Genomic DNA, 282,627 nt, shown 5'->3' on the forward strand with positions numbered 1-282,627 from the left:
ACAAAAGACTCCCTGTCGATCTGATAGAAATTAAGCACCCAAAAGTGTGTGTCATAATAGCTTGTCGCAAAAAATACACCAAACTTAAAATCCAGGAGAGTTGCAATTAACAAATCAATGGCTGGGAAAACATTGAAAGCTTGTACTGACCGCAAGTATAAATAGCATTTATTGTGGTAGGAATGGGGAAAAGCCAACAGGACAAGGAAAAAGTCATAGTTAGATACCAAAATGAAGACATTTAAAAGTTCACAGCAATTTGAAAAACTCACAAGTTAAAAACGTGTGTCATTGTACATGGGATAAAGAAACCGAATAAGGCAAAGTTAAAGCATGAACAGCAGCTGACTGCCCAGGTTTTGTATCCTAAGAATAATTAAAGAAAGCATTACACACCCAAAGGTATTCATTACAGTCTTAAAATTTCACAGATGAAAGAAAGCAATCTAATACTTTATACAGTGCTAAAAGTAAGCAATTATTTCCCTTCTTTAGTTCCCACTACGTCAAGTATCTCAGGGTGGTTTACCATTATTAGCTACATTTTAGATCTATCTAAGGCAAAGATATTCATTCCTACCTATGGAGACTCAAAATCACACATTACAGGATTGTATAGATTTAAAATGCGTAACGGAATGGACTGGCAAATCAGGCAAGTATTAATACCCCTGCATTTACATGGCAGTAATTTAAATGCAAACCATGAAAGGCAGAATCAGCATAATTCAATAATGTATCCTAATTACTACACTCAACTTGTAGCTGTACATTTTCCCAGATCAGTATAAGTGGAGCTGTACCAACCCCATTACCTATCTGCACCTTATGCTTCCCATTATAAATCCTTCATGGTCAGGTATTTAGACTGCACGAAAGGTCTTTAATTAGTGTGTGACAAACAGAAGTCAAGCAAGAGTAGATAAAAACCACAGGAAGACTGTGGTAGATAGAAGCAGCCACTTGGGTGATTCAGAGGGTCAGGGTGGCTCATAACCACAAGAAGATAACATCCCTCACCAAACCTGAAGATGCGACGGGCAGTTCAGATTCTTCAATTACCCCATCATTCCTTAGAGGCTATTTCTTAAGCAGGGGTATTTTCTATAACACTTCAGGTTTGAGAGGCTGACTTAGCAATCTAAATAAGCCTACAAAAATACTTTGGACGAAGATGTAGGTGACATTTCTGTATGTGATTTCATATATCTTAAGGGGAATAAAAAACCATCAAGGAGTAGCACAGAAGCTTAGTAACCCTCCATCACGCACAATCCTAAATTTCTGACACCGTGGCAGGGACAGCAACCTTTTGAAGTACTGCACTAATTGCATTAAACAGAGGACATCTGTTTTGCTCAAATGGCAATGTGACAATTAGCCATGTATAAAGTGCAGTGGCCAGAAGTCAGACTCATGTCTTTCTTCCCTGCTCAGGGGAGCTTTTTCTTGGTTCCAAGGAGAGTTGAATGATGGTAACTTGCACTGTGAGGTGCTGATATGAAGAGAACAGGGGAGCAAGGGTTACACATTGTGTGTGGCAAGAAATTCCCTTCACAACTGACTTTACAGCCAAGACTGTGCTGTAACAATCCCTGTTGATCTGCCCTCTCTCAGCATCTGCCTCTGGGCTGGTTCCTTATTGCTTTTCTGCCAGTTTCCTGAGTGGGACAGAGACACAGCTATCAATGCCACTCCACATTTATCTAAGTCTCCTATGGAAGAAAGCCCTCAGAAAATGCACCATATGGCTTTGCCACTCAGCACCTGCCTTCAGGAAATAACTTCCAGCACCTACAGCAACTCTCCTAGCATGACTTTCAAGAAAGACGGCAAGTACATTCAGCAGCTTTCAGCATTTGGCAATTATTTATGGATCAAAGGGTAAGCTGGGTGGCAGCTGTTGACACCATATAACAAATTGATATGCAAGAGATTTGTAGCTGATGCTGGCAAAGAAAATGCAGTCCTTTAGACATAAGTTTCTCAATCGATCGCACATCAACTGCAGTACATAGGTACATCCCCAAACTTGAGCAAAAAAAACCAACCAAAAGCTAAGTTTTATTGATTGTTCCAGTTGTGATGTTATTGCTGGTGCACTACAGTAACAATGTCCAGAGAGGTCCTTTTTCCAAAACAAATGTTCAGCGTGTGTTAGGTTACAAGGGATTGAGAAATACCACTGTTAAATACTGCTGTTGCTCCTCTTTGAGATATTTTGCTTCAAGAAATTATATTGCTAACACTAATACTGCTGAGCAAGTCCTCAGAGTTTCTCATGTAAACCAGGAAAGCCATCTTCTACCACAGGAAACAGTATGTATCATCACTTTTACATCCCATCCCTGTCAGCTCCTCTGCAGTCTTTGGTTTTGTGCTGGAGTGAAGATTTAAGTGGGGATGTTGAACACATGTGGGACAGCACCAGGCTGCAGTTGTGGACCTGGGGACAGAGGAGAAAAGAAATGCCCTTAGAGGCTGAGCAACTGTTGTACAACTGAAGAAAAAGAAGGATCAGGAAAAGCAACTTCTTCCAGGCTTATTTGCTTCAGGAAAGATTTTTCTTCTAAACACCTTATAAACCATTTCACCAACTGTAAAACTCATTCAGCTTGAAGAGACCCTCAGGATATGTACTTGAAAGACCAGCTACCGCTCCTCAAAACCCTTGTGAAGCCTTCACATTTGTTTTTCAGATCTTTTGCCTTACGGCTTTGCCTTTGTTTTCATTTTTCTTGCTTTTTACGCCACTCCTTCCTGCCCAAAGGGCCACACACAGAATGTGGTTCTCCACTGCTCTAAAACACTGTTGATACTCACACAGCAGTTCTGGAGACAACAGGACAAAGCACGTGAAAGGACAGTTGCTGCATCAAAGTGATCGCATCCTTTCTATTTGCTGTGACTTTCCAGAAATAGGCAGAGCTCATGTGGCAGCTTTTTTGGGTGAATAACCAGGTGTCTCCTCTCAGCTCAAATTTCAGTCACTTGGACCTCTCTCCAAAGGGAAGATATCCTGCCAATTTATTTACAACCAGTTTGAGCTGGATCAGCTCCCAGAAAGCTCAGGTTGGAAAAGAAAGTCATGACTAAATAGAAAAAATGGTATCTCCTCACTGACCCATGAGCCTCACAGGCTTTGTTACAAAGGAATACAGCCTTCTCTCTCCTATTAAATACTTATACGTATTTGCGTATTTTAACTCCAGTGTACAATCAGCAGACACAAAGCAAGGGCAGAGAATGGTGTCTGTCCGCATTTCACACGTGGTTTTCTCTACTTATCTGTATAAAAAAAATGAAATAAAATGAAACATGCCTGCAACAATGTGAAGGCTGAACTTCCTGTCTGCTAGTCTTTCCCGCAGAGGTTCAACCATGTTAAATGTATGCACCACACATACCCTTCTTTTACAGCTCATCTTTGCCTCACCCATTTTAATAACACGTGAAGAGAACATCATTATTTCTATCAGAAGCAAATCTCTCCAGCACAGCAGACGTTACTCCTCAAGTATGTCCTGCCTGATCTGTTTTAGGGCAAAATCTTCTAAGAAGTGCGGTCACAATTGTATGTCACGTTTGCAACTGCTCATTCTCCTGGACAGCATGCTAAGGCACATGAAAAACAACAAGGCGCTTGGTGACAGCCAGCATGGCTTCACTAAGGGGAAATCCTGCCTGACCAATTTGGTGGCCTTCTGTGATGGGGCTACAGAACTGATGGACAAGGGTAAAGCAGTTGATGTCATCTACCTGGACTTGCGCAAAGCGTTCGGCGCTGTCCCGCACAACATCCTTGTCTCTAAATTGGAGAGATATCAATTTGATGGATGGACCACTCGGTGGATAAAGAACTGGCTGGACAGCCACACACAAAGAGTTGTGGTCAATGGCTCGATGTCCGGCTGGAGACCAGTAACGAGTGGTGTCCCTCAGGGATTGGTGTTGGGACCGGTCTTGTTCAACATCTTCATCGCTGACATGGACAGTGGGATTGAGTGCGCCCTCAGCAAGTTTGCCAATGACACCAAGCTGTGTGGTTCAGTTGATATGCTGGAGGGAAGGGATGCCATCCAGAGGGACCTTGACATGCTTGTGAGGTGGGCTGATGCCAACCTTATGAAGTTCAACCATGCCAAGTGCAAGGTCCTACAGCTGGGTCAGAGCAATCCCAGGCACAGCCACAGGTTGGGCAGAGAAGAGATTCAGAGCAGCCCTGCAGAGAAGGACTTGGGGGTGTTGGTCAATGAGAAACTGAACATGAGCCAGCAGTGTGTGCTCGCAGCCCAGAAAGCCAACCGCATCCTGGGCTGCATCAAAAGGAGTGTGACCAGCAGGTCGAAGGAGGTGATCCTGCCCCTCTACTCTGCTCTTGTGAGACCTCACCTGGAGGACTGTGTGCAGTTCTGGTGTCCTCAGCATAAAAAGGACATGGAACTGCTGGAACAAGTCCAGAGGAGGGCCAGGAGGATGATCAGGGGACTGGAGCACCTCCCGTATGAAGACAGGCTGAGGAAGTTGGGTCTGTTCAGCCTGGAGAAGAGAAGGCTGCGTGGAGACCTCATAGCAGCCTTCCAGTACCTGAAGGGGGCCTATAGGGATGCTGGGGAGGGTCTCTTCGTCAGGGCCTGTAGTGACAGGACAAGGGCTAAGGGGGTAAAACTTAAAGAGGGGAAGTTTAGATTGGATACAAGGAGGAAATTCTTTCCTGTTAGGGTGGTGAGGCACTGGAATGGGTTGCCCAGGGGGGTTGTGAGTGCTCCATCCCTGGCAGTATTCCAGGCCAGGCTGGATGAAGCCTTGTGTGGGATGGTTTAGTGTGAGGTGTCCCTGCCCATGGCAGGGGGGTTGGAACTAGATGATCTTGAAGTCCTTTCCAACCCTAACTATTCTATGATTCTATGAATTTATGTTTTACCCCCAGAGATCTTTGTGGTGGTCAGTTTATGGATGCAGAAGAGAACTGCATCACCAAATGAGAACTGGAATCACAGATGGGTAGTGCAAACACTGGATTTTGAAAAACTTGCCTCATATTTAGGCAAGTTTGTAGATGAGATTTTCATATTCAGGAAAATCTCATCTACCGTTGGAAACAATAAGTGAAACTGCTTTTATAGATAGCATGAAGTTTGAACTGCTCCACACAAAGGTCTGAGAAGTTTTAAAAGAACTTAAAAGCTTTTAAACCTGTATTCAAAAGCAGGTTTGGGGGGTTGTTTTTTAACTCAAGTTTTTATAAACTCTGTACTTCAAGTGGTGGTTGAACAAGAGCATAGAAATGGTAGATTACAAGGCTGAAATAGCAAGAAATAAATACCTGTCAGCTGAGCACTGTAAGCTGTTTTCTGTTCCCCTTCTGTAGATCCCAGTGTAACTATTAAAGCAAGCAGCACTAGTTGTACAGACAGAGCTGTAGCATCCCAGCACATCTTAACTTCAGGCTAAGTGAATGATTCCACATGTCAGTTTGAATTTCTTTTTCAAGGTCAGTGAAAGCTGGACAACAGTATCCAAGAACGATGATTGTTTTTCCCAAGGTAAAGCTCAATTCAGACCTTAGTGTGCGTAAAGTCTTCAATTATGTGCACTGCGCCTGGAAGCCTCTGATCTGTGAGGACAAATTCAAGTTATAGAAAGCTTTCTCTGTTGTCTCAGGCTTCATCTCTCTGATGCTGAATTCTGATGCTGTCATGAAAAGACAGAGAATAGCAAGAAAAGCATAGAACCACAGAATGGTTTTGGTTGGAAGGGACCTTAGAGACCATCTAGTTCCAATCCCCCTGCCTAAATCTTCTAGCCAAGCCAACAGAAAACTACTTTTGAGAGCTTGCTTCTCTCACTGAATGCTTGTGCACTGCTGTGCAAGTCACAGTCCCCACCCTTCCGATGTAGCTGATTGCCAATTATGCACTCACTGAATGGATGTCTGTCTTCAGACAGCAAAGCTCAGGTCTGGAGACACAACGTACTCACAACGTGCAGCCACCGCAGTTGTGCTTTGAATAAAAACATTTATTTTTTCTCTTATTTTGATACATAAATGCGAACACCTGCTAAAGCTGCTAAAAGGGAAGTGATTCTCCCCCCCTACTCTGCTCTTGTGAGACCCCACCTGGAGTACTGTTTCCAGCTCTGGAGCCCCCAACACAAGAAGGATGTGGAGCTGTTAGAGCAAGTCCTGAGGAAGCCATGGAGATGATGAGAGGGCTGGAGCAGCTCTCCTATGGAGACAGGCTGAGAGAGTTGGGTTGCTTAGCCTGGAGAAGAGAAGACTCCAGGGAGACCTTAGAGCAGCTTCCGGTGCCTAAAATGGCTGACTGAAGATGAGCTTTTTACAAGAGTGTGCACAGAGGGATAGGACAAAGCGAAAGAATGGCTTTAAACGGAAAGAGAAAAGATGTAAATTAGATATTGGGAAGAAATTCTTCACTGTGAGGGTGATGAGACACATCCCTGGCAGTGTTCAAGGCCAGGTTGGACAGGGCTTTGAGCAACCTGCTCTAGTGGAAGGTGTCCCTGCCCATGGCAGGGGTTTGGAACTAAATGACTTTTAAGGTCCTTTCTGATCAAACTGTTCTATGATTCTGTGAAAGACTCAGGCCCTAAGCTTACCCAATAAAGTACACAGGCTGTTTGTCAGTGTTGGCATAGAAGCTATAAGGACTGTTTCTCCATTAGCAAAACCAGGGTGATGGTACCTGGTGCTGTGAAAATTTAGTTGTTATCTTTTAACAGCATTCAGACAATGCAATAAGGATGCCACAGGAAACGCTATGGATACTTTAGTAATGCAGTAGCTGGTTCTGTGACACACTAAGTCTGAATACACCCACCGGGTGATAAGATGGAGCAAAAGTGAGGGCAGGCTTTGCCATTAGCAACCTGCCAATGGGGGTCCTGTAAATAACGGTGTGATCAAAGAGCAATAATGTTTCATCATGTGTCATAATGCAAGCCTATGAAGTGATTAACTTAAAACCATGAGCATTCTTGAATGCAGAATTTCCTAAACCCTGGAAATGCCACTACATGCACATAACAAAGCAAGTATTCATAACATGACATGCAACCAAACGTGTCAATGGGGAGCAACACAGGTCGCTCCAGACAGACATGAGAAAACTTTGAGCAATAACAATAGATCACACTCCTCCTGACCCGTCTTTAACGTGCAAATCATCTTTCCAACACCTGCACTTACAGTGTTACCCATTGAAGAAGTCAGTGGTGCTCAACACAGCTTTCAGAAAGGGAAGGATAAAAATATAAGTCTTCTTTTTGTTCATTATGCACTTTGGCTTGATCTGTTGAGACATTTTCTACTGTTCGGCTTCATGGAACACAGGGCTTTATTTGGTCAAATGATGCATTGTTCAAGGAGAATAATTCTGGTCAGTTGTGTGTTAAGCATCCTGTCAAACACGTCATAAAGATAAGAGGCAAATAATTTCTAGTCCTAACAGACTCCCTTACTGCTGAAGCTCACCTGCAAAGTTGGATAAAAACCAAAACCAAGCTAAAATTGATGAACGACAGCCAGAATTATTCTATTCAATATTTTCTGGTTTCTTTTGGGGTTGGGGCCTTTTGGGTGTTTGGTGTTAGTTTTCTAATTATAGCAAAGTTTTCTCTTGGCAGTACTTAACAGTAAGGAGAGAGGCAGGGTAAAAGGAATGAATGTTCTGCTTCTAAGCCTCACGGATGTGATTCCTACATTTCAAACATGATTACTTGATTTTTCCAACATCTGGGCCTGGCCTAACACCACTATCTCACCTAGAGAAAATGAGGGTTAATGTGAGACACATGGTAATTTATTTGGGAGCTTCCCCAGTACACTGCATTCCCTTATGTGGATCAGACTATAAGTACAGAGACGATGACAAACCTCTTAGCTTGATCAGAGGGCAGAAGAGCATGGACACGGTGAATAAAGTCCATGTACCTAGTCAACAAAAAACCCTGCAGACACTGTGTTTTACCAAAATGTCTGAGAAATCCGTTAAGAACACTGTATTGTAGCATTTGAATTTCATCCTCAACTACTCTCATACTGATGGAAAATGAACATGTAATGACCTCCAGCGTACCCTGGTGAAACTGGGTGGTTTAAAGCTAGCTTTTGCTAAGCCGGTGACAGCGAGGAAGGCACAGCCCTTTTAAAGAGACTTCTGCTGCCCTCTGCCTGGTTCCCCAGAGAATGCACTGCTGGAATAGTAAAAGCGGGTAATTTTGCACTGATCTGTGCTGAATTAACCAGCCTTCTTTCTAGCAGCTGCTGAGGTTCTTAAGCAGGCTGAAGGTGCAGATATTGCTTTTCCCTTAACTGCAGCATCACACCAAATACATACATTGGGACTCAATACCTACATAGTGAACTCCTGCCAAGGTGCATCCTTTCCTGCCATCACTCAGGACAACACCACAACAGTGTCAGAGAGTGGCAAGCCTGAAATCCCAGCATCTCCCTGCCTTCAGGTCCCATAATTCAATAGGAGCCTAAAAAACTTGTAGTATTATTTAAAACTGCAGTAATTGTCTGCTGCAGTTCTCTATGATGTTGATTACTGTCCAGGAGCACTGGAGCTACCAACACCCTCAATATTAGTGGAGGATGGTGGAGATGATATTTGTCCCTGCATAAAACTACTCACGAGCTGCCTGCCTTATTTGCCAAACTAGATTCCCCCATAGCTTGCAGCTGTCAACTCAAGATGCATTTACAGGGAAGAGCCTATGCCTGTGTGACTGCATCATTGGAATAAACATTTTTACAGTATTCAAAAAAGTTATTTCAAAAATAATATCATACAAAACAGCTGAAGGTGTTGCATTTTGTCTGTAATGCTCCTTAAAATGCATTCTTTGTAGAATATTATCATATGGCCAGCTGACCCCAGAATATACTGGTATTATTAGCTCATCCCATCCCCTCTGCTGTATCTCATAAACTATTCAAAGAAAGGGCCGCAATTTTATTATCGTTATTCCTTTAACATTAGAATCTCACACTGTAGGACAGCAAATCACTAACTCCTGGAGCATTGGCTAAAAATACCATGGGCTGAGATTTCTACACAGATATTAGGACAAGTTCATAAGCTTTCCACTCGGAAAAGAAGATATGCCAAACTCAGCTGAGATATGATTTCAAATTAATCCAGTTCATCGGGATTTTTTAGGCCAATGTTCTCAGTGGATAAAAACAGTTTTAAATAATCCCTCTCAGAAATTTCTTAATGAAAACTTTCTGGATTTCCCACTAAATCTTTTATTCAAGAAAATCTAAGCAAAACGGTTTAGCTCAGGACATCAAACTTGAGTTTGAATAGGCTGGCTTTTAGAGGCATTTCGAGTCACTGCAAAACTAAAATGCTTTTTTCTGCTGCAACTTAGTGCACCATAATGATAAATAAAAAAAAAAACCAAACCCTGAAAAAAAACCCTAGAGAAAACTGTCACTCCAAGAAGAAAGAAAGAAGGATGATAGGATGTTGGAATAGGGTTATCCTCATCTCACCAGCCATCTGACATTGAAAGTGATAAGGAGAAGATTCCATGTCATGACAGCCTTCATTCTTTCACAAAGATAATAAATCCAAATAAAATGGCTTTAAGTTTAAACCAAACAGGTTTGGCAATACCTGTTTTTCCCCTTACAGCAGGCATGAGTTTGGGATCTGATAACATCAAGAAGCTAGACCTTACCAGGTTTGATGCTTATGCTAACTACCAAGGTCCTTGATTAAATACTGAATAGTACTAAACATGGGACAGAATCCCATTCAGTGTATCTTTCAGTTTGACACAGTACTATTCGTAGATATTTCCTGAGTTTTCCAAAATCTTTACAAAGCTTCAGATACCCCACATTTCCCTAGTGTTTCTGAGATTGTGTCAAAGCCACATTAAAGAGCAGTAAATTACCTTGATGGCTTCTCTCCTGAAAACAGACCCCTGGCAATGTTATCAAAGTAAGTAACTGACATTATCTGGTGTGTACTGATACGTTCTGTTTTCATCCCAGTGCTTACAATTTCATTAGTTTCCTAGGATAGTCTGAAAACTGCAATCAGGCTGACTGATTCATAACACTGCAGCTTCTCTTACCTTCTGAAGACAAGCAAATATTTGACCTTTTGCCATCCTCCACAGATTCTCATAGATAATCGTTAATAGCTCTAAGGTTGATACTGTTCCCTATGTGCCCTGGGATGTATCAGCCCAGCTGATGAATATGAAAAATCAAGTTTATCTGCTTATTTTCTAACCTCTTCTTCCTAACCTTGATAGAAATTTTCCATGAACATCAGTGGTGTTAAAAGTATTGGCCTTTAGGTGACCATTGCCGTTTTCTTAAGCCAAAAAAGGCATTAAGTTGTCCATCTGCCAGAGAGCCTTCCTCATGTGCTGCAGTTTTAAGAAACCAGCACTTTCCTTGGTTCTGATTATATCACTGAAATACAGACATTTTATTCTTTATTACTTATATTTGCTTTGTCTATAAACTTTAAGGATACATGGAGCAGATCTAGAAGTCCTAGATGCTGAAATTCTCATCTCAATAGTCACTGGCAAACTCTTCAAGGATTGAGACAGCACAGAAGCATTCACTTTAGGCTGTGCTTCTGACACAGTGCACACACTGGAATACGTTTGTTGAGGCTGAAGAAACAAAGGCAAGAACTGCATCGTTACTATTGTGGGAATTCATATTCAATAACTCCACCTGACTATTTCTTGCCCTTGCCCTTCTCTTACTCTTTCATAGCATCTGCGTTTGTCTCCTTGTGAAAGGGGAATACTTCTGACAGGTGGGGAAAGGTCCACGTTTTTCCTGCAGACACAGCACAGTGCACAGTAGAAACATCTACGCCGGCTTTGCAGGAGTTAACTTCTTCGGCAGGAAGAAGCTCACCGCGGAAAGATAGAATCCCGACTGGTCTAACTGCTCCCCTGAAAACCAGCGCACTCCCCCTGCAGGCTGTGCCAGGTCATTACAGCCAATTCAGACGGCTTGGTGCTGAATGCTCAGCTGTGCAACGACTCTGCCTTCTCCTCAACAGGGTATTCGATGCAAGTGCTTGAAGTGTTTGTAAATTCAGAAAGCAAACAGCTAGAAGAGAAATAATTTGAGCTACTGAAGAATTGCTCAATCTTCACATCTCCTTGCTGCTTTATATGTCTTCTAGCTGATACTGGAAAAATTTAAATTCTCACTAACTCTAAGGCTTTCCTCCTGGAACTGCTTTATTTTCCTTACCTTTCTCCTTTGCTCTGGATTCTTCTTTTTTATTATCGCCAGGTTAAAAAAAAGACTGCTAGGCTAAGGTATATTTTCAAAGAACTCCGCACTAGGCAGTTACCTACTTCTCTTAACCTCTTACCTTCGAGAAAATATTTTCTCCTCTGTTGAGTAAAGATCTGCGAGCATGAAAATATTTTGCATGTTAATTTCAGGAAAATCAGGTTTTAACAGAGTTAAAACTCTCACAGAAAACCTTTTATTTCCACCTGATTTTGGCATACAACAAGTTGATTTTATTTTATTCCAACAAAATGAGTTGGCATAATTGTCATTTATAGTTATGTATAGCACAGCGTTCTCTCTCCAAATTACTTTAAAGCAAAAGCATAATTTTTTTTTCCTCTTTTCCTTTTATATTTTTGCCTCATTTTTAGGAGGAGATTACCTGTCACACCTGCTGACATGAGCTACTCCAGAGACAAAGAGTTGTGAAGCCACCTTCACCAGATTACCCCTCCGGGTTCCAAGTGTCCCTGCAGAATTCAGTGGAAAGGAAGACAGATGAGCATCATGGTATCGTAAGGCTTGAGAGTTACATGAACCCAAAATCTTCAACAACAAGCAAAGTGTTCCATATCTTACAAAATGACTCTGCTAAAGCCTGACCAACAAAACTGAACTTCCAGTTCATTTATTGGAAAATACAGTGTGGTCTAACCCAGTCAGTGAGTGTCCCTCCCTGCAAGGCTGTCCTCCTTTACTGGTCACCCAGGCTAGCTCCTGATTATTCTTCTGTGCTTTGTCTACAAGGATTTCAGTTTTGAGGTGTGATCTAAAAGGTGCAAGACAGACTGACCTAGCCACTGCTGCGATAATCCAGGAACAGCAGCCTTTTAGATGGGGCCCTACGCCCAAAGTACAATTAGCTTTACAGGCTAGAAGCAATCAGCCTCCGCCATCACAGAGAAAGGTGATGATGTGGTGGCAACAAACTGGCCAGTTGCTAACATTAGCAGGCATCCATGATACAGAGAATAGAAAGGGTGTCAATCTCTATTGCCTATTCTGAAAATGGAGCCCAAGCAAGCCATGAGAAATAATGGGGAAGCAATAAGCAAGAGAAGAGAAAAGAATGAAGGGTATGGTGGAGGTCTCCCAAACACCCCTTCAGACCAGCAGCACTGGACTGCCACAGCTCCATAGCCTGATGAAGGAGGCACCACGCAACCAAGGCTGAGAAAGCCTTGGAACATGGGAGTAGAAGCTGATCTCTCAAAGCTGCTTTGTTGGCCTACTGTGGCAAAAACAGACAGGCTTTAAAAGGCCTTTAAAAGCTGAGAAAGACTATTAGAACATGAACGAAAGTGAATCACTTTTAAAACAGGTTAGGCAAGAACAGATGTGCAAAAGCTCTGGAATGCATACCTCTCCCATCTCCCTGCTGTGAGCCTCCACTGATGTCCTGCTGCCACACATTGCGTGTTGGGTTCTTTCCTGAGAAAAGAAAAGAGAACCTTTACTTTCCTGAGCGGCTGTGCACAATGGATTAAAAATCAACAACGAGCAGTTCCTGTCCCAGACAGGCATTAGCACAGCCACACACGACTAACCTACCGAAGAAGGATGTACAGCACTTGTGCGTCTCCCCTTGAGCATCTGGACAGGCAGTATTTATGCCCTCATTTTGGGTTGTGCCATTCCCACGGGTTCAGGCAACTCAGCCTGCATTGCCAGCAGAGCCTTCTTGGGCAAGCTTCCGCCCCAGGCCCACCTGCAAGTTTCCCTTTTGGACTGATATCTGAGGAGGCATGTGACCATTAGGAATGTCAGCGTCAATGACGTTAAAGCTTGTAATGCTCCTGATGATTTCAGCTTCATTTTTAAGATGCAAAGACAGCTCCAATGTCCCCAGATCACAGTGTTTTCTGCTTTACCTTATCTACCTGTGCACACACGCAAATCCGTGGAGACTTTGACATCAGTTTTTAACAGGGCACACAGCTTTCTGTCAAATAAAATGTCAGGATGTGATCTTCCATATTTCACTAGTGCTATTCTGCCATTTAATTTAATAACAGCTAAATATCAAGTGCTTACTATTTTGATGCTCTGTTCCATCAGCTATTGAATTAGAAATAATGAGACAGGTCTAAATTTGTGATTCATGGTAAATGGCCTAAACTAACCTCAATCACACAACAGACGACATCTAGTGATAACTGGTTTAAACAAACAATCTTCTGTTTAGCTGTCCTACCATCTCTCGCAGAAACAGGAGTATTAATGAAGGATAAGTTAACTTAAACCTTACAAGTTTTTTCCAGACAATACAAATAAATTTATATTCACCACATTTATTTTATTTGGTTTTTTTTCTTTTCTGCCATTAAAGACTCTCATTGCACCTGACAGGTATTTTGTGTATATGACAAGTCTTTGTAGCTTCAGGTGTCCTGCTGAACTTCTGAGGTGATTAAACAGTATCTCTGGTGTCTTCCATGTGTGTTTTTCAACTTACCATCAGCTCTAATGAGAGCAGGCTCCTCACCCAAACTACCCCTTGAAGCTGCTCCATGCACCTGCTGTAGCAACCACCCAGTGCTGGCCCTGTCAGGAGTCAACTCATAGGAGCTTCCAAAACTTAACCTGGCAGAGTCTGAAAATATTAAAAGTATCTGCCCTAAAAGAAATCCTCTCTCTGCACGTTTACTCTTCCCTGCATTTCAGTCTGCATCATTTCTCTGCTGGACTCAAACTAATTAACCTCTGCTGCATCACATCTAGACATTCTCAGTGAACTGCAAGTCATCCATAAATAAAACCAGTTGCTAATTTTTCCTTCATATCCTTTATTAGTGACCGGCAACAAAAGGCTGACTGAAATGTTACCAATGTTGACAATAAGGTAGAGTCCGAATTTCCCAGGTATGTTTTTTCCAAACTCCGTTGCTTTGGAAAACAGGACAACTCAGAGATAATGAATTAACTGATGAAGTCTGCCTGTCAGTTTTGTCATTTGATCACCAGCATACTGGTGAGCAAATCTACCAGGCCAGACAGCAACTGCATGATGCTTTTGAGGCTGAGAGTGATGGTGTGTTCAAGAGCAAAAGAGCAATAATTAAAAAGAGTCACCTTCAACAGCAGGGAACAGAGCCTGAACAAAATTATCTGCTCTAGACAAAAGGGGGCTTTTGGAGCAGAAATTTGTATTCAAGACAAAAAGACATTCAAGACACACATTCATGTAAGCAAGATGGCGTGTGACACACTGCCCTAGCGTGGAATGGCACAAATCCTGTAGGGGTGGGGCTGCAGCGTACCACCCAGAATGGGCTCTGTGCTGATCTTTGTCACCCCCTCAGGGAGCCGGAAGGTGAACGCCCGCAGCAGGTTGGCAAAGAAAATAAAGAGCTCGGTTCTTGCCAGATGCTCCCCCAAACACACACGGTGCCCTGCAGAAGGAAGGTGGGAAGGACAGAGAGTAAAATACCCTGACCTCAAAAGCAACCATATTTATCCTCACACAAAGGTATATTTGCTGAGTCCAGAATTTCTTTACGACTTGATGCAATCAATGACACAAAATTTGATGCAATTCTTCCTTTAAAGGATCCTGTCTGCAGCAACAGAAAACTATGCCCTCCTTCTGCTCTGAGTTTCGCTTCAATTACCTCTAAAACCTCATCTTCATTTGACTGAGAACTTTAAAGGAATTTGTTCAATCATGTAAATGAAGAATAAGGACTTGCTCTTCCTAGGAGATATCGTGCTCCCATTTTGTATGCATAAAAAATCAGCACAGCTGCTTGCAAGTACTTTCCAAATGCATGTCTGGTTTTGAAATGTATGCACCAAATCAATACCTATAATCATTAGCAGAGAATTTCCTTCCCAAAATAGGGCAAGTTAGATGTGTACATTTGTCAGGACATCTCTGATTTTCCACACACTAATTTGTTCAGTAGAACAAATGTTTAGAGTTGGACTGGGAAACATTACTGGAAATAATCATGCTGGTTTTAGCACTGTTTTTCACAAAGAGTTTTAAAATAAATAACCAGTAAGTTTTTAATAAACATCTTAATTCTACTGTCCCAATTCTACAGTCACCCCAACCGTGAATGTTGGTGCTGTCAGGGCATTTACCTATTGAAAATGGTAAAAAGGCTTCTCGGCTCACAAAGTTTCCATCCTTATCCAAAAAGTGACCAGGGTTGAACTGTCGAGGTGTTTCCCAGTGCTCTGGGTCATACAAAGATGAAGCAATATTTGGAAGAACTATGGTGCCCTGAAAGGAGAAAAACAGCCACTTAGTTCTGGCTGTCAATCCTCCCCCTGCAGTTGGAACTGGCTATGTGAGAGCAATGGTAGCTTCCTTCAGAGCTCAGTGCTGCATGCTGGCAGGTTCACTTCCCCAGTAATGAAGTCTCTTTGTTTCAGGATGTCAGTCCAAGCCTGACAGTGGAAGAGGCCATGTCAATAGAAACTAATAACTTTATTCCTACTAAACCTGTTTTCATTTCTAACATTAGAAGTCTCTTTGAGGAAAGCTAATTGCAGACCCTCATGTTTTCCCCTTGGATCTACTTACAGGTTTTCTTCAGGCAAAGAAATAGTCAGAAATCTTTCCAATGCCTTATCAGCACAAAGTAGTCACAGTTTCCTTCAGTATCAATCTATAAGGTTTTGTCTTCACTGGTTTGTAAAAATATTAGCTAAAACCCGCTCTTCCATTTAGGGAAGACCTTTCACTACTGATAACCCTCTCCCAAGGGCTGTGTCACTCAACTCAGCCTGGCAGATGGTTTCTTGCCCTTGTTCCCATTCAGGCTGTGACCCAAAGGTGTCCAACCCCACCACTGTGGAAGAAAAGATGTTGGTACAAATAGATTTTAATCAGACCTTGTTCTACCGATGCAGGAAAGGTCTGTAGCAACTGAGAAACCATGTCAGTACCTTTTTGAGGGCAAAGCTAAGCAACGTAGTGTTCCTCACACACACTCTAGGCATGCCAACTGAGATAATGTTGCTGAAGCGCTGAACCTCATGAACCACAGCGTTGGTGTAGGGCAGCTCTCTCCGATCCTCATAGCAGATTAACTGGGAAGGACCCAGAACAGCATCAAGCTCCTTTTGCACTTTCTCTGTAGAAAAATATGCACCATTTCAGGTGGAAAATATGTCAAGTATTTTCACTAATTCCATTTTCAAAGAGATTTCCCATTTAGAACTATGAGGACAGCAATAAAACAAATGTAAAAATGTAAGTAACTTTTATAAAGAAAATGAAAGTAGCAGACATCTTTTTCAAGAAAAAGATACTTGTTGTCCAAAAATTTAAATCTCTTTAAAAGTTGCCCTACTAAAACTTAAATGCAAGATAAGTGATTTATCTTTGTGTTTGCCTTTGGCTAGGTGCCTCAGAACCACTACAGCCAGTTAGAACTACTAAGCTCACAGCTCTCTGGAATTTAGGTCGGGTGAATCAGGGCCTTAAAAGCCTAATTCCTGTTAAAAAGAAATACTTCTCATGCAGAACAGCTGTTAAGTGAAGCAATGACAACTAGAACAATGTCCAAATACCTTTAAATAAAAACAAAACAAAAAAACCCCAAACAAACCTGGATATGCTTCTTGGTGCCTGTGTTTTGATCAAGAATAGCATGATTTAAATCGCTTATTGCACAGAAATGCTGGGAGAAGTAGCAAAAGTGTACAAATTGTTTTGTAAACTTCAAGACAGGCAGGACACACACAATAAAAATGCCTTAGATTTTTGACAAAGGATCTTGTCTTTCTCCAGGCTTTATGAAGCAACACTAAGATGCAGGGAAGCACATTGATCAGTTTGTGCACATTCATATCAAGCCTGCTCAGTGGCTGACAGCAGTCCTTCACAAAACTATGTTAGATAGATCCTGACAACAGAGATTTAAGCATCTTACAGAATTTCAGATGTGTATCCAGAAAGATTTTAAAGAAAATTTCCTTCTATGAAGAGCTAGCTTGCAAAATCAAGCCCAACTACTTCAGGATCCAGCACAGTTTGAAGTGATTGGTCACTGCCTAAGTCTACATACACATCTCTGCTTCACTAGTTCAGAGAACAAGAAGAAACCTGATTCACTCATCAGGCAAAAGGACAAACTTTTCTATATGGTACTTGGTGGAACTGCATAACATTGTCAGTGGGTGTCAATACAGGCAAAAGCATGAAGAGGTTCAAAAAGAAGCCACCAATTAAACAGGGACAGATGCACTGATGCCAGCTCATTATTAGAGTCTAAGTGCAATTTATGACTCAAGAGAACCAGGAAGGCTCATTCTGCACACACCTTGCTTTCCCAACTATATGCAAGGTATTATATTTAAATAAATATAATTATTCAGGTGATCCAGGGCTTTCATAACCGTAATCACATTAGATGATAATTATGCAATAACACAGGCTTAAGTAGACCTTCTTGTCTGACAGCTCCATGTTGAGCAATTTTTTCTTCATCTCTTTCCTCCATCCAAAATCCTTTTCTCCTCTGGGTATTTGCACATATTCTGCTGTCTAACAATGAGATCTCTCTCAGCCAGCATAAGGGATCATTCTTTCTTTGTTTTTCACTCAGTGTTCTGTGAAAGTGATTGGTGGTTGTTCAAAAGCTAGACTTGAAAATAAACTCCTTAAATATACATAGATGTAACAAATGAGTCATCAAATTCCTCTCCTCACTGGAATAGTTTCTGTTGCAATTCAAATACATCACAGAATTAATTTAATCACAGGTTAGACACTGTGATACCTAGGGATCATAAATGGACTGATGGACAAAAGTAAAGTCAAAGTTGCCAACTGACCTTTAGGTGATTCTCTACTACTTCTGTGACCTACAGAGCACAAAGAAGTGCAGGATTCACCACAGCCCCTATCACTGATACCCAGATGAAACAAAGCAGAATTGAGGGAAGATTCCAAACAGTGACATCCCTACTATTACATATCAGTTTCTGGTTCTTTTCAGCCTTCAGTCATGTTTATGTCTCAAACAGAACCCAATTCAGTTTCTTGAGGTACCACCAGCACCTCACCAATGGCTGCAGCAGTGGCCACTGTTTTTCAAGCATTATGTGTGTAAACCCTTTGACTTTCCAAACAGCAGCTCCAGTCCTCCTACTCCATTGACCATCCTACCACAATCTTAATTTCCCCAAAGACCTCAACCCCTCCTGTACAAATGCACACTTCCCCAACTGTTCTGGGAACTTCCTTAAGCCCATGGCTGCTGTAAGAACTTGTACACAGATACTGCAGATCCAGCAATGCTGCCCAACACAGATCTACCAGTACAAAAAGGCCCATGTGTCACAGCTGTATAGCAATATCTAGGAATACTGTCTGATCCATGAAATTGCTATGACTTGGCTGTTCTGCTGCATCAGAGATATCTGTGATTTGCTTAGCTACTCACCTTGGATGTCTGGATTTGCCACCATATAGAGAAGACCCCAGTTCAGAGTAGTGCTTGTTGTCTCTGATCCACCCAAGAAAAGGTCATTTATAGAACAAACCATGTTGTCTTCATTGTATGTAGACCTGGGTTCATCTTCGGTCTGCAAATGGTAAGAAAAAGGAGAGCTTTATACATGAAAGTTAGAAAATCCAGAATAGGATTATATGGGATTTTATCACCGGTTTCAAGCTGCAGTGTGCTCTGCCTATAGTACAATACAGAGAGACTAACAAAGAATATTAGACACCAGAGACTATTATTGATACGAAAAGCTGACATTTCATAAACAAGCCATGTTTCCTCTACTCCCCAAAATCACATGCTCTCCACAGAGATGGATTTTTGCAAATACTGGTAAACGAGATGTTGTTCTGAAGATGTCTACCAGCATGTCATTCGTCATGCCTCAAGTCATATTCCATCACTCAGTTTTTCTACCAAGCAATACAGTGACCAGGTAATGAGCATTGTTGTCAAAAGTTCTTAACCTGTGGTATTCGGACTGCTTCTGCACTGAGAGGCCACAATGACACATATGTACAGCTGCTCTGGGCTTTTACAGTTTTCACTTAGAATTGTGAGGACATGTGTGTATATTCTGAAACTGTAAAAGAATACTATTACGCTTTGGGGGAATTCATTGTCTATATTTAGGCTATGCTCGGGGTCTTGAACCTTTCTTTTGCCAGTGGAGCAACTGGAAAAGTGGGAAGAATGTTTTTCCCTGTTGTAAAGTCATCTGATCTTTTTCTATTGCCTCTGTGCACCTACTACAGACATATTTTTAATGAATGAACTCGGACGATTTCAACACAACAGAGTTCCAGGAGAGTTTGCTCAAACAATATCTGGTCCACTGATATTCAGGTCTCATAGATCTTGGAAAAGCAGTGAAATGTCTTAGAAGCAATTAAACACTTTGGAGGAGGAGATTAGTTAACATAGTGCCAGTACCAAAAAAAATGAACCAAGGGGATCCAAGGAACCAGAAGCCAGTTAGGCTGGCATCCACCCTGGGCATGAAAATATAGCAGCTGATATGGGAATCAATTAATAAAGAACTACCAGATAGCATTAATTTGTATTTCTATTTATTATGATATAGAAAACTGATCTTGGCAAGGGGATCTGCTTTGATTCTTTGAGAGAATTACCAGTTTAGACAATAATGACATTTTCACAGTTGCGATATACTTGGAGTTCCACAAGATAGAAGCTTTTGTTTCCCACAGTAATAAAAAAGTCAAGCACTATGAAGTATTGAGAAGACACATGCTAAAGACTAAAGAGCTGGCTGACAGAAATTGCTAATAGACATTCTTCTCCAGATGCATGTCTCTGTAATATGACTGAGCACAGCAGCAGAACCAGCTCAGGGAGTACAGAAGACAGGCAGCAGCGCAGGATGGCAGACCCCTTTGGGCTGCACCATGAGGTGTAGGATGGGTGCTACACCCTGACAAGGCTGCAGTGCCATCAATTGCTGCAGCCAGCACATGCCCAGGGTGAAGGGGCACTGGCTGCCCCTGCAGGGAGCCCTGTCTCCCAAAAGCAGCAGTCACTTCCCACTTCTCCAGAGGCTGAAATAAAAGACATCCTCCACCTGGAATATCCTGTTTGGCTCTCTGAACCATTCTCACCTTGTCACCCTCCACTAGTACCCCTCTAATCTTGTCACTTCTCCCCTTTACACTTCTTTTATCACCAAGCAGAACAGGAGGAGGAATACTGCCTAATGTAGTGGAGAACAGGAGAAAGGAAAAGTGATCAAGTGAAGTTAGTAGGAGCCACGGGCAAGGGAGGGGATCCAGTTCCCAAGGTTCAGACCTTACATGCCAGTAAGGTCTAGAAAAGGAAGAGATTACGTGTTCCCACTCACAGCTTTTGCAAGTCTCCTATAGCCTTTCAAAACCTGATGGTACTGTGCCTGCCCAAAATGCTCTTATTTGTCCCTGTTCCCTTTGTCTACTTGCAACTTGTCTACTGCCCCTGGAACTCTTCTCCAGTCTTGTCTGAAACTCCACCGACTCCTAGATTATTTTTGCACAAAATGCTCTCAAAAACCAATTCAACTGTCTTCCTGCAGCAGCTTCTCTTGGCAAACCCTTATCAGCCAAACCAGAACATCCCACTATCTCCCCAGCACCATCCCAGTTCTCTTGTAGCCCACTTAGAGATTAAGTATTCTTTCCTGGAAGCCTTAAAGCGTTTTGTAACTTGTGCCAATGAGAAAAATCTGGTGTGTTAACCTGCAATTATAGAATTGCAAGGTGCTGTGGTACATTAATAACCAGAAAGGATTCAGCAAGTCCCTGATTACTGCACTCACATTAGGGTGTCTATGAAAGGTAAGAAATTGTGATAGAAGGCCTGAGACTGGACAATTTAATGGTCCATTTCTCCTGTTCCTTATGAATGAATGATTAAGCAGAACAAATTATAGCAGCATTCCAGTATCAGAAGGGGGCCTATAAGGATGTTGGAGAGGGACTCTTCATTAGGGACTGTAGTGATAGGACAAGGGATAGCTGGCTCAAACTTAACCAGGGGAAGTTTAGGTTAGGTATAATGAGGAAGTTCTTTACTGTGAGGGTGGTGAGGCACTGGAATGGGCTGCCCAAGGAAGCTGTGAATGCTCCATCCCTGGCAGTGTTCAAGGCCAGGCTGGACAGAGCCTTGGGTGATATGGTTTAGTGTGAGGTGTCCCATGGCAGGGGGGTTGGAACTAGATGATCTTAAGGTCCTTTGCAGCCCTAACTACTCTACGATTCTAAATACTTACTTTTTTAATGTGAGCCAGGTAAAAGTCAATGAAATCTTGCGGTTCATCTGGCACCCCACGTTCCATGTGCATTCTGACCTCTCGCCTTGTAAAAGAGCTCAGGACATCATAGCAAGACAATGCCTTCTTATGAGGACCAGGGAGGCGGCACATCAGCCAGGGGAAGATTTCATACAGCTGTGGGAGTGACACACAAAGTCTCTATCACTAGAAAATGCATTTTAGGCTTACTAAAAAGAGATTGTAATATTCATGTTAGCAGGTGGTTTTGACATGATTCTGACAAAGATTACGCTTATGTTTTGAAGTTGTGAAACAGTGCACTATATAATTTCTGGCTGTGTTAATGGTAAGATTCAAAGTTCCACTGGCTTTCAGCTCAACCACAAGCCAAATTAGAATCATTATAATTAGAATGAATTGTATTAATTTATTCAGTTCATGTATTCAATTACAATGAACTGCATTCATACGTTTAAAGGTAAGATCCTGCCCTCCAGTGGAGAATACCAGGAAGGCAGAAGGAAAGCCGCTGTAAACTATCCCAGCCAGGATGTGCAAAAGCAGTTCATACAACCCAGAGCAAGGGCTGGCTAGCAGCGGCTGGTATAGGAACGCGGTAATCCCCCAAAGAACTCTCAAGATCCTCAATAAAACATGAAACATCTGAAACCCAGAAAAGCTAAAACAGCTACCTGACAATTCTGAGTGCTTCTCTAGAAAAGAAGACAGCATTAGCTGACATAACCTGATTAGTTTTATCCTTCTCTCTTGCACTTTTGGAAAATCTGGCCTAAGAATAGCTGCTTTCTACCTATTCCAATAGCTATAAAGTTCATTCTGATTTTCACTTTATATATTTATGATCGGGTAATTTGCAACATCCTTGTAACTGCAAAGTATTTTCTCTTAATAGTTCTTTTCCTGATGGAAATAAAATCCCACAATTTATTTATCAGCAGAAGTTCTATGCTTTCTCAGTCTTCATTTTGCTGAGCTCTTCTCCTACTCTCATAATTATACTCAAAGAAGCACGTTAGTAGATGTTCACTGAAGGCTGGCTGGCTGTGATAGCCTGTACTTCAGCCTTTTTTGAAGATCAGTTTTTATTGTCACACATACAATTATCAATTAATCATTGCCTTATCACAGAGAGGTAGTAGTCCAGCCTCACAGATCTACGTGAGATTCACACAGAACTTCAGATCCATTTTGGTTAGTTCCACTTCTGATATTGTTCAGAAGCCCTCCATGCAGCTGTCTGACTAATCATATATGATTTCCCAGATCACAGAGTTTCCTACTTTCAAAATGCATGCACTTTCTGGCTACCATGGCACCCTAACTGTAAGTGGAATTTAGCTTTCAATGTTCAAGACAAGAACTGAGTCCATACACCTTCCCACTACCAGTCTTGCCAAAACTCCTCCTCCATTTCTGGAGGGGCCCAGTCCATAGCATTCTCCTGTTTGGTGCTGGACGAGATGGAATCCAGTTAAGAAATGGTGGTGTGGATGCAGCAATGTCCACTTTTTACGTAATACTGAGTACCCTTTGCATCTAGGAAGTGGGAAGATTGCAGCCTTCCCTTTGGAATGGTTTGAACCCTTTGTTCTTATTTCCCAGAACAGTATCTAAACCATCAGAATAAAGCAAAGCTTAGTTGGGAAAGAGAATATACCTCCTTTTCTTCTCTCTATCCCAAAAGCCGGTCTCCCCTGCCACCACTACACACAACTTATAGGACCAAAACTATGCTAAGCAAAAGGGAAGCTGGTCATAACTCAATGAGAAGAATGCTCCATGGAATGTGGGAGTAAATCTCTGTGCTACAGGGACTGCTTACTTTTTTTTTTTTTTACATTACGAGGCTACTGTATAAGATGTATGGGACAACTTCAGAAGTGGAACCAGAACCAGAACTCCTGGGCAACTTTGACCACACTTCTGCGCAAAGCAGGCCTCTCCTAGTGACAGGTAAGACCTGAACTCTCAGAATAGCACTGACTGTTTTGATTGCCAAGCTTACGGGTGTATTTGCTGGCTTAGCATTTACTAATTTCTGCTGCTTGCACGTAGACCTGCTTCTCAGTCAGGGTGAGGAAATGGAATTTCGCTGGGAAGTCTTCAAGTCTCCAATTCTTATAGAGGAAATGGAGCTCAGTAGCCAATGGCAAAACACTTACATATTTGAAAGATTATTCTCTCACTCTCTTCATTCACCCATTCAAAAATTTTGCCTAGCAGCTACCTCTTGAATCCGCATTTCTCACTTTCTGCCTTATTCAGGAAAAGACAACAGCTTACTTACATGATGAATAAAGCTGCCTCCAAATTTGAATAGATGCTCTGTGGCTCTGATCAGGTCATGGAAGGTTTCATCCTCTCTGGAGAAGCGATGTCCATAAACAACAGCACAAATTACATTTGAGACAGAATGAACAAGAGAGAAAGAAGGATCCATGGGTTTCCCTGCAACCATAATAATAAATGTTACTGTTAGTGCCTCTTGTCTGCTTTAGTGAAATGAGAGTACCTTATAGGTTACCCAAAGACAGCATTGCATTTCACAGAGAAGCAGCAATCTTCTTACAAAGTCAAACATCTTCAGAACTATGGTTCAACCTCATAAACCCAGGATGTGTGGCACCCTAAAGTAGCATCAGATGTGTAAAATACTTAATAATATGATAAAGCAAATTTAGAGCTAAGAAAAAAAAATCTATGCAAATTTGCTGTCTGGCAAATTCAAAATGTCTTAAGCATAGGAATGTCTGAAAACACTATAGCCAAAGGGAATCTGAGGAGAGAACCATAAGAAGAGGGCCAGCCTTATTCAGCAAGGACATAAATACATGTAAGGCTACTATATTTTGCCTGACTTTGATAGAGGTGTACAACCTCTTGTAAGACAGAACGTCATAAACTCCTTTCACCATATTCTGTCATAACCGATTTTAAAGTAATTCCTGGAAAACCTAATCCCAATAAAACTATTTTGTCAGTCCAGAATAAACTACTGTAAACAACTCTATGTATGTACTAATGCAACTCTCTAGCACCCACTGCATGATTCTGATCACCAACTTATTGGTCTGGGTGCTTTTTTTCCTGCGCACATAGTCACATCTCAAACTCTCTTAGTTCTTAAACCATGAGATTGGTCTGGATGTAATTACTTTTAATTGATACAATGCTAGCCACAGCATGTTCTGATTTACTGTGCCTTTGCATAATGACGAGTATTGAGAAATCCAACTCACATGCTCCTAGCTGGTCTGATCAGGGTAAAATGTTGTAACGAAGACAAGATTTTCATCACTGCTTTACAGAGAGCATGCAAATGGTGTTAGAAGCCTTAATCCATCTGCATTGAGAATGTGTCCATACCTTTATGCACCAGCACCGTACATGAGCCAGCAATGTGCCCTTCAGGCAAAGGCCAGCATCATCCTGGGCTGCATTAGGGAAGTCATTGCTGGCAGGTCAAGGGAGGTGATCCTTCCCCTCTGATCAACACTGGTGAGACCCATGTGGAGTACTGGGTCCTGTTCTGAGCTCCCCAGTACAAAAAAGACATCAACATGCTGGAACAAGTTGAGTAAAGGTCCACAAGGACAACTAAGGGATTGGAGCAGCTGATGTAAGAGAGAGACTGTTTAGTCTGGAGAAGGCTCAGGGAAGTATCTTAAGTGTGTATAAATACCTGGTGGAGAGGAATAAAGAATATGGAGCTAGAATTTTCTCAGTATTATAAAGTGAGGCAATGGGCAAAAATTTAAATACATAAAGTCTGCCTAAACATAAGAAATTTTTTTACTCTAGAGCTGACTGAACACTGGAACAGGTTACCCAGAGAGGTGGTGAAGTCTCCATTCTTGCAGATACTTAAAATCCAACTGGTCTCAGGCATAAGAAACCTACTCTGATTTGAGAAGTTAGACTAGATCATCTTCAGATATACCTTTCCACTTTAAGCATTCTATGATATAAATAATAAATAAGCTCCAGTTTTGCTCCCAATTTTAGTAGTTTTGTAAATAACTTTGAACAAGAATAGTCTCTTTGAAAACCCAGGACTGGGGTCTTTGCATTTTCAGTGCATAGACACTATAAGACCCTGTACACTCTCTTGTGGAACAAAAGCTGCCCTTAATTTCAGAGCAGCACAGAGAAGTTCATACACTAAAAACATCAGACTAATGACAAAAATGAATCAGTATTTATTGCAGAGATACCTTTCATGCTTGCAAAGAAGGCTACAAGGTAGTGGGCCTCTTCTTGAACTCGATGCTCCAGACCTCTTTTCCCCAGACCAAGGTCACGTAAAGTCCTCAGGGCAAACCTTCTTTGCTGCTTCCAGGTGTGACCAGTTGCCAGCATAATCCCTGCACCCATTCAAAGAAGAGCTCTTTATTATGCTATTTACTATAGATAAAGACTACATTAAGAGATTTAGTAAACCACAGAATTAAACTATTGCATTGCCTATGAACACAAAGACAGAAAGGAACAACTGTGGCATATAAGCATGTGGACAGTGCTAAAATGGACAGACTCAAGTGAGTAATAAGATGACTTGCAGGATTAAGCTTGATCCAAGACAGACAGTTATCTTGGAAAGTTTGACACCTGCTTCTCTAGATGCTCTCTGAAGTGCTTACCTCCCACTCTCTTCTATGCTTGCAGCACACCTGATGAGGGTAATAACTCTCATGAGGGGAAAAGAGTTCTGATTGTCCACAGTCAGGGAGAAAAGCTCCTGTCCACAGGGCATAAAAGTTCAGTACCTAGGCTTTGTGACAAATATTGTCAGGAGAAATAAACATCATATACTAACAGGATCTTTATTATAAGAATCATCAGTGACTGAAACAACTTCAAATTACAAATATTTAAGGAACTAGGTTTCCTTAAAACATGTTGAGGTCCCAGATAAAAGTTGTTTCATAATGCATGAAACACAAAAATCAGGAGATTGGGAATTTCCAGTATGATGGGGGAGTTTGAAACCTACAGCAAGGTTGAAACAGAAATGTACTGAACTTCTAGATGCAAATGTAAGAGTAAGAGAATGTGCACAAAAGGAAGGAATTGAGAAGACCCCTTGATCAAGCTTATTCTTCAGCTGAAAACATAATGGTGGGAGGCAGCAAGTCCAGGACAGGAAGTGTGGCATTTCCTGTTCTTCCACTTCTCTGTGGCACAACCTACCACTGCCTCATCTCATCACCTCTTAATCTGTTCCAGTGGATATTTCACACAAGGCATTATGAACCTCTTTTTGTTTGCTGGTCATCTCCTACTACTACACAAAGGTTATTTCACCTGTCTCTACTTTGCAGTTCACCTGGCAGTCATCCTCACAGACAAACCCTGCTACTGTAGTACTTCTGGAAGAGGTTACAAGCTACAAAAGAGCTGCAATTTGTCAAGACGAGGTTTCTGTGCAGTATTTACGGCAAGAAATTCTCACCTTTTCCTTTGGCCATGGCTCTGAAGAAAGGAGACACTAGCCTCCCAGAAACGTCTTCAGGGTGCGTGGTCATACCATCCTTAACTGCTTGAAATCCATTCAATACGATCACTGGGGCCCATCCAAACCATAAGGTGAATATGTTGCCATGAATTTTTGCCAGCTATAGATGGGAGAGAAGCCAGGAAAGCACAGACGAAATCCCACACACTGCTAGCAAACAGAGGATGAACCTGTTTTAACACTGATTACAAGACCAGCCCTAAGGTGGAATGATTTTCTCCATCTTTCCCACAAGATCACAGTTATCTGTGAGAAAGCATGAATGTCTCTTCAGCACTTTCTGTTGGAAACAAATGAATATTCCATCTTTTCAGAGCTACAGAGCTATGCCAAGAAACATTGGGTACTTTCTCTTACTGTACATAAGCCAAGGCTCAGTTCACACTGATTCATGTGATAAAGGGTATTTTCTATGAAAGAATTTATTTCAAAAGGGTTTCTTGCACAGGTGAAGTGGCACAAAGGGAACAGAAACATCAGAGGAGTAACTCACTTGCAGAGACTGGACCAGTTACTTTCTTCTTCTCACCTGCCCATTTGCATATTTAGGTGCTGGAACTTGAGTAAGACTATTCTGTCTGACAGTGTCCTTTACTTCCCATCTGAACCTGCCACTTGGTCAGGATAACTGGTGTGCCTCGTCCAAATCACAGTGACAGAAGCCACCAGAGCTGTCTATTGAGAATCCTGAAAGCACTGCTAGGGCCAATAAAAGGAAATAGAGGTGGCTTTGTGCACAGTAGTGTTCCTCACAAAACAACTAACAAAAGATTCATGGGGGTTATTTTTGATCCCATTAATAGAAAAAAGCATATACACACATAGTACATCTTAAGTATCTATTTACTGTTCAAGCTAGAGAGTGCCAGTGCTTGGAAAGCTAAAAATCCATGTTGTAAAAGTAACTTTTTTTAACTTGTATTTCTTTTCCCCAACTGCAAATCTGACATAGTATCCCTAAAGGTATTTAATCCTAAAAAATATCAATTTTCATGCAAATTAGTGGTAAGTGGTGATGGAAGGATATCAAGCTTAATATTAATTTAACAAATTCAGTGTTAAAAGGTGATGGGTTTAAGAGCAGAGTTATTTTCACACACTCAGAACTTACAATGCTACTTTTCTTAGCCTGGTAAATTACTTCATGCTGCAATAACTTTTTCTTATTTTGCCAGCCAAACCAGCAGCTCTGAACCAGACCAAGAGCAAATATCCTATCATCTAGTTAGCAATTACAGTATGCTACCAATGTACTTTTGGGAGAAGATGTTTTCATATGGCAAACAAAATGAGAAATGGGAAATTACAAAGACTTCTGAACAAGTAGGAGTATCTGAAAATAAATACCTTCATGAGGAGATCACGATTAAACTGAAAGTTCAGCTGTATCAAGGTCCCAAAAACTGGGAGAGGGATTGGTCCAGGAGGAAGCTGTCTCCGTACTCGTTGCAACTTTAAAAACTGCATTATTAGAAGAAATACAGCCACGGCTATAAGAAACTGACTTATTGTCAACATTTTAACAGCTGCTTTTACCAGCTCGTCCTCATTGGAAATAGTCTATTGAAGCTATTAAGGCTGGTTGTTCAACCGGTTTCTTCATAAGAGTTTCAATTTCATATAATAAATATTCCCCGCCCCAACCCTCCCTCTTTATTATCTACCACTCCTTTTTTGTCCCACTTATTGCATTATCATGCTCAGGCATATTTAATAAGTGCATACCTCTCTCCCTCTTCTCATTCAGAATATATTTATCAAATATGAATCACAGGACTTGTAGGAATAGTGTCTTAAAAGACTAGGGCCAAGATTTTCTAGGCAATGTATGCATATATACCCACATGTAAATTCTCCATCTAATTTTATGAAACAATTGTGGATGGTACAAATACTTCATGAATGCTTTTAGAAAAGCAATAGCCATACATTTAAATTAAGCACAGAAGTATAAGTGGACATTAAATCTTGAAGTTTTTGAAATGTTTTGTATATATTCCATGTACACATATACCCAGTAATGGCAAGGCTGATAAAACTTAAAAGCCCACATTTATCTTAAGATGCATATCCGAGTACCTAGTGCTTAATACTAAAAGCAAAATCTGTTAGGTTTTCAAATGTAATTGAAAACATAACTGATTTAATATATAACCTTTTTTCTTTTTTTCTAACCTATTTGCAATAGTTCACTGAGGGTTTTGCCTGCTTTTCAATTTGCCTTTGCAATCTTCACATAAAGGTGGATAGCCTAGGGGATACTTTGAGCAATCATCAAAAAGCTTGCCAGATAAATCAAGCACTGCTGCATACAGAAAGTACCAAGTACATCTGAAACACAGGGCAGAAGACAAAAAAAAAAAAGAAGAAAAACCTAAATGTCCTACTGGGAATCTTGAGCTACAACAAGAACTAAGAGCCCAGCAAGAACTAGTCATGACACACATGTCCTGCACTTGGCAACTTGGGAATAAACACAGTCTGTAGTCAAACCTCCTTGCCAAGCCTCAACATATGCAGGAACTATAAACCCAGCATCAGGGAAGTTTACATGCCTGCAATCAGACCATGAAAAGCACATGAGAGGGATTCTAGGCATCACATAACAGTGACAGTTACAGCCCTGTTTTGCAGCTGTAGATTGAAATGCTAATGCATAAGTGCTTCCCTGTGAAGAACACCCATCCCCTGAAACAAAACACTCTAAAAAAAAATAAATATAAAAATACATTTTCACTAATTTCCTGAAAACTGGCTAAGATGACTTGAGCATCAGCTTGCTTTTTTCAAGTGCCCTGGCTTTGAGACAGAAACTGTTTCACAGGATTTGTGGCTCTGGGACATGAAACACCCTTATCCAGGAAGAGCTGCCTGGAGTTTGCTAGCCCGCAGCTTCCAGACCTCCAAGTCCATTATCCTCCAACCACTGCACTTCGTTACCACTAAAGCATAACTGATTAATATGTTTTAATGAAGAAAGGGATGTTTCTACGTTTTTACAAAAGCTTTGCTGCTTTACAATAAAAAGCTTATTTTTCAAGGCACTCATTTCTAATCTAACTCTCTTCTTCCATAGGGAAAAAAAAATCTTATAAGAAAGACATTCTGGTAAGTTTTATCTGCTCTGTATCCAATGGAATTTTACAAAATCTAGTTAAGGTTAATCAATTTATTGGAATTTTTCATGTGGAATCAATGTAGTACACTCCCTGGTCTTTTAGATATTCAAAGATTTTCCATCTTCTCACCAGGAAGTGCCATTTTTGTTGAGTGATCTTTTCCACAGGGAAGTGAAGAAGTTAAGGCCCTTGGCCTTCACTCCCTCCACAGCAGCAGCCTCACAACAGGACCTCTTTCTTTAGCCTTGCAGCCTTGAGTTTTCACATATCAGTTATTTCTCACAAATCCCTTGTCAGATTCACCCACGCCTTTCATCACAGTCTTAAACATCAGCCTAAAGCTCTTCCTTCCTTACTCCTTTGCCTTCATTTCTTCAACAAGTTCCTCTGGGATGGGGATCCGTGTCTCCTCTCATGCTCTGACCACTTCAGGAGGTTTTAAAATCTTTTTCTGGTGGTGTTTTTCCTGGGGAGGAAGTTGATTTCCTGTCTTTCCCAGACTTTGGCCCTCTGCTTCCTTCCATGAAGTCAACTCCTTGTCCTGGCAGCAGTCACGTTCTCTTTCCCTGCCTGAAATGTGGGCAACATCACAGGGCAGGATCAGCCAGGAAAAAATAGGGCAGCTGAAAAGACAAAATGGAGCTGAACAGAAAGCAGATTAGGACTTGCAGTCACCACTGTGCTGGAGAAGGAAGTGGGCATGAGGAAGCACATCCAAGCCCCAGCCCCCCCCACCTCCTCTCTCTGAAGAGCTTCATGACACAGTCATGTAAGCCATTCCCTGCCAGCCAGCAGCCTGCCTTCCCCTCAGGTTGTCTCCAGGCACCAGTCCAGGTGCTTTTTCCCAGATCTTTCCGCAACATTCGCCTATGACAGCTTGGTTGCCGCCCCACTGCCCTCTCAAAATGGCAGCCACAGCATTCCCTATGTGCTGGCCAGCTCCTAAAACAGCTTCCCTACCACAGCATGAGGTGGCCACTGGCATTGCATCATGCCACCCCTTTGCACTGGCTAAAGACCACATTTCTCTCTACTCAGCTGGTCTTTATCTGTATCTTCTCTTTACCCAGCATCATCTCCCTCTTCCTGAGGAACTACATTAAATTCCCATCTTTCTCTCCACCAGGTAACAACCTAGGACTAAACAGGATATATATGCTTTAACATTATATTTCTATAGCAGGCAACAGAATTCCAAAATCCTTCTTAGATCTCCAGTTCCTCCAGGGCTATCTTTGCTCTTGCCAGATTTCTAAGTGTAAAACTCTGAAACATCGGGGTCCACTTAATTTTTTCGGTATTTCACTAAGATGGCACAGCTCCTTGACCCATGCATATTAAACACAGTAACTCATCCCTAGCCATGATTTTTGAGTAGTAACCTTTTTCAAGCCTTTTAGGAGGATTCAGACACTGTAGCATGTAGCCAACACAACATCTCCTATCTCCCTGCATGATGGGTTTCTTAAATGATGAAGCAACAGCTGCAGGGACTCAATCCCCACCAGGGATGTGGAAAATCCTGGGAACACGGGTTAAGATTCAGAAAACCAGGAAACAAGGACCGAGTGATTTTTGTTCCATGTGCAGAAGCAGCGATACTCTGATGCTGATTACATTCTCCAGAACTTGACACATTTTCACAACAAAATGTAGTTGGCAATACTGTTAGCAATGACCTACCAGAGAGAAGGGAGAAGCTGGCACTTACCCATTTGGGGTTTTTTTTCTTAAGCTTTCTGACAACTGCTCCTTCTCCAAAATAGTATTTTCTTACTGCTGTTAGTGACAATAAAGCCTGCTTGTGGAGGTGAAGTGGCTGCAATCCATACCATAACTATCATCTTTTTATCTTAATGTGTACAGAACAATGCTGTTAGGGAACATAACTATGGCTACTCTGCATGTAATTTAAAAAACTATAGAATAGGGAAGACAAACAACTGCATAGCATAAGAATGGGAGTAAAACAGAAAGAGGATACCAAAGAGAATCAGAACAAAGACTGAAGACACGAGAACAAGGAACATCTGCCAAATGTATGCTACAAGAGATGGAAGTGAGATGAGAAGAACAAGTGAAGGGAGTTCAGTGAGGATTGAGTGCATTGTCAGCAAGTTTGCAGGTGACACCAAACTGAGGGGTGCAGTTGACATGCTTGAGGAACAAGATGCCATCTCCGAGGGGCGTGGACAGGCTTCAGAGGTGGGCCCATGCAAACCTCATGAGGTTCAACAGGCCAAGTGCAGGGTCCTGCACCTGGGGTTGGGGCAACCCCTGGTTACCAGTACAGGCTGGGGGATGAAGTGATTGAGAGTACCCCTAAGGAGAAGGACCTGGGGATACTGGTGCATGAAAGACTGGACATGAGCCAGCAATATGCGCTTGCAGCCCAAACAGCCAATCATATCTTGAGTTGCATCCAAAAGAGCATGACTAGAAGTCAAGGAAGATGACTCCTCCTCTACTCTGTTCTGGTGAGACCCTATGTAGAGTACTGCATCCAGCTCTGGAGCTCTCAGCACAGGAAACACATGGGCAGACCTGTTGGAGAGGGAACAGAGGAGGACCACAAAAATGATCAGAGAGATGGAGCACCTCTCCTATGAGGAAACGCTGAGAGAGCTGGGGTTGTTCGGCCTGGAGAAGATTCTGGGAAAACCTTATTGTGCCTTTCAGTACTTAAAATAAAGATGGGAGAGGCTTTCTAGCAGGGCCTGTTACAACAGGACAAGGGGTGATGGGTTTAAACAAAAACAGGGGAGATTCAGGCTGAACGCAAGGAAGAAATTTTTTACAATGAGGGTGGTAAAATACTGACACAGGTTGCCCAGAGAAGTGGTAGATGTGCCTTGAGACATTCAAGGCCAGGCTAGAAGTGGTTCTGGGCAACCTGATCTATTTGATCCTCATTGCAGGAGGAGTTGGACTAGATGACCTTTGAAGGTCTCTTCCAATACAAATTATTCTATGATTCCACGACAAGGTAAAGATGCATTCCCCCTCTCTTAACAGTCATCTTGTACTGAAGTTCAGAGCTGAGCTTTCTACCAAGTTCAAACAAATTAGCTAGAGCTCCCTCTGAAGGCAAACAGGAACAAGATCTTACATATTATTATGAGTGCAATTTAATACGCGTTTTGAGAATTATCACAAGATACTTCCTCTCTACCTGGCTTCACTACAGTATATATATGTGAGTGGTCCTCTGAAGGATTATTTCACACTAGCCTTTGTGGCAAAGAGTGAAGCCAAGTGCAGCCAAACTGGGAGAAAAATTGAAAGCAGGAAGGTAGACCAAGCAAGAGAACATCTATAGCAGATTTTGGAGATGAGATGGAAGCAAGGAGAGAGTGATCTGTGGGGAATAGAATGGCCAGTACCTTTTTATATGTCTGCTCCACAACAGTCCTGCACCTTCGTGGTGGCTCCATCCCCTCCCAGTCAGGGTAGCTACGAAACTCACATTACTTACAGGACAAGCTGAGTGCATAGTCACCTCGAGCTGTTAGTCCCTCTGTGCTCTGTGCTGTTCTACAAATAACATCAGTTCCTGAAGGCAGAAAGATGAAGCCACTGTGGTTTTTGTGGCAAGCTCATTTGGCTGCTCTCTCCTTCAGCAGGCACCAGAAAACACAGTGAGAGAAGCGCACTGAAATGGACCCCCCAGGAAAATCAAGATTAGATTATTTCTTTCCTGGATTTGTCTCTTAGCCTTAGAAAAGGGATGAAGAGGGCTGGAATAGTGATATTTCATACTCTTGTCCCTAAGGAGGCACTTCATCCTCTCCTCTCCTTTCTGAAAGGGGAGCAGATCTTCCTTTGGAGCCAATACACATGGCTTGTATAGCAAGCACATTCAAAGCTGAATTTCATGCTCTGAAATGTTCGCATTTAATCTGGAACATGCAGTTTTCCCTAGAAAGTATGAACAGACACCACTGATTACTAGAGCATAAGAGTATGCAGATAAGTTTTAATCTCATATTAGGTGACACTGAAGGATTACATTCCAGTTTATCTAGGAATATTTTGTAATCTGCTCAGATCCTTAAGGCTCAAATGTCCAAGCCTATTAAAAGAATCTGAAAAGAAAATCTCATTAATTCTTAAATGACCCCTAATAACTTGCCTAGAGGCTGTGCTCAAAACTGTACATTTAGCCACTTGGAACAGTCTTTCTAGGACTTTATGCTCTCTACTCCTTTGTGAAACTGAATGACATCTTCTGGTGAACGAATAGTCAAGGGACAGACTTGACTCAAGGACAAAAGTGAAGAGCAAAAAAGAAAAATTAGGCTAAATAAGAAAATTAGGTAAGTTAGGAAGATGGTACAGACTGTAAAGGTAACAGAACATTTTGGAGATATGAGACAAACACAGGGAAGAACAGGAGCAGAGGATCAGGAGGGAATCAGAGTATTGCCCAAATAGGAAGGTTTTATTTGTTGACATCTAATAGCTTTAAAACTTTCTCGGTTTTGAGCTCAGTACATGCTTTAGCCAGGAGTGCAGCTGGAGCTAGCCTGGAATATGGATCTCTTTAGCGGAAAAGGAAAATAGCTGATGGGTTCTTTTAGATCTCAGGCATGGGATTTATCTTCATTTATTTGATGGAAAACGTATTTAGGAGATTGTCAAGGCTCCATTTTCTTCATAATTATTAAATGTGGCCAGCAGCAGTATTTCTTTGATACTAACTACCAGCTGTGGTTTGAGATTAGTGATTTTTAACTTTGGTGCTAAAGGCAAGGAACTGCTGCTGGCATCACCTCTCCTCCTCCTATCCATGTGCATACAAATGAAGCACACCCTTACCAGCTACTGCCATGGGATGTTTGCAGTTCCAGTATGGAGGGGACTTCACACTAATCACCTACCTATCAGGACACGCTGCCATCCACCTCACAGCAGTGAAAAGTGTTGAGCCATCCCACAAAAGTAATCCTGGAGGGAAAGAAGCTGGCAACACATGTTGAATAAAGTCATTACTGATTTCACACTTCCCTATTAGTCTGGGGTGCTTTAAAATACAAGGTACCTGAAATGAATACAGATTATAATTACTTCAGTCCCACAGATGGCACTGTCAGCTAATCAGTGTATAAAAATAATCCTTCTATGTTGGCATACCGTATTCACTTGGTACATCCTACAGGAAGAGCGTACTCCCAGTGCTGTCAAAATTTTTTTAAGAAAAAAAAAACCCACAAAAAAAACCCAAAACACAAAAACACAGCCCCCAAACCTTGTCAACTGTCAATAACCAAACCAGCAAAACGTTAAATATCCACTTTTGACAAGTCCTTAAGCACCATGCTCATAAAGGGATTCAAGAATTCTTCAGTAGTGCCAAATCTTCTGTTGGTCATGATATGTTAATTCATGCTGACAGATGTGAAGTCAGATAACTGATAAAGAAGCTATTAAAGAATTGAAAAAATAAATGAAGCTGAATAAATTATTGCAGGATTTGGAGCAAATGCCAAAAAACTAAATAAGGACAGTGTTCTGGGAATCACTAGCTAAAGTGGCTTCAGTTGTTAAAAAGTTAGGTTAAATCAGTTTTAAAACCTGTTACAAGTGTATAAGACTTCAGATATTCAGATATGCAGCATATTTGTAGCTTTGAAATAGGAAATTCTAGCAGTAATGTGTTCTTCATGTTCTCTCTGGGAAGTGCAATTAAGATTACATTACTTTATTGCTGGATCTTGTGAATTACATCATTTGTATAGGGCAGCTTTTTTCCATTCTTGTAGCAAATTAAATGGGAACAACAGAGAACAGCTTCCAGCTCCTTCTGGACTTTCTCTAAGGAGGAATATTCAACTTTAAATACACAACAATCTATAAACACCATACTCATAATTTTTCCTATTGCTTTTTTACAGCAAGAATGTATTCAACAAGATGAAAAAGATATTTTATAAAATATAAGAATGCCTTCAAATTCCCATGCAGATGACTTGAGTAAAAATTGACACTGAAGTTGTTTACACATAGCATACCCAAGTAATAGTTTAAAATTAATGGTAGCAGACAAAGTCATTAGGCTTCTGTTACTTTTACTACTCAGAGGTGATTTATAAAAAGATTTTTATTAACATTTATTTTTACAGGCAGGAAATCAACTAAAAAATGAAATGCTGATCATTGTTAGACCAATTTAGTAGCTGATCAAGGACTGTTCTTCACTCAGAACCACACAAATTTTGCTTGTCATCTATAGATGGCCTAATTGCTGTTCTGTAATTACTTGCCTTGGGAAGGACCTACAGAAATTAATTTTTCTAAATGACATTTTTTTTAATTTCCAGTCTGATCTGAAATGGTAAATTGCAATTAATTCCTGAGCAGAAATGATCTGATTAATCTACAGCCTTTATCCTTGCAATTAGATTAACCTGGTGCATCAGGAAAGTTAAGACTATTTTAATATATCCTGAGAGAGTGAAAGATAAGGTTGTGAAAATTCAGTATGTGCAATCCAGTCTCAAAGTTTAGGTCTTTTGAGGAGGTGTTAGGTAACAACAATGGGAAATCCCTTCTTCTTACTGCTTCTATGATTTTTTCTTGCCAGCCTCCTGCTGTATCTGGTAGCCTGCTTAAATTGTCAAATGTGAAGCCTTTGAAGTGATTCGCACACCTTTTAATCATTTCTATCCTGTACACTTTGACTTTTTTTTCTCACTTATTTTAGTCTGCCAACCTGTATCTTTCTTCTATGTGAATATATATTGTGCAGTTTCAAGCTACTTACCCCAATCTTTTTTAATATCTAGTTATATATAGATATCTATGATTGAAGTTTTAAGCTTCATGGAATAATCACACATATTAGCAATCTCTTACTGTATGGAAATTATTTCTGTTGCAAAGAAGCCAGAAGCACACCAAAGAGTAGCAGTCATGGGCTGAAAAGGCTCACCTTAAGACTCTGCCTTGTCCGCAGTGGAAGTCTAATCATTACTGCACCATTACCCCTCCAATAATAATCTATGTTTTTCAAGACTAGGCTCATCAGATGAATCACACCCTGCATTCTATATAGATCTCTTAAAAACAAAACCTAAAATGACTGGCTTGTATTCTAGAAGATATAGCAAGAAACAAACACATACAGTTCACCTGACTCATACCCTAATAATTAATTCTTCTACTATTCTTTGAACAAACTCTACTCCCATTCGAAGATGTATAATTTCTAAAGAGTTGCAGAAACGTTTGGGTGTGCTCACCTTGAATATCGGGATAAGCCACCATATAAAGAAATGTCCAACATAAAGTTGTGGCTGTAGTTTCTGTGCCTGCCAGAAAGAGGTCAAATATAGTCTGGATCAAGTTTTCTTCATCATAAGTAGCATCAGCATCTCCATTAGTCAGCAGATACGAACTGAACAGTTCTAGTTATGGCACAAAAGAAAAGAACCATCTTGCATCACAGGAATATTTACTGCTCCTATCCAAAATTAGAGTAACATTAGAGAGCTAGAAAATAAAAATTCCTGAATAAAACAAAAATATTTTCTAGTATTCTTTCATAACTCCAAATCTGTGTGGACATCATTATAATCAAAGGAGCTTTTAGAATTCCTTGTTGTTAGTGGAATGTAAGAAGAGTTCAGAGATGCTACCTATCTCATCCAAATAGTATCATCAAAGAAAGTCTTTTGCACATCTCCCAGACATGTAGCAATATATGTTTCCATCCCTGTTCACCACACATGGAAATTTCTGTGCTATGATGAAACATTAGCAATTGAAACAAGTTTTGAACTAGGCGTTTAGAATGACTGTTCTGATGCACACTCCAACAGCTCCTGGTGCGCTAGTATTTATTTTTGTTATACAAGTAACAAGCAAGTTGCCTTTTCCATTGTCTATCTATATAAAGTAAAACCAAACAAAAATTCATTTTCCTCACAAAAAAAAAAAAAGAGATGCTGTTCCCGAATACTGTTATAGTTTCAACTGATTCAATCAAGTGGTCAAAGTATCCCAAAAATCACAGAACAAATCACATTTGAGACAGCATGAACAGGCATAGTGGGGTCCAGAGGTTTTCCTGTAAACACAGTGAACAGTATTCACCATTAACACTTACTGTTCCTTCTTTTCCCACTGAAGGGAGAGCTGGTAACATTTTGTAAACAATTCTGACATTAATTATATTGCTGGGTGGCAAACTGGAATTTACTGCTCAAAGGCATGAGTAAAAAGTAACTTCAGACATGTAAAAAACACTGTTAAAAAAAAGGCAAGACTATCGGTAGGAACAGAATTTGTCATAGTAATAGTAGTTATAAAAATACCCAGGTTTCACTTAGCATCAGTGGATCTCATGTTTAGCAATAACCTGGGTAGAAAAAAGGTCAGCAGAGACATTGATTGAATAAGCAGCTGAACTGAAAAGAGAACCACCTTCTATTCTTTGCTCATATGCTTTACACCTGAATAATAGTTGAGCATACCTGTAGATTCATCCTGTTATTCAGCAGCATCACCTGAACAAACTTCCCCTCTTACTGAGAAGGCTACCACAAACCATGCAAGGGAAGCTTTATCCACTGTACTTCTCTGTGCAGAGCCAGAGGTTGTGCAGTCTTGGTCTAAGCTTTTAATATTTTGGGTCTTGTTTTTCTTTTCCACAGAGGGAGATGGGGTGTTGTGACACTTATTTTGCTAGTTTGCTCTTACCCCGATTCTGTGACCATGAATAGTGTAAAACTGACTGAAGAAGTAATAATACTAACAGGGACCATGGAGTCTCAGTTCTAAGTTCATACTCTAGGGTTTCACATGTAGCACTTCTGCAAGGAAATGTCTCATACAGACCATATGATAAAGACCTTTGATACTCAAAAAAAGTCAATTTTTGTTATCAAGTACTTTCAAAAGCTACAGGTGACCCATTCTTCATCAGAATCACCCCTTGCACAGACTGATCTGCATACTTGAGTCACACAGTTTGTTTTATGTAAGTATTCCACAAGATGGCAGGCCTCCTCACGTAGTTGATACTCCTGGTCTTTTTTCCCTAATCCCATTTTCCTCATTGTTGCAAGTCCAAAATGCCTCTTTTGCTTCCAGAGACAACCATGAGAGAACAAAACACCTAGGAACATAATGAATTAATGCTGTTAATGCTTTATAAAGTAATGAATCAATACAATCAATACTTCAATGAAACTTCTATTTGACTCGATTTTTCTTTAAGCAGGGAGAAGGAATATGAATGTCTTCACGACCCATGAAGCTCACCTGCCTCGCCCACTTGCAGCCCTATCAGGCCATAAGGGTAGGAAAAAAATGCAGGGTACAGACAGAGAACAGACAGAAACAGCCATAGCTGCCATCTACATCTTGGCTTTCACTAGTCAATCGCAAAGCTCCTTTGAAAAGAGAATGTCAGGGTTGACGAATGAAGTTGCTAAGCCACTGGCCATCATATTTGAAAAATCATGGCAGTCAGGTGAAGTTCCCGACGACTGCAAAAAGGGAAATATAACCCCCATTTTCAAGAAGGGGAAAATGGAAGACCCGGGGAATTACAACCAGTCAGTCTCACCTCTGTGCCTGGCAAAATCATGGAGCAGATTCTCCTGGAAGGCATGCTAAGGCACATGAAAAACAACAAGGTGCTTGGTGACAGCCAGCATGGCTTCACTAAGGGCAAATCCTGCCTGACCAATTTGGTGGCCTTCTGTGATGGGGCTACAGAACTAATGGACAAGGGTAAAGCAGTTGATGTCATCGACCTGGACTTGTGCAAAGCATTTGGCGCTGTCCCACACAACATCCTTGTCTCTAAATTGGAGAGATATCAATTTGATGGATGGACCACTCGGTGGATAAAGAACTGTCTGGATGGCCGCACACAAAGAGTTGTGGTCAATGGCTCGATGTCCAGCTGGAGACCAGTAACGAGTGGTGTCCCTCAGGGATCAGTGTTGGGACCGGTCTTGTTCAACATCTTCATCGCTGACATGGACAGTGGGATTGAGTGCGCCCTCAGCAAGTTTGCCGATGACACCAAGCTGTGTGGTCCGGTTGATATGCTGGAGGGAAGGGATGCCATCCAGAGGGACCTTGACACACTTGTGAGGTGGGTTGATGCCAACCTTATCAAGTTCAACCATGACAAGTGCAAGGTCCTACACCTGGGTCAGAGCAATCCCAGGCACGGCTACAGATTGGGCAAAGAAGAGATTCAGAGCGGCCCTGCGGAGGACTTGGGGGTGCTGGTCGATGAGAAAATGAGCATGAGCCGGCAGTGTGCGCTTGCAGCCCAGAAAGCCAACCGTATGCTGGGCTGCATCAAAAGGAGTGTGACCAGCAGGTCGAAGGAGGTGATCCTGCCCCTCTACTCTGCTCTTGTGAGACCTCACCTGGAGGACTGTGTGCAGTTCTGGTGTCCTCAACATAAAAAGGACATGGAACTGCTGGAACAAGTCCAGAGGAGGGCCACGAGGATGATCAGGGGATTGGAGCACCTCCTATATGAAGACAGGCTGAGAAAGTTGGGGCTGTTCAGCCTGGAGAAGAGCAGGCTGCGTGGAGACCTCATAGCAGCCTTCCAGTACCTGAAGGGGGCCTATAGGGATGCTGGGGAGGGACTCTTCATTAGGGACTGTAGTGATAGGACAAGGGGTAATGGGTTAAAACTTAAAGAGGGGAAGTTTAGATTGGATATAAGGAGGAAGTTCTTTACTGTGAGGGTGGTGAGGCACTGGAATGGGCTGCCCAGGGAGGTTGTGAGTGCTCCATCCCTGGCAGTGTTCAAGGCGAGGTTGGATGAAGCCTTGGGTAGGATGGCATAGTGTGAGGTGTCCCTGCCCATGACAAGGGGGTTGGAACTAGATGATCTTGAGGTCCTTTACAACCTTAACTATTCTATGATTCTATGATTATTCCCAGAGAGATAAAGCGAGCTGCTGAGAATCACAGACAAGCTGTGAACAGAACGTTCCTATGATCTAGGAAGAGAATTTAAAGTTCCCAAGTCCTCTCCCCACCTCTGTCTTGCAACCTAAACAGCTCATGAGCCTTCAGGTCCCAACAATACAGATGGCAGAAGCAGGCAATAACATATCTTGCATTTTTATAATGCATGTAAACAAAATTCTCTTTCCCTGAACTCAACATATAGAATGGGACCTTCCCTTGCTCACATTTCCCAGCCTCTTGTTCACTCTCGTTCTGAGCTCTAAGCAGCACTCTCCCTTTTTCAGTGCTTGCCTAGACATACTGAGTCCATGTAGCTCTCTTCCCACTGAGAAATCAAGTGGGAAGAGAGACACCATCAACCAATTGACAGCTCCTATTACAAACTTCTTGAAAGACTGGGGGGGTGCAGGGAACAAAGGAAGAGCTAATTGGAGAAATCTCATTCCTAATTAATGTCTCCACTAGAAGGAAACAAAAAAAAAAAAAAAAGACAAAAAACAACAACCAAACAAACAAACAAACAAAAAAACACAAAAAAAAAAACCCACTCTGCAATTGTCTGCTCTGTTTAGCTTGACATCAAGCCAGGCAGCAAACACACCCTACCATGCCAACTAATACATGCGCAGCATGGAACCCGTCAGTGTTTTCCAATACACACTGAGCCTGTCTCTACAACAGTAAAAAAATGAACCCTGGTATTTGTGGCCTAGCAGGTGGCACACAGCGTGGGCAGAGGTGTACTAGGAACCTTTGCCACCTCCAGCACATCACACTCATCATTTGTTTGCTTCACGTGTTTCTGAAGATGTTCTTTCCCTGTCCTGTGCAGCTGTTGCATTTGCTTCACTCGTATGTCCTGAAATCTTCATTACAAAAGTGTATTCCCTTATCTGTTCAAAACAACCAAACTTAACATCTGTCATCTTGACTGGTGAGCTCCTGCAATAGTACTTGTGTCAGAGGAGACCAAGCAACGTTTATGTGAAGAGCTACTGCTCACATATACTGAAAATATTAAAATAGGGAATACTGCATTATCCTAAACCAGCTTTCTTGCTTTTCCTTTCCTTGTAAACTTTAGCATAAGCTTTTCTGAAATAACTTTCCCTCACCCTACTTCAGCATGACCACAGCTCTCAGCTAGCAGTAAGAAAACACACCGCCCAGTGTCCAAAAGGCCAGGCTCAGACTAAGCCTCTTGTCAGGCCCAGCTGTACGCAGCAGGACCAGACTGACCCTGCAGAAAGGTCTAGGACAGCAGACTACAGGCAGAAGGAGAGGGTCACAGTGAAAGCAGCAAGACCACTCACACAGATCTAGGCTGCAACACTGTGAGCAATGACACGAAAAAAATAAGTTCTGGCGCACACAAGCTGCAAGTCAAGTTGTTTAGACAATTTCACCAGGTAACTCACTTCAAAGTTTCAAATAGCACCAAAACCTGGAAAATTGAGTGGATAAATGCTCAATAGCATAAGAGTTATCCTGGAACTGTCAAAATTGGCTGATAAAACCAAAGGAGGTATTTAATTTTAAATTAATTATCTCCCTTTTTTTCCCTATTTAACTTGTCAAGCGTAAGAGTCATAGAACCATGCTACTGAAAATGATGCTACTTAACCTTTTCTCTTTCCACTTCTTGCCCCAAAACCTAAACAAACAGATAAAAAAGGCACACAGGAACTCTCCTTGCCCTCTGATAGCTCTGCAGTTTCTGGAAAGCATCAGCACATGCAGCCCACTAAAGTACTGCACAGAGAAGTCAAGTGGTGGCTGCTCAGAAAAGTAAAGCAAGCAAATGCTGTAATGCCACTGCTGCTCTGCAGCCCCCTGAAGCTGCCCTGTGTTTCATGTTTGAATCTGAAATTATTAAAAGCCACTAACACAAAAAAGACAAATGCGCATCTACACGTTTTTCAAGACTGAAAAATGCAAGATTTTACTTTACAAATTTTCCTTTATTAACTCACCAAAAAACCAAAATCAAAATCATTCGAAAACTAACTGAAAGGAGCGTCCATACCTGTACTACTCAGATGGTTGCTTGAAGTTTCAGGGAATTTACATGAATTCTCAAGAAGCCCATGCACAGCACTTAATCTTTATATTTCATGATCATAGCGTACATTGATTCCAATCAATATCCTTGATTTTGCTGAAAAGTTTTGAGGTGGAAACTGCAGACTGGAAAATTCAAGCAAGCCTGCTCAGAGAAATGATGATAAAATTTTAAAACAGGCAACTTATACAATTGTATGGAATCCCTTAATCTCCTATATATACTTGAACACAGAGCATTAGCTGAGTTCTTGATCAAAGTGTTGAAAACTCCAATTTAATGTATCAGCCAAAAATAATAACATCAGCAAAAAACCCCACAAAACTCCATACAAAGTCAGAATTCATAGAAAACCACAGGGCAACAAATAAACAGGGCATCTATAAGATGATTTTTAGGACTAAATTCTGAAGCACCACACACACTAATCTGGCCCAACCTGGGAAGTCCCACATATTTGAGAATCATATATCTTCTTTCCTTTGCCTCCTAAATTCCAAATGAGATGGTTCCTGACAGTTCACTTAGCAGACAGAGGCACCCTAAGTCAACTCCAGTTTCACTGCTGCAACTTGTTTTGCTTCTGAATCAGCAAGATGTCCAATTTGTACATTGAAAGCAAGGAGAAAACGGACTTTGCCATCCAAACAGGAGTAGGCAAAATGAAAGATGAGGTCTGAAATCCTGTCCCAAATGAATAACCATTAAAACAAATAAAAAAAAAAAAGTTGAAAGGAAGTTGAAGAAATTACCTAAATCCCATCTTTTCCCAAACCACCAGAATTATGCTATTTCTATTTGCCTTCCAATGGTGGAGATTACCCAGACTTTCAAAGCAACATACTGTAGTCCATAGATTACATCAAGGTTAGCAACTAACAGAGAAGTAAGTCTCTTAAGTTAAAATTTGCTACATATTGGTACAAACATCTCCAGGAAAGCTTGCGGGGTCCACAAATCAATGTAAAGTTTCACCTCTTTCTTCAGTTTATTGGTTCTTTTCCGCAGAGAAAATAGAACCTGTGCATTTTTTCACCACCAAAATTTGCAACAGCAAATTTGAATCTTTACCATGAGAAATAAAATGAATTCAGAAACCACCACACAATGCACTGAACAATGTCTCATTTGTGTTCCACATAACACCTAGAATACTATAAAAGGGGAAAGTAGATATTCTAATACTTACACTTTTTTAAAAAAAGAAACGAACAAACAAAAAAACCCACATTAATTTAGCTTTAAGCTGAGCTAATTCAATTCTTTTTCACCTCGGAGACCATAGCCTAACCAACAGGTATTTGTAGCTGTTTCTTCTTCTATAAAAGAAACCACATAAGAATCATAGTATTTCAGAAAGTTACTAAGTCACATATCCCTGGTATTTTAATGTTTAACTACAGGAAACTGCATGAGGTGTTACCATTATATCCTTTATATCCTTGTATAACTGTTCAATAATTAGCACTTAGAATTTTGTTTCCTTCTTAGTATCAATACTGGGTCTAAGTGAAAAAAGAAACAGCTCATAATGACGGATCATGCAAAAGAGTAGGCGTGACTTTGGCTAACTGCGAAGGATCACGTATTTCAGTTTTCTAAGGACTTCAGCTTGGGAAAACTGTAATTGTCAGAAAAAGAGAGAGAGGGCTAATGCAGACAGGCTCTTTACAAAAAGAGTTTAACTTCAGAAGCAGCAAACTCACCTGTGCAACTCCGAACTTTCACAGGAAGTCTTATTAAAAAGTGACAAAATTTTCTGTAAGATGTTGGAGATTGCAGAGGTTTTTATAGCTCTAGTAGTGTGTCTTCTGATTTTGCAGTTCCTAAAGCTGCAGTGGATGCGCACCCAGCTTCCTCCAGGACCAGCTCCCCTCCCCATCATTGGAAACTTGTGGCTGCTGGACTTCAGACTTCGTCGAGAAACTCTCACTAAGGTATTTATCACAATGGTCGAAAAATCAGTCTGAATCTATTTTAACTTGACTTGCACTTTGTATAGCAATAGTCTAAAGTTGGATTTTTTTTTCTTTTTAACCTCAAGCTTGATTATCAGCCACTTTCAAAGAATACAAGGACCCTGCACTATTTAAAATATTTCTGAGTAATAAACACCATAATTGCTTTACTCCTTGCTATTGTCTTTCTCTTTTGGATACAGTAACACCCATGTTGATATCTAGCCCTGTAGATTACCTCTGGAAGAAATTCCTTTGCCTGATACCAGTGTCACTGAAACATCTCCAGGCCACACGTTGGTCCCATCTCCATTAGAAAACCAAACATATACGCTAAACTGACTTTTTTTTTCCTTATTTGTACAGCAAAAAGATTATCTTCAGTAAACAGATTATTACTAAAAAAAGCAGGAAAATCTGTTATGTTCATAGCATGATTGCTTTATAAGCCAATTTAAATTATTTTTAAAAGTAAGGAACTTTTAAGGAACAATTTTAAGGAAAAATGCAAGCATGATCTGAAGAAAGACAATAGAGAAAAATGTGAAAAACCACACGGAAGCTACAGGAAAGAATGCAAAACAATTTCTTTGCTTTCTTCAGAAGTTAGAGGCAAGAAAAATCTATAATTAGGTTCATTAATAAAGAGAAAAGCTCTGTATTTATTTGTTCTTTGATTCTGAGCTGTCACAGAAGACCTCTGTTTCTCTGTGAAATTTTCAGAGGTTGTCTCCTGAGAGATGTCCTCCGTCTTTATTCCATAAAGTACAATTATCTTCTATTCCCAAAGCACATCGCAACAGAACTGTAAATTTTTTTCTGAAACCTGTAATTCAACTGAATAAGGGCAAATGGGCTTAGTTACAATTAAAGAAAACTCTTAAAATAAGTACTTAAATGTATGCATTCCTTGTTTATATTCATTAATTTACTGTTATTAACTCTTCAGTTAACCAACATCTATGGAAGCATCTACACATTGTGGATGGGACAGACACCTATGGTTGTACTAAACGGGTACAAAGCAGTAAAAGATGGCATCATCACCCACTCCGAGGAAGTTTCCGGAAGACCTCTCACCCCGTTCTACAGGGATATGATGGGTGAGAAAGGTACAAGATGTTCCAAAATACTGAAATACAAACAAGATGTAAAGAATAAAGCAGCTTTCCTATACATGCACATGTTCATCAGTTACTGCTATACATCACAGGGCTTACAAAATAAAAAAGCTCTATGCAGAGCTAGCATAGCAGGAAAAGGAAAAAATAGGAATTTCTCCTCTTATAAAGCATACCACTGACTTTTTTTCTTCCCAATAGGTTCAAAGGAATATTTACCTAGAGAAGTTGCCTTTCAGTTGTATCACTCCTAAGCCAGAACACATCTATAGACAAAGCTGATCTGTCCTTACCAGAACTGACTACCACTCATCTTCCAGGGTCACATTTATGAGCAACCTGGGAGTCACAAAAACCTAATGTAGAAACCAAAAGTCAGTATCTGAAATCATGGTGTCTTCTTTGTTAGTGAGATATAACCCAAATCAAATTTTGCCTCCTGCATGAAAGGATTTCCCTTCCCAGCAATGAAATTAATGTTTCTGTGTTCTTCAGGTATTTTTTTGACAAGTGGGCACACCTGGAAGCAACAGAGACGCTTTGGCATGACCATTATAAGAACTCTGGCACTCGGTAAGAACAATCTGGAGCATCAAATTCAAGCAGAGGCCTGTCACCTTGTGGACATTTTTGCAAACACAAAAGGTAAATTCACTAGGAAACTAACACTTCATGCTTTTTCTGAAATACAGTAGATTAGGGAAGCAAAAGTTTCACAATACATTTTTACAAGTAATAGATATTTTTCATATTAGTGGAACTTTCACCAGATTCTTAATTGCATTCTTTCAAAAAACAAACAAAAAAAATGTTTTGACTGCGCAGTGGGCAACATAAAATTATTTTTTGAAAAAAGGATAGTGAAAAAAATGTTTATTATCAACACAGTCTTGGTGACAGCTGGTGAAAATTCCTACATTTCAGGAGTATAGAAAAACCCTATGTTGTTCTCCATAAAATACACAACTTGTGACCTGCTGCGAATCATTCTAGGACAGCAGGACCTTAGGATTTGGCAGAGGAAGAACCCCAATGCAAGGAATGTATCATTCACTTGTCCAACAAAAATTCTTTTTAAGATTTGACTGAAATAGTAACCAATAGAATTTTAGCATGATGTCAAAATAAGGCAATTAAATGTAAATATTCCAAACAGCCAAATCCTTCAGGACATCATGTTCCACACTGATGTGAAAACACAGAGAAGTCACCTAAGATCTCACTCCAGCTCTCCTTGCACTAGACACAGCAAAATGGCCCATTTCTATTCTGAGAGCAACATATTCCCAGACCTTTAAAATGTACAAGATGAACAAACCATCGACTCGAGTCCCTACACAGCCCAAATCTTTACCTTCCATGCAATCCTTCCTCAATTTTAGACTCAGTAATTGTATTTACTCCTTCCCAGGACTGCAAGCATTAGACTGAAGTCAGAAATCCATAATCCAAAATTTTACATAGTAGTATAATTCAAAGGTTGTCCTTGTAATTAAAATATGTACCTAATTTCATTTTTTTTCTGGATTTAACCCTGTTTGATTTTGCCTTTTCAGTTGGGGGGGGGGGGGGGGGGCTGTGTGTGTGGGAATACATGTAGTTGAACTGTTAAGCCGTACTTGAAAACCAGAATGAGAGAAGTCATTTCAACACATCTAAGAAATGAAAGCTTTCAAATTTTTTTTGTTTGTTTTTTGTTTGATGTTGGGGGGCAAATGTTTGATTTCTTTTTTTAATGGCCAAACTTAAAATACCTGCCTCCAGATTTGAAGGCATATGCTCTAATTAATTGCTTGTGTTTCCACACAACCCAGACCACAAGTCAAAGAGACCCACTGTTTGTCTTCTCAAAACTGATAATCACTGTATTCTACAAGAATAAAAAGCAGATTGAAAACAAAGATTCCCTGCACTTACAATCCATACAGTTAATTTGTATTAAACTAATTCTATTACAGTTTACTTGTGTGAAATTTATCTAAAAGTAGTCTGATCTACTGTTATATTTACCAAAGGTGGGGGGGAGTCTTTTTTGTCACTATGCATCAGTATTCATGGTACCTCCTATATTCACAGGCAAACCTTTCGACCCCCACACTTTCATTGTCCAGGCTATTGCAAATATAATTTGTGCTGTTGTCTTTGGTCACCGCTTCTCCAGTGAGGATGAATCTTTCAGCAAACTTATCAAAGCTGTTTATTCTGTGATCTACTTTCAAGCTACTATCTGGGGCAGGGTAAGATTTTCATTTTCTCATTCTTACTCCTTAAAGTGCATTTGCATTAAACAAGTTGAAACAAACTAAAAGATTATTCCCATACATTTTCATACCCTTGTTCTGTGAGCCACTGTGCAGTAACAAATTAACACATACCTTGTATATGTCATGACTGCCTTATATTCCTCCTTTACCTCAATCTTGTGTCCTTAAATTCAAATTCTAGATCACTGCTGGTTTTCACTGATTTCCAAAATATATAATGTATTTCAAACAAGTAATCATTTGCAGAGTAGTATGTTTTAAGATTCTTAAACCTTAATATGAAAACAGCTCTTAAAATTTATTTTCACTTAGTCTGAAGAATACAGAAGTGCAGCTAAAAAGAACTAAGGCTTTATAGTCCTCTTCTTTTCAGAAGGTATCTTGCTTCTCGTGTAATTCTTATTACCACCAAGATGTGAGCTTCCTGTAAGATAAAGGTGACAATTTCATCACATGAAGAAGAATATTTTTAAGTTCTTGAAAGCCTAGCTGTTACGTTGTGCAGATTGTGACACACTGGCATTCCATAACACTACCAGGATCTCTAACGCTTCCGTAGAGAGATGTCTTAGGAAAAATAAAATAACACATCAGAGTAAAAGTCAAGGTTGATAAAATCTGCTTGTGAGCCAGATTCACTTCAATTACTCCGATTCACCCATTTTCAGAAGCTCATGTTGCATTATTAGATATGCATCCAAAAAGTAAAATAAAATCATTTGCCTGCTTCTCTGTGACCTGTATCCACTATCATACGATGTTGATGTTTTGGTTACCTGATGGGGATGAAGAAGCCTGCACTGGCCAATAAATTCCTCATCACAGGCCATAAGTAAAACAAAGGCTCTGCCAGCAGCCCTAGGGAATGAAGTCTATTAAACAAAGCCCCTTAACAAATACACATGCCAGTTTCTCCTAGAGGAAAGTCTTCTAAGACTGAGAGGTCAAGTCATCTTCTATATCTTTTCAATCTTCAATTTATGTATTAAGGAAAGAAATTCTGATTATTGAATATTGACAACTTGATCACAACAATTTTGACCACTGCATATTCCTAATAGCTCATCAACAAATACCAGACAAGTTTTCTAAGTTCAAGTAGAGGGTAATGTAAAGGTTTCATAATTCCTCTTACAAATGTAGAACAATTTACAATGTAAAGGACCTCTGAATGTCAGTTAATCCAACATCATGCTCAAAGCAGGTCTAATTAGATCAGATTGTTTTTAGCGACTTCTCTGGTCAACTCACAAGTCTCCAAGGATGGAGATTTCACACAGACTCTGGGAAACCTGTTGCCAACATTTTACGTCTTTCTGACTATTGTCTATTGCCTCTCATTCTAATTAGGAGCCCATGTGTGGCAGTGACTTCACAGACTTATCAGGAAATCAGAACTGGGTTGTCAGTTTAAAAGAGCTCTTGTTTCTTCCCTTTTGTCTAAAATCACAGATGTATGATGCTTTCCCATGGCTTATGCACCACCTCCCAGGACCTCATCAGAAAGTGTTTGCATACAATGACTTCATGCACCATTTAGTTATGAAGGAGGTCCAAGCTCATGAGAAACAGAAAACAGGTGTTCCACAGGATCTCATCGACTTCTACCTAGCTCAAATAACAAAAGTAAGTATCTGTTTACTGCACTCTCCCCTCTCCTTGGCTTCAATGCCTACTACTACACTGTCGTGGTTTAAACCCAACCCCAAAAGCTTATTCACTCACCCCACCCCAACCCTCCCCGAAAATTTGAGGAATTCAGACTGGAGGGCTGAATATACAGAGTTTCAGAATGTAGTACATTACTTAGAGCCGGCAACCACAGCAGTTTCTCTGTTCTACAGTAAATTCAAGTAACACTCTTGATATTCAGCCCTCCAGTCTGAATTCCACAAATTTTCGGGGAGGGGCAGGGCGGGGGGGTGAGTGAACGAGCTTTTGGGGTTGGGTTCAAGTAACTGCTACAGAATTTTTATGTGCATGCATTATGTGTTTAGCAATTAACTTTTTTTTTTATGGGCTGCTCATTATTTTCATCAAATAATGACAATTTCTATGTGAATGATAAAATGTCTGAAATTACCCACTTCATAATCTTCTTATGAATATACTCTACAGACTAAAGACGACCCTACTTCTACATTTAATACAGATAATATGGTGCAGACTGTGGTTGATCTTTTGCTTGGAGGGACAGAAACAACAAGTACTACCCTTCTCTGGGCACTGCTCTATATGATACAATACCCAGAAATACAAGGTGAGCAAAAGCATTTTCAGAAAACACTGCATTCACCATTATATTAATGAGTAATGTTCATTATGATTTAAGTACTAGCTCAGTCACATGCAGTAAATCAAAATCACCCTTAACAATTAATATGAATTGTGGTACATCAAAAATTAAAATCTAGAAAATGAAACAAATGTGCTTTCCTCATTGGTTCACTGAGGCAACACTAGCACAAATTAGTATTGGTAGCAGCCACTGTTTTATCACAGTAGAAAGGGATGGCAAAGACAGTATAACAAGCTAAAGACATCTCATAGTCTCTTCCTAACATTCAAAGTGTAAAAGCTTTAAAAAAGCAGTTCTGATGTGTATTTATAAACATATCATAAATTAGACCTGTAATTTCAAATTTTAATCCTTTTTTTTGGAACAGAGGACTGTATTATTGTCATCACCAAGTAGGATGTGTCTTAAATGAGAAATCATCTTGTGCTTTGGGGATATGCACTTTCTTGATCAACTAAAACCAACAGAGCAACATCATTTAATTTTTTTTTTCCTCTCAGTCCCAGGCATACTCACACAGAGATCTGCTGGAAGAGGTGGCAGGGAGAAGTTAAAATATTTTCATTTCTTTGCAGAAAAGGTTCAAAGAGAGATAGAGGCTGTTCTGGAGCCCTCCCATCTCATCAGTTATGAAGACCGCAAGAAACTGCCTTATACAAATGCTGTGATTCACGAGGCTTTGCGGTACAGCAATGTTACTTCTGTTGGGGTCCCTCGACAATGCGTGAGGAATACAACTTTGCTGGGTTTTCACATTAAGAAGGTACAGAGCATACCTCCATGCTTCTTAAAGCTTTAGGCTATTACTATTTACTATTTACATGACATTAGCTTCTGTAAATCCTAACTTCGCATAGAGCACAGCAGTAGCATGTCACAGACACAAAACAGAGTGCTTTGAACCAAGGCTAAGTCTACATTAGCAGATGCAAAAGGAATTGTGGGAAAAGGCTAAGAGCACAAGTAGCAAACATAAGAGAGAACTGAAGTCTTTCTTCTCAGTACTCAAATATGGATGATGCCGCTGAGTATTAAAGCTGAACACGCGTTTTAAGGAACGATGAAGAAATGAGGACTATTGAACGTCAAGCCAGCTAACTTTCACACACAAGGGAGCAGCTTGGAGCAACCTACTGTCATCCCTGAAAAAACAAAAACACATACACAAAAGCCCCACATGCTTAACATGGCAGCAAGACATCTGACAGTCACATTGGCATGATAAGAATGTCCCAAACATATTAAGCACAAAATTCATGTGATGGGATTGAAAGATCTTTCCAAAAAGGAAGGTGTTATGATTATTCTGCCAAGTATGCAAAATGATCCAAGTTACCTCTAGATTAAACATGAAGACACTTTCAGGAGTCCCGACAGAAAATAAATTAGACAAAGGCAAACAACTAATACATTATGACAAACAGAAGATACAAGAGTTTGTCATGCCTGGATGTGCACAAGAAAAGAATGAGCTGCATGTGAACACTGGGCTGCAGGCACAGGATGGTGGATTATCTAGTAGAGAGAAGAGGAAAAAAAAAAATCAATTGTACATGAAAAATAAAATCTCTGCTTCTTCTTGCAGGGTACACTTGTACTGCCAAACCTGCACTCTGTTGTGTATGACTCTGAGCACTGGGCGACCCCTTGGAAGTTCAACCCAAACCATTTCCTTGATTTGGATGGCAACTTTGTGAACAAAGAGGCATTCTTACCTTTCTCAGCAGGTAATGCCCTGATGTTTGTGTATTCCTGTTTGCCGTGTCGTGCAGCAAGACTAACGCACTATTTCTGAATTCTGAAACTTTAAAAACACACTTTTAAGAAAAAATATTTGACACAAAGATTTAAAGTCAGCAGTTGTACTGTAAGAGCCACAAATGTTATCTTGCATTTTATTTTTTTCATACATTCAAACGGAGTATGAGTATGGCTACAGGACATCATGCTTTTTCCTAGGTGTATGTATGGTTCCTACCCTAAAGGTATCTGAGGTCCTTAATTCCTAATGTATTAAGTTCTCAAATCATAAAATTGATTTATTCTCACCTTACAAACAGGAAACCCAAAGACAAAAGTAAGTTGACTTGCCAAAGTAGACGAGGAAAATGTGTAATAAAGCAGGAAACCAAAACTCAGTCTCCCAAATCCAACAGTAATAGTCTGGCACCACATTCTCTTGTACCTCCAGAAAACTAGCTAAATCCAATATTATCAGAAGAATATTTAGGCAATTAAAAAAATAATTCTAATTTTAAAAAAGCACATTATCATGTAAAACTTACCTTATTTACAACACGAAAGGTAGTGATTCAAAGACATGGGGCAGTAGGAAGAATGAAAAGCAGTATAAAACATAACTCAGAGGGCTTCCAGTTTCTCCAATAAACAGATTATGAAGAAAAGCAGCACAAAGCAGGAAGCTGGCATTATTCACTGGAAAATAAAGTATAAAAATCTAACAAAACCACTGGGAAACAGCTGAGATTTTTTTGTTACTGTGACAGATTATACCATTATATATTTGTTGTAGATAAAAAGTAAATAGTATACTAAGTAATGTAAGAAGGAGTCAGATTTGTTGTAGATAAAAAGTAAATAGTATACTAAGTAATGTAAGAAGGAGTCAGATTAAACATAGTAAAACCAGATTTTAAAACCATCTGCCCAAACTGGCTGCAACTCCTAAAATCTATTTGCAAAACAGGTACTTAGCATCTTACCTCCTTTATTCACCAAATGTCCAACAGTTTACATGAATCAAGACAACCAACTTAGGCTACCATTTCAACCCAGCATAGGAAGTTTTCTTTTTTAACTTGTTTTGGTAGTTTTCTGTTTACCTAATCTGAATATTTATCTGCCCTGAATATGTATATTTTATTTTTTAGTTTGAAATACACACACACACACACTGAAATACACTGTGAAAACAATAAGCCAAAATGAGTCACTGAGAATGTACATCACTGCACACAAATATATTTCATTCCCTTAGCTTACATATCTGCCCTGGACAGTGTTAGAGACACTTGGCTACAAGGATCCAATGTAGTCACCTTAATTTCTGTTGAAGAAAACCAGATCACACCCATCTTCTTAGCTTCAGAATTGCACCCTCTTCAAGAACCAAAGACAAGACACTGAAATACATGAAGCCTTTTAAAACCCAGCTTAACTGAGCAGTAACTCGTGGTTCTCCCAGAACAAGAATCACAAATGGAAAGGGAGAACCTCATTTATGCTCTGGGGAGGCTAAAGTGTAGTAGGAGAAAAAAACACCCAAACCCCAAACCAAAAGACTGATCTAATTACAGATGTAGTTTCTCAGTTAAATACTTGTTTCCCCCCACCTCCAAAAGCAGCATTTGCTGTCCTTACAGAAGTAAATGGGAAATAACTATCATACATTAACAGTATTCATGGAACTTAGTAGAATTTTGTTCTAAGTTTTTTTTCCAGAACTTAACTTTATACAACTAACTCTGTTTCCCTTTCTTCTGCAGGGCACCGTGTATGTCTGGGGGAACAGATGGCACGAGTTGAATTGTTCATCTTCTTTACCAACCTCCTTCGGGCATTCACATTCCAGCTCCCTGAGGGAGTAAAGGAAATCAATTTGGAGTACATTTTAGGTGCAATACTGCAGCCACATCCATATAAACTCTGTGCTATTCCACGCTAATCTGCAACATGCTACAATGCAGAGACTTCAACCAGTCAGTAATTGCAGATACTTTAAAAATACGTATCACTATCTCAATTGCATTCAAATGTAGGTGGCTCAGCATAGCAAATTACTATGGAGTAGTTTTATTTAGCACTGATATGTAGCTGAACTTCTTGAAATTAAAATAAGTGTACTTGCCAAAGCTCATATAATCATAGGTATATTCATGACCACAATAATATGTTATCAAACAAATGGATTTTCAGATTCATGGTAGCAACAAATTAGACGTAGGATTTGAGAGTTTCCTGCATATGTGCTTGGCCAGGTATCACACCGTTAAAATGGCACAACTGTTCTGATGCTGCAAGAATACCTGAATAAAAAAAAAGTAAATAAACATTTCTTCATGATGCTGTTACTCCTCTGTGTTCACAAAAGGTCTTTCCTTACATCCTTTTGCATTTACCTCTCACACTTAGTGTTGACTCCTTTTCCTTCACACTCCCATAAAGGAGTTTATACCATATATTAAGGTATAAACTTCACACATGCATAAATGATTGTACAATGGGGCCTCTTTTAATCGTAGCACATTTAGAAATCCTTACACTTAACTTCCTCAGCATCTGATTCCTACTTTGTGACAACTCTCAGATCCAGGCTTTTTCATGAGCTTTGCCTTCTTACAGTAATTTCCTATCTGAAGGGAAAGAAACAGCCTTTCAAGAAACTAAGAAAATAAACAAAGGTGCCAACATTTGTTAAAGCAGGCACAATAGGGATTTATTACAGTGCTTTCTTTTGTTGTCTCATCATTCCACAATAGATGTGGAAAGTTCTGACCTCTTAAAATTCAGCTGCAAGCATCTTAGATGCTTTTAATCTTCAGTGTTCAAGAGGAGCAAGCATAAATGACAGTAGGCTGCAGTTAAAAGCAGAAGTAGAATTTTACATATTTCTCAGACACAAAATTAATGGAGACTTGATTCTCCTCTCAAATATTTCCACTCATTCCCTTACACTTTTTGAAAACCCCAGGGCTCCATCACACTGTAAAGTTTGCTACTGCAGAACAAATGCAGACTTTAAATCATTGAGAGCTTTTGCTTTTTAATAAAAGACACATTTTAAAACTTCCAACATTACCTGATTTTTATTGAGGAAAATATACCGTTTAAAAAAATCCTCCTTGAATAAGAAATACTTTCAACCATAAATTAAGAAAAATCTCTTAAACATTGTATTTCTTACAGTGGGCAGCGGGGAGGAGAAAATCTTGCATAAAACACATTTTTACAGATTTACAAAAGCAGTCTGATGTGGCAGTCCATAAACAAAAGTTTTCAAGTCTTATCTTTTTCCTTTGTGGTGCTCATTAAAGGAAAACTCGCCAAGGAAATCTTCCTTTTCAACCCATCATTTGCGTGGTTCGATAAAGGACCCATGATAAAGTGCTCAGCAACATGACTGGCAGTGTAGGATACAAGCTTGGACTTTCTCTATTCCAGTGTATTTTGGGGTTCTTGAGGTATGTCCTACCTGAAAAAGATTCCAGTTTCTTTCCTCTATGTTCACCCTTTTGGTCTCTTGAAGTTACTCTGTAAGCTTGATTTTTTTATTTATTTTTCCCCCCCAAAAAATATTATTTCATTATGCACATACATTTCCTGGTTTTCTTCCAAAACTTGTAGCTTGGATTAAAACATGCACATATTCTTCACTTGTGTTTTTCAAAAACTGAGGTACATTATGGTTTGCTGTACAATGCTGGTTCTAAAAAACATGGGAGGAACAAATATTCAGAGTGTACATGATTAAGGAGGTATTTCTACAAAGAAGTTGCCTTAGACCTGACAGTTGGTACCAGTGAAAACAGCTGGGGTAACAGTCTCTTCTTGCTAATCCACTGAAAACTGAAAACAGCAAGAGGCGAGGAATTCCTGTGCCTTCTGGTGTTTCCCAGAATAACAGTGGGAGAATTACACATTACCTTTTCATCACAGTTGTAAATGAAATCTGTAAGAAAATGAACAGTGCAGGGAAAAAAAAAAAAAAAAAAAGCTATTTCGTGAATTCGCCTTTTTTGTCAAGGAAGAGAAGACATTAATAAAGAATTAAAGTAGATCAGAGAAAAAAAAAGATTTAGAAGGTAAAGACAAAATGAAAGCTTCTCCTGTGAAATATCTTAAAAAACTAAAAGTCATAATTCCTATCTTCTTTAGAAGAGACAATGCTGCTGAAGATTAGATTCAGACATTAATTTCTGCCACTGATAAGAAACCTGTAACTTCCATTTCCAAATTCCTCAAGTTTTCAAGTCCTGAAGACTCTAAATGGTTTGTTCCCTTGATGGCAGGGAGAACCCTTTGCCCAAGTCCAACCATTTTCATGGACTAATACAAGAAACATATCTTTGAATATATTCCTTCTGTAATAATGGTCCTGCAATGTTTTGTTTCCAAAACAGCAGCAATAAAGGACTTCATTACATACTTCAGCTTCTAAATACTAAAATTACAGGCACCATGAGGCAAGTACATACAGGTCTTTGTCCATTTTCATGAAGCACACAAATTCCAAGCTGTTTGTTAGGGTTTAAGGACAAAATGTAATCATTGGTTAATGTGACCTAGATTAAGAAAATTAGTAAACCAGTTCTAATCTTGGGTGAACAGGTTCTTGCTAAAATTTTCCCTTTTCAAAGGAAAGGGCTAAGTATCTAGATGGTCTTGTTCACACTTAATAAGCAAAGTATTATCAAGGGCTTGCTTTGATCCACCAACCAAATCAAATATCTCTAAACAACTGTTGAGATCATTAAATTCTCCTTTCCACCCAGTAAAAGCACCTTAAGTATTAGGCACTCAGCATTCACATCTAGCCCTTCAATATTACATGTATATCTAATCAAGCAAAATGAAATACCAAAATATTAAATAGGTGGCATTAACTTTATCCAAACAGCTCGCACGCAAAGAAGGATTGTAATGAGAGGATACTGTATGGGCTGGCTGTAAAGAAACAAAAAAACCCCCTAAACTCTACTGTGGTGAAACCCAATACCTGGATTGCCTGTTTGCTTTTCTTCTCTTTTTGCTGTGTTTTCTCAAGTCTTTATAACATTATAATATCATTAGAATTTCTAGATCACGATACATAGAATCCCAAATTAATATCAAAGCAAATCAGATAAAGAATACAATATATAATTAAGGCTAGCAGGTCTGTGGTGACATGAAGAATGAATACGTCAAAATATATCCAAATACATAGAGAGTGTTTACACTCTTAAAAGCAAAAGTCAAATATGACTACTCCACCACTACTCAGGACTAACAGTCCAGTTTCTCGTGGAGGTTATAGCAGAGGTAGGTACTGAGGAACGACTTGAGGGATAAATAATGACTTTATAAAATAGTTATACAGAAGCTTCCAGATATCTGAATGGTATGAAAAGACAAAAACTTTGTTAGCTGCTAATAAATGCTACCTTTCTGGCTGAAAAACAAAACCCCAAATATTAACTGCTTTACTGATTATCAGTTTGCAGCAAGTAAGTAAGAACATTCAAAGTCCATTCCACTAGTATTTGACTCTCAATATTAGTTACTACATAAGCCTCAAGGATGCCTCAGCAACACCTTTAGAACAATTGAAATTAAAAATGTATCACTTACTTCTTGCAATACTTGTCCAAGTGTCTCCTGGCTGTGAATGCGCTTCCTGTTGGAAACCAAAACCACGTTTATTTCTGCACAAAGCATTGGGGGATCTTGTAAACATGAATCCTAACCCCACTTCAAAAAGAGAAGACTCTTATGCTAGGCTTTGCTCCACATCCTTTCCCTCATGGAATCTTACTACAATCCTATGGAATCTACAGCTCCCGATTCAGACCTGTTGTTATTCACATTGGGAGGAACTATCTGAAATAAGGCCTGCTACTCCTTGCATTTTCTCTAAAACAACCCTGCTTATTAAAAAGCTTAGTAAAACTTCAGCATAAATTCTAACATCCAGATATAGCTGGTAATTAGTTGCTTTAGTGCCATTTTCTCCAGCAGTAGACGCCTGTTATTCAGCACCTGATGCAAGAAGATTAACAAAAGCTTGTTTATTTAGTCATTCTTCCAGTGATCAAAGTGGTAAACAGTGCTTGAAACACAACAGCAACAAAGACTTAAAAAATAAATACATTTTCTGTCAAAGAGCATGTTACTACAGTTACCGTTTCCAAACATCCTGTAATACACGCATTAAAAATACTAGAAATGCAAATAGAAGGCAACAGATTTTTACCTGTCTATTTTGGTTGCTATGACCACTGTAAAATCGCCTTCTGTATCAGGCAAGTAGGTAGAAGGTATAATTAAATAGCTTCCTGCAGGAAGTCTGCAAAGCTGGCTTACTTCCTGTGAATAGCAATGAGGTACACAGCTAACCAGTGGCTCCAAGTGTAGAAAAGAGGAAGTATGTGGTTTCCAGCTGCTGTTAGGCACCTGCAGAAAAGAATGAAAACATGGCTATCTTGCCATCTATTTCAGGTCTCACACTGTTAAATTCCTAGTATGCCATACTATCGTATGTTCCTTATCTACCCCACTCTTCTGTAAGAGCTATAGAAGAGAAGGATGGGAAGGCAGTCAGATAACCCAGATGGCAATACTGAGTACATATAAATCATTCCTAGTGTGTTTGTAGACAATTTATACAACCCACTGCCCACACAGCTCAAAAGCTGCTGTCTAACCTCACTCTCCCTTGCTGCAGCCTAATGCACTTGGTTTTCACCTCATGGATATGATGAGCAGACTGCCCCATCTATTTCTAGTGCCCTTTCCTGTCCTAAAATTTCATAGTAGACTTTCCATGCTCCTATAGGCATGGAAAATGCCAGTCTTTCTTCACATATTGTATATTTGGAGCTTTATGATAACTCCCAATGCTCAGTTCCAGACTCTCCACTTAAGCAACACCTTTTTTTGAGCACATTTCCAAAAAATAAGGCTAGCTTTCCCTGCAATATAGCTACCTAACCAGAAGCTTCCCATCCTACATTTATGTAATTGAGTACTGGCACACATATGTAGAATGTGTATTTGTCCACACCAAATGATAGCTTGTTTTCATTCAGATCATCCATTCAACATATCAGAGCCCTTCTAAATTCTAATCTTGTCCACAGAACCCATATCAACTTGCCAATGGACAAATAAATAGTTATTAGAGATGAAGAAAGGAGGTCCTAATGATGAACTACCAGAAAGTCTGCTCCTCAGTCACTAAGACACAGAAATTTTTGCAAATCCTCAAAAGAGTTCATAATTCCTAAAACTAATTTAGAACATTGGAAGGATTCAGTGGAGCCAATTATCCGGTTTACTACACTATGTAACTACGGAGTTACTCCATATCCTTCATAGGCAATACTTCACAGGATCAGCCTGTGTTTCTCCAAGAAGTGGCAGGTCTCTTGCAAAGGGCAGTGAACTGCCCGACAGGCTTACCCCCAAACTTGGCAAATGAGCAATCAAACTGACCAGAAGTCTTACCTGGAAAATATGGAAACCTATTGGACGACACTTGCTATTTTGGCAGTGCTGACGGAGGGTAACTTTCACACTGCTTTTTCCTGGTCCTGCAGGAATTGAGAGTGGAAAGCAGGGATTGGTATGGAAGGAGGGGAAGTTCCTGCTGCCTCCAGCACTTTGCCCATTTTTCCAGCATCCATGCAGCTGCACTGTCTCCCATTCACCTGCTGGGAGCTCTTCACAGAGAGTACTATCTGTGGGAGGTGGCTTTAGCTCACTATCATCAAATGCAAGAGAGAAAAGAAACTAAGATGTACAAAACCTGCATGGTTTCACAAAATCTAGTACACCAGTTCACAAAAACTAACTAGTATTCATAAACTTACAGGAATACAATTCCTCCAGACTTTCAGCAGGGAGAAAAAGAGAACTGCACAACTCTAAATTCTTAGATAATTCACAGAACTCCACAAGAACAACACAGTGAATACAAACCATGCACCAAAACAAGGTAAGTTTTTTGTACATTCATGAAGTAATGTATCTTACATATTTTAACTCAATACCCCTGTGCTATTTTGTCTTATTCGAAAATGACACAACTGACAGTGTCTTCTGGAGTACATATGAGCAGCTCAGTAAGTCCAAAGATTACACTGCATGCTCTTTTATGTGTCTTTAATCAAAGGAAACTACCATTTTACCCGACTTGATCTCTGTATTGTTAACCCTATTTCATCCAGCCCAGCAATACTTCGCAGGGCCATAAGAACAAAGTAGTATCATTACCAGTTGTGCAACATTTGAAACCATGTTTCAGCATAACTTGAAACATATTATCTGTCCTTGTTTCCAATTTTCAAGTTGAGAACATGTAACTGATGTTACAATAGGCTGTTCATTCCAGACTAACATCCCGGAAGTGTTACACACAATAGCAATACGAGGAATTTTATCCCATCACTGAAAGAGCAATATGCTCTACAGATTTCATGTCCAGAAACTAAATATATTGCCAGTAAGTAATCCACAACTTGCACCCATACAACCAAATTAGCCCCAGTTTTGCAGACCTTTATTTGGTCTAGAACTTGACACCACCTTGCTTCCAAATTCAAGAGTAAATGATTAACGCATGTTCTGGCTTTGCAGTGTGATTTGCCATCTTCTTTCCAAGGAGATGTGAGCTGATAGTCTGCTACCAGAAAAAATTTAGTCTGCTACTAAAAAATTTGAGGAGCTTTTAAACATGTTGCCAACAGTATGATTTGTCTCTGCATGCAGCTTACCAGGCACAAGCTGTTGGACAACGTTGGATTTTTTCAAGTTTACTGGAAGAAAGTACAACTTTGCCGACTCCACACAATTAATCATTGTGTCTTTTTAAGTATTTATTTCAAGGCTACGGTCGCCAACACGGAATTACTTACAAGTAATTGACTTTAAAGTGTTGAGAGCTATGTAATGTTATCAGAAACTACTATACTGCCATTGCTGATATCTACTGTTGGGTAAGCAAGCAATGTTAAATGGAAATAAAAGATTTTCCAAGTCTTTTATAAAAGTCTATTTTGTGTCACAATTTATGAGCTGTGGTCATTATGCCATCCAAATCCCCTGCTGACACTCCATTTGCATTTGAAGCTGCACTGCTCACCAATAACACTGTCATATGTCAGGCAATCTGCTAGTGTTTTCTGACATACATGATAATATACTACTCCCCTTTTCTGTCACTGATTGCAATAATAACAGCTGCTTTTAACTTCCACGGTACATCTTCATTTTTTCCATACATTAAGAAAGAACTTCCACATATTGAGAAACATGTCTTACAGAAGCTTCTTCAGTTCTTTTACCAAATACACACTTCCTCAAAACATGAGGTCGCAATTTACAGCCAGGCTGCTACTCATCTGGCTGCTTCTGACTGGTATTTTAACAACAGGTTCTAGCAGCTTCGTGTAAAACCCAAGGAGACAGAACACTACTTACACGAATTCACAGATAAAACATTGTGATTTGGTACCATGCACAACCCTTCAACACATTTTGAACATTTAAACTTAGTGCTATACTTCATATATTTAAGTCAACAGCTGTAAGAAGTTTTCTGGTTTAAACCTACCTGAGAGAGATCCTTCCTGTTGAAAAAACTCGAAGCAAGAAATTCCCTACTGCATCTTTCAGAAAAGTGCTGGGAACAACAAGATAAAACCCAGGCGAAAGGTCACAGCATACATGCACTTCTCTGTCATAGGAATGGCAGACAGTACCTACAACTGGGGGAGTAGAGAGGGTCTTTGGAAGATTAAATCGTTTCTTCTCCACCTAGAATAGATGCATAATGATGTGTGGTGGTTTAGGAAAAATTAGGAGGTTTTTAATAAAACTAAAGACGATCAAGTATTGTTTAAAACATGCATACATTTACAAAAGAAAACAAGTAAGAAGCAGAGTATCAGCAGATAAGCTGGACATCAAAGAGCAGCAGGAAGAGTTACTATTCAGAAGGGGTAAATTTACAAAGTGTCATCACATAATCAGCCTGAAATGTCAGGGTAAGTTTGTGCACTAGTGTGGAAGAGTCCAAAAAGTTCTGCTACTTGGCACTTAGCAATGAGAAGAAAGTACTAGTCCATAAATAGTTTTTACAGACAGTAACTGCATTGAGAGATCATTCTAATGTAAATCAGAGATGTAAAATGTGTGAACAGCTGAATCATATCACTGCCACCGGAAATGAATTATTTTACTCAGATGTTTCAGTAATGCTTTAAAACTTCTATTTGAAAAAAAAATAAAAATGTTGCTCCCATATTACCTTCCAGACATGCAATCCCACAGCCTGGTAATTCTTCCCCTGTATGCCTTCAGTCAAAGATAGATTTTCCTCTACTAAGTGAGTCAGATTTTTAATTCTTCCAGCCCAGTCAGCATGGTATTTCCTATGTTTCTGCAGCAGAGCAATGCACACCTCGCTCTTTTCACAGACTCTCAGCCAGAACTTAGGGTTGGTAGGGAAGCTGCTGTTGTTACGGCAGCCACCGGCAGACTGTCCTCTCACCCAGGATCCAAAAAGATTCTGCGAGTGATACAGCACTTTTCCTAACAAAATAAGAAAAACATGGTGCAGACTTTAGACACCAGAGGCTGGTTAACTTTATACAACAGATACACAGCAAAGGTTCCCAAGCCCAAGAAAGCATGATGTTGTAGCCCTTACACTTTCTCCAAGCAGATATTTATAATGGAAATATTGAGAGGTGTGAGAATTAATGTCACAGCTGGTACTAGCAGATTGATGATATATTTACAACAAGAAAGTGATTCTAGAAATCTGAAGTTTATCTTCCACTACAAAAAATAAAAATTACAAGGCTGTCCAGAACAACAGCCTTTGAGAGCACTAATCTCTCACAAAACTAGCAAGTAACCAGATTTCAGAGAAGTATCTAAAAATCTTCAAATTCCTCTTTTCCCTCTATTCTTCCCAGTAGGAAAGGAAAGGCCTACGGGCCTAAACAAAAGGGAAAGACTGTGAAATTGTGGTATAGCTGCATCCATTTGCAATTCAAATCAGTCTTTCCCAATACATAATGTTGTTTGCATAAGAAAGATATTTCTCATACCATACCTGTAGAAAGGCTCTGAAGCTGTCCTTCCTCATTGACTGGAAAGCCCATGGTAATCTCATCAAATTCCCTGAAAAATTCCTCTTCATCAACCCAGAATTCTCCCTCTTGGATCTGCGAGAGCAGTTTTGAGGCAATGACTGGATCGAGCTGGCTCCATCCTTGACCACTACACATAAGACAAAATTTAACGTCTAGTTCTTTGCCCAATAAAGTTCTGGAACAATGTTATATATCAAGTATCCTATGGAGTAGGACAATAAGAAGAGGTTTCTTAATTTCATAGTCAAGTTCTTGCACTGTATATTTCTGTATACACATTGCTAGTGAGCAAGAGGGATAACAGAAAGTATGAATCACAAAGTATCAAAGAAAAGTTAGAAAGAACCTTATGCCAGACTGGATACGAAGCACACTTCTAGGTGAAACAGCTACTTTGCTTACAACAGACAGTACAGTCCAAAGCGAGAGAGCAAAATAAAGATTTTAAAAGTTGTTCAAAATAGTGGCAAAAAACTAAAGCAAGCTGCAAAAGGACTCCTCTGAAAAAAAATGTTAATGCTGTGCAGCGAACATCAAAAAAACACCATCTGTGTGAAGCAGTTGGTTATCTCCACGACTCTGCTGGCTAAGTCATGATAAACCAAGAATTTAAACATTCCATTTTTTAGGGCCCATGAAAAGTACTTTCAACATTTTTACTGTTGAACTAACAACAAAGAACAGTTCTGTACTTGAACAAAACAGGGCTTTAAAGCCACACAATGAAACACTATCCTATGCAACTACATGGGAGCTTACTGTTTGGCAAAGAAACTACAAGAGACCAAGTATATATATAAAAATCGACCAAGTATATATATAAAACTCTGCCAAAACCAAAATACATCAACTTAAGCCTCAAGTAATGTTACCATATTTTAATGCTGAAAGCCTGCTCCTTGGGTCAAGAATTGCATGTTCTTTTGCACAGTCAAAATATGTTAACTTTTCAAAATAAGTTAGTAGGGTCTGCCCTTTCATTCTTGTTACTTTGCTATGTGAACTGCTAAACATATTTCTGCATTTCTACCTTTTATCTACTCTTTCTTTGTATCCACTCAGTTCCAGCTTCACCCACCCATAATGTACAGAAATGACAGCACACAGGAAAAGCAAACATACACATCCTTTCTTCTGCTGTTTTGTTTTATACATACTCCTTTGCTTGTCTTCCGCAATTGAGATGAGATCAAATGCAAAGAGCCAAGTAAAGCTGAGTGGCTACTTTTAAGACACAATCACAAGCAAAAATACTTAGATCAATTACAGAACAACCAAAAAGCACCACAAAAATAGGAAACAAACAAAAAAAAACCAAAAACCAACAAACCAACCAATGTCTTAAGTTTATCTCTACAAAAAGATGTTTTGGTAAATAACAAAAAAAAAAAAATTGTTATTAAGAAATCTAGATTACCAGAACTAATTAAAATGCCCAGCCTTGCAAGCAATAGGCTGCCTACTAGCACTATTTGCCTACACAATACACAGACACTTCATGCTTCACTACTTTCACAAACTAATTTCCAAATGAAAATAAACCTACTCACCCCTCACACCAGGGTCCTCTCCAGCAGCGCCTCCCCCAAGGGTTTCGGATTCGAAGTAGAAAGATTTCCTTGCCTGACACTTCAGACACATTCAGCATGTCTATCACAATAAAGGCATGAAATTCTCCTAGTTCGCTTGCACCTAAATAGGAAAAAATTAAAAAAGGCATTTGAAAGCAGACAAAAGAACCTGCTCCATATTTTACAATGAACGACATTAAACTATCCTGTGAAAGAAGGCAATTTTCAAACAAAAGGAAGTTGTGTAAAAAAAAAAAAAAAAAAGGCAGAAAAAACCCAAACAGTTCACTGTAGTTGTGACTATGTAGAAATAAAATAAATTAAAATTTTAAGGCATATTAACTTACTACGTGATCTCAAACATTAGCAAATTCTCAGTGCTGAAATTCATTGGGATTTCTAAGGTTGTTTTTTAGGTAGCTTTTTGGGGAGGTATGGGGTGTGTTTGCCTTTGAGAAGTGATCATATTAGATACCAATATAAAAAGCACTCCGCGAAAACACCGTCTATCCCAAGCTCAATAACATCCTCAAACATTTATTTATCCAAGGCTTACATAAAAATGCACCATAAAACTCATATGGTACTAGAATCAGCATCATGCAGTTGCTGGCTGCCTTGTGCTCTGAACCCTGTTCAATAGAGACATTTACTTTAAAAATGTCTATTACCTTGTCTGGAATCGAGGACTGAGCAGGTTATTACACACTGTTCCTTCAGATTCATCAATCTTCTAAACACATCTTTCTCCAAAACCATGCCAGACTTCTCTTTCTCCATGTTTCTTCCAGGGCTTTTTAGGGTCCATCTTTCAGCAATTCCTCCTGTCAGATCCACCAAAGCATCTGCCACCTGTCCTGCCCACAACTGTTCATAAGATCCATGCACTCTAAAAAAATAAAAAATATTCTAGAAACAGAACTAATGAAATGTGGTTCTTACATACATACAACCCGACTCTGTATCACAATCGTGACTGTACCCTACCCCATATCCCCAAGCAGACATGAGAAAGCACATACTATTTATACATCATCTAAAGAATGTGAAAGCCATCAGAAATCCCACTGTTTGATGGGAAGTTTATTATAATTCATTCTATCCTACACACGAACTGCTATAACTTAGAAGCAGTAGTCACTTGTACCTTATTAACCATGGTCTGTATCATCTGGCATGATACACTAACTGCATTCTGTATAAATAACATTTTTTTCTCTTCAATTATTCTTTGTTCACTCTGCATAAATCACCACAGTAGCACTTCATACAACAACTGAAGTAAATCAAGAGACTACCTACCTGATGTAGCAGATGTGAAAGACAGCAAAAGAAATCAAGACCATAATACAATGTTAAGATCTCTACAGAAAACAAAGAATATTACCTTTCAAACCTATAGAGAAGCTTTAACTTGCCATTGCTGCTTCACAACTTCTGCTCAATGCATCTACAGTTGAACTACTTCATATCTAAAGTCTTTTCCTGCCATCTGCTGGCAACCGCTATCTTTTGTCCAAGTTCTCTTAGACATCGATGTCTATCTTGCCAGCATACTTAGTGTCCAAATTGTTTTGTCCACCTGGACAGCATTTTGATGGATGCATTATAAAACATGAAATAGCTGCGTTTTCAAACACATTAATAAGACAATCTTTTCTTCTCAAAATAATAAACTATCAGATTAAGTAAGAGAGCAATGAAACTCACACAACCAGAGCCTTAACTAGTATAGACTTATAAATGTTGCTGCTTTTCATTAATACATTTGCACACTTTCTGCTTTCCATTGATCCTTCAACTGTCCTCAACTGCTGTACTAGTAAAATACGTCCCTTTAATAAATTATATTACCAACGGATAGCAGCTTAATGAACATCATTTGAATACCAGTAATTCATTGCAGCTCTTACTTTTCATCATAATTCTCTCCTTAACACTATCTTACCTCATATGCAACTAGAATTATACCTTACAGATCTACAGTTTAAAGAACAACTTCTGTACAGCCCAGTATGGGAAAGCTAGCAGCCATTGTACTTTATATTGAATAATACACATATCTATGCCCAAAAGAGTTAGATAAAATAAGTAAGCAGAAGGCATTGTATTGTACCTCCCTTTACTTGACCCAGTAACAGTGTTCACATACTTTGCATAAGCTTTTTCCAAGAGTGGAAGCCAAAACAAATCCTCAGTCTGACATTGGGAAAAGCAGAGTTTACCACCAAGGCAAGGCAAACGGTCATCGATGGTCACTTCCACCCAGTGTCCAAACTGCCAGACTCGACAAGTGAAGCAGCCTTGATATGTCTCATCTGTCCAGCTGGGCTGACCTGGAGGGATTACCTAGACGGCAAAACCCAAAATGAAGACTAATAATTGTGTTCTGGGTTGTTTTTTGGTGGCGGTGGTGGAGGCTTTTTGTTTGTTCGGGGTTTTGTTTTTTGTTTTTGTTGTTTGGGGTTTGTTTGTTGCTTGTTGGGGTGTTTTTTTTAAGCAAAGCCAGTTTAAATATACTGAATATCAACAGTTTGTAAATAATCACAGGAAAAATAATAACACCAAAAACAGTAAAACTGAGCATGACAAAAGTGATACTCATGGAGGCTTGGGATTCAAGAACAATATGCAAATGTGAATTAGGTGAAAAAAAACCCCAGCCTTACAAAACATGAAATAAGCATCTTCTCTATACCTTGTTCAGTACATATTTACTCTTCTGCAAAGCTACACAGGCACACAGGAACCAACAGTCTCCCAAAATTCCTTGTTTTACTTGCACATCCTGCAGATTGCTTGAAAATAACCGAGGAGTAGAACAAATGTCCTAAAATCAGAAGATGGGGAATGGAAGTCAAATCCTGCATGACGTTCTAAGGAAGTCTGTGCTTCAGGGAATGGGAGGGCTCCAGAGACATCTCACAAAATAAGGGAATTGTCATTTCAGGCACAGCCTAAGCAAGCAGTAACAAATTACTGCCTTGTGGCTATTCTACTGGTACTTTGTGTGAGGTAAATCTAGTTCCCACATGAATTTTAGTACACAAATGTCACCGACATGTGCAGCCTTAGCAGAGGCAATAGTAAGTGAAAGACAAGATAATTCATCAGTTCCTTAATTGACATCCCTGGCGGTGTTCAAGGCCAGGTTGGATGAAGCCTTGTATGGGATGGTTTAGTGTGAGGTACCCCTGTCCATGGCAGGGGGGTTGGAACTAGATGATCTTGAGGTCCTTTCCAACCCTAACTATTCTATGATTCTATGACATACAAACAACTGTGATAAAACTGATGCCATTCACATTGAACTGCATATTCCAAGTTACAAATAATCTCCAAATTAGCATAAGAGAAAAACCTTTCCTAAAGCAAATAGATTACTTGATAGCAAAAGAGATTAACTCCAAATGCAAAGTCCTGCACACTTAATTGGATCTGAAAATGAGCTCTCTCATGTGTTAAGAGTGAGAGAACTGCAGGAGATGGAAATTAACTGATCAGCCCTCAGGACTAATCAAGGTGCAAGGTGCAAAAGCAGAAAGTTGCACACTAGGCTCTGCAAAGTAGTTTGTTTCCCATTTCTATCTGACAGCTCTACCACAGTTCTACTGCCATCCCCAGATGGAGGCAGGGAAAACAATACCACTAAAACCAATGTATGTCTCTTCTCTGTTACATTTTTACAGCCTTTTTGTTTTCCCTCCTGACAAAGGCAGTATCATAAATACTTCACATTAAATGAATGTACTGCAAAAACGCAGTCTAAACTTTTTAGCTCTCACATGACCTACTCTGAAACCCAGCTGCAAGTTTAAAAGCAATACAAGTCATATGACATTATAACCTTAAAAAGTTTTCTTTCATGTTTTCAAAGAAATCAACAATCACACAAAAAACCCCAATATATTTCTGAAAACTCAAAAATCCAGTCATTTGTTTTTAAGACTGCTACGCAACATATTGAAACATTTGGGAATGACATTTATGCTGTTTTTTAACTTGGTACGCACATTATTTGCATAATGAAACATAAAATATCTGAACTTCTACTAGTGCCATGAAATTCAAAAGGTCTTCAATATGATTTAAATCAAACCCACAAACAAGCCCCCAGACTTGAATGGTGTGACTACTGTATCGCTGACACTGGCATTCACCAGTTTTATCACTTCTGTATTTCTAAGCAATTAAAATACCCAAAACGAGTCGCTCACTGCTAACCAGCATTTACTACCTTACAGTCCAGCTCTGCTAAAATTAGTCTTTTATAGCGTAAAACTCACCTTAGGTCTCAACCAAGAGATTTCGCCTCTGAACTGAGCAAGTGGGGTAGAATAATCAAAAAATATAGAGGTATCACTGGCTGGAAATGTGGGGTCTGTGTAAAGGTCTCTTTTCACAATTAATTGCTTTTTCTCTCCCAGCATTTTCAACACAGTCCTAGGTAGCTTTGCCGGCTATTTCCAACACTATATTGCCAAGCACCAACCTACAACACAAGTGAGCGTTACTCGGGAATCGTAACTGAAAAACAAAACCCAAAGATTTATTTAGGAACAAAAAGCCTCTTACTCTTTCCAAGGAGCACCCTACACCACGCCATTGCTGGTCTCTTTCAGCACCTGATACCACCCCAGAGGTCCCCCGCTCTGCTGGAAAAGAGAAAGGGGGAATCTCTGAGGTGACCTACCCCAGAAGCCTTCTTAGCCCACACCCGCACGCCCTCCCCACAAGTCCCCCCTTCCCTCACAACCATCCGCAACGAGAGGCTCTCCACACGCACCTCCTCCTCCCCCCGAGACATACCCTCGCCCCTACTCCCCCGCCGACCCGCTTCGCCCCAGCCGGCCCCAACCAGGCCACCGGTGCACACACATCCCCCTCCTCCAGCGCAGCCTCCCCCCCTTGCGGGGCACGCCCCGCCGCCATGCCCGGGGCGGCCGTTACCGCGGCAACGTCGGACACTCTCACCGCCCCTCAGCCTCTCGCCCAGCCCGGAGGTAACGGATTGTGCCACTCACCAATGAGAAGGCGGCACGAGAGCACGTGGTGCACGCCCCACCAATCCGACTCGGCCTGCTGAGCAGGAGGAGGGCAGGTCCCAGCGTGCCCCGCGGCCGGTGGTGGTGGGCGCCTCAAGGGGGTGCCTGGGAGGCTTCGGCTGTGCGGGGCCGGGCCGCGTGTGCTGTGCTCCGCGTTCGGGAATAGCTGGGAGAAACTGGACATCCTCCTCCTCAGAGCAGGAGGAAAGCTGAGCGGCCACCTGGCTGAACGGCCCTTAGGAGGGAGAGGTAAACGAAACCAAGATTGTGACAGAAACTGCCTGTGGACCCTCACGAAGTAATTTCCCGACATGATAGCGAAGATCACGTTTTCTTGTAGTTTGTCACTAACCTGGATGAGGGCTGGAGCCCTCCTCCTGTGGAGACAGGATGAAACAGCTGGGGTTGTTCAGCCTAGAGAAGAATCCAGGGAGACCTTAGAGCAGCTTTCAGTGCCTAAGGGAGGCCTACAACGAAGGTGGAGAGGGCCTTTTTACAAGGGCATGTAGGAATAGGACAAGGGGGAATGGCTTTAAACTGAAAGTGGGTAGATTTAGATTAGATATTGGAAAGAAGTTCCTCACTGTGAGGGTGGTTGAGACACTGGCACAGGTTAGCCAGAGAAGTTGTGGCTGCCCCATTGCTGGCAGTGTTCAAGGCCAGGCTGGATGGGGCTTTGAGCAACCTGGTCCAGTGGAAGATGTCCCTGCCCGTGGCAGGGGGGTTAGAACTGGGTGATCCTTACAGTCTGTTCCAACCCAAACTATTTTATGATCATTAATAATTGTCCAAGGGCTGAACTGACAAAGGAAATAACCTTGCTTCTCATACTTTGCCAGCTATTACTGCCTCATCAAATAAAGAAAAAATACATTAAAAAACACTGACTTGCTAGAAACAAACAATGCCAAAGGAAAGGCAAAAAAATTACAAGGCTGCCTTTTTTTTTTTTTTTTTTTTTTTTTTTTTTTGCATTTGGGCCTTTTACACAAGTATGGTCAAATAAGCAAGTGCTGATCCAACATGAGAGGACATGATGGTTACAAAAAACCCTGGTTTTCACACTCACCTATCATGATGGGTTCAAGTCTAAGGGTTATGTTACTTGGTCCTTGGACAGGGAGGTTGTTTTAATGAGAGAGATCTACAGAACACACTGGTCTGACTCATTTCTTCCAGAAATGAATGTAGAAATCCTCCTCTCGAACCTCTGCCTTGGAGAAACAAACACAGGTAACTGTAGTAGCTGTCTAACCATGGACTGACATTCTCTGCCCCTTGCTTATGCTTGTTACACGGACATAAGGCTTCTCCACTGCATACAGCAAATTTAACCAACAAAAAAGACGTTTCACATTGGATGTTTCCACCCTTTCAGGAGCAAAGGAAACATTGCCCTCAGTAAGAATAAAAGTACCTCTCTTGTCTACAGCTCATGCAAGAAAGCTGCAGCTGCGCAGGCTGCAACTGAGCTGACACAGGAGGGCTCTGTTCAGGGAGGGAAAAGGACAAACAAGGCCTCTGTGTCAGGAACAGTGAGGCTCTCATCTGCATGATTTCACCCTTGCTGTGTTCTTTAGGCAACAGCGGTCACAGGTCACAACTGCATAAATTCCATTAAACGCAAATTCTAGAAAGCAATATGAATATTGAGCTCTAACTGTAAGTATAGTAGATCGAACCTGGAACAGTAAACTAGTTACACATGTAAAGGTATTTATTTATGATGTTATTAGAAGTAAAGAGATGGACATTATCTTGGTCTCTAAACTATCTGACATGCTTTCCTTGCCTCACTGCAAAGTTCAAAACTGGCAAATTCATACATTATGCAGCTGGCAGCGGGTTGGGTTTTTGTCTATTGACCCCAAACTTCTGGGAGCAAAAGCAGCAGAGAATTTTCCCTGTGGCATCTTGGCAATCCTGCTGGATTAAACTACTGCTGAAGACAAAAACACAGGTCTATTTAGACAGTAAATCTTGAAGAGCATATTTTAAGACAAAATGACAATTGCCTTTTTGTCAATCTATTTCTCAGCACCTCCTATTCCTTGTAAAAGAAAAAAGCAGACTCCCAAGAAGTTGTGTCCATTTGCTATGGGAATTGAAACATTTAAAAGGGATTTGCATCCAGTTAAATAGCGTGTTTCCACATGAATGAAGACTGTTCTTTGACAAGAGTAGTTTTTGAGACTTGCATGATCATTTTCCAGTTTTGGGGTTTCATCACCTCGTGTCTGCTTTCGTCTCCAATTTCAGATGGTTCAAGGACAGGGAGAAGGTTAAAAGTGATCAAGCAATGGTGCTTGGGCACAAGACGTGTGTATTTGTTTCTGCAAACTCTGCCACAGCACAGAAGCTTTTCAAATTGCACTGGGGAGCTCTGCCCGTTCTTTGGATCCTCACACAGCTTAGTTCCTGCAATACCGCTAGGCTGACAGTGGTCGGAGCTGTGTCAGAGGAACAGCACAGAATAGTATTTTGCTTAGGGGAGGTTTTTGGAGGGGCATTTGGGGTTTATGCTCGTAAGAGCATGGTATGGAAGAAGTCTCTGATGGTTTTCATCAGCCAGCCAGAAGCAGCCTGGTATCACAGTGCTATCTGCAGCTACTGGGAAGACAGACTCAAGTCTTCTTCCAGAGCAGCTTGGTCTGAGGAAGATTACCACTGCTAGACAAAGATCTCCCTCATTACCTTAGGCAGACCTCTAGGAGGTAGTTCCATGCTGTCTTCCGCAGCACACAAGAACAAGGTGGTACAAGACACCTAAATTAAAACAATGCACAAAGCTGATGCTTCCCTAGGTCATACATTTAAGGTCACACACCTGGACTGTCAACCAGGTATGACTTAATCCATGACACTTTACATCAAGTCGTAACAGCATGAAGAATATCCCATTCCTTTCCTATCACTTCCCACTCTTCCTCAAAACCCAAGTACGTATTTAGAAAAGGATCCAATGCTCTACAAAACCCATTACTGCCATTTTTTAAATTTCAGAGAGACTTGTCACTAGTGTAATACCTTCCCTATAGGGCAGAAAGCACACTATGTTCAACATAACCCTAATTCTCTTGACAAGAAATCAGAGATATAAGACTTGATTTTTTCCAGTGCAGAAGGTGCACATGGAGTCAGGGGAAGTGTTCACACAGGTTCAGCCAGGTAATGCAACCAGCTAGTCCCCCTCTGTATAGACTGAACAGTTATCTCCAGCATACAGATTAGCTTTTTCTCTACACTTCTGTATCTGTAAAACAAAAGGCTGCCATGTCCATGTAAGATGTCTTAACTGTTGCCCAGATTACTACTGTTAATTAATGAACAATAGGATAAGTGCACAATATTAATAAAAAGATCTTTTTAAGTGGTGCAAAATATACAGCAGCATAAGGTAATTTTTGAGAAACAGTGTGCAATTTCCACTTTCAAAGGATGCTGAAACATTATGCTTCACCTCAGAGCTAAAGCAATACATAAAATGTGGAAGATGTACCTTGCAGCAAGAGACCAAACAACTCGATCTGTTTTCTTTACAAATTAAGAGGTACTTACATGGGAAAGAGGTTAGTAACAGTAAGCAGTTTATGTTTCTCAAACAAAGCAGTAGCTTTGAAAGCCAGAAGCTGAAACTAGACAAATCCAAACTAGAAATTAGGCATATAGCTTTAGGAATGCAGGTAATCAAAAGCTAAAACAACATACCTGAGGCTTCAGCAAACTCAGTGTCATTTAAGTTTGGTCCTCCCAACAGAAAAAGTAATTCTGTGTCTCAGAGGATAGTGGCTTGATAAATCTCACATTAAGATTTCTACTGTGGTTTCTTTTGTACACAAAGTCTGATACTGTCATCATAATGACCTTAAGCTTTTATCAATCTATAGTGAAAAGTGTGAAAACAAGTGTTATGTGATTTGTAAGAGTTGACTGTATTGTGGTGTTCTATCTTTGAGCACACACAAACAGGGAAAATACACTGAAGTGAGCTTAAGTGACTTGTACAGTACATGTGCTTAGTATGGATGTACAGAAGATCCTGTTTTATCTGGAAAAGGCAATGGCCAAGGTCATTGCAGTGCAAGAACATGAGAAAATTTGGGTTAAATGAGAATGCTTGGAATGCTTGCTTAGAATTGTGCTTGGTTAATGAAGTGCATGGTTAGGATGTTGCAACATATCCTGACAGCAAGATTACTGATATAAGCTTAACAGAGTAATATGTGTAGCTAGCAATTATACTTAGTGTATTAACCAACATGGCTACAAAATGCTAAAAAAAAAAAAAAAAAAAAAAAAATCAGTAATATTCCATTTTATTGAAGGGTTTGGCCCTTCAGAGCTTTTCCCCAAGTAGTATTTTTAGGTCCCATGTTGCCCTGCTCAAAGCTGCAATGAAATAAAGTAACAGCTTTCATTTTCAATGTAATAAAGATAACCTTATTTCTTGGCATCTGCTTAAATAAAACCAATTTGCTGTACTAATCTTACTTTAACAGATCAGAAATGAACATACCAAAGGCAAATAGATAGTTTCTATTTAATCTCAGTCTAATTTGCCTGTCAATGTGAAATCTACTACAAATCAGGCCAGAAAGTAGCCTGAAGCATTAATTTAATTTGTGTCAACAAAAGGAAGGCTTATCTCCACAAACTTGCTGCCAATTTTTCAACTCTTCAAAATAAAAATGCACTCCTTGTTCACAGGAGGAGCAAGAGTACCTGAAAAAGGATGCATAGAATGCTTACAACAAATCCTGCTGTGTTTCAGAGAACAAGCCTTATGAAAATAGCCACCTGTTGGCTTCTCAGAGACAAAAGCAGAAACACTAACTTAGATTTCATGTTCTTTAATCAAGAAACAGTCTATTAGGTTCAGCCAACGTTTCCCTGCATTGATGCATGTATATGCAAACACAGCTGATCTGATGTATTTCAGTCGTAGTAACAATATTTACTTTTGATTATTTGCTTTTGCAACCTCTCCAACTTCTTGCTGTTCAGCTTTTAAAATAGCTTCCAAACTCCCTCTACGTTGCACTCCAGAAAAAGACAAAACAAAGACAATGTACCAAGTTAGCTCTTCCATGTATCCATAAGCAGGGATGCTGAAAAACTGCCCAAAAGGCTAAACTTGTCACAAAGCTCAGTTTAATTTGACAATCATCATAAGGCATCCATGTAAATTTAAAATTCCCCACCAATGTGTCACATACATTCTCCATGACATGTTATAGTGGAGGCCTGGGATTCCAAAAGCTGCTAGTGGTTACTGGTCTTGGCCGGGCTGCTGCTGCTAGCAGTGGGGACCAGGAGATGCAAACACCAACAGTGGCAACTTGGGAAGTGGAAAATCAGCTTGCACAGATCTCCTTCAATAGAACAACAAATAGAAAGAGATTTGTGCAGAAAACATCATTCTCTGTCCTTTCTGGAAAAAAAACGGAATTAAAAAGATAATCCCGATTCAAGAAGCAAAGAGCAGAGCTTGGAGTTCTGAAGCCCAGCAATGCTGATGACCCATTTTGAAAACTATGAAGCACTACAGAGGCCTGAGTTCATTATTGCTTTATCCCAGTTCAGCCCAGGCTAAGGCTACGGTGAAGTCCAAATTAATTTAAAGCCAGAAAATGCAGATCCAGTAACAGCACCTAAGTCCCATCCACACATGGGTGTAAACAGATACTTTTGGTGAAAAAAAACCCCAGAAAACCAACAAAACAAACAAAGCCAAAACAAAACAAAAAAGAAAAAACAAAAAAAACCCCAAAAACAAACCCCACCAAAAAAAAAACCCACTCCCTAATTTCCCCTCTTCCTGTGCTATGCAGATCCCCATAGCAGGGCTAAAATAAAATTTGCCCCAATATATATGTTTCTTTCTCACATCTCCTTTAGCTGAGCCTCTTCCAGATGTTTCACCTTTCATTCCAACTAATTCTCTATCCTGGTGATACATCAGCTCAAGAGATGTTTTGTGGGTGCTCACTGAGTAGCACACAGGTACCCACACCTTAGAAACAATGTGGCACAGTCTTAAGAACCACCACTTGTACTCTCTAATACCCAACAATGCTTTGCTCTCACCCTCCTGAGACTGAACGGCGCAGATGGAAGAGAGTGTCTTCCCATCTTACATGCCTGGCCAGCGAGCAAGAGAAATAGCATGCTGTGTAAATGAAATGGCATCTTACCACCACAACCACAAGTCAGAAAACAGACTCGAGTAAAGTGGGGCTTAAAAGTCTTCTATCAAAAAGAAGGGTGCTTCCCTCAGACTATCACATGACAGGGGCAACTGTTACTCGGACAAATGTTATTCAAGGCAATAAAATTTTAGCACAATCTCCACTGTTGACTTACAGGCCTAATTGATACTAGGGATCTTCAAAACAAAAAAACCCAAATTTAAATTAAAGGTCCTGTTAATTCTTCCAAAAGGACAGAATAGAAGACAGTGCATCTGACAAACACATGTGCTACACATCCTAACACACAAAAGCTGCAGCTAGACTTGTCAAAAGTTAAAAAGATTTAGGCATCCAGCTAGTACCAGAATTAATGGCTTTTGGGCACCTAATTTTAACTTTTTTGAAAATTCAAGCCTACGCATCTCTTTATTGCCTTTCCCACGGAGCGCAAAGGGAAAACTGAAGGAAGGGTTAACTACAGAAGGATTTCAAATCCATCATAAGGTTTCCCATTATTATTATTTAGCCACCTAGGGGCAAGGCGGAACACGAGCTATTTAAAATTAGTTTCTTAATTACTTAAGCTTTAGTCCCCTACCTCCCAATCACATCACCTCCATCACAGTAAGGAGCATAACATGAAAACTTGTTTGCTCCCACCAACAATTCCTCAGTCTCTCCTTTGCAGACCTTCAGCCCAAATATCAGGGCAATGACAGCTTGACACATGCACACTCCCCAGCACCATACACAGGGCTAGCAGGACATGCCTCAGTGGCCTCAGACAAAAACAAACAGAAAACCAAACAAACAAACAAAAAGAAACAAACAACCAACCAAAAATCCCATAACCACCAACCCACAGACTTGGAGAAACCATCCAGAAGAGCCTCAGGAAAGGGAACTATCCACTTTCCATGGAGAAGCAACTGCCCAGGAGTCTCTGCCCAGTATAAACTGAATAAAAATATCCACCCCACAACTGAACGAGGTTTCTGAAATCTGGCAGTGTCACATGCTGGATACTTGAAGGCACATTTGCTTTGGGGTTTGGGAGAGAAATCCAGTTACAAGAACACACTGCAGCTGCAGGGCCGAAGGGAAGGAGGCAATGCTTGGTATCTTTCCTCTGTTTCTGTCCCCACTTTCAAGCTTCATGGCTGGCATGAACTGGTGATCTAGGCAGACACATTAACATCCCTGAGTGAAATGGCACCGTTTGTGGCCTCTGAGGCTTTGTCCTCAAGCACCATTGCTGGTGTGTCTGTAGTGACCGCTGTAGTGTCAATGGCAGGAAATGGATTCAAGCCCTGTGATAAGATCTGTTGGATGGTTTTCCGAAGATTGGGGTGCAGCTGGTTTTGGGTCTGGTAAAAAATTTCTAAGGCAAAAGACTTGAGGGTGCCAGTGCAAAGGTCCTCATAAAGTGGAATTGTATACATCCGAGACATCTGCAAAAAAGGAAAACTAGATAATATTATTTCAATCAAAGTCAAGAGGTTCAGCTCTCCTACACCTACACTCCAACAGCCCTGAATGACTTCAGACTGGAGACAATACATTTCTTCAAAAGACAGCCAAGTCTATTCTAGAGAATTTTAATGTAAAGATTTTTTATGAATGATAATAAAAAACCATTTGTTCGCTAAGACTGAGCTACTTCCACAAATAACAGAACTATTTTTAAAAGATTGAGAAGAGGCCACAGAGAACGCATGCATTAACCTTTTGCATTAACCTTTTGCTCCTGCACAATAAAAACTACTGTAAGGAATTTGATGAGCCCTAGTCTTGCCTGAAGTATAAATATTCAACCACATTATTTAGTAGTGTGAAAATATCTGGTCTCAAAAAGGCAGGGCTGCTACAAAGCAACACAAAAAATGCACTGGGCAGAGCTAGGACAAGGGTATGGAGTTAGGCTAGAAAAGCAGAGATTATCTGTAGGCATTTCAAACGACATCTGCCCATTCCTCCCCGCCCACTAGCAGGTGAGCCACGCTCAGCCCCTTAGCAACACACCTGGTCTACACTTGGCCAGGAAGCAGAAGTTCCAAGGTCTTTCACGTCGCATTTCTCATGCACATGTCTCATGCACTGAGAGGTGCAGTGATTTTAATCCAGCAGTTAGTACCTGGTTTTCCAAGAAGCGACGGACTTTGTAAAGGTCTGGATAATAGTCATTTCGGACTACAATCTGCAACCAGCGGATACGGATTTCTGCATTCATGGAGTCCAGCTGAGAGGAGTAACATTCCGAAAGCTTTTTTATCACCTCTAAAGAGAGTACATACACAGAGAAAGAACTATGACCTATTTTGTAAAGTTTGAGGATCATCAGAGAATAACAAATCGTTAAATCTCAAAAAAAGACTTTTCTGCTCAAAGCCCCATCCAACCTGGCTTCATGTTAATGAGAAGGTCAATGAGGGATAGGGCTTTTTAGAATTAAATTAATTATTACAGGGACACTTTTCTACTATCCTGATAGAGTACTCACCACGTGGCAGTGGTGACCCATCCAGCAATCTGTCCAAGAAAAGTACAGTTTGGAACGTTCTCCATTTAGTGAGGTCAACGCTGCTGGCAGCAGCAGAGTCCAGAGGTTCTGTGGTCCAGAGTTTGAAGAGCATCTCCACCGGTCTGGTCAGACTGGATCCCTGAGATAAGTCTGGCTCAGCTAATGGAGGTCCTGTAGCATTGAGCCAACGTTCAAACTCCAGTCCTGGAATGAGGAGCACCAAAAATGTGGAGCAGGAGTCTCTGCAGGTGGCTTGGCTGCCTCAAGGTTCAGGATCGGTCAGTACAATTAAGAAAGGTTCTAACAATAGCAAATCAGACTGACCCATAGTTACAGCAGCATTAATGTGTTAGCAGCCTCAGCAGGCTAGCCTACGCTACACCAGGAAAAATGCCAGCAACACTCTCCAAATTTAACCATGAGTTCTCTAGAGTTCACCATTACTGTGGGTAAGTATAAGAAATGCACAAGCTTTTAAGACAGCCAGGCCAACAAGCGTCTGTGACCAAACGGTCTTCTAATATAAGACTTTTTTGTGCATGTGTTTCTTTTCCTCTGAATTTTTAGGAAGACTGAAGAATAGGGGGAAAATCTGCTTCACTAAAAAAAAAAAAAAAAAAGAAAAAGATGAGGGTGCTGACTGAACTCCTGCCCAGCAGCAAAACCAGGCAATTGTAAATGTATTTTTAAAATCAATAACTAAATCAAAACAAAAGTTTCTCCAAAAGCAGCAGAACTAGCAGAGCTTGGTTTCCAACAGAGCTCTTCCCCTTAACCCTTTACCACCTCAGCACTTTCCTAACCCTTGGCAATACTTCCCATTCCACACCATCCACCCTAAAACTCCTCTCCCTTGCATCCCCTGAATATTAGCCAGGCAAAAGTTAGCATGTGCTGTGGTTAATGCATTAGCCCACCAGTGGGCCAAATAAAACATAAAACTGCTGAGCTCATGCTGCAGCTTTTCTTTCAGTAGGCTTGCTCATCTACGTCTCTCCACAAAGCTTGCAGGAACCTAGTATCCTTAAGAGCTGTACTCCACTGCCAGTCTGGTTTAAACTAACCAATAGGTTCAGTGATTACTTACCAGGATGGACACATGGCAGAATAATATTCATCTCATTTCTTTAAAGCAAGTGGGCTAATAAGCACCTAGTAGTTTACTGACCTTCCATAAATCCACCCACAGCTATAAATACAGGATGTAAGAGAGTGTGAAACATTATGGAAGAGATTTTATCCACATGGATAGGACCTTGGGAAAAGTTACAGTTCACAAAGCAAGCTGTCTGTAATTCAAGTAGATGAAATTTCAAAGTATATTCACCTTTTCCCTGCATTTAAGCATGTGTAAATCTCACATGCAGTGATTATGATGTCTGCAGCATGAAAGATGAGTTCCTGAGAAAGTTAACTGAGGGTTACTCAGCTAATCAATGCCAAAATTGTCAGCAATGTTCAACCATGATAAGTGCAAGGTCCTACACCTGGGTCGGAGCAATCCCAGGCACGGCTACAGATTGGGCAAAGAAGAGATTCAGAGCAGCCCTGTGGAGAAGGACCTGGGGGTGCTGGTCAATGAGAAAATGAACATGAGCCGGCAGTGTGCACTCGCAGCCCAGAAAGCCAACCGTATCCTGGGCTGCATCAAAAGGACAGTGACCAGCAGGTCGAAGGAGGTGAGCCTGCCCCTCTACTCTGCTCTCGTGAGACCTCACCTGGAGTATTGTGTGCAGTTCTGGTGTCCTCAACATAAAAAGGACATGGAACTGTTGGAACAAGTCCAGAGGAGGGCCAGGAGGATGATCAGGGGACTGGAGCACCTCCCGTATGAAGACAGGCTGAGGAAGTTGGGGCCGTTCAGCCTGCAGAAGAGAAGGCTGTGTGGAGACCTCATAGCAGCCTTCCAGTATCTGAAGGGGGCCTATATGGATGCTGGGGAGGGACTCTTCGTCAGGGACTGTAGTGACAGGACAAGGGGTAAGGGGTTAAAACTTAAACAGGGGAAGTTTAGACTGGATATAAGGAGGAAATTCTTTCCTGTTAGGGTGGTGAGGCACTGGAATGGGTTGCCCAGGGAGGTTGTGAGTTCTCCATTCCCTGGCAGTGTTCCAGGCCAGGTTGGATGAAGCCTTGGGTGGGATGGTTTAGTGTGAGGTGTCCCTGCCTATGGCAGGGGTTTTGGAACTAGATGATCTTGAGGTCCTTTCCAACCCTAACTATTCTATGATTCTATGTTCTCATTCCCCAACTGGAGGGAGTAACAATAAATCACAACCATTTCTATCACAAACATGTGGCTGTTGCCAAAGGGGTCTGTTTACCTTAGAATTTTCTTATACATCCTCAAAACGAAGCACAAAATTTACCATCCAGATTTTCTACAGTGTTTACAGTTAACTAAGTAAACTTCCTACCTGCTTTGCTCTCAACACATTGCTCTTTCAGCTCCGGAAAAAAATTCAGGAAGGAATCCAGAAGATCTTGAGCAACTACGCTGGTAAATTTGTACTTGTCGATGTAGGCCTGCAACAGTAAAAGGGATAAGTTATGGATAGGAGAAAGACAGCTTCTTTTCAATGTAGAGCCACTACATGCGATAACAATAATAAATAATAATAAAATAAAAATAAATATATAAAATATAGATTATATCTACTAAAATAGATTTTAATATCTCATATACATGGAATAAAAACATACATGGAATAAAAACAAAAATTAAAAAATAATTAAAAAACAACAACAAACAAAATAGAGATGGAAACATAAATCAAGTATTTGGAAGGTTTAAAAAATAAATTAAAAAAAAAAAACAAACAAAAAAAAAAAAAAAAACAGGAAAAATATTCTCCCTCCTTCCCCGAGCTGAGGAAAGCACCGTAACAAGAAAAAAATTGGGTAGCTGCAAATACACTGACAGCTCAGTACTGCACTGAGCTCTTCTGATCACAGATACATTAACATATCAAGGGCAGGAAGGTTTCCTCATACTTGACACTAGTGGAAAGTCAGAACACAGCTGGCCACTGTATTATTCACTGATGAATTATGGACTAAAGACACCCTTACAAAACTAAAGATAAGAGAAAGATGGAGTGGGGAATGGATGTGAAGAGGAGATGAAAAGCATGCATGCAGCAAAAAGAAAAAGCTGCATGAATTCTTTCACTTCAAAAACCAAGTCAATAGCTGACATAATTTTCTATATGTTTTGCAAATGTACTTCAAGGCACGAAACCTGCCCCAGTACAGGAAACCATGTCCTTTGTCACCCTGGCTAAAAACCCACAAGCTACTACTTTTTAGTAGTGAATAAATTCACATCGTTCCAGTTACAGACAATCTATGCTGGAACAGCTTTCTAATTATTTAGAACACAGAACAAGAGGTAACAAAAACATACTACTACTCTGTATTTGGTACCCCTTAAACTCAGAATCTGAGATGACAGGAGCATGAGCACATTCGCTGAAGAGAAATCTTGTAGAAACAATCATCTCAGCTGACAGCCAGACCAAAACCACTCTCCCTTCTCAGACACACTGGTATTCAACTTTAGCCCTATCAATTAGCCACAGTGACAAAACTAGGTGAGGGTCAGGGGATGGGGGAGAACAGTTCTGAATTTCAAGAGAAACTCATGCTTATTTACACTCACTCTTAGGAAGGAGTCAAAATGTCTTGGGTCACCACAGAGCTGGGACAGGTAGTAAACAAAGCAGTAGCCTTTCTCATAGGTGAAGAGGTTCATTAAATTACTAGGATTTACACCTGAAAAGAGATGACAACAATTTTATAAGAAACTCTAACAAAGACAGTAATTTCCAACCCTTCCAAGTATATACACCTCTTAGAGATCACCAAGTCAAGATGTAGTGACTTAAGAACGAAACAAGCCTGTGCCACTGCATTTAATTTACTGCAGTAAACACATAGGCTAAGTTAAAAACTAAAATAATAAAGATAATAAAAATAATTAAAATAAATTAAAAAAATCAACCATTGTAAGCTCAGTATAATTCCCAAAGGAATAAGTCACTTCAAATTAGAAATCACTGAAAACTGGCATATAAAGACAAATCGTTTTTTCCCCCCCCAAGTGCCAAATTCAGAGAGCCACCATACCACAAGTTTTTAAAGATATTCGTATAAAGTAATCACTACTCGTTCCTTTTTTGAGACTTCCAACACATGCTTTTCCATTCCACTTAGTTCCAGTACCACCTACAGCTGCATTTTAGGTCATTTTAAATACCACCTAGATTGAAGACTGCTTCACAGTTCCAATGGTGACCACAGAACTAGAGAACTATCAGTGAAGAAGATAAATGATGCTGAAGTGCAGACATGCAGGTTGCTCAGAGGATAGCCAAACAGCCTCTGCACAGCTCACTCAACAGGAAAGCAAGTACATATGCTTATCTATATGCTTATGCATGCGTACATAGTTCTTAGATGAACACATAAAAAAAGGAACATTTAATAGCACAGGATTTTATATGGTGTTTCCAAACATTTTCATTTTCAAACTAGTTTATTTTACATATTCAGAAGCTCAAACCACACAGCTTTCAAGGCAGTTTTTCATATTGCCTCTACTCAGTGAGTCTGTTCTGTTCTATTCTTAAGCAGAACAATATTTATAAAAATGAGTTTTCCAACTTTAAATAAGGAAACTTGCCTTCAAGTTTCCTTCACTTTTAGACTGGTTTACAAACCAGTATTTCTTTTTTCTTTCTTTTATAAGGGATATGGAAAAAAGTCTTTTTTGGTCTATTTTCCAGCATCAATATACAGAAATTTTGTGTACAGCAGCTTCAGCCAAAAGTAATACCTGGCTCTAGTTTAACCTGAAGCTTGCTGACTGGGTTGTCTTCTCCAAGGAGTTTCATCTGTCTGTGGAGAGCATCAAGGCGGAATGCAGTCTCCAAACATGTGAAGGCAGCTCCTACAAAGAAAGAAACTTATTAGTTGTGGGAAAAATGACTAGCAAAACCTAACCTGTGCAGAGGTAGCACATGTACGAAATAAAAGCTAATGAAGATGTAAAAGACAACAGAAAGACAGAATCACAGTAATGTAACAGCAGAGAAACTTGAGTGCAAAAAATCCTTGCAATCTGTAATGAAAGTCAGAACCTAAACCAGTGCATTTACTTATTCTGATTATACAGCAAGCTGACCTGAAAAACAAAGCAGCATGAAAGCTATGCTGAAGTTTATATCCTTGACATCACCTTATCATAGAATCGTAGAATAGTTAGGGTTGGAAAGGACCATCTGGTTCCAACCCCCCTGCCATGGGCAGGGACACCTCACACTAAACCATCTCACCCAAGGCTTCATCCAACCTGGCCTTGAACACTGCCAGGGATGGAGCATTCACAACCTCCCTGGGCAACCCATTCCAGTGCCTCACCACCCTCACAGTAAAGAACTTCTTCCGTACATCCAATCTAAACTTCCCCTGTTTAAGTTTTAACCCATTACCCCTTGTCCTATCACTACAGTCCCTAATGAAGAGTCCCTCCCCAGCATCCATATAGGCCCCCTTCAGATACTGGAAGGCTGCTATGAGGTCTCCACGCAGCCTGCTCTTCTCCAGGCTGAACAGCCCCAACTTTCTCAGCCTATCTTCATACGGGAGGTGCTCCAGTCCCCTGATCATCCTCCTGGCCCTCCTCTGGACTTGTTCCAGCAGTTCCATGTCCTTTTTATGTTGAGGACACCAGAACTGCACACAATACTCCAGGTGAGGTCTCAGAAGAGCAGAGCAGAGGGGCAGGCTCACCTCCTTCGACCTGCTGGTCACTGTCCTTTCGATGCAGCCCAGGATACGGTTGGCTTTCTGGGCTGCGAGCGCACACTGTTCTTGCAATCATTGGAATGAGTACTATACAGGTAACTTTCAAGGAGCAACCAAGTGCTACAAAAAAGTAATGTCACTGGTAGCAGACACACAATTCCACATTTGGTGCCAAGGACAGTACTGAGCAAATGTCACCTCTTGGGTGAAAACAGAAAAGGGTTACATTTAGTTGGTATATTACAGACCCTGTGGATCTCTTTTTAAAGCTTTATCTAGCATCCCACCCATACTGTATCATACACCAGACACTCATTAGGACTTTTTTTTTTTACAGCTGTGACTGGGTAGGCTGCTCTTAGCTCTTACTGCACTATAAAGCGTTCCAAGCTTTCAAGCCAAACTAGCTGTATTACACTAGCAAGTCAAGAGATCTTTCCTATGCCACTCCAGATGTAAAAAGCTGTGGAAAATGGATTCTCAGATTCAGAAAATACTTAACATCCATCACTATTAACACTTTAGGTTTCTTTGTGAAGTCTTCAACTTCAAAACCAGGACTTATTACAGAGATACAATTTTCAGGGTCTCAATGTACATACACAAGAAACCAATAAAAGCAAAATCAGAATTAAGAACCAGGATATATGTGGAAGATAGAAGAACCTGTACCGGCAGAGAAAGGGGTGGATGGGCTTAATAGGGGAAATCAAGAACTAGGATAGCTAGCATTAAGAGCAATTACTTTAAGCTACAGGAAGGAGAATTAAGCAAGATCTAAGGTGTGGTATAGTCAGTGGACTCCAATTTCTGTAAACAATGTCATTACAAAGATGCCTTTTTTATTGACAGCAGAAGATACTCCAGAAATTATGTCAGAAATGGCAAGATTTAGATTGGAGGTTTGTCTTGGAAACAAAATAGAATGCAAAAAGGACTTACTAAAGAATGGCACAAGGAAAGGCATTTCTTAATTTCCTGAAAAACTGCTGCTTGAAACAAGCAGTTCTAATTTTCAAGAGAATAGACCAAAATCAGCAAGGATCTTGTCCTATGACAGAGAGACAGACTACGAAGGGATAGAGAACAGCCAATATCTTCTGACCTGCTCATGTCATTGCTATGAATAACGTACCATGATTTATAAGAACAGGCCTAACCACTGAGAATTACTTAACATAAAAGACCTTTCAAAAATATATAATATATATTGTAACCTCTCCATATATGCTCAGAGCACTTCCTTCCCTAAACTTCATTATCATCAGCTCATCTCCAGACGCAATATAAATGAATAAAAACAAAGGCATCTTTCTAAACACTCTCTGCCAAGGTTTCCAGGATTTTTTCCAAGATTGTTTACAGCAAACATGTGAGACTACACATGGTACAGGCTTTTAAGAACATAATGCCACAAACTAGCGAAATGTATGTTCCCACTATTCACTTCAACAAAAAAGCCAAAGAAACTGTAAAACAGTAGGAATTATTTACTACTAAGATAATCTAAAGATAGTACCATGTCTGACCTGTGAAATTCACTGATACAAGCAAAGGCAGGGCCATACAATTCTAGAGGAAGCCTCAAACAGATAAACAGACAGCTACATAGATGTGTACTTTTTCTAAGTGCTATTGCTATCATTCTTTCCTATAGTGGGTAGCTACCAACTGATAAGGATTAGAAAGACACTTGAGGATAGTTATTCCACAATGCAAACATGGTAAGATTTGTTACATCTCTCTGAAGCATCCTCTGCTTACCTTGCTCTGATATACAAACATCTCCCTGGTACCATAATTCCAAAGTTCCTAGAAGCATCTTTAAAACGCTGTGCTAACACACCTCGCTCAAGCCCCTCATCAGCTATTGATTCCACTCAAAGCCAAGATAACATCAGACTCTAAGCTTCTAAGATGCTAAATGCGAAGTGTGGGGCCATGTGTGTTCCAGAAATAGAAAAAAACAACAAAACAAAAAACCCAGCTCTTTACAGACTTTTGAGCCCTCAAGACAAATATACTATGCAGCCAACTCTGAACTACTGGTTAGATATAGCATAACAAGAAACATTTCTGCATCGGTACCATAGGTCTCTGTGGTGATCCGGCGTTGTGCATATGTGGCCAGCCCCTCACTCAGCCACATCTCCTCCCAGGTAGCATTGGTGACTGCATTTCCAAACCAGCTGTGGGCAACTTCATGAATGACATCAATGATCAAAAACTCATCACTCTCCAAAATAGAAGAGATGATGAAGGTCAGGCATGGGTTTTCCATGGCAACAATAGGGAAGGATGGTGGAAGAAAAACAATGTCATATCTAAAAGCAGGGAGAGAGAAAAAGAGGGGAGGAAGGAGAGAGGTAAATTGCAGCTATTTCAAAACACAATCACAGTAACTTTTTTTTTTTTGTTTTCCTTTAGGGAAGGAACTTCTGAGACTTTTTTGTGACTTCAGGAGCAGGATTTCTAGAGCGGCAGTGCCTAATTCTTCTGCTTACACTACATGCACTACCACACACAAAGTGTTGAGTCCCCACAGGCTCCCAGGAAAGAAAGAGGTCAGGAAGCTATAGAATTAATTGATGTGGTATACCTGCAATGTCAGCAAAATAACTCTGGTTTCTCTGCTTCAGAATGTAACCATACTATTTGTTTTACTTTCCACATTTCCTTACCTATGATCAGCACTGGCACACTCGGCCATGTTCTCAGATTATTTCAAGCAACGTTTTGTAAGATAACAACACCACCACATTCTTCCTGCTTACCTTTAACAAAGAAATCTAGGAAGCCTTTGTAAACATTTTCTCCTATCCAAAGAAAGCATTCTCTCAAAAACATTATATTTTAATAGAGTCAGAAACTATTCATGTCAGGTTTAGGGACTAGGACTCTCAGCAAGTCTGTCCTGAGTCAGGTTTTCAGCATGCTCAGGCATAGCACAACAAATACTTGTCAAGTACCATATGTAAAAGTAAATAAGATAAATAAAACTGCCATGTATTTTAAATGGTGTCCAGCCCAACACTGGACTTGCATCACAAAACTCTACAGTATGAAAAACCTTCATTCCTCAGGCAAGATCCATTGTTTAGAGACCTCCAATTCTGCCCACTAGTCCAAAAACACCACGTGCTTACATAATCCTCTCTGCCATGTGCAGAGACAGAACTCCAGGTTGTTTCCACCTACTACAGTGCTTCCAGTTGAAAAGCTTGTTTGTCCTGCTATTGCTAGCACAGGAAGAAAACGTGATCATTTCTTTCTACTTTTTTGCCATTACACATTCCTGAGAAACTTATTAAACTCACCGTCCCCATATATATGGGCCATACAGACTCTCTGCAGCTGTCAACCAGCGCTCAACAATGCCAGAAAGCTTGCTGATGGCTGTTGGCAGCAGGCAAGGCTCAGCCCACACTCTGCTCCTGTCACAAAACAGAAAACATCAGGTGATGTTCCAGCAAACTGAATTATCTCTTAGAAAAAATAGCCTGACTTCTCACCACATTTCTGTGTATGGTAATAGTGCTGAGAAGTCCCACATCAAACTTGGGCTTTCTTTAAGCTAAGACTCTATGCATACATAGCAGGAGAGAACCAAAGATCTCTTAAATAAGGCAAGGAGATAAATAGCTGTAATGACTATGGGGACAATAAGCAACATTTATGAAAAGAGGACAATATCTAGCCAGTGCAGTGCCATGAATTTATTTACATCCAAAAAACCCACAAACTCTCTGAACACTCACACCTCACAGTCCTAACTGTTCCCTTATCAACATATGACTCAACATATTTACTACTTATAACATGAAGCACTGTACAGAGACATAAAAAGCACAACCAACTCAATGCAAATCTTACCTAGGACCTATGTCTGCATGTATTAGGTCTCCTGCCACCAGGGCCACGAGGTAGGCAGGAACTGGGTATTCCATGTAAAATTGATACACACCTTCCTCTTCTAAGTAGGTACTTTGGGTGGTACTCATCAACACCTGTATGCCTGCTGGAGCCTGGAACACCAACACCATACACATCAACTCACTTGATCACAGCTGAACAACTACACCACAGATATCTCTGAGGTTTTTCATCTATGTCTGAGGATGTATATTAAAATCAATCATTTAGATAACATAAAATGCAAGATTTCTGCAAGTTTTTTAGATCGCATCTACCCAGCCCAGGAACACATACCAACCAAAAATATTACTCCTCACATATCACATAGGTCTTATGCCAGCTGCCCCAAAAGTGCCCAGATACCAAATTATTTCATCTATACAAAATGCAAAATTATTTGATGCTGCTTTCATAAAACTTTGAGGTTTTTCCTTTCAAGAACTGATAAAACACAGCTGAATATTACCATCAATAACCACTACTGAAAATGACTAGCCAAATTCCTTCTATCATATTATTCATTTCATGGTAACTCTTTCAGTACTGAGTACAGGGAAGGCAAGACCCAAGCATGATAGGCAACAAGTTGCCTTTGTGGCAGTAACCTGTTTCTGGCCCAGCAACCAGAATGGGATCTAAAAAATTTTATAACACTGTGACGATTAATATTTTATACATGTACATACACCATGTAACTATACTGTCACAAATTAACAGCAGCTTAGCACTCCATGTGCCATTTACAGCCCTCTGGTCTCTTACCTTGACAGTAGCTGAGTAGGTACATTTCACTGCTGGTGTATCAAAGCAGGGGAAGAAAGACCGGTTACACACTGAGTGGCCCTGTGTGAAGACAAACGGCTTGGCATTGCCATACGTCAGTTCTGGATCCAGCCACCAGATCTGTTGAAAGATGATGTTAAGAAGAGGTGAGGGAAAATGATGAAATCACAAGGACAAACTGCCGAAAACCAAAGCCTGAAATCAACAGGATTGTGGGCGGAAAAGAAACACCTCGGTTGTTTGGTTCCCCATACGAATACTTGGCACAGGGCACATTTCCATTTCCAACAATACATCTTTCTACTCCTGTTTATTTGCTGTGACTACTCAGAGTAATTTCCTGCTGTCACAACACTGAGTGGTGCCACACAACACAATGTCTTCCAGCCACTCGCTACTTCTGTTGTATCGATTTTCCTAGTTATAACAGGTCCCTCACAAACATCCACACAACCTTCTTCTCTGAGGGAGAACTCTGAATATCTTCATGTTTTTAATTTGACATGAACAGGAGCAGCAGGGGTCAGGTAATGCAAGCTGGAAAAAAGAAAAAAAAAAAAGAGTAACACAAACCCACCAACCAAAATCCCTGAGGCTGAGCAGTGTACCCAGCATTATCTGTGACCCTGACACTGCCCTGTGGCTGAAGCATCCAACATTTTGACACTATGTTAAAAAGTCAGTATATATAGGAAACATCTGGTCAATGACACTGGAGGCCTTTTTTTTTTTTTACAGAATGGATAAGGAGATTCTGGGTAGTCACTGAAAGAAAAGCAACAAAACCCACTCCTGAGCATGTCAATTTTCAGTATCAAACTGCAAATATATCAAGAGTCAGACCCTAGGCAAACAATTAGAACAGACTAAGAATAATACGAAAAAGTGCTGTTATTTGCCTTTTTGGTTTTTCTGTTTCAAATGTAATGTTTACGCTTTCACATGCTCCCTGCCTCCAACTCTGAAGTGCAGGAACAACTTTAAACAAGGATTTTCTTGTAATCCTAGAACTCTGGAGCTACGCTTCTACGGAAAATATCAAATATTGTGAAACTTGCAATAAAGTTGTAACCACTGGAAGTCTTAGGAACAGCCAAGCGCCAGTAATAAAACCTCTGAGTCTGCTGAATTCCTAGATCAAAGCAACCAATAAATCTGAATTCAGGAACAGCAGTTAGCACACACACTAGGTCAGTTCTGGGCCCCAAAAGAAAGCAATGAGGTACTTACAGAAGAGAAGCCTGGGTACTGTATCTGCTCTCATTTTAACAGCATATTACAATTCTGTCTCATAGTTCACCTCTCTGTGTTCTGGAAGTCAAAAGTTTTCTCTCTTTCCCTCTGTCCTATAAAGTTACTCTTTGTTATATTCCCCCCTTGCTTTCTCCTCAGATGCCAGCATGCCCCTCTCCCAAATCATCCACTTCAATAGCACTCCCAGGGATCAGTGAAGGGTAAGGGAAACATACTGTCAGCAGCTTTCAGTTATTCTTAGAGGTTCACGCTTCCACTGGCAAATATGGGTTGATTTTTGGGGTTTTTTTAGGCAGAAGGCATTACAAAACTAAAAACTTTTATCTAGAAGTAAAATTAATCTCAAAGCAGCATTCTTTCCTTGAAATTTGTTTTAAGATTGCCCTCTTCCGCTTCAAGCCTGTTGTGCCAGAAACATGCTTAAAAGCATGACTTCTGATGAACCCTGTCTCATGTACACTGCAGGGGCTAAGGCTACGCGACTATTCAAATCCACGTGCTGCATTTCAGCCTCTCAATGGCCAAATCCCTAGGTCACAGCTGAGGTGCACTGCATCGCTACTGATTTCCACACTATGGATACCTGCATTTCACAGCAATGAATATAATCTCTGTGATGTGACATTATGGAACTGGAGACAACTATTCCAGAAAACATTTGGGAACATACATCTCATTAAAACCTTCAGTTTGAAACTAATAGCTTCCACCTAGAACACACATTCACATAAAAATTCAAGTGCTACGTTTTAATGCATGGCAGTGGTGGCTTTCTAATGATCTAGGAAAGAGCCTCAGAAATGAAGTTTTTAAAGATCTGCCCCAATGCCAACTTTTAAAATCACTCCTTTATCACTGGCTTTGTGCTCATATCACAAAAAGTCTGACTTACAATCTGTATCATTGGTCCCGCTGAAGAGATTCACCTTCAAAAGGTCCTGCTTCCTTTGCTTTTTGAGACAGAAAAGGCTAACAAAGAAAACAGAGAGATAAGACACCACTGGACCTAAGTTGCAACACTAGAGTAGGAAGGAAAAAGGGCTGACAGACAATGTGTTTAGAGCGGAGAGATAAGGGGAAGTTCTCCGTGGCCAGCACAGGAAGGAAACATATGCAGGAAGCAAAGGGGAATGGAGAAGCCGATTCTTGTTTACAAAAATTAAGGACAATTTCTTTTCAACTGGTCCCCCTTTATTTGACATTTGGTTGAAGTTAAATGAAGCACCAGCCTCACAGGCCAAGAGGGAAAACATTTGCAGAGGATGAAGTACTTTTTCCCCCTGTTTCCTAATGTCTGCAGCTACATGGCAAGCCTCCGTCTCTCTTTCCAGATGCACTTGGAACAATGATGAAAGTTATCCTGAAATAATATAAATAGATCTGTAATATAAATAGATCAGGCTATGCTGCCGGACAGAGGCAGGGCTCTGGCCTGGGGAAAATGAGCACAAGCAGCATCCCAGAAAGGAGCGCATGAAGCAGGGTGCTGCTGGGGGTGGAGCACTACATAGAGACAGAGCAGTACTCGGGACCATTTCATCTGCTCTACATCCAAATCCCTCCTGTATTCCCCTTTGGAAATATATGTGATGTCAAAGTGCTTATCATTTTTATACAGTTTTTCATGTATACAGGAGAGATGTTTCACACATTAAAGCTGCTCTATGATGCATTTCAAGCAAAACCAAAGATTCTGATGTTTAGTTCCTCTGCTGAACAGAGGCTCTGGGCAGTGCAGGCTTCCCCCTGCTGCAAGGCAGCTCACACTTTATAAGGCTCTTGCCAATAATATTATTTTTATTGAGTTAGATTATAATCTTTCACCCAAATCCACAAATGACAGAGGCAATTTGCTAAGCCTCTCTCAGTTTTTAATCTCTCCATGTTTCTACTGCATTACTGATGAAGCTCCCAAGAAGAGCTGTAATGCCACAGTTTCTGTTCTAGACCAACAACAAGCCACTTCACCTGACAACAAAGTAAACCACACTTCCGAGATGCAGAGAATGTGACAGGAGCAACAAGGCACACACCTAGACAGCAAGTCACTGTGAGGAATCAGGACAAATCTAATAGAACGGGGAAGTTTCCACACTGCAAAAATGACTGTCCTTAGCACTAAATCCTGAAGATGAGGAAATGTTATCATTTTTCATACCAGAACACAGAGCAGGGTTTGCACTGAAGGTTGTCATTGAAAGAAAATAGCACTGGTGTTAACACGTACACTGCCAAATCAGGTGTGACACAGTGAGCAAGAGCTGGATGTAGACTTTTCTCCCTAGGGAACGAAAAGAAAAAAAAAAAAAAAGCTTCTGAAAGAGTATTTATAGGACCAAGAAGTAAGGGGGCAAGGGAAAAGAAGGGGAGAAAGAGCCAGGCTACTGTCACTGATACACCTGATTAACGTGTGCCTTCAGCCCACACCATGAGAGACACAAAATGTTTATGACGGTCTCACTTCTGATGCAAACTGGTGATGTACCAAGCAGATGGTTTCCTAACAGCACAGGGAGCTGGAATGCTCTGTGAAAGGCAGAATTAATCTCTCAGCTGTCTCTCAATGTCCATCAAACAACCAAAGATCTTGGCTCCTTCCTCCACACAAGAAATAATGGGACAGTCAAATAACATATCCAGATGGCTCAAACCAAGTATATCAAGGCAACAGGTTTCTAATTTTAAACAGACTACTGTCTCCACTGCTGATCTTACTGCCAACACATCCATGCTGCACTGTAATGTAACACGAATTCACTGTTTTATAGGTCCCACAAGTACACTAAGGGTCCCATAGAAAATAAACCCTGACCTAAACAGATTATGTTCACAGAAAGGCCAAAGAAAACAGAACTTTTAGGAGAGACATCTAACACTGTGAAGTCGCTTCAATAACACAGAGTAAAAGGACTGCGAGAAAATGTACTAGACATGAGTATAAACCAGGTCACCCTTATACACATGTGTTACTCATCCCTACAAAAACGCAACACTGGGCTGAACAACAACCATGACAGAGAGCTCTACAATGGCACAGACTGACTTCGGATCCACAAACAAATAGTTCAGCATGCTGAACGCGAAGGGCTAGAGCAGGTGCTACTCAAGGACAAATGTTCTGCCAGCCAAAACCTACAATAGTGAGCGAGAAAACCGGGTACAATTTATGGGAGTGAGCATGCCTGCTTCTACTTTTCAGTATCACTTGAAAAGGGCAATGCATGCCCCTGACAGTGTAACCATCAATAATATTTTGACATGAGTCCTTGTAGCTTCATTTCAACTGAAGTAATACACACCATTAAAGGTACAATAGGCTTCAAAAGACAGGAAGAAAAATAGCTGGTTCACGTCTGACCCAGAGGAAGCAAGACAAACAACAGAGGGAATGAAAAAATGCCCTACTCTCTGCATCCTCAAATGTGTAGCATTCATGCTGTACTATGTGTAGGGCCAAGGAGAAACTAAACAAACATCACATCAATCAGAGCCCTGCACCTTCCAGTGGTTGTCAGATCATTTCTAAAGCTGAGTGTCACAGCAGTATTTTGTTACATCTGAGATCATCTCCACAGACACAGCAGGACAGTCTGCCCCTCTGGCAAAAGAGCTGGCAAAACCCAGGAGAAAGCACAGGCTAGCCTAAAATAAACAATTTGCTCAAGAGGAGGAAAGTATGTTATCATGTACTTCGGGAGGTATGGCTTAGCCATACTGAGAATGATTATGAAGCACACAACACCACCAAATTAGCTGTAAAGCCTTCTCACCATAAAAAAGGCAGAGAGTGGGCAAAAGAAACAGGTTTCTTCACAGAATCTTGAAGGAAAAAAAGAACAAAATCTTCTGAACACACTGCAGGCCCTGAAAGACATCTCTCACATACCTCTTCAGTGCAGAAAACCACAGCAGAGTATTGTACAAAGAAATATTTAATCCAGGAGTTCCAGAGCTGAAAAGGAACAGTATCCTCACAAGTGGCTGTGAATTTAAAAGTGCCAGAATTTCATCTCATTTTTGTGCTTTTAGGGAAAGACCAGCATGTTAAAAGGTAACCATATAAGAAAAGGAAACTTCTGTCAATAAAAATCTTTATGTGGAACTCACTATTCCAAATGAGGCAATGTAGCAAGACTATCCAGATCATTCTGAGAATGAAGTCACTTTTGTGAGCTTCACTGTAGCATTAAAATCAGACAGAAAAAGATCCAGCAAACTCATTCTATTCAGCAACACTCTCCTTTCAAAGGAAAGGCCTGGTATGTACATGCTATTGGGTTATTTGAAACTGTTAGTATTCAATTCTTGCTAAACACACTGTAATAATCAAATAGATCCACACATTTCTGACCAATGCAACAGCAGTTCCAGACCAGCAGGGTGAGAGTCAATTCCATTAGGCAAGACAGAGGCATCAAAGTTGCAAGACTCTCAAAAAACATCTCTTTGGCAAATAGACTCATGAACCACGTGACGAAAATCACGTTAGTTTAATTCCCAGCCTGAGCAGGCTGTACAGTAACAAAAAGAACTGATGCTCTAGTCACCAATTTAAATTTTTACTCTCAGAACTTCTTTAAAACACAAGATCTGCTAGAAAGCACCCAAGAGGGCAGCAAAAAGAAAGTGCTTCCAAATACCAGGGGGTTAAAAGAAGTGACAGAATTTACAAAGCATCTCACTACGGAAGAAGGTTAATCCATGCAGACATAGAAGCACCTCTCGTGGCCACATCAAAATTGGTGGCTTGGGGTCACTTCTCTTTCTTTTTTTCAAGCAGGTAACTTTTAGGAATACATGGAATATCCCTATGCTCCTCTCAAAGCTCCCAAACTGTCGCCAAGGTGCACAAGGCCTGGTTTTGTAAGCACCTGGCAACATCCATGGGGAAACTCGCATATTTGGGAATTACGTAAATTGTCCTGAAGAATTCAGGCAGGCATGAGTTCTCGGTTTTTCACACTCCTCCCCAGCAACTGCAATACCCTTAAAAGATGAAAAACTTTAAAATTACTACCGTGATGGGGGATGAACAGCAGAGGGAAAGCGAGGGAAGCGGAGTGGCCTGGGAAGGTGCGAGCATCACCGTTGAGCACGGCACCGCGCAGGACTAGGGGGCAGCGGGCAGGGACGGGCACCGCCGGGTGCTGCTGCGGGCCCCGGACAGGGAACAAATGCTGCTGACAGCAGGCAGGCAGCTACCGGGGGAGGAGGAGAGGTGCAGCAGAGGGACGGGGACATAAAAGGAGGGGCTGACAGTGAAGCATCTCCCGCCGCCTTTGCTGCGGGGCCACGGCACTTCCCCTACGGTCAGTTACAGCAGAAGGAAATGTGTGGAAGGCGCGGGTGACACGGGAGGGCCCACCAGCCGTCCTGGGACTCGGCCTCCCACCCCGCAACCCTCCCATCTGGGCCCCGCCGCCCTCCGCAGCCCAGTACTCACGGCAGGGCCGTCGGCCGTGGTGTAGCGGACGATGATCTGGAAGGGCTGGTGCGGCTGCAGGGCGGCTGGCAGGGAGATGGTGAGGGACGAGCCGTAGTCGGTGAAGGGGTCCACCCTGAAGCCGAGCGGGCAGGCGGCGCAGGGTGGCTGGGCGAAGACGGGCAGCGGCGGCGGCGGCTCGGCGGCGGGCGAGGGGCTGGCGGGCGGCTCCAGCGGGGGCGCGGCGGCGGCAGGCAGCGGGCTGGCGGCGATGCAGGGCGCCGAGAGGAAGGTGGCGGTGGAGGGCGGGCTGGCGGCGCAGGGCGGCGCGCAGGGCGGCGGTGGCGGCGGCGGGCAGGGCGGAGGGGGCAGCGGGGTGGCGGCGGTGGCGGCCTCGGCGGGCGAGAAGGCGAAGGAGCAGGGCGCTTCCCCCACCGTGGCGCGGCGGTAGGCGGCCGAGAGGACGCGTAGGGCCGGGTGCACGTCCAGCACCAGGGCGTGGGGCTGCGGCCGCAGGGCGCAGAGCTCCAGCACCAGGCAGCCCGCCAGCGCCCGCGCCTCGGGCCGCAGCTCCAGCCCCAGGTGCAGGTGGCGGAGGCTGAAGAGCTGAGAGCTGGAGGCCGACGCCACGTCCGGCGGCGGCTCGGGAGGCGGCGGCGGGGCCGGCGGCGCCTCCGGCCCGGCCGCGGACCCCTTGCGGCAGCAGCACAGGCCGGGTGGCCGCGGAGCCGGAGCCGCCATGGAGCGGCGGAGGAGGAGGAGACGGAGGCGGCTGCTGCTGCTATGTGAAATCCATGGGCGGGCGGGGAGGAGGGAGGCCCCGGCGGCCGGAGCGACCGGGGCGGGGAGGGGGGAGCGGCGGGGGGGGGGGGGGGGTGCGGAAAAGGCACCGGCTGAGGGAACGCAGGGCCCGGGCCCGGAACAGCCGCGGCGAGCAAGGCCGCCAGGGGGCGACGCGCGGCACGGCTCGGGGAGCTCGAGGACAGCCCCGCCCCGCCCGTCGGCTGCGCGCGCACCGCGGGGCGCCGGCCCGCCGCTGCCCGGCGTGGTTGGGCGCGCCCCCCGGCGGCCGGGTGCCGGCGTTGCGCCGCGCGCAGCCCGCTTGCCGCGGCGGCGCGGAACGGGCGCGGGCCCCGCCGGCGCCCCTCAGCCCTGCTCCCTGACCCCGGGCCCACGGAGCCCCCGCGCCGCTCCCTCCTGCCCCCGTTGCAGCCTCCCCGCCAGCTCGGCCTCCTCCGCACAGCCGGAACACTTCGTTTTCACCCCCTTACCCAGCTCCAAGGCAAACAACGCCGTAACTCCCCGCCCCGGCTCCCAGCGGGGCTGACACATACACCCTAATGCCCCTGGTACCTCCTTGCCTTCCTCCGTCCTGCTCAGGGTTGTGCTCCTCACGCCCAGCTCACGATCTATCCCTGACAGCCCCGCCTCTACCAGAACGCTCCAGAGAGCCCCTGTTTTAATCTCCCTCTCACCTTGGCTGCCTTCCTCCTACACTCACACTAAACTGTCCCCCCGCTCGCCCCGGATCACAGCTCAAGACACAGTGCACTTAACTTTTCCCCATCCCTCGAGGCAATCAGTCGTACACCATCCACTGCTGCCTTCCTAAACCGTGAAGGACAGAAACCACAAAATACCGTCTTTAAACAACCACTTGTTTCTCTGCATGACAAGATATGCTGGAAGGAAGGCAGGAGGTGTGCTGGAAGCACTGTGATTTGAACTCCATGCTGTCCAAGGAAATCTCTGCCTAAAAAACTACTTTCAGCCTCCAAGGCACATCTTGTGGATGATACATGAACAGTTATTACCTGATCGTGGGTTTAACAAACCCATAGTGGCACATTGTAAAAGCCTCCCATGCCTTACACTACTAACAGCAGCATATGCACCAAGTTCCAGTGGAGTGTCCACCGTATCATATTTGAGGCAGAAACTGTGGCTCCAGCACAATATGGCTGCTGTTACCCGCTGAACCAAGGGTAAACCAAACTACACATTATCCTAGACTGACCTGAAGCTGGGTCTACAAAGAAATCTTGTGTGATTACTTATAGTAAAACACACACTACAGCTGCAGCAAAAAAGAACAAGGCAGCCTTCAGTAAAGCTCTTTGGTTGATGAGGGGATTACAGCCTCCCTGCACCTTCTCAGTATGTTCCTTTGAAGCACCTTCAAGAAGCAACTTTGGCTTTGCCCAATCCCCTCCTAATTAAGAGAAACTTTTTTTCCTGCTACCTTTTCTCTCCACATCCTCCACTCATAAATGGCATTTTCTGCATTTATCCTTCCCTTCTGACACTTTTTCGTACTCATCCCATTTGCCTTTTGAAACAACAATAGTGCTTTTTCAAACTTTGTTCCAAGCAATGTACTAAGACTGCTCCATCTCCCTCTAGCTTTCATGTAGGGGTAACATACCAGAATCTGACCCCGTATGATCTTCACCACAGATAATGAAGTCTCCTCATGTGTTCAAGCTAGTCCAGGTTCAGGACCTGGGACTTAATTACACCAACTTAGCTGCACACTGACCCCACTGGGCCGTTTTAGAAGAATCCTCCCTGCATTTTGATTGAAGTCCTGAGCAAGTGCAACATTTCCACTCATCAGATAGATGAGATGAGCAGGAAAATATTCTCTCAGGGCCTCTAAGCTTATGATAGTAAGTTGCACTTAAAGATCAGCTGCACTGGCTGCATTTGGACAGAATAAGCAAAACTGATGCAATCAAAATTCTGGAGGATAATATCCCAGACAAATCTCTCTCAAGTGGCACACCTGTTGGACTTGGGCTTCAGCCTTTGCTACATACTACAAAGGTGTGCTGGTTTTGGCCGCAGTACAGTTCACTTTCTTCAGAGTAGCTGGTATGGGGCTATGTTTTGGATATGTGCTGAAATACTGCTGATTACACAGGGATGTAATATCAGTTACTGCTGAGCAGTGCTTACACAGGGTCAAGGCCTTTCTGCTTCTCTACCTGTGGGTAGGCTGCAGCTGCACAAGAAGTTGGGAGGGGACACAGCCAGGACGGTTGCCCCAACTGATTTAAGGGATATTTCATATCACACAATGGACCCCTGCTTTCCTGGGAATGGCTGAACACCTGCCTGCAGCTGGGAAGTGGTGAATTAATTCCATGGATTGTTTTGCTTGCATGTGTGGGTTTTGCTTTACCTATTATACCTATAACTGTCCTTAACTTTCTCACTTTTATCATTTCAGTTCTCTTTGTCATCCCACCTGGGGGGAGGAAGCTGTGTGGTGCTTAGTTGTCAGCTGGGGTTAAACCATACCATAATGATGTGTGATCTCCCTGCTATTTTGGGTAGGATCTCTTTAAGGAAAACCTCTGTCCCAAGTCCACAGTCTTATTCTAATCCTTGCAGGATGAACTGTTCTGTGGGATCCCTCCCTATAAATTCTAAAGCAGGATCCAACTGCTGAAAATTCCCATCATCCTCAATCTCTTGTAGAATGCTTCAAAGATACAGATATTTCAGTCTCATTTGTAAATGCTGATGTTTCTTCCTTTCACTTCAGTGACAGAGCCCTGGGCCAGGCCTCCGCTTGCTCCTGTGGTTCAGGACAAAAGCCAATAAAAAAAATTACTGCTACCCGTGTGAGAAGCAATACTTGTGTATTGTCTGTGAGACAAGTGTCAAATGAAGCAGATTAAGTGATTACAGCAGAACAAACATCTCCCTCTGGCAGTCTCTCTCCTTAATTCTGAAGTAACAATGCTGGAGCTAAGGTTTAACAAAACAGTTGAGTTAATCCCTGCTGTCTGCAGGTGAGTGTTCACCTGCTCTCTCATAGGCCCTTGTCTGACACCTTCAGCTATTTCAGCTCCCCAAAGCAGGAGTAAAATATTGACCTTTTTAGCAGCATAACTGGGAAGCAGCAGTTTGGTGCAATGAATCCTGAGCAGTTTCTCCTCATACCTATACCAGTGTTACAGTTAGCACCTACTGAAAATAGCAGCCCCACTTCACCTCCCTTCCAGGTGTGCCTTCCTGTCTCCTTCTTTGTACAGCAATCCTGCTTTTGAAGGGTAAGCTTTCTGCAAGTTAGCTTTCTGAACTGGGTCAACTGCTGGACCAGGCAAGAGCTAGTGCTGGCATCAGGAAAAGCAGAAGGAACTCCCAGCCTGGAAGAAGAAGGAGGACAAGATCAGGATGGCTTCCCTTTTGCCCAGACTGCCATTAGCTCAGCTTTAGCTGCAAAATGAAGCCATGCTCTGACCCCAGCAGGACTTGAGAACTCAGTTCTGCAGGGTCCAAAGGTCCAAAACAATCCTGTCCTTGACAGAGTTGCACATGCCAACTGCCTGATCTGTTTTAACCACAGCCTTAGGCAGATGCATTTCACACTCCTTCTCTCCCCTTAAGTGTTCAGCCTTCATCTTCACATTCTACCCAGCTCTAATTCTAAGGAAGAAGCAGGACATTATCTCTTTGCCCTATTCACCTTCTGCTGCCTCATGCCTCTTCCCAGTTTCTTTTTGTCCTCAAGCTTCTGATTAAAACCAAACATCAAGCTACAGTCTAAGCCTTGTTAATGCCATTATTTGCCTGTAGTATTGGTAGATAGAAAGGCTTGTTGCTGTGACTTTGCAGTCATGCCACATTATAAACAGTAATACTTGCAGGTAAAGAAAGTGAAAAAATCTGAGCCTAAGAAGGATCTTCTGTATTCCATCTGAACTCCCCCCTTGCTGCTTGGATTGAATACTTGCACAAGAAATTATTATTCCCTGTACTACTCAACACAAACATACATATATTGTAAACCACCCCCATGCTGGAGGGCATAAAAATTACCCACTACACTTTTAAAGAAACACTTCCACTCTGAAGGAAGAAAGATCAGGCTGTGGTGCATAGACGGGAGGAAAATACAAACAAACAAGAACAGCCTGCAAAAACGGCCCTCCAGGGCTCAGAAAGGTGCCAAGTGATTTTTCGCCCAAAACAAACCACTTAAGTCAATCAAATTTACAAAACCCAAAATAGTTTTATTTACTTTTCAGATTTCTGCCTCGGTGAAACATTTTGCAAACATGCTAAGGCTACAAAATGTCCAAGTTGACAAAGACATGCAACGCTGACCATTCAGAAAGTCACAGCTATCATAGGAGCGACCGTGCCCCTCCGGGCCACAGGTCCCGCAAAACAGGTATGGTGTACAGTGATCATGGCAACATACTATGCAGGACCTAGTAACCTGAGGTAGGTCTCTTTACAGTAAGAAAACAATGTCCTACACCAGTGTTATATCCTGATCAACAGGAACCTGTTCCAAGTTCCAGAAGACATGGGGTGGGGGACTGTTTCCTTAACAAGTGTGCAATAAAGAAACAGGAAATATTGATACTGTTTAACCTTAGTATAAGTGAGCAGAACAAAGAGTTAGTGCTACCCATGCCAGTGAAAGCCAACCTAAACCTCTGAAGAGCGTTCACAGCTTCAAGATAAGAGTCAGTCAGCTGAAGCAACTCTGAAAAGGCTTTCCTGCTAGCATACAGGGTGTGAGACTTGAACCTTATGATTAATTTCTTACAGATCATTCCACAAACAGTTAGATTTAGGTTTTGTTAGATCAGCGAAGCAGGAAGAGCTTGGGCTTGCTTGCATTAAAATAAACCCTGCTGACACAGTAAGAAATACTGTATCAGGACACTGAGAAAATATGAGGCCTTAATGTGACCCAGAGGTGGTTCTCCACTCAGGAGGTCACTAAAAACCCCGCTTTGGGAAAGCATTATGGGAAGCAGCAGCCGCTGCCATGGTGAACATTAGTGATGCTCCAAATAGCTTTGATAAATTACAATGCAATAGTTACACCACAGAGCTCTTCTCCCCTGTGCTAGACAACAAAGATGTGACAATAAAGGACACTATTGCAAAGCTTCACTTCCACTCAGACACGCAGAAAATCTGGCACTAGGAAAAGACCAACTGTAAAAGACAATGGTGTCTGATACAGTCCAATTACAAAGCCAGATCTCTTGTACCGTAAACTGTACAAAAATGATAGAAAAGAATATGCACTGTTATTAATACAGTGCTTATTTTAATATAAAATAAACAGCTTACATTTCCACTGTAAATATAGGCTATATACAGAATTATGTATAGATATAGCTACATGTATAAAGCTTCATTATAGGCCTCTGATACATTTGTAACTATGGCTCCCTGAGCCATTTGTAGAGTGCATTTAATAACAAAAAATTAGTAATATGATTATGGAATAAATACAATAATAAAAACATGAAGAATTCTTCTGACACCATTTTAAAAACTCTCTGGCTTGACACATTGTGCTAAAAATTAAAAGATGAAAAGGCAATAATCTGCTTGAAGGAGAAGGAGGAAGAAGAGCTAGCCTGCCACAGGCAGAGAGTGTAGCTCTCCAAAATTAAAGTGACTTTGCCCTGAATTTTAGCCCTTGACAGCAACCTTGTTCTCCGCAGCAGCAAACATAGCATAGAAGCGCGAGTTCTCATTGGCCAGAAGGGCAGACGGCGTGTCGAACTCCACTACCTAAAAGCAAACAAGGCAGGTAAAGTACGTCAGTAAAACCCAGCAGAAAATGGATTCCCACCCTGCCTTGTACTTGCAACAGTACTGAAGAAGCCAAAAAACATGGCATTCGTCTTTAGATGCGACAACAGGGGGTGAAAGTGCACACAGTTATGCATACATACTATAACCTGGGATGCTTCAAACTTGCTCAAACACTAGAACTACCCAGCAGGAAACAGTATCTGGTGGCTCTGGCAAACAGAGGCAGGTGCTATGTGGTTTTGCCCCCTCTGCCTTTAAGAGCTCTGCCAAATGCTCTTACATTCAGTCTGTTTATGGCTCCCACATAGAATCCTGAAAAGTGGGTAAAGGATCCATCATATGCCTGTTTGATAGCACAGGCCTTCATGAAAGTAATGGGAAACTGCAGTTGAGCCTCAGCAGAGATGCTTACCTTACTACCCGTCTCAGAATTAATCTACCAAGGGAATATTAAAAACACACAAAAGAGACTGTTGCTCTATGGTACTTTCTTGAAGTGTAAAAGAAATTTTGCCCTCTTTGCTTGTCATGGTCAGGCAACAGCTGATTCTACTGGAGTATTATTACCAAGGATGTGAATGAACACAAAGGATTTTCTCTCTACACTGAAATACTAGCTGCTCCTTCAGTTCAGCCTACACATATGGCACCACCAGACTACAACAGGAACTGCACCCACAAATCTTTCTGCTTACCTGTCCTTGTGTTAGCACCATGATCCGATCAGAGCCCAGTACCGTGTGCAGGCGATGAGCAATTGTTAACATAGTGCAGTCTGCAAATGCCTCTCTGATAGTCTCCTGAATCAGTAAGTCTGTCTCAGTGTCCATAGCAGCTGTTGCTTCATCCAGTATCAAAATCTGAAAGCAGCACATAATCCTAGCTGTTACCCATAATAATGCTTTTCTTCCCTGAACATAAAAAACATAGAGTGGCAGAATTATCATGACCAACTCTATACGTTTCTTACAGAGCCACAGTCACAAAGGTAGTTTTCACAAGCACCCTGTCAGTCTTCTTTATGTAATTGCCTTCAATAAAGTTGCCCTATGGATCACACATGCATTTTATGGTCACATCCTAGAGCCACAAGATGTGTGGGTTCCGACCTGGCCCTCAAGTTTCCATCACTTTCAGTTTTACATTCAGTAGCTAAATCTCAAATACAAATACTGACACGTCCCTGGTGGTGACATTCCTTCTGGAGTGAGTCAATACTAAGTAGGCTTACTAGCTTTCTTATGCTGGAAAGAATTACCCTTCCTCTCAGACTCAGACAAACTGATTTGGAGGGGTGTCCTGTCAAAGCTAAACTGGACTTGTTTTGTGCAGGTACTGCAGAGATAGCAGTAACTTCTGCTGAGTAGTCTGGCTTTAAAACAGAAACAGTTATTACCCATCACACCAAAAACATCCCAAAAGGATGTTAAAATCAAAATCCTCAATCTCAATCCAAAAGCACTTTCCCACTGTAACTGTTTGTCTTCCATTCCTGCAAAACCTTTAACTTTGCTGGCATAGCATGGTCCCTAACTCCACCTGGAGTCTACATTTTAGTGGAGCATCATGTTGAAGAGAAAACTTGGCTGACATTCACAAAAAGGTGAAAGAGGGGAAGAATCTGATGCTCATCAGTAACAGGACACACTGAATAAATTATTAGGCCAGTCTGACACCCTATTAATAACAGTAATGAGCAATATTTTTGTGATGGCAGGACATTAGAGGAGTTAGCAGCTGGCTATAGATGCCTTCCTAGTTGTTCTAACCCTATGCCTCTCTAGGTTGCAATATGGCTGGTGAGATTTCTCTGACAGATCGACGGAATTGGGCACAAAAGAAAAGGCTCTCAATCTTATCAGTTTTCTATTTCCATCTATTTCTTTCACCGCTATGCTCACTTTGCAACGACGCAGTAGAGCTCTAGCAATGCACAGTAACTGTCTCTCTCCAACCGAGAAGTTTTCTCCATTTTCCATCACTTCTGAATCAAGTTTCATAGGCAGCTGGGCAACCTGTGTCAGAAAGAAGAGGCACAAAAATCTTAGAGCATTGCACAAAATCACATCAACATGAATAGAGATCTCCTGATAATCTTTCTCACCAAAAGAGTCAATATAGTCCCTGCAGGAGTTACTGCGACTTATGTACCATAGCCATACATGCCACCTGACTTACAAGAAAACAACTGGATTGGAAAAATCATGGCAGTGAGACTTGCTGCAGGGCACTTTACAAGCATCAGATTTTAAGTTCCGTATAAATGTGCAATGGTGACATTAACATTCACAAATGTAAATGCAGCACATACACATAAAGCATGTACAGAAAAATATCACTTGAAATATTACAACATCCTAGGAGTCCATGTGATAAAGCACCACTCTGCTAAAGTATATACTACAAAAAAATACACATCCAAAATACAGCACACTAGAAAAAAAAAAACCCAAAACCAGTCTGAAAGTCAGGGTGTGCTGGTGTCAAAGCATAAACAAGGGGAAAAAGTTGCAAAGAAAAAGCTTTACCTAAAGGTCTCTGAAGTAGCTACTAATAGAACATGTTGGTTTGGAAGCCAAAACACAGTTAACTCATAGGGCACATAATACTTACACACTCCTTCATGTGAGTCCTTTCCAAAGCATCCCAGATTTGTTCCTCACTGTACTGATTGAAAGGATCCAGATTTGATCTGAAGGGGGAAACAGAAAATATAACCAGAATTTATTCAGCAATGAATGACAAAACAGCAGTGTGCTATCCAGACAGATGATTCCCACCCAGCCTTCCACTGACAGAATTTCCTTGCCATGGAAATCAGATGCTCCCTGCACTCTAGGGTTAGAATAGCCAAAGAACAGAAGAGTAGAGATGGAAGACAAAGATACAAAAGTTTCAATTAAATCTAAAGGGAAAGCAAGGCTCCCATAGAGGATGATCACATCCACTTCTGCACTGGGTCAGCTGAAATAATTTAGCTGTGCTTTTTTGTTTGTTTGAAAAACAGAGAACAGAAGGTAGGATGCCTGAGAACTAACATCTCACCAAGCACCCGAGTTCGAGTATAAACCGGTAGCCTGCTTAGTCCTTCTGCCTTTTTATTGGTCTCACTAACCTCACAGTTCCACTGAATAGCACAGGTTCCTGAGGAATTATTGAGAGTTTGCTGCGAAGATCTGCCAAACCAATATCATTTATTTTCACTCCGTCAATTTTAATACAGCCTCCAGATAGTTCAACAAGACGAAAGAGTGCCATTCCGAGAGAAGACTTCCCTAAAAATGAGACAGGAAAAACAGTATTAGTGTTTCTACAGACTCATAGCAGCTTTGAGATGAGAAAGCATTTTAAAAGCTGTCCACATGTACAAAAAGTGTTTTAAATACCATAAAGTCCTGGCAAACAATGCTGGTAAATGCTGGGGTTCAGCATTTAAACTTCTAAGCAGTCATAGGGGCAGCTCCTAATCAATTCTCCCAGAAACCACCCATGCCGTGCTGCCCCACCCCCAGTACCAAAACCATGCCACATAAGCCCAATACAGCAATATTAATTGCTTATCTAGAAATGACATTTTGGAGTTGATTTAAGTCATCTCACAGACAGGGCTTTTGATTATTCACAGTACAGACTTCTGAGATAGTTTAGAATCAAACCTGGCTGCAGCATCAGTAAATAAAACTTTCAACAGAGTCATATAAGCTGCAATGAGCATTCTGTGCCAATAAGCAGCTTGAGTGTTAAACATTATGAGCACACTGGCTCAGGTATAATAGGATATCCCTCTAAATTAAATCAAAACTTCCCTTCATTATCGTCTACAGGATCCTGTTTATGTATGCCCATGAAATAATCACCAACAGACTGATGGATAATTCCTATGCAATTAACAATTTACTCAACCACAGAGAAGACAAGAGGAGAACCAACAGGACTGTTCCACTCTATTACATTCCCATTCTGCAAAAGCAGTAATGTAACTGCTTGGTGTCCTTCCTTACCTGATCCTGTCCTTCCCACAATGCCAATCTTTTCCTTCGGTTTGATGGTAAAGGACACTTTTTTAAGTACTAGAGGAAGGTTCTCTCGGTACCGCATCTCTGCATTTTCAAAAACAACTTCACCTTCCTGTGGCCAGTCCAGAGGAGGAGTCTTATTTTTAATTCGAGCAGGAGCTTCCAGGGAAAGTGTCTTTAAAAATAAAAACAAACCCCAAACCCCAGAAGTTCAGCTTCCAGCAAACAAAACACCCGAAAGGAAAATTATCAGTTGCAGCTTTCAGCAGGAGTTCTTCCCTGCAGACTTGGCCCATATCAGTTCATGGCAGTTCTATAATGAGCTGTGTAGCTGGATGTGGGCCCAGGGGTTCAGAAGTTTATTGTGTTACTGACCACAGTGTTATTACCCTTTTCTTGCCTTAATAATGACACTGGTCCTTCTAATGCACCAATGGTTTTGATTAATGGAATTCAAAGTGTATTTTAGGCCTATTATTTATGGATAAAACCCTATTGAGTTCTGTGGCACTCCAAAGCCTGAATGCTCCTGGATGCAAGATCTACTATATTTCTATGTCTCATTTGCTATGTCATGCTAGGGTCACCTCTGTGGATCCCGACATAGGAAAGAACATCCACGTAACACACTGTACGAATGTGCTTCCTTCTTTTCTTCATTTGCCCCTGTTCTATTTAATCACTGATTCAGCTGGGGCCCTTCCAGCTTGCTCACTTTTTTGCAATTTTACTCTGCCACTTAATAGGTCCCTTATTAAGCAGTTCACAGATTCAAGAGAAAAGCAGAAAGCAAAACATGTGCCTTTATAGCACCTTATATATGTTTAGGATGAAGCCAAGGTCACCTCCCATATTTGCTTCAAGCAACCTCACAGAATGCAGAAATCCTACTGTCAGATTCACCCCATGTAACTTTAAACACATACAAAGTAACAATCTCCAAATAAACCAGGCCCATCAATTCCTTCATAGTCAGTACAAAGCAGCCAGCATTACTGACTTTTCTCAATCTAATATCAACACAACAGGTAACAAACTGCCCTCTGGAGATACACATTTCCTACACTGACTATGGAAAGATCCCACAGGGACTGTGTCACTTGTGGACCATCTGCAATACCTACTTAAAGACATTAACTGGACTCCCAAAAGTTTGAGGAAACAGCTACCTGCAGCAATAGTACTACAATTCTTTGAGCTTGATGCTCAGAAGAGCAGTTTCTGAGCCTGCACTGAAAGAAGCCAAGCCTGGGACGTGTGTAAGACACTTCTGTGTACAGTGTTTCACTGCTCATCCACCCCTTCACTTTAGATTCAAAGTTGTTTTATAGTTTCATAATAAAATGGCTGTCTAGAGATACAAATAATAAACATCAGAGAAAATGTTGCTTAATAGCAATATATAATGATAGACAGTAACTTAATCAACCAAACCAACAGCCTACAACCATAGGCCTTGCCACTGACAGTGATAAACCCATCTCAGCCCAGTGAGTGATAACTAACTAGGCAGTATCTGGCACACAGTTGTCAGCTTGTGTGGTCACCAAGTCTTCCGCATAGAAATTTTCTACTTAGAAAGAGGAGTTATTTGTTCAACTGGGGGAGTGGGCAGCTTAATTATTTTTTCTTCAGTATTAAATCCACAGATTAAAAAAGTGTTCTAAGCATATCAACTACTACATAGTCCAGATTAATGAAAGAGATACATAACTCCCTCCAGAGTTCAGAGGGAATGTGCATAGCATGTTAAGTAAAAAAGCCTTTCACCTCAAAGACCAGACCCAGTAGGGCTTTCGCCTGGCTACACTCTCCCCAGTGACCTATGCTCAGTTCTGCAATGAGAGCAATTCCTTGACTTTTTAAGCATATAGAAATGTTATATAAGACAGCTGTGGAAAAAGAAGTAGACTTACGAGGATGAAGCAGAATTACATATAGATAAAGTAACAAGCAGTTACTGTGCTTAAATGAAGGAGTTCCATTACGTTTGGAATGAAGGATGCCAGAAGACCATCATTTTACTGTAAAACATTGTACCGAATTCCTAGCTACCCCCTTCACATACTCCACGCCTTACTGAGCGCAAACTTTCATTATCCTTATGTAACTTCAGTGATGCCAGTGTCAGCCAAGTAATACCTTTAAGCTTAGTTACCTACTAACTCTTGTGCCATTCATCTTGCCAATGCTTATATACATGCTTCACAAGAAAAATTCACTCTGCAGTATTACAACATGTGTTAAGGTGCATAACAAGATCAGAAACATACACTCTGCACTGAGACAGACTGGCTGACCTTCTCTTCTCTTATACCAGCAAGAAATTTTACAACAGGCAACTGAAATGTATTATTGTCCTACCTTGATATAGTGATCAATTCTCTCAACTGAGGTAAAGCGAGCTTCTGTCTCTGAAGCAAGTCTGACTGTAAACTGGAATAACCCTGTTAACTGTAGTGATGGGAGAAAAAGACAAATTTAGAGAGCTGTGATTTATTATTGAATTAAGAGATTAACCTAACGGGTGGTGCTGCAGGACTAGGAAAGTGATCATCCCCCCAATACTTGGCACTGCTGAGACTGCACCTCAAATCCTGTGTTCAGCTCTGGGTCCCTCACTACAAGACAAACATTTAGGTGCTGGAGCATGTCCAAAGAAGGGCAACAGAGCTGGTGAAGAGTCTGAGTACAAGTCTTACAAGGAATGGCTGAGGGAATTGAGGCTGTTCAGCGTGCAAAAGGCTTGGGGGAATTTATCGATCTCTACAACTACCTGAAAGGAGGGGGCAGTGAGGTGGGGGTTGGTGTCATCTCCCAAGTAACAAGCAATAGGACAAGAGGAAATGGCCTCGAGTTGCACCAGGGAAGTTTAGACTGGGTATCAGGAAAATTTCTTCACCGAAATAGTTGTCAAGCACTGGAACAGGCTGCCCAGGGAGATGACGGAGTAATCATCCCTGAAGGTATTTAAAAGACACGTGGATGTGGCACTGAGGGACATGGTTTAGTGGTGGACATGGCAGCGCTGGGTTAACGGTTGGACTCAAAGGTCTTAAAGGTCTTTTCCAACCTAAATGATTCTATGATTTTATGATATCCGATACAAGTACTCTTAGTGTTGGGCACCATACAGCTAAGGTGCCCAAGGCAAGTTAATTTTACTTCATAGTTAATTTTAGATAACCGTAATTTATTAATCACTTGTAAAGCCAAAAGTTTAGAAAGGTTTCCCACAAGCAACAGTTTTAGATATTAGTCATCTGCTTTGTAATTTCACTTTATAACCACCAGGAGACAGAAAAGGCCAAACAACAGCTTTAATTGCAAGTATTCTGAGCCCTGAAGTCTAACCAACCCACACAGCTGCAATTCTGGATGCTGTTTGCTGTGAAAACATACAGCAGAAAATATATTCAGACATCATCAGTCTGGCATATGTCTTTTGTACTACCAATCCAATTTTTGGAAATATGCAGGAAAATTGCAATTTGCAGCATATAAACAGCCTCAAATGGTTTCCACTTCATCATTTAAAGAAAGGCAGCTCCCAAAAAATAGCCTTAAACATACAGCTCCTCATAATTTGTGATTTGGCTACTAGCAGAAGGTCCCAACTCTGAATTACTTTCCCTTCCATTACCAAAATGGGTAGCAGGATTGTCTTCCATTCTAGTGCGTTAAGGAAAGCTTTAAGTGGTGTGTTACCTTTATTTATTAGCAATAACTATATATGTAGACATACTCACCTGGACAGCATATGAGATTGCCAGACCAGCATAGGCAGGAGGAATCTGGCCATGCATTAAGACAATCATAAGGCCAGTGGTTGTGATAAGAGCAATGCTGATAATGTCCAGCCGTACAGCTAGCCAGCGCATTGCACAGCTGAACAGGTAAAATGGTGCCTGATTGTCATCTAAGAGCTCCTGATATCTGAAACAAATACAGGAAAGGTTAGTCGATTTTCACAAGCATGATGTTCTACAAATAGCAGAGCTGCTTAAACCCCTGTTCCAGCACCAGAATTTAAGGTGAGAAGACTAGCTCATGACTAGGCCATGAAAGCAGGGTTTACAAACTTTCACAAATCACATCAGATATCTATTTAGCTCAAACTTTTGGAAGTCAAACTACCAAGTTTCTGTGTGTTGAGAGATATTAGTTATTTAGCTTAAATAAGTAAGTTTCAAATAGTTTGAGAGTTTTAATATTGTGTGGTTTAGCATGCTATTGGCTTAGCTTTACTTGCTTAGCATGACTAGCTAGATTTGCTGAAGCCTTGGGCTGTGAATCCAGTAAGCTATTAGAAAACCCCAGATTGAAAAATCACCATCGGACTAGAAAGGCACAGGTGTGCACACATGCAAGGAAGTCAAAAGGGATACCCACTGGCTCACTGGAGCCACCCTCTGTGAAGGGACTTCAGTCAGCAGTTAAAGTCTTGGGTTATGTGTCTGCAATTCCTTGGATGGTGTGTGAATGCTCAGGCAGCAGCTTCTCCCCAACACTGTGTACAACAATGAACTACGCTGGGATGAACCAAAATGCAGGGATATTACACATACTTTCACAACTTCACCTATGCAAGACCTTCCAGAAGGTGCTCAATGGCTACAAATTACTCCACAGGCAACAGCAGCAGAGCTTCAGAATATGCACAGAATGTGTTGTTTTATACATAAGTGTATAAAAGTTACAGTAAGTTTTGACAGGATTAGTGACACTAACTAAAATACATCAATAACCACTTTATTTACAATCCTGACACTGCAGAGCTGAGAAAGTATATTTAAGGGGAGACACTTGAGGCATTCACAAAGCCAATAACTAGATTTTCTGATCATCCAACTCAGTTTTATACCAATCACTGTTGCACAGTGTGTGCAGTGCCTTAGTGCTCTAGCCCCAGCAGTGCTAAGGGACTGCTATTTGCACCTCCACAGCTTCTTATCTAAACTGGTGTAAGCAGTGTTTTTCCAGAGCTTCTGTGGCAATTATCCCTGTACTCCAACACTGTTGTTCTCGTGACCTTGCACCTGCAAAACCTGATAATTGTTATGGCAGGTTCTCATGAGCAGCTACCACTCGCTTGAGAAATGTTTCACTTTCCCTCACTAACATTTGTTTTGCAGATTTTAGTTTATACTAGGAGAAAACAAGCATAGTGCACAAGGCAGCTAACAACCACTTAAATACTTAATAAGTACTATCCAATTATACATGTGCACAGAAACTAACAGCTCATCAACATGCACACTGAGTTTTTGTTAGCATGCTTTAAACTAATGCTAATACCAAAGGAGAAACAACCAGTAGAAAGTATGAGCAGGACCTGATGGGAAGTATACACTACCAGAGAAAAAGTATGGCCAAAAAGTTGTCCTCACCATCATCATTGCTGCCTGCTGTGCTGCAGAGAGCTCCAGAAAAGGGCGTTCACACAGGACTCCACCACTGTTCTAGTTGGCTACTGGGGAGTTTTCCTTTACCCTTTCTAATTGTTCTCTTTTATTTTTGACCCTGAAAAGTAACTTTCAGCTTCTAGGGCAAATTTGCATGCCATCAGCTACAGAACCCATTAATAAATCATTCTGAATGTAAATCTGTTGCACCCTGCTTTGTGCTCCACCACTCTCAGATGAATATCTAGACTGACCTGTGCAGAAATTCCTGTCCTTTGTGGTAGGCATGGATTGTGGATAGACCCTGGATGCTGGATGTAATATGAGACAGGAATGGAGACTGTGTGATGTTGTCCAGACGCTTGAGCTCTCGAATAAAGACTCTGGAAGGAAACAACCATTTTTAAGTGACAAATACAACCACCATATGCCAACCGCTATATAAATGCATATATGCTTGAAGAAACCTATGTTCTTACTGATAGGTTAAAGCATCTTTACTTTTAGTCAAAGAAGCTGCACTTACCTAGACACAACATGTAGGACTGTGAACAGGACAATGAGGGGCCCCACGGCCACCAGGAACCAAGGGAAAACCCCAGAAATCATCCCCACACAGAAGAACACAAGGATGACATTCTGAATAAACATTTCTGCTTGAAATGGCAAACGAACATCAACTGGAAAAGACGGAGGGAAAAGAGAAAGATCTTGAGTACAGAAAGCTCAAACAACCTACTTAAAGCAATTCAGTACAGCTGATCATTCATCATTAAGGATAGTGTTTTCTCATGGTTTAGTCAAATTAAAAATGTACATTTTCATCAGGGGTGCTTTTGTCTTCTGAGGCACTAGTAGTCTTTCCAAGTATTTCCATTTGCAGAAATACCATGGATACAATTCTAATTACTACTTTGCTGAACATCAGCTTCACTCTGATACCATTAACTGCTAAGAGTCCACATGCAGTCTATAGGTACAAAAGCAGCTGCACATTTTCTTAAGTTAACAGACAGACTTGAGATCAGCTGCCTTCTAGAATCATAACCTAAGTATGTCCCAATTCTGGCTTTGTCTATTCCAAGTGCACATTTGGCAACAGATACAGGAAAGATCCCCCCAATAAAAAGAGACCAGAGAATATAAAGGAGTTAACTGAGGTCTGAATGTGGGATTTATAGTGCATACAGTGGGAGATACCTTCATCCATGTCTTTGGAAAACCTGTTGAGAATACGCCCAGTGGGTGTAGTGTCAAAGAATTTCATGGGGCTACGCAGAATCCGTCGAAAGAGTTCATCATGGAGTCTTGAGGATGCTCTGAGAGTTCCCTGACAATGCAGAAAACATTGCAGCATTATGAAAAACGTTTGCCTTTCCATCACTGGACCTCCCCAGGCACCAAAACACCCTGCTCATTTTCTTTCTCCAACCATAAGGGTTTTTTTAACTTGCATTCTGTGCTTCCAACTAGTGGGAGGAAGCTATTAATTTGGGCAGAAGTTTAACAGAAAGCATGGTATATATAGCCCCAAGAGTTGGCTTACAAAAACCTCACAGTCTGTGATCTGACTTCCTCTGGTTCAAAAGTCAATCTTGGAAGGTGACCAAAAGAATCACAGTGACAGCAATATGTGGAAGGAGGGGGAAGGGATGTGGCAAGGATAAGAAAAGTAAGTGCATTGGCACATACCTTTACAAAGACAACACCACGAACAGCCTTCAGGATCAACATAACTGCCATAGACAGTGCATAGATGCCAGCATAGTAATGCATATGAGGGTTATCTTTCATACTGTTGCTTACAACAGTATCATTTCCCAAAGTCACAGTAGTGTTCTGCAGAAAATTCAAGGTTTCAGTGAACAGCTAAGGATTAAGCATGTACACATAATACGTGCTAGAACTTAAGAGTCTTCTGTCCCCTCACGCTATATTTGATATTTCTTTAAATAAAGTACTTCAGTGATCTTTGAATACTTCAGAAAGATTCCCTTAGAATCAGAGACTGCTGACTTGCAGCTTTGTAGCCCTTCGCCTTTTTCCTGCAACATATTTGAAAAAACTACCACTATACCTACTTCATCTGATTCCTAATCCCTCATTTCATGCTTCTTTCTTGTGTTCTTCTGAACAATGTTGGATACTTTCATACCACCACTCCTTGAATACGTTGCATAGTCTTATCCAACACAGTTGTTATTTTCTGCCAGTATACAGTAAATTCTTTACTGTCATACACTTTTTTTTTTTATTATTTACATTTAAGGACCTCATCGCTTATTTTAATATCATTCTCCATCTGCAATTCATTATTTCTTCTGAGATTAGCAGCTTGTTTCCCCTTCTCCTCCCCCCCAAAAAAATCTTGCAGTTATATTTGAAGCTTTAAGAGCAACAAGACTTGCAATCAAAGCCCCTAGAGTGGGAAAAGTCCCAAACACCCAAAGAGAGTAGAAAAGCTATTTATCTTACTCCACTGCCTTGCTTGATCCAGAAACTCAGCCACCAATTGCTAAAAGCTGTACTGCCCACATTCAGCACAAACAGCGCCATGATGACAAGGAAAGCAAAAGGACCTCCAGCTGCCTGAATGTAGACACCATAAACAGACCAGGGGACAGAGCCTTTGCCTTTCTCTTCCAACTGGACCAACTGGCCTGTGAAACAAAAGAGGAGGAAGAAAAAGGAGTGAGGAAAAGCAAGCTGTTCCATGAAACTTCTGTAAATTTGTGAACATATGCAAAACTACAGCCATTTTCAGATTGCCAAGTACTTTCAGAAACACAGATGTTACTTAATACACAGAACTCAAGATTCAAACTGTTATTCAAAAAGTCACATTTCACCTGCAGAATTATTCACATCATGGTATGTTTGAAAAAGCTTCCTCAGCACAGACTTAAACACTAGACTGGTATCAGACTTTCTATTGCTTTTTAAGCACTGCTTAAAGTTCAAAATTAACATTAAACACGGGGAACCACAGAATAAATGTCAAACCTTCTAATTCTTCATACATAAATGCCATGTCCTGGCTAAGACTCCATGAGTTCCAGGCTATACACATTGCCCTCTTAGGACAGAAGGGAGAAGTGGGCCAAGAGACAGGGTATTATAACTCCTTTGTGCTGATGTGCTGACCAGCAGCAGCCTGACTGAACTTAAACATTGTGCAGGCACACATATTTAATGAATGTTCTTTGGCTGCTGCCCGTATCCTCTCATTCAAGTTGAGTGACCATGACTTGAGAAAGCTTTCAAAACCAGAGAGGTATATTTATAATACACTTTGAAAGCAAATATTTCGAGCATATTGGTGTATAAAATAATTACAGCCAGAAATCTGATTACATAGTTACCCTCTTCCTTCTTTACAACTTTCTCCTTCTTCACAGACCCTGTTTTGGTACTTTTATCCTGCGGTCTTTTCAGTGAACTGTTTGTGTTCTTCTTTATATTAACCTGCAGAAAAAACAATGACATTAAACACACCAAAGTACTTTGCTTTGACATTTTAATATCTGAACCTAAACTTTTTACATGCTGCTGCCTAAAGACAAAAGCTTTCAATAGTTTAGCATTCGTATCACAGAGGATATTAACTTTGCTGTTACTAGAGATGATCGCCAACTCTAGTGTATTAAATTCTCCTCCTCTCTTAATCTGAACTGCTACCAGTCTGTATTAGTAGCATGCAAGGTTAACTTCCAGAATCAGTGACACTATGAGCATACAACAGAGAAGAATGAGAGAAAGATACAATCCCCTGTCCCTTTTAAAAATAACTCATAATTTTACTAAGAGGCTTTTTTGCCCCAAACACTCCAGTGTTTCACTCAGGAAAGCTCTCATGAAACATCTTTAAGGATGAAGTCAGGTCAACTTTGTCTTTCAGAAGTCAAATGTCCAAACACTAAACTGCATTTACTGTTCTAAACCCAGCCATTTTCCCACAAATGGAAGTTACGACCTGTTCAGACAGTCTACATTAATTGAAAACACCTACATACCATCCTCTCACAGTCATCTTCCCACACATGATGTGAGAAGAAACATCTCACATATGTTAAACCACAGAGAATCTAACTACCATCCATTTCTTCTTATCTCATAGGGAACGCAAATGAATGCGCTTTCCATGAGCTAGTCTTTACAGAGAGACAAAGGTCAGCCAAGCATGCAGACTGGAGAAGCTCATGTTAACTATCATTACATTAATCTTAAAATGGCAGAACTATCATCTTCATGCCTCAGGATATGCAGAGTAATGCATTATATTCTATTACTTCTTTCACTGGCATCTCCCAGGAAAAAATTTCACCAAGCACCTTCTATATCCCTGTATTTATCACAATGCCACCTTTCCAGAAAATTTTTTAAAACGTCTGCAACTTGTAAATATGGAGCCTCTCATCTCTTCAAAACTAAACTGCTGATGTGCTTCTTAATCTCTCCTTATTAAGAGAAAACACACACAAGACTTAGAGAAGTAAATCATCATCAAACATAAAGCAGCAAAGCTGCTTACTCCAAAGAATAATTTCAGGGAACAAGCAGGAGAAAGGTGGAAAAAAATAGATTTCTGATAATTTCAATGCATGCCCTACTGAATGGATCTTGTTATTGTCTAGATTTACATTTTTCCCACCAACTATAATAACGAAGCACAAGTTCACATTTACAGTCATTGCTTCATAACACAATGTCAAGCAACAGTCAACTCCCCCTCACCCCCAGCAAAGCATTTTTCATTACATTTCCAAAATGCTGCCACACCTAACTCTTGACAAACTGTGTCACTTTCGCTGTGCCTCAGTCACACCCATGTGAAAAAGAACTAACAAACCAGTAAGAATTTTTTCAGACAAAGGTTTTTCCAGGTCTGTGCTAATTTGGAGATAAATTAAGAAGTGAGGTGTACAATAAAAGAGACAGGCTTCCTGCTTTGAGCATCACCAGGAGAGATGATACATTACTTTCATGTTCAACTCATGAGCTCAGAGTCCTTCTACTATGCATTCCCTAAACATAAACCATGACTGTAAATACAAAGTGTTAATGAAGCACAGATTGTTCTACGGGAAATCCATTGGTCAGATCAACACATGAATGTGAGAAGCCATTTTCCCATCTTCCAACTACGTCATCTGGTTCGTCTCATCAGACAAGTCAACATTCAGAGCACCTCAAAATAAACAAGTACCTCAATATGGGGTGTTTCTCCCAGCTGTAGGTTATTAAAAATAGTTGCATAGTCTCCATTTAAATTCATCAGTTCCTCATGACTTCCTCGCTCAGTAATGCAGCCTTCTTTCATGAAGATCACTTCATCACAGTCAACAAGATACTGGAGAAAATGGCAGTAAGAACAAGCCTCTATCATTACGTCTGCCCATCACACTCCCACACAATACTTTTCAGTAATGTACAGTTATCTGCATACAACACAGCTCTTCTTCTGTAAGAGACTTCTAATATTCAAAGGTCCTGCATCGACTAGAGCACCAAGATTACACAAGTAAAGTTTTTATGTTCTATCAAATCCAATCTGTTATGGATGACACAATTCAGGATACTTAAACATTGAAAATATTGATATAACCAAGTATCAATATTTCTATGCACAGAAGATGGGGGGAGGGGAATCTCAGATTACATCAATTCTAATTTACTGATACCAAATCTAAGTGTTTTCTGATGTAACAAAGCTTTGAAGCAAGTTAGCAAAAGTGAGTTTTTCTTTAGCCAAATACTACCAGTCCCAATCGGACACCAAGCAGCACTGGTATCAAAGAATTGGATTGTGCCCCAGGCATATTTGCAAACCTAGTTTGTAAACAACGCATCCTATAGGCAGACAGGATTGTGCTCTAACAGTTCAGGGCATAGAAATTTCTAGTATTAAGACAACTGACTAAATAACACTTCAAGAAAGTCAAAGAAAAAGTGAGAGATATAATACCTGAAGCTGATGAGTGATGAAAAGGACAGTCTTTGACTTCAGGTGCTTCTTTATTGCACTGTTAAAAATGTGATTTCCAACATGGGCATCTAAGGCACTAAGGGGGTCATCAAGGATGTAAATGTCCCTGTCACTGTACAGGGCTCGAGCCAGACTGATTCTCTGACGCTGTCCTCCACTCAGGTTAGCCCCTCGTTCACCAATCTGTACAGACACACACCTGTTATTTTATTTCTACAGCACCATGCAACACAGATACTCAGAGTTCAAGAGGTGACTGGGATAAAGCAGTCCATAAGATTTTTATTTATGTATGTATACATGCACACACCCTCATAATATTATATATTGGTTTAATACTATATATATATATTCCACTTCAGATGTCCACTTCTTTGTGAAGTGTGTTATAGATTTAAACTCATGGTTAGTTTGCTTGAGATGTGGCAGTATTTTGCTTATTCAACTTTTTTTGTATTAACAAATCCATACTTTTTTTCCTTAGCTATTTTAAATCAAGTTCAAATAGGCCTTGTTAAGGCATGTAAATTTACAACACAAAAACTCTCAAACATCAACATCGAAGGCAAAAACATGGCACAACTCTCAACAGCCAATGGCCTGCACTGCTAAGTTCAGCTCAAGACAGTACATTCAGCTTACATGCATACCAGACCGATGTTCCCCTCACTCCAGTCTAGTCTGTCAAACCAAAACTGTTTTCTCCATCTACTAATTACTTTACTATAAGCAAAATTTATACCTCTGTCAGGTCCCCATTTGGAAGTATGGCTAGGTCAGGCCTTAAACAGCAACCATTCAACACCGTATTGTATCTAAAGAGCAAATAGATAAATAGTAAGAACACTGGTTTTTACTAGCTAGTACAGCACTATCTCACTTTCTATACTGATAACAAACATACCAGCAGCCCAAAACAAATGATCTCACTTGGATTCCTGGGGAAATTGCAGATAATAATTAATCAACTACCCAGTAGAAAAGGAGTTGAGGGTGTTCAGTTTGGAGGAAAGGAGGCTCAGGGGGTATCTTCTCACTCTCCAACTAGCTGAAAGGAGGTTGTGGCAATGTAGGTGTCAGTCTATTCTTCCACATACAAGCAATAGGACAAGAGGAATTAACCAAAAAGTTGCACCAGGGAAGATTTAGATTGGGCATTAGGAAAAATTTCTTCATCAAAAGGATTGTCAAGCATTGGTACAGGCTGCCCAGGAAAGTGGTCAAGTCACCATCCCTGAAAGGATTTAAAAGACATGTGGATGTGGCACTGAGGGACATGGTTTAATGGTAGACTTGGCAGTGCTTGGTTAATGGTTGGACTTGATGTTAAAGATCTTTTCCAACCTAAATGATTCTATGAAGTATTGTGAAGGTAAGGATGCAATTTCTTTCCAGGGATAGCTAGCACAGGCCACAGGAAAGGCCTGGCTGGGGAAGAGCCATGGAAGATGCTAATACATTGCAAGCAGCAGTTGTGTTTAAAGAAAGACCAGGACAGCAACAGCAAATGACGCTGCAGTGCTGCTCCACAGCAACTGCTAAAAACGGAGGTCAGACAATACTCCAGCATGAGATACAGTTGTCATTGTAAATGAGCAATGACAGACACGCTGAAAGCCATAAAGACCCACATGCAAGAGAAACAGGCTCTTAAATGAGACTTAAAGGAGTCTTAAAGACAGACTCTAAAAGGATACATAGACTTTAACTGCAGTATATTCTGCATTAAATTTTCTCACATTCGAGCCAAGAATTACTAAGCTTTCATGAAAATCAGCAAACAGTTCTGACAAACCTTTCTTCATCATATTCCTTGCCAAAAAGAATGTTGTCCCGAAGTGTAGCATTGAGAATCCAGGCCTGCTGGGCCACATATGCAAACATTCCACTTACTGCAATGCTACCTTCCAACAGGGTCATCTGAAATTAAAGACAGAACTGTGAAATTACACTATTCCATGTTTAGAATAGACTTTCTTCCACAGACAAATAAGTGAAATAAGAGGACAGGGAAGAACAGAAGTAGTCAAAACAGGAATTCTCACCTGTCCTAAAATGGCTGAGATTAGTGAAGTTTTTCCACTCCCCACACTGCCACAAATTCCAACAAGTTTTCCCTAGACAGAGAAAAAATAATTTATGGTACTCATTCCTTACATACTCCACCCCTTTCAGAATTTGGACTACCTTTTGTACCTCCAAGGGGACAGCTGGACATTAATGACACCTAAAAAGGGACATAACAGATAAAAAACCAAGACAGTATTTTAACTCTCAAACAATAAAGGGTAAATATGATCCCACAATGGACTAAAACCACATCAACTCTAAAGGTAAGAACTAATGTATTTTAAGATCAGCTTCCCTTTGACTGAGCCTGATAGAGGCCCAGAAAACGCTGCACCCAGCCAAAAACACTAAGACCTGCCTGAACAGAATGCACCAAGATGCTTTTGAGAGTGGTAAGGGAAAATATAAAGAGGGGAAAGACTGAAAGAAAAGCAGAACTTAGGATATATGGGTCCAGTAAAGCTCCTTGCCTATGAGATACAGTTTACCAAGGAACACATACCAAGAAAAGGCTAGAGTCCAGTCACTTTGAAGCATTTCTCTGAAATAAAATGGATGGGCTGATACCCACATTAAACAATGAATTAATCAAAACTATTTTTGCTCCTTTTGTGTAAAAAAGGTAAAGCAGACAAAAAGGGTATATAGTCACTTGTATTTTAAAAAAAAAAAAAAAATGGTATGTAGCCACAGAATACACTGCTGTATTCTCTCTTTGCCTCCTCTCATTTACAAGCTTCTGACAGAAAAATAGCCTTTACATTTTCAAGTAACTGCATACTCCTTTTTCATGGCTATTTTTTAAACTATAGCAGCCTCCTCAAAATTTAAAATATAGGGGTTTTAATAGCTTAAAATAGTTCAAACTATCTCTCTATTCATATTACTATAGAACACAACTTAACCATAAATACCCTGGTAAGTGCATGGAACCTATTACTACAGCATCCAACTGCCAAACTGCAAAACTTTTGTATTTGTAGATGTCATGTATTAAGTTCAAGGCTTTTTCTTTGGCATTTTACATGCTTTTAACCATCTTAGAATAAGGACTGCAACCACTTTTAAATTCTTAAAAATTTGTGTACTTCTACTGTACAAATATTCTCTAGGAAAAAAAAAAAAAAATTGTATGTTCTTCAATGAAAAGCACTCTTAGGCTCCATTAGAACACCTAATCACCTAAAATGTTCACCCAGAACATAGTTGAAACCCTGCCAAATTATCAAATGGCTGCAGGAACACACCACCTACCAATATGCCACAGATAACCCTGTTGCCCTGCTGATTCTTTAAACTAAATGGCTCATGTACTGTAAAGAGAGCTACAAAGAACAAACCCATCAGATCTGAAAGCTATACAGCCTGCAGTTGTTTCATAGGCTGCTGGTAAAGATCTAATTTGCTAAAATAGCACAGCTGTTTACAGCAAGATCAGACTCCGCATCCTGGCTACTGCAGTTGCCATGGATATTACAGAAGTGCACAAAAGTAATGTGCTCCATTTCATGCAAAAATACACAGCTCTCTATTCCAAGGGCCTGCTAAAAATGAGGCCTTTTGAAAGCTTAGATTTCCTCCTTTCTTCTCTTACCTTTTCTATCTCCAAGTCAATGTTGTACAGAGTCCTCTGAAGACGAAGGTTAGTTAGGTGGATAATTTTGTTCTCCTCTTCAGGGCTAGGATGGTCATCACTGTCCACTAGAAGATGGCCCTTCTGCTCTGCCAGCACAGCTTGCTGTCCCTCATTCTGTAGCTTCATTTTCTCTTTCTTGCCCTTGGTGACTTTGTCTTTTTTCACTTTGGGGGTCAACTTTGGTGAGCTCTGGACGCTGGCGTGGGAGAATTCCCAAGCCAAGGTAGCATTTTTCACCTCTATCGCGGTGTGAGGATTGGCTGGTTTTTTCTTTATCATATGAACCTCTTCCATTAGAAATAAACTCTGATAGGAGTTGTGAGAGAGGTGTAAAGATGAGACACCTGATCAAGACTGGGAGACAAGCCTATGGCACACTCACGCAGCAAAACACATCAGGCTATACAGTAGGAGGAAGCTGAAGAGCAAAAGGTAGCTCATTAGTGTAAACTAACTCCAGGCCTGCTAAGTGGCCGGGGCATTCCTGGATGTGGTGGAAACACTTTTGACACACAGATTTTTACAGAACTGCAATACTGTTGATGTGGTACGAGAGGGGCTTATTCTTTTAACACCGTTTGCAACTGCAGCTCTGTAACTTTCAGATTAAAGCCATGAGCAGAATACAACAGTTGGTAAGGAGAGGTCACTTTGGGGGAAAGTGACTGACTTGTCCTACACACCAACTCATTACAGAAGGAGACAGAATGATGGAGATAGAATGACTTTACCCTTCAACTTTTCTGCTAGGAAAAAGTCATCCCACACAAATTTAGCTGACCTATCTATCGTAGGCTGTTTGACAGTAAGTAGTAAGCCATTAAGTTCATTGTACCATGTTTTCCACCACATCCATCAGTATTTACAATCAACACAGATTAGGAGGATATTTTTACACAGTTTAATAACAAGATAAAGTGTTTTCCACTTACATAATTTATGTTTTGAACTAAGAAGCCTTTTGTGAAGACTTCTCAATTCTCAGCCTTATTCTTGCAATTGTTATGCCCAAATCATACATTCTCAAAAAAGCTTATACTCATGTACAGAGCCAAGAAGTCAATTACATTCTTACTGTGATGTTAAGAGTGCCCCCACCTTTTGTTACACACCCTGCACAGATCACACTTTTTACAGTCAAACTGGGAGATATTACAGTTTCCCTTCTTCTCTTCTCCTCCCCCAGAACTTCTTCAATGAATTTGGATTTTAAAAAGCCTGACTTGGCATAACTCAGATGATGAAACAAAAATGTTCAAAAGCAATGGTATTTCAAAACCTTTCTGCAGATCCCAATCTCTTCACACCCATACATGTTTCATGAATGCATTACAGAGGATTCACCTATCTGTCAATGGCAGTGGAATCCTGTTTGGAAATTTCTGCAACGTCTTCAAGGGAGAAGCCAAAATAAAGGCCTGTCCTCTGAATTCATATTGAAGTACACACAACATATTCACTCCACAGGGACTGAAGGATAAGATTGCTTATATACGGGTTTTAATTTTCTGCTGCCATAGATTCTGTTTTGTCAGATAGCAACTGCATTCTATTCAGAGTGGAGTTTCAGTCACTTTGGTCTGGAAACACAAAACCTCAGTTTTTCATGACAACAAATAAAACTTTACTAGTTTGTGCAAAGCTCCCTACATAATACTTGGCATTACCAAAAGGAATTTCATTAGCAAAACACAAAATTTCACCGGAGACATGTTGCACTGTCTTTTTGTGCAGATGGTCTTAAAAAGGAGTTTAAGAATTATTATATTGAGAGCCATTTGGTCTTGTATCCTATCTCATACAGTGGCTAGCACAAAAATCCTAAAATCATTAAATATTTTCCTTCCCTCACTGGCATCATCTTAAATTACTAATATTTCTTCACTAGATTTGTATCTGTTTTGCAGAATCAAATAATGTGGAGTACTAAGCGTAGAGAAAATGAACATAGCCTTCCAAGTCTTCCCTTAATTTCTATTATACACATAGAACACTCCACACTTACAGTTAAAACTGCAAGCCAAATGACTGCTTACCTTAAATCTGTCAACAGAAACAGATGCCTCAGACAGAGACTTCACTGAGAATGGTGTTACTTTTAGAGCAAAAGTCATTGAATTAAAGACAGTGACCACTGTGAATGCCTAAAAATGAGACAAGAAAGAGAATCACATTTGGATGCAATATACTAACCCCAACCTTCTAAAAGGTGAAATGTCACAGCAGGAATCCAAACCCATGGAAAAGGACCACAGTCCAAGAATAGCCATTTAAATCTTCAACATATTCTCAAATGGCAGAGAACAGCAGATCTACCCAACTCTTTCTCCTGTGCTTTGTAACAGACCAAGAGACATCTTCCATATTTGGGTTTGGAAGTCTTTTGAAAGCAGCAGCTAGCAAATTCTGCACTAGCCTATTACTTGAGAAGACCCTTGTTGCAAGACATTTGTACTGTTTGCATCCAAGCACACTGTAAATCCAGGAACATCCAGCAACCCAAATGCCATGAATAGCAAACATGAGTGCTCATTTGCCTTCAGTTCTAAACCTGTTCCAGGAAGTCAGGACTGAAACAGCACTGAGAAGTTTTTGTGCAAAGTATCAGACTGCGTTTGCTGCTGTCACACCCATCAGCTGTTCATTTTTGAGACAGACTACAGTCTCGCCACACAAGCACAGCCACAAAGCAAAGAACGTGATGAAGAGGAATGGTTTGTAGCAATATTGTAAAGAATATTTTCAACACTGCAGAAAGTTACCTGAGCTGCTGTAAGATCGTAGCCAAGGATCATGTGGACAGAAAAGGTCACCACACTGGCGATGACTACAACTATGGGAGCCACACCCACAGTGATGCTCTGGAAGTAGCCCGCACGCTCCAAGATTTTACGTTCTTCCTCACGAATTTCTAGAAATATATATTTACATCTGAAGTACAATTTGGGGGGTACATACACAACAGACACTACCATAGCACTACAAACACTGAGTAAGAGGCCTAAATCTATGCTTTAGCACTTATGTATCACATTACATACCATCTCATCTAAAGACCACAGTTACAGAGGAGCAAACCATAATGGTCTGTGAATCTCCATGAGGATAGATACCCAATTTTAAATTTAAAAATGGAACAGCCAGCACATCAATGAAATGATAAGAAAAACAAACAAAAATTGAAAAATTAAGATTAGTGCCAAGCCACAACCATATTTATGCTAGAAGGTGAAACTTTAGAAGCAGGTCTGTTTGTCCAAACCATCATGCATAACAGATAGGAAGGCTCAAGGATGAAAGTGTTGTCATTACATTGTGTATATACGTCAACATCTATGGTATTAAGCAAGGAGACACCAGGCTGTTAAGCAATGGGGTGCCTGCCCAAAAAGAAACATTGACAGATTGTATGAACTCACTTTGAACATTCTGAGAAAACGGTTTGACCCAGGCATACATTTTAATGAACTTAATGTAATTAAGGACTTCATTCATCTTCTGCACACGCTCATCTGTTGTTGATACACATTTTCGTCTGAAATAAGCTGTGAGGCGTGAAACAAACATCTGAAACAAAAGGCAACACCACGCAACATTAATGGCAAGTATGCTCAACTCATCCTAATTACCAGAGAAGGCCAATTTTGAATGTGGAAAAGGGATTCAAGGATGGGGCAAAGGCACTGTTGTTCTAACATAAAAAGTCAGGCTGGAAATACTATTCATATTCTCCCACGCCATCTGCACTGAGCACTGGATTCATGATAACAAGTTTAAACAAAAACAAACTTTGTGTAAATAAAAGTGTGTGCTTTTACCAACATTGAATACTACCAGATCTGTTAAAGTTTCTGAAGCACAAAGATTATAAAAACATTAACCTAAAGACACACCATGTTGACCCTCATAGCAAATGAATAGTAGAACCCAATTTACCTAGCCTTTTAATCCGGTCCCTTAAGGCAAAAGAGCAAACTGGACTTTGCCACCCAAACCAACTTCTACCATATGCCAATGCTATGAAGGTGGTAAAACAGTTTTAGCATTTTTACTCAACCAATCTAAAAATAAGCAGCCATTCACATGTTTCTAAGGTTTTGCTACTCTTACATTCCTGGTCTGAAATTCAAAACCAACTAACTAATTTTGGAAGTTTTTAGCTCCTTGCCCTTTTTCATACTCCTGTAATAATCTCTTTGAGTCTCCATCAACACAGAAGGACTGCTGAAAAGAACTGGGAAAGATGACCAAACTCTGCTCTTCATTCTCCTCTTATAAAATATTATTCCCATTATTTTAATTCTCACTGCTGGCCAGATAAAATGGACCAAAGTGGACCTCTCAACATTCAGCCTCCACACTTTATAAAATTGTGTCATTTTAATAATGAGTACACTGATACATCTTGAGCAGCCTTACATGACATCTTAGAGGCAAGAAGACTTTGGCTTGAACTAGACTATTCCAGTGCTCATCAGAAGTAGAGGCAGGATTAATCGAGAACATACTCCCCCGGATACAGTGCTTTTCAACACCATTTGTTGAAGAGCGATGCACTCACACAACACTGAGCTCCTGTACACAAGCTGGAAGCCTTGTGTCTTTCCAACCTTTACCACAAGCACCTCAGCATTTTGCAATTTGATTTAGCTGTGCATCTATACATGTCAGTCAGATCTATGAGGTTTCCTATCTCCATTTTTTAATTTATTTTGAGCTTCCTGTCTCTGAATTCCTGCTTCACATATCATCTTCGGAAACACCTTCAATAATACCTTTGATGACATGCAGCACCATAAATGGGCTAAATCTAGCACACTTCAACACCTCCTATTCAGAACTATAGATATGTCTGACTTAATAAAAATGAAGCAAGTCTTAATTCTTTACAACTCACCATTGCTGGGTAGAAAAGGATGAAGACAGCAGAGCCCAAGAAGCCTGTTGGACCCAGAATAATCACATTATAAACCATTCCTAAGATGGCCACAATAGGGCCCCCAGCCAACAAACTGCCAACTGCTGCAGCTTCAAACATCCTTTGACCATCATTGGAACACACATTTATAAGCTGAAAAATACACATAACAGATCATTTAGATTTAAGGCACAGATCATTCTCAAAAGAATATATCACATATCCCTTCTCACACTGCAGTTTCCAAAATGACGCTACAGCTTACCTCTCCAAGAGACTTCTCCTTGATGTTCTTCAGCTTAAGAATTTTCTTAAATGCCATTGTCAAGACAGCTCCACGCAGTCTAACCCCCGTGCGGTAATTCAAAGCCCAGGTTAGTGCAAGGGACCAAGATCGCATCACTTCCGTCATAAAGATGCCAAAAACTAAGAACAAGCTGTACTGCAGGTTGGACTCATTCTGTTGGGTATACTCCAGAAGATGTTTCACAACGAACGCCTACAGGAAGAAATGCAAGCTTGCATGAACACCCCATCATCCCAGAAGACCATGCAACAACTTTATGTTAAGTTAGAAATAAGTAGGCTACTTTGCTTTTAAAAGAGCCGTTTGAAATATAAAGCATCTTCTTTCTAGAAGTAAAAGGTGTCAATACAAGTACTGTAATACAAAGCCCTGCTGAGAGCCAAGCACTGAGTCAAATTTAGTAAGTAAATAGTTTAATTTGGAATCATATTCCTCGCAGCACGCTTCTAATCCTCCGTGTCTTCTAACTTAACATAAATCTGTCTGTCAGCTGAAAGCAATGCATTATCATATGGAAGAGTTTTAAAATATAGTCGCTACTTATACATCTGCGCACATTAAGAAACATTCCTTTACGTGACATTAAGACCTTTCTTATTTTATCTTTGGCTTGCTTCAAACGTGCTTATTTGATAAAAAGGAACAATGTACCTACAGTTGTAGAGGGGAAGAGTGAGAAGGACATTTGCAAAACATTCCTGGAAATAAACATCAGCAGTTTAATAGTAAAGAAAAAAACAAGCAGAAAGCACAAGGTACGCAATGCCACAAACCATTAGGGATGGGGAGAAAAAGAAAAAAAAAAAAAAGAAAAAATTAACCATTTGATCCCTCCCCATACCCTCTCCCCCCGAAAACATAAACACTTTACCTCAGGAATCACATTTCAAACATCACCTGCAGAAAGAAGACAGCCCCCAGAATCACCGATTCCCACCTCCAGCTCTTTGTGGTCCAACAGCACAACAAAATATCATACAACTCAATCACCAGCAATACTAATTAAATACTATTGACTGCGAAACAATAGGCTTTTATTTGAAATAAAGTGTCATCTTAAATGGTAACATCTCAAAAACACCGTACAAGAGGTAGAGCATAGTATAAACATACAATCTGCACATACAGGATAATTATATATAAAGGACTAACATCTAACAGTCTTAGCCTCTAACAAGCTAGATTTGAAGCTACACACAAATTATAAAGATACAAAAACAGAATAGTATTTGTTCATGAAGTCCAAAATAAGTCAAACTTGCAGGTGCCAACAAGAGGAGGCTTCTGAGGCTGCACAAATTCTGAAATCTGGTTTAAAAAGTATCCTACAATAAGGCTCCACAGACAGCAAAGTATTTCCTAGAGAGCTTTTCAGCAAATGATGCACTAAAATACTGGTGCTTTTGATATGCTAGTACAAAGCAGAGAGTTACCTTTGCCTTCAATAAAAAGCAACAAAAAAAAAATCTGAAACCAAAATAAGTATTTGAGAAGCCTTTCACATAACAGTCCATAGGAGTCCTCTTGGCTAAACCAGGTTTTGCAAATAAGAGTTCTGTATAGGCTGAAGAGAGAGGAAAAAAACCAAAACCCCACTATTTCAAGCAAAGGTATTGATTAGCTATAGCCCAGCACCAAATAACAGAAAAAAAATGGAGATCAAATTCATCTGTTCTGAGGAAATTAATTCTGCACATCAGAACCAAGGAAACATGCTGTAAATAAATTTTGCTCTTTCTTTTTCACAGCTGTGAATTAAAGCCAGATGTCCACCAGGTTCTAGAATGGCCAGAGAAAATTTACATACCGATCCCTGAACAAATGTGAGGGGCTCACATTCACAGATCTATTGCATTTCAACTTTCTCCTTAATTGGATTTAGTTTTACATCGTGTGTTTGGACCACAACTGCATACAGTTGGTTTGTAGTTACTAAGGAGATTAGTGACTTCTTTTTCCAGTATTCAATCCAACATATGCAACCGAGTCACTGAGTAACTGGGGTAAAAATCCCCCTTTTTCGTCACGAGCTGTAACTCAGCATGGTCGCAGAGCATTTTCTTGCACACCACAGCACTGCTGAAAGTCTCCAAGAGAGGATGTATAAAGATAGCAGATGTTTCCTGGGGTCTCATTCCTCCCAAAACTTTTTAGTGCAATCTTTCAGCACTATGTTATAGATTCAGCATCTCCCGTGATGAAATAGAGACCAGCTTACATTATACCCCCATCTTTTTTTTTCCCCGGAAAAAAGAAAAAGAGGAAACAGCAGATTAAAGAATCTTGAAAAAGGAGGGGAAAAAGTCACACATAATTAACATTTGCATCTGAACACATACTATTTGAAATCAAACTAGTTTAATGACAAGAATCCAGCATAGAGTTCTTTACAAAACAAAGTTACAGTACAAAACTAAAACTCAAGCTAGTGGGAAAAAAGGAACTCCTGTGACTATTACTGCAGTAGTTGGTACTAGCTGCTTGGCTGTCTTAAGCATTCCCATTGAATAAACATTACCTTACCTTTGCTCTTGGCGTTGGCTCTGCCCAGCAGGACTGTCTCATTCTGACGCAGAAAACAGCCATCCTGAAAATTCTGAAGAACAGCTTCTGTCACTGGTCCCACTGCAGTGCCGGCATCCCTGCTGCAGCCAGCATGCGACAGCATGGGGCAGGCTGCAACTGGAGCCAACTGGGAAATTGGGAAACTTACCTCCAATAGCTTACCACTCCCCCCTCCAATAACTGACCAAACTGTCAAGCTGTACTCCACTAAGATAGCAAGTTTCCCCATCTCCCAAACAGGAAGAATAGCTCTGAACGGGTACATTGTTCAGACCTGAAGTTAAACTGATTATGTTTAGTAATCAAAAAACTTCTTTACTCCTCAACCAGAACTCGAACGTTTAGGTAGCTGATCAAATGACAGCAAATATTCACTGGAGATAAATAGTATCTCACCTATTCTAGCACATTCTGATGGTTACTACAAGGCATTCTGACACATGCAGCTGTCTCACCAGGTTACGGGTTTGGATATTGTGCCAGATGCAGAATCTACCAAAATAAATAAAATAAAATAAAAATTAAAAAAAAAAAAAAAAGGACCCTTGAAGGATCTATCCATTATAAAAAAAAACACACCAAAAAACCCCAAACACACAGGAAGTCTGCCACAACTCCTTTCCACTTATAACCATCATAATGCTCATTAGCAAAGCAGCAAAGCCGCAGCTGTTGGCTGGCACTTCAAGGTCACAGACTTTCAATTAGAATTTTTGAAGTTCAATAATGTTTAACTCCATTTTTATAGTTTTCACCAATATGGAAGCAAGTCAAGTGCTTTTCCCTGATCTCCCTTTTCAGGTGACTGAAAGGGCGTAACAATACAAGAAGCACTGATACTTCCGAGGAGACAGCATAGGAATGTCTATGAGGCGTGTCATTTTTAAAAACAGGGAGGAGGGATGGTAAAGACTTCTTTTTCATGCCAAATGATGGAACCAAAATTGGAATTGTTCTTCATTCAGAGAAATTAATAAGGTTCCCTGTAAATGGGCAAATGTCTATAGATAATTTTAAACCACCCAAAATCAGGCATCAATTGCAGTGGTAGCCCCCAGCCTAACCAAGTAGGTTGTTTTGCTCCTTCCCCTCCTGCTCTCTCTTATTCAGCAATCGGCTGAGACAAATTGAGAAAATTACACTACAGAAATTAGGGGCAACCCTGCTGCAAGTTCTTTTCTAAAGATAAAAGCAGCTACTAAAGCCCTGTAGTGAAACAATGACAGAAGCTCTTCTTGGGGAAAGCTAGTGCTGTTAAAACCTTAATTGTGATTTGTGTTAATTATCAAAGTACATTCATATATATTTCATAATCCAATGTATTACAAGTTATTACCAATAAAACCATACCACAGAAACATTTATTGTTATTCACATTACATGAAACAAAGCAAACTTTAAAAAGTCTTAAAAAGCAGAACATTTTGATAAGACATTTAAAAGCAGGAAAACATTTTAAAAGTAGATTTCACCTAACAGTGCACCCAAATGTACTTACCCAAGAAATGAACCTTCAGCTTACCAGCACACTGAAACATGTACTACTAGCAGTAATACTGCTCCTACTCCTCAAGGGAAATGTGTAGAGAATAAATTTAGTCAAGATTTCAACTGTAAATCTGCACAGCACGTGCAACAAACAGGTGACAAAAAATGGTGTGAATGTCAAGTCCCATATGTTGTCATCTTCAGTATGACTCACAGCAAACAGCAGCAGTTCCTAGAGGCAGTAACATGCTCTAACACTTCTTCTGTCTGACCATTCTCTGCAGGATCAGTAAAGACTATACCCATAGACTTCTTGAGAATTGCTCGCATTAGTTTTAAGTAGTGCTCTAATATAAAACGGTTTCGTTCCACTCCTCAAAGACTGTGTTATTAAAGCCAATAATCTAAAATTAGTATTTTATCAGACTGAATTTTATTCCAAGATACATTTACAGAATTGCGAAAAGAAAAAGAAAACAATTAGACTACATATAAGAATTCTATGCAAAAAAGACCACAGTTAAGGAACAACTTTAAACTATAGTCAAAACCAAAGAGAAAAACAAGTGTGCATTTCCTCCAAGATACCTAAACTCCCCCACCCTTCTCCAAGAACTTGCCTCGGTATTCAGCAACTGATCCACCAGCTGTAGGAAACCTATCTTGGATTATTGAATCACTCTGGAATTTTGCCCCAAAATTTCTAGCTACTCAAAACATTTAAGTGACTCTGCAATGAAACTTTTAAGATTTTACAGTTGGCCATGAGATGGAGCCCTCTGGGGTTGTTAAAAAAAGGATGGATATTACTTACTGGTCCACTAAAACCCGCGAGTTGAGTGATCATCAGACACACTATGGAAATGATGAGCCTGGTGCGGCAGAAAATCCACACAACCCTCCGGAGAGAAGCATCATCAGGCCCACTTTCTTTCAGTTCTTCCTGCCACAATCTCTCCAGCCTAGTAAAAACAGAAGCCTCATGTTATAAATTTTTCACCACAATTGAAGGTACAATCTCGTAAGTACTTTTTTGTGAAAATTCCAATCACTTCCTAGTTCAAGCAACAAAAACTACTAGACATCAAGTGAAATACATACATGGTACATTCTGTAAGGTAAAGAGAAATATCTGCGTCTTGAAATATCTATGTTGTGTTACTTCTACAGAAGGTGCTTTCCCTAAAGTCTCTTTGACAATCTTAACTGGCAATCTTAGCCTTTCCTTGCTTGACAGAAGAGTTGTAGAGTCAAACCTGACAAAAATTCTCATTAGTCATGAAAGGTTAGCCTGATCACAAGATCTGACCATATTCAAATCACTTTGCTATTGTCAGTATTCATTTTCATTATTTTAGCGCAAGATTTTTTCAGTGCAGCCTTAAGAACTTGGTTTTGACAAAAAATAGACATGCGAAATCAGAAAAACAACTGCTAAACACTCCTGGAGACAGAATCCTCTAAGTTCACTGATATAAGCCAAAGTTCAGAAATGGTGCAGCAGGAAGAAGTGGTATTTGAAGGATAAAACTAAATTCCACTATCCTGAGAAAGATAGAACAAAATATCACTGGTGCTTTTCTAAGGCAGTATCGTTATCATTGCCTGTGAACTAACACATGGGGAAAAAAACCAACCACAAAACCAAGGAAATAACGATGTGTCTACCTTCTACAATTGACATCTGAAGACTCATGACTTGATAAAGACCATACATCATTCATAAACAATTCCCCTTTCTTGTATGCTCTGTGGGCCAAAGGAGTGAGCCAGGAGAAGGTCATGCAGGAGAACAGCCCAGCATTATCAACAGGGTGCTCATGTCTAAAAGAAAGAAAAAGAAAAAACACAAACAAAAAAAGAAAACGGAACTGTAAATCCCTCAGAAAAACAAAGCCTCCTCTCATTGAAAGTACTCAGAGTACCAAATAGCCCACACCAGTCATACTTGCTAAACAAATCTGATGTTCCTGATATTAGTCAGCAGACCTACAGCTGCAATCCTGTTTTGTGACTGGTTTGAAAAGCAAATGCTGTATATCAGTTCTTTTGTAGCCTACAGACTTACTTGGAAGTAGTCCGTATGGGTTTCAGCACATTCAAGCCATGGTGGTATTTGCTCTTGTGATGCTCTTCATCCAGCATTCTCAGCTGGGAATGCACAGAGGTGTCCAGTGGCAGGCCCTCTGCCCGAGCAGCTGCTTCCAGGGCATCTTGGCATTCAATCTGCTTTTACAAGACAGACAGAGGAGTCAGACTTCAAAACTATGCTTAAAGTCCATGACTCCCAACTCCAGCAACTCTGCTCCTCTTTATTCTGTGAAGTACTGCCCAACAGCAATCGGTATCATTTAAATGTCCTAGAAGACAAGCTTCAGCCTGGCAGTAAAGAGATAGAACGCACACATTCTAGATCTGCAGTAGATTGCTGCATTTGTAAAACATTAATTAACACTAGTATTGTGCCTGTGCATTAAAAGAATAAATGGATAGACCAGACTAATCTTTCCTTCTGCCACAAGAAATACAGTAGAGAAAAATTACAGAATCAGCTACCTACAACATCAGTTCAGGAAATCAATGTCTGGCTTATGACACAGAATTAAGACATATTTGTGATAAATTTACATGCTCATAGTGTAATGTAGAAATTCTTATTCACAGAAATTTCAAATTGTTTTCAGAATACTTCTAAAGTTCCTTCTTCAAAAATATCTTGGATTAGATCAAAAACTAAATACACGTTAAGCAGAGCTGTACTTTCATCATGTTCCCACTTTTCCATTTTTTCCTAAAGGGAACAGATGACAATTTTCTCTGCTCCCTGCCATATTTTTAAACAACTCAGCAATCTTATTAAAAACCATTCAAAAGGGAGTTCTCAGATCAGGGTTGTTTTACCATGGTCCCGGTGAAAGGCAGACCTAAATGCTTGTCTAAGAGGACTGGGGAAACAGCAATTATATGGATTACTTAGAATGTTGCAGAGTTAAAATAAACCTGTTGATCAGAAGCTAGATGTGGCAAAACTATCTGAAGAGATAAGCTTGTTATCTATACTCACAGAGGGCTCACTATTGGCTCTGCTAACTTAATAGACCATTTACTGCAGTCCCATGTTACCTGTTTGTAGTCTAGTTTTTTTTGAAATGGAGCTACTTCGGGGCGGGGGGAACAAATAACTGAGTTCTGAAGGAAAAAACTTCCTGGCAGTCTCACAATCAGAGATAATGTGTTTACCCTTCTTAGTTGCCTTACCAGAACAAGTTATTTTGTTTCTTTGAAAACAGCAACTGGTCCTGACCTCAATAAACATACTCACTAAACCTAAAGCTATGATTTACAAAATTACAGAGGTACTAAGAAAGGAAAAGAATATTACAACATTATGATACATGAAGTGACTCAAAAATATGCCACACTTGAAATCTGAATTAAAAGACTTCTCACTCCATTTTTTTTTAAATTAGTGACTCTCTAAGGGCGATACTGCCTTATTAAATCTACCCAAATCAGCATTAATAAGTGACCTGCCAAAGATGTCTCAAAGGACGCGGTAGTGGGAAAAAGTTCTGCACCACTGATTTTCTGCTTATAGAGGAATTCATAGCTAGTTTGTTAAGTTACACTCTGCAAGAGCCCGAGGCAAATCTGACCAAACACCCTGCTGCTGCTAAGATGCTTGTTTGTAAGTGATGCCACAGGTTATTTGCAGAAATCATTGTTTTCCAGCGCACACAAAAAGTGCTTATAAGTTAATAAAAAAAGTCTTCCAAAACCAAAACCACTGTATGTGTTAGCATAAAAAAAAAGTTTTTCACCACTTACAAACTAGAACAGCTTTCTAATAAGAAAGCACAATTGCAAGATCCTGGATTTTCAGGCAGTCCAAAGATAAAATTCTTAAGCACTCACTGTGAAAAATAAACTTTCCAGTCAATAGAATTCTCTCAGAGAAGGTGGAAAAGACGCACTGATAAAAGGCTAGGGCACTGCCTTTGCAGTCTTGCTATACAGGTAAGTATTAGCACAAGCCCATAGTTAAGAACATCGCTCATCAGCAGCTCAGAAAGGCTGTCAAAATCCCACATGTACAACTATCAAGAAACAAGTGCATCACACTACTGGGCAATTAAGATTCTAAGAAAGACCATACAGTTGCGTGTCATAGAATCATAGAATAGTTAGGGTTAGAAAGGACCTCAAGATCATCTAGTTCCAAAACCCCTCCCATAGGCAGGGACACCTCACACTAAAACATCCCACACAAGGCTTCACCCAACCTGGCCTTGTACACTGCCAGGGATGAAGCACTCACAACCTCCCTGGGCAACCCATTCCAGTGCCTCACCACCCTAACAGGAAAGAATTTCCTCCTTATATCCAATCTAAACTTCCCCTGTTTAAGTTTTAACCCCTTACCCCTTGTCCTGTCACTACAGTCCCTGACGAAGAGACCCTTCCCAGCATCCATAATAGGCCCCCTTCAGGTACTGGAAGGCTGCTATGAGGTCTCCACACAGCCTGCTCTTCTCCAAGCTGAACAGCCCCAATTCTCTCAGCCTGTCTTCATACGGGAGGTGCTCCAGTCCCCTGATCATCCTCGTGGCCCTCCTCTGGACTTGTTCCAGTAGTTCCATGTCCTTTTTATGTTGAGGACACCAGAACTGCACACAATACTCCAGGTGAGGTCTCACAAGAGTAGAGTAGAGGGGCAGGATCACCTCCTTCGACCTGCTGGTCACGCTCCTTTTGATGCAGCCCAGGATACGGTTGGCTTTCTGGGCTGCGAGCGCACACTGCCAGCCCATGTTGATTTTCTCATTGACCAGCACCCCCAAGTCCTTCTCCTCAGGGCCGCTCTGAATCTCTTCTTTGCCCAGTCTGTAGCTGTGCCTGGGATTGCTCCGACCCAGCTGTAGGACCTTGCATTTGTCATGGTTGAACTTCATAAGGTTGGCATCAGCCCACCTCACAAGCCTGTCAAGGTCCCTCTGGATGGCATCCCTTCCCTCCAGCATATCAACCGGACCACACAGCTTGGTGTCATTGGCAAACTTGCTGAGGCGCACTCAATCCCACTGTCCATGTCAGCGATGAAGATGTTAAACAAGACCGGTCCCAACACCGATCCCTGAGGGACACCACTCGTTACCGGTCTCCAGCCGGACATTGAGCCATTGACCACAACTCTTTGTGTGCAGCCATCCAGCCAGTTCTTTATCCACCGAGTGGTCCATCCATCAAATTGATATCTCTCCAATTTAGAGACAAGGATGTGGTGTGGGACAGTGTTGAACGCTTTGCACAAGTCCAGGTAGATGACATCAACTGCTTTACCCTTGTCCATCAGTTCTGTAGCCCCGTCACAGAAGGCCACCAAATTGGTCAGGCAGGATTTGCCCTTAGTGAAGCCATGCTGGCTGTCACCAAGCACCTTGTTGCTTTTCATGTGCCTTAGCATGCTGTCCAGGAGAATGTGCTCCAAGATTCTACCAGGAACAGAGGTGAGACTGACTGGTCTGTAATTCCCCGGGGTCTTCCATTTTCCCCTTCTTGAAAATGGGGGTTATATTTCCCTTTTTGCAGTTGTTGGGAACTTCACCTGACTGCCATGATTTTTCAAATATGATGGCCAGTGGCTTAGCAACTTCTTTCGCCAGCTCTTTCAGGACCCGCGGATGGATTCCATCAGGTCCCATGGACTTGTGCGCGTTCAGGTTTTTAAGATGGTCTCAAAACAGATCCTCTCCTACAGTGGGCCCAAGGTCTTCATTCTCACAGTCCCTGCACCTGCCTTCTAAGACTTGGGTGGTGCAGTCAGAGCCTTTGCCAGTGAAGACCGAGGCAAAGAAGTCATTCAGAACCTCAGCCTTCTCCAAATCCTGCGTAGCCAGTTCTCCCGAAAGCTTCCTCAGGGGGCCTACTTTGTCCCTAGTCTGTTTTTTGTTTGCTACGTACCTGTAGAATCCCTTCCTGTTATCCTTAACATCCCTGGCTAGGTTTAATTCTAACTGGGCCTTAGCCTTCCTAACCTGGTCCCTAGCTTCCCGGACAACATCCCTGTACTCTACCCAGGCTGCCTGTCCTTGCTTCCATTTTTTATAAGCCTCTTTTTTCATTTGAATTTTCCTCAGCAGCTCCTTATCCATCCACGGAGGTCTCCTGGCCCTTATACCACACTTCCTTCTAGTAGGGATGCAGCACTCCTGAGCTTGTAGCAGGTCAGAAAACCTTCAAAGCAGAGTTTTAATTCGGAAGGAATGAGACTCCTAAGCAGTTTTACAATGCATTCCTAGAGCAAAAGACTGAAGTACAAAATTCAGCAACAACCCCACCACTGTTCATTTAGGTTTCCGAATCCCTGTTGCTTTTTCAGGTGCTCATCAACTGGCAACAGCCTGACTGCCTGCATGCATGTACAGTTTTCTTGGAAACTAAAACCTTGAAGAAATCATTAGCAATGTGGCAGAACTGCCTCCAGCACTGCTCTTGAAATAAATGTCTAATAGATCAAGCACTATCAAACAAATCAGACAGTGCTTTTTCTAATTCAGCAATGTATTTATGCACCAACACAAGCAATGAACCAAGTGATACAAGACAGTGCTGGTAACTCTAAAGACATGCTCACAGAAACAAAGCAAGTCTAAATCAGAGATCACTAATGGCATAGGGGGGATACAATTCAGGTATTTGTTGGAAAAGAGCAGCTCACTACTCAGTATCATCAAAAAAGCCAAGAGATAACGAAGAATTGTTACAAATGGCACAAAAAAAAATAAAGCAGGACATATTAATATACCACTTAAAATTTTAGGGTTGCCCCTTTTTTTGAACACCAACCGGTCCCCTGTCACTTCAGTTCAGTAAGGGTATTATACTTAAAATTACTTTCTGCAAGCAATGAGAACAGTTGGAACTGGAACAGCTTCCACACAAACATAAATTTAAGACTTTTCAGCTGAATAGAAGGGAGGAATAAAGATCAGGTACAGGTATTTCATATGTCCATAAAGTCATGAAAGGCATGAAGAGGAGAATTAGGGAATGATCACCAACTGTTCTTACAACAAAAGAAACAGGGACAGTCAGTGAAATTTATGTTTTTTCCATAAAGCACATCTGAAATCTAAAATTCTCCATCACAGGATGCTGTAAAGTTCAAATACATAAACGGACTAAAAACAGCAGGATGCTCACATAGGATAAGTATATCATAGCTTATTATTAAATGCATGAGAGAGGACAACAGCAACCACTTACCCAGCATCTTATTAATACCTAATGGATTTAAAAAAAAATAAATTCTGAAGCCCTGGGCAGCTCCTAACAAAGGGTAATGGTTCTGCACCCCTGCTTCATGATGCTATGACACACCTGGGTACAGGATGCTGTGATTCAAGAGATAACTGGGAAAATTAACAGATGAAGAACTACTCTTAATCCTGAGGACAATCCCTGAGAGTATGAAGAGTACTGAGAAAGTACCACTACATATGACATTGTCTTCTTCTTTTACCTCCACAGCTAGTTCACAGGCAGGCAGAGAAAGAGAAGCATGGCTGGTGCTGCTATCACAGAGCATGCCTGCCCCCTCTGACTTTGTGCAACTTCAGAGAGCAACAAAACCCTACCAGCACCCGTTATGATGCCTTGTCTAACAAACTGCTCATAGCAATAGTGAGCACATAAGATCATGCAAGAGCCAGAAAGGTAACATGATTGGCTCACGATGGAAAGTCTGGGGAGGTAAGCAAAATGAGTAATTTAAGGGCAAGGAAAAAGACTTGCTCATTAAATTTGAGACAGCAATACCAAACTCACAATCTGCATACCAAGGTCAGGTGACAAGGCCATGAAAATACTGAAAATTTAGGAGCCAAGCTACAATGTTATCAAATACACACGGTGCCAGAGATTAGCAAGACAAAAGTAGGAAGCACACATCAGGAGCATTACGCAGAAAGGCAAGCAAACTCACATATGTGAAATAAAAGGGCACTTCTGAAAACCTGCCAAGCAGCCAACATGGCATTTATCTCTGAGGATGAGGAGTGGGTAAAGGAGGCAGCTGTGTTGTACATAGGAAGAAATTGAAAAAAAATATATATATATATTAAAAAGTGAGATCCTAGGCAATATCATATTCACAGAGAAGGTACCAACATATTGGTTTGACAATTGTTAACATCAGATAATAACAGCAAAACCAGACAAGGCTGGAGGCAAAGCAAAACAGACTTTCTTTTACATCTCTTATCTTAAAGAAAAAGAATTTAATGTATATGCTGCCAACATATAACCCAAACTCCACCCATCAAACAAGTACTGTCTTCCTCTTCCATAAAGCAGAATATCTTCCAGGGCTCAGATCACCACAAGGAAGAAAGTGCATCTCTTCTAGTCCTACTGCTACCTGACAGGAAACTAGACCAGAGCAGACATAAAGTCTTCTTTGACTAACTCTTGCAGCTGATACAGAATACAAAAGCTACTGTAGTTGATCCATTATTACATAACAACAAGATTGCTCTATTTGAGTAGTAAAGAACTCTGACTTAGCACTTGCTGAAGAGGAACTCCCATCTCTTGCAGTTAGAAGGCAGAGCTCAGCAGGCTTCTTCACTCTTTTGTTCAAGTCCCCAGTAAGGAGAGGCAAACGGGAAACAAACCAGCACGACAGAGCTTAGGACTAGGCAGGTGCATGGGGAGAAGAATTACACGATCACCGGTTCTGCTCAGTGCTTAAAGCATTCTCATATTACAACTTTGCGATGAACAGCAATTTTAAAGTATTTAAGAGTCTTCATTAAAGGACTGGTGTTTCAAAACAAGATTAGTTATTAGCTGGTATGGGCTGGGGAAGAATAGGATCAACTGTTCCAGTCAGCTTAAGTATAATTAAACCAAATAAAACAAGAGTCTACGTAAAGATTACTCAAAAGTTGTAATTACATCCTTTGTCCCAAAAATTACTCCAAGTCTTTCCAAGAATAGAATCATAGAATAGTTAGGGTTGGAAAGGACCTCAAAATCATCTAGTTCCAACCCCCCTCCACCCCAAAAGACAGGGACACCTCACACTAAACCATCTCACCCAAGGCTCTGTCCAACCTGGCCTTGAACACCGCCAGGGATGGAGCACTCACAACCTCCCTGGGCAACCCATTCCAGCGCCTCACCACCCTAACAGGAAAGAATTTCCTCCTTATATCCAATCTAAACTTCCCCTGTTTAAGTTTTAACCCCTTACCCCTTGTCCTGTCACTACAGTCCCTGACGAAGAGACCCTTCCCAGCATCCATATAGGCCCCCTTCAGGTACTGGAAGGCTGCTATGAGGTCTCCACGCAGCCTTCTCTTCTCCAGGCTGAACAGCCCCAATTCTCTCAACCTATCTTCATACGGGAGGTGCTCCAGTCCCCTGATCATCCTCGTGGCCCTCCTCTGGACTTGTTCCAGCAGTTCCATGTCCTTTTTATGTTGAGGACACCAGAACTGCACACAATACTCCAGGTGAGGTCTCACGAGAGCAGAGTAGAGGGGCAGGATCACCTCCTTCGACCTGCTGGTCACGCTCCTTTTGATGCGGCCCAGGATACGGTTGGCTTTCTGAGCTGCGAGCGCACACTGAAGCCGGCTCATGTTCATTTTCTCATCGACCAGCACCCCCAAGTCCTTCTCCTCAGGGCCGCTCTGAATCTCTTCTTTGCACAACCTGTAGCTGTGCCTGGGATTGCTCTGACCCAGGTGTAGGACCTTGCACTTGTCATGGTTGAACTTCATAAGGTTGGCATCAGCCCGCCTCACAAGCATGTCAAGGTCCCTCTGGATGGCATCCCTTCCCTCCAGCATATCAACCGGACCACACAGCTTGGTGTCATCGGCAAACTTGCTGAGGCGCACTCAATCCCACTGCCCATGTCAACGATGAAGATGTTAAACAAGACCGGTCCCAACACCGATCCCTGAGGGACACCACTCGTTACTGGTCTCCAGCCGGACACTGAGCCATTGACCACAACCCTTTGTGTGCGGCCATCCAGCCAGTTCTTTATCCACTGTGTGGTCCATCCATCAAATTGATATCTCTCCAATTTAGAGACAAGGATGTGGTGTGGGACAGTGTTGAACGCTTTGCACAAGTCCAGGTAGATGACATCAACTGCTTTACCCTTGTCCATCAGTTCTGTAGCCCCGTCACAGAAGGCCACCAAATTGGTCAGGCAGGATTTCCCCTTAGTGAAGCCATGCTGGCTGTCACCAAGCACCTTGTTGTTTTTCATGTGCCTTAGCATGCCTTCCAGGAGAATGTGCTCCAAGATTCTACCAGGTACAGAGGTGAGACTGACTGGTCTGTAATTCCCCAGGTCTTCCATTTTCCCCTTCTTGAAAATGGGGGTTATATTTCCCTTTTTGCAGTTGTTGGGAACTTCACCTGACTGCCATGATTTTTCAAATACGATGGCCAGTGGCTTAGCAACTTCTTTCGCCAGCTCCTTTAGGACCCGCAGATGGATTCCATCAGGTCCCATGGACTTGTGCGCGTACAGGTTTTTAAGATGGTCTCAAACCAGATCCTCTCCTACAGTGGGCCCAAGGTCTTCATTCTCACAGTCCCTGCACCTGCCTTCTAAGACCTGGGTGGTGCAGTCAGAGCCTTTGCCAGTGAAGACCGAGGCAAAGAAGTCATTCAGAACCTCAGCCTTCTCCAAATCCTGTGTAGCCAGTTCTCCTGAAAGCTTCCTCAGGCGGCCTATTTTGTCCCTAGTCTGTTTTTTGTTTGCTACGTACCTGTAGAATCCCTTCCTGTTATCCTTAACATCCCTGGCTAGGTTTAATTCTAACTGGGCCTTAGCCTTCCTAACCTGGTCCCTAGCTTCCCGGACAACATCCCTGTACTCTACCCAGGCCGCCTGTCCTTGCTTCCATTTTTTATAGGCCTCTTTTTTTCAGTTGAATTTTGCTCAGCAGCTCCTTATCCATCCAAGGAGGTCTCCTGGCCCTCCTGCTGCACTTCCTTCTAGTTGGAGTGCAGCACTCCTGAGCTTGTAGCAGGTGAATATCAACCAAGTCTTGGGCCCTCCTAGTTAGGGGCAGTAGTCATAGTTAGGCTTTTGCAGGCAGCACGGGCAACCCCTAAAGCCCTGTTTTTCCAGACTTTCGTAAGCCATGAAACCCAGGAACATCTAAGAACTATGTAGGTTTACAGGTTCACTGTCCAATCTGCTGTTGCTCAGTGAAGTAACAAGTGCTCAATGAACTTCATATTCCACTAAGGCAATTTTCTTCTCCTTTCACTGGATTTGATGCAGTACACAATCTACAAAAGTATTAGTAGGAGGATTTGCAGCTTTAGACTCCCAGTCTACTCTATAGCAAGAATGCTTTACAATACTGTGCCCAATTAGAACCCTATTTAGGACTAGCTCGGTGTATCATCCACCCATTCCAGCTGTCTCCCTGAAGGAGAGGCAGCAAGAAGCAGGCACTGGGCTAAATCACAGACAATGGGTGAGAGGAAGGTGGCACTGATCCTTTAGACATCTGTATACACTGACTACAAAGTACAGGCAGCATAGCTGAACTCACAAAGCACAGGGATGAGACCACCAGATAGCTTTAGAAGCCTAGAAATTACTGTTACAGCTTCCAGGACTGTTGCAATGAACCAAGTAAAGGAGTTCAGACCTCTGTTTTCTTCCACCTCCTGATAAGCAGAGTATAAATGAAAGCTTATGCCTCTGCTGCCTTCCCACAGGGAAGAGTAGCTCATTACAGCACCGACTCTGTATCTAAATAAACAAGTGCAGCTCTGCCATATCTCTCAAATGTGAAAACTGTTCAGAACGTGTTCTGACTTGCCACAAGAGTTCAGAGACTCAACAGCTTTAAGTCCAGCCATTTGCTCTAACACACTTCTATATGTGTCTTTCTTACACAAGACCTCTGCAGTTACTCTTCTGGGCTATGATAAGCAGAAGTTAAATGAGTAGTTAAATCATTGTTTCAAAGCTAGCAGAGTTTAGGCACCCTCAAGGTAGAACAGAAGTCTTGCAGTAGTGCCTGGAACTGATATGAGGGCTTTGCAGCAGAACAACATCAGGGTATGCATGTTTGTGATGAGCCCGAATATTTTCGTCACATACTTAAGCACTTTTCCCTGATGCACAGAGCTCTTGCTAAGGACAGGTGTACCAGTTTTTTCCAGGAACATTGCTTATTTGACCTTGCCCTTGAATTGTGGCAAACATTAGCACTGAGGTGAGATGTTCTAAATTTTCCTGGCAAATCCACTTATTCTTGTAATCCAGGAAATGCGTAGTTTGGCATGTAGCATTCATTTTGGGATTTTGTAACAGTAGCTGCTATGTATACATCTGGTAACAGCTATGCACGCACTTAGGCTTCTGATATACATGAATCCATGTATTGTTTTGCATGAAAACTAATATTCATGAATACTAGTGATGATATAAATCAAAGGATATAGGATTTATTCAGAGCTGAGGTTGTACACTGATCTTCCAGCACTGAAGCTACATAGTACATGCACACTAACAGTACAGTAACAACAGACTCTGACTGAACTGGAAAAAATGATCACCCTTAACTACAAGTTTCTCTACAGAATTAGCATCCTATACGAGTTTGGACCACAAGGCTGGGAAGCTAATTCCTCACTAAGCAGTTAAAACTAGTATAGGAGAGGCTGAGGATCTGAATCCTGACTTACTCAGATAGGCTCTACTATCCTGAACCACATGCAGACAGCCTGCCATACGCAGTAAGCGGGTTTTTTTTTCAGTAATATCCTTGGGCCATGCCTAAGCTAGGTCACAATAGAAGCTACACAGATCAAGTTAGTACACCAGGAGTATCCAGGGAGTCTTTAAACTCAAGCCTCCATGGAGTGCAACCACCAGTGAATGATGGCAGAAGACTTAACACCACAGCATTTACCAAGCCTAATACAACAGCCTTTTATTCAACTCACCCTCCTGTACTAACACATGCTTCCAAAAGCTAAGGACACCCCACTCAAGCAGCAAATTTAGTTTTGAGTTTAGTTTTATTTCAAGTTAAGCTTTCCAGTAGTTTGGTATATATCCATCAAATCCTTCTGGCAACCCTTGCAACTGGACATGGAGTTTGAGATAGCCACAGGTAAGAATGGCCCCAGCACTAATACGGAACACTACAATACTCCAAGCTTTACTTCACTGAAGGTCAGTCTGCTCCTTACACACTTTCAGTCATGAGCAGGCCAATTTACACATCTCCTTTGGACAAAGGGAATGCAACTAGCAGTAGTCAAAGAATGATGGCAAGTGACAAGATCTGAGGTGTCATCATGTAGCTAAAACTTAGACAAAAAGATAGTTAATGTACTAAAGAAGGTAGCTGACTTTTAATGCAAGACATTAATTTGCCAGAACACCAGTGTTCCTCTAGAGAATGTCTCTGCACAGAGAAGGATTTTGCCTTTTTGTTCCTCCTCCTATTACTAAGTATTACTAAGTATAAGGTTTCTCAGATACAGTTAACCCCCACTCCAAGTTTCAGGTAATACGTGACTGGCTGATGGATACGGGCCTTTCTCAGCCGGTAGTATGCGCATATAGACACAGACAACAAGGTAGAGATATCACTTCTTCAGAGTGGTTGGTGAATCATCTGAAAACATTCATCAACAACTAAGTCAAGAATTTCGTGTCAAGTTGCCAAGTACTTTAGTAGCAGAAGTTCAACGGCACAACTTGACAGAAGTTATTGTAACCAAGATACATTCAGTCCTTTGGGATATCACAAAATTGATGCATTTTTAGAAATTAACATGAGTATTTGCTTCTGAACATTAACTGTGTTCAAAGTTCTCAAAGATAACAGAACCAACTGACATAGGATATGGTCACAGATATTCTAGACACTATCAGAGCAGTTCAGTCACTGAAACTGGGTTTGAGGGATGCTATCCCTGAATTTCATGCATTGTTCGCCTTAGTCTCCATCATGGGAGCTTATGTGTTCCAGTTTCTAAGCTTCCTTTATATTTAAGGCCTTGACTTCTTCCTGCCACCTCCCTCCTCTTAATATGACACATTATGATAGCTGCTTTTTCCTCAGAAGTAAGCATTTCCCCCATTACCTTGACCAATTAGTCAACTGCAGTTTCACTTTCACGTGCAGTGAACACTCTCATCAGCTCAAACTACTACAGCTTCTAGCTATAATCAGAGCCAGCCATATAGCAATATCTTTCTGTGCAGAGAAATATTCAGAACACCTACAGGCTTTAAAAGCCTAATTGGGCTGTAATTCCTAAAGTTATGTGGTTACCTGATTATGAAAATATTAAATCTTCTAGAAAAATGCAGATATCCAGCAGCTTCAGCTACAACTAAAAGCTTAGTTAAACTATCCAGAAGGCCTGATCCAAGCAGAGTACTAAGGCACTAGTACACAGGCTACATTCACATTCCTATTTTTGAACATGTTGTTCAGCACAGTTGGTTCAGACACCTCAGATGCTCCAGAGAAGTTGAGAGGCAGAGTTGACCTGAGTATTGAACAGTAAGATTGTGATAAATTACTTCAAAGCTATCAGTGCTTGAAGGATTTACATCAACTCCAACAAGTTCTGATCACATTCTCTGCTGTCTTTGCCAAAAGCTGCGAGAGACAAACCTGAAAGATAAGAGATCAAGATGAGGACAGGAGTGTTAGAAAGGGTTCTGATAGCTGAAGTCAGCAACACATGTTCCCTGCATATTTAAAGTACTCTCTACAGTTCCACACTGTCCAGTGTCTTGAAATGCAACAATCCATACTTGAGGCTTATCACTGATGCTGCAGACATTGCAGTCAGAAACAATTACAGCTTGGAGTACAAGTTGTAAATTAGTGCCCTGGCATTGTTAACTTAGGGACTCTAATTTCAAGAGCCGAGTTCTCATAAGCATGGTTTACCATGAGAACAAGTTGCTTCTACATCCTCTTCTGTTGTCGTGAGCATAATGGGGTAGGGGAGCAAAACACTCACTCGCCCACTGTTCCATTAAATGAACATGAAGTCTACATTTAAGAACCTATTCCAAAGCCACTCTGAGAACAAATTATTTCTTACTCATCTGTCATTTTATAGTGCATTTCATGGACACAATGGGACCTGCCCTCCTCCTCAGGTCACACTGCTGGGATCTGCCTTCCTCCATAGGGCACGCTGCTTCCATGAGAAAAACTAAATACAATTACTTCAAATACAACACAAAGGGCACACAAGTATTCCGAGAACAAAAAGTTCTAGAGGTATGAATCAATATTTCAAAACATCCCTTAATTTTTATTCACTGGTAATGTAACAACTTCTTACAGTTGAAGGCTGCTGACTACAGTGCTGGCAGCAAGCACACCTAGAAGTTATTATCTTTATTCAGAAGAGCCATGCCCCCACATACAATAAGCCAAATTAGCATGGTATTACACCTTGGGAACATGTAGTTAACACTCTATTTTGTAAGTGACATTAAGGTTTCCAAAGCCTTAAAAATCAATTGTTACAAGAACATACTGCAGAAACTTATTCATGAGTTGACTATATGTAATCACAAGCTGAACAAGAAATGTTTCTTGATTTTTCAGTCCTTGAGTGCCTATTTCACAGGTCCAAATTTCTATAGCAACATTCCCATTAAGCACCAGGAAATGCTGGATTAGACCCACTTAGACTGCAGCATGATTTCAGTCATGATTCCAGGAAGCCTATTGAAAAAGCTCCTGTCTTTCAAATAAGTGATCTTTCAGACTGTGACCAAACAGCATTTAAGCTTCTCAGGAAAGAATTACAAGGTTTTTTCATTATTGTCGTGAACACTGATTACAGCATCCTTTCAGCAGGAAACCTGTACACCAATATAAAGGTTTCAGAACAGAAAGAGCAAATTTGAATACAACCTTTATGCAATGCAAAGAGACGTATAAAAAGGCTCTGGGACCCTCACTTAGCAGTAAAATAGGTCTTTCACCTATAAAGATCTTTATCAGGCAACCAACTAGTCTTGTCCATTTCAAGTTAAGAAGGGTGCATAAAGATGCAGCAATACAGTCAACAGAAAAAACAGTGAGTCATTTTACTGATCACTCACCACTTCTGGCAGGGCTACAGGTACATCACTGCCACAGGCCGTTAACCAGAAGTCCTTGACTACCACAGGCAGCACGCTTCTTTATCCTCCTCTGAGAGCTGTGCAGTTCTACCTCACACTAGAAGGTATGAGGCATCTATGCAACATGTTAGCAAAGAGCCTACCTCATGCAGTGTAAATCTGTTGCAAAACAGTCACAAAAGTGCACAAGCTCTTCTACAGAGATCTGAAGTCAGTAGCAAAATAACAGCCTTAATCTGCTTGCAGCTTGGTATTTGCTAAATAGATCATGCTTGCAGCTTTATTCTCTGGTCAAGCTAGTTCAACTCCTGAGCTAGGTTTTCTACAAGAAATTTGAGAGTCCCAGAATCTCTACTGATGGCACACTGCACTCTTTTGTCTAAACGACAGCTCTACTACAGCTTAACACCTTTACTGGAACCGCCATGTTCTGCCACCAGCCATGCCAACATGTGCCAAAAAATCCAGCTAAGGCATCTGACCTAATACCAGGTTTCATAAAGGATTAAGTAGTGAAGGCCACAGTCCCTTCTGTTTCCTTGAAACCCATTTTTCCTAAAAGCTGAGATACAGCTTCTACACTTTTGTTAGAGGCAGAGGGGAAGTGCCTGACCAGATAGGCAAAGCTCTGCCTTATGAAAGCAAAGTCTCTGCTTATCCCTGTTACAAAAAAGAAAGCACCAAGAAGTGATAAGGCCAAGAATGCTGCTGAAACCAGAGCTTGTTTCAACTAGAAAGAATCTTGGTACACACAAACATGAACATGTAACTTACATGAAGTATTATGAATACAGCTCCTTTTACTTGACCTCAGTATTTTGCAAGTAAGCAGGATATAATCTTACTGACATGCAGCAATGAATTCAGAACTATTTGTATTTATGGATTCATCCAAGCTACAACGTTAACAAAACAAAGAAGGTACCAATGTTTCAGCAAGAAATTAACCCTGGCATATTGAACAAGACACCTAGCAAGTAAAATGGGTAACCTGTCAGAACTAGCCAGTTCCATTAGTAAGACAAATTAAGTTCATTTCTTTAAGGAAAGAAACCAAATCAGATAAAGTTCTGATGAAATGGCTGAGCGATTTTCTTGCATCAGTAATCACAAGTTTTACAGAACCCCTGTTTCGCAAACAGTTATCTGGGTCTACTATCCTGTAGTCATAGGCAGCAAACCAAACAGTAGAGGTAGAAAGGTAAACAAGACTACAGCAAGAGTCAAGCTAACCTGAAGCTGCCTCAAAGTTAGAGACTTTAATGCCATGCTGTACAGGCATGCAGGACTTGGCTTACTTTCAGTCTTCAGGGAAAAAAAAATACACTGGTTTGACTGATTTCACTCATTTCAAAGGCTTAGAGGTAAAATAAGGAATTTTGACTCGTAAGTTAAACCAGGCATCAACATGATTAGAAGATGCAGACCTACAGGCAGAGATAACATGCTATGATTACTGCTTAACTCCACTGCCACTGGTCAGGAAACAAAGCTGTCCACCAATAGCATCACTGTTGTCACCAGTAATCTGACAGAGCAGATTAGCTACTGGGCAGTGTACAATGATGACACAGTGGACAGCAAGCCTATGACATCAACATAATAAATGCCATTAAGAAGCTGCACTGTGACTCCAGAGGGCTCTTAGTTCTGCATCAGTGCCTGGTCTAATGCAATCACTCTACCTTCCTCTGAATACCATCAGCAATAGTCTGCTGAGTCATAGAGCCTGTGGGGACACAAGAAGCTGCAGGGCCTGCAACCGCAAACTGCACTCAGCCTGCTGCAACACACATAGCTCCAATCTCAAAAACCAGCAGTGCATCACTGTTAGCCCACATAAAAACACCTGGCAATACCATTTAAGCCCCAGTTAAACATGGTAAGCCTTATCTGAAGTACATCCTATCTCAGAGTCTAACATAATGCATTAAAAGTTAATCCCTTTAAAAAGTCTTCACAATACTTCCATACAAATACAGCAAGTTCCCCTATTTCCAACCCTCTCACACCAGAGCTGTCATAGGCAATCTGTATGGAATGCTCAGCAACACATCTGCAAGCACCTCATCATTGCAAAAAATCAGACTTAGGGAGTATTAACTTCAGAAAGTTCTGTATTAGTATTTTAGGAAAGGTTAAGAACAGGACATGTAAGAAAATCTTCCAGTGCTAGCATTCAGAACAGCTAATATTATTTTATATTCCTCACCTGGCACAGGTTATTGGTTTCAGACCAGATCTTTCATTAGTGTGGGTGTTTCCATTTACCTGAGCATTTATCTTTTTTTCACCCTAGAGCACTTGTATATGCACTATCTTCAGTGATAACAAGCCCTAAAAATTAGACGCTCAGAACAATGACATGCAAGCTTTAAGCTAGTGGTTATTTCAAGACCCAGCTCTCAAATTAAGATCAAATTAATTATGACAGCACCTCACCATATTAAACTCACAACTGCATACAAAACAGCATTCAATACAAATTACTTCTGTCTGAGAGAAAAAGTAAAGTATTGCCACCAGAGCAAGCTAGACATCTGCTTTAGAAAATTAATCCTTGAAAAAACCATGGCATGATTAAGACTTTTTCAGCTGCCAACACTGAATGGTACATGATTTGTGCTGAGCTCTTCACTGTTCTTACTTGGTTGAAATGATTTTGTTAAGTATAAAAGCTTAAAATAATGCCTGGATTCACAAGGAGATCCAATTACTATAAAAGTTTATTTTGTTAAAGTTTTATTACAAAGTCACATTTAAAGGTGATAAATGTTTAGTAAGTGCTCAGACTTGTTACTAAGATAGCTACAATATCCTTTAGAATGACCTCTTTCACACAAAAGGGAATATTCATTATTGACCTTCAATGCAGTGAATCTCTATAGAGCTGGCACAGCAAAAAGGCTGCTGCTGCATTTAATTTAATAATGAGACTGCAAAACAAACAACGGAAAAAATAAACTGACCTGATGTTTAGCATGCTGAAATTTTGACCCTTCCTGCTCTTCATGCTGCACTGAGTTGGCTCTCTCCCTCACACTTCTATACCCAGGACTGGGTATAATGTACTCTTTTCCTATGTCGATGTCTTTCATCTTCTGTAAACGCCAGGGTTTACACGTGTATTTTCACCTCAAGTATCTGGGGAAAAAAATAAATAATCCAACAAATTGAATTCTACTTCATTATGTGCTATGTCAGACACATCAATTACTTTTAGTAATTTTTAAAATTTCTTTTTTAAATAAAAACCAGAAAGCAATTGTATAAGAGTTTCACTATAGCAGGACTGTAATAATGTCACTTTGGAAACCCACAGAAGATTAACTTCTCCTGAAGTAGTTTAAACATACCCCGAGGCAACCAAATAAGTACAATTATTCTCAGTGCACTAGAGTACTGTCATACTTCCTCCTTCAGAACTCTGAAATACAATTATGCAATCTGATATATTTAAAGTAGCAACAACAGTATTTACTTGAAACCTTGAGAAACTTGACTTGGAAGATGAAATCACTGAAATCTTTTGTTAGTGTCTAAAGCTGCCCATACCCAACAACTTACAAGTAGAAAGTTTTGTAAAAGTATTTTTCTAGATATATCACATGATAAAATTGGGCATTAGAGAAAAATATATGCCTTCTTTTTAGCATTATTCCCTTACTACATAGGCTTTAGCCATCACTGAGTACTAACATACACAGGAAGGAGTCACATCCTCAGGGCTGCAGGTTTTCCCTAAACCTATCAAGTTACACTGTAAGGTCAGAAGGAGAATCGGAGTCCCGAAAAGAAAAACACTTCACACTGCAACTTTGTTTTCTAACTCTGCGTTCTTGCATTCCATCATTTGCCTTAAACTAAAATGACGGAAGAAGCCTGATGCAGTTACGTTTAGTCAGAACCTGCATCAGCAGGCTTGGCTGGGTGCACTGGGCTGCCACCTCTCTGCAGAAGAGGCGGAAAGAGCCCCCTTCCCCCATCCGCTGACAGAAGTCGCCTATAGGGCAGTCCTCGCAGCCCCAGCCCCCGGCCGCCCCCCGCCCCGTACGGTTCCCCCACCCCCAGCACCCTGAGTGCCAGCGCCAGGCGAGGATGCTGCAGAGCTGCAGGTCCCGGGGCTGCTGCAGCCTCCTGGCCCTCCATCCCCTCTCCTCCTGCAAAAGGGATGCGAGCCAGCCTCCCCCGACCTGACACCTCAAGAAACTCAGAGGGGGAAATAAGAGGGAGGAGAGCTGTCTCCCTCACCGCCTCACCGGCGTAAACAAGAGGGGCCCTCCCCGCTGCAGCCGGGTAGGACGAACAGCGATGGCCCCGAGCTCCTGGCGGGAGGAGGGACAGCGCATCCCCTTCACTGGGGAGTCTAGAGAGCGGGGAGCTGCTCACCCGGCCTCCCCACAGACGAGGGGGCGAGCTGCCTCTCCAGCAGCCCTCTCTACCCACACAAAGGGTCGCTGCCCAGCCCCACCTCAGCACCCGCCCCCGGTAACGGGCGGGGTGGCCCCGCTCACCTCCGCCCGGCGACTACCCCCGCTGCGGCTTCTCCACTCAGCGGTCGCAGAACCAAACAACATCCCTTATAGCGGCTCCGGCGTCCCCACTGCGCCTGCGCGGAGAGGAGAGCGAGGGCTGCAGAGCCGTTCCCTCCTGGCGCCCTATGGGAAATGTAGTCCGTGCGTCAGCCCCCGCCGCCCACCGGGTCTGGCCTCAGGAACTACGTTTCCCAGAAGGGACCACGCGGGCCACCTCCGTGCAGCCACCGCCTCCCTTCCCGCCGGGCCCCGCCTAGCCGCTTCCCGCTGCTCCTGCCGCAGCGTAGGGGGTCTGGAACGTTCGCCGCCGGCCGGCGCGGCCCGGCATGGCAGCAGTGCAGTGCAGTGCAGTGCGGTGCGAATGCACTGCGGTGCACCCCGCGCACCGCGGGAAGGACGGGGCGAGCCGCCCGCCCCGAGCGAGGGTGGGGCGGGAGAAGGGCCCCGCGCTGCTGAAAACGCCGCATGCGAAGAGGAGAGACCCGGCGCCGAGCCGTGGGGAGGACGAGGGGATCTCGGTTCTCTACGCTCCCGCCCCGCCGCAGGCGACTGCCTGCTGCAGGCGCTGCCGCAGGGCGCTGCCCGAGGCGGGCCGGTGGCCGCTAGAGCAGGAGCGGCGCCTCCTTCTTCTGCCCGGCTTCCACCCGCCTCTGCCGGCCGGTGGTTTGCACCAGCCTGTCCCTTGCTGCCGGTTATTTACAGCCTTTCGGCTGGCAAAAGTGCTGCTGTGTCCTTACCTGGGCCTTAACCTTCACCGCAGTTGGGAATGGAGTGCTGGCTTCTGTGCACAGCCGCTGTGCCTCCTGTTAGCCTGCAACGCACTGCAGCAAGCTGGGCTTGGAGCAGGACATGCAGGAGGCAAAGGACTCCCCCGCGGTGCCCCCCTGAAGGGATTCAGACCCAGCTGAGGGGACTGGGAACTTGTCCCAGCGCTTTCCCAGTCACGCTCGGCCCACTGAAAGCGATGGAGCAGGGGAGGGAAGCTGCGGGTGCACACACTTGTGTGGCGGTGGCTGGGAGGCAGCAAGGGCCGCCGCTCCCCCAGTAGAGCCTGATACGGCATCCAGCCCCCACCTGAGGGAAGTCGGTGGAGATGGACGCAGCTGCGTTTCCTCTCACAAAAGGCTGTAAATATCCTTAACAAATCCTGAGCTGTAGCTTCTCCCCTGCTGTGTTTAAATACCCTGTCCTCATCTGACATCTTCCTTCCACCAGCCAAATTTGGCTGATGTCTCTTTTAAGTGGTTTACATAACAAGTGCCTGTTTGCACCGCAGTCCTTGCTCTCCTGTCGGGAATGCCTGTGAGAGTCAGTCTGACAGAAAAGCTGAAATAGGTAAAGATGGGAGATGGGAATCTGGAAGCAAAGCTGCATCCAGAATATTCCTTCCAAGCCCACAGCCAGCAGTACAGGTGTCACCATACAAGAAATGACTCAAGGACACTTTTAAGGTACCAGAGACTCCCTTCAGAGCTCCTGGACACATCCTGCAGTGTTCCACCTCCAGTTTTGGCAAAAATGAGAATTAGCTCCATTGCAGGTGCTCTAAAATTTTGGGACAAGAGAACTGACAGGCAGATGCACAGCAGCAAAGGATTTTCCTGCAGTCTGTCCCCCAAGACTCACAATCATGCAATTTCGGGTTGGTTTTGCTGAGATTTTATTGGGGACGAAGTTGCAGGGTGCACTTCATGCTTTATGAATGTTATGTCCCAGCCAGGGGTGGATTTTGAGACAAAAACCAGGAGTCAATTTAGAGTAAGTCTCTAAACAGTCATTAAATAGACCTGTGTTTGCATCAAACACACTGGAGTGTAGGGGTAAACACATGTTCAGTTACTGAGCAATGTAGTTTAACAGCATAAGCAGAAAGGACAAAGTATGCATGACAGAGAGAATTAAACTGTGTTAAAGCTTCAAGGTGAATGAATCATTTGCATTGTATTTTAGGGTGTTGACCTGAAACTGTTCTGAGCATGAGCGTGCCTTTGGCCCCTGGGCTGTGGAAGCTGCTTTTCAGAGGTGACTGACTATTCTGGATGACATGCTAAAGCCCAAAGGCTCTGCATCACGTACCTAGAGGGAAAGAAGAACGTGAACCTCCATTATGCCAAAATGGCTGCAAAATGTATTAGGCGAAAGATGAGCAGACTGCTGTTTAATCCAAGGAAGCCAGAGCCCTGCCTACACTTGTTCTGTCCTCAGTTTCTCCAAGAGAGCAGATCTGAGAGTAAAAGGGAAGGCATGAGTGCTGGCAGAAAACTGCCCTGGTAAATAATGATGTGTATACTCCACTCAGACTAGCTCTGGGTGCTGGGCTGACATGAGCATCAGCAGTACTTTCACACCTGTAGTCCTGTGAGTGTACGTACTCTCTGAGTAGGATGCTGGGAGGAAAATGCTTATGTAGGCATAACCCACTTTTAAGTGTGTCATGAGTCTCCTCCAGCATTTGTTCTAAAGGGTATAAATACTGGTGCTACCAAGAAGAGGAGTTACATCTTTAGCTCCAGTGGCGGCAGCTAATGCTTTTAGTGCTGCAAATCCTGGCTTCATCCCTGCGGGATGGCAGCTGTTACATAAACAAGGCCTGTACAGTATTAAATCTTGATTCAAGAACTGGGATTTGCTGTGATCAGCCTGGGCTGCAGCAAGAAAAGCACAGCCAAACTAAGGAGCTAGCAGCAGCTTCAAAGTCAAGGCCTGCAGGCTGTATGCACAAGAAGCAACACCTGACAACAAGTTTTCTTAGAGGTGTCCAGAATATGTTCTCCTTCACCGTAAAACAAACATCAGCAACAAATTTAAAACAGTGCTTGAAACAAGCTGACTTATTTGAGCCAATAATGGAGCTGACCAGGAAAACCAAAGCTTAGTTTGTGTGAGTGATGGTCTTTATTTATCCGACTCTCCTACTCCTCTTTCCCTACATGATCTGAGGACTAGCTTCTGGCTCTCCAGGGAATGTGGAGCAAGTGCTGCCCAGGTGACTTAACTGAGCTGAACCTTGCATGGAAAAAAACAGATATCCATTCAGGAAATCTTCCAAGCTTGAGAAGCATTGCAGCACTTGGATTTGCAGTACTGCAATTAAGACCAAAATCTTAGCCAGACAAAACCCTGCTACACACACAGCTGTGAAGCACAGATTTACTTGTGTGCTGATGGGATCCAAATGCCCAGCAAGCCCAGAAGACACCGGCTATACAGGCTGGGTGGGAGAGCAAGGGGGTGGTGTAGTCACTGTTGTGCTGCTGGCAAAAACTTGCAATGAGATACTAGGACTAAATAGCTTAATTCAAGAGAAGTTATGGTATCTAATGGATTTGGTCATGGCTTGCAATGAAAGAACAAGAAGAGTCACAAATATACCGTGCACATATTTAGTGCTACTAGCACCTGAGTCTTTCTAAAAACTCCTGCTGCTGTGCACAGGGTCAAGGGAGGCTTGTGACTGCCGCCCTCAGAGCTGCCTGCAGCAATATCTGGTTAGGCACGCCTGCTTATTCTGTGCTGGGCATCTCCCTGCCTACTGGACCACAGATGCTTGTCCACAAGACAATGCAAACACCACCGTAGATGATTCATGCCTACCTGGCTCCATCCAAACCCAGAGCATGGAGCTAATAACCCCCCCCCTTATAAACCTGGTACCAAACCCCTCTCCCCTATCCCAGTCAAAGCTGCACACAAATAGGTTAGCAGGGTTGGAGCATGGAAGACCATTGCCATGAACAAACAGTTTCCTGTAACTCAGCATTTTCCATGTGGCTGCTCTGATTTTCAGGGCATGTGGGACACAGGACCTTGTGGGATACTCAAGACCTAATCAACATCCCAGGGGCCCCTGTCTTTGTAGCACAGACAATCTCTAAGCTTCCACCTTTTCATTACTCCGGTAATGAAAAGTCTAATTTCCAGTCTCATTATGCGTGCAGTTCTGCAAATGACTCATCAGACATTCATGTCTTTGTGCTTTATATTGCTTCAATGTTGAACAAGCTGTGTTGCTGATCAACAGCTGGAGAAAGGGGAGGCCAGATCACCCTGTGTAGCAGGGAAATGCGGTTTCACCACCCTTCCCCCAGAAAAATACAGAGGGATATGATGCTTTGAACATAGAGAAAAGATGAATCTTTCTGTTTCCTCCTGACCTGTTTTAGGGAGGAGTTCATTAATATCTTAACACACCTATGCATTCAGCTTTCCTGGAAACGAGCTGTACTTGCTTGATGTTTGTGCAAAACTGTTAGCAGTGTGGGCGTTCACACTGTGATTGTGTTTCAGAGGATAAGGCTCCTAGGCCGATCCAGGCGGAGATATCACTCTGGGCTACAGCGGTACCACCCGCTGCCTTCCCTTCAGCTCATGTGGGAGGGCAAACCTTCCTAAGAAAGCTAATGCTGTTTTGTTCTCAAAAGCTCCTACAAATAGCTGTGCTTTTGAAATAAATGCCTTTCAGTGTTGTTTTGGGATTTTTTTTAACATCCTGCTCTATTTCTGCAGCATCTATGCTTGTCAGAGTGCAGAAGGAAAAGGTGCGATACATGTGCTGTATCACACAGGTTAAATTTGGTTTGTAATTCATCATTCAGGTTGGGAGAAGACAGCATGGAAAAAGTGTACCATCTTACTTGATATGCTACTTTCTCTGGGCTTTGGGAGGGTGGAGTACAAATAACACCCTCACAACACAATTAGCAGCAACTAATTCAAAACTAGTTGTTTTTACAGGGTAAAGTCAGCAGCTCTTAAAGCTGTTGCAACATTTAACGTGTAACCCAGCGCAGAAAACCAGTTCAAAGCAGCTCATCTCCAGAGTGATTGATGGATCTTTTTCTATAAACCTGATGATTCAGGGAACAAGATCGTCTGATTCAAGGGCAAAGCACTGCCCAGAGACCAGAAGCCAGTGCAGACCTATGCATGGTAACAAGTTGTGTGGTTCCTACAGCTTGCACCGCACCCACGGTTAATGAGTAATAGAAATTGGCAGCACAGGTCCTGGAACATGCCTGCTCTCACAGGCACAGCAAACTCAAGCCTTGGCTGTGTTGTACAGCTGGTTATTAGATGACGTTAATGAAAAGGCCAAACAATGCTACAATAAAAAGGCTGGAGATGTATCTGGATGAGCATGAACAGGCTGGGATTCATCCTAGCTATACCACTCTGGCTGTGGTAGTTACTTCCTTTCAGCTGTCCATTACCCATGGTCTTCAGATGCGCAGCAGTGGCTTTGGTTAGTCTGCAGCACTAAGCATGTGGGAGAAACCTCTCTAACCTCTCCCTGAGAACAGCTCAGGACTGTCCCCAAGCCACATCAAAAGGAGAGGACAACAGCTACGTCAGAGTAGCGTGTTTAGTTCTGGCTCTGGAGCTGGCTTTGGGTTGTCAAAGCAGGCATGGCTGGACCCATGCCGGGTGCAGGCTCTGGCAGGGGAACTGGTTTAAATCTTACAAAACCCAGAGGTAGAGGCTGGGCATGAGGCAGGACAACCTTCCTATTAGCTCCCAAGGACACGGTCACAGCCCACTGAGGTCAGGGCCCACTCTGTTCTGTCCTGCCTCTGCAAAAACAGAGCTGTGGGCTTATGGAGGTGAAGGTGTCACTGCTTCCAGCTGTGTGGAAAGAGCAGAGGGGCAGAGCAGCAAGGTCACTTGGTTGCCTGTACTGGGATGTGGTTTTCTTACAGCTTGCTGTTTATGTGGCTGTGCAGGACCAGCTTGATAGTCACCATCAGCATGTACAGTGGAAAAACAATGTGTGGATGCAGCTTTGACAGCCCCATATACGTATGTAATGTGGTCCCTCCTGATGCTCTCCCTGCTAACACCCATAATGCTGCAGCTCCTCTGAGAAGCTCTTGGTTCATGAGGTGCACATCAGGCATGGACAAGAACCACGTCTTCAATCTTCTGGCAGATGATGAGCTTGCCAGTAACAGTGTCTTCCCTCCCGTCCCCCCAAAACCTCCCCATTTCCATTGTGAAGTGACCATGTCAGCATCCATCCAAGGTCTCGGTGATGCTATGATGACATCCAACCTTCCTCTGCTGCTCTGTACTCCCCCAGGACACGGTTTGTGGGTGCCATTAGCTCTCTCACCACTTGCTCCCATCCTCTGCAGAGATGCTTGTTGATGTAGCTCAGCTGGTCATTACATACCTCACATCTGCACCAGCCATGCTCCTGGGAACACAGAATGTTTCCCTGGTGCTTGGCAATGCGTCCATAAGGAAGGCAGCACTGCAGGGACTGCCACTACTGTTGGAGTCAAGGTCTTTGTTTCCCCGTGTGTTCTCAAGCCCTTGGGCTCTTCCATTGTGCATCCTCTGCCCTCATCACATGCTACCAGGGAACCACGAGCCTGCATTTGCCCCTGTGCTCCCAGGTGTCCCTCCAAGATGTGTGGCAAGGATGAGCCAGCCTCAGCAAGCAGCCTGCAGGAAGAGGAGTTTTCTGTCCCACTGGAAACACCACATGCAGCATGAACAAAAAGGGCTTCAAAAAACAGGGAGAAAAATAATTAAAACTGCTGGGAGCCCCTGGAGGTGGCTGAAATCCCATGCAGCAGAAAAAAAGGCCATGTGGGATGCCAATTTTGGAGCTCACCAGTGTGTACAGCCAGTTTTAGAAGCAAATGAGGACAACCAAGGTCAGAGAACTTTGGGCCTCTGGGACTGTCGCTGTGCAGCTGAAAACTGTGAAAAAAGGGAAGCCTTTGCTGCTGCAGCTGGTGCTGGGGCTCTCCCAGGGTGGCCAGGCCCCAAGGCTGGCTCTGCTGCATGCAGGGGTGATGGGGGCAAGCAGATGTTTTCTGGAGACTCCTGCCTGGGCTTGCAGGGGAAGGCAAGCAGCTCTGTGTCCAGACAGTGAGGGGATGGAGACTCCAGGCAGCAGTGAGTAATTATCAGGGCTTGGGAGACTTGCTTTGCTCTCTTGCTGGGGGAGAAAGCAGCAGATACAGTTGTCTCCTGTTTTCTCCCATGAGGAAGAGCAGGACTGGTTTCCCGGGTGCTGCTGAGACAGCCCCTCTGTGTGCATCTTGTTTTGCTGAGCTAATTGCTTTTGGTTTCTTGGGAAGCTCTGCCTGAGCACCAGCAGCTATACTGCAATGCCACCACAATACCCAGGTCCCCATGTCCTTGGGAGCCCCATGCTCCCCTCCATTAGTGCTGCTAAGCCCAGCCCTGCCAAGGCCCTGTGTGGGACTGGCACAGTGAATGGTGGGTAAACACATGTGCCCTCAGGAATTCTTGGACCCTGAGTGATGGACTAGAGCCACAGTGCTAGGAGAATAGATCTCAGTCCAGGTGGCCACAGCACACACTCGCATCTTCTCACTGCAACTGGTGCGACTACGGGAACAGGATGGAGGCAGGGTGATGGTTCTCAGTTCCTGAGGTGGTTCCAGCTTGTTCTGTAACCACAACTGTATCCCATCTCCAATTTGTGGCTCAGTTCCTCCTCCTTAAAAACGTGTGACTGCTGGAAACCATGTGACAGAGGCAAAGGAGAGTCATTGTATAGAAACCAGAGCAAGGTCTCAATCCATTACTGTACAAAAGTTCCTCCCTATCACTGAGCAGCATCTGGCTTCCTCTTAAAGCCAGAAGAGTCCACCATTTTGAACTAATGGAAAATGCCCTGTTCAGACCCAGCTCGCTGTTGGAATGAGGCACATATATCAATCAATAGCTGCTCCTGCTTTGAAAGTACAGCAGCTCTTCATGTGGGTGGGAAAAATGAGCTCAAGCATTGCACATCCTTTGTGAATCCTGTTGCTGCCCCCTCTGTCTTTAAAGAAACCCGGGCCTGCTCTCTGCAGTGCACTTAATATGGCTACAGCCTGATATGAATTAAGTCCAACTCGCGGTGTTGGTTTGTTGCTTTTCTATTTCCCCAGTGCGTTTGCAGTGTTTTGGTTTAAAATACATTTTACTGCAGGCATTTATGAGCTCACACTGAAGTCCTGTGACTGCAGGCAGAGATACAATTTAGGTCAAGTTTCTAGCTGAACACCTGCATCACCTATAGGTAAGAGTAGGTCTGGTGGTGTCTCTGTGCAGGGATGATCCCTCTGCCATCCAGCTTCTGGGAGGAGAGTTGAGCCCTGCCTGTGCATTTAGAGCTGTGTGCTCTGGACTCTTTTCTTGCATCAGTGCTGAGTTACTCCAGTCATGCTATCTTTGGGCTCACCTTTGTCCTATTTTGTGCTTCACATCATTGTGGACAGCCCTTCGATGTCCAGTCCAGGTCTATGACACATGCCTCTGCCCAAGAGGTTGTTTGGTTATCTGCACAGCAGGGATCAGAGCGGTCAGGTTACCTCTAAGGGTCAAGGATCCAAGCTGAGTATTATAATCCTGCTAAGAGTGTTTATTCCCATATATAGTATTGGCACTGCAGCCATGCTGGAGTCCCTCTTTGGAAGCAGTGGCCCTGTGATGGGGACAGAGCCCCAGAGGACTCCATCCGGTCTCTGGCAGCACGCATCTCTTGGTTAGGTCAGGAGCTGCTTGAGTGCTGAGCAGGCCAATATTAGCCTCGTGGAGCTAGTAATTTCATTTCAGTTCAGGTGGCTGCATCAAGCAAGGAACAAGTTTGATAACTAGAGGGTGGCAGGTATCAAACCTTGTGATTGGTGGTGTCACCAGTGCTTCAGAGTGTGGTTGATTGCAAGAAGATGAAAAGAAGTAGAAATACTACATCTGTTTGGGGGACCCCAGCCAGCACCCCAAGAAGAGTGCTGCAAACAAATGGAGTCTGGGAAGCTGCTCCCAGGGACAAGGTATCTCTACTGCCTGCACCTAAGACTCCCACTGATGTGACAGTAAAGCGGTGGGAGCACTATGATGAATTCCTCAACATATCTTAGGTATAGACCCTCATCATATGGCTTAGCACATTGCATTATAACATTATGAATTACTCTGACTTGGAAGAAACAGGAAAACAAGCTTGTAATCCAAGAGACTTCATTTTTTTCTGGTTTCCAGTATATTACCCTTTGCTTGGTATCTATTACAGCTGGAACCAGCATATCTCACTATCAGGAAAAAGGTCATTGATCAGTTACTTCCTTCTACTTTTCTGCAACCATGTGCATATAAAGTTTGAAATATATCCCTGACAAATTAAAAGAAGTGTTGGAATGAGTCCACGGGAAACATAAGTTCAGTAACCAGATCTGTAGTGTACATCTGTCAAGATAACGTGATATCCCACCAGCTTTGATGTTCCCTTGAGAAAGTTCCCCTTCTCTATTAGTTAGATCTGAAGGCAGCCCCAAGACAAAGCTTTTCTAAAACAAAACTCTGGATGCATGTGCAGCTGAAAGGATCCTTGAAATGGCAAAGCTACTGAGCATCACTCAGTTCCCAGCCATCCCCGGAATGTGGGGCACTTTGGGCTGAGAGCTCTGATAAGTGTGCCTTTCCTGTGGATCTCCAGGCTCACAGGAAAGGAATGGTTAAAGGAAATGGGCCCTCTTCTCTGAACAGGGCCCTTGCAGGAAAGGCAGCAATCAGAGCACAGATAGCTGTGTCTTGATCAAAGCTCCCCCTTGCTTCTGGCAGATCAGGCGGTGGGAAACAGGGCTGCCTCCTTCCTGAAATGATGCATCTGGTTCCAGCAGCAGATGGACAACTCCTCCTTCAGCCTCTCCTCCAGGCAGAGTTGGGACTGCTCCCGGAGGGGATGCTGCAAGAGCCCTCTTCCCGCCCTGGCCAAAATGAAGGATGCGGGGTAACCCTGCCCTCTGCCCTCACACAGGAGAGGAGAGCAGCCCCATCTTGGAGCAAGGGAGCAGGAACAGAGCAACATTTCCTGCTGGTGGCTGCTCTGTGTTGGTGGCATAATGCCCTCAGGTGGGAGGGAGCGGAGGGATGGGCTGGAGACAGCCAGGGAGCCCTGGAAATGAGGCTCTGGGTCAGAGTGGCCAGCTGTCCTTCTCCTGGGTATTTTTGCTGGCTGTCCAGAGCCTGGGAATTCCCTCCTTGCCCCTGGCAGCCCTGGGTTCCCTTCTCACGATGTAGGTGACACCAGGTGCTGTCCCTGTAACCCTCTGCATCATGGCATTTTCCTGCCCATCCCCACAGTCCCAATGCTGTGGTTATGCAGCCCCATGTCTTGCTCAGCCCTTTTTCTTGCCAAAGGAGACATATTTTTCTCTCTGTCTCAGTCCACTCATCCCTTCCTGCAGACACCATTTTTACTGAAATGCAAACTGCTCTGGGCAACCCTTATACCTTCTTGGGAGGGGTCATTCCCAGCATCTTCTGCTACAGGAATCTACATGGATCAAAGCTGAAAGAGCTCGGAAAACAGAAGCTACCTTCTCCCTTGTGCACCTGGGAAAAATCTGCTTGTAGGTTGCCATCTCATTTCACATGGCTCAGTGCTGGGCCAAACGGGAGTGCAAAACTGGGAGTAGATCCTGGACTAATGTCAGCTTTGAAGCTGAGGAGTCCCAGAGAGGGAGGTGTTACCAGTGTAGCAGTGTTGCGAAAAGTTGTATGTGAATAAGGAACATAGAAAGGGCAAGGGAAGTATCAGACTCATGAGCCTTGCTTAGGGAGAAAATTCTCTCCTGCATGCTTATGCTCACGCAGTCCCCACATGACTCGAGTGCTGGATCCCTGCTTCACCTGTGTACCTGATGAGAAATGTGTTTTGCTCTTTAGCTTTGAGCAGCTTCTGAGGTCATGCAGGGTGGCTGCCTCCAGGGGCTGCCCTCCTCAGGGGCTGGAGCACATGTCAAGCCCAGATGACCACTGACAGATTTCCACCTGTCAGCAGGGAGCCGACAGCTGACTGAGGAGCTTGCGCCTGCCATGCCAAAAGCCTCATCAGTCTCTGAAAGTGACCAGAGAGATGAATCAGCAAATGATGGAGCCAGAGCATTAGCAGCAATAGCAGAAGAGCAGCACAATCATGCCCTTGGATCTGAATGGTGGTTACCTGGGCAAGACCATGTCTGTTACCTGGACATGATCACCATTGCTCTAGGCCTGGTGTTTCTCCTTGGGAAAGCAGCTGGTGAGGGATGATGGAAGCAGTGTCCTGGAAGGTGTACCCCATCACACAGACTTTATCCAAGAGCTACTTGAGGAGTCTGGAAGTAGCTGTTGCTTGCTGAGGTCATAGGAAGAGAATAAAACCATCACAAGGGGGAGAAACTGGAGCAAGGCTTGTCAGGGGCCAGAAACTCAGCTAAAATATCCCGGGCAGTATAGCCTACAGTCCAGTCTGTGTCTGTGAGGAGAGAGCCTAGGTCAGGAAAAGCCCTGAGGAAGAAGTAAATTAGAGAGAGGTTTACTGTAGGCTTAGCTGTGCTTTCCCAGCCTCTCCTCTCATTTCAGGTGCCTCAGCTCCAGGCAGGGGTGGTCAGTGGCAGTCACATAGATAACCTTTCTTTAAGCAGTGGGGCTGTCCCACCAGAAGACCACCCACAAGAACCTGTTCAACTTAGCATACCTACATGGTACCCAGCAGCATGGGATAAGCATCCTCCAGCACACCCTGCTTCTGCACTCTATTCTATGAATGCTCTGCTCCTTGTAGTGGGACACACACACTCCCCTCCTGCCCCATCTCCCTATTTTGGTATCTGAGGAAGTGATGGTGCAGCAGCCGCCTGTCTCATTGCACTTCCCATCTAACACAGGGGCAACATGAAACCCAGGGCAGCTGTGCTACAGGGCAGCCCAGAGCTCAGGCAGCAGCAATGCATCCTTCCTGATAGCAGGTGAATGATGCTGTGCCCAGCATCTCACTGATGGAAAGGGCCACCAGAGGGTCCTGCAAATGGCACTCCAGGGCAGGCGGAAACCCAGGGGTATGCAGACAGGGTGGCCTATTGTTTTTGGGTCCCCTTCTCAAGGCTGCCAAGCCCGGAGCAGCAGGATGCCAAAGCAAAGGAAGCCCAGCAGTTCTTCTGGCAGAAACCCTCTGCTGAGGACAGGAGAGGCTCAAATGAGCAGAGTGGAGGAATAGCCTATGAGTCAGTGTCCCTGCTTGCAGCTTGGCCAAAGCCCAGGGTGTGGGAGGGAGTGATATGGAACGGTCAGGATGCAGAGTCTGTCTGGCTTTCACGTTTGCTGACTTACTTGTGGTCTGCAGTTTTCTTTTTATCTGCAGTATAAAAGGAGTTCAGTGCTCAGGTAAATCTTATGTCAGGCACAGAGCCGTTCAGGTGTGTAGGAGGGCTGGACAATGTAAGCACATCCTGGCTGTTGCCTAGCCCTTCTACCAGGGGCAGGCAGACCCTTCTCTGCCCCTGACAAGTGCACATCAGCCGTGCTGGGTAGTTCAGGACAGCTCCCTGAGCCCAGACACCCTGCACTGGGGTTCATGGCCTGCCCCTGTCACCTCTGACGCTGTGTAGGGATACCCTCAACCAAATCCTGCCAGCACAGAATGGGCCAGGAAGAGCTGAGTTAGTTTAGGCATGAATCGTACCCCTGACCTGGAGTTCAGATGATATACATCCCATAGCTCTGCTGAGGCACCAAGGGTGCTCCAAGGGCATCAGAGCTGCTGGCCACCAGGCAGGACATGTGAGGGGAGATCAACCCTCTGACAGATACATGGTTCCTCCATGCAGACCTCCTCATGGTAAGCCTCACCACCCTGGAAGCCCCTTGACACAAGGCCCACTCAGCCTTGATGAATGGGATGCCCCAAAGCTGTCTAAAATTGGACCAAATCTGGAGAAGCCTGACAAGGCTTAGTAATCTCTCGTGAGCCATTGTCTACACAGGGAGGAAAGCCAGAGAGCAACCAAATGCTCACAGAGGACAACAAACAGAAAAGAGAGAAGTGCTCTAGGAAGCAGAGCATCCCCACCACACTCATCATTCCCAGAGCTGGTAGATGCTGCTACTTGATTCTCTGTCCAGGGATATCCAAGGATGAGGGAGTAAGGAAAAGCCACAGTGTATTGGTCTTCCCACCCCCCTGCTCCGCCACTGTGGGACAGTGGGATTGATGCACCTGCACTCTAACCCAGTCCAGTCTCATTTCAATTTTCTTGAGCTGATACAAATTTTGAAAGCTCCCCTGGAATTACATTGCTTTCAAAAAATGTTTGGCCTGGATGCTACTCGCTGGCAAGTCCCCTGTGCAACCAAGGAGAAGTGTGTGTCTGAAGCCCAAGGAATATTTATCAGGCTGATTTTGAGTTCAGTTCATTATCAATTACCTTGATTTGTCTTCCCCTGCTCTTGCCAATTTACCAAGGCAACATCTTGGAAACTCACTTCATTTGGAGAGAACAGGATGTAATTAGCCAGATAATCCGCTGATTCTCCTGTTGAGCTCTGTGTGCCACGGTTGGTCTCGACATGGGCAGTGGCTGTGCACGCTGGATCAGACCTGATTTCTGATGCTGTTTATGCACTTAGTGCTATGTAGGCAGGAAGGAAGATGCTGTCCTGCCCTCAGGCAATGACAAATCTACCTCTTGGAACATTCCTCAATCTGTAAACCCTGGGCTGAAACCATCTGGGAGCTTTTGTTCTGGGGTTAGCTTCTTTGCCAAGGCAACAAGATTCCCAAGGGTATGCGGATACCTATTTTTGAAAAGGATGAGGATGATTTATTTTCCTAGGGCAGCTCATTTCTATTTTCTCCCTATGTCCATCCTTGCTGCTTTATTCCAAACCACCACCTAAGGTCAAGCAACTCAGCTGTGAGGTACAGCACAGCAAGGGCTCAGTCACAAGCTATTGGTGCAGATGGCACCACATAAGTAATGCCTGAACATTTTAACTGGCAAGGGAAATTTCAGGGAATACCCAATGCTGCAGAGTCCTTCAGAAGACAGAGGAGACTTTGTTCTCTACTGTGTCAGCCCTGAACCTGCAATACAAATAGTGGAAAGGAATGCTGCATGTTGCAAATTATACCTTTCTCCCCCTCACCAAAGACCCCTCAGTACTTCCACAGGGGCTGTACAGGCTGCCCATGACACTGGGACAGTACTGTAGGTCTGTGACTGAATAGTGCCTCCCTTAACTTCCCCCTCACCAGGATGGAAATGCCGTACTATGTGCCTTGGGTTGGTAAGTACATAATGTTTTTCATCCTGGGGAAGGGCCCTGCCTCAGAGGCAGGGGTGCAAGTGCCCTGTGCTTCTTTCTTGGATTGCAGTTGAACTGCGTATGAGTTACTTGAATCAGCCAGCGGTTACTTGGTCATCCAGTGGGCAGGTGCAGAGTTGCTACAGATGAGAGCAGCAAGGACCGGGGCAGGGTGACACAGGGGGTCAGTTTATGGGGAGCAAGGGACAAGATTCCAAGAGACCGTGGTGAAGTGACAAAGCAGGGGCTCTGAATGCCTGTCCACGAGGAGAGGGACAGAAGCATAAAGATGGAGCATGGCAGTGAGCACCAGGTCGTGCAGCCCCCAGTGCTGGTAAGGGCCCTCCAGCCACCTGGCCGGGGCTCTCCATAACCCTCCTGCTGCCAGCCGCTTAGGAGCTCCCTGGGGAAGCCTCTCAGCCTGTTTTCCAGATTGGAATGCAGAGGCTATCACACACTTTTCTCTTGATGAAAAATGAGCAGGCAGCAGTGCTGTGTGAGCTGCACCAGGTAAGAGGGACCGCAGCACTGGGACTGGCAGCAGGGAGAGGAGGGATTCAGCCGAGGGCAAGCTTTTTATGTCAGTCCGCTTCTGTGGGCCAGGCCAATGCTGCAGCACATCAGGAGGGACACCCAGACCTGCTTGAGGGCAGAGCCTGGGCTGAGGCAGGGGTGGCTGCGGGGCCCAGGATCCACCAAGCTGACAGCGTCTGAGAGGAGACACCACCACCTGCAGCACGCAAGCAGGAGCCACTTCAGCAGGCTGGGGGAAGACAAACGCCATCCTCACCCCAGAAAACACATCTTCTTCCCTCCCCTCCTCACTGGAGGGGTCTCTGAGAGGTGCCTCAGGGGCTGTGGCTTTAGGGGATGACTCCTTGACAGAAGGTGTGAGTACGGAAGGGCTGGTTCACAGCAAGGCTGCCCCTTGCAGAACAGCAGCTGGACATCTGGAAATGCAGCACAAACCCACATCAGGGCTAGGAAAGGTATCAAGAAAATGTAACTGCTTCCAAAACTGGAAATGGCCGGGATTGCACCCCAGTACTACACACACACAGAGCTCCTCTGGGAAATGCCTGCGTGGGGGAAATTCAGGCCCTCGCCTCAGCTGGGACCCGGCTGTGCCTTCCCTCTGCCTCCTTGGGGCATGGCGATGAAACCGCCGCTCCTGAGGGGCAGGCATGGCGCTCGGCGGCTGGCTCCACTTGGCAATGGCGGATCTTCACGCCAGTACTGACGCATGGGCTGAGACGCCAGGGAGGCACCGAGGAGCTCCTGGAGCCCTCCCCGGGCGCCGCGCTCTGCTAGGCTGCCTCACACACCGCAGCGCAGCCCCAGCGGGTCCCGCCCTGCTCCCCGGCGCCGGGCTCCACCGCCCCCCGAGCCGCATGAGCAAGGCGAGCACACGCCGCTGCACCACGCTCTTCTGTCCCCGCCGAGCTCCCGTCGGCGCTTCCGGCGCAGCCCCGGAAGCGGAAGGTGGGAGCTGAGGCAGCGTGAGGAGATGGCGGCCCGCGGCACGGCGAGGCGTGGGGCTGGCACCGGCGGGTCCCGCGGGCCCGACCCGCAGGAGGAGCCGCCGCCGCTTCAGGCAGTGCTGGTGGCCGACAGCTTCAACCGGCGCTTCTTCCCCATCTCCAAAGACCGGCCGCGGGTGAGAAATCCCCCCTGCCTGCCGCTGCCTCCTCTGGGCCCGGTACCCCGGGGCTGCCTGTCCCGGTCTACCCGGGAGAATAGAAAGCTCCGGCAGACCTTGGAGCAGCTTTCAGTACCTTCAAGAGGGCCTACAAGAAGTCTGGGATGGGGCTTTTTATAAGGGCATGTAGGGATAGGAGAAGGAGGAATGGCTTTAAACTGAAAGAGGGGAGATTTAGATTAGATATTAGGAAGAAATTCTTCCCTTTGGGGGCGATGAGACATTGGCACAGGTTGCCCCTAGAAGCTACGGCTGCCCTGTCCCTAACAGTGTTCAAGGCCAGACTGGACAGGGCTTTGAGCAACCTGGTCTAGTGGAAGGTATCCCTGCCCGTGGCAGGCAGTTGGAACTCAGTGAGCTTTAAGGTCCTTTCCAACCTAAACCATTCTGTGATCAATAAAAAGCAGAATGCTGGCTGGTGGTCATGGTCAAGCCCACAGTTGTGGTGTTACCTGCTGTGGGAGCCCTGGGCTGGGCTGGGTGAAGGTGAGGTACCTCCAGCCGCTCTTGGTAGGTTCTGGAGTGCTCCTGGGTGCCAGCATCTGCACGGGGCTCAGGCTGTCCCCATTGCCACAGCTTTTCCTGCCTTTCGCTATGCTGTGCAAGCCTTTGGCCAGTTCTTCTCGCTTGTGAGAGTTTATATTCCCTGCTGGAGAGGCATTGAGGATTTAATTGCTGCATTGGTGCTGTTTGCTTTTCCATGTGGTAGGGCAAACTGCTGTTTGCTTTTCATCTGTTGCAGATGCAGGAGTGGCAGTGGTTTTGGACAGGCTTATTTGGACAGGGGTAAGAAACAAAATCCCTGTCCTTGCAAGCAGTAATGGGTTAAAGAATATGGGCAGGAAAAATGATGGCAAAAGCACTTTAATTATCCAGATCAGAAGGCCATATGTTAAAAGAAACAGCACTTCTGGAGCACTTAGGTCTGAACAAGTATCTTACCTTGTTTGCCGATTTAATGTCGTGGTAGTCGTAATTATACACACGAGCTCAGGCTTGAAACACAACAGCACCAAAAATGAATTAAAGAATAGTATAAGATCACTCAACTGTGAATCAGTAGCTCAGTTTAAAAGAGTGGCTTGAATCTCAAGTCAAGAGAAAGCACACTTCACTGTAGGTTGGATTTTTTTTTTCTTGTTGTTTAATTTTGGACACTCATGTTCCTGTGGCTTCTTCATTCATGTCTGACAGGTTTTTCTTGAAGCAGTTAAAGCCTGAGTCAGGGAATCAGCACTCTGGGATTTATTTCTTCTCCCCCCCCCAGCAGTACTGATGTTGAGGTATAAAAGTGTTTGTTCAGTTTTCTATATCTTTGGTTTTGGTTTGGTTTATTTTAGGCACTTTTACCTATGGCAAATGTGGCCATGATTGACTATACGTTGGAGTTCCTAACAGCAACTGGAGTGGAAGAAACCTTTGTTTTCTGCTGTTGGAAGTCAGCTGAGATAAAAGAGCATTTACAGTAAGAATCTCTTCTTCTTTTTAGCTTCATTATAGAAAGGATTCTTCTGTCTTCCAACAAGACTCAAAGGTCTTGCTGGTTCTTCTGATGAAAGCTGTGTGCAAAAGATTCCCTTTCACCAGCTGTCTCCTAGAGTACCTCAAAAAAGACCATTCCTCTTGTGAAGGAGTGTGGTTGTGCAGTGTATTAAAAGGGTTGAGTGATTTGGGACTGTATTTATATTGGCATTTATCTTTTCTTGTCTAAAAGCAGGGGTTTCCTATGGGAAGCCATTTAAATCAGAGGATCACCCTTTGTGTTATCCCTGTCTTGGTATGCCAATGCAGCATATGGAAACAGCTCTCTCAGCACCTTTGTGTCTGTATGCTGCAGGTTTGCAGGTTAAAGAGAAATCTGCAGCATGTGATCTTTTCCCTGCCTGAGGTACTGCTTTCCAAGAAAAATGTTTGGGTTGTGTGTTCCTTTGTCAAAATGTGGCTCACAGTGGAGGTGGGTTTCCTGAGTTTTCATAAGCTACAGTCTCGAGGTCTACCCCTCTTCAGTTATCTGCTGTGTGCAAATGAACATACCCAAGCCTGTCGCTAATGGGGTCATTGTAATAGGATTCTCCTTGCATTCACTTACAGGTGTCATGTGCATTGGGGCACTGTATCCTAGTGTGCTCTCTACAGGAATATCCTTTTTACACTTCCCTAATATGTTTTTCCTCTTCCAGAAAATCCAAGTGGTGCCGCCACACCTCTCCCAACACGGTGCGCTTTGTCACTTCTGACCTGTACCGCTCTCTTGGTGATGTGCTGCGAGATGTTGATGCCAAATCCCTTGTTCGTTCTGACTTCATTCTTGTCACTGGAGATGTGGTATCCAATTTCAATATATCCAAAGCCCTGGAAGAGCACAGGTAGGTGTAGAAAGAGTGTATGCTTATCTGGTCTACTGAGGCTCTGGGCTATAACATTCTGAAGAGTGATTTTAAAGTTCTGCCCTTCTGCTTCAGGTTGCGTCGTAAGATGGAAAAGAACATTTCTGTGATGACGATGATATTCAAGGAATCTTCACCTGGTCACCATGCCAGGTGCAAAGAGGATGACATTATTATTGCTATGGACAGTGTGACAAACCGTATCCTTCACTACCAGAGAACCCAGGGGCTTAAACGATTCCGCTTTCCTATGGTACGTCTGGAGCCATATGGGTGGAAAAGGGCTGTGGTAGTGAAGCAGCCTACTCCAGGGAGGAGGTCCTACTTGAGTGAGGGCTGGGAAACTATGCTTGCTGCTTCTTTTGGAGGAGCAGGTGTTAGGAAGTAACTCTTGGTAAACTGGCTTTTTTTTTTCTTTTAACCATTATTTGAGGTTGGATGAAATTGTGCGGGACACATACTTGGTGCTCATTTTGGAGTTTGAGGATGGGGCACACATATTTCTTACAGTTCAGTTCTTGCATTTATTTCATTCCTTTTCTCTGTGTGAAACAAGGGAGGTTTGATGAAATTGTGCGGGATGATGAAATGGCGTGGGCCACGTATTTGGGGCTCATTTCAGTCTGAGGATGGGGCAGACATATTTCTTACAGTTCAGTTCTTGCATTTATTTCATTCCTTTTCCCTATGTGAAACAGGGGTTCCCAAATTAGGATGCTTATACCATTATACACAAACCATTTTGAAGCAGCACTGAACCTGATACAGGCGGTTGAATAGCAGCATGTGCAAGGGGTAGTACCTCCTCTTACTTCTGCCTCTGCTGTTCCTCTAATCATATAGTAAATGCTCTGTAGATGTCTGTGGAGGCACTTTCTCCAGTGAGATGGTGGACCTTTTTCTCAGCTCAGAACTAAGGCAGTGATGATATGGCATTTTCATCCCCAAATTAGTAATCAGTAGATTATTTCTTACCTTTATATGAAAGCAGGAATCACTGTAGGAAACCAAAAGGGAAAGAAACCCAAGACAAATAAAACCCATCAACAACAGAAAAGAAACCCACAGCTGTAAAAAACCACAGTGGGTATGGAACCTATGAATATTGCCAGGAGCCTCCTGGAGGAAAATGATTGTTTGAAGTACAAGCTGTTTCTTGGAATGCTGTGCTATGTAAGGCCAAGGGCAGTCTCTGCTGGCTGACACACAGCTCTGTGTATGACCAGGCTGTGCCTGCTAAGCTAAGATCTCAGTATAGATTTTTGTGATCTTCAGAACTTCAGCTAGTTCCAAATTCAGTCAGTACTGCCTCTGGCTTACAGAAGGCTTTTGGGGTTCAGTACTGCATGAGGCACTTGGATCATCTGAATTTTTTCCTCTTTCAGAGTCTGTTCCAGAACTCTATTGAGAACGTTGAGGTGCGCCATGACTTGCTAGATTGTCATATCAGCATCTGCTCTCCACAGGTGAGCTCTGCCCATCTGAGGGTCCAAAATTCAGTCTGAATTGTTCTCTTTGTCCAACTGGTGTGCAGGGGGTGCATGTGGTGTGAAGGTAATAGGTTTGGAAATCAGAACTCCTAGCTGTGCTCAGTGACTGAATAGAGAGCCTGAGTGGTCATGTAGCTCTGCAGATTGTCTGGGTGCTCAGTCTGTATCTGGCATCCACAGCTCGAGCTCAGGCAGAACTAGGCAGTAAATGCATCAGTACACTGGCTGATTTGGCATAGGATGAAGCTATTCTGGAAAATACATGAATTCACTTTGAGTATAGTAACATCTGTGGAGCAGAGGTGATGGCTGTACTGTGGAAGAGTGTCACTACCTGCAAGCCGGTAACGTTCAGGGTTATTCCAGCCTAGGCTTGCTAATGTCTCTTGCACGTCTGAAAAAGCTGGTCTGCAGCCTTCCTTTGGGAGTGAAACTGCAAAGTGAGGCTGGGCAGATTGCTTGAAAATGCAGTGTTTTGCCCCTTCTGTAAACCAGAGTCTGTGCGTAGTCTCCATTAGGAGGAGGAGATGGGAAAGTCAACACTCCTAGCAGAAGGAATCAAAGCTTTATTCAAGGCAAGAGCATCACTTTCCTATACCGTATAACTTGGCTCTTTGAGAACCACTGGATAGCCATTAATTATCTGGCTTCCCTGGCAGTGTTTTCTGCTAAGTATATTATTTCCTTATATTTCATTCCTGGCAGGTGGCTGAGCTGTTCACAGACAATTTTGACTACCAGACACGGGATGACTTTGTGCGTGGTCTGTTGGTGAATGAGGAGGTAAGGAGAGGGTTGTTACCAGGCAGATCCCATTACCTCGTGTTAGAGAATCTTCTGATGTGCTCCTGCCTGTCTCCTAGGTCCTGGGGAACCAGATCCATATGCATGTAACAACAGAAGAGTATGGTGCCCATATATGCAACTTACTAATGTACGAAGCTGTATGCTCTGACATCATCCGGCGCTGGGTTTATCCTTTGACTCCAGAGATGAACTTCACTGATGACAAGAATCAGAGTTATACCCATTCTAAACACAACATTTACCGAGGAGTCGATGTTAGCCTGGGCCAAGGCAGCGTGTTGAAAGAGAACGTACTCATTGGGCAGGGAACAGTCATTGGCAGCAACTGCTCTATAACAAACAGCGTTATTGGGCAGAACTGTAGGATAGGTGAGTACAACAATGGTGAACATGAAGCCTTGCCAGGAAAGGGCATGGTTTGTTGGGATTTGGTTTTTAAAGTGCATTTGTCTCGGAGAGGATGATAGTTGGGTACCGACTGAGTTCTTATGGTGAGAAAGGACAAGAACTTGGTTTTGCAGCAGAGGAAATAGGTTAAAGTTCTCAGGTGCCATAACAATGTTCAATGGTGAAGGCACTTCATGCAGACAAGTCGTTTCAGCAGTAGAGAATGCATAGCCTTTACTGATCTGAGGTTATTGCCCACCAATATCCTACAAATGAGGGATACCTGTCCCTGGTTTTGTGAGCTGCCTGGTACTCCTTCCTAGTTTTGGCTGGACTTTTTTGTGATTTAGCTGTATTTGGGCAAAACCAACATATCAGTTGTTACTGTAAACAAGTCTTTGTAGAGAGCAAACAAATCTTAGCTTTGGATAGTTAGTAGCCATAAGCCCCTAAGACAAATTTTCACCTTTCATCTAACATTCATCGTGCATCAAGGGCATTGGTTTTCAGTAAGATACTTCCTAGTGGACTCAGCAGTGTGGGAGAGCAGCAACCTCCTTGCTCACTATATTTGTGCTTGGTGATGTATAACAGGTGATAAAGTCACTTTGGATGGAGCTTTTCTCTGGGACAAAGTACACATAGCAGATAACGTGGAGATCTGCCATTCTGTTATCTGTGATGAAGCTGAAGTGAAGGAGAAAGTAAAGCTAAAGCCTCACTGTGTCCTCTCTTCTCAGGTGAGCTCTGTTTATGTATGTTCTGCTTTCTGCCTTTCTTGGCAGTTGCTAGACTTACACTTAGACCATACCAGAATAAAGGGCTGCTACAGGCCTTTTTGCAGAGGTGGGGGATAGATACTACTCCCACCTTTTTCTTCGTTTTGTTTGGCTAGGGTAGTATGGTATGTGATTTAGCAGTACTGACGTCTTCAGTTATACTTGTTAGTATACAGCTTGTCTGGAGCAGCTGTTGCCCCTGCTGACAGAGATATGAGGGGGCAATCAGCATATTTCTTCATTAAAATATGTTACATGATTTGCAGGTAGTAGTAGGTCCTGGCATCACTCTTTCTGAGGGCACAGTGATCTCTCTGCACCCACCAGATGAGGAGGAAGAGGATGATGACCAGTTCAGTGATGATTCTGGTGTTAACAAGGAGGAAAGCAAAGTGAAACTGAAAGGTATGAGAACCTCTAGCTCCATGCCATCAGGCTATGCAGAGGGCTTTGCCTTCGATGATCATTTGGGGTCTTTCTCTCCCCCCTTTTAGATTCTGCAGCGCCAGGCTATAGATTTGTGCTGCATACAGCTTGGACAATGTGTGTTTTCAGTAGGGCAAGCAAGGATGCTCAGCTGAAGTTGGACAATGAGATGTACCTCAATACTGCAGTATTAAAATCTTTGGAGACTCAACTGTTTTCCTTTTTTTTTTTTTTTTTTTTTTTTTCCCCAAGAGTAGGAGCTTTGTAGGAGATAAAGGCTGAAGCTGGAAGGGATGTTCAGTTCAAGGCAGGTTGCAAGATCTATGTCCTTGTACCTGGACTGTGTCCAAGGACTTTGTCCTTGTGAAATACTGTTTCTACCAGTCTGGATTTGTCAAGGGATCTAAACGTGGTCAGCTCAATGTTGCTGCTGTAGGAAGGAGTAAGTCAGTCACTTGTCAAGGCAAGTGAGAAGATAAAAGCTGAAATCCATATGCATCCGCAGGGATCCCAGCTCCTTCCTGATGAAGGATGTGTAAGGGGCATTAATGTGCAAGTTATACCAGTCTGTTTCGGGTTTGCCTGTAAGCAGATCTGGTACATCTACCTCCTAACCTGTTTCTTTTTCAGGTTACAATAAAAAGGATGTAGGCTCAGAGGGCAGAGGCTATCTCTGGAAAGCGGATGACAAGAATGAAGAGGATGAAGAAGAGCAGAGGCAAAGCCTGTGGGGTGAGGAAAAGTGTAGTATGGTCACCTGAGGATGGACAGACAAACCTGTGTCAGGGAAACTGGCTGAGTGGGATGCTGGTAACTGTCTAGAGTAAGACCTGGGCTTTGTGAAGCAGTCTGGCTTCAGATATATGTGCATGGAGGCAAGTTGAGAGGTGAAAGCAGATGGTGGACCAGATTCTCTCTATTCCTGTGCTCTGTGGGTGTTTTTATTATACACTAACACGCAAAGCTGTCTGTGCAGTGAGTGGTGCACTATGTGATACCCTCCCTTAGAGGGGAATATGCTTCGGCTATTCTGGGTACTGCTGGCTTTCTTCCTGCTAGTGACAGCATCTGCTGACATTGCTCCATCATGAGTCAGCAGCCTGCTCAGAATGCATTTGCTCCTCTCCCTGTGCTTTTTTGTCTGCCTGCATACTCTTAAAAGTCCCATTATCCTGGTGGCAGCTGTAGTATTCCCTCTGCAGCAAATCTAGTCATGTGGACCTGTAAGTAGAAGCTTCCTTGCAAGGACAGATAGTTGCTGACTTGGTTGTGATGTCCCTAAAACACCTAGTTTGTTATGCATATGACAGCTGCAGCTTTTGAGTGTTGAATGCTGCATCTTCTCTCCTTCATCAGGCCCAGCTCTGCATTCAGAGGAAGAGAGTGAATCAGACAGTGATCTGAGCATGGGCTCTGAGGAGCTGGATAGTCGGGCAGCGTCCCCTCAGCTAGATGACATCAAAGGTGAGAGATGGGCTCTTAAGAAGTATGGTGAGCTTGCAGATAATGCAGTGACAGTGAGATTTGTGCTGCTTTCTTAGGTATATGGGAAAACTTGTGGATGTCTATAATATGTTTTTTTCTGATCTCACTTCCTGCATTTTCTGCGTGGTTGTTTTTTTTTTATTTTTAATTTCCCCTGTATTGCTGTGTGTTAATCCAAGGTAGGCATGGATGAGAAGCTAGACAAAGAGCCTTCATCTTTCTCACTCCTCATCACTGGACCTTCACAAAAGTGACCTCCCTGAGTTATCTGTTTAAATGTCACCATCGCTGCCTAAACTCGGAAATTGTGTGAAGGTCCAGTAGAGTTGCCCTGTGTGGACAGCTCAGTGATGTAATCATGATGGAGAATTAAATGTCCTTGTAGGAGCTGCCTCTTTTGGCAGATACGTTTTGGTTTTCTGTTTTGTTAAGGTTACTCTGGATTTGAGAGAGGCTCAAGCCAAACTGGGAATAAAAGCCCTCTTCATGTTAAAGTATCTCCCCAAAGGAAATTAAATGAATAAAAGTTAGGTTTGAATTCACATCTTTAGGGGAAGATGAAGTTCTTCTGAATAGGTAAGGCTAGATTGTGAAAGTACAATAGAAAGTATGCTGTAAAAAGTTGCAGAGGTAGATAGCTTTGCAGTGGTTTGTGTGGATAGATCAATATCTAGTAGGTTTTCTCTATATGAATTATATTCAACTGTTTATAGTAGATGTGGGTTTGTGCCAGGTTACAGAGAACAAATAAACATTTGTGTCAGAATGGTTCCTTTAACAGCATAGTTTCTTCAGTAATGAACAGTTTGAAGAATCTGTGCTTTTCCCTCTTATGTCTAACTGCCTGTTCTTTCTTTCATTAGTTTTCCAGAATGAGGTTCTAGGTACATTACAGAGGGGTGAAGAAGAAAACATTTCCTGTGACAACCTGGTCCTGGAAATCAACTCCCTCAAGTGAGTATTTCCTTAGGGATGCTGTCCCTTATGCTGAACAGTTGGGTTTGACAGTGGATCTAGAAAAAAGAGGAGAAACCATGTGAATACACATATATGATTGTTAAACATCAGTTTCATCAGTATAGAGCATGGGAAATGCAGTTTAGAGATCATGACTGAATGCCGACAGGAGTTGATGGAAAGTGCCAGCTGCATCTATAGCATCCTTAGTGGTTAGGCTTTTCCTGCCTGAATTCTGTAATGGGAGATTGAATTGCTATTAAGTAACTGTGGACTGAAAAGAGCAAGCCAGTTCTTGGCACAGGCTGCCTGTAAGTTCATGCAGGGGCTCCTGCTTTGTGCATTGCAACATTCAACCAGCTGCCTGCAGCTGGGGCTCTGCTGTGGTGTGGCTTGTCCACTGTTTTTACAGCAGCAAGTCTAGAACACGTAATCAGAGTGTCTTTTACCTACTATTTCTCAAGTACAAACCTGTTTCTCTTCTCTTGTGCAACAATATTCATACAGCACTCTCGTAAATGTGAGGGTGCTTTCCCTGCAGCAGCTTGTTCCACTGTGATAGCAGATTTTCAGGATTTTTTGCCTTCTGCAGGGCCTGATGCAGTCCAAGGTGGTTTTATTGCCTGAATATTTGGAAACACAAACAAAAAACAAGTCTGGAAGATGAAAATTAAACCTTCTGCTGTATCTCTGTGAAGAGGCATGGTCTGCAGAGAACAGATAGTGTGAAGTGTTGGGGGGGTTTGCCTTTTTCATTGCAGGTATGCATATAACATTGGCCTGAAGGAGATGATGCAGGTGCTCAGTAAAGTGATCCTGGAGTTCCCACTGCAGCAGCTGGATGCAGACCTTGACTCCCAGAACTATTTCTCAGCATTACTTCCTGTGAGTTCTGCTCCATCTGACTTTTCTCTGGGCTTGACTTCTAGTATGTAGGAGTCTTGTCTGGATGCCTCAGGTGTTTCCTGGCTGAGAATTCTTTTTGGTTAAGCCTGAAGCCACTTGAACTCTTTGAGTTCATGAGCTTCTTTGCCATCTATAGAAGTAAAAGTGAACTGAAACTATTGTACTTGCTCAGAACTCACCTGAGACTGTAGGTGTGGGGAGCTCTTCTTCAGTACCCATGGTTGTTTTTTTCCTGTGTGTGATAGTACAAGTGCATCACTTGCAGAAATAAAAGAAGGGGGATTGTCAGAGATGCCTTTACAGGCTTGCATTCAAGGAACCTGGCTCAAATCCATCATAAGCCCTGTCCCTGGGTCAGCAGGGAGTGCTCCTCTCCCAATGGGATCCTTTCCAAGGTCTTGCTAATCTGCATGCTGAAACTGGTGCCAGTTTTTTTCCAGCCAAATGCAAAGGCATGATATTGTTGCCTTTGAAGATACAACAGAATTCTGTATCTCTAAAGGGGTTGTGTAATTGGGTGAGAGCAATTTCTATTTCCTAACTTAAGGGAGACAAAATAGGGTAGGGTCTGCTTTAAAAAGCAGGCAGTATTATCTTAATGGTTTTGTTGACCCAAGCTGAAGCCATTGTAGTATTTTTGTCTCTTTGCTGCAGCCCATTTATATATTCGGATTTGCAAACTCTAAAGATTGCAGAGGTGCTTTTTCAGAATGAGTGGGTCTGACACTTGTTTGAGAAGGACTAAGTTAATTTTTTTAGGAGATGGAGCTAAAGAGGAACATTAGACATCCTCATAATACTTCCTCTGAGGAAGTATGTGCTTTCTATTGATGGGGAGGGGTGGAACACTAATTCGTCATTATGTAGGTGTAAGTATGGCACTTAATTCATCTCCTGGACATGTAGAAATGCCTTCTGTAGAAAACATCCATGTGAACTGATCTGTTCATCACATGGCTTAGTGAGATTTTGCTGTTTGCTCTGTTGAAATTCTGCTTGCTTTTGTTCATTTTTCAGTCTGTTTTCTTGAACAGCATGGCCTGTCCTGGGAAGAGAATTCAAGGAGAAGGACTGAAGAGAATGTGTAGAGCAGGTGTTAGAGCCTTAAGTGGAAAGCAGTACACCTAGACAGCAGGTTGTATGGAGTTGGTAGCTGTATAGGATGGTGTTGTGATGTTTTTTCTTTGGGTTTTGGGGTTTTGTTGTTATTGTTGGTTGGTTGTTTTCCAGCTAGGATATGGCATCTCTGTCTCCTAGGTAGGGCTTCTAATCCAGCATGAGTAGGACAGAACTTCACTTCAGCACCCAGTCAGAAGAGATTCTAGTCTGGGACAAAGGATACTGCATATGTGCATAATGACTTGCATAATCGCCCAAAGCCCCTTAGCTGAGACAATGGAAGTACCTGAACAAGGGCTTACCTCTGTGTAACTTTGCCCATATATATTTCATCAAAGAAAAATTGATACTCATATTTAACAGCAGAGACAGCAAATCAACTCACCTTTAGTGCAAAGCAATAATCTGAAATTCAATAATCTGACTAATGTGAATAATCTGTAATATTGAGGGTGACCATGCCCCATGTCATGGTCAAATGGAATTTCTCTAAGCAGAGAATTGTGTGCCATGTGCATTTATGAAACACAAGTTATCCTTAGATTTATTTTTTGGCAAACCCGTTAACCATTGTGGCAGCCAGTTTCTTCAGATTATCCTTTGTAAAGAACAATCAGAAAGTTTCTTTGGGAATTCTTCCCTGGGATAGTTTTGTGCCTGGGTGCTTTTACTGTGTGCAGAACTGTACTAACTTTCTGTACTAAAACTGGCAGGAAGGCAGTATTCTGGTGGAATATACTGTTAATGTTCAACTGCACCCATGATGTTAGACACTGTTACAATAACCCAATACATTTGAGTTGATGTGTCTCTAATAGAGGTAGTGAATCCGCCCTCAAAGTCTTATAAAACAGATATTGATCGTCTTCCTGGGCAGCAACTTCATGTATTTCTCAACAGTGCTCTAAAGAGAAGAGACCAGTTCTTCAGGCAGAACATGCATGTTTGTACAGCACCTGAAACAGTGGCTTTTCTGCAACTTGTCATTCTGTAGTTAGTAGAAAGTACACTCCATTAATTTACAAGCATTTACTTACTTACAGCCTGAGAATCCCAAATACTAACTTGGTATATGTTGGTCTATAATGAAAGCATACAGCTGAAGTATGTAGCTGTGAAGGTAAAAATGCCTCAGTCAGTAGGGGTATTAGGCACAGATCGGCTTATGACTGTTTACATATGGCAAAGTGTTACTTTGCACAAGATGGGAATATTTGCATTCTGAGAGTCATGAGTACCAGAAGCCCACTGAATTTTACAGAACTGTTTTTATGTTTCTCGCTGTTTGTAGCTCAGCTCTAAGAGATGCTGAAGGAAGATGGGTTGCTTGTGTAAGAGTGATGGTAGAGTGGTCCCAGGCAGCTCAAGAGGGGAAATTGTGGAAATGCCATAGTTATGATGTATGGTTTGACTTGAAACCACAGTATGTGCTCTGAGGTGCTGGCCCCTGAGCATGAAGCTCTGAAGTGTTGCAGCAATTTTAGAAAACAAGTATCCGGTAAAGAATATGCCCATGGGTATTTTTCAGATGAAACATGGAGGCTTGAGAAATAGAGTTATGTCAGGCATCTTGTTCAGCTCTTGTACAAGTTATAAAGCAGAGATGGTACAGAAAACCAGACCTCTCCTAGAACTGTAGATGTAGTTTGAGCAAATATGGCTGAATCTGCTGATAGATTGAAGGCTCTGCTTCTGTTGTCACTGAAGTAGCATCAAACTACTTATGTAGGTGAGGATGTCTAAAGGGACCTGGGGGAAGCAGTGTGGCAGTTCAGTTTGCGGAGCTGGCCACTGTCTGCACTGCTGCCTGGCAGCTAGCATGTGTTGTGCACCTCGTCAGGTTTTCATTAGGGAGCCTTACTCCTTTGTAATGTCATGCAAACTCAATAGCTTCTTGTTAGAATTGTATCCCTTCATAATTTAAAGGCTTTAACAGAAAGGTGTTACAAAGTATTTCTTATCTTTGAGCTAACTTGCTAGTAGCTTTACTACACTTGAGGTGAAGAATTCCAAATGATAATGAAAAGTGCAGGAGGTGGTTGCAGAGGAGGGACGAGTGTTAAGGATTAAGCATTTTGCTGAGGGCTAAAATACTTTCCAGATATACACCATGCAACCCTCAGTTTTTTGTCGTGACACCATTAGGATCATTCTGTGCTCTTTCTGTTGTTCCTTGAGCCAGTTGATGCACTACTATACAGACCAGTTTGTTTGTACTAATCCCCTTCTTTGTTTCTTCTTGAGGCATGCAAATTCCAGTATGGTTGCATAGCAAATGTGTCTGAAGAGGTGATGGAGTGTAGTACTATGGAATAGTTGAGCCCTATTTCCTAATACAGGCTGCCTTTGGTAGTCCGCACTAGCCTGGGTTCTAGCTCCACTATGTGTTCTGGAGTAATCCCTCTGATAGGGCTACTGCCTGTTAACAGTTGTCCTGGGCAGAATAATGCTGATTAACCTGGATGTAGGTGACTCTGAGCTTCTTCAATTACCTGTTCCCTTCGAAACAGACCAGATGTGTTCTGTAAGGAGCCACTGTTGAAGGCACAGCAAAACTGTATGTGTACGGGCATGCCAGGGATGTAGTTGCAGGAATGCTTGCTGTTGAATTAATCAATTAAAAAAGGTATGGAACTCTGATTTAATTTCCTACATTGTTTATGTAGGATGGTCTGATCATGATGTGGCCAATGTGAAATTTTTGTATCCTAGTTCTGATACCTTTTAATGTTGTTATGGACAGGGGTCTAACTATCTTTATTACCTCCTATCCCAGATTCAGGCAAGTCTGTGCTGATTTGCAGAGCTTTCCCTGCTGCTTGCTTTCCAGATATGTATAAGAGATGGAGGGGACTCAGACAGAAATACTGTTTGATGAGGCAGCACCAAAATCATTAAAGACATGATAAAAAATAAGCCTTAGAGGAGAGAACTGCGATAGCTAGTAGTGTAACAACTTCTGACCCTTCATCCTTCCCACCCATTCCCTGCAGCAGACTCCAGGATCTAAACAAGGCTGTAAGCATACAATAAGTGTGTGACTTGCACTTAGGGGCTGCTCCACTGTGTTCCTGTTTTAGGGGTGGCTATTTTGCACTGTCCACTTCTACTCAGCTGATAATTATCCTGGCACTGTCTTTTTCTTTTTTCTTATTTGTGCATCTGCTTTGAAGGAAAGTTCCACCTAAATGTCAGCTGCTCTGTGGGGGGAAGGTTTGAGTAGCGTCTATGTACCTCTCCTTATTGGTCTGCTATAAAGTGATTTTGTTTGAGTACCAGGCTCCATTAACACATTTATTGTGATAATCAAGTATTCCATCCAGAGAAGCAAAACCAAGAAAGCTAATGGATATAGAATCATAGAATAGTTAGAGTTGGAAAGGACCTCAAGATCATATAGTTCCAACCCCCCCTGCCATGGGCAGTGACACCACACTAAACCATGGCAGGGGGTTGGAACTTGATGATCTTAAGGTCCTTTCCACCCCTAACTATTTTATGATTCTGTGTCATCCAAGGCTCCGTCCAGCCTGGCCTTGAACACCACCAGGGATGAAGCATTCACAACTTCTTTGGGCAGCCCATTCCAGTGCCTCACCATCCTCACAGTGAAGAACTTCTTCCTTATATCTAATCTAAACTTCACCTGTTTAAGTTTGAACCTGTTACCCCTTGTCCTATCGCTACAGTCCCTAATGAAAAGTCCCTCTCCAGCATCCTTGTAGGCCCCCTTCTGATACTGGAATGCTGCTATCCTCAGAGCTTCTTAATAAAACTAGGTCCTGTTTGCACATGTGTGACAGCATCTGTTTTATGGACTGAGTGGGGCAAATATATGAAGTGGTGAGCTGAATGGTGTCTTCAAATGCTTCCCTGGGTCAGTTTCTCAGTGCAACACAGCTGAGAAACAGCACTGAGTGCACACATCCGTCTTGTAGCTCAGGAACTTTTCTGTGTTTTTCCTCTGCAGCTGTTGAAGAACTGGACCCCGTTGTTTAAGAACTACATAAAGCGGGCATCGGATCACTTGACTGCCTTATTTGCCATTGAGGAATTCTTCCTGGAACATGACAGTCTCTGCACATCAATAGCTAAAGTGAGTATCCGCTCCCAGCTCCAAGGATCTGGTTTTGCTAGATCCACAGTGAAATTTGTGGTGGCTGCATAGTCGGCCTGTCTGCTTTAGAGGAGAGAATTTTGGGGTCTCAGTGGAGAGGGTGTATAGAAAATCTATCTATAATTGCTTTAAATAAAAAAAGTTCAGTGTTTGCCTGTGCTTCTGAGGGAGCACAGCTGAGTGTATTAATTATCAGCATGCAGGCTGAAGGGAGCTATTTTGTAGCTTCTAACCTGAATGTCCTTGTTATGTGACACTGGAAGAGGTGAGGGCAGAGACCTGCTTTAGGAACAGCTTAACTTCATTTGTCTCTTCATGGTCCCTGGGATCTAACTGCCAAATGGCTTATCCTTCTTTAGAGTGCAAAATGAGCAAAGCCGGGAATAAAGCTGGGATTTCTTTTTCAGGCTGAGCTAGTTATGAAACTGGGAATAAAGGGGAGCTGATGAGGCTTATTACTTATCTCCCTGCTTCTGAGGGTTTTCGGTACATTCCTCCTCACCCTCCTTCACAAATATTTTTATCCCTGTGTTTTCTGCCCTATCACACTGAGTGCATTTGACTTGGACCACAGCAGTGTCTCAGGAAGCCCCTGTCTCTTTTGGAAGAGCTCTCCTAGAGCCTGCTTAACTCTTGGCTCCTTAAGAAAGAGTAATCCTAACTTCTGCTACCAGTGCTTCTGGCTTATGGCAAAGCACTTAGGACTGGGGCCAAAAGCCTTCAGTTTGGTGAGCCAAAATGTCCTTGAATTACGGCAATCATTTGGCATGTGTCCATTGTTCTAGGGGCCTGGGTTTCCCTGGAGGCTGGGAATTGAAGTGACACTTTATATTTGGCGTTGGCAGCCAGCTTTGTCAGTGCTGTGCCACAAGGACACCAACTGCGAAGTGGCTGCTCTGCCTCAGCACAAAGGCACCCTGAGAAAGCATGATTGTATCTTAGCTTTGCTGTGCTGGGCAGGAGTTTGATCTGATGAATGACCAATTGCTTTGACACCTGCCATAAGGCACTTCTAAGAGAACTGGCAGAAGGAGTGAGCTTGGGGCAGGGCTGGAGAGCTTGATGCTCTTCTCTGCGTGTCACTGTTATGCATATGTAGGCCTGCTTAAGAGTTGTTTGTTAGGTCTGCTTTGGGAATGGGTTTTGGATGGTTTAAAAGAGAACTTAAGTTACATCTTGAACTGATGTCCTCTGTGGCTGTTTATTGCCCACAGCTCTCAATCATAACCTGTATCCATAGAGCTGAAGCTGATGAGGCTTGAACTTTGACTCATGATGTGTCACAGCATCTAATTGTCAGGAACATAAGCCTTGGTAGGAGAAGCACAGTTATGTTTAACAATAAAGCAAAATTAAGCAGACTGAGTGCTTTCTGTTGAAGATAGAGGTGGGAGACACAGATCATGTGCAAACATTGTACTTGGATATGATCTAGCCCCAAAAGAGTTTATAGAGAGCCCTGTTGCTCTTTCCTCATCGATGCAGGTGTTGATGACATTTTACCAGCTGGAAATTCTGGAAGAAGATGTAATTCTCAATTGGTTCTCCATGCGGGACACATCTGACAAGGGAAAGCAGCTTCGTAAAAACCAGCGGGTAAGTCCCAAAGGTGTTTAAAGAGGCAGGATGGGGAGAGAGAGGGGGAAACAACAGCTGCTAAAAGAAACTTTGAGTGGAGTTGGGTGCCACTGTCACCTTCTGTGGAGCAGCTGCCAATACGTGGTAGGACACTAATGCACCAGTGCATTAAACACTAGGCAACACAACTTTGTTTTCCAGAACAGACGCTTCTGTGCCTTCTGCCATAATCATCTTGTTTGGATGAGGAATGGAGTTAGGAGGAGGAGATTGTTTTTAGTGGGGTCTCTGTAGCACGAGGCCAGTGCTTTCTGGAGCAGCAGCATCGCTTGTGGAAGCCAACACCCATTTGAAATGGGCATTAGGCCAGTGCCCTGTGTGCTGGCCCCATACAATTCTTTTGAAGCTTTCATTCCTGGCTCACCAGTCCCTTCACATATATTTATAGGCATTTGCTGTACTAAGTGTTTTCATTTGGCTTGTGTTGCAAGGAGCGTATAAACTTCTCCATTCCATCAGGCAGAACTTTGTGCTGCAGTTTGGCTGAGCCCTGTCCCAGTCCTCCTCCCTGAATCTGGAAGAGGAGCAGAGGAGAAAAGCCATCTCTGAAGAACTCCAACTTTGTTTAAAACCTTTGCAAAGTCAGCTCTTAGTATAGGTCAGCAGTGCTTTCAGCTGCTTATTTGAGCTCAGTTAAAAGGTAAAATGAGCTGCCTTCTTTATAGCCATTTCTCAGGGAGTAGGTTTTTCCCAGCAGAGTTTTCCAAGCATGTCTCATTTAAGTTGCAGCTGTCATCTCTAGTCCCTCAAGTTCTGAAAACTCTCAAACTTTTGCCTTTTTGTTGTGGGGATTGTCTGACTGGAGAAATCTCCCTCGGGAATCTAATCAGTCTGGGTTTGTCAATGGCATCTCAGTTGGTTTTCATCTAAACTTTTGTCTCTCTCTCTCTCTCTCAATCTGCCTCTTTTTCCATGTCTCCTAGAAACATTCTCTTTTTTGCGTGTGATACAAGTACTCACTGACATGGTGTAGCTGTTGAGTGCTCCTCAGCATCTGTTTGGTGTCTCTTGTCACCCAATTCCATTTCATTGTCTCTGCAGCTCCAGAAGTTTATCCAGTGGCTGGAGGAGGCAGAAGAAGAGTCGTCTGATGGCGACCAAGACTGACATGGTGGCTTAGCATGAGAAGAGGCACTCTCACTGCCTTTCTGGGCCAAGTGGGCAGGGCAAGATCAGTGCCAGTGCACGGTGTGTAGATGTGGGGCCTGACATTGAAGAGACTGACAATCCCATCATTAACTGTGTGTTCCCAACTTTGCCACTTCCCTCCCTCACTTGCCCAGTGACACCTTATGTTGGATGGTTGCAACCCAGAATAAAAACCATAGGGAAAAGCAGAAGGTGGTAATACCTAGAATCCCTTTGGAGTCTGGATATGATATACTATAAACTATCCTTTGGGAGGTCCTTGTTACTAATAAAAAGGGAGCAAATAGATGCAAATGTATACAATGCCTTTAGAAATCTATAACCGTTGGGGTTGTGGAAAAATGGTCATACAGCTAAGCTGTTTGGAGTCATTGTTGCTTCTGGAGCTAGGAGACCTCCTGCTGAAGAGACACTGGCAAGGTTGGTGAGTAGGAGCATGTGGATTAGGATCTGGAGTGCAGGACTGGGATTCAGGAGTTCCTGTGCCAGGAGAAGATGCAGTTGTCTGAGGATGCCCAAGGCATTTTGCAGCCTGGAAGGCACTTCTCTGATCTTTCCAGAAGGGAAAGTCTTGCCATCTGCCATGCTAGAATTTAACACAGGGCTGCACAGTAGAGCTGGTAAAACTGTGTTTCCCCCTTCTGCAGAATGGGATAGTATGTGCTCAGTTCCCCTGCAGGGGTTTGCTAACAGTGGCTGTGCACTGGTCAGTGAAATGCTGTATGGATCACCAGATCTTAGATGTGATCTGTCTTCTGTGCGTCCCCAGCTTAGCAGACATGTTTTAGGAAAGTGTTTGTTTTTCTTTAATAAAAAGGGAGCAGAGATGCCTGGCTCCTCCTGCTGCACCAGCTACACTTGCGTTCTGCTCTGGGGCACTGACTGCACCAGCTGCTTTGAGGAAGATGCAAGTTGCTAAATTCTGCTCCTGTGCGAAAAGGTGCAAATGGTATTTCCTTCAACAGCATGTGCTTCGTGTTTCTACATGATTTCAGTTATACAATCATGTTTATTCAGTTGCTTACTTCATGTCCTTTTATTTATTTGAAAACTTCCCTTCCCTCAGACAGCAGGGAAAGTGTTGCAAACCCACTGCAAAGTTCTGCAGCCCCAGAGCGACTCAGCATGCAGCAGGGAACAAGTGTGCCTCTGGCACTTTTTTGCCAGCACAGACAATGTGTGGCAGCAGTAAGGCCTTTAAGAACAGCTTCTTGGAAGTGTCACTATACTGTGTTCTTCCCTGCTCTCCAAGAAGAGTGGGGGGGAAAAAGGCACAGTGAGAATTGGCTTGTGCTCACAGGTGGGTTATTTGTTGGATGTGCTGACCTTGCCTCTGCCCCTTCAGGAGGAGCATGGAATAAATCCTTTGCAGGGGGAAATGCACTGGAGCTGCCCACTCAGGATATTTACTTGGCCGTTCTGTGGTGCCACAATTGTCAGTGAAGGGACGGCCTTGGATGCTGGAGACCAGGGATACTGCCTCTTAAAAACTGATGGTCAGGCAGGACGATCTTGTGCACTCACACTATCAGTCACCAGGATTGTGCATAAATGTGCTTGTTTTCTGACATTGCAAACTCAGTCTTGTAAATGTTGGGGAAATAGTTGGTATCTGAATTTTCTGTATCTGCCAATATTTAATTCAGGGAGCAAATAAAAACTATCCTGGTGTTACCAGCTTGTTTGCTTTGTTTGACTTTGAATTGTTTGTCTCCAGCTGCGGCATGTGCCTGAGCAGGGCTTAAGGGGTAAGCAAAATAACTCATCACTACTTTTTCCTCAGGAGATCTTAAGCACGAAATAGGCAGGTGGGGAATCAGCGCACCACTGTATTGGTGTAAGTGTTCAGTGATCACTCGTGAGCTCAGTTTGCAAGGAGAGAACACTTTGTTAAAACTTCTAAACATAGCATCCTAGAATGAGTGAGGTTTGGTTTTGTGCAGAATTATGTTGCAAAGATGAACTTAAAATCCTATGAAACCCGTTATCCTTTACCATGATTAGCATCAGTGGGAATGTTGGCTGTTTGGTACTATGTTGTGCTCTCCTTATGTTGGGGAGTAAGAACTGGCAGAGAGGGGAAAGGACAGCTACAGGGCACTTGGTAAAACCATTTGCAAACCAGCTGCAAGACGTGGTAATTTTAAAATCCCCTTGGACAATTTTTCTTTTCCTTCTACAGCGTACAGATGGCTTAAAAATGTATTACAGGTAGCTCTGTAAATGTCTGGATTTTGCCAGAGGTTCTTGATTCTTTGTGCCAAATAACAATTCCACTTTTGCTTTTTCCACATTCCCTCCTCCTTTGCTCCATAGTAGCCAACTTCTTCATGGTGTGAGCTTTTTTATCCAGGGGATAGTGTTCTGCGGACAGATATCCTTACCCTTCAGGCCTTGGTGGGATGGGGTGTGGTTTTGCTACTTTTCTGGGATAGAGTAGCAAAAAGGAGACAAAGTAGGACTCTTAATATTCTCCAAGATGGAATTCTGGTGTGGTGCAGCATCCTTATGGGCAGGTAAGTGTAGACTTTTCAAAGGAGCATAAATTGTATTGCTTAAGTATAGGGTGGACTTGATGCTTTCTGTTGCTTTCAATCAAGATTTATGTTTGGCTTGAAATGCCTTTGAGAGCAACCTTGATTGTGCAACCCACTTTTTTGAGCAAGGTAAGCATGAAGTATTCTTATTTTTTCTGAGGCCATAGTAGTCAAGTGTCTGACTTCCCATCTGAAGAGGATGGATGGATGGATGTCACTTCATGTTCCTGTATCAAACCCATAACTTCAGTTATGGAGTGTGCCTTTTAGAAAAAGATAATTTTGTGTTGCTTAAAGGTGTAAATCATGGGTACATCTACCTCTGCTTTGTGCTGTTCTGAGATGCACTAAAATGCCTGGAGCCTGTTTACTCTGTAAGGAGAAGCAATGCTACCAGTGCTGCAATATTTAAGCGTAGGCATAGGCCAACAAGCTGTTCAGAAACTATTGTGGACCTGTAGTGCTTGGCACGATCCCCTGCTGCTAATTTCTTTAGCTCTGTGTTTTTAACCTCCATTCATTAGGAGTGAGTCATACTTCACAAGACCTCTGTGAGCAGTTAAATCAACCTGTCGATTGAGTCTATTCAATCACTTGGCCTGTTCTGAAAGAAAAGGCAGCTGTAGCAATGAGATTTCTTCTACTACCACTCTGGGGGTATGTGGCACCCTTCCTCTGGGCTGCATGTGCTCCCTCAGGAGCTCAGCACTTCAGAAAATTGCCCTTTTGGTAACAAAGGTGTCTTAACAAGTATGTACAGGCTCCAAGGTGCATCCACAGCTGTGCTGGGAGGCGGGCAAGAAAGTGGCCTGACAGGGAAAAACTATAATTCTTCCACAGAGGCACAGCTTTTTGGGCAGGGAGGTGTTACAAAAGGACTTTCAGGTTGCCTCTGTCAGGGCTGACACAATAAGAAGCAGCTTAAATTAAACTTTTCCATTCCTGACCTGGATTCTTCTTTCTAGGTACGCCGGCTTTTGTCTCAGAGTTCTGAGCATGAGGAAGTGACAATCTTCCAAGAGCCGATGTGGAAACATGGGAGAGCCTCATGCCTCTTACAACTTGTGCTTACCTGAGGTCTTCCTTTGATTATCTTTTTTCTTTGATTTCATGTCAGAGTCTTCACCCAGTCAGGCACTGCTGCCCAGGTAATTGTTAGCAATGCCTACAGGACTCTTTCATGCATGAGAAGGCTATTTGGCTCACACCACCTTGGCAGCCTGAGGAGCTTGGCTCTGTTCCCTATAAGATCTCTCTGGCTCCTCTTCCTACAGCAGGTGAGTCTGTCGCTGAGGGCTGGTGATCTAGGCTCATGCCCCATGCAGGCCCATGGTGTGATTCTTCCTTTGCATTCATTCCTTCTAATCCAGGAAGTTGCGAGGCGGTTCTTGACCTTCCTGGTGGTGGGTGTTCCCAAGCTCTGTCCACCCCAGCTTTGCTCTCAGCTGCAGCTCCAGGAAACTGCCAATGGAGATGGCTCCTTGCCACCCCTTGGGTGCTGCTGAGGTTTCCAGAGGGGAAGACAGCCAGCCTGAGACTGTTGCAACACAGAGGCAAGTCCTAGGGGCTGGGGTCACAGTGTTGATGGCTGTAGGGAAGAATGGTGGGGTCCAGGGAGAGAGAGGATGGGGGATAAACCACAGAGCCAAGGGGCTGTTGGGGCAGACGTGTGCAGTTGAAGACGCATAGTATGTGGAGAGGAGGATGCTTATGAAGAGAGGAGGATGGAGCCTGCTTGGTGAGGAAATGAGGCTGGGGGACTTGAAGGATCATTGCAGTGCCCAGTACCAGAGTATCAGAGATGGATGTGGGATGGTGACAAAGGGCTGGAGGGAAGCCACAGCAGAAGAGGAGGGGGAGAAGTACTGCACTCCTCTTGTGCAGCAGAGTCCCTGTGTGGGGTGGCCATTGGAGATTATGGGGAGTTCAAAGCGGCCTGGACATGGGAGGACAGGATACACCTGTAGACCAGGGCTGCCAAGTTGGAAGGGGAGGCTGGGGTGTCTCCATGAGACGCAGTGGAGGTTGCAGGAAGCAGGAGCACATGTGGCACAGGAATGATCATGTGTGTGAAGCAGTGTCAGTGGATGCAAGGGGTTGGAAGCTGAGTGGGGATGGGAAGCCTGGGAGGGCTATATGGGTGCATGCCGGCTAGGGCTGGGAATGCAGGTGTGTGAGCTGTATAAGGCAGTATATAAAGGGATGTGGATATAAAGTAAAAATCTGGACCTATCCACAGCAAGGGGGGCTGTGCATGGCTGGGAAGGTGCTGAGGGGGGAATGCCCCAGAAGAGATGTGGTGCAGCAGGAGCAGCAGTGGCTCTATGGCCCTGGGGAGAGGGGAGCAGGGGTGCGGGTGGGGGCCAGGGGCTGATGGAGGTCAGTTCTAGCCCGGGGGGGGCTCATATCAGCGCGGGATCCAGACTGGGGGCAAGGTGCGGGGCTGTAGGGTGGCAGGGCTCTGGGTTGCGGATGTGCGGGCCCGTGCAGCGCGCAGGGCGCCCGCGGATCCCCGGGCCGCGCTGGGGCCTCAGCGGCTGCTCGATGCGCGGCACGGCCCCGTGGGGCGCCGGTTCCGGTTCCGGCGGAGCCTGAGCCGGGGCGGCGGGCGGGCTGCTGGGCGGGGGAGGAGCCGCCGGAGCCCGAGCTTGCGCTCTGGAGCCGGGCGGCGCTGGGACCCGGAGAACAAGGGGCGCGGGAGGACCGGGTGCACGGAGGCCGCAGCCGGGCCGGGGCCGGGGCGGGGGTCGGTGCAGGCCGCGTGAGGGCCGGGGCGGCGGCCGGGGGTCGCGGGCCGCGGCGGGCCGGGGGCGGAGGCACAGAGGCGGAGGCCTGGTAGCCGGGCAGGGGCGCCATGGCGGCGGCCGAGACGAAGATCATCTACCACCTGGACGAGCAGGAGACGCCGTACCTGGTGAAGCTGCCGATCCCGGCCGAGCGCGTCACCCTCGGCGACTTCAAGGGCCTCCTCAACCGCCCCAACTACAAGTTCTACTTCAAGTCCATGGACGACGACTTCGGGTGAGCGCGGACCTGGGCCCGGCCCGCGGGGGGAGTCCCCCGTGTCCGCGCCTGAAGGGCGGGCTCCCGCGGGGCCTGTGGGGGGTCCTCGGTAGGGTAGCGGGTTGGGGGAGCCCCCCCCCGGTGCGGAGGGGCTCGGCCCCCGGGGTTGAGGGGTGCCCTTCGGGACTGGCGGCCCCTCTCGAGCCCGGCCTGGGGAGGGGAACTCTCTTCCATCCTCCATCCCCGTTGCCTTGGAGGGGGGCGGGCTGGTGCCCCCCCTTGGGCCGTTTCGGGGGGATACACGACCCTTGTGTGCACCCTATCCAACCGTGTGTGCACCCTCTGTAACCTCAGCTGGGGTGGGCTGATGGGGGTGTCCCCCTCTGCACCTTCTCTGGGGCTGGTGATCTCTCTGGGGACAGCCTCCCCATCCTGCCCTTCCCCGATGGCTCTGGGGGAAGCGGGCCCTTGTGAGCTGCTCTGTGGGGGAACTGGTGGTGTCCTCCACGCACTTTCTCTTGGGCTGCACCCCAGGTCTGCCAGAGGCACCTTGGAGACCATTTTTCCACCAGAGGATCACCCCTACTTATGATGCTTGAGCAGCACGTTGCCTGAAAGGGTATCTCCCAGTGCAGCCCACTGTGGGGTATATAGGAAGGGGATTCCCCTGCACATCCCCATTGGGATTGTCATTCCCCATATAAAGGACCTGGGTATCTCCTGCTGTGCCTGCCTGGGGAGGGTACCCCTTATTCCCTCCACCAAAAGGATGCAGGGGCAGTGCTTGTCCATCAGCCCTTCCCAGGGAGTGGATATGGGGACAGTTTTGTTCTCCTACCATCCATTCTGGGGAGGGCCATCCATTTTGGTAGCTTTGTGCTTTGCATCTCATCTTTAGGAGCAATGGGGAAAGGGAACCAACTTTCTCTTCCCCTGCCTTCATGGAGAAGGAGTAAGAGGTCTCCACATGCTGCTCATCTCTGAGTAAGAGGTGTATACAAGGCCTACTGTACCCATGTATGTGTTCCATCCTCAGAGTAAGATGTCCTGGGCTTGATCTCTGGGGTGGGCCTTTATAGAAGAGGGGTACAGCCTCACATCCCATCTGCTGCAGGGCAGGCTTCTTCCAGCATTGGTGTTTTCATCACTTCTTTTTTGATACCCTTTGATGGAGGTGAAGAGGTGTGTTCTGTCTCTTGTTTGGACGGCTGTACTGACTTATCTTCTGGGGAGCTCCTGCTGTCTGCTGCCGTCATAAAGTCAGTGACTGTTCTGGGGAGCAAGTACCATGTGCAGCCAACTCTCTATTAGACTTTGTCCCCACTGTTTTGACTGGAATCTTCCTGCATCTGACTCTCTTCTAGCGTTTTGGGGACCTCTGTTTCCATCCTGTGAACATAGCTTCTCTTGGCTTTTACAACATGGGACCCTTTTCCATCCCTGTCTTTGCTGTTTGAACGAGTTGCTGATCCTCCTTCCTCTGAATTACACCCCCCTGAAGATTCAGTGTTTACAGTAGGTCTTGTGTGTGGAGGCTGGGACTACAAAAAGCTTTCAGTTTTAGTCTTCCTAGTGTCGTCTTATTGCGCCAGATGCCTCCCTAGGCTGTGATTTTGGCTCATACCCTATGTTGAACAGGGCTGGGCCTGTTCAGGGCTTGGGATGGAGATCGATGTGGCTGCCTCTGCAGGGGGTGCTCTCCCCTCTGCAGCCAAATTATCCCAGTGCCCAGGTTCCCGTTAGCTTGGGAGGTGCCAGCTTTCACATGAGGCTTGAAATTTGGAGTCACTCCTTTGACCACAGTCTGGGATGCTTTGCCCTCCCTGAATTCCTCCTGACCCAGTGGAGAGCTTTAGTCCTTAGAAGCTTCCCTGTTTTCTTCAGGCAAATAGAACCCTCCAGCCCTCATTTTCCATACATTTCCTCAGCAATATCAGTTGTCTGTGGATCGTTTCCTGTCCCTCAGCTGTTGAGTAGTGTTGGGTGCTATGAAACAGCTGCCTCTCTCCGTCTTGAAGGGGACCGTGTTCATTGGTGGGAGAAGTGACTTCTCTGTGCATGCTGTTTGTAAACAAATGCTTTGGGATCCTTTGAAATGTTGTTCTTGAAGTGAATTCAAACTTGTCTTGAATGAAACATTGCCATGTGGGTGGGAGAGTGTCTGCGTAACTATAAACAAAGTTTAGTAATAAATAGCAGTGTTTCACATTGGGAAGAGGGGTCTGGTGGCAGCAAAGTTCTGTGCTGTGCCTTTTCATCCTCCTCTGTTTCTTTAAGGCTCCACAAGAGGAGGCAGATGGTAGATTAATGAAACTCAATGATAAAGCGGCATAGGGAGTTATTGTGGATGCTAGCAGGGAGATGGGAAAATCACTCAGGAAGAAGCTTTAGTTGCGTCAGAAATGCATGGGATGAGGTTTTTGTTGGGATTGATTCAGATAATTCTTCTGGGAAGTGTGAACCTCTCTGGAAGGGAAGGTGCAGCTGAGAGGGGTCGGAGGCTGCATGTGGGCAGTTTGTTCCTCAGGGAAGTCCTCTGTGATGAATTGTGCAGTTGGAGCAGCAAGTAGCAGGGCATTGTGTGGGACAGAGGAGTGAAAGCCTCTCATGGTGCCACCATGGATGCCCCTTTAAGAGAGCTGTCTTTGCTCCTTTCCAGAGAGCTGAAGGAGCGTGCTGGTGGTTGGCTGGAGCATGGGCTGGACCTGCAGCCTTGTCTCTGAGAAGCCCTGGAGCCCCAGGCACCACTTGGAATAGAATCATAGAATCATTTAGGTTGGGAAAGACCTTTAAGAGCATCGTGTAAAACTGAAATATTTTGTGATCCCAGATAACTGGTGTCCAAGACAGAGCAAGCCATTGGTCTGCAGGGACCAATGCATGGAGAGACAGGGACGGACAGGCAGGAGGCACCTCAGCTGCTTGACTGTAAATGCATGGGTAATTAGTGAAAATCAGGAGGAGATTAATGATGGCTGTATTCAAAAGCTGTGTGCTAAAGAAGGGCATTGCATTCTCACACAAGTATCTTCATCCCTTCCCTCAAGATGCCCTCTGCCCAGCCTGGGGGATGGTCTGGCTTGTGCTGACAGTTTCTCTGCGGGGCTGCTTTTTGTCAGTTGGGTGGTGCCCAGAAGCAGCAGCCAGGGTAAGGCCCCTTTGTGAAAGATGTGAGCTAGTAACAGTGGATGGCCTTATGACAGCTGATCAACAAGGAGGTGACCTGCAGATCTGGTGGCTTGTTATTTTCATCAGCGATTGGACCTTTTGCAGGATCCCTGTGGCATAAGACTGAGTTCTTATGTCTTGTGGGGAACAGAGGCATCTCACCTTCCAGGGTCAGCTGGAGTAAGATGTGGTCCAGTGTTTCCTCTCACCTCTGTTGCACAGACTGAATCGGTTTCTCCCTCTTCCTTCTCTTTCCAGGCTGTAGATCTCCAGCCTGGCATTCCTATCCCCAAGGCAGTATTACAGCTGCAGTCTTGGTGTGTGGGATTTTTCATTCTTTTGTTTATCTTGTTAATATTTGTTTGCTCTGAGAATCAGGGCGGTGATGGAGCAGCTTCAGTGTTTATGTCTCCTTGGAAATGTGAACTGAGGCTCCTCTGGGTGGCTGTGGAGTTGTTGGGCTATGCCAGGAGCTAATCCTGGTCAAAGTGCTCAGCCCCAAATTAAGAAGACCCCAGAATGGTGTCACCTCTAGATGAGAAGGAGGAGAAATGAGATTTCATGCACTCGATCTTGGGGAGAGGATCTTTGAGCAGCAGGAAGGCTGCAAGTTTCCTTGCCTCATGTACCCGCCGTGTAGTGGGCTGCAGCCACAGAGAGAATCCAGCTTGTGCCCAGTGCTGCAGAGCAGTGACACAGGGTGCAGAGATTTTGTACTTTTGTTGGCTTTTTGTATTGCTGATTCCAGAACTGGAGACATGTGGAGGAGCTAAGGAATCTGATGGTGGAAGTATGGCAGTGCATAGATGCACTATACTCTTCTTGGACCTGAGCTACTTTGTGTGGATATGCCTTGCTGTGAAGAGTGGAACTGTCCTTGGCCTGCTAACCTTGCCCTCGTTAGAGAAGGAGGTTTGGGTTTTTTTCCTCTTTTTATTCAATATTTTACGGGTAAGATATGTGTGCTGCTCAGCAGGAGAGAGCCTTAGGTCCATGCAGTACTATGACCGCTCATGAGGTCTATGTTCTTCATCAAGGTTTTTCATGGGTTTTTTAACATACTTTAATTTCTGTCCTTCTCCACTGGGCCACCTCTCATCTTCTAGGCTGGAGAGCAGAAAGGCCTACTTTTCCTGCAAGGGGACTATCTCTTCCTCCGTATGTCACCTACTTGTTCAGCGTTGCCGGGAAGACACCAGTGATTTGATTTGAAGTACACTGGTGGGATGGCATTGCTCCTCACACTGCTGCTGGTTTCTCCCTCTTGCAGATCTCTATTCCAGTTTTAACTTCAGAGTTGTGGTGAGTGATTCCTAGGTCTCAGCTGTCAAGTGAAAATTGGTATCCAACTAATCACTAGCCCAGTATCTAATCCAGACCTGCTTAATTATCACCTGCTCTCCAAAGCTGGGTATGAGGCAGTGATTAGGGCAATGCTCTGGAGGCAGAACAAAGCGGGTGCTGCTGAAATTCCCAGTGCAGGGGTCAGATGCTGTTGGTATTTGGCGACCTCATCTCCTGCACATGTGCACGGGGAAATGTGTTGATGTTCACTGAAAGGCTGAGTGATTTATTTTTATTGCAGGGTCTTTTTGAAATTGATGCCAGCAGTGACTGTCCTTCTGGCTGGAAGTTTGGAGCTGGAGAAGGGATCCTAAACTTAATAAGCAGTGTTAGTCCCTAAGCAGTGGTGAGCCCCTGGCATGGTGCCGCTGCCTTTCCTGCCAGCTCTTTGTAGCATGAGTTGGGGGAGCTGTTTTGTTTTGATTTTTGGAGCTTTTTATATTTATTTCATTTTTAATTTGAAACTTCGCTGTCTGCAGAAGACCTCTGCTTATCCCTTGCCCCTGGCGGAAAGAGCTTCCATGTCAGCATGTATTTCCTGCAGGGAGAGGTTAGCAACAAGTCTGTGAGGGAAAGGGCCTTCAAAACTCTATTGCATGCTTGCCTCCTTTGTGGTGCTTCTGTCCCAGTGACAGCCCTGGTCCTGCTGTAAGGTGCCCATCACTTTTCTCCAGTTTCTGGCCAGTCCCTGTCATTTCTGTGCAGAGGGCAGCACTTTGCCGTGTGAGAGACCACAGCACCCAGTCTGTTGTGCTACCCGCTCTGGAGGATGCAGGTTCCCCGCCTACTTGTGAGATCTGCTACCCTCATTAGCTAGGGTCCACCAGAGGTTATTTTTTGACATTTTGCATGTGGGTTACTGCAGCTTGTGCTTCTGTCTCCTGGGCTGCAGAGGATTTGGCAGAGAGCTGATAACCGCTGTCTGTGCTGGTAGGAAGTTCCTGTGATGCTGCCCATGCTGGGGGGTGGTCCGTCAACACTGGAGCTGATGATCCTGGCTTGTAGCTGCTGCTGGAGGCTGTTTTCAAGTGTTGTGGTGGTGGGGGGCTGCAGCAGTGCCATGGCTGGGGTGCAGATGGAGAGGGTTAGTTGATGTTATTTGCTTCTTCACTGGGCTGTATTGTCTGCGCCTGGCAGTGTGTGTCCTGCTGTTCAGACCCAGCTATAATTCACTCTGTAGGTGTCCGGCTTTCTCTGTTGTGGTTGGAGCTGTGCTCTGAAGGCCACATTGGATGGCAGTCATAGCCTGGTTTCTTTGCCCAGGGGTGGCGTTCGGAAAGCTAAGTTAGCCAAATCCGGCTGCAGACCAATTTCCCTAAGGCCTTGTCTGTACTATGCAAACAATGAAGCTTTACAGCAGCTATTGAACTTGTTTGCAGCTAGAGCTGGTCCGAATTTCTTTTTTTTACTGAATGTATTTTCTCCCAAAATATGGTGTTATGTTGAAGCCAGCATTTTTTCTGGAGAGGTATTGTTTTCAATTATGTTTTTGATGGGAATGTTTCTTAATTTTAAGCCTTTCTTGTCATCTCTGGAAAAAAAGAGAAAGAAAGGTCAAAAAAACCTTCACTCATCCATGAGAATGCAGCTGTTTTGATGCAGTCCTGTGTTTTGAAATCACTTGGAGTACTCTAGTCCTCTGAATTCCTGCACAGAGCAAAAACCTACCTCAGTATCTCAGGAATGGCCATGAAGTAAATGTGTGTGCCCTGACTGTGGTACAGCTGTGCTCAGCATGTCTCCGAGGTCAAGGCCAAACACTGTTAAAAGTAGCTCATAAACCACCATAATCGGGGTCATGACCTGAACATTGTTCATTGTTATGGGATGATAGTGGTGGCCCCACTGCTCAGTCTTCTGGTTCCTGCTGAAATACAATTTGTGAGAGTTTCATCTAGAACTTGGCCCTTCCCAAATCCCAGACATTGGCTCACCTGCAGAGTGAGTATTGGATCTTCTGGGTGGTGCCATAAGGAGTGATATTCCTTCTTATGCGGCTATGGTGAAAACAAGATGGGCAGCTGGGCAGGCAGTGTTTTGTAATGGACTCTGAGAAGGAATGCGCTGGCTTGTAGGGATGGAGGCCCAACGCCCATGTGCTTGGAGCACTGAGCCTTCAGTAAGTCCCTCTTCTCCAGCATGCTCCTGTAATTTCCCCACCTGGTCTCCCAACAGTCAGGGATGTATGGGTCTGCAGCCTTGTGGCCTGAACTCTTTAAGGTGGGGGTTGTTACTCACTACCATGCACTTGCGGATGCTCAAGAGAGAAGGGTGCTGTGCATATAAACAGAGAAAATCTGGTTTTCCCTACAGCTTTTCTGCTGCACAGATGTGTTTGGCTTTGGTCCTCTCAGGGTGGGCATCAGGCTCTCCATTTAGACTTGAAGGCTGTATATCTTAAGAGGTGTGGGGAGCATAGTTAAAATTCCTCAAGTCGTTTTTGAGCTCATGATACTTAAAGTTGTGGGAAGCCTCTTGCAGTTGCTGAACTGTTCTAAGCTGAGGGCATCTGCTGTAATGAATGCTACTCCTCCACCCTTGTCTGCATCAAAATAGATATAACAATGTTGTGGTTTAGGATACTTGATCTGTGTAAAGGCCCATAAAGGAGCACTGGGCTTGCAGAGCACAGCAGTGGCTGTGCCTGCGGGAAGCTGCCTTCGTGTTGTCACACCAGCTTTGCACTGCACATCTGATGAGGCAGCAGTCAGGGCTGTGTGTTTTTGGTGTTTCCTATTGATTTCCTCTTCTCTCCATTCCCTGTTTGTTATTCAGAGCCTGCCCTTCTGACCCGTGCTAGATGGATGATGGTTTTCCAGAAAGGGGGATGTGGCACCACGTGGCTGTGTTACTGTTTGTCCTGGTGGTGCTGGCTTGTTAGGCAGCAGTTGGCAAGTTAAGTAAAACTTAATCCTGCCAGTGGCTGCTGGTGGAAATTTTTGGACAAAATCCTTTTGTTAAGGCTTTTTGGAAGGCGTTGAAGTAAGGTACAAATCTGGGAATTAGTCTAATCTCTGTGACTTTGTCTGCTTTGTCCATGTGCTTATCTATGTAATGCCATGGTGGTCTTAAAAGAGTATGTGAGCTCTTGGGCTGTGAATATCACTGTCTCCAAGGACTGCATTAGCTAAAGTATTAGTATCTTCCTGAGCTGCTGTGCTGTAGCTCTTGGTTTCACTTTTTTCCATCAATGTGTTGTTACTGTTATAGCACTAATATTGATGCTGTCCAGGAATGGGTTGGAATTTTCTGGAGGGACAGAGATGCCTGCTGCTCACCTTCCTGTGCTGTGGGATTCTGTGTGGTGGTTGGGACCATTGTGGTGGTTGTTATCAGTTACTTGTTAAAGGAGATGTGCCAGAGGCATTGTGTTTCCAGTCACAACTAGCTGTTGGAGGCAGCAGAAGCAGCATTTGAGTAACATGCTCCACCAAGTCCTCTGTGTTGGTTGTCCCCTCACTGGGGCATCTGTTGGGTAAAATTTGCTATCTTGCAAGAACTGGAGGACAAAAAGATACAGTGAGCGGGCACTGAACCATTGTAGAGGGAGTCTGTCCTCAGGTCCTGGTTGAAGACATGCTGAAGGGGAGAAGGCTTCCTCGCGTGACTAGGAGCAGAGATCTGTTTCTGGGAGAGCTGGCACCAGCCGCTGTGTGGGAAGGTCTTTCCTCTGTTGGTTTTTGACCTGCCCTTAGGGTTTAGAGGGGAATTTACTTGCTTTGTGGCCCCTCTGATAGCTGGCAGCTGTCTCTGTGATAGGCTCAGAATTCTGGATCTGGGTAACAGAGACTGGGCTTTTCCTTGTTTTCTGAAGACTGGCAGTTCCTGCCATGTACAGGCTGGTTCTGAGGACAGTGAGGGTTTGCCAAAGGGGTCTGTGTTTTGGGAGCTGTGGCTCTACTGATTATCATAGTGGGGAAGCTGGTGCTAGTGCGTTAGCCTGTTCACTCGCTGGGTTTCAACTTTTTCCCTCAGCATTGCTCTGCCCTACTCTGACCTGCTTGGCATCCATGGTCCTTTTGTGTCTCATTATCTGTGAGCAAATAGGTTGTGCTCTGTATACTCTGCCATGCCACCACCATTGTTGAGAGCCAGAGCAGTGTAGTGAGTGCGGGGACAAACCTGGATTTGTGGCCTGACAGGATCAGCAAGGCAGGGGCAGGGAGAAGGCTGCTGCTGTGCTGATGGCTGTTAGCTGGTCAGCCTGTAGTGCAGCAGCTTCTCAAACTGCAGCTTTTTTCAGAAGCTGTGATGGATATGCAAACTCTGTACCACTGTTTGCATATGGCTAACGAGCTGTCCCAATTTGCTCAGCCCTGCCTAGCCCAACCAGTATTTTAGTGCCATTCTCAGAGAGACTTGCCTGTGGGCCCAGCAGATGCTGTGATATACTGGAAGCCTGTATAGGGCCTTAATGCCGAAAGTCTTGGCATTGCACTGTGTTCATTTGAATTTTTTCTTACTGGCTTTTGTAGTTCTGAGAATGGGGGACTTTTTTGGATCTAGCTGTATAGCTGAGTCCCTTGTGGCAGACCTCCCAGTTGCCTTAGACCTGGAGCTGATAAATGCACCTTTAGGTCCTGAAGGGGCTTCTGTGAGATGCGTTTTCCTTCCAGAATGAAAATATTTTGTTTCAGCTGGGGCCAAAAGCTGGGTTAGTTTGGGAAAACTCTTAAGATTATTCCCTGCCCTGCCATCCTGGAGGCAGCACAGGACTTTCAGGGTGGCAGCATCTGCTTCTGCTTAGGGTACCCTCTCTTTGGGTTTCCTTCGGGCAGCTCTGACTTGAGGCAGACGTAGAAATGTCTACACAGGGTGTGCATGTTGAGTCTGATACGTCTGAGCTGGGTCAGACTTGGAATCCCACACACAAACACGAGAGCCTACTGCAGCAGTCTTTATTGATGTGTAGTTATTGCCAGTGTGGCTTTTTTCAGTGCCTTCACATTACATGACTTTTGGTGCAGTTGGTGCCTGTGCTCTGGTAGGAGGCTGCATGGCACATGTGCTTTCCCCTGTAGTGAGGTGTGTAGACTTGAGGTGGAGGCTGTGTCTGGCCATGATATTTGTAGGGACCAGGTGAGCTCCTGCTCAGTCAGCACATGGTGCTAGCACTGTTTGTAGTGACCTTACACGTGACTAAAGGAGAGTTGCTTAATAGGAATTTGATGTCAGTATCAAAGTCAGGGTCTTGTAACTTACCAGCAGATCCACAGACACAGGAAATAGCCCTGTTGCAGTAATAATGTGTGACAAGTCTTTCTGGGCTGCTGCTGGGAATATGTAGAGTGTAGAGTGACCAGTACAACACAGTTACTGAGCTCATGGGATATTCACTGACTGCAGACAGGTTGTGCTTCCTTCCACCGCACTTCTCCATCCTTGGCAGCTGTGGCTTTTGGGTCCTTCCATAAGAGGAACACTTCACGTTACATGTGATGGTGACTTCTGGAGGTCACTGGCCATTATCCAGTCTTTGGAGCAGTTGTCAGAGATAGCAGGTGGGAAGGTTTTGAATAGTATGTGATAGAGTTAGGCCTGGAAGTTCATAGTGCCAAGGAAAAGTAGCAGCTCTGAGTTGGACTTGGTCCTGCAGAGAACCTCTTCTGTCCTCTTCTGAAATGTGGGGAAACACCCTCTTGTTCGCAAGGCTGCTGATCACTGGTGCAGAGGTGAGTTCTGGTAGGATCAGAGGTGAGTTCTGGTAGGATCTGAACTGAGTTCTGTACATGGCACCTCCTGCAGACTCTGGACTAATTCTAGCTATCACTTAGAGCTGGGCTGGCGAAACAGAAAAGCTCGTGTGCTTGCAGAAGATGCCTTCCTTCCAGACTGAGACCATGGCCTGTGCCCCATTTCAGTAAATTTCTGACACTCCTGTGGAGGAGTCCTAGGCAGGTGATGGTCTCCTGACTGCCTAGATATTGCTTTGTCCAGTGGAACATCCATCAGATGTCAGGAGTCCCATGGATCAGGGCTTTCATAAGGGAAGGAAAAAGAAGTGACTATTTTCATTGCTGAAAGGAAACCAGCAGCGGGGTGTAGACAGCTCACATTTTCCCTGTTTCTTGGCTAATCTGATTCCTCTTAATTTACAGTAATTGACTGGCTCCTGCTTTATGACTCTCATCTGCTTTCTGGACCTCTAGTTGAGTGAGTTGTGTGCCAGCACGTTTGGTTTGGTTTGGTTAGGACTGGAGCATCTTTTTGTCTCTTTCTTCCAGCAGTTCAACAGTGTTTGTTTGCTGGGTGCTGCTGGCTGGCAGGCAGCTTAGCTGGCCTGGCAAAGGGTGCTTGGCAGGAGGTTGCTCCTTGTATTGTTTAATGGCTTAGCCCTGCTTTTTGAAAGGAGTTTGTTAAAGACGGCTGGTATTAGTTGAAATAAGTTAAGTATATAAAAGGCTACTAAAATGTACTCTATTTGCTCTCTCTCTCTGTACAGAGCTTTCTTGTGCCATTCCCTGACACCATCCAAAGCAGAAGACCAGGTGAAATGGTCTTTCCTCTGCCTTTGTTTGGTTTTGTCTGCTAGTAGACCTATGTAGGAGCTGATAAGTTCTTCCCAGCTTGCCACCTGTTTTCTGAGAGTGAGTATTTCCGGTTGAGCCAAAATTTATCCAGAGCCCAAAGTGCTGTCCTTGCAGTGGTCAGAAATTGTTCTTGTTGGCATTCAGGCACCTTATGGTATCTGCTGCATCCTGAATCGTGGGACCAGAGGGACATAGTATCACTGTTTGCCCCTTTTTCAGAGTGCTGCAATAGGCTGGGATCAGGGGGAAGGTTCTTTCTTTGCCACCACATGACTGGTGTGACTCTGAAATGCTCTTCTTTGCGTGAGTCCTTTTCATTGTCTTTGGCAAATGTTTTGTGGCGGAACTTAGTTTTGAGCTTTGTTAACTCCCTGTTGGCTTTATAGGTTCTCCGTATGTTTTACAGACCGAGTTAGCAGAGATGTTGCTGAAGGGAGCCCAGCTGGATGTGAAGAGTAGGTGCAGTCATCTAGAGCCTGTTATTCTTCAAGGCCCCTTCCCACCAGCTAGGAGGTTGCAATGGTTTCCTTGGGAGACTCTAGCAATGTTGTTTGTGCTAGGAGAGAGTAACGTGAGCTGGTCAGTGTCCTGAGGGTAGGACACGTGTGGAAGCTGCTTTGTCATTTCCTGGTGGAGATATGTCATTAAATACAAATTAACTGTTAACGTGGTGGAGGAAACAAACCTTATTCCTCCTGCCCGCAGACATCGCCTTGGTAGGTGCCTTCCCAGACCTCTGGAGGAGGCTACCCAGGAGAAAGGTGCACCAAAAGCAGAGTGCTGGTGCGGGACAGCGCTGCTGTGCTTGCAGCTGGGGCCAAGGGGGTGCTGGCGAGCAGACTGCTCTGCGGCAGCTCCCGGCTTCCCCAGGTGTGGAAGTCCAGGCTTTCAGACTTTGTTTCCCACCCTCCCCCTCTTCCCATTTTCCCCCTGTTCTCCTCTCCTTGCTCTCCCGCTGAGTTGATGCTTTTCCAGGAATGAGCAGTACTGCTGGCCCAGCACATTCCAAAGCAGCAGCGCTTTCTTGGCAGGAGTCTTGCTTGCTGTTAAGGAAAAGCAGGACAGACTTGGCGTCCCTCAGCTGAGGGCCAGAAAAGGAAGGCCTGGTCCTACCCTCCTCATGGTAAATGCAGAGCCTCCATGGACATCATGGCCCTCGCTCTCCCTTGGCTCTTGTGTGTGCATCAACATCATGCTGTCTCCCCAGCAGACCTTGGAGCCCTTTACAGCTTCATGTTGTTGTCTTAACTACTGCAACTACTTGTATGAGATCCCTGGGCATTGCAAGGGCTGTTCCTTTTCTAGCCAGCCTAGAAAGGGGTAATTGACTTCTGTGAAGAGTTCCAGGGAATTCCGTGTGGGTCACAGACTCTTCATCCATAAGCTTTTTGGTAAGGTAGTGTTGTGGCCTTTGTGTTTTGCTACCAGCAGTAGTGGGGTAAACCCATTTTCCACCTCTGCACAGTCCCTTTCCCTCTGGTGGCTGCTATGTTGCAGCTCTGTGTTGTGAGCTCTTCCTGTTGTCCATGTCCAGTCGGAGCTAAGTGTCACAGCAGGCCTAAGCCTGCTCCAATTTGCTTGCCTTCTCTCAACACTGATTTACCCTCTTTCATATGTGTGTCTCTGGCTGGGGAGAAATTTGGGCCTATTTCCTATTCTACCTTAAATACAAGCCCAGGTTTTGGTCACTGTTACATCTGTGGATTTGTCTTTGTTCCCTGAACGTCATTTCTGCAGATGTTTAACCTCAGCTCTGTCTTTCTCACAATGAGTCCTTGCACTTGTGTCCTTGGGTTGGGCTGTGCACGCTCTTAGAGTTAGCTGCCAGGGTGAAGAGCCTGGCTGGGCTTCTACTGGGAGTTCCCGTTTGTCCTGATTTTCAATTCAAAGAGACTTAAAGTGTCACTGAACCTTCAGGGGCCTGGAGAATGCTTCCTTTGATGATGTCTCTAAATGTCCTTCTGGTGGTTGGAAGCATCACTTGAGCAGGGCAGGATTAATTAGTGTGGAGGTGCCTGGAGTCCCGGTGCAGCTTCCTCCTCCCATGGGTCGGAGGACAGGCCTGTTGGGCTTGTTTGCAGAGCAGTGCTTCAGCCAGATGGTCACTCAGTGATCAGGATGGGAGGGGCTGCCACAGCTCTTGGGCTGGCTTTGAAATCAAAGTCTGCAGCTTTGTTTTGATAAGTGCTGCTCCGGGGCAGGCCTGTGATGTTGGGTGGCTCATTTCTAAATGCCAGTCTTTTGGACCAGAAGGGTTGGAAGTTTGTCCTTTGGCATCTCCCACCCAGGGATACCTGTAGGACTGAGCACAGGTCCACAGAGCCAAGCATCTTCTGGGCAGGGAGGCTGTGGTTGTCCTGCTGTATGTCCAGTGGGGTGATTGCAAATGTGCTGGTGAGGGGTTCTTGGGGAAAACGGTAGCCATTTTAGATGTCTGTTCAGCTGCTGGTTGAGTGATCCTGGAGGGGAAAGCACAGCACGCTGGGGGGTGCATGGGATGGCTGTGGGGTGGCAGTGGTGAGTACTGTTGAGGTAGGCTGTAGAGATCGCAGCCTGAAAATGAAAGATGTTCCTGTGCTTTCATTCATGGGCACTATGTCCCCACTCCTGAGGAGAGCTGTTAGTAGCCTGAAATGGGGTGACCTGCTCGCCAAGCAGTCCTCGTAAAGCTCCCTTGATCTGTTAGAACAGAGGTGGCCTCTCCTGCTCAGATGCAGAGCTGTGTTATTGTGTTATCAGGACAGCTGATTTGTACTTACACTGCAGGTGAAGACAGTGCTGCAAGGGAGCTCACGTTCGCACAGGGTGCAGGGACAGATGGGAGGACAACAGCTCCTCTGGGAGCAGGGTCTGACAGAGCTAAACCACATACAAATCTGTATTTCCCTTTCTATCCTGTGCTGTAGCGTAGAGGAGCAGTGGAGAATACCCCATCTGGGGGCTTGGGAGTGAAATTAAATGGGAGAGTGATGGTCTCTGTTCATACTCTGAGAGCCCTTCTCGCCCTAGAGCACCATGCTATTTGTACCCTGTGTATTTCTTCTCCTCACACAGAAGGTAAAAATACAGTGAGGAAGACCCAAAGAATACCCTGGCTTACTGAGACAGACAGCTCAAATCCTCTAATCCTGGTTTGATGCATGCTGTTTGCCTGCAAAGCCCATGGTCTCGCCAATACATGTATGATTGCTGGCGTGTGTGTTCTTTGGTTGGGCCTGTAGCCCTTGGGGGGATTGTATCCGCATGGGAAGCACACGTGTTGTATCTGGGCTTAACAGACAAGTAACTCCCATCTGAAATCCCAGCTATGTCGGGGAATTGCCTTGTCCATTTTTCTCTTCTGGTGAAGTGGCTGCAGAATTCATCCCTGTGACCTCAGTATTTGATCGCGCAGAAGAGAAGAAGATTTTGCTGTAGAACTAAGAGATGCTCACATTGGGATAGTAACACATGAAGGTGCTTCCTTTTGCTATACAGCATTATTAATCTATACGATCATTTGGAGACAAACATCCCTGCCCTAAGGGGTGTGTACCACAGGTCATGAAAATGAGATCACATTTCTGGTGTGAAAATCCCTGAAGCTTTTGCCATTGGGTAAAAAGTCTCCTGATGGTTTCTGTTTGCTTGTTTTCTTCTTTTGTGGGCTGTAAGAGATAAGAGGCTGTTAAGGTCAGAAGAATGACCTACCTAATCTGTGCACTTTTGGGAGGTTATAATAGAAGATTAAGTTTGATACTGAATTTCTGGGTTTTGCAGGGTTGGAAAAAAATTGTTGTTGTTCTGTAAAGATTTCTTCTTAATAATTGAACTAAATGAAGGAAAAGACCATTTATTCATCTGCTCTCTACTAGCTTTATGTCTTTTTAGCATGAAATTGTCACTGCTCAGTTGTCTTCTCAATCTTTGCATCTCATCTAGTAACAGACTCCTTTTCATCCTGGCTATCGAGCTAATATCCTTGATGGAGCTCATATCCTTGATGGGTCCCCTTCCCTCATCTTCTTGCTTGGTACTGATCCCCCAGTGCCAGATCCAGCTTTTCTCATCCCTGCCACATCACATGAATGCTTCTCTCCGAGTATTCTCCCCATTGTAAGCCCTTAGATAAAGTTGGGGGCGGGACCGACAGAGATGGGCAGCAATCGCTGCGGAGCTCCAGCCTGCATCCAGAGCTGAGGTTCAGATTCTCCTGCCGGGGCCTTTGTCTGTGCCTCTTGCATTTCTTCTTTCACTGGGCTTGTGTTACGCCATCTGAGTTCTTTGCTCGGACCTCACTGTAGTGAGCAGGTCCCACTCGGGAGAGACCAGAGCTGGCTGAAGCTAGAAACTTCCTTGTATCTGCAGCCTCACCCGGGCTGGAGGCCACCGAGGGGAAACGGGGGGGTTGGGAGCATAGCAGCTGCGCTTGTAGTGTCTGTGCAGCCCAGGGTCTCTGACACAGCGCAGCCGTCTCCAAGGCTTGGGGTTTATGGCCTCCCTTCTGTCCTGTGCACACTGTCTTGTTTCCCCACCTTCCCTCATTCCTAGGACATGACTCTGTGATATAAAATACCCTCTAATTTCCTGAAGCCGGGTTGGGGCTCCCTGGAGAAGGCAGCGTCCGCCTGCCTGTCCCTCTGCCGCCTCTGCATCCTTGTTCCAGGCTGCCAGCTGCTCCTGCCGGCAGGGAGCAGGAGGGAAGCTGGGAGCATGGCATCTTCCCAGGCCGTGCAGAGAGGGTCTGCTGGCTCTTCCAGAGAAGCTGGTGGGAGGGTAGGGATGGAGCCAGGGCGTGAGCTGGATTTCCTCCCGCTTTCCTCCCTGCTGCCCCTTCCCCTCCCCCAGTTGCATGGGAGCAGATGTGCTGCTTGTGTCAGCCCTGGCAGCCCCCTCTGCACACCCCAGCTGGGCTCCTGCGGCAGCCAGGGCCTCATCCCCTCCTCCTCCCCCCAGCTCGGCCAGTCGCTGGGGGTAGCTGAATCATCCACCCTCTCGGCCTGCCTCCCCTGTAGCCCTCCCTCCTTCCTCCTCCCTCCTTCCTCCCTCCCGCAGGTCTCTTTGTTGGAAAATTCAAGGCAGATGAATGCTGGGGAGCGCTGAGCCTGCAGCTTGGTTTCAGCATGTCTGCCTGCCCCGGGGATGGGACAGGGGCCTGCCAGCACCTGGTCTGCGGGGTGATTCTGCGTGTGGGGTGGCAACACCGAGAGAGCTGGACCCAGGCTCGCTGGGGCAAGGCATGGGCTGCTTCTCCATAGAAGGGGTTTTTTGGCCCCTGTTCTTGGTCGTGTTGTGCCCAGCCCCCAGCAGGACTCAAAACATGGGAAAATCTGAAAGCGGGCTGCCCTGGTGAGCAGTAAACTAAAAGCAGTCCCTTTGAAATCAGCCCTGGGCAGATGTTTTCCCTGGGCTGTGGTGGCTCCTGCCAAAAGGAAAGGCGTTTAGAGAATCGGCAGAGCCGGAGCTCCTTCTGTGTCTGCTCTTTTGGGATTCCCGGGTTCAAACACCATCAGCTGGGGCTCTTCCCAGCACATTCGCAGGATGGTTTTCCCCGCCAGCACATCCATGGGGCAGTTCCCTCTCATGGCTGCCTCCCCGTGCATCCGCGGAGGAGAAACGTGGCACTGCTCACAGCTCCCCCAGAGGCTGCTCGGTTGGCAGCTTCTGACGTGAACCTGCGGTCTCGTTCGTGTGAGAAGTGTGGCTTGAAGGGAGTGGTGAGAGCTGGGGGAGTGAGGCTGCAGCTCAGGGTTGGGGCTGAGGCTGGAGAGGAATGCAGGGCATGAATAGCTGGGACAGGGTGAGGGGTGGCAGACACGAGCAGGACTGCAGAGATATTCCTGCTCAGCATGTGCCTGACTCCAGCACTATCAGTTTTTGCTCTGTAGAGTCTAAATATATAACCCATTGTGCTTTGGCATCTGGGTGATAAATACTGGTAAATAATGTAGTGGCTGGGGAAGGAGGGAGGGAACTGCTTTGGGGTGGAGCTGACCCCTGGGATGTCTGGGACAGCAGGGGGGTGATAGGAGTGACGAGGGACCCGCTCTCAGCACAGAGAGAGCTTGTTCTGCACCAGGTATTGCAGTTGAGGGTGGGTGGGGGGTCTTGGGGGTTGCTTTCCTCTGTCCCCACTGAGGGCGGAATAGTTCATGTGTGCTTCGTGGTTGGCCACCCTGACCCTGCAAATAATATCACCCTGTCCCTTCACCCACAGGCAGGTCTCTGTGACCCTGAGCAGGCAGCATGCAGCACTGAAAATTGGCTCTGCCTGAAGTTCTCTCTAGGAATTGGATGAAGTCCAGGCTGCTGGCGACAGCATGAATGGATGCTAGTGCAGCCAGGCCAGGGGGTGTGCGTGCACTTGGAAGTGAGGAGACAGCAACTTGCCTGCATTGGAAAGGGTTGAGATGGGCATCAAAGAGGACAGGTCCTGGGGGGACTGCCTGTGTTTGACACTCAGCCTGGGCTGCAGGGGCTTTGGGTAGAGGCTGGCATAAGGCATGCTGAAGAAGCATTAAGCCAGCATGGTTTTGATCCATCCTCACTGCTCCTTTCCTGCTCCTCCATCTGTGCAGGAGGAATTAACGCACATCTTAGGAGTGGATTAGACTGCTCGGACTGTGACCTCCTCATCTGTGCCTGCCAGGGAAGGACAGCATTTGTCCAGCCCCTTTACTGGCTCTCTAGTCTGGGCAGGGATTGTGAATGCCAGCTGCCAGCGAAGATGTGGCCACATGCTGCCTTTCACCCCACGGGACAGCCCTTTGCTGAGCGTGCATGACACTGGAGCAACCAGTGTGGCTGGCAGGGTGGAGCGAGCCTGCTTCCTGGGCTTTGGTCTCTGGGCCCTGTTCATTTGCCTTTTGCTAATGCCTTGCAAGTGTTGGTGAGCCTTGCCGCCCAGTTCTCGGTGGCAGATTGGCCAGCTGTTGGCGCAGCAGGTAGTACAGAGTACCTGTTTCTCCAGGCCCCAGCATGCTGGGACTCGATGGCAGTGCCTGGACAGCCCATCAGTCTGGGGCAGTGGGTCACAGCTCCGCATCCCAAGCTTGCATCCTCTTCGATTCTTCGTGAGTTGGGGACTGGGGACCCTTCAGAGCTGTTGATGGGATCCCACCTCTGTGTACTCTGTTAATTACTTATAAGCTGCTACTTCTTAATATATTACCTCCATTGGTTTCACGTTTGTTCTTTTGTTCTTTGTCTGTTGGATTCTCTCCCCACTCCCCAAAAAAATAAATTAATTCACTGTTTCATTGCTACATTGGTTTTTAAAAGTGCAGTAGATGTCAAGTTACCTTAGGTGTAGCTTGGAAGGGGAAATTAATATCACAAACTACTTGTAAGATATTTTTGTGTTAGAGTACTTAAAATGTCATAGAGTAGAAAATAAAATGAGCTTGTTAAAGCCATTTTGCCATTAAATTTGATTTATCAAAGATGGTATTAATTGAATCCACTGAATTAACAACTTGTTTTGATTGCGTACTCAGTGTGGAAGTGATATGGTGCCAGTGATATGTAAAATAGAATAAAACTTCTCTCTAAAGAAAAATGATGTTTTTACTGTTGGGAGGGAAAATTATCAGTAGTCCCTCCATTATGAAGACTGATAATAGTGTAGCTGTTTGTGTAATGCAGGAACATGACATTCTGGCACAACTGTAAAGCTTGAAATGATGTTGAAATATTATGTAGGTGATTAAAAAGCAACAGTAACATTTGGGAAGCAGTATGTTTAAGGTATTGCACTTTCATCTATTAGAAATCTCTGGTATAGGTTGTGATTCTTTCAGATCATTATAGAGAGGTTTAAATTATGTATTTATTTAGAGAGATGCAAACTGGTGGAAATATGTCTGCTGGAAATGCAATACGGCAGAGAGGAAACAGTCTAGGAGGTTCCTGGAGCGTGTGGAAGATAACTTCCTGACACAGCTGGTGAGGGCATCAACTAAGGAAGATGCCAACTGGACCTGTTGTTTGTGAGCAGAGAAGGACTGGTGGGTGATGTGGTGGCTGGAGGCCATCTTGGGCACAGCAATGACAAAATGATAGAGTTTTAGATTCTCCTGAGCTGGGAGATGGAGACAGGGAGAGGAAGCAGAATGAAGCCCCTGTAATCCAAGGGGAAATGCAGTGACCTGCTATACCACTTAGATACACACAAGTCTATGGGGCCAGATGGGATCCAGCCAAGGGTACTAAGGAAGTTGGCAGAAGCACTCACCAAGCCACTTCCCCTCACTTATCAGCAGTGCTGGCATGGTGGGGAGGTCACAGCTGACTGGAAGTTAGCAGATGTGATGCCTGGCTACAAGAAGGGCTGGAAGGAGGATCCAGGGAGCTGCAGGTCTGTCAGTCTGACCTCAGTGCTGGAGAGGGTTATGGCATAGATCATCTTGAGTGTCTTCATGGGGTATGTGCAGGACAGCCAGATGATGAGGCCCAGTCAGCATAGGTTTATGAAAGGCTTGTGGAAGGTCCTGCTTGACTAACCTGATTTCCTTCTGTGACATGGTGACCTGCTTAGTAGGTGACTGAAAGGCTGTGGATGCTGTCTACCTGCACTTTGGTAAAGCCTTTGACACCACTTCTCTTAGTACTCTCCTGGAGAAACTGGCTGCTCATGGCTTGGATGGGTGCACTGTTCTCAGGGTAAAAACCAGCTGGGTAGCCAAGCCCAAAGGGTGGTGGTGAATGGAGTTAAATCCAGTTGGTGGCCAGTCACAAGTGGTGTTCCCACCACTCAGCACTTGGGCCAGTTCTGTTTAATATCTGTATTGATCTGGATGAGGGAATCAAGTGCACCCTCAGTAAATTTCCAGATGACACCAAGCTGGGTGGAAGTGTTGATCTGCTGGAGGGTAGGAAGTCTCTGCAGAGGGATCTGGGCAGGCTGGATCAGTGGGCTGTGGACAGTAATAAGAGGTTCAACAAGGCAAAGAGCCGAGTCCTGCCCCTGAGTCACAGCAATGGGGTCTCAACCCCATGTAATGCTGCAGGCTCGGGTAAGAGTGACTGGAAAGCTGCTTGGTGGAAAAGGACCTTGGGGTGCTGACTGACAACTGAACATGAGCCAGCTTGTGCCCAGGCAGCCAAGAAGGCCAATGACATCCTGGCCTATATCAGAAACAGTGTGGCCAGCAGGGCCAGGGCAGTGATCATCCCCTGTACTTGGCACAGGGTAGGCTGCACCTCAAATACTGTGCTCAGTTCTGAGCCCCTCAGAGTGGCAAGAGAAATGAATGCAAGTTACACCAGGGAAGGTTTAGATTGCATGTTAGGAAAAAATTCCTTTACTGAAATGATTGTCAAGCACTGGAACAGGCTGTGCAGTGGGGTGGTGGAGTCACCATCCGTGGAGGTGTTTAAAGACATATAGGTGTGGCACTGAGGGACATGGTTTAGTGGTGGATTTGGCAGTGCTGGGTTAACGGTTGGACTTGGTGGTGGTCTTAAAGGTATTTTCCAACCTAAATGATGCTATGATTCTGTGATATGCTCTGATTTTTTTCTTTCTTTATTGATTAAAATGTGAGTTGGGGGATTAAACAGCTGGATGCAAATGGGAGAGCCTGTTTCTCCCTCATCTTCTTTCCAGCCTGCCAGTCATAGCTGTGGGCATAGAAAACTGTAGCCCAGCAGCAGGAGGGAGCTGCTGTTTCTTTCCCTACCCAATCTCCAAGCCTGGGCTGCTGTTGTTGGGTGCAAACACCTGCCTGGGAAAGTCTCCTTAAGTCCTGGACCACTCTGACTGCTTCCTTTCCCCTCTACAGGGTGGTGAAAGAAGAGATCTCTGATGACAATGCCAAGCTTCCCTGCTTCAACGGCCGGGTGGTGTCTTGGGTAAGCAAGCCCGTCGCTTCAGTATCTCACTGCCTGTTTCTTCTCTCTGGAAACCACTGTTTGGTTGCACAGTGCCAAGTGAGGCACGGGGACTGCTACATACTGTCGGTGTGCTGAGTGCTAATGAAGCTGATGAGCTGGATTACCGCGCTTCAGTCCCTCATCTGGAGAGGGGCTGCATGGTGCTGTGTCCCCCGTGCCAGGGGAGACGCAGGATGCCTCTGTGGAGAGCTCCTGGTAACCAATGGTTGGCAGAGGTGGTGGTCCCGGCTTGTCTGCAGCATAACCCATGTGCCCCTATGGCAGGGTCAGCTTTCCAAGAAAAGTTCTGCTCCGGTGACTGGCGCAAAGGGCTTAAGTGACTTTAGTGCTGGTGAAGCGGACTGGATTTGACTGCCCTGAAGACTAAAGGTACTGCCTGGGCAGCTGCAGGACAAGCTTCTCCCTCTGTGCCATGCCATGCACATGCTCTGTCCCCTGCCCGCATGCCTCCCTCCTCCCCAAGGGGATCCTCTGTTTGTGGGGGGAGAGGGTATTCAGTCTCCATAGTCCATTATCCCTTTTCCCCTTCTGCGGAGCTGCAGTTTGTGCTGATGGGGAAGCGTGTATCTACACCAGGAGAAGAAACAAGAGGCTGCCAAATAACCCCCTAAACAGTGAAAATCCTCAGCAAATCAGGCTGAGTCAGACCTAATGCTTCTTCTAGCACTGCATCAAACAGCTAGGCCCCAAGTGGGGGGCCATGAAGCGACTGTGTTTCAGGAGGGAGGGCAGGGTTGATGGGACCAAGTGGCTGGGTGCCCTGCTGCTGCTCAGGCTCCTGCTGGGGTGCTGGCAGCACACAGGGTGGTGTCCTGCCTGGGTGCCCGGGAGGAGAGGGTGCCGCAGCTCCACACAAAGAGCCATAGCCCTGGCAAGTGGATGCCTGCTGCCCGCCTTCTGGTGGTTATCAGGTCCTTCCAAAAACAGCCTCCATGCCCACTGCTGCTCCATCTGCCCTGATGCATCTCCCCACCTTTCCCTTTCCTTTGCTTTTTCTTCACCACCTGCCTTATGGGGAGTCCCAAAGTCTCTGAGCCCTTTCCATTGCTCTTTTTTCACCTGGTGTGCTTTTCCTTGTGGTCCATGCGTCCATGTACCTGCTGGCTTTCCTTGTAGCAGCTCTCAGGTTGCTCTGTGTGAGTGGCACAGCTCTGTTGTGGCTGTCTGGTGTGACCAAGGTACCATGCTGCTGCTCTGATGTGCCGGCTCCTTGTGGGGAGCTTGTGCCTTGAGTTAGCACTGACCGCTACTGGCTCCTACGTGTGAAGGGTGACAGCAGTCTCGGAGACCTTTATGTACAGCAAATGATCCCTTTTTCTATCTCTGCTGATAGTCTTCTTGTCCATGGGTGGTTTGGTGGCTGAGGGGTAAAGGGGGACACTTGCTTTGCTGCTTCTGCAGACAGGCTGGGATGAGGTTATTTTAGGGACTTGGTACTAATTTTAGCTACAGGGAAAGACACGAGCTTGGATGCAAATGACTATTTCCTGACAGTGTGAGAGGCAGGAAAAGAGCAGGGTGCTTATCAAAGCTTTCCCTGGAGGAAATCTCAGCCCCAGGAGTCTTAGAGGAAGGCAGCATCAGTCCCCCTGCTCAAGAACCCCCCTCTCCTTTCCTCCTCACTGCTGTTTGACAGCTGCCTATGGCTAGTTTGTTCTGTCCAGATCTATTTTCATGGTTTTGCCTTGAATTCTTTGAGCATAGAGCATTATATGTCTTTTCACTGGACATTGCTGGCTAGCATCTCTTCTCCCTTATGCTCACAGGCAGTGGCTGCCGGAGCAGGGATGTCGCCCTCAGGGAGTGGGATGTGTCTTGGGAAGATAAGTCACCAGGAAGGTGCTGGAAGCAGAGCTGGGCATGTGCCTGGGGCTTTCTGGAGGGAGGGAAGCCCAGCAAGTGTGAGACAGGAGCTGGTTAGACAGTTGTGAGAGCAGGAGCTGTTGGGCTTGTCCTGGGGCTTGTGGGACGGGCTCTGCAGCTTTTGACACCCCAGGGTGCCCTCTGCCCTGTCTGCTGCATTGGCTGTGGGTTTTTCAGGGCTGCTCTGTCTTCCTTGCCTCAGCTGCATCTCTCTCTCTGTTCCCAGTGCCCCCTGGCAGCAGACCTCTGTCCCCTTGCCCTAATGATGGCCTGTGAGGTACACACACACCCCTCCCTTTATCATGGTTTCCTCAGTTCTTGAAGGTGGGTTTGTCCCAATGATGCTGGAAAGCACTCAAGACCTGTGTAAAAGGGCTGTGTCTCCAGCACCTGGCTTGGCATCTGCTTCTGTCTCCATGCAGATGTGGTCACCTCACCAGCAAGCAGTTGAGCTGCCTCTACATTTGTACTGGGTGTTATGGTTTGTGCAGCATTCAGCTCCTTTCCAGCCTGTATTTCATGATCCTTCTATTCTGACCCACAGTGGGGCATCCCCCACTTCTGATAGATTTGACCTCTCCTGTGATGGCTAATGGCTTGGCAGTTGGTTCGGGCGCACAGGCTGAGACTTCACCTCTGTCCTGGTGTCCCCACCTCCCTGGAATGGCTGCAGGGTGACCCACAGCCTCTTTTTTGTGGGCCACTGGGCCCTGTGGTCCCTCCCTGAAACGGGGAGAGAATCAAACTTCCTACTTGTCCATGCTGTGCAGGGGACAGGCATGAGGCAGATGTGGAAGCTTGTTGGAAGTGGGAAGAAAGCAGACCTGGATAGGGAGCAATGTTGGTGAAACCACTTTCCATTGGGCTCCTTTGAGCTATCCTCTGTTTCATCCCATTGGTGAGCCCATTCTTCCCAGAAGAGGCTCTACCTCATTCCTTGAGCACTGAAGTTGGTGGCTTATCTTGGATCCAGAGGCACAGATGTAGGTGTGCTTGGGCTGTACCAATGCATGGCTGGTATAAAGAGTTCCTGGGGTTTGACCCTTGAATTTCTGCACTGGGGAAACTGTTGAGTCTCCCAAAGGTTGGCTGGAAGTTGTGCCTGAAGACAATTAACTGGGCACAACCTGAATGTGAGGTATGTGTGGAAGCCAGAAAATGTTGGGAGTCTATTTCAAAGCTGGTCTCAGTCCTGAGCTGGTAAAATTGAGTAAAAGAATGACTGGTAGCTGCCTCTTTTGATGTAAGGACAACTAGGGAAATCCATTCCTTCCTACAGGACATGTGCTAAAGGTTACCTGGGTGGGAAAATTGTGTGGTATGAGTGTGCAGATGATGTCAGAGTCTCCAAGCAGGGCTGTCAGCCACCCGGATTCACTGCTGGGTCAGGAATTCCTGAGCCACAAATAGCCGGTGTCTGGGAAGGCATTGAGGGGGAATGTTGCTACATGCTTGGCCTGTTCCATACCTGCTCCTGGGCATCTGCTGTTGTCTGCTGTCAGAGAGGAGATCTTGGGCCAGGCAGGCTTTTGGCCAGCTCGTTTGGCCACTCTTGTAAACGCTTTCCCAGTGCCTCAGCCGTTTCATTGTCTGTCTCTCATTCTTCCAGCTGGTGTCTGCAGAGGGTTCCCATTCAGATGCTGGCTCAGTCTGTGCTGATAACCAGACAGAGCTGCCACCTTCTATGGAGCGCACAGGAGGAATTGGAGACTCCAGGCCTCCCTCTTTCCAGTAAGTTACCTGGACATCTATCCTGGTTTCTGAGGGGCTCAAAGTGACTGCTGTAAATCCAGACCAGAGCCTGGGACACTCCTGCCCAAATTAGCAGCTAGAGGGGGAGGAGGATGGGGCTAGGAGCAGATTTGAAGTGGAGCTTTGTTATTCAGCAGGTAAGGACATGCTGAAAATAGTGCAGGGAAGTTGGCAAAGAGCTGGCACAGCTTCCTCCCTTCCCTTGCCCTGCACTCATAGATGTACTGTGGTTGTTCCCCACCACTTCTGCTCCTGTGCCTCAAGAAGCAGTTGACTGATGGCTGGAGAATAGTGCTGGCCAGCACAGAGGTAGAGAGCCTGTTTAAGTTGTTCCTGCTGGACATATTCCTTTTATCTTATTGCAGCCCTAACACTGGGGGGAGTCGAGAAAATTTGGACAATGAGACAGAGACGGACTCAGTGGTATCATCCCAAAGGGAACGACCCCGTCGGACAGATGGGCCTGAGCACGGTGAGTGTTGGTAACACGGCAAGAGCTCTGCAGGGCATGGCTAGGTCATGGCACAGTCATGGCTCCAGACATGGGACAGTGCTCTCTGCTCTGCAGAACCATCCCAGCTTAGAAGGACTGTTCAGTGATCTGAGGCCATAGTCTCACACTGGAGGCAGAAACTAACACATATCTTGTGTCAGAGCTTCATGTTGAAACCTCTGGGGGCAAAGGAGATGTGTCCTGTACAAGCCTCAAGAGCAGGAGGCAACAGTGCCTCAGTCCTTCTTGGCTGAAAAGCAGAGTGTGCTGTAGCTTTGCCACTCCATACTGCAACTTGCTCTGCAAGGAACCAGATGCAAGTCTTCCATGAGTTTAGCAGCATTGTTCCTAAGTGGCCCATCAGCCCCTTGCCCATTCCGTAGTGATAAAAGAGGTATTCCACAGAAGATGGATCTGATCCCAGGGTGGACTCAGAAGACTCAGATCTGGCTGGCACTAGATGAGATTTTCTGATGGACAGATTCATGTTGAGAAGGTTGCTGTGAGCCTTGTGCAGGAGAAGTGGTTTCCCTGTGGCCTGTCTCAAGCACACGTTGTCTTGTCTTTTCATAGCACCCAGGGTGAACGGGACTGTAAAGGGAGAACGGCGCCGAGACCTGGGCGGGTACGAGAGCTCCTCCACGCTCATGAGCAGTGAGCTGGAGACCACCAGCTTCTTCGATTCAGATGAAGATGACTCCACCAGCAGGTAGGAGAGCTTGGGTCCTGGAGGAACACTAGCTTCCCCCTGCCTCCCAGCACAGAGAGATGTGTCCTTGTAGAGCACAGTAATCCTGGGCTCCAGGGTCCTTGCTCAAGTCTCACCCAGCAGCCCCCTCTGCTATTGTCTGTCCTCTACAGACATGTTCTCCCCCTGCAGTCCTCTATTCCCTGTGCCATTTCTGTGGCTCTCTTGCTGCCAGAGCCACCACTCTGGCAGCAGCAGATCTGACTCTTGCTTTTGCCTCTAGGTTCAGCAGTTCAACAGAGCAAAGCAGTGCTTCTCGTCTAATGAGGAGACACAAGCGACGCCGGCGGAAACAGAAGGCTCCACGCATTGAGCGGGTACTGAGGGGCTGGGTATCCTGGGAAGTACAGTGCAGGACAAGGTGGGCTGGCTGATGGATCTCTCCACTCAGTGCTTCAGGGATGATCAGGGATTCTGGTGTGTTTGCTGTAGGCACAGACGGGGACAGGTGGTGTCCAAGTGCTGAGACCTGATGAAGTGCTGTAAACCTTTCCCAAGCCAATGTAGCCTCGAAATCTGGGACCGCAAATCTTGTCCTGGCTTTGCAGAGGTCATAAGGACAGTGGCTGATGCCCTGTGGCTCTGTAAAGCTCCCAGCATAAGGCTGGAGTTGTGGGTGATGGCTGTGGTGCCGCAGGGAGTGTCAGAGCACAAAGTGGAGGGAGCTGGGGCACTGGGAATGTTACTGAGGCACAGCAGGTCATCTCGTGTTTCACTTATGTTTTGCAGTCATCATCCTTCAGCAGCATCACAGACTCCACCATGTCCCTGAACATCATCACAGTTACACTGAACATGGGTGAGTGGGTGGTGTGCGTGGACCCTGCGATCCTTACAGAGCAAGGCTGGGTGGCGAAGAGGGAAGTCAGGAGGACTCAAAGAGAATGCATGCGGGGAGGGGTGAGGAGATGGATTCTGTAGGAAAGTGGCTTGCCTTGACGCACTGTTCTCTCAAGAGTTTCTCTGTGTCCCGGAACATTTCTCTGGGACAGGGGCGCAAATGACCATGTGGGTTACCTGAGGTGTTAGGGCTGCTTGTGCCTTCTGCTTCATGGTGTCTTACTTCTTTCTCTTTCCATCCCTGCAGAGAAATACAACTTCCTGGGCATTTCTATTGTGGGACAGAGCAACGTGCATGGAGATGGAGGCATTTATATTGGCTCTATCATGAAGGGCGGTGCTGTGGCAGCTGATGGCAGGATTGAGCCAGGAGACATGCTCTTGCAGGTACTTCCCACCCACAATACCATCTTTGGTCCTGGGAAAACAATAAGAAAAGACCCAGAAGCCTCTCTGCGCACTTTGGCAGGCTAAACCCAGGAAAGTGTGCTTGGAATGGGGAAGCTGAGTCACTGCTGAGCTGAGTGGGGAGCTCAGCCTCTGATCACATCTTAGGGACTCACCTCTTTTCATTGTTTGCAGGTAAATGACATCAACTTTGAGAACATGAGCAACGATGATGCTGTGCGGGTGCTGAGGGAGATTGTGCACAAGCCAGGGTAAGTATTTGGATGTTTCTTACTTCCATGGGCAGCTGTACAGTGTGTGCTTGGGGTGTGCGAGTTACGTCTTCCAGTCACCTCTGCCAGTGGCTCTGCACAAGCTCAGAACTTAACATTTTTGGTGTTGCTTTGATTTCTGTGTTTTCATGCCCAGAGCAAGAATTGCAGCCAACAGAATGGTGGTGAATTGGGGTCTGTGCCCCTCTTTTTTGTGGGGATACCATGTCACTAGGGGCATCAGCAACCCTCAGCAGCGTTGCATCATTTTGTCCATACTGCTAAGGAGATCCAGAGCTGGAGGGGGACAGGGGCACTTTTCTGGCAGCTTCTCCCTGTCCTAAAGGAGAGAGCCAGCATACAGCATCCACCCATCACACAGAGGTTTGTGCCACTGGGCTCTTGTTCTAATTCTTGCCTTTTTGTTGCAGGCCCATCACCCTGACGGTGGCCAAGTGCTGGGACCCCAGCCCCCGTGGCTGCTTCTCCTTACCCAGGAGTAAGTGGATAGCTGACCCACCCTTAATGCTGGTGCCCAGCTCATGTGAGAGCCCTGCCTTAAGCACTTAACTGGTTGTTGTCTTGTTCCTCCCCTGTGTGTGTGACTCCATGTGGCACTGAATTGGGGTTTGGTGGGTTTTCAGCTCTCCTATTAGGAGGCTGCTATGTCCTGTTCTCAGGCCAAAATGCCCATAAGCCCAGCCCTCCTTCCCACATCACGCTGGGGACGCGTTTCACTGGGGCAGGGGGGTCACTTGCTCGGGGCGCCAGAGGAAAGAGAAACCCCTGCCTTGAGCCATAGGGGGATCTCTCCCTCTGCACCTGTCCTGCTGACCCTCCCTCTCTTCTTTCTCTCCCAGTTGCTCCCCAGCGGATCTGGGCTGGGCCAGACTCTCCATGCTCCGATCCGGGTGAGTCCCGGCAGATGCTGGGAATAGAATGGGCTGTGCTTGAGTCCCTGTCCCTCCCCAGAGGCTGATTTGATAAAGGGATAGTTTCCTATAGCTGCTGACTGACTCTTTTCTTCAATGCAGGTGAGCCCATTCGGCCCATTGACCCGGCAGCCTGGGTGTCTCACACAGCAGCGATGACCGGCACCTACCCAGCGTACGGTATGAGTCCATCCATGAGCACAATCACTTCCACCAGCTCCTCCATCACCAGCTCCATACCAGAGACTGAACGTAAGTCCTTGTGCCTCCGTGCTCCACCCACTGCACAGCTTCCTCGCCTCCACTGTGCCATAAAGGGAGCAATACATCTGCTTGGGGACAGCTGGGTCGGGCAAGATCTGCCCTGCCAAGGGACTAGGAGGGAGGCAGCTCTCACCAGGCAGGTGCTTGGATCAATGGAGTTCTGCCTGGGTGAATTAATACCACATTTTTCAGCCTTCTATGTAAGGAGAGTAGAAGAGCTTGGGTATAGTCCAGGAGCTGTGACAGGTACAGAAGAAAGGCTCAAAGCAGTCAGGGGTTAGCAGCTATGAGTGTGAGGCCAGAGGGATTCAGCTTGTCTCTGGAGCAGTTGCCCCTCCAGACTGCAGATAGGGCAAAATCGAGGGGCAAAGAGATTTGCAGTGTGGCAGGGTCCTGCTGAACACAGGGTCTTCTGGTTCTTTTCTGAAGATCTCTGGCAATTCTGGTATAGAGAGCCCTGAAGCAAGGGTCTGGGAAGCTCAGGTGGGGCAAAAAGCCAGGAGTTTGCTGTTTGTTTGTGAGGAGCAGAGAATTCTCTTGCTGTGTGGCGTGGGCTCAGCTGGCAGCCTTCACATCTCAGCTGCTTGGGACTGTCTGGAAGGAAGGAGACTCTGTCCTGGGTTTTGCACAAAAGGAAATGGCTAATGTGAAGGATAACAGTGGAAGACTGGAAGGGGAGTTACACAGCATGTGCCTCAAGGCTGTTCTCAGTGTATTGTTCCCTGGCCCATTCCTCCTTTGTGTGATGCTTCCATGCAGCCCTGTTGTCTTTTCTGTCCTCTCTCATCTCTGCCTCCCTTCCTTCATCCACACCGCAGGCCTCGATGACTTTCACCTGTCCATCCACAGTGACATGGCCACCATTGTCAAAGCCATGGCCTCACCAGAGTCAGGCCTGGAGGTGCGTGACCGCATGTGGCTGAAGATCACCATCCCCAATGCCTTCATTGGTAAGAGACTGTGCTGCCTACAGCCGAGGCTGGGACTGGGGAATGGGTGGCCTGTTTTCCAAGCAGAAGCCAAGGGAGCAGCTCTGTCACCATAAACTAACTGTTGACCAGGCCAGTCACAAATTGAACCTTTGGCTGTGCAGTCCCTTTTCAGCTTCTGGCCAACTTTGTCTTGGTTCCAGTGCGGCCTGCTGCCTCAAGGCCCACTGTCTTTCTCTTGCTGTATTTTAACTCAGTTTTTGGTGGCAGGTTCGGATGTGGTGGATTGGCTCTATCACCATGTGGAGGGCTTTACAGACCGTCGTGAATCCCGCAAATATGCCAGCTATCTGCTGAAGGCTGGCTATATCCGACATACCGTCAACAAGATCACCTTCTCAGAGCAATGCTATTACATCTTCGGGGACCTCTGTGGAAGTATGACACTTGGCATGGGTGGGAGGGAGTGGATGGGGGGGTAGAGGTCCTACAGAGCCCTGCTGACACAATGGGGACATAGCTACAGCTGTTGACATCAGGCTGGGCCCCTTGGTCTATAGACACCGTTAGAGAGTGATAAAGAATATCCCAGCTTCTTTGTCGTGCTGCGGTGGTGATGAAGTTGGAAGCAGCGTTGACAGTGTCACCCACTATGTGATCTTTTCTCCCAGGCAGCCCTAGCAGAGTCTTAGTCTGTACTGACTGTCTCCAGGCTCTGAACTTCCAGTGGTGGCAAGGGGGTGGTGTTCAGACAACTGGGTTCTGCTTAAATAAGAGGAACGGAGGAAGTAATTGACAGGGTGAGCTGTAGCTCTGATGTAGTCATTTCCCACCAAGCTGGTCTCTGTATTAGACTAGCAGCTTGGACTTGCACAGCCTGGTTGTTGTTCAGCCAGGAAGCACAAATGGATACACTGACAAGCAGGGAGAGTGCCAACTTTTTGTATGTCCTTGTGGACCCCCTCCATGTCCACCAGCAAGAATGGACAGGGAATTTCTTGATTACACGTGGTTGTCTTTCTGCTTGGATTAACCACTTTTCTCTGCTTTCTTGCAGACATGGCTAATCTGTCTCTTCACAATCATGATGGTTCCAGCGGTGCCTCTGATCAGGACACTTTGGCTCCACTCCCCCACCCAGGAGCCGCACCCTGGCCTATGGCTTTCCCATATCAGTATCCACCTCCTCATCCATACAACCCCCACCCCGGCTTCCCTGATCCAGGATACAGCTACGGAGGGGGCAGCGCAGGCAGCCAGCACAGTGAAGGTGAGTGAAAAGAACTAAAATATGCCTGCAAGTGGGCATATGCCCTGTTCAGTACTGGAAAGCAGCAAGAAAAGGGCAAGACCTTGCTTAGACAAGGCCATAGGTGTGTGGGGAGACAGGGCAAAAGCCTTCTCAGAATGGTCGTAGAACTTGGAGCTGAGAAGAAACTGAGAGCATGGACTGTGCTGGTGGATAGCTGTGCTGCAGCATGCTCTAGTCCTCTCTTGGCTAGAGAAGCATCCTTTCTTCCTGACTTGTCTGAGCTGTCACCTAACCTTGCCTTGTGCTCATTGCAGGGAGCCGGAGCAGTGGTTCCAATCGCAGTGGCAGTGAGAGAAGGAAGGAGAGAGAGAAGACTGGGGAGTCCAAGTCAGGCGGCAGCGGGAGTGAGTCGGACCACACTACGAGGAGCAGCATGCGGCGTGAGCGTGCAGCCAGCGAGCGCTCGGTGCCAGCCAGCCAGCACAGCCAGCGCAGCCAGCACTCACTGGCTCACAGCATCCGCAGCCACCACAGCCAGCAGTCGTATGGGCCGCCCGGCCTCCCTCCTCTCTTCAGCCCCCCCATGTTGCTGATGCCTCCACCACCTTCAGCCATGGGGCCCCCCGGGGCACCGCCAGGCCGTGACCTGGCCTCTGTGCCCCCTGAACTGACAGCCAGTAGACAGTCCTTCCGAATGGCTATGGGCAACCCCAGTGAGTTCTTTGTGGATGTAATGTGAAGCGCCCGTCCCTTGTCTGTCTGCTGCCCTCCTTTCCCCCCTCCATCCCCGTCGTTTGTCTCCTAGGACCAGCCCTGGCTTCACCCCTTGGTTTTTTGGTTTGGTTTTGTTTCGTTTTTCCCTTTATTCCTTTTCGTTACCAAGACAAGAAAAGAAATAAATGAACTAAACCTTGATTCTAATCCCACCTTGAGCGGGGTGGATGGGCCTGGCAGGCCTGCTGGGTGCCGCAGCCCCTCCTGCCAGCAGACTTGTGTATTGCCCATGGTAATTCCCTCCTGCTGTCCTCTCTAACGCCATTAATCCGCATCCATCCCAGCGGCCTGTGCTGCTTGCCTGTGTGTCACTGCTGCCTCGGTCTTGCCACCCTAAACATCTCTTCTTTCTTTTCACCCTTTTGTGTTTCTTCTGTCAAGCAGCAAAGAATTACGGGGTGTTTGACTTTCTCTGAGCCTGCCGCCAGTGGGGGGGAGAGCTGGAGCGTGGCGTGGCCCGACAGCAGGACACGGAGCTCCAGGGGCGCTGGGCACGCGTGGCGCTGAAGATGGCTTCTTTCCTCCCCCTTGCGAAGACACCCTGCCCTTCCTGCAGCCCTGTGAGGGGAGCAGGGACCAGCTTTCCATATGTGTGTCAAATCCCCTTGCAGTTGCCTTTCAGCTAATGCCTGAATGTTGCAGGGCTTCAGTGCCTCCGGGCGGTGGAGAGATGCTGCCACTTCCCTCTTGCCTTCCTTCTCTTGCCCACACGTTGGGGCAGGTCGAAGCCTGGCCCAGCCTCATCGCAGGACCCTCTTTCACCTCGCCCCTGTCTTGAGGCTGTGGCTCTGCATTCGTCCTGGAGCTGTGGTTGGTGCCTGTGCACAGTCCTGTACAACTCGGGGCCCTACACTTCCCTTGGCTACTTGGAGTTGTTCAAGGGCAGAGTTCTGCTCCCTCCGGCCACTCTTTGCCCTGCTGGCTGTGACACGCTGCTGCCTGTCCTGTTTGTAGGGGCTGCCCGATGCCTGGGGCTGGCAGTTACAGCTGTGGCCTTCTCCTTCCTGCTGTTGAGCAATGTGACATCTTTAGGTGCCAGCATGGACGTAGATGAGAGGGGGGGCGTAGCTGTTTTGCTGTCCTGCTTTGGGAAATAGTGAATGTTCCCTCTATGTACCCTATGAAGTATATGAGTCTGCCTCCCCTGTTTCTCAGTACCATGTGTGCTGTTGGCCTGGTTGTCGGGAGGGATAAGGCTCTGGGATTGGGCTGTGGGATGGCCTGGCTCATTCCAGACTGTGAATTGTTCCTGGTGGCAGCACGAGCTCTCCAGGGAGGGAGGCAGCAGCTTGGGCTGTACCTCTGACTTCAGGCCCTGCAGATATGCTGGGACACTTCAATCTGTTTGCTCCAGTGCCCTTTTCTTCCTCTTCTGGGTACTCAAGAGATATGCCCTGTGTTGGGGACAGCCCTCTTCCCATGTCCAGGGCCAAGCACGGTACAGTACAGACACCTTCCACCCTGCTCTTGCTGGTGCTCATGCCTGGTGCCCTCTCCTGCTGCTACACCATAGCTTTCTCTGCAGGTGTTGCCTCTGTTTGTCCTTCCTGTGTTTGCAGTTTTTAGATGCTGGAGATTAAATGTATTTTACTCCTCGGGGTTCCACCTGTAGCACCTCTGCCAACTAACGTGCCATCAGTTCATCTTCCCATGACCCCTAAAGCCCCTCCTTCCCGTAATCCTGCCCTGAGCTGTGCTCTGCTGCCATCCATCTATCATTGAAATCCAGGAAAATTACCTCTCCATCTAGGAGGGCATGTTAGAAAGCTGACATTACGGTACAGAGGGGATCACTCTGCCTATCGTTCACACTGAGAAGGGACCGTTTACAGCTTACATAAATTATTATATATATATTTATTCATCATGATTCTTCAGAGCGCCCACCCAATTCCCATTACTCATTGCATATGATAATCTGGGTAGATAAGGCTGTGGCACAGGCGCTGTGCATTCTAGGAGTGGTCTTTGGGGGCTGTTTTGAGAGAAATACCCACACTCATTCCTTTGTGGAAATCCGTTACTGAAGGACATTGGAATACTTGTTTAGTCTCGCCAATTAACTGTAAGTTCTTGTTTGAGCAAATTTGTGACCCTGAGAGGTTTCTTTAGCTGTTTTCTCTTGCAGCTGTTTACCTATTTCTCAGGCCTTATTGAAAGGAGGAGGGCTGACACCCATTTAAAGGAAGACATCTGGTTCTCTTGTTGCTTTCTTATCTTGAAAGTCCTTGCAGCCTTGTCCATGATTATGTCTCTATACACAATGGAACACTTGTTTAATTAGGTATCAATTCCCCTCTTTGGAAGTATTAGCTATGTCTCGAATTACTTCCACAACTGTTCTTCTGTTCCCCTCTTTGCACATCATGTACAAACACTTGACTATTAAAATTGCCACTATTATCATAGTAGGATAGCGAGCCATTCATTTAGGGACCACGCTCCAAAGGATTGCAAAATTTTGTTTAACCGGTTATTTTCGGTAGAATATGTCACTGCCTGTTTGTCTACAGCCTTGTTCTTTGTCCAGAAGTAGGATGCATTCGTTGCTTCCAGCACTTCAGTCAAATTTTCAAAATGCTCTAAGACTTGAGATCTATGACTTAAATCTATGAGAGATTTAAGGGAATGATACCCCATGGGATAGGTTCTCCTGCAGCATGAAGGATAGCTAAAGTCTGTCTAGTTAAATTATGCATATTCCCACTCCCCTGTACCAATTTCAGGATCAAGTTCTCTCTTGCTTGGCTCACTGAACAGTCCTCTGCAAATAGAAGTGATCCCAGTCAGTATCTGGTCTGCTTTAGGCGTGTTGGGCCTGTGGCTTTGGTGGCCCATTCTGGTGTCAATGAGGGTTTGACCCAACTGTAATGAACCCACGTGTCTACTGCCTGCACTTTGACGGCAGTGTTTGTTGTCAGCAATACCAAGTATGGTCCCTTCTGATTTCTTGAAGGGGTTCTTTGGTCTAAGTTTTGACGTAAATGCAGTCTCAGGGCTGCTATTTATGAGCAGTAATGTCCAAAAGTCATGGGTGCCACCAATACAATGTACCTGTGGAGAGAGGACAACCCTTTCTATGGGGACATAATGTCTTCCGTTAGATACTGATCTCCAATAATCTGTTCATTTACTTTCTGTGATTTGATGTGGTTGCCCATATAATATTTCATATGGGCTTAATTTTTCTTTCGACACCAGTCTGACTCTAAGTCTTAACAAGGCCAGAGGTAATACATCTGGCCATTTCAGATACAATTCCTGGCAAATCTTACTGATTTGTTTCTTTAAACTCTGATTGATTCTTTCTACTTTCCCACTAGACTGGGGTCTCCAAGGGGTATGCAAATCTCACTTTATCCCTATTACCTTGCACAGATTTTGTACACCTTCAGCAATGAAATGTGAACCCCGGTCAGACGACATTGCTATAGGTACCCCAAACCTTGGACTTATTTATTATAACAACATTTTTATTACTTCTCTGGCCTTATTGGTGTGACAAGGGAAAGCCTCCAGGCAACCAGAAAACACATTTACTAGTTCCAGTATATACCTGAGCCTGTTTTGCCACAGCAACTCTGTAAAATCTACTTGCCTGTAGTGTCCCGGACAATTGCCTTTCTTTGTTATTCCAGGTGGCTGTCTTTTAGCATGGTAAGAATTGTTTCGTAAACAAAGTTCACACTTCTTTACAAGACTTTTTCTAATTCTCACCATTCACACACTCACAACTTGGAGTTTCAAAGCCTCAGTCATTGATTCTGTTCCCCAGTGAGTTGCCTGGTGGTTTTCCTCAGCTATTTTTCTTGTATGAGGCTGAGGAATTATTACTAGCCTGTTTGGTATAACCCACCATTCTTCATTGTTCTTCTTGGCTCCTAATAGACTTGCCAGTTTCTCATCCTCTGATATCTTGGAACTTCATTATGCAAGCACTGATACTTATGAGGCAATATTAATGAATGGTCCCTGCTGGCAGCTTCTTTCCCTGTTTTGTCAGCAAGGCAGTTGCCATTATTCACTGGAGTATTACCTAATCGATATGCCTTGCAATGCATTATTGCTCCTTTCTGGGGTAGCTGGACTCCTTTTAGCAATTCCTATATTATTTGTCCATATTATAGGGAACCACTGAGAAATTAACAATCCCGTTTCCTTCCATATGGCCCAGTGGGCATGAGCAAAGAGCAAATTTTGACTCTGTCTACATGTGAGTGGTTTTACCTTCTGACAGTTCCAGAACTCTCAGCAGCGTGATCAGCTTGGCTTTCTGCACTGATGCATTGGGGGCCAGGGCTTTGCCCTCTATTACCTCATGTTGGGTTACCACAGCGTATCCTGCTTTCCGATTTCCATTTTTCACAAAGCTGCTACTACCCACAAACATCTCCCAGTCCATGTCCTCTGGGGGGGGGTATCTTATAGGTTGGTATTAATGGAATATACCTGCACTCAATAGCCTGTAAACCATTGCGAGCTCTCCTGCTTCTGGATTGGTTGTCAAAAACACTGCTGGGTTCAAGAGGTTAGTTACTTTCAATTCTGCATCCTTCTGATCCAAAAGCACGGCCTGCTTGGGGAAAGCCAATGTCTGCTTTTCTGTTCCAGGACGGTTGTTACCATGTGAGGTACAAATACAGTCAATTTTTGTCCCAAAGTACTCAATAAAATTTTCTATTAAAGGCTCTAGTCCTTTCCTTGCTTCCAGTTTTATAGGATATTGTTTCTGTCTTACCAGCCTGGTGTTTGGTTTCAGATGAATAGTTACTGATTCCACATTTTGTGATCAGCCTAGGACTCCAGTAGCCAATACCCATGGAGTGACTGTGTTCTCTGCTTCTGGTATATCCAGCTCAGTGACTGGTTTCTGTAACATACAAACTTGGGCCTCCACAGCCTTTTCCTCGGGGATATGTATCTGCATTTTAATTTCCTTAAACATAATTTGTACGTGTAATTTACTCAGTATATCCCTATCCAATAATGGCAGAGGGCATTCACTCATGTAAGGAAATTGATAGGTCAACATCTGTTTGCCTATTTAAAAGGTTGAAAGAAAGGCTGGTTATCTTTCTGCCCTTTGGAGCCAATGACTGAAGCTGTTTGTTTGCTTCATTGTCCTTTGCCAAGTATTCATAACAGAATAGGTAGCTCCTGTATCTACAAGGAATTTTACCCTACCATTTCCCAACCTAACTAACTGAGGGCTCTGTTGGGGAGGGTTTATGAATCTTCCACCACTCCTCCTTAGTCTTCATCTAAAATCATCGGTTTTGCCACTTGTCTGGACATTTCACTGAATCCTCGGTGTCTGTTTTTACTGTGAGGGCATTCCCTGTGTTTACAAATTGTACACTGATCCTTCTCTAAATGAACCCATGCAGTCTGTTCACAAACATTTCATGTAATCCTTCCCTCTGACCCTTCCCTCCTGGGCTGTTCCCGCCTTTCCTGGTTTCCTGTGTGATAGCTACAGCCAACAATTTTCCTTCCCGACACTATTCCTTCCTTTCCCTCTCCCTTTCAACAACCTCTCTGTTAATGTACGCTTTCCAGGTGGTCTCCAGCAGTTCATTGACAGACCAAGAATCCATCCCTTCCAGCTTCTGCAGCTGGCATTTAATGTCTGGATTTGATTGTCCAATAAAAATACAAGGTAACTGTGCTGCATCATCCTTTTCAGGCTCCAAAGCAGTACACTTCCTAGCTGTTGCCATATGTCTTTGGTGAAAAGCAGACTGAAACTCAGTCTATCCTCTTTCCCCTGGACTACTTGATATAATGTTGACCAATTCTTTGCGTTACAAATCACGTTTCATTCCAAACAAACTCAGCTGTTGGTACCAGGTTAATAAATACCTCTGGGCCCGAAGATGTGGATTCCACTTAGGGTCGGGAGAAGGAAAGTGGTCGTCCACTGACCCCTGCTGGGCCCCCTGCATAAGGATTCTTTCTGCCTCTTGCTTTTGCCAACACCGCACTTCCGTCATTGTACATCACTGAAGTATCCAGTATTACCTGTAAATTATTCCAGTCTGGATCTTTGGTTCTAATAATCGTCTCCATTACTTTAGAGACTTTCTCAGGATCTTCCCTATAGGTCCTGGTTAACGTTTTTCAGGCTCGTAAATCTGACACAGAAAACGGCACCTTGATAGTCACCAGTCCCTTCACCGCTGCTCCCTGGTGTAAGGGATCTTGAATGTTCAGGGGAGCACCTCTCCTTGTTCGCCTCGCGATGGGGCTAAAGCTTTCACTTCCAGCATAGTGGCTTCCTTCCCCCTCTGAGCCTGAATCTGCCTCCCACCCTTGTTCCCTTTGCCCTTTTCTGCCTTCTTGCCCAACCAATAATTCCACATCCTCTTCTTCCTGCTTATATTTAACACACCGCCTACCAATACTACATGCAGAACATCTCTTGAGTGGTTTCTTCTTACCCTTTTCCAATGCTAATAATACGGGGTCTTTAGGTATACACACACATTCCTTTCACAAATCTAAACTGTTCTGCAAATCGAAGAAGAAATTCATCCCATTTTCCCTTCCTTCGGCAAAACAGCATCAATTGCAAAATCGTATCACAATCAACAATCCCATTAACAGGCCATTTCTCCTGACCTTCTTATACAGTAGCCACCAGGATTGTGAAGATTGTCATGCACCCATTATGATGCCCAAAATTCCAAAAACTGATCTGTGCTTTGGGCACCCCTGTAAGAGCATACAGCTTTACCCAATGCTGGCAGCAAACTTGTAAAAAACCCTTCTAGCCCAGCACTGTGTATTATCGCCAAGAGCAACTTATGTGCAGGCAAAACCTTAACGTACCATCTTTACCTGTCTCCCAGAGGGAAATGTGCAGAGTATTCCCCAGACCAGGAAACAAGAAAATCTCCCAAAAAAACGTCGGTGTGTGCTGGAGCTCTGGCAATTCCTCTGTTCTGCTGGAATCCTGACACAGGTTCCCGCCTGGGTCACCAAAAACTGTCACCAAAATCGGTGGAATAATCTCTCTCCAGAAAGACAGGTTAGAAAGCCAGCATTGCTTTATTACAGTACCAGGTGCAGGGGGGATCGCTCTGCCTATTGTTTACACCAAGAAGGGACAGTTTACAGATTATATGAATCTATTATATACATAATCTCTGTCATTCCACAAAGTGCCCACCCAAATACCATTACTCATTGCATATGGTAATCCAGGCAGAGAAGGCTGCAGCACAGGCACTGAATTCAAGGAATGGTCTTGGGGGGTCGTGGTGGTGACTTGGAGAGAAATACTCTCACTCATTTTACCCTTCTGTGGAAATCCGTTATTGAAGGACATTGGAATACTTGTTTAGTCTCGCCAATTAACTGTAAGTTCTTGTTTGGGCAAATTCATGACCCTGAGAGGCTTCTTTAGCTGTTTTCTCTTGCAGCTGTTTACCTGTTTCTCAGGCCTTATCGAAAAGAGGAGGGCCCACATCCATTTAAAGGAAGACATCTGGTCCTCTTGTTGCTTCCTTATCTTGAGAGTCCCTGTAGTTGTCCATGACTGTGTCTCTATACACAATGGGATACTTGTCTAATGCAGTATCACATCTGTCGTATGGGCCGCCCGGCCTCCCTCCTCTCTTCAGCCCCCCCCATGTTGCTGATGCCTCCACCACCTTCAGCCATGGGGCCCCCTGGGGCACCGCCAGGCCGTGACCTGGCCTCTGTGCCCTCTGAACTGACAGCCAGTAGACAGTCCTTCCGAATGGCTATGGGCAACCCCAGTGAGTTCTTTGTGGATGTAATGTGAAGCGCCCGTCCCTTGTCTGTCTGCTGCCCTCCTTTCCCCCCTCCATCCCCGTCGTTTGTCTCCTAGGACCAGCCCTGGCTTCACCCCTTGGTTTTTTGGTTTGGTTTTGTTTTGTTTTTCCCTTTATTCCTTTTCGTTACCAAGACAAGAAAAGAAATAAATGAACTAAACCTTGATTCTAATCCCACCTTGAGCGGGGTGGATGGGCCTGGCAGGCCTGCTGGGTGCCGCAGCCCCTCCTGCCAGCAGACTTGTGTATTGCCCATGGTAATTCCCTCCTGCTGTCCTCTCTAACGCCATTAATCCGCATCCGTCCCAGCGGCCTGTGCTGCTTGCCTGTGTGTCACTGCTGCCTCGGTCTTGCCACCCTAAACATCTCTTCTTTCTTTTCACCCTTTTGTGTTTCTTCTGTCAAGCAGCAAAGAATTACGGGGTGTTTGACTTTCTCTGAGCCTGCCGCCGGTGGGGGGGAGAGCTGGAGCGTGGCATGGCCCGACAGCAGGACACGGAGCTCCAGGGGCGCTGGGCACGCGTGGCGCTGAAGATGGCTTCTTTCCTCCCCCTTGCGAAGACACCCTGCCCTTCCTGCAGCCCTGTGAGGGGAGCAGGGACCAGCTTTCCATATGTGTGTCAAATCCCCTTGCAGTTGCCTTTCAGCTAATGCTTGAATGTTGCAGGGCTTCAGTGCCTCCGGGCGGTGGAGAGATGCTGCCGCTTCCCTCTTGCCTTCCTTCTCCTGCCCACACGTTGGGGCAGGTCGAAGCCTGGCCCAGCCTCATTGCAGGACCCTCTTTCATCTCGCCCCTGTCTTGAGGCTGTGGCTCTGCATTCGTCCTGGAGCTGTGGTTGGTGCCTGTGCACAGTCCTGTACAACTCAGGGCCCTACACTTGCCCTTGGCTACTTGGAGTTGTTCAAGGGCAGAGTTCTGGTCCCTCCGGCCACTCTTTGCCCTGCTGGCTGTGACACGCTGCTGCCTGTGCTGTTTGTAGGGGCTGCCCGATGCCTGGGGCTGGCAGTTACAGCTGTGGCCTTCTCCTTCCTGCTGTTGAGCAATGTGACATCTTTAGGTGCCAGCATGGAAGAAGATGGCTCCACTCCCTCAGGGCTCTGAACTGAATCTGGTGACAACAGAAGCTCTTCAGGGAGGGAGGCCACATCCCAGACAGAGGCCTCTGAGCTCAGGGCCTGCATATGTTCCCAGGGCCAAGCACGGTACAGTACAGACACCCTCCACCCTGTCCTGCTGGTGCTGGTGCCCTCTCCTGCTGCCGTGCCGTGGCTTTCTCTGCAGGTGTTGCCTCTGTTTGTCCTTCCTGTGTTTGCAGTTTTTAGATGCTGGAGATTAAATGTATTTTACTCTTCGGGGGTCTGTGTTGCACCTGTAGCACCTCTGCCAACTCACGTGCCATCAGTTCGTCTCTGTGTGACCCCTAAAGCCCCTCCTTCCCGTAATCCTGCCTGGAACAGAGCTCTGCCTACCACCCACCCATCCATCCACCCATCCTCCATCCACTGATCTCAGCACTTGTGAGCTCCCGCCTGCCTCCCCCCCCCCATCTCCCGATCGCGGGAGCTGCCTCCCTGGCCGCTGCTCGGGCCCTTGCCCTCCCGTACCGGCTGTGTTTTATAAAAACAAACCCAATCTCCTTGTTTTTATTTATAAACACACTTTTACTGCACGCGTGCCCTGTGGTGCTGTTTCGTTTGCCGTTTCCCCCAGCCTCTTTCCTGTCCTCCAGCCTTGCACTCCGCAGCGAGATGCCGGCACACGGGAAGGGCACCCTGCGTCTGTTTTCCAGTCTCCTCTTCCTGAGGTGCCGCGGGCGTGGCGGGCTCTCGGCTCTCCCGTTTCCAGCTCCGCACTGCGGAGAGAACAAGGGGCAGGCACGGCAGCGCCTGGTGCAGCCGCCCCGCCGGCGGTGCAGACCGCGGGCGCCAGCAGCGCCGTCGGAACGCACGGCGGCTTCAGCCCTTTACTGGAGGGGGAACAGCAGCCCCGGCCCGGGGCCCCGCTGCGCCCTACGGGCGGTGCGCCCCGCGGGCCGGCGGGGGGAGGCCCCACGCCCGGCACTCTGTTGCCGGCGCTCGCTCCCTGCTCACCGCGGCCGTGCCGGGTCCTCTCCCCGCCCCGAACCACAACTCCCAGCATGCACCGCGCCGCAAGACTACAGTTCCCGGCAAGCTCCACGAGGCAGCGGCCTTTCTCGCCCCCGCCGAGCCCCGCCCCCGGCAGCTCAGCCACGCCCCGCCGCGGTAGCGCATGCGCGGAGGCGGTGGGGCGCTGGTGGGGCATGCGCGGCAGCGGCTCTGCAGTGATAGGGGGGGCTCGGAGGGTAGGGGGGGCGGTGGCCGCCATTTTGGGCTCTGGGCAGTGAGCAGCGGCGGGCAGTGGCAGGTGAGTTGCTTCGAGCCGTCCTCTCGGTCCCCGGTGGGCTGTGCGTATTGCTTCTCTTCTCCACATGGCCTCCCGCAGCGGGGCTCCCTCTGCGACCGCGCCCGGGCGGTGGCTGAGGTGCTGCGCCTGGCGGCTTCCTCGGCGCTCGCCGGCGATAGGGGTCCGTGGGCCTACCCCGCGGGGCGCGGCGCGGCCCTGACAGGCTCGGGGAGTGCTCCTAGAGAGGGAGGATCCCAGCTGGCTGCTCCCGGGGATGGGCACGGGAGCGGCCCTGGAGCCGCGCCGCGAGAGAAGCAGGGCTTCCCTGGGACGGCTTTTCCTGAGATCCCTGTGGTGGGCAGCCGGGCGACCCCAGCCCCGCCGAGGCTGCCTTACCCCCTTGCGTGTTGCTTGGGGTTGAAGGGCTTATTAATTGTTTCTGTTAATTAGCTAGCCGTCTGGATTACCTGGGGCGGCAGCCCTGCGGTGCGGAACCGGGGGCGGGTGGGGACGGAGTCGGGCTCTGAGTGTCACAGAACGCCAAGGGAAGGCCTGCCCTGATGTGCTAGGTCAGCCCGAGCAAAGGTTTTATCATTGCATCGGGCAGGATCTTCCCCGAAAATGATTTGCCTGTGCTACGGATATAAGTGTGAATTAGCTAGGTCATGGCTTGCACCCTCTAGCTTCCTCCCTGGAAAACCTGCTGAGGCAGAATGTGGTGCTGCTGATGGCAAACCGTGTTTGTTCTGAGGCTTAAAACGCGCTCTTGTCCAGTGGCTCTTCTAGATGCATTTCCACTTCCCTTCTTCTCTGGGCTAGGTTTTTGGATTCAGTAAAGCTGCACGAAACACAGCTTGTGTTTATCATCCAGTGCAGTTGACTTATTTCCCCACTGGGAAATTACTTGCTTATGATCTAGCATTCTACCCATAAGCTGTGTGATTCCATGATCTGTTTTCTGCTTGCTTTAGTATGACAAAGCTGCTATCAAGCTTTAGCCTCAGGCTGCCAAAATCTGAGTCTGGAACTTTCCCAGATAGGTGAGTCTGGATGGCTTCTGGGGCTTGGAAGCCTAGGTATTACAGGTTTCTGACTGCATACATGCTCACGTGGTGTCTTGTTGGGCAGCGTTTGCTTGAATGCTGTCAGAGCTGTAGCTACTGTTTTTTGCTATTGTAGAAGCTGTACTTGTCCCTGTGAGTTTTGCTTGGAGGGGCAATCTAATCTGAAGAGATGCTGCCAAACTGTCTGCTGACATATTTTCCCTGTCAGAGGGGAGGCATCATTCTTCTGTAGGAAGTGCCATGCTGTTGACATCTAGTGGCAAAGATACCTGGTCTTCTTTGGGCTGCAAACTGGCTTTGTTCCAAGGAGAGCATCTGAGCTATTTTTTGAAGGGGATTGTGGGTAGCTACTGCTTCCTCCTCCTGAGACAGCACAACTATGGCCTTTGAAGAGTTGAGTCCTGAGGCTGTGAAGGGTTATATCTTGAGTTCTTTGGAACACAGATGACTGGAACTCCAGTTTGGTGGTATCTCTTTTCATGGAATGGGAACAATCACTAAACAAAATGGGCTTTGTAAAGAAACTTCCTGTGACCCTAGTTAAAATCTTCTTGTCTCATCCCTGCATCGAGAAGAGATAAACCCAAGACTGTTTTTTGCAGCACAATGTCTTGCACTGGTTTTCTAAGCTTATACTACTGAAGGCTATTAGAGTATTTAAAGGCCCTTCTTAGGGTTACCTGGAGGATGGACAGAAGTATAGCCTGGGCTGCCAGAATATAGTTGATCTGCATAGCAGAATCAGCTTCTCTCATTTAGTAAATGACCTACAGAGTCAAGAGTTGTCAGCAAGCCATATGTATTATTTTGATCTCAGCAGGAGGTTGGTGGCTTAGCTAGAGGCTTGGAGATTGAGGCACAGGATGTGAAATGCAGTTATCTGTTCTACAGTAGCAGGAGAGAGAGAAACATTAAGGCACCTAGACCACTACTGATCCACAGAATATAAGCCCTTACTCATGTTCAATCTCTGTTAGAAGCGGAATGGAATGCAAGTTAGTGTTCAGGTTTCTAGCTCAAGAGTGAAAAGTGAGTTGAAGATGCTTCGGACTGACTTTAAAAGTGCTTTGGAAGAACTGGTAGAAATGAAAGAAGGCATTGGAGCTGTTCAGAAAAGGTTTGACTCAAGGTGGGAAGGTGTGTTAAGTGTTGTTCCTGCGATCTTTTACCAGAATAAGGGAGCTTTTAGTGTTTCCCTGTGTCAGTATTTGTCTCGCTACTCTACAGACTGGCTGCGTGCAGTATGGCACTCAGAAGTAGACCGTAGGAGGAGAGCCTGGTAAGAGCTGAACGTGCTTCTCTTCCTGCCCACTGGTTGTGGGGATTTATGGGATTGGGTTTAAAATAGGAACAGTTTCTTTGAAACTGATGGGTTTATCTCAGTAGCTCTTTAGCTCACAGTATGCCTCTTAATTAGGCAGCCTGTCTTCCCCAGGTCGAAGTGATTGCAGCTACTCTTGTTGAAAAGCAAGTGAAGCCCATGGCCTCGTGGAAGGTGGCTAATGCAGCCCTCTAAGCAAAGCTTAGATACTTGGATTAGCTGGTGGGGTGATGACATTGTTCTAAGCTGTAAGCCTTCTGGTTTGATAATGGCTAGCCTGAAAGGACTAGTTTTCTGAATAACTCCAGTTTGCCAGAGCAGCCTGACTAATCCCCCTCCAGTTTTTGTTGCTTATCCAAGATCATACTGATTTCTGGAATGCAGAAACTGTTATAGTTGGTAGCTTACCCTCAGCTCTGTGCGAGAGCTGCAGTACCACTCACCTCTTCCTGGAGAGAGCTCTAGCAGCTAATGTACCTTGAACTGCTTAGTTAGCTAAGCTCATTAATGCACAGAAGTCTTACTGTTAAGTCAGAACTCAAACTTTCTTTTAATAGACTACTAAATGGGTTGGTTGCTTTACACTAGCTTATTAGCTGACTTGCGATTGCTGTTTCCTAGGTGTGCTGTGTAGAACGGAGAAATAAGCATTCCTGGTTTTAATCAAAGTGATGTCTGTACTGTGGAAAGCTCCTGGGCCCCACTGCTAATGGAAGTGACAAAGCCCAAGTAGCTGGGTCTTGGGCTCACTACTGATCGTCTTGTGCTTATCTGTATTCTGTACTTGATGACACAGGGAATTTGATGATGCTAACAGCTTGTCTCACAGTGGGGCTGTAGCCAGAATGGCTTCACAGGTGAGCAGGAATCCCCTCAGCTCTGCTGATCAAGCTTCAGTGGGTTGCTCTGTCAGTGGCTGATTTAGAGGCATCTTTATTTTTCCTTGGACTCTCTTGGTTATGGTCTCAGCTAACCTGCTGCAGACTGGCTTCTGGGGCTTTGTCTAACATGTCATGGTTTGAGAGAGGGATGCTCCCTAATGCATATCACTTGCACAGCATGAGCAAGGACATGATTTGAGTATGCTTGATTCTTTTAAGAGGATGCATGGTACCATGTCCATCATTGTAAGTCCAGCTAATCCTGCTGCTTTTAAGTGGTGTAACTACTGGAATGCATTCAAATCCACATCCCAGTATTTACATTTTATCCATATTCTTCTTTGTAGCTGGATATTTTAATGCCGTTACTTTGTCACAGTTGCTATAAAGGTGTATCTTAATGCTCTGACTTTCACTTGAGTGGGAAGGCATTTCAATCTAGCCTTAACTCTTAGTGGGTTTATAAGAATGTCTGAGTATGTGGTCTGTATGTGATGCTCTTCATGATTCTTTTTTTCTATTTATGGGTTGCAGTAGAAGTTATGGGAATGCAAGTGCTTGGCAGCAGAATAGGAAGCCTTAAGTATTTTAGGAGCAGCAATCAGATGTTAGAGCTTACCCCTACCTCAGTAGGTAGCTGCTTGAAGAATGCTGAGTGTATTGGGAGAGAGGCCTGTTCCTAAATTAAGGCGATTAGTCACCACATGGTGTGAATTCAACATGCATGGGGGGTCTTCTCTGTACCTTAACTGGAATAAATTTGCCCATACTATAACTAGAAAACAGGGCTGTAGGGAGCAGTGTGGGGTGGGTTGCCATATGTTCAAGCTGGTGAAACAGAAGGAGTGGAGCTGCAAAGCTCTAGTAATGCCGTTGATGGACCATTAACTCAAAGGCTTCAGCTAGAGTCATCTTGCTTTCGAGACACTTAGTGATCAACAGTTGAAGAAGAAATGGGCTTTGCTCTTAAACTATGTCTGGCAGTCAGCTATTAGCCTGAGGAAACTCAAAACCAGTGTAGGGCAGGCTCCCTAGAAAAGGCTGACCGTGGAGAGGAGCAGAATGAGTCATTGAAAACTGAGCAATGCTGCAAGCTTTCTGAGTCACGTTGCTTATGCACAGAAAGCAGATGAACCCATCGCCTGTGGTGGATTTCATATTCTGGGGCCTTCTGATTCCAGCAGCCATGAGTCACTGAATGTCAGTCTCAAATTAATTTGAGCCCTGTTCCCTGCAGTTCTTAACCATTGCAAACACTAGGATCTTTTCTTTTTCAAAAAGAAAATTAGAGGAAATTTAAACATCTGAAAACAAAACTATGCATTGTTTAAAATGTGTGAAAGATCATACCAACTGTACCACTAAAACCCTCATTCTAGTTGTAATGTAACCTTGAAATACTTGAAGTGAGTCTGTGAAACTTGTACACAAATGAGGATCGAAACAAAGCAGGCTTGTTTTCACTGCAGTCACTTCAAGGAAAGCCATTGTCATCTTAAAGAGCCATTCTTCTTGCTAAGCTTTAAGTAACTTTCTTTTGCATGCTGCCCTTTGTATAGATTTCCTCTCATCTGTTCATGTATCTCTGGGCTAGTCATTCCACCTCTTGAGTGTCCATCTGTGTGGACATGCTCCCATTGGCTGATGGAAGTAACTCTGTAGTGGGGAGGGAGTGTGGTCACTTTCATCTTGTGCCTCTAGTGTCTGGGAGGCATGTAATGCAAGGCTAGAGCAGAAGACTGGGCTGTTGTCAGTGTTCCCTGAACTTCCATTGTGGGCAAACTTGGTGAAGGCTGGCTGAGAGAATACCACTCACTGGCTGCTGTTGTGCTGGCTGTGCTTTCAAAGCTTGGAACTCTCAGGATGCTGGACTGCAGACACTGAGCAGAGCAAGGCGAATCTGCTTATAATTCAGTTCAATATTTTGTGCACTTGAGGCTGCTTTGGCCCCCAGTGTCATTAGTGGGAATGCAGCAAGAGTTTTATACTGCATGTGTCCTTCAATTGCTGCAGAGACCTGACAATTCACTGGTGGAGTTGGTTTAATCATCTAAGACCATTTCCTTGTCTCTACTGTCCTTAGCCCGTGTGACTTTGCTTGGTACCTGGAAGCACTTTTATCAGTTGTGTGATGCAAATCAAGTTAGGTAACTTGCACTTAAATATGAATTCAGGTTTAATCTGCAGAGTTGTAGAACTGTGCAGTTTTCCCAGGCTTGAGGAGAATCATAACTGGTATGGAGGCAAGCTCCTACTACATGTGAAACAATGCTAGTGAATATCTCTCAGGTATATTTAAGCTGGTAGGCTGCCATTCTAAAACAAAGTGGCAGAATGGTCCTGATCCTGTGGTTAAATCTGAACTGAGTGAAAGTATCACCTCAGGTGTTAGCCAGCACAGCATGGAGAGAGTCTCTTTCTGACTTGGAGCGAGTTGCTCAATACAGGGTTGCATTACTGGTGTAGCACAGGTACTATGCATCAACTGGCTGGTGGCAAGTCTCTCTGTGCCTCCTGTTTTGTAGAGAATGATACGCATTAAGAGCAGTCCTGGTCAGTAGGCATGGAGTGGGGTGTATGTGTAGATAAGAGGGTATTCACAGTAGTAAGGGCAAAACAGGTCAAAATCAACACTGAGGTGCAGTGATGGGACTATAACTTGGGACACTAGATTCAAGGTATGTAAATGAACAGCGGTGCATATAGCAGGTGGATGGATTAGGGAGCAGATTCTTGCTTTACCTGTAGTGTGGTTAATCACCTTGAAGACAGAATTCAATGTGATGATGAAATGGTCAGCTTCTTGCTGAGTGGTAGTTTAAAAATATACGTCAAATACTGAGAATCAGTAGGAAAGGATAAAAGCAGGTTATGTATGACTGTCATACTGGCTATATCGTGACTTGCAGGCATCTTGAATAACTTGGGCAGCTGTATGCTCACTTTCAAAAGGAAAATATTTAGAGGAAGGCACTGAGAAAGACCAAAACATAAAGCAGTTTCCCTGTGAAGAACAACTAAGTTGGGAACATCCCATTCTGGGAAAGGGGTAGTGAGGGCATTGGAGAAGATCCACAAAATCCTTAGTGGCCTGGAGATATAGGGTGGGGGCTCATTCATAATTGCTTCTTTCTGCATTGAAGTGGAAGACGTTAAACAAAGCTGGAGGAAGAAAGAAAAATCAGGTTTAAAACAAAGAAGATGTTTTATACAGTGGTTATAAAACTTTAGACTGTGGATTTTGGTTTTCTTTTTTCCATAAGATACTGCTGATGCATAGATGTGGGAGGAAACTGAGCAAATACTTGTAGGAAACCCACTGAGAGCTCTAAAATAAACAAGCCAGTACAGGGGGATCTCCTGGAGAGTGGTTTGTTTGTTGTTTGGGTATTTTTGACCTGGTCTTACTGTCAAATCTGACTGTCCTTTCATTGCTGATGTTGAAGGCAGGACACAGCCAACAGATCTGCAGTATGAGCCCATGTGGCTCTTAAATGTGCAAATTAAGCTGGCTAGGTTAGTGGCCAACTCTGTGGAAAGTTTGAAGCCTGAACTTAGCTCCCAGTGTGTTTTTTGTAAGGAAGCAGCCTAGCATTTTATTTACATTGACAAATAATTTTTTTAAAGACTAAAAGTGCTTGAATCATGTTGTGTCCACTCTCCATCTAATATGTTTTTATTAATGTACAAGATAAGCAAGCAGTTGACTCTGCCGCCTAGTAGCGTGATGCAATTAAAAATGCTGATGTTTTCACCTGTAACTTAAATGAAGCTGTTAGAGTACGTTCTAACCTAACCAATGAGAAGGTGTAGCCTCATTGTCTCAATCAGCCTTTAAAGTTTGTGCATCTTCCCCAGAGAAGGTTTTCAGTGTTTAACACTAAGCTTGATCAGCAGTCTTCTGCGTTTTGTAGTAATGTAGTAAATATTCAAATCAACGCTTTTTCAACAAGCCATTGGCTTGTCATGCCAGCAACAGGCTTTGTCTTATATATGCTGTGTGTCTGATCCTGTTGCTCATCAAAGCAGACATTTCCTTTATGCAAAAAATAGTGAAACAAATAACTTAAGCAGTATTAAAACCCAAGAGGGATAATTTTTTATTTTCCTTTTTTATGACTAGGATATGCTTTCTAGGAATCTTCTGGAACAGGTCTGTTGGATTTGTGATCCAGCTTTGACCAGTTACATAAGCTTACATTGCATTGAATAGTTCCGTGGAAGTCTTAATTTGGTTACAATAGGGCCTATCTGAACGTGGAAGCCAGCGGTGTAGCGGTCTGAAAAGACATCTCTTATACGGAATAAAAAAATACTAATTAGGGAAGTGTTTCCTACAGCGGGCAACAAGTTGTTTTTGTCATCATAGCAGTTCGAATTCTTTTTAACGTTTGACCTGTGTGAATGACCTGACAAATGTTTACTGAATTACAGCTTCTGCATCTGCCAGACTTGTTGGGCAACTACATTTGAACAGATATTCCCTGTGTTTTGGGGTTTAGCCCTCCATGTTAACCTTTCAGTTGTCTCCTGCATGCCTGTTAGCGCTGTGTATATTTCATGTCCATAGTCATGAGCATGTGGTACAGCCACTTCCTTACATTTGAGAACCTGGCTTGTTCTGTTCATGAACTGGATCGTCTCCATCTTCTGGCATGAGGATGCTGGCCTTCCTGCCAGCTACACTGTGTAGCCTCAGTCCCTCTACGTGGGGCAGTGGGCAGCTACAGGAAGCTTTTCCCACTCTGTAACTACATGGGAATCTCAAACTGTGTGATGCCTTTGTCTTACTAGGTTTGGCTACAAAGTCTTATCCTGAAAGGAAATGAAATGCTTGTATCCTGAAGTTATAAAGTGTCACTAATGGGAATAGAGGAAAACTACATTTGAAAGCCTCTTCTGTGCTAGATAGAGTCTCAGACATCAAAAAATGTTAATGACAGTGCCTCATGAAGCCACTGACAGTGGCAGGAGGCAGCCTGTTAATAGCCACAGACACTTGGTCAACAGAGTGTGGGAGGAAAAGCCAGGAAGCTCACTATTGAGCTCTGGGAAAGCTGCCTGTTTGTCTGTTTCTCACTATTTGGACTTAACAACTGACTTTTTGATTTTATTTTTTTTTTTGCCCCCTTTTAATGAGCAGAAGCAGCCATCTGGTAGCTGAGGACCTGTAGCAGCGAAGTATGTGTAATGTTAGTCTGAGGACTCAGTAGGTGCAGCTAAAATTGCTGGTGTAAAGTAAAGGCTTATGAAATTTAAAGTTCCTTTGTTCTGCAATTCAAAGTACAGGCTGCGCTGTAAATCTTGTTTTAGCACAGAACTCATGTCTGCAGTAGTTCCTTCAAACGGGCAGCTAATTTAGTTTCTTGACATAACTTCTAGAGAGCATATTGCTCTTAATGTGCCAGGCTTCCACCCTGGATGTTCTTTTGTCCCTTGATATGTATTGCTTTTGGTTTTGTTTTTTCTTTCCTCCTCTGTTTTTTCCCACCTGACTTGACCTTTGAGATGGTCTGGGGCTGGGTCACTTTAACTTCGTTTTGCAGTGTTCCTGAGCAAGCACGTATCAGGTCACTGTCAGCATCTGTTTGTAGGCTGGCCTCTCCCTATCCTTTCCACCCACCCCGGACAAGTGGGTGTAGGTTAACCCACCCTAACAGCAGTGAAGAGATGGTTGGTTATCTAATGCTCTGCAGTGCCAAAGCTGGGAAATACCTATGTGATCACTCCAAGACCTAGTCAGGAGGCTTGCCCTGTCACATCTGTAGTGCTGTTCTCTGGACTAAGCCAACCAAGTGGTTGCTAGAGTGTGTATTACAGCTTGGACCTAAGTGAATAGGGTTGCATATGACTACAGGAATAGGATCTGGTGAAGTAGCTGTGTATTAAAATAATCTTCTGCATCAGTAATGCTTACCAGCTTTATAGCTGTCTTCAAAACAATCTTCTTTTGAAGAAAAAGAAGATTAGCAGTCTAAGAAGGTAACCTCTGAGGCATTAGCCCCTAATCGAAGTGGGTCATGGTTGAGATCTTCCTCTCCAATGGCTCCTTGTGGCCAAACTGCTCTCAGTTTGGACTCTGAAGTGTTTCTCAGTTCTGGTTCTAGGGATCAGCAAAGGCTGCAATGTTGCTCTCTACAAACTATGTAAAAGCAATAATAAACCAAGGTGTACTTGCTGCAAAGGACACCCTGCCCTGCCCTACAGTGGTAGGTTTAGTGACACGTCAGACAGTTGTGTGAACTCTCTGCAAGAAGATATATACTATGAATTGCATCTGATTTGTGTCTCAGTCACTGGGGACATAGATGCTCTATAATAGAAATAAAGAGTCTTTGATTTGCTGCTTGTTCCAGGCTTGGTTTTTTTCTTGCATTCAGGGGAATAGACCAGGTACTACTAATACTTGAGGCTTGATCCATCCGTGCTGAGGAGTGGAATGAGATGCAAGCCTGCATTTATTTTGGTGCTAATTTTAAGCTTCAGTCCTGGCTACAAATTGCTATCGCATTCAGAGCCTCATGTGTTACAGGATGTACAGTAGAAGTAGGTCCTTGCCTAGACCTCAGCTCTTGGGTTGCTTCAGACATGCTCAGGAAGTCACTCAAGTGAGTCTCCGTCAGGATTCCTGTGGTGACTCCTTAGGTCTTGAACAAGGCAGTTGGTTTTCAGTAGGTTCCTTCACTGAGTCCTTTGGTGTGCCCCTGAGAAGCAGTTCTGCAGCAAACATGAGAGAATGCTGATCAGAGAGACTGGCTTGCAGTTAGAATTCAGGTCTGTTGTCATATTTACGGTCTGTACTGGGACTGAGAACACACACTTTTCCATATCAAACCCCAGCAGATCAAAAAGTATAACCTGTAACTGCAGCAATAAGGTTACTTTTCTCCTCTCCAAAGTAAAACACTGTTTCTAATAGTCCTTTATAAGGAGCCCTGTACTCTGCTCTCCAGGCTGAAAGCACGAGGCAGGCGTTCCAGTGTCTGAGCTGCTCTTGAGTCTCTGGCTGCCCTACTGGGCCTTACTTATACGGTGTGTGCCATGAGGTCAGTACCACAGCTACTGTAAGAATCATCTGGTTGAGCATGTGTGTGACAATAGGTGTCTGTGCCCTGGCTAGTAGCCAGCAGGGGTCAAAGTCTGTGCCTGCTGCACTGCTTGTTTGCTGTGCAGCTTCTGATACATGCTCTCTCTTGCTTCAGGTCTTAAGCAACATGGGAAGAGAAGACTAAAGTTCCATCATGATCGGCGGCTTATTCATCTATAATCACAAAGGAGAGGTTTTAATCTCTCGAGTCTACCGGGATGACATTGGGTAAGTGCTTCTGTTGCATCCCTGGTCTTTGCATTTCTGCCTCATTTTGGTGTGGACAGCAACCCGGAGCTGCTTTATTATGCATTAGCTGTGCATGCATGTAAGATTGCAACTCAACTTGCTGCTCTAGGCTTAGTGCAGAGGCAAAAACCAGTTTAAGCTCTGGTTACCTACAGATGGTAGTAAAGGATGGTCTGCAGGCAAACCTAGGGTTTTCTTTTAGATGGTAGAGATCTGGCTGTTACTCCAAATGCTTCAGCAGCATGGACTGTCACTGTGGAAGTCTACCAGCCCCACTGTAGTTGTTAAAGCTTTATGGGAGTAGTAATGTGGGATCTGTCAGCCACACACTGTAACCAGGGCTCTGAATTAGTTTCAGACACTGATGTCTAGCATCAAGTACAGGCATGCAGAAGACTGTCTATGGCCTGGGGAGGTTGTCTGCAAGCAGTCTTACCATAACCATGGCTGTACACTTAAAGCTGTCCTTCTGTCCCCCAACTTTGTATGGCAGCCTTGTATGTGAAAAGCTTACATTACTGGATAAAGTTGTGAGAAGCACTGAAAACCTTTAGTAGGTTGTAGGGGTGTCATTGCACTTCCCAGAAGTGTTACAATCCTTACTTAGAGTGGATCTTTGCAGTCCTTAGGCTCTTAGTTCCCAGAAAGCACCTGACTAAAAATTTGGTGTCTTAAGGGAGTGGATAGTGCTATAAGGAACCCAGTATTAAGTGATGCTGCTTCTTGGACTAAGCCACTAAGTGGACTTCTTGCGGAATGCTACTCTTCCTAGTGGGTTTTCAGTAGTGTTAGACATTAGGTGGAAGTTAGTAATTAGTTACTGGAGTTAAAACATAAGTAATGGAAGCAAGGCTGTGGTAGGTGCTAATTAAAGGCCTGTGAGAGAGATCCTTCTGGGCAGTTTAGTTGAAAATAGTTTGTATAAGGTCTCCAGAATGAATAGTAGCATGATGTGCTGTGAAATAGCTTGTTGCCGCGAATGATAAGAAACTGTCGAGCTGGTCCGCCTTCAGACTGCTCTAGTCTGAAGAGTGTGTCCCTTCTTGTTATTAATTGTCTCATGGAGATTAGAAGTTGAGGTAGAACTAGTAGCTACTCAGGGCTTGCACTGGTCATTGATGGAGTAGCAGTCAACACAATACTTGTAATAAGGCTTCACCTAATAAGCTTTAAATCTCTCTGCTTGTTCTAAGTCCACTAAGGCAAAGTAGCTGCTCTAAGGTTACCTAAATTATTCCAAGATTTCCACACAGATCTGACCCAAGAAACCATTGTATTTCTGAAGCAGAAAACTACTGACTATGAAGTTTTGCCTCTCCTCTGATGTACTAATTCATTTCAGTCTTGATTACTTGTTAGATGAAGATCTTCAAAGCAATTTCTATGCTAGATCTGACTTCGTAAAGTTCCCCTAATGAATAGTTATCACAGTGATCAAGCCAAGCCAGTCTGGATTATAGATAATTTTTGAGTTTTGAGAATATGTTGGGGGAGGACAGGGATGGGATTAGGGATACTGCTACTGCCATTACTGTCAAAAATTTGGAGTGCTTTTTGTTTGCTTAGTTGGGTGGTATTTTTGGGGGTTTGTTTGCTTTGGGGCTTTTTGGGGGGTGTGTTGTTTTTTAGTGGCTTGCAAACTTAAAGCACTTAAAGATAGGATTGGGCTCAAACTGATATTTATTCAAGAAGGCCTTGTAATTTAAAGGGCATTCTGGCTGTGGAGATGTAAACTGGTGAGTGAGGTAGCTATTTTTAATGTAGTTATTTTTAATGCACTGATATTTCTATTGCTTTTTATCTTAGCTCACTGCTCTTGCTAAGTGAGTGACTTGTGTTCCGTACCTGATAAAGTACTTCCTGCTGGCTGGACAAATGAAACTAGAAAAAAGGATTTCCTGCCTGTTCCTATCTTTTTTCATTTGGCAAAAGGTGCCAGAAAGAGTCAAGTGTTTTCTCTAGGACTTCAGAAGTCAGTGTTCCCTTGAGTGAAATCCTCTCAGTTCCTGTGAAAGTATCAGTCTTGTGACTTAATAGCCAGCACCAGCTCCACCTAACTAAGCTTCTTCCCCAGTGTTGGATTCCTTCTGAAACAGGCCTTCACACCTTGTTTGGAATCTTTTTAGACATGTAACCTTGTAAAACAAGTTGTCTTGAAATGGCTAGGTCTCATCTTGTGGTATAATCTAGACCGCAAGTAAGTGAGGATCTTGTCATTTCCTAGTGTGAACATTAGCATCAATAGCAGGTCTACTTAATAAAAGCTTTTAGTATCCTGACCTTCAGAAGGAGGTGGGGAAAGGAACAGCTATGATACTGTAGCTTGTAGCCTGTAGGAGTTCTCTTTCCACCCAAGCAACCAGGTAGCAGACTAGGAATCAAGAACTGTATAGTATCCTATATGTGACAAATCTGAAGTGCTGAGGCCTGAGCCCATCCCTCTTCCTGCATGGTAGGTTGAATTGGAAATGAGCATAGCTGCCTGTCTTTGAGTAATTGACCCTTAAGACTCCTTCCTTGGCCTTGGCATTTTTTTGGCATCCTGAAACCTCAACTGATGTGCTGGGAGAGATTAAAGGTTAACTGTGGTTATGAGAACCCCTCCCTTTGCATAGTGTAAGGATCTAAATAAACACATACTACCTCAAATGTTAATGAGCAAAGTGACAATCAATGACGAAGCCCTTCCATTGACATTGTTAAACGCAGGAGTACCACAAAACTTGACCTTTCTTTGCTTGCAACTTAGAATGGCTTCAGTGCATGTAGTGCATCTGTCCATACAGCAGCTAGCTGCATGTAAAGCAGCCTCTTTAAAAAATAAATAAAAAATGCAAATCACTATGCGTTTGATTCAGGATACTATGCAGGGCTCTACTGAGATGGACAAGTGGCTTGTTCTTCAGTGACATGATCACTTGGAGAACCTACGTGCATTTAAGAATGTAGCTATCTAACAAAAATAAGCTATTTGAAACTGAGCAGCTTACCTGACAAACTGCATGCATTTTAAGTGTAATAGGCATTTGGTTTCTGAGCTTCTAATACATCACTTCGGCTTCGTGGCTCTTGATCCTTAAGGAAAAAGTGCAAGGTGGATAGAGCAGTGTCTGAATCTGCAGGATGTGCCCTATCTCTCCAGATGTGCTCCAGCTCTATCAAACTTGCTGTATTTCCTGTTGGCTGCACCAAGCCAGAAAGTATCAACCCAAACAGCTTCAAATGAGAAGTATGGCCATAGAAATGCCCACTCAGACTTGCAGCCCTGTTCTGAGGCAGACTGGGAAGAAGACACCTGATACTCCATGGTCCCCAGGTGATGCCTCAGACTGAGGCCCTGGGGCTTTTCCCCTCCAAGGCCTGCTACATGTGTTAACAGAGCAGACTGGGTATCACTGATGTGATAAGGATGCGGCTCATCTGGATTAAACTCCCACATAGCCCTAAAATTCAGCCAAACACAAGTCTGTCCACGCTGGCAACCTGACCATGGCATGTCAGCGTTGTGCCTTGCGAGGGCTTCATCGCTGCCACAGCTTATTACTGTCCATCCAATACCACCTTGGCCTTTTGTGCCCAGGAGCAGGGGGAGGGGGTGCTGTTTGGTCTCTTCTTATCTCTTTAGATTCATTGTGCCTTGTGTGTGTGTTTCTAACCCTTTCTCTTGTTGCTGTCACTCCTCCTTTCTCCGCTGGCGCCATTTCTGTCCATCCCATCTCATTGGCTGCTGTAGCAATAGGTAAGAGACGCGTGGTTAGGCCATGACTGGCACTTCATAGTGGGCAACTGGTGTGCTAGAAAAGCTTCATCAACCTGAGGCTTCTCCTCTAGTGTGCACCAGTCTGATTGCTGGTTCTGATACTAGTTCTAGAGGGTTAGAACTTGAGGCTGGGAGGGCTAATGCTCCAGAACAAGCTGAACTTTCCTTGCAAAGCTTTCTGGAGGGGAGGAATGGGGCTTTTAGATACTGTTCTTTTATAATAGATTAAAATACAGTCCTTTCTACCTTCGTTTTTCCATAACAAATATTAATGTAACTCAAACTTGCAAACCTTCTAGAGCAGTAAAACTTGATGTATTTGAAGGAGAGAATTTTGCATATGGGGGAGCATGTTTACTGGTGAAGCTTCTACATAACATATCCAGACCTTCAACGAGCAAACCCCTGCTGTGGTAGCATATGTTCCTTAAATATTCTTTATTTTCATTTTGGAACTTTCTGCTGGATTGTTGACAACTCTAAATGCTTACAAGCATTTGTATGCCTGTATCCTTGCTTGCAAGGGTGATATTACTTTCTGCTCTCAAACATGGCTCTGCATGGTAAGTACTGTGGCCTTGATGCTGCAGTCAGGAGCCCCCCTGTGTGAGAGTATGGGCAGTAAAGTGCAACTAGATGAGCCTTGACTCAGTGTGTAGACTACAGCTTTAAGTCTTTGTCTTGTCATGTAAAGCACTTAGGCTTCCTTCCTGTGTTCTTAGGATTGGCAGACTTTTAATCTGGGGAGTTTATCCTGGCCTGGATAAGGGTCCTTATCCCACAGGATAAGGAAACTCATGTGAAAGAGCTGGCATCCAGAATACTCCTTGGACATCCCAATTTACCCAGGAGGGATTTGTTCCCTGTCACTAATGTATAGACAGTGTGGACTGAAGATGACAGCAGCTGGGAACTTTGCACAGCACCTTTTCAGCACTATGCAGAATCCCTTTACTGTAAATGGTACTGCACCATCCAGTGCATGTAATGCAGTGCTACTAGAACATTGCACTGTGGGGACCCTAAGTCTGTGTGCAGGAGACCTTCTCTGAAGCCTGGTAGGTTGAGAGGCTGTGTAACTGGAAAGTCAAAATGTTCCTCATCCTGCTTGCTGCTTTGAGCCCGCCCTCCATGGTGTGTTGGGGTATGGAGCTGAGGTGCATCTGAGACCTAAGGCTTCCTTTTGTGGTGCACCCGGGCACTGACAGTGTGTCAAGTTTTGCTGTTTTTTCCTAGGAGGTACACCTGAGAGGAACTGCCATTGATACTATCTTGGGGGACTGTAGCTTGCCTTGGGGAAAGAGTAAGAAGGCCTGAGCATGAAGAACAGACAATAACTGTTTGATCAAAACTTGCCTGCTTGTGGAGCCGTAAGCTGCTACTCTGCTCCCAGCTATGGCAATCAATCAGGAGTTCTAGCAAAATTAATTGCAGGGATGGTTCCTTTGTTGTCTGACTCCAAATGGAGGTTAGCTTCTCCTTCTGACTACAGTTACACTGTGGTCCAAAGCTCCTTGGAGACAAGTAGCATTTTGTGTCTCCTTTAGTTCATGCAGAATTTAACGTCCAAGTCTGCTCAGAGCCTTCAGTTCTCCCACTTGGAGACATCCCCAGGCACCCTTCCTAAGCAAGCTGGGTGTATGTAGTTCAGTGTCTGACTGTAAGTGCATAAGCAGGACTATGCAGCAGATTGTTTTCATATCCCCGGTGCTAACTCCTCTTTGGTGCTGATCTTGTAGGCGGAATGCTGTCGACGCCTTCCGCGTCAATGTCATCCACGCACGGCAGCAGGTGCGCTCGCCTGTCACCAACATCGCCCGCACCAGTTTCTTCCATGTCAAGCGTTCCAACATCTGGCTGGCTGCTGTCACCAAGCAGAATGTCAATGCTGCCATGGTATTCGAATTCCTCTACAAGATGTGTGACGTGATGACTGCCTACTTTGGGAAGATCAGTGAGGAGAACATAAAGAATAACTTTGTGTTGATCTATGAGCTACTGGATGGTGAGATACGTCCTTTATCTGCTATGTGGTATTGCACTTGGTCATTCTAAAAGCCTTAGCTTAGTTTGATGTCATAATAATCCTTGAACTATTTTTAATGTGTGGCGAGTTCAGAATTACTTGCTCTGCTTTCTAATGCCACCTGTGCTGTACATGTGGATAACATCCCAAGCCTATGGCCTTGTGTTGGTTGTTGCTCGCCTTACTGAAGGGTTGCGAGCTGTGCGCTTGTATAAATGAGGCAGCTGGTACTGGACCCCAGCTTCTGAGTACATCCTGTGTAGTTATAGGGCTGTTGTTATACCGAGGCATATAAAAAGTGTTATCATTAGCACCTCTAAGGCCAGGCATCCCAGCTAGTGCCCAGGTGGCTCTAGCACTGGATGGCAGCAGTCACCCAGGCTGCAGTTGGTTGCCCCTCTTAGGTTGCCTCTTGGGGGCAGTTCTGAGACAGAAGGAGATCAATAAAACCCAACTTCATTTGTCCAAGCCCTGCCTCTCCCAGTGATAAAGATCCAAATTTTGCCAAAGAAGAATAAGTGTCCCTTCAGTTGCCTGTGGTATCAGCCTGTCTGTGGAGATTGCCCTTGAGCTGTCCCTGTTCTGTATAACATGAGTATTTTGTTTTAGCTATGCTTCTATTTGTTTTCCAGACAAGGCATCACATGCATGTGTCCTGGGATTCTTAGCCAAGGGTCACAGTGACTGATGTGTAATCTGTTCTCTCTGGGCAGATAAAAAGGCTGATGTTTCTCTGCTTTGGTCAGTTGCTGCTGTCTCCTAGTAGGTGCAGTGAGATCAAACCCTGTCAGTGTGGTGTTACACAGTATTCATGTGTAAGGTGAAGGGCTCTTCTCTCCCCTATGGGTTGTCCCTCTTGTGGGTTGTTCCCTTTCTCTTTGAGGGGACTGGGTACTAAGTGAACCATCTGTAAGAAGTATCTGTTTTTTCTGACAGTGATCATCCTACAGTGCCACTACTCTGCTATTACTTTGGGTTTTTTTTTAGGGTTTGATTCTTATTGCATCTTCATAAGAAAATAACAAACCTAATGAACATACAGTGAAGATAGATTGTCCTGCTGTTGGATAAACCCTTGCTATTGTCCCTTGCATTTTTTTGGAAAAACTACTTGGTGTGCTCTGTGCACATAGCTAGACTAGTTGCTACTTAGTTCTGAAGAGCAGTTATATTCAAAACCCAGCAAATTCATCAGTTGGACAGCTTTTCATTGCCCCTCCTCTTCAAAATACTGCACTGGGCAGTCAGTTTAGCAAGGCTGTTCCTTTTCTTCTGGTAAGGAGTGCTCCATCAACTTATCCAGAGATTTAGTGTGTAAGCAATGTGTGTGTACTATTGGCTCTGTCCTTACAGGAGTGGTTAGCATGGCTGGCACTTTTATACCTTGCAGCTCTGGACTAACTTTCTTTTACTTTTCTTTAGAAATCCTGGACTTCGGCTACCCTCAGAACTCTGAAACAGGGGCTCTGAAGACCTTTATCACTCAACAAGGCATCAAGAGTCAGGTAAGCAAAGGAATTTGGGATACAGCACTTCTCTGCTGGTAAATTATCTGTAAGCCTGTTCAAGAAAGTACAGTCTTAATTACCAGCTAACCATTTGACCTATGCTGGTTGGAGGTGCCTGAGTAGATGAAGAACACCCCAGCAGGGGTGTAGCTTAGTAGCATCTTGTTCTAGGTGTCTCTATACTTGTGTGACCTCATGTTCCCTGGCATATGGTGCAATGTGTGAGGAAGGGCCCTGAGCTAGAATAATGACAGTCCCTTGTATGTAGATGATGGCTGGCTTCAGGCCCTGTTCTGTGTCGGCTTCTGACAGGATAAACAAATCTACCTGCTGAACCAGAAATAGCTCTTCTGTGTGTGTGGATCTCACCAAGCAGGTCTGTTCTTCACCAGTCTTCAGTTTTTTTAGCTGTCAGGCCTTGCAATAAGTGTTGTTCAGACTTGTAAATCTTCTTGTCAGTCAGGAAGCTGATGTTATTCTGTCACTGCCTGTAACAACATTGCAGATCAGCATCAGTACAGTCTGAGCTTTCTCATGTTTAGGGATTAGAATCTCTTCTGTGCATTTGGCACAGTATTAACTCTTGCAACAAATTTTACATGGAAGTGCACCTGGGGAAAAGAGACTTAAATTGGACTGTTCTTGGGAATGTGTGTTAAACTAGCTCTAATCCTACTTTGGGGAACAGCCCTCAGAACTAGGCTTCCCGTCTCAAACAGCTCATTCTCAACCTCAGAAGCCAAAAGACTGTTTTAGTCACTTTCTCATTTCCCCAAGGAATATTACTTACCTTGTCCATTTAACACAATTGTGGAACTCATAATGAGGACTTAGCCTAAAACTTGGTCCTCTCCCCAGTGTAGCAGGTGAGTCAAGAAAAAAGCTGGGAGTCAGTTTGTACTGGAGCTGTACAGCAGAGACCTGGGTGAAGCTTCAGCTTCAGGGTACAAACAGAAGCAAAGTGCCAAGCGAGAGCCTGCCTACCTGACGATTGTGTTTAGGATGAGCAGAGGTCAAAGTCTCTGGAGGTTCTGTTTCAACTCTGTTCATCAGCACTGACTTCTGAAGAGCTTCTTAGTAAATTTTTAACCTACTAATAGCAAGGCTAGCTGCATCTCGAGAAGGAGGTAAGAGAGAAGCTGCCCCTAAGCAGTGTATTTCCTGCCAGAACAGCAGTCTTTTGCAAGAGGGCACATGTACCAGTGGCCAGATGTGAGTGCATCCGGTCTCAGTGCTCCATCCCAAGCCCTAGTGTAAATCACTCTTGCTGTCTGCAGTGTGACATCTTGGGCAGTCAGCACTCAAGCTAGCTGAGTCAGCTCCTGTTCCTAGAAAAGCTTTAAACTAACCACCACCCTCATTTCCTTCCCTAGCTCTTTGTTTGTGCTTTTGTCTGTTTTAACAAACTCTTGTGCTGTTTGCATACAAACCACTGTCACAGCATCTTGCTTTATGCAACAGCAGATTTAGTCCTTTTCTTACAAAGAGGAGTTTGGACTTCAGCTTGACATACAGAGCAGAATGACTGCTGACTTGTTGGAATTTTGGGCAGCCCAGTTTAAAAAGCAGAAGTAATCCTTTCCAGGCACAGTATGGCAAACAGCAACAACTGAAACAGGACTTGCAGTCTTCTGTTCTCTGCTCTGGTACATCTAGCCTCCAGCTCCTCTTTCACTTACAGCCAACTTCTGGCAGGTACCTTGAACCAGAATCTGGGACTGCGTGGCTTGTCTTCCATGTTCCCTCATGCCTGCTTAGTTCCTGATGATGCTTTCTTGGGCTCGTGTCCTTATGAATTTAAGGAGCAAAATCCACAGTTGTGGCAGAGTTTCCAAACTCAACTTTTTAACTTTGTCCTTAACGAAAGATTTTAGGCATCAGAGCTGCTGTTCTCTGAATACCCTCCCTCTATGTCTGCAGTGGCCTTTTTAGGCCTGGTGATTGCGGAATAAAAGATCTGCCCATTTTTATTTTTTTTTTTAGAGTGTCTGATATTGCTGCATTGCTTGCCAAGGGAAGTGGCCCTGTGCTCTGGGAATGGGGTGATGTGGCATGCAGGTTTTAAAATGTGCTGGTGTGGAATGTGGTTTCACTTCTAATCTTTACCCATGAGGTTCCTCACTACTCCAGTAGCAGGACTGTAGGCCGTACCAGTGTTGTGTATCAGAACTGGTGTTCCTACAGTAGAGGCTAAACCTGCTCTTACAGTTCGTGTGCTCTGTGTACTCATCACTCTTTGGATCCAGTCTGCATCTGTCCAGACTTTGTGAACTAGATGAATGCTGTAACCTTCTCCCCCTCTTAAATGCTTTCTGGGAGTGTGAGTTGGTCAGCTCTTTAGTTACAGCATTTCCCCAAACCTTAGGCATACTTTAGTGCTAAAATGCTGTTGTTACTTTTTGAAAGTGAGGAGCAGGCTGCCACTAGCTGCAGGAGCCTGGAAACCCGCTGGTAGCTGTCTGCCTCATCAACATGCTGGCAGCTGGGTATTTCTTGTTCTAAGTTAAAGCTGGCTTATTTGTCCAGTTTAGGGAAGCTCCCAGTTCTGAGGAATTTCAGACCCAGGTGCCTTCAGTCCTTCACTCCCTTAGGGAACATTCATGCAGCTGGGTGCTCTTAGCTTCAATACTCTCCAGGCATCTGCTTCCAGATCTATGAAGTCACTTTCTGTAGCAGCCAGCAGAGGTTCATGGCACTGATGCTGTTGCAGGAGATGGGAAAGTCAGCACATGAGCAGTGTCCTTTCAGAAACCAGAGAACTGGGTTATATCTATGTGTCTTTTGTTCCCCTGGAGCCCAAACAAGGCAGATAAGGAGGCATTTTTTTGTGGGACAGACAAGGGAGGTGCTTTGTGCTGCATTGAACACTCACCTAGGCAGTTCCCAAGGGAGTATAAAGCTCTGTCTCTTAGGTGTTACAATAAAGGCTCTGCTTGCTCAAGGAGTTATCACATCTGTGGCAAGAGCATGTGTGAAACCAAGTCACTGTTGATTTAAAGCTGAGATCGTGTACTGCCACCCTGTGGGCCCAGTGCAAGGCTGCTGCAGCAGGACCCACTTTGCACAATCTCTGTTATGCAGTCGTGGTGGAAGAGGTCGAGTTAACCAGGATAAACTTCATACAGGACCCAGGCTTAAGATGCTGGCAGTCCTGGGTGCCCGGTGCTTCCCATAGTCTGGGCATCTCTGCCATAGTAAATAGTCAAGGCTTGCTTTAGGAATGGCAACAGCAGGAGTTTGGTCTGTTTGGAGCATTACTGGGAGTGGTATTCACCTGTTTGTCACTCCCTCTGCTCTATCTTATATTTGGGTGGTGCATAATGGGTCAGGTAACTTGGGTACAAGTTACTCCCGGGGAGATTCCAGTTGGACACTAGAGGGAAAATTTTCACAATGGGAGCTATCAGCCATTAGAATAATCTCCCCGGGGAAGTGATAAATTCCCCAACGCTGGACACTTAAGATTTGTCTGGACAGGGTGCTGGGCCATCTAGTCGAGGTCATGATTTGCCAGGAAAGGTTGGACGTGATGATCCTTGAGGTCCTTCCAACCTGGGATTCTGTGATGGAAGTCTGAAAAGCCGTTTCCTTGTTAGTGGTGTTGGCTTTCCTGAGGGGAGCTGAAGGGCAAAGTCCCTCATCTTGTTCGTGGTAATTAGCTACTTAATTAGTGATGAGCTAGTCTGCTTTGTTCTTGTCCTGAGGTAGCCTTAAGCCTAACCTGCCTCTTTCTCCCCTTCCTCCCTTTTCTTGCTACTGACCTGCTTGCCTGTTAACCCTGTGTGCACCGCACTTGCTGCTATACATCTTCTTGACTTTCTGCGTGTGACTGGACCCTGCCTGTAGCATCAGGTAGGAAACCTCCCTGTGCCTCTCAAGACAAGCCTTAGTGCTTTTAGGAGGCTGATCCCGGATGCTGTTAGATGCATGCTAGGTTAGTGTTGGTATGTAACTCTGACTGCAGTCATTAAGAAGCAGTCCTTGGAGACTAGCTGTCTTGTGGCCCTATGGTTTCATGTTGGATAAGGGTGCGACCTGGTATGTCAGCTGCTTTTCTGCTTAATGTGGATTGGTGCAACAGTCTGAGACATGATTTGGGTGTTACTGGTGCAGTCCATGCCTCCCTGCACCTAGATGTAGCTTAATGGACTAGCTAACAGAATGGAAGAACCTTTCTTGCTGTCATTATGACAAGTTTTTAGTTAGGCATAGAATTTGCTGTATTGAGGAGAGAATGACCAAATTGGGGGCATGTGACAGCACCCATATCTGCCTGTCAAAAGCAGCTGTGTGTAATAAATGACAAGTGGTTGTTCTTAGATTTAGTGCAAGGTTTCCTCACCTTTGAATTTATCTAGAGGTTTAAGATGCCTTTTTTTTTTTTTTCCTTCAGACTAAGGAAGAGCAGTCCCAGATCACCAGCCAGGTGACTGGGCAGATTGGATGGAGACGTGAAGGGATCAAATATCGTCGCAATGAACTCTTTCTTGATGTGCTGGAGAGTGTGAATCTTTTGATGTCCCCCCAGGGTAAGTAGGAGGTGTTGAGCTGGCATCCTTATCCCCTTCAGGCTTTGTAAGTGAGCACTTGTGGAAGTGTTCTGAACTGTGCTTTTCTCTACACCAGGTCAGGTTTTGAGTGCTCACGTCTCTGGCAGAGTGGTGATGAAGAGTTATCTGAGTGGAATGCCGGAGTGCAAGTTTGGCATGAATGACAAGATTGTAATTGAAAAACAGGGCAAAGGGACTGCAGATGAAACAGGGAAAAGGTAAGAGACATCGGGCTAAAATCCACTGCCACTAGGGTCTCTCAGGGAAGGGCAGCAGTTAATAGCTTATCTGATCGCATAGACAAAGCTGGTATCTTCTTCCTTCAGGTGTTTTTTCTCTGCTACTTTTTCTCTGGGTAGAGCAGTTGTCTGCAAGCTACCAGCCTGAGGGCCTCTGTACAGAGGGTTTCTGTCCAGCTCTTCAAGTATTAAGATTCAAATGTAGTGTTAAGTGTGGAGTTCTTGCAGCTGGAAACACTTCCACAAGATGTATTTTTCCTTGGAATTTGTGTCCCTAACAGTTCTGATCAGCCCAGAGACTCTTACTCATAGAATGCAGTAGTAGTGCTCCTAAGGAACTGTAAAGGAACCCCTCTGACCATAGCCTACTCTACATGGACTGTGCCCAAACTATAACAGCTGAAAAACTCTGGGTAAGCCCCCTGTGCTGACACAAAGGGGGTCAGTGGCTGTGTGGATTGGAGGGAGGCTTATCCCTTCTAGGAGCTCAGCTGCCTTCCTTCCCAGTTGTACCTCAGTCAGTACCCACATTGAAGCTGAAAACTGGGTCTTGCGCTTTTTCCAGCCTTCCTGCTTGGGGTGAGGAGATAAAAGCAAAGGGACTGCCACTGTTCTCTCACTAACCATTTTCAACTCAACTGTGTTTCTCTTGGTTGTTTTTTTTGTTGTTGTTTGTTTTCTTTTCTTTTTTTTTTTTGCTGACCCCCAGTGAATTGGGAAGGTAGATAATCTGCTTGAACTGTGTGTGCACTCTGCTCTCCCCCTGTCTCTTGCTTCGTGTTGACTTGTGCATGTAACTTGGATCTCAGACACTTTCCATGATGGTTCCCATAAATGGAGCTGAGCTGCTATTTGCCTTTTCTCTCAGAACCAAGCCAAGAGCTATCACTTCACTGTCACCTTTAAGCCATCTTTCTTATACCTGAATCTACATAGTAAAATGGATGAGCCTCAGGTGGCTGCCTAGGGGAGATATATACTCTAGTGAAAATGTCACCTGCATAGGCCTCTGAAGAGTGAGTAACACTGTTCCAGAGCTTCTGTGCTATGACTGCCTTTGCCTTTAAAGGTGCTATTCAGTTACCAAAGCAGGATGGGCACGGACTCTTGCTAGGTGGTTCTCCCTAGCTGTGGTTCTGTAGTTGGAGGTGTTACTCTCCAGAAGTATTTAGTTATGAGGTGACCAAAAGGGACAGTTGCTGCTCTTTTTTTTTTTTGGCATCTAGCATGTGGCAGCCCAAGCCCTGAACAGTGCTGCCTGAGTCCTGGAGCAGTGCTAGGCTGCAGGGCTTTCCCAGCAGTTTTCAGAAGAAACAGGAACTTCTGAGCTAACACTGACTGTCATCTGGACAACAGATTAGGGAAGAATAACTCCCACTTACGAAGCACAGATTATACCACTGGCTTTTGTAACTAAACAGCCAGCCAGCCTGGGGTCACTCTGCTTCCTGTTTGTGCAGGTAATGGTGACCCCTAGGGCAGCTGAACCTGCCTGTAGTGCTTATACTATCTCAGCACACTTGCATGGTTGTCCTATTCCTCGCAGCAGTTGAAGCAGCCTAGATATCACAGTACTACACCACCGCTGCTGCTTTGTTTACTGGTCACCCTCATATCTGAGAGTTCTCAGCTGATCGCAGGACCTGTAGCAAGGAATGTGTTCTCAGGGACCAGAACCCAGCACAAGTTCTTTGCTGGCAGGTTAGGCTAGTGCATGTAGGAGGACAGATAGTAGCCCTGTAGATTTTTAGAAATGAGAGATGCAAACTTCTATGGCATAATATTATCTTTGGCAAATGGGTTCATAATCAAACCACCTGCTAGCAGTGTGGAACTCAACAGCTGTGAAGAGATTTCTGAGCAGAAGACCCTGAACATGGCATGTCCTGGCTGTGTGGCAGTGAGATAGCTTTGTGGACAGGAAAGTGGTGGGGGTTTTTTCTCTCTTTTGAACTGTGCTGTGAGAAGACTTGGGCTAGCAGAGTTGCCTCTGCAGTTCTGAGGTGCTGCTGTCAGGCAGACCTAAGCATTGTGTTGCTGGCTGTGACAGAAGGTGCTCTTTTAATCTCCCTCTTCTCCTCAGAGAGAAGGGAGAGAATTCTTTCAAACAAGCTTCCTGAAATATGATTTTTGTGGTAGTGAAACAATAGAAGTCTGAGCCAAGAGGCTGCTGTCCCCTAAATCTCCCTGCCTCCCCATTTCCTGGATACCTGTGATGGCAACATGCTCTGTAGAGTAGTTACTGCCTGGGCAGACTTTGCACCAAGATACCAGGGCTGCAGCTTGCCCTTGTTTAACTGTGTTTTGTGTTTTTAGTGGCAAACAGTCAATCGCCATCGACGACTGCACTTTCCACCAGTGCGTGAGGCTCAGCAAATTTGATTCTGAGAGGAGCATCAGTTTCATTCCACCAGATGGAGAGTTTGAGCTCATGAGGTACTGTGGTGGGGGGATGAGCAGGTTGGTGTTGGCATTTGCTTGCTGCTACAGTAATGTTGCTGCTCTCAAGCAGGCTTGCAGCCCTTGAGCACCTCACAAGCATGCCCTTCTTGTTTTCAGATTGGAATCTGTAGGGTGTCCCACAAATCCTTCTGTTAAAAGTGTAGTAGCAGCCCAGCTGTGTGGTTTTCTTTGCCACAGCCATAGTGTTTGACATGGGTTTCCTGACACTTTAGCTTGCTGGGTTTTTTTTTTTTTTTAGTGCTTAAAACTGGTGTCCTTGAACAGAGCTATTGGCAGGAACCAGATTTAAAACTTGAGACTCAAGAATCCATCACTGCCCTACAGCAGCATTAGATCTCACTGCTGCTTCTTCCTGGGATGGCTCACTTTCTGGCTGATGTTTCTAAGCCCTTTCCCATATGCAGAGGCTGTACTACAATTGGAAACTGTAAGGGAGTTAACTCCTCCTTAGAGTTCACTGTTGCTTCTATCCCTGCAGATACCGAACCACTAAGGACATTATCCTTCCCTTCCGTGTGATCCCATTGGTGCGGGAGGTGGGTCGGACCAAGCTGGAAGTGAAGGTGGTGATCAAATCAAATTTCAAACCTTCCTTGCTGGCCCAGAAGATAGAGGTAAGAGAATAAAAAAACTATGGTCTCTTGTACTTGAGAATTGTACCTCTGCTTTGCTCCCCTGCTGCAGAGTCCTTATAGGTGATTCCATGAGTCCTCAAGCTTGTACAGAACTACAAGAATGAACTGGAAGCCCCACAGATGCGTGGTGATGCTGTGCTGTGGAAGGGAACTCCTGTAAAGCAGGAAGGCAGAAGTTGTTTTCAATTGCACAGCCACACTGTCAGAGGCCTCATTCCCTGCAGCCTGATTTTTAGCTCCCTTCAGTTCATGTAATGTCTTGGCCACTGTGAAAAGTTCATGTTCTTACTTCCGTGTGATCTGATGGTGTGTCAGACAGGCAGCAGGCTATAAGTTGGTTAAGACAAGCTAATGGTGGCTTTGCAGCTTAGCTGCTCCTGGGAGAGGCTTGCTGCTGCAAAGCTAGGCTGTCCAGAGCCTGGTGCAGCTAGGCCAGCCTTCTGAGCTCATCTGCCTGACACTAGGCAGTTCAGGCTGCAGGAAACCTGGCGGGTTCCTCATTGACTGTTTGGATTCTGAAAATGTGTTTGAACTTCAAAGCAAGAAACCAGAGAGCTAGCCTAGGATGCCCTGGAACATCAGTGGTAGCTGATTTCTCGAGATGGGAGAGAGAAAGCAGAGGGGTCCAGGACAGGCGGTCTGCCGCTGAAACTGCACAGAGTGCCAAGGCTGCTGTCTTCATGCCCCTGCTCACCAGGCTCTGCCTTCCAGGTCCGGATCCCAACACCCCTCAATACCAGCGGAGTGCAAGTCATCTGTATGAAAGGGAAGGCAAAGTACAAGGCCAGTGAGAATGCCATCGTCTGGAAGTAAGTAATTGTGTTGGATCTGGGGTGCTGCAGGGGAAGGGCATGGGGAAGCACAGTCTGTTTAGTGCTTCTTTCTGCCCTGGGCGCATGTAGTGGGAGAATAAATTCTGGCACCTTCTCACTTCTGGGCTTTCCCTGGTAGGATAAAACGAATGGCTGGAATGAAGGAATCCCAGATCAGTGCGGAGATTGAACTGCTGCCCACTAATGACAAGAAGAAGTGGGCTCGGCCCCCAATTTCTATGAACTTTGAGGTGAGTCCCTGTCTGCCTTCCAGGGAGCAGCTAACTTTGGAGAGGCTTTGTCAGTCCAGTCCCTTCTGGCCTCATGGGAATTGCATGCACTTGAGTGCTCCCTGTCCCAGGCTTGCATGTGACTCTTCTTAACATGAGGCCAGCGTGGTGGCAAAGCTAATGGATAAAAATGGTCCTTGAAGCCACTGGAGTCTGTCAGCATGCATGCAGGGAACAGGGGAAGGAACTGTGGCTCTTGGTGTCCGTTTCTAGATGCATAACCCAGAGGTTCCAGGGCATTTGTGTATGGAGAACATCTTACCCCTCGGTTCCAATGCTCCATTGCCTTTCCCTTTCTCAACAGGTCCCATTTGCACCCTCTGGGCTGAAGGTGCGCTACCTGAAAGTCTTTGAGCCAAAGCTGAACTACAGTGACCATGATGTGATAAAATGGGTGAGGTACATTGGCAGGAGTGGGATCTATGAGACCAGATGCTAGCCCCAGCGGGCTGGCAGGCTCCCTCTTCTCTAAGCCATCCTCCGCCTCTCCTCGGTTGTCAACTACATTCAGAGAAGACATCTGCCTGGCCCCTCTATGCGGATTGAAAGACCCTGTGGCTCACCTTGGGTGCGGACTCGCCTGCCTGTGCTGTTACCACTCTTGCTGCAGCTGAAGTTCAGAACCTAGTCACGTGCAGGGGTGCAGCCAGCCTCCTGCTCCCTGTCCCAGGGTGAGGAAGGGCTAGTCTAACTCCCATCCTCGTGATCTTTCTAGGGAACGTCCACCATTAAACTCCTCTTCTGTTGATGTCTCACTACTTGCATCATATCCTAGTATTTTTGAAGTTCTTGTGCATATGTACCCGTAGAATAGACCTAAACATAGACTGGACAAATCTGAGTTGAAGTTACCCTGGCTTCTGTACTAGCTATTGCTGTTGTGGTAGATGTTGCTGGCCAGTCCAAGATGCCTGGGGTGGTGAGTTTGTCGGGCCTCGACCAGAGGAGATGGTGGGCTCGCCAGATCTTGTCACCACCTTCTATTTCTTGCAAAGTCGTCAGTATAGAGTCCTGCCGTGGGAAGGTTTGTGACCAAAAAAGATGAGGGTTTAGGCTCTTGCTGATGTGTATGTGGGTTGCATGGCATTTCAGGCCCTCGGAGCACTTACCCACCCGCTGCTGGCTGGAGCCAGTCTGTCCTTTCCAAGCCAATCAGAAATGTGGCCCCTCTGTCCCAGGGATGGGGAGCCAGCTGAGCTCTGTTAGGATGGGAACAGGGTCTGTCCTCGAGCAGTCTAACATGGAGTTGGCAGTAAGAGCCCCTTGCCCCAGCCCACCCTCTCCACACTTCTACCAAATGCTTCTGGGCCATAGGAATGCTGCTGCTACCCACAATCCTGCTTCTGGTAGTGTGGTCTCCATTTTGTACACTTTGTGATTTGTCCAGCTCTGAATCTAATAAAGTATGTAGAATGGAGAAGGCTCCGTGTGCTGCTGTCTGGGGGTTGTGGTGTGAGAGCCTGACCTGTGCCTGTGGCTTCCCCAGCCCGGGGCCGCCTCTGGATTAGCGGGTGAAACAAGCAAGTGATGCTTTGGCTTCCAGCTACTGCTGCAACCCCCGGGGCAAGGAGGGTGCTCTGGGCCTTCCCTCCGGGGCTGGTCCTTGCTGCCCCGTTCCGGCACACGTGGGGGCGGACGGGGGGCGGCCGAGCCCCCGCCGCTGCCTGCGCCCCGCAGCTCCTCTTTCCCGTTCCAAACGGTGCGCGACGGCCCCCGCCAGGCCGCAGCCCCGCGCACGCGCGCCCCGCCCCAGACTCCACTTCCCGGCAGCCCCTGCGCGCGCCGTCCCTTCCGCCTCGGGCGCGGCGCCGGGCTCCGTGCGGCGGCGGCACCGGCAGCGGCGGGGGCCCGCTCCGGCTCCGCCATGGCGTCCTGCGCCGACATCCTCCGCAGCGAGTTCCCGGACCTGGACGGAGAGGTCTTCGCTTACGTGACGGGTGAGCGGCGGCCGCCTCCTCGCGGCTCGGCCTCCCGCCCCGCCGCATGTCGCGACACCTCCCCGCTGTCGCGACAGGCTGCCGGGGAGGAAAGGGGGTGGTGGGAGCGGGTGGGTGCCACCTGCCGGCCGCATCGCGACACGCGGCCGTCCGTCGCGACAGCGCTCGAGCGAGCGGAGGGGTGTGCATCGGCGGCGCGGTGTGCCCGCAGGGATCCTGCACGGCGGCGGGGCCGACTTCGAGTCGGTGGACGACCTGGTGGAGGCGGTGGGCGAGCTCCTGCGGGAGGTGTCGCAGGACACCAAGGACGACGGCGCCATCCGGGAGATCTGCCAGCGCCTCTTCAACACCCTGCAGCTGTAAGGGTCACTGCCGCGGCCCCCAGCGCCCTCACACCGACCTGAACCCCGCCGCCTCTTCCTCCTCCTCCTCCTCCTCTCTCGCAGGGATGAGGCCCAGGCGCAGCGCTGCAGCCAGGTGCTGCTGGACACCCCTATCCAGCTCTCCCAGATCACTGATGGATGCGGTGAGTGCTGCCTCCAAGGGCCCCTGGCCGCGCACATCACTCCCCCCAGCTCCCGCGCTCCATCCAGGGTGCCAGCAGCAGGGGTGGGCTCGGGGCACTGAGTGTACATGTGCTGGACCTCAGGGAGCAGCTCACCCCACCACTGTGTGCCTCGGGCTGCCCCTCAGAGGTGCTGGCCCTCTTGCTCTTCCCGCTGCTGAGCTGTGGCCAGCGGCACCCGGCTGCCCGCTGGGTGCAGGGAGAGAGGCCACCCTTTGGTACCCCCGTCCCATGGGGAGAAGGAGCAGGCAATGTCTGCTCGCAGGCAGACGTTCAGGCAGCACTTTGTGGAGCCTCTCTGGAGCACACGCTCACCAGCCCAACCATCTTGTTGCAGCCGATGCCAGCGCGGACATGCTGCCGGGGCTGCTGCTGAAGAGAGGCCAGACCTCGGTAAGTGGGGACCATGCCCTTGTGTGTAAGGCAGCAGAGCTGGTGGTAGCAACTGACATGTGAGGCTGCGGGTGCCCTGCTCCGGTCAGCTTGGACAGGCAGCCACCCTGGTTAGGGACACAGCTGCAGGGGGTACTGCTCCTCCTTGCCAGGTTCGCTGTGAGTTGGGAAACTCTTGACCTTGGTCTGGTAAAGAGGCTTAACGGGAGATAATGGTATATTAATTTGACAGAACCTATTTTGCTGTGATTTCTTAATGAGCTTCAAAAGGTGGTTGATGCAGTGGTGGTGCTCAGAGTGCAGCTTCTCTCTCACGAAGATGTTTGGCTTTTACAGCAGGGCCTTTGGTTGAGAAAACAGGATGTACTGGGATGACATCTTGCCATAGTCAATGAGACAAAATCCCAGCTCACGGTTAGATGTTGGGATGTTACTGGTGGGGAGTTAGCAGGGAGCGGCTGATTTCCAGAGAGCTGCTGTGGTTAGGTTGTACGCCCAGCTTTAGCAGTGGCTGTGGGTTGTCATGGCTGGAGAAATCAGAGTAGGAGCAGAGAAGTTTAGAGGCAGTTACGCTCCACGAACCTGGGGGAAATTGTAGTGTCTTTACTGACAAAACGTGTAGCTGCTCCCTCAGGAGTGCCCTGGCTTCCCCTCTGCTCTGGATGTGCCAGAGTTTGAGTACAGGTGAGGTGCGGTGGTGCATCTGCAAAGCAAGGGCAGCTGTAGCTGTACAGGGTGGGCAGTCCCTCCACCGGGCCAGTCTCTTATAGAGTTCTCTCTTCCTGGGTGTCCTGGGTTTACCAGGAGCCGTTTTGCTCCTTCTTAGTAACTGGTGCAAGCTCTGTGTTTTGACTTCCAGCCTGGGCAGAGAGCTGATAACACCGATTGGTTTTAATTGTTGTTAAGTGATGTTTATTCTGGCCAAGGACTTTGTGAGCCTCATGCTCTGCTGGGGACGAGGGGAGGCCGGGAGGAAGCAGAGACAGGACACCTGACCCAAAGTAGCCAAAGAGGTATTCCATACCACAGCACGTCATGCCCAGGATGTAACTGGGAGTTACCCAGAAGGGCTAGGACTGCAGGGCTGGACGAGGGATCAGTCAGTGTTCGGCTGGGGGGAGTGGGGCGAGTTATTGGTCGACTGGTGCTGATTGTTCCTTCACTGCAGAACTTGTCTGGTTCTATCAGAATTCATTCTCTGTTGGGATGACGGTTGGAGGGAAGTCAGGGCCAGTCGCTGGTGACTTGAAGACATCTAATTGGCGGGCTATAAAAGTATTACACAGCAGGCAACAGCATACAATTAAGTTCATTGACTGTTTTCCCCCTAAAATCAAATCCCCTTGAGGTATACGTCGGACTTTCACATCTTTTTTCTCCTTCTCAGGTGGTCAGCCTGTGAAGGAGACATTCTTTTACCCTCCTAGCCCCCCTCTCAGACCATTTGCAGCATCATTTGAGAGTTCTGAAGGGTTTGAATGGCCTTTGGGTACCCTTGGGACCTGCCTGCTGATTGTGATGGGGATCAGCATGTTGGCACACACGCAGAGTGTGTTCTACCCACGACCATTTTGTCTGATCTCAGAAGTGAAGCAGAGTCAGGTTTGGGTCTTGGCTGGGGTTAGACGACAGTATGGAAGGGCACACTCTCTCTTCGGGGGGGGTCAAACTCGTTCGGCAGTGGTATCGTATTCTCTTGTTATTTTCTCTTACCATTATTATCATTGGTGGTAGCAGCAGTGGTTTGTGTTATACCTTAGTTACTGGGCTGTTCTTATCTCAACCCATGAGAGTTACATTCTCTCGATTCTCCTCCCCATCCCTGCGGGAGCAGGGAGGGTCAGGGGGGGTGAGTAGACGAGCTGTGTGGATCGGTTTAAACCACGACACTGGGTAATGTATTGAGGATGAGAACTCCTCCCTTGGAGACCGAGGCTGAATGCGATCCCTGCGTGTCTGAATGGAGCGCTAGGTGAAAGCTGGCAGCTGTTGCTGGTTTTGGCACTGGAGCTGTTGCTGCTGGGTTCGCCTGCTGGCTCTCATGTCCACAGCTCGAAAGGATCCTCAGAAAAATTGGGGAAGGTCTCGGGAGGCCTCTCAGGCTGTGCAGGACATGTCGTACTGGCAGATCCAGGGAGGTCGGTACAGTTTACAGGGTGACGCACTCTGTGTGTAGGTATGGGGTCACAGCTCCAAGTAACAAGACGCTCTTCAGTCTAGCATGTAGGTCTGTGATGTGCGCTGGTGGCTGAAGAGGTGCCTGGAAATATCTAGGAGTGTTCTTGGTCAGCCACAAGTATTTGACTTGACTCAGGAATAAGCTGGAGTGGGCTGAGAGCCTGGCCAAGACCCGAGGCAGGTTAAAACACTTGGCTCCTTCTTGCCTCCAGGTTTAATTAAATGCTTTTTGTCTCCGTTGTGATCGACCCGTTGTGTAAACTGAGATTTTTCCAAGCTGGCTAAAGTTTAACTTGTCAGGAAGGGGAGCACCTCAGGATCTAGGGAAAGGCTGGGTGCGGGTTGTGGGGATCGCAGGCTGCTGCTATTGAAGTGACTTGGCTGACGCAGCTCCCTGGAACTACAGAAGCTGGCTGTACCTTAGGGTCAGCCAAGCCCTTTGCCTTGCTGTGGCAGAACTGTTGTCTGTGAGCCATTGATTTAGGACTTCGTTCCTGAAGTGACTTCCTGGCCTGATTAGCTTCCTCAAAATGCAGTTGAATATGTCACAGTTCGCCTGTCCTACCTCCCTCCTGCTCTCCCTCCTTTCCTTTCAGGCTTGAGGGGTTGCCTGATCTCTTCTCCTGGAGTTGGGCTTTTGCTGAAGATGCTCTCTCATCTTTAAACTCTGTTTTGTGCCCCAGATGGTGAATGCCAAGAAACTGGAGAAAGCAGAAGCCAGGCTGAAAGCCAAGCAGGACAAGAGGATGGAACGGGATTCCTTGAAGTCATCCGGCCCTCTGTGAGTACGGAGGATGCCTCGAGCATTCCCATTCCATTCTGCTGGGATCTGACTGTACCAGAGCTTTCCATTTGAGCCCCTTTCTCTGTCTTCTGCCTGCCCACAGGGTCCTTGAGGAGGCTTCTGCCAGCCAAGCTGCCAGCAAGAAGGAGACTCGCATGGAGTCATCAGGCAAGAACAAGTCGTATGATGTGCGCATTGAGAACTTCGATGTGTCCTTCGGTGAGCGGTGAGTGCAGGTGGGGAGGTGGGAAAGATCCTGGCTGGGGCTTCGGACTGAGGGCACTGAGACTGGATTGGAGAGTGGTTGCGAAATGACAGAGGGTATGGAAGAGATCAGAGAGGAAGGTGGGCACCTACCCTCTTGCCTTTGGTCAGGAGAAGTCTGTGACAGTTGCTTGCCTCCAGTGCAGCCTGAAATATGCTGGGTGCAGGTGGCTGCTGGTTATCTCCCTCTGTTGGGCATTCTGATCCCTACATGCCTGCTCTCTTGCTGTAGTGTCCTGCTGGCAGGAGCAGACCTGAACCTGGCGTTTGGACGACGCTATGGGCTGGTGGGCAGGAACGGGCTGGGGAAGACCACACTGCTGAAGATGATTGCCAGCCGGAGCCTGCACATCCCCTCGCACATCAGCATCCTCCACGTGGAGCAGGAGGTGGCAGGGGATGACACACCGGCGCTGCAGAGCGTGCTGGAGTGCGACACCACTCGTGAGAGCCTGCTGCGGGAGGAGAGAGGCCTGACAGCTAAAGTTAATGCTGGCAGGTGAGACGTTGCCGCAGCGTTTCCAGCCCTTCTATGGTCTCTTGACCATGAGGTCTCATTCTGAGATCTCTTCCTTCAAACGAAGGGCTCCGGTAGGTCTGGGCTGCATCTGGCCCACATTGGTGCTGCTTGTGGAGATCAGCGTCCCCCAGCACTCAGACCCTGATCCTGGTCAGTTCCACACATTCCTCTTTGTTCTGCCACAGGGGAGAAGGAACAGAAGGTGCCAGGCTATCGGAGATCTATGCAAAGCTGGAGGAGATTGAGGCAGACAAGGCCCCAGCAAGGTGAGACAGGCCCTGAGGGCACCGCTGTCTGTTGACATGGCCAGAGCTGGGGAGTAGTACAGGGCATGGAAGAGTGATGCTGTGGCCCTGGGATCTGGCACATGGGGACAGGGGGCTCTCCCGACTGCTCTTCTTGTCTCTTCTGTCTTGTCAGCTTCTATCACAGCCTTGCTGGGTTAGGAGTAGTCAAGCTTCCTCCCGATGCTCCAGGGATTTTTTTTTGCCCAAAATGGCTTGCATTGTTGCTGCTGCTCCTCACAACTGCCCCGGGTTCCTGCTGGCTGGGGAACATTTCTGGGATGTTGGTGGTAGTGACTCTTCCTGGTCAAAGAGCTGAAAACTACTTGCAAATCATCTGGGACTTCATGTGGATGCTGCTCCCTGCTGGGCTGCATATCCCAGCCAAGCGCGCTGCTCTTGGGTGTGCAGGGAAGTTTTCCTGCACCACAACGGCTTTAAACCAGGCAGTAGAACCCACTTGGTGGCCATGGTTCTGGGACCTTGGACTGTGCTCTGCTGTCTGATGCTGTAGCTGGATTCCTGTTCTTTCCCCTTTTCCCTAGGGCATCCGTCATTCTTGCTGGGCTGGGTTTTAATGCAAAGATGCAACAACAGACAACCAAGTAAGTCTCCAAAGCCCTGGGCATTGACACAGAAATGGGTCTGGGGAGATGCTCCTGCTGAGCTCCCAGGCACCTCTGTGGCTGTAGGGGAGGGAAGCCCCATGTGGAGAGCCAAGGGTCTATTCCTGCTTATCCAATGTGGCCTCCTGCCCTGGGGGTGCCTGCTGGGCCATTGGTCTTGTGCTGTGCCCAAGATCCCTGCAGAGACAACGTGTCTCTGGGTGACGGCAGAGCCAAAGAGCTGCTGGGAAGCAGGGAGCCTGGAGGCAGGTAAACTTAGAAGGGTCCTGCATTGAACAGTAACCCCTCTGCAACCTCTTCTCTCCTCAGAGAGTTTTCTGGAGGCTGGAGAATGAGACTGGCCTTAGCCAGAGCCCTGTTTGCCAGGTTGGTGTCCAGGCCTTCGTACTCTGGGGTTGACGCTCCTTGCTGTCTGTGCTGTGAGTTGCAGGGATGCTGCCTGGGGGTCCCCTCAGTTCAGGCTCTCAGAGTGGGGAGCACTGGAGGCGTCGCAGCTCTGTGTGTGTGATGAAATGTGCTTTTCGTTATTGACCCTGTGCTCTTTTTGTTTCTGATACCCATGTCTTCTTTCTCGTAGGCCAGATCTCCTTCTCCTGGATGGTAAGTCGATACTGTGAGTCCCCTCCAACACCGCTGCTGTGCCTGCCTATGCCCTTGCTGGTGTTGGGAACACACTGTGGCCTTTAGCTGCCTGCTCAAAATAGTCCTGTGTGACAGGGCTGGACTGACAGGGCTGCTGGTGCTCCCTGGCATGGCGGTGGTGCAGGGAGTTCTGCTCGGGCAGCCGCTTTCACTGCGCCCAGCAGAGCTGCCTCCCACCCTGCCCCGAGTGGTCCCTGTGATGTGCCCTGGCAGCCAGCCCACACTGGGGAGTGTCCCTTCACTGCACCGGGTGACCCTGGGGCCAGGAGGCCCCCACCTTGGGATGAGGTTCTGGGCAAGATGCTGCTGCTGCTGGTGCTGGGCATCAGGGTCTGGGTGCTGGTATGGTGTGGGGGGAGCATCCCTGCCATTGTGCCCACACTCCATTAAATCCTACACGTGTGAGTCCCCTTGAGCTCGGGGGGGGAAAGGTTCCTATGCGGGGTCTCTTCCTCCATAATGCCGAGTGCTAGTCTTTCCTATGTAAAAAAACATAATCCAGCCATCCTCATCGCACCTGATCTCAGTGCCTCTCTCTCTTCCCTCAGAGCCAACAAACATGCTGGACGTGAGGGCCATTTTGTGGCTGGAGACCTACCTGCAGGTAGGGAGTGATGGGAGGCCCTAAGACAGAGCAAGGGTCAGGCTGGTGTCTCACCTCACTGGGTGGTGGGACTAAGCCATGTGCGCTATGGTGCTCAGGCCTCCCTCTCGCTGTCTCCTCCAGACCTGGCAGTCGACCATCCTCGTGGTGTCCCATGACAGGAACTTCCTGAACACGGTAGCCACAGACATCATCCACCTGCACTCACAGCGGCTGGACATGTACCGTGGGGACTTTGAGAACTTCATGAAGATCAAGGAGGAGCGGCTGAAGAACCAGCAGCGAGAGTACGAAGCCCAGCAGCAGTACCGGGAGCACATCCAGGTACCAGGAGAAGCCGGTAGTGCTGGGGCACTTTTCTCCTAGCCTTGTCCCTTCCTCCATGCTTCCAGACCCATGATGTGCCTGTGTTGCTGCAGGAGGTCTTGCAGCAGAGCAGGGTGGCGGGGGTTGAAGGGGACATAGAGTTCTCTGATACTTTTCTCTCCTGTAGGTGTTCATTGACCGCTTTCGCTACAATGCCAACCGGGCATCCCAAGTGCAGAGCAAGCTCAAGCTGTTGGAGAAGCTGTGAGTGCATCTTCTCCTGTCAGGAGGTGGGGAAGGGGCAGTGCTCATGAGAAGAAACAGAGGTTTCCAGGGTGCCTGGGGGATACAGCGGTGGTTTCGGCTTTGTGTGCTCTGTCTCTGCTACAGAGGCTTTGGCTAGGCTGAGGTGTTGCATAGCTGAACACTCTTATCTGGGCTTCTGATGTGGGAACAGACCCCCAGTGCAAGGCACCTTGGTTATGTATCTCTTCTTCTTGCAGACCAGAGCTGAAACCTGTGGACAAGGAGTCTGAGGTGATCATGAAGTAAGTGTCTCCTGAGCCCTTGCTTGGAGAATGCCTGACTGTTTCTGCTGTGAGCTCCTCCTGGGTCCTGTCCTGGCTGGAATAACCACCCCTTCCTGTGGGCCAGCCTTACTGTGAGAGGGAGCCCAGACAGGCCCCTGCATTCAGGCTGGGTTCCCTCTTGGGGCCAAGGCTGCTGGTCTGTGTCCTTTTCTTGTGACCATCCTTCCCAGAGGCCCTGCATGTCAGGGAGCATCCCTTGCCACATGGGGGTTGCAGAGGTTGTCCCCGGGGCCAGGAGCAGGATCTCTGAAGTTCCTCACCATCTCTTGCCTCTTCCTGTCTTCCCAGGTTCCCTGATGGCTTTGAGAAGTTCTCTCCACCAATCCTGCAGCTGGATGAAGTAGACTTCTATTACGACCCAAGTCACTACATCTTTCATTCCCTCTCCGTCTCTGCTGACCTGGAGTCCCGCATCTGTGTGGTATGTGCGGTTGCAGAGTAATGGTGGCTGCGAGGGGCCTTGGAGGTCCCTGCCCAAAGCAGGGCCAGCTTTGACGTTAGGTCAGGTTGCTCAGGTCCTTGTCCAGTTGACTTCTGGATATTTCCAGGGAGGACTGTTTCTCCCCTTCCTCTGGGTCCCATTGCAGCATTTGATTGCCCTTGATCCCATTACCGGGTGCCTCTAAGACGAGACTGGCTCCATCTTCTCTGTAACTCCATGTTAGCTGAAAACAGTGGGGGCTCCTGCTACATTGGATGGGGCAGCAGAGAGACACTATGGTTTGGAAATGAGGCTGGGACCAGGTAGTCCTTAGGCTCAAGGGTTGGGGAAGGAACATCTTGTAGCACTGCTGCCTGTGCTGTTCATCAGTGATAGAAATGCAGCTGCCAGGTAGCTGGAGTCCCTGGTTAAGAGTCTCAACCTGCGCCCCTCTGCTGCGTGGTCATCCAAGAAAGCTGAGATTCCCTGATCACTGCCCCGCTCTTCAAAGTACCTTGATGGGTTTCGTGGTCTCCAATGCTGCTGCTGCTGCTTCTCTAGGTTGGGGAAAATGGAGCTGGCAAGTCGACCATGCTAAAGATCTTAATGGGGGAGCTGGCACCAGTCAGAGGGATACGACATGCTCACAGGTACCTGGTAGGAAGGGCTGGGGAAGAATGGTGCAGCTGGAGGGCTTCTGGGCTATGCTCTGGAGTGATGGGGGGATGGGGATGGGTCCTGCACACCCATGCGTTTGCCTCCTTTCCTGTAGCTGCAGCTGCGAGCGCTGGCTTTGCAGGGCCTAGTACCAGCTCCCAGTCTCTCTTACTCTGCAGAAACCTAAAGATCGGTTATTTCAGCCAGCACCATGTGGATCAACTGGATTTGAACATCAGTGCTGTAGAGCTACTGGCAAGAAAGTTCCCAGGTGAGTCTGTGAGATCCCAGAAGATCTGGGACATTGAGGTCTCCTCTGCTGTGCGTGGAGTAGCATCGATTTGTGCCATGGCCCTGGGCAGAGGGCTGTGTCACACCAGTGCCTGAGGGACACCACCTGCTCTGGTTATCTCCCCACGTCCAGCCAAGTTCAGGACACCAGCCATGAGAAGTGGGTAGCTGGCAGCCTGCAGACCTCAGGCTGGTGCTCCACTGTGGCCAGGATTTGGGGACAGATGACCCGCTTTCCTCCCGGGCGCGAAGTGAGCACTGGCTCCCCCTTCCCCAGCTCGCAAAACCTCTGGCTCCCTCCTCCATTATAGCATGGTGACAAGGGGACTGGGTGCACCATCACTCAGAGTTGGTCACCAGCCCTGCAGCCCCTGTCCTGATTGTGTCAGTCAGGTTTTCCCTGCAAACCCCCTGCTTGGGAGGGAATTGCTTGGGAACAGATACTGAATTCCTCCACCGCCATGCTGGTCTGGCACACACTGCCCGGGCACATGGCACTGGACACCCTGTGTCACATCGGGTGTGCCATAGCTGTGTTACGACACGTTCCTGCAGGGAAGACGGAGGAGGAGTACCGGCATCAGCTGGGGAGCTACGGCATCTCGGGGGAGCTGGCCGTGCGCCCTGTGGCCAGCCTGTCCGGAGGTCAGAAGAGTCGCGTGGCCTTTGCCCAGATGACTATGTCCTGGTAATTTTCTCCCGGATGCTGTTAATTTTGGCATGGCTTCATCCATGCCAAAGGCAGACATCCAGGGACTTTCCAATGCCTTGTGGAAGCCTTGTCCTTGGCACTTTGTGGGGAGGGAGGTTGTCACCTTGGAGGACTGTGTGGAAGGAGGCAGGTGGTTTTCTCCTGTCTTGGGATAAGAGGCATCCCTGTAGCTGGGCAGTGTGGATCTTGAGCCAGGCACGTGCTGATGGCTGTGGCCCCAAGCAGCTAAAGCAGCAGCCTGGTGCCGGTCGCATCACTGCAATGGGTGCAGACCAAGCGGGGGCCTGTTCCATGTGTGCTCAGAGCTGTCTTCTCTTCCAGTCCAAACTTCTACATCCTGGATGAGCCGACAAATCACCTGGACATGGAGACTATCGAAGCATTGGCAAAGGCACTGAATAAATTCCGGGTAAGGATCTCCCATTTCTGTAAAGCTTCCTGCAGCCTCCAGCTCAGGTTCCTGGGTATCTCAGCCAGAGGTGGATGGTCAAATACCAGTAGTGGCTTCAAGCCCAGGACAGTATTTGGGAAGTTGGTCACATTTCAGCCTTAAATCGTCCACCCTGATGGCTTGTTTCACTTGCTGGCTTTGGCTGGGAGTGGCTGAGGCAGGCAACAGCAGACCAGAGAGCACCTTGTCCCCCATCTTGCTGTGACTTCTCACATGCTGCATGTGGCACTCAGCTCTGCCTTGGGGCCGCTTGGATCTTCCTTAGGCATGTTTTCTGGCTGATCTGCAATGATCTCCAGGTACCTCTGTGATCACTCTGGCTCTCACTGTTCAATAGTTGCTCAGGTTGGGGCAGTTTTCTTGCGGAAGAAAAACTTAGCTGAGGTTGCGGAGGCCTTGCCCAGCCGCATTTCACCTGTCATTGGCTGCATCTGGAATCTCCATCCCTGAAGTTGTCAGAGACCTGGAGAGCCAGTTACAAACCCTGTGGTCACCTTCTAAGAGCGGAGGCTAAGTATGTTTCTGCTCCACGTGCCTCCTCCGTGTGTGATCTGTCCCTCCCCCTGAAGGAAGGAAAGGCTGGGATTAGGTCCCTGCCAGTGAAATCCCATTCCATTTTCTGTGGCGCAAAAGGAAACCCAAAATCCTGGGCACAGGCTGGGCAGGGGCTCAGGATCTCCCTGCCACCAGTGCTGGGCCCTGGGTTGTGCTCCACTAAGTTCCCTTTTTCCCCACCTTGTGTGTCGGCAGGGTGGTGTAATTCTGGTGTCCCACAACGAGCGCTTCATCCACCTGGTGTGCCAGGAGCTATGGGTCTGCGAGAACGCCACCGTGACCCGCATCGAGGGCGGCTTCGAGCAGTACAGAGACATCCTGAAGGAGCAGTTCCGGAAGGAGGGTTTCCTATAAGGGAGGCGGGAGCCGGACTGCGCTGGGGCTGGAGGGCGAAGCTCGACCGCCTTGGCATCCATCCCAACTGTGCCTGGCAGAGCGCCGAGGACGCTGCTGCCCGCATGGACCGTCAGCCATGCCATCGAACTGCCACTTGAACTGCTCTCCCCCCCCGGGGCCGGGCGGAAGGACAGCGAGGGAGCAGGAGCCCGGTGCTGTGCGTGCCCATGGGCATCCCGGGGACTCTGCTGCCGGTCTGGGCTGTGCCTGGGGCTGGGCGCACGGGAACGGCTGTGCCTGGGGCTGCTGCTCTGCTGAGAGGAGGGAAAGAGGTGTCACATCCCGACCCCCCCGGTGTCACTCCGAGCCCTGGAGGGCAGGAGGGGAGCTGTTCTCCATGTCCCTTGGCTTCTCCCTCTGCCTTTTTTAGTTTTGGTTTTTTTGTCCGGCTCCGTCTCATGCCACCATCCTCCTGCCACCCCGGAGGGAGATGAGGCTTCTGCTGCTAAAAATGACCCCGGCCTCTCCCCCCAGCCCCTGGAAGCTGGGGCTTGCTCGGTCCGTCCTTCCCAGGGGTTTGTGTTTGTAGTGCCGAGGGAGCCAGCGCCCGGCTCTGCCTGGGCCCTGCTCCCCGCTCCTTTCCCTGAGCTGCTACCAGCTCCTCTGCACCTCAGCGCCTGCCTCCGCTTGCAAACCGGCCGTGGGGTGGGGTGGGCTGTCCCGGGTGGGCTGCCCCGGGGTCCCTCCTGCCCCGCTGCACAGAGGTTGCCGTGTAAATAAACCCAGGATGCAGTGGGTGCAGCGCTCTCCGTCCTTGGGGGGCTGCGGGGCTCGAGTGCGGGAGGGGGCGGGAGGGGTGTTTCTGCTGCCCTGGCCGCAAGGCAGCAGGGCGAGGGGGAGATGCTTTCTGGATGGGTCTCGCCAAACTAAACGGCTCCTCCGCGGCGAGTGGGAGGCGGGTGCCCGGGCCGGGCTGTGCGGGCTCTGGGTGTCCGCCCGGGCGGGTGCGGGACCCGGTGGCTGTCAGGGGGCGGCGGGAGCAGCGCGGGCAGGCGGAGCGGGGGCGCCGCTGCCCCGGGGCTGTGCGGGGCGGGCCCGATCCGCGGCTCCCCCCCCCCTCGCCGGTCCTCCCGGCGCGAAGCTCCGCCCCCGCCTTCCCCGCCACCAGGTGGTCCCGCCCCTGCGGCCGGGGCGGTGCTCGAGCCTCGGTCCGACCGGCGGCGGGCGCCCAGCGCACCGGGCACGGCAGGGCAGGGCAGGGCAGGGCGGGCCCGGCGGGCGGCATGAGCGCTGGCGGGGAGGCGGCAGGTGAGGGGCGCGGGGCCGCTGCCCCCGGAGCACCGTTCCCCCGCGGCGGGCCGCGCTCGGCGGGGAGCAGCCCCTTGCCCAGCCCCGGATCCCCGGTGTCCGAGGAGGTGAGCGCGGCGGGGGGGGGGACGACGACTCTGAGGACGCTGTTTGTGTGTCCGGGAGAGGGCCCGCCATGGGATGCGGGGGGGGGAATGCTCTGTGTGCACGGGGGACCGTGTGTGCCGGGGGGGGGGTCCTCATATCGAGGGGTGCTTGGAGCTGCGCTCCGGGGGGGCTGTGACTGAGGGCGGCTTGGCTGGGGGGCTGTGTGTGGTGGTTGTGCGAGCGGGGGAGGGGGAGGCGGGTGTTTGTGTGCCCCATGTGTTCGGGGGGCGGGGGGATCCGTGTGTGCGCCGGAGGCCTCCGTGTTCCCCATATGAACGGGGGGGGGGGGCGGCTCGGTGTGTGTGCGCGGAGGGGGGGTCCTGTGTTCCCTGTATGAATGGGGGGGGGCTCTGTGTGTGTGCGCGGAGGGGGGGGTCCTGTGTTCCCTGTATGAATGGGGGGTGGCGGCTCTGTGTGCGCGCCCGCGGGGGGCTGTACCTGTGTGAAGAGCCCCGAGGGGCGGCTGTGGGCAGGGGCGGGCCATGGTGCCGGCGGAACGGGAGGGGGATGGTGGCACACAGGGTCCGGGGGGGGGGGGGGGGGGGGGGCTGGCCGCGCTGCCGGGGACCTGTGTGCCCGGGGGGTGCGTGTGTGTGTGTGTGCATGCATGTATGTGTGTGTGTGTGTGTGTGTGTGTGTGTGCATACATGTATGTCTATGTGTGTGTGTGTGTCTGTGTCTGTGTTTCGGGGCGGGCCGGGGGCTGCCGGGGTGCGCGGTGTGCGCGCGCCGTTGTGTGCCGGTTCCGGAGGTCCCGTGCCGGGGCGGGTGTTGCTCGTGCGGGGGGGGAGGGGGATGCCCGTGTGAGGGAGCGGGGGTCTCACCCTCCCCTTTCTCCCTCTCCCCCCCCCCCCCCCCCCCCGCCCCCCCGCGGTCGGTCGGGGCAGGACCGGGAGCGCGGCGCCATCTTGGGAGCCATCAGGTGCCCGGCGCGGGGACGGGCGGTGGCCGCCCCCTGCCCGCCCCTCCGCGGCGGTTCCGGCCGCTGTGTGCGGAGGGGGAGCGGCGCGGCCCGGCCGCAGGGTCCCGCGTCCCCCCCCGGTGCCGCGGGGATGGGATGGGGATGGGGGGGGGGGGGCGTCTGCTCCTCCGCCCATGGCTCTGGGGCCGCCGGCGCGGGGCTGGCTCTGCCGCGGGATCCCGGAGCTCCGAGTGCGGGACTTGGTCCCGAGCGGCGCCGGCCTCTTCCGGCTGAGCCGGGGAAGCCCCGGTCGCCCGGCACCTTCTCCCTCTGGCCCTGAGTCAGCCGCTGTGGGCGGACGTCCCGGGCTCGGAGCCCCCCAGCCTCTGAGTCACGCTGTGCCGGGCGGCTGCCGGCGCCCCGAGGGTTCCACCGTGCCCGCACCGGGCGCGCCGTGTGTCCCCCCGCGCAGCGGGCGCCGGAGGGAAGGGCTGCATCTGTCGAGCCGGATGATGCGGATGGGCTAGGGCATGGATGGATGGATGGATGTTTGCATGGCCTAAAAACTGCGCTTGTGTAATTGCCTGGTGGTCCAGCGCTGCCTGGCAGGGTCGGGATGCTCAGGTAGGGTATGGGGAAGTTTAATTGACGCATGGTGTTTGTTGCAGCCGTCGCAGAAACGACAGAGAACCGTGGAGGATTTCAACCAGTTCTGCACCTTCGTTTTGGCCTACGCAGGCTACATCCCCTACCCTGAAGAGGTAAGCAGGTTTACAGGGTGTTCCTCCATGAAAAGATTGGTTTCTCTGGGCTCTCTGTGCAAACCCAGCTTCTAATTTCTCTCCTCAAGAATTGTTCTCCATCCCCAGTTCCTTTCTCCTTACCCTTGAGTGTCTGCTTTGCAGCCTCCCATGTTAGTCCTGCGTCTTCCTCTCTTGCAGAATGAGCCCTGGACCCATGGAGGCAGCATGAGTCCCCCAGAACAGCACAGGGAGCACTCAGGACAGTGATAGCTGGGCCTCATCCCACTCCTCCGACTGCCATGTCCTGACGGACGATGGGAGGAGCAGGAACACCACGGCCAGGGGGGCTGTGGAGAGCAGCTTGCTCATGAGCTGCCCAGCCTTCCCCAGCAGCTTCTATGATGTCCGGCCCCAGCAAACCAAACGGAAGAAGCCACCAGCAAAGAAACTCATTTTGGAGCCAGAGGTGAAGCGTGTGCTGCTGAGCACTGGGAAGGGCTTTGGCGCAGAGCCGGACGGGGTGAAGGAGCCGGCTGCACCAGAGGGACAGATGCTTCCGTGAAAGAGCAGCTCCTGGAGCCTTCCCTCAACCCAGCTGGGGACCCCCACCCCAACTCCCTCCTGGAGGAACTGATGAAGGAGGAGAAGGACTGGATGCATAGAGAGCAGGGGACCGAGAAGCCAGCAGGAGATGATCCTCAGCTAAAGGAGCGCAACCCTTGCTCAGGAGAGAGGAAAAGCCCCAGTTCTTGTAGTAGCTTGGACCAAAGCGAAGGAGAAGATGCAAGCAGAGGGAGTTCCCAGCTTAGTGGTGAGTACCTGAGGCAGTGCAGAGGGCTCTGTCATGCTGCAGCCAGTGATGAAGATGGTCCCTCCCTTAGCTGGAGCTACCTATGCTAGCTGCAGGGAGGCCTTGTGGATGGCCCAAGCCTCTCCCAGCAAGGGGCATGCCACTGGGACCTGGAGGGGCCTGAAGAGCAGAGCAGCTCTGTTCTGTGGGGTGTCTGAAGTGGGGTGCAGGGCTCTCTGCTCATCTGGTCTTTCTTTTTTTCTTTTCTCCCCTTTTGCGATTCCAGCAGTTGAATTCACAGCAGCACCCAACACCAAAGCAGAAGGTGAGTGGGGGCTGTCCCATTTATCACCAGTGGAGCTGGCTAGTCTGGCTGCAGCTGGTGAGGTGGTTTCTGACCAGTGTCTCTCTCCCTGACCAGATGATGATGCCTGGGATCTGATCACCTGCTTCTGCCTGAAGCCCTTCGCAGGCAGGCCCATGATTGAATGTAACGAGTGCGCGACCTGGATCCACCTCTCCTGTGCCAAGATCCGCAAATCCAACGTGCCTGAGGTTTTCATCTGCCAGCGGTGCCGCGATGCCAAGCAGGAGATTCGCCGCTCGAACCGAGCTCGGACGGTGCCCCGCAAGCGCTTCTGTGACTGAAGCTCCTCCAAAGCAGGGAGGTGGGGGTCCCCTTTTCTCAACCGCAGACTGTAGCCTGCTTTGGCTAGACAATCAATGCACAGTAATGGCAGTGGAGGGGCTGGGCCAGGGGCTGGACTGTCCCCCTTGCACTTCTGACTCCTGGAAGCTGCCATGCGTGTCCTCCCTGAGGATTGTGTTGGCCGCAGAGGTCAGTTACCCCAGAGGTGTGGGGGGGGAGAGGAGGGTGGCCCAGCCACGCACTAGGTCATTCGGAAACATCTCTGTCTTTGCACGAGGCTGTCCCAGTGCCTTTCCCCCAGGACAGCCAAGGAGAACCTAGTCCAAGTAGTTTTTCTGTGGTGTGGTGGAAGCTTACACATATCCTAAGATATGACGCCCCTTCCTCCTTTTCCATCACCTTTTCCCTTGAGCGTTCAGGTGGGCTGCAGTGCCAAAGCCCCAGTGACCCAAGTTCTCCAGCAAGTAGCTGCAACCCAGGTAGGGCTACGTCTACTTGCTACACTACATCAAGGGCTACACTACATCAGGGGACGTAGTGTGCTGCTCTCCAGGGTAGGCAGGGAAGAGACATTGGTCCTATTGATGCCTGAAGCAGACTGGGGCTCTTGAATCTTAGGGGCATTGGTGGAGCCATCCATCTCCGGCTCATCAGCCTTGTAGGCTGCACAGGGGAGGTCGATCCCGTGGTGCTCCTGGTTTTGTTTGCTGTCCCCGTAGTCCCAGGGTAGTCCTGATGGGTCAGGATTAGCAAAGGCATCCTCTAGTAGATGATTGCAAGGGCTGTTATGCTGAGCAGCCCTCCTTGGTTCATGTTCTCCAGCTTCACTGAGGTCTCCTATGTGAAGAGGGGTGAGAGTCCTTGTAGGAGACTAAAGTTATCCTCAGAGCTGGCTGTGGCAGGGCTGGCAGCCCTTCAGAAAGGGATCAGAAGAGTGCTCTGGTTAGCTTTCTGTGTTTTCCATGTTGTTTAAAACAACTGGAGCTTGTACCCTGAGGCCAACTCCTACCTGCAGAGCTGCCTGGTGGAGCATGTGCTTTGGAACACCGGCTGGATGCTGAGACCTGAGCTTGGATGGAGCCAGGAGCTGGGAGGGCTTTGCTTCCCAGCACTCCCTCCATCACTGAGGGTGGTGGGGTGATTTTTTTGTCCTGAACGTGTAGAGTTAAACTTAATGACTTGTCAAGAGTGGGCCCTGAGCCCCTTCTGCTATGCAACTGCTGCTCTGGAGACATGGGATGTGTCCCCTCCAGCTCCCTGGTGAAGTTCGGCAGTGGAAGGCTTTACCGCCTCTGTGTTCCCTGTGCGCTGTGTCTGTGTGTGTGATCTCCTGGGGCCCCACGTGCACTTGGATCCCACCTCCTCCTCACAGCCCCTCCAAAAGGCCTGGCCCGCGTGCCTTCTGCACTTTCCCCGAGGGACACAGCCCCTGCTCCTGGCCTGGTGACGCTCAGCTCGGCCCCCGGTGCGCTGCTGACTGAAGCGGGAGTGGGACAGCCCCCACAACTGTATTTCTCAACTGGGTTCTTTTCTACTTGCACATCTGGTTACTGTGGGACCACAGCTTGGGGGGGAGTGTGGGGCAGCCCCTGTCACTCAGCAGCCCCCAGGCTCATCCCTGTGCCTCTCCTCCTATGGAAAGCCTGGGCCCCGAAAGTGCTTTATGTTTTTATAGTTATTTTGTATTGATATGTAAAATAGTGAATTCTGGTCCTTGCCCTGTGGAGTGTGGCTGGAGTCTTATGTATATAATAAAGTACTTTTGCCATAACGGTGGTGGCTTTGGCACAGTTTGGTGGCCTTGGGTCTCGTGTCCCTCTGGGACACAAGTGCTCCCCTTCTGCTGTGGCTGGGAGGGGACCTGGTGTGGGGCTCCCACTCAGCCCTGGTAACCCACCCCCACCCCAGGTAAACACCAGGGTGCACAAACAACAGGGAACGAGCGGGCCAGTGCATCTTGTGTTTAATAGAGCGATGACCACCCCCCCACCCTGCTGCAGTGCACAGGGATGCTTCACGGGAAGGTCCTCTGGAAGCGGATGGGCTGGGGGATGACCACTTCAACGGACGCCATCTTCCCAAGGCTGCAGCCAACTCATTGTGAACATCGTGGGTTACTCCAGAGAAGAAGCGGCGCCACATGCCCTTGCTGTCATTCTTACGGTACATCACTATTTAGCTGAAAAGCTGTTTCACTCTTGGGCTGACAAAACTTCCCTGGCTCCACATCAGAGCTACAGGTTAGTCCTGACAGCAGTTGAGATGCCAAAGGATCCAGTTTTCTCCACAAAATAAGCCTGTTACTCCAGCATGGAGGTATCACTGGCTTCCCCCGCAGATCCAGAGGTGTACCAGCTTCCATCAGGGAGTGTTGTTTGGTCAAATGGGGAATACAGTGAGAGTGACGGGACAAGAAGGCACTAGAGGTTACTGTTCATGGAGACCCCTACCAAAGCAGGGTCCTGCTGGTAGCGTTTCAGTCCTGAGGCAGAGAACAGTCCAAGAACAGCGGCAGACCCAGGTGCATTTTCTATGCTAGGGACCAAAGCGGGGGTTCTGGGGCAGATGAGCAAGACGGGGCAGGGGGGGTCTACTCCTCCTTGGCCAGGGCAGTGCCTGCCTTCTCCTGCAGGTGGGGAATCACTGCCTCAGTGTAAAACTTCTCCAGCTTGGGCACTGTCTGCCCCCAGAACTCAGAGTCGAACTTCACAGGGACCACGGCTGTCTCCTTGTTGGTGTGCACCACGAAGTCAGCTTGTTGGAAGCCGGTGGCTGCCAGCTGGCACTGCACCTGGGTGAAGTAGCCATGATCCTTCTTCAGGGCATAAGAGTCCCCATCCATCTTCAGGCAGAAGTCCTTGTCATTGCAGGCATCACGTACCGTATTGTTCCTGTGCTTGTAGGGACACTTCACTTCCAACAGCCCTAGGGCCTTCCCTGTGGCCGCCTCCTTGATGATGCCGTCTGGGCTGGCGGCGATCCACTTCTTATCCCTGTCAATGAAGAGGCCACAGTCCTCCACCCGCACTGGCTTGCCCACTGCCTGCGACTTCAGCTGCTCATAAGCCTGAATGGCCACCTTCTCGTTGTCGATCCCCCAGGCCATGGCTCGCGTCTGCACGCTGGGGCTGGAGTCCACCACCGCTTTCAGGTAGGACTGTGGCACCTTGTCAGTCTTGCCATTGGCAAAATTGCTGTTGGCGATCCTGGGGGCCATGGAGGCAGTGATGCGGTTTGCCCGCCACTCATACCACTTGGGGTTGCTCCGCTGGCCGCGGGTCTCCTTCTCCACACGTGGGATGTCCTGGCTCTCCAGCTGCGGCAGGAACCAGCCACAGGCCCTGCTCTGGTCATCCCCAGGCTGCTGCTTCTGCGGACATGCGTTAGGTCTGGCTGGACCGGCAGCTGCTTCAGTGTTGGGTCTGGCTGGACCGGCAGCTGCTTTGGTGTTGGGTCTGGCTGGACCGGCAGCTGCTTTGGTGTTGGGTCTGGCTGGACCGGCAGCTGCTTTGGTGTTGGGTCTGGCTGGACCGGCAGCTGCTTCAGTGTTGGGTCTGGCTGGACCGGCAGCTGCTCTGGCATCTGGTGCCGCCTTCTGGGTTGTAGAGTAACTCCTGGTGGATGCTCTGTGCTGGTCCCCAGAGCCTCCTTGGGCTCCGTGGGATGCTGTGGGTCTCTGCTGAGAGGAGTCTGGCTTTGCTCCCTGCCCCCGGCTGGGGCCAGTAGTCCTGGCAGCTGCAGTGCTCCTGGATCTGCTGCCCACAGCTGCAGTCCGGGCCTGGGTAGCTGAGGCGGAAGGCAGTGGTGTGGCGGGGGTAGTTTTGGAGGCGGTGGTGGCCGGCCGAGGGGATGACCCGCTGGTGGCATTCTTCTGGGGTCTCCCCATCGCTGTGCGTCAGAGGGTGCGGTGCTGTGGGTACAGAATGAAGTTGAACACACACCCCCTTCCCTCCCTCCGATCCTCCCTGCGCCTGCCCCTGGATGCCGACACGGCCTGCCTGCGCAGGCTGCCAGCGCTGGCTGTCCCCACGCCTTCTTCCGGGTGACACAGCCCAGGGGTATGCCGCCACCCCCCCAAAACCCACCCCTGCGAGGGACGGGGGCAGCCCACGCAGGCTGTGCTCCTGTCCAGTGCGGGGGGACGGGGACATGTTCCCGAGGCCACCTCCGCAGCGTCGAGGGAGCAGTGCCCTCGGGTACCGCGGCCGCACCGGGCCCTGGCCGATTCCCCGAGGGCCCATCGCGGGACACGCGTGGGGAGGCGAACCCAGCGCCGCCCCGGGAGCCCCAACCCACGGCCGGGGCCGGGGCCCGCACACCGCGGCGGCTGCCCCCGGAGCCCGCGCCGCCCGCTCTCACCGCTCCGCCGCCGCTCCGGAAGCGAGCCCCGCCCGCACCGCGTACCCGTAGGAGCGGAGCGGAGCGGGGCGGGACGGGAGCCGGGGCTGGCTGCAGCCGGCCCGGCCAAGCCGCCCCTTCCCTTCCGCCGCCGCTCCCCGCTAGAGGGAAGCAGGCGCTCGGCCATGGCCGCCCGCGGGAGCCTGCCCGGGCATGCCCGCATCCGGCTCCTTTTCCTCGCCGTGCGTGCCCCCAGCCCCGCGAGCACCCCAGGGTGCTCCGGACTGGGGGTGACCCCCCGCAGCTTCGCCCGCGCCCTGCTCCCTCCTCCCCTTCTCCCCAGCCCCGAGCCTTTTGCGGTGATTCCTCTTCCCCCTGCCCCTCTCCCTTCTCTCCACCCAACCTCTCCTGCCCAGTTCCTCAGCCGCCGCCCCCAGGAGGGGTTCCTAGCCCCCTGCACCCCATCCCTGTCCCCGAGCCTGGCCGGGAGGCACGCAGCACCCCAGGTTTGCCCTCAGGCTCCCATGCAAAGGGACAGACTGACCTGATGGGACCCACTGTGCTGCTGAGCCCCAGCTGCTGCTGACACTGTGTTGGCCTGGGCTGGTCTGAAGCACCACAGTCCACCAGCACCCGACCCTCGGAAGGTGGTTAGCAGTGAGGCGCTGCAGGGGTAACACACACCCTTGGGCACGCTGCTGCTGCTGTGGAAGGAGTCTCCCCGTGGAACCCGCTTCAGAGCCCGGGCAAACGCTTCAGCCTCTGTACAGGAAGCGGAGGCAGGCGTCAGCAGTACCTCGGGTTTCTGGTTCCCAAAACCCAAGGAGTTTCGCTTTCAGCAGCGAGCCTGGTGCCTCGGCAAGAGCTGTGGTGAGCCAGGGCTAGGTTGCAGAGTGAGCCCAGCAGCCCCACGGGGTGGATGCTGCGAGATCCCTGTGCCCAACCCACAGCTGCAAGCCCCGCTACTTTTGGCTGTGGAAAGAAAACCCAGCAGCCACCAGTGCGTGTCCTGGGCCTGTGTCAGAGCTATGCCTGCCCCAGCATCCTGGGAGGGCTTCCATTAAGTCTGGCAGGAGCACTGGCAGCTTTCCCAGCTCTTTTCCCCGGGGGTCCCTCATGTCTCCATATCTCTCTCTGCTTATGTTTCATTTCCTGCTGCCTTCTCCCTCCAGCCCCCCTGTAAATCCCTGCATCCGGGCAGGCCAATATTACACAAGTTAAAGCAAGGCATGCCTAATTTCAAGCAGAAACGCTGCCGGCATTCTCCTCAT

General features: G+C 45.4%; 10 protein-coding genes and 1 long non-coding RNA gene across 44 annotated transcripts; 6 read left to right on the forward strand and 5 right to left on the reverse strand.

Annotated features, from left to right (window-relative positions):
- Positions 1–2,063: 2,063 nt before the first annotated feature.
- LOC136011881 (cytochrome P450 2J4-like) lies at positions 2,064–47,832 on the reverse strand. Of its 5 annotated transcripts, XM_065674390.1 has the most exons (15): positions 43,179–47,832; positions 38,677–39,320; positions 37,444–37,512; positions 28,431–28,544; positions 27,021–27,183; positions 25,783–25,932; positions 23,856–24,016; positions 21,545–21,721; positions 18,721–18,862; positions 16,217–16,404; positions 15,407–15,548; positions 14,581–14,712; positions 12,683–12,751; positions 11,703–11,790; positions 2,064–2,446 (listed from the first exon to the last, which is right to left on the reverse strand). In XM_065674390.1, exons 2-15 carry the CDS (start codon positions 38,704–38,706, stop codon positions 2,305–2,307), a joined length of 1,767 nt encoding a protein of 588 aa, XP_065530462.1. In that variant the 5' UTR covers positions 38,707–39,320; positions 43,179–47,832; the 3' UTR covers positions 2,064–2,304. The 5 variants fall into 5 exon arrangements, 4 of the variants coding, with proteins under 4 accessions (XP_065530462.1, XP_065530463.1, XP_065530465.1 ...); XM_065674391.1 differs by lacking the exon at positions 21,545–21,721; XM_065674393.1 differs by lacking the exons at positions 37,444–37,512; positions 38,677–39,320; positions 43,179–47,832 and adding an exon at positions 30,332–30,357.
- LOC136011882 (cytochrome P450 2J2-like) lies at positions 44,810–54,928 on the forward strand. The gene is made up of 9 exons (XM_065674395.1): positions 44,810–45,151; positions 46,122–46,284; positions 46,789–46,938; positions 48,370–48,530; positions 50,010–50,183; positions 50,676–50,817; positions 51,432–51,619; positions 52,442–52,583; positions 54,363–54,928. Exons 1-9 carry the CDS (start codon positions 44,981–44,983, stop codon positions 54,539–54,541), a joined length of 1,470 nt encoding a protein of 489 aa, XP_065530467.1. The 5' UTR covers positions 44,810–44,980; the 3' UTR covers positions 54,542–54,928.
- LOC136011884 (uncharacterized) lies at positions 48,835–54,895 on the reverse strand. 4 transcript variants are annotated; one of them, XR_010611499.1, is made up of 5 exons: positions 53,916–54,895; positions 53,142–53,292; positions 52,572–52,660; positions 52,193–52,371; positions 48,835–48,981 (listed from the first exon to the last, which is right to left on the reverse strand). It is a non-coding gene; the product is annotated as an uncharacterized LOC136011884 (long non-coding RNA). The 4 variants fall into 4 exon arrangements; XR_010611497.1 differs by having other exon boundaries at positions 53,142–54,895; XR_010611498.1 differs by lacking the exon at positions 52,193–52,371 and having other exon boundaries at positions 53,142–54,895.
- Positions 54,912–70,588, reverse strand: CAPN10 (calpain 10). Of its 8 annotated transcripts, none has more exons than XM_065674387.1 (16): positions 70,259–70,302; positions 69,884–69,963; positions 69,595–69,800; positions 68,007–68,138; positions 67,461–67,657; positions 65,980–66,197; positions 65,288–65,429; positions 63,698–63,864; positions 62,885–63,168; positions 62,189–62,391; positions 60,285–60,337; positions 60,082–60,167; positions 58,829–59,028; positions 58,207–58,252; positions 56,192–56,302; positions 55,664–56,068 (listed from the first exon to the last, which is right to left on the reverse strand). In XM_065674387.1, the coding sequence occupies exons 3-16, from the start codon at positions 69,736–69,738 to the stop codon at positions 55,985–55,987; spliced, it is 2,067 nt and encodes a 688-aa protein (XP_065530459.1). In that variant the 5' UTR covers positions 69,739–69,800; positions 69,884–69,963; positions 70,259–70,302; the 3' UTR covers positions 55,664–55,984. The 8 variants fall into 8 exon arrangements, 7 of the variants coding, with proteins under 7 accessions (XP_065530458.1, XP_065530459.1, XP_065530457.1 ...); XR_010611495.1 differs by adding an exon at positions 56,520–56,545 and having other exon boundaries at positions 55,984–56,068; positions 60,082–60,337; XM_065674386.1 differs by lacking the exon at positions 55,664–56,068 and adding an exon at positions 54,912–55,229 and having other exon boundaries at positions 60,082–60,337.
- Positions 70,589–75,187: 4,599 nt separating this feature from the next.
- ABCC5 (ATP binding cassette subfamily C member 5) lies at positions 75,188–152,873 on the reverse strand. Of its 9 annotated transcripts, XM_065674382.1 has the most exons (41): positions 152,658–152,873; positions 151,900–152,043; positions 150,355–150,529; positions 133,286–133,446; positions 132,886–133,041; positions 132,032–132,179; positions 127,123–127,356; positions 126,837–127,010; positions 125,359–125,506; positions 124,702–124,850; positions 123,976–124,083; positions 121,898–122,245; positions 120,279–120,350; positions 120,029–120,153; positions 118,976–119,048; positions 118,213–118,416; positions 117,454–117,597; positions 115,610–115,712; positions 114,723–114,907; positions 113,940–114,086; positions 113,448–113,577; positions 112,774–112,927; positions 112,502–112,630; positions 110,592–110,778; positions 109,207–109,296; positions 106,828–107,017; positions 105,942–106,101; positions 105,440–105,518; positions 104,728–104,841; positions 103,522–103,686; positions 102,719–102,802; positions 89,551–89,691; positions 88,747–88,898; positions 88,191–88,307; positions 86,962–87,197; positions 83,903–84,016; positions 82,727–82,839; positions 81,483–81,591; positions 79,045–79,269; positions 78,679–78,821; positions 75,188–77,995 (listed from the first exon to the last, which is right to left on the reverse strand). In XM_065674382.1, exons 3-41 carry the CDS (start codon positions 150,481–150,483, stop codon positions 77,723–77,725), a joined length of 5,913 nt encoding a protein of 1,970 aa, XP_065530454.1. In that variant the 5' UTR covers positions 150,484–150,529; positions 151,900–152,043; positions 152,658–152,873; the 3' UTR covers positions 75,188–77,722. The 9 variants fall into 9 exon arrangements, with proteins under 9 accessions (XP_065530454.1, XP_065530451.1, XP_065530447.1 ...); XM_065674375.1 differs by lacking the exons at positions 75,188–77,995; positions 78,679–78,821; positions 79,045–79,269; ... (5 more) ...; positions 88,747–88,898; positions 89,551–89,691 and having other exon boundaries at positions 101,251–102,802; positions 151,857–152,043; positions 152,658–152,866; XM_065674374.1 differs by lacking the exons at positions 75,188–77,995; positions 78,679–78,821; positions 79,045–79,269; ... (5 more) ...; positions 88,747–88,898; positions 89,551–89,691 and having other exon boundaries at positions 101,251–102,802; positions 151,900–151,994; positions 152,658–152,865.
- A 14,605-nt stretch (positions 152,874–167,478) lies between these two features.
- Positions 167,479–187,031, forward strand: EIF2B5 (eukaryotic translation initiation factor 2B subunit epsilon). Its single transcript, XM_065674397.1, has 16 exons — positions 167,479–167,665; positions 169,048–169,172; positions 169,888–170,073; positions 170,170–170,347; positions 171,480–171,560; positions 172,290–172,367; positions 172,448–172,760; positions 173,373–173,518; positions 173,824–173,962; positions 174,614–174,715; positions 175,340–175,447; positions 176,332–176,422; positions 177,187–177,310; positions 182,421–182,546; positions 184,053–184,163; positions 185,247–187,031. Exons 1-16 carry the CDS (start codon positions 167,516–167,518, stop codon positions 185,310–185,312), a joined length of 2,124 nt encoding a protein of 707 aa, XP_065530469.1. The 5' UTR covers positions 167,479–167,515; the 3' UTR covers positions 185,313–187,031.
- A 3,633-nt stretch (positions 187,032–190,664) lies between these two features.
- On the forward strand, positions 190,665–227,000 carry DVL3 (dishevelled segment polarity protein 3). Of its 3 annotated transcripts, none has more exons than XM_065674398.1 (16): positions 190,665–190,912; positions 211,698–211,767; positions 215,282–215,403; positions 215,790–215,896; positions 216,491–216,626; positions 216,889–216,982; positions 217,395–217,464; positions 217,753–217,892; positions 218,088–218,164; positions 218,596–218,663; positions 219,025–219,075; positions 219,199–219,348; positions 220,179–220,310; positions 220,560–220,727; positions 221,347–221,559; positions 221,856–227,000. In XM_065674398.1, exons 1-16 carry the CDS (start codon positions 190,746–190,748, stop codon positions 222,278–222,280), a joined length of 2,190 nt encoding a protein of 729 aa, XP_065530470.1. In that variant the 5' UTR covers positions 190,665–190,745; the 3' UTR covers positions 222,281–227,000. The 3 variants fall into 3 exon arrangements, with proteins under 3 accessions (XP_065530470.1, XP_065530471.1, XP_065530472.1); XM_065674400.1 differs by lacking the exon at positions 190,665–190,912 and adding an exon at positions 200,797–201,078; XM_065674399.1 differs by lacking the exon at positions 219,025–219,075.
- Positions 227,001–232,395: 5,395 nt separating this feature from the next.
- AP2M1 (adaptor related protein complex 2 subunit mu 1) lies at positions 232,396–260,784 on the forward strand. 2 transcript variants are annotated; one of them, XM_065674401.1, is made up of 11 exons: positions 232,396–232,500; positions 242,948–243,060; positions 248,581–248,846; positions 250,290–250,372; positions 254,769–254,904; positions 255,002–255,143; positions 257,481–257,600; positions 258,106–258,241; positions 258,974–259,071; positions 259,214–259,325; positions 259,669–260,784. In XM_065674401.1, exons 2-11 carry the CDS (start codon positions 242,987–242,989, stop codon positions 259,801–259,803), a joined length of 1,302 nt encoding a protein of 433 aa, XP_065530473.1. In that variant the 5' UTR covers positions 232,396–232,500; positions 242,948–242,986; the 3' UTR covers positions 259,804–260,784. The 2 variants fall into 2 exon arrangements, with proteins under 2 accessions (XP_065530473.1, XP_065530474.1); XM_065674402.1 differs by lacking the exon at positions 232,396–232,500 and adding an exon at positions 233,498–233,519.
- A 350-nt stretch (positions 260,785–261,134) lies between these two features.
- On the forward strand, positions 261,135–273,277 carry ABCF3 (ATP binding cassette subfamily F member 3). Of its 7 annotated transcripts, none has more exons than XM_065674404.1 (21): positions 261,135–261,301; positions 261,513–261,660; positions 261,748–261,827; positions 262,204–262,259; positions 265,121–265,218; positions 265,325–265,447; positions 265,718–265,984; positions 266,191–266,271; positions 266,835–266,894; positions 267,225–267,281; positions 267,493–267,515; positions 268,106–268,161; positions 268,285–268,485; positions 268,655–268,731; positions 268,971–269,015; positions 269,346–269,478; positions 270,040–270,128; positions 270,315–270,406; positions 270,958–271,114; positions 271,460–271,547; positions 272,340–273,277. In XM_065674404.1, the coding sequence occupies exons 1-21, from the start codon at positions 261,229–261,231 to the stop codon at positions 272,496–272,498; spliced, it is 2,163 nt and encodes a 720-aa protein (XP_065530476.1). In that variant the 5' UTR covers positions 261,135–261,228; the 3' UTR covers positions 272,499–273,277. The 7 variants fall into 7 exon arrangements, 5 of the variants coding, with proteins under 5 accessions (XP_065530476.1, XP_065530477.1, XP_065530478.1 ...); XM_065674405.1 differs by having other exon boundaries at positions 270,982–271,114; XM_065674406.1 differs by having other exon boundaries at positions 270,339–270,406.
- A 431-nt stretch (positions 273,278–273,708) lies between these two features.
- On the forward strand, positions 273,709–278,789 carry LOC136011891 (PHD finger protein 13-like). Its single transcript, XM_065674413.1, is given in 7 exon segments — positions 273,709–273,895; positions 275,505–275,597; positions 275,778–275,810; positions 275,812–276,136; positions 276,139–276,390; positions 276,656–276,694; positions 276,791–278,789. Coding segments are annotated over 7 exon segments (1,101 nt in total). The 5' UTR covers positions 273,709–273,763; the 3' UTR covers positions 277,018–278,789.
- Positions 278,790–278,965: 176 nt separating this feature from the next.
- On the reverse strand, positions 278,966–282,241 carry EZHIP (EZH inhibitory protein). 3 transcript variants are annotated; one of them, XM_065674409.1, is made up of 2 exons: positions 281,901–282,241; positions 278,966–280,928 (listed from the first exon to the last, which is right to left on the reverse strand). In XM_065674409.1, the coding sequence occupies exon 2, from the start codon at positions 280,902–280,904 to the stop codon at positions 279,609–279,611; it is 1,296 nt and encodes a 431-aa protein (XP_065530481.1). In that variant the 5' UTR covers positions 280,905–280,928; positions 281,901–282,241; the 3' UTR covers positions 278,966–279,608. The 3 variants fall into 3 exon arrangements, with proteins under 3 accessions (XP_065530481.1, XP_065530482.1, XP_065530483.1); XM_065674410.1 differs by lacking the exon at positions 281,901–282,241 and adding an exon at positions 281,378–281,659; XM_065674411.1 differs by lacking the exon at positions 281,901–282,241 and adding an exon at positions 281,104–281,363.
- Between the last annotated feature and the right edge of the window lie 386 nt (positions 282,242–282,627).

The sequence above is a fragment of the Lathamus discolor genome, chromosome 3 (assembly GCF_037157495.1).
Source record: "Lathamus discolor isolate bLatDis1 chromosome 3, bLatDis1.hap1, whole genome shotgun sequence".
Classification (NCBI taxonomy): Eukaryota; Metazoa; Chordata; class Aves; order Psittaciformes; family Psittacidae; genus Lathamus; species Lathamus discolor.

Bases quoted from the DNA above. Each gene is read 5' to 3' on its own strand.
- CAPN10 (XM_065674385.1), bottom strand. From the start codon at position 69,738: ATGCTGGGAGAGAAAAAGCAATTAATTGTGAAAAGAGACCTTTACACA. The intron at 66,198-67,460 runs GTATGTGAACAC...TTATTTTTTTAG, and splicing joins TTGGAAAAAGCTTATGCAAA to AGTGCATGGATCTTATGAAC. The intron at 60,338-62,188 runs GTAGGTTTAAAC...ATTTGATGATAG, and splicing joins ACAGGAAGGATCTCTCTCAG to TGAGCTAAAGCCACCTCCCA.
- DVL3 (XM_065674398.1), top strand. From the start codon at position 190,746: ATGGCGGCGGCCGAGACGAAGATCATCTACCACCTGGACGAGCAGGAG. The intron at 215,897-216,490 runs GTGAGTGTTGGT...GTCTTTTCATAG, and splicing joins GACAGATGGGCCTGAGCACG to CACCCAGGGTGAACGGGACT. The intron at 219,076-219,198 runs GTGAGTCCCGGC...TCTTCAATGCAG, and splicing joins CTCTCCATGCTCCGATCCGG to GTGAGCCCATTCGGCCCATT.
- ABCC5 (XM_065674382.1), bottom strand. From the start codon at position 150,483: ATGAAAGACATCGACATAGGAAAAGAGTACATTATACCCAGTCCTGGG. The intron at 118,417-118,975 runs GTATAAATTTTG...GTGTCTGTACAG, and splicing joins CAAATGGGGACCTGACAGAG to ATTGGTGAACGAGGGGCTAA. The intron at 82,840-83,902 runs GTATTACTTTTG...ATCTCTTTTCAG, and splicing joins TCAGGTTAAACTAGAGCCAG to GTGTAAATCCTAGTAATTTA.
- LOC136011881 (XM_065674390.1), bottom strand. From the start codon at position 38,706: ATGCTGCTGAATAACAGGATGAATCTACAG. The intron at 27,184-28,430 runs GTATTTATTTTC...TCCCATCTATAG, and splicing joins ATCGTGATCTCCTCATGAAG to CTGGCAAAAATTCATGGCAA. The intron at 12,752-14,580 runs GTACGCTGCAGC...TTCTTTTCTCAG, and splicing joins CACAGAGCCCATTCTGGGTG to GAAAGAACCCAACACGCAAT.
- EIF2B5 (XM_065674397.1), top strand. From the start codon at position 167,516: ATGGCGGCCCGCGGCACGGCGAGGCGTGGGGCTGGCACCGGCGGGTCC. The intron at 172,761-173,372 runs GTGAGTACAACA...GATGTATAACAG, and splicing joins TGGGCAGAACTGTAGGATAG to GTGATAAAGTCACTTTGGAT. The intron at 173,519-173,823 runs GTGAGCTCTGTT...CATGATTTGCAG, and splicing joins ACTGTGTCCTCTCTTCTCAG to GTAGTAGTAGGTCCTGGCAT.
- LOC136011882 (XM_065674395.1), top strand. From the start codon at position 44,981: ATGTTGGAGATTGCAGAGGTTTTTATAGCTCTAGTAGTGTGTCTTCTG. The intron at 50,818-51,431 runs GTGAGCAAAAGC...ATTTCTTTGCAG, and splicing joins ACAATACCCAGAAATACAAG to AAAAGGTTCAAAGAGAGATA. The intron at 51,620-52,441 runs GTACAGAGCATA...TTCTTCTTGCAG, and splicing joins TGGGTTTTCACATTAAGAAG to GGTACACTTGTACTGCCAAA.
- AP2M1 (XM_065674401.1), top strand. From the start codon at position 242,987: ATGATCGGCGGCTTATTCATCTATAATCACAAAGGAGAGGTTTTAATC. The intron at 243,061-248,580 runs GTAAGTGCTTCT...CTGATCTTGTAG, and splicing joins GTCTACCGGGATGACATTGG to GCGGAATGCTGTCGACGCCT. The intron at 258,242-258,973 runs GTAAGAGAATAA...TCTGCCTTCCAG, and splicing joins TGCTGGCCCAGAAGATAGAG to GTCCGGATCCCAACACCCCT.
- ABCF3 (XM_065674404.1), top strand. From the start codon at position 261,229: ATGGCGTCCTGCGCCGACATCCTCCGCAGCGAGTTCCCGGACCTGGAC. The intron at 265,448-265,717 runs GTGAGTGCAGGT...CTCTTGCTGTAG, and splicing joins GATGTGTCCTTCGGTGAGCG to TGTCCTGCTGGCAGGAGCAG. The intron at 268,732-268,970 runs GTGAGTGCATCT...TTCTTCTTGCAG, and splicing joins CTCAAGCTGTTGGAGAAGCT to ACCAGAGCTGAAACCTGTGG.
- EZHIP (XM_065674409.1), bottom strand. From the start codon at position 280,904: ATGGGGAGACCCCAGAAGAATGCCACCAGCGGGTCATCCCCTCGGCCG.